Source organism: Geotrypetes seraphini, chromosome 18 (assembly GCF_902459505.1).
Source record: "Geotrypetes seraphini chromosome 18, aGeoSer1.1, whole genome shotgun sequence".
NCBI lineage: Eukaryota > Metazoa > Chordata > Amphibia > Gymnophiona > Dermophiidae > Geotrypetes > Geotrypetes seraphini.
Window position 1 is genome coordinate 8,788,973 of NC_047101.1, and position 241,658 is coordinate 9,030,630.

The 241,658-nt window shown below is 44.4% G+C and overlaps 3 protein-coding genes and 2 long non-coding RNA genes across 9 annotated transcripts; 4 read left to right on the forward strand and 1 right to left on the reverse strand.

The window, feature by feature from the left end:
- The first annotated feature begins 1,167 nt into the window (after nucleotides 1-1,167).
- LOC117351590 lies at nucleotides 1,168-106,806 on the forward strand. The gene is made up of 3 exons (XR_004537482.1): nucleotides 1,168-1,301; nucleotides 92,311-92,488; nucleotides 105,626-106,806. It is a non-coding gene; the product is annotated as an uncharacterized LOC117351590 (long non-coding RNA).
- On the reverse strand, nucleotides 96,930-112,401 carry IRF1 (interferon regulatory factor 1). 3 transcript variants are annotated; one of them, XM_033927081.1, is made up of 10 exons: nucleotides 112,274-112,401; nucleotides 109,084-109,174; nucleotides 108,273-108,372; nucleotides 104,177-104,353; nucleotides 103,070-103,119; nucleotides 102,826-102,964; nucleotides 102,463-102,594; nucleotides 100,901-100,947; nucleotides 99,219-99,342; nucleotides 96,930-97,520 (listed from the first exon to the last, which is right to left on the reverse strand). In XM_033927081.1, the coding sequence occupies exons 2-10, from the start codon at nucleotides 109,168-109,170 to the stop codon at nucleotides 97,396-97,398; spliced, it is 981 nt and encodes a 326-aa protein (XP_033782972.1). In that variant the 5' UTR covers nucleotides 109,171-109,174; nucleotides 112,274-112,401; the 3' UTR covers nucleotides 96,930-97,395. The 3 variants fall into 3 exon arrangements, with proteins under 3 accessions (XP_033782972.1, XP_033782971.1, XP_033782973.1); XM_033927080.1 differs by lacking the exon at nucleotides 112,274-112,401 and adding an exon at nucleotides 110,553-110,593; XM_033927082.1 differs by lacking the exon at nucleotides 112,274-112,401 and adding an exon at nucleotides 109,412-110,404.
- On the forward strand, nucleotides 100,718-102,624 carry LOC117351591. The gene is made up of 2 exons (XR_004537483.1): nucleotides 100,718-100,995; nucleotides 101,048-102,624. It is a non-coding gene; the product is annotated as an uncharacterized LOC117351591 (long non-coding RNA).
- Nucleotides 112,402-112,551: 150 nt separating the features above from the next.
- DND1 (DND microRNA-mediated repression inhibitor 1) lies at nucleotides 112,552-150,837 on the forward strand. Of its 3 annotated transcripts, none has more exons than XM_033927078.1 (4): nucleotides 112,552-112,680; nucleotides 145,675-145,792; nucleotides 147,261-147,722; nucleotides 149,561-150,837. In XM_033927078.1, exons 2-4 carry the CDS (start codon nucleotides 145,675-145,677, stop codon nucleotides 150,031-150,033), a joined length of 1,053 nt encoding a protein of 350 aa, XP_033782969.1. In that variant the 5' UTR covers nucleotides 112,552-112,680; the 3' UTR covers nucleotides 150,034-150,837. The 3 variants fall into 3 exon arrangements, with proteins under 3 accessions (XP_033782969.1, XP_033782968.1, XP_033782970.1); XM_033927077.1 differs by lacking the exon at nucleotides 112,552-112,680 and adding an exon at nucleotides 141,541-141,668; XM_033927079.1 differs by lacking the exon at nucleotides 112,552-112,680 and adding an exon at nucleotides 141,541-141,668 and having other exon boundaries at nucleotides 147,261-147,650.
- A 27,742-nt stretch (nucleotides 150,838-178,579) lies between these two features.
- On the forward strand, nucleotides 178,580-237,269 carry ACSL6 (acyl-CoA synthetase long chain family member 6). The gene is made up of 21 exons (XM_033927490.1): nucleotides 178,580-178,759; nucleotides 195,655-195,875; nucleotides 198,185-198,299; nucleotides 199,219-199,283; nucleotides 201,702-201,803; nucleotides 201,888-201,987; nucleotides 204,335-204,513; nucleotides 205,245-205,277; nucleotides 206,867-206,918; nucleotides 207,773-207,846; nucleotides 209,401-209,478; nucleotides 210,116-210,250; nucleotides 211,977-212,111; nucleotides 218,621-218,716; nucleotides 220,014-220,086; nucleotides 222,566-222,654; nucleotides 225,432-225,548; nucleotides 229,889-230,032; nucleotides 230,736-230,837; nucleotides 233,610-233,681; nucleotides 236,192-237,269. The coding sequence occupies exons 2-21, from the start codon at nucleotides 195,681-195,683 to the stop codon at nucleotides 236,330-236,332; spliced, it is 2,097 nt and encodes a 698-aa protein (XP_033783381.1). The 5' UTR covers nucleotides 178,580-178,759; nucleotides 195,655-195,680; the 3' UTR covers nucleotides 236,333-237,269.
- The last annotated feature ends 4,389 nt before the right edge of the window (nucleotides 237,270-241,658 follow it).

Here is a 241,658-nt window from a genome sequence, read left to right on the forward strand (position 1 = left end):
AGCTTTTCTTTTGCTTTTTTTCTCATCTTGCTCCTTGTTTGAGAATTATATATTTTCTTTGTGTTTTTGCTGAAAAGCAGGTTAAATAAAGTATGTGTGGTGATAAACATGGTTCTTTGAGTTTGTCTAGCAGGATCTATTATTTTGCTTTAAACATGGGTGACTTGGGGCCTAAAAAGAGTGATATGTGAGGCTCTGCTGTCGTTTACTGTGTTACTGAAGCTACTACCCTCTAAGAAGCTGCTGCCATAGGCAGCTGGCCAGTCTTGCCTAATAGTTGTGGGCAGCCCTTGCCCCACCTTCATTTTGGATGCTTTGGGCGGGAGGGAAGCTCATCCCTCACCTCAGACAGCAGAATGCCTTAATCTGCTCCTGGAAGGAAGATATGATTGAAGTCTACAAAATCCCAAGTGGTGTGGAACAGGTACAAGTAGCTTGATTTTTATTTACTTATTTTTACTCCATCAAACGTTACAAAGACTAAGTTACAGGGAAATACTTTTAAAACCAGTAGAAGGAAATATATTTTTCACTTAGAATAGTTAAGCTCTGGAATGGGTTGCCTTAGTATGAGGTTTGAAAAAAAGTTTGGACAAGTTCCTGGAGGAAAAAGTCCATAGTCTGATATTGAGATAGACTGCTGGGAAAGAATTCCATCATTTTGCTGCCAGGTATGGGAAGGTTGTAGAGTGAAAAAAAATTGTATTTGATGTAGGATTTGGGAATCTTATTCTCAGAAGGTTGCTGATCAGGTTCTATTTGTCTGTACAAAATCACTGCATTAAGATTTTTTTAAATCTATTTTTACTTCTCCATGGATCAAGTTACTAACTCTTATCCTTCCTTCTAATCAATAGAAAATCTGGCAGGTTTTTTTTTTTAGATGTCTTTAATTAGCGTGATAAGGTGTTGATTTAAACCTTCGATTCAGCTTAGTGCTGGGCTCAGCTGTAATCCTTTATTTTGCTCGGATTTGGCACTCCTGGATCCAGAATTCTAGGAGCAAAGACCACATCCCTCCACCGTTTTATAATCTGGGAAGCAAAGCAGGATCCTACAAGCCACCTGTAGCCTTCTCATCCTGCCTTGTTTTTTTGCCAGCATTCTGCCCAAAGAGGGTCGTTCCCAGAAATGAAACGACTGCGAGTCCCGCCCCGGAAGTGCAAAGAAAGGGAAAGTGAAAGTGATCTGTGGCTTTGCGTTTGACAAAGATTTGGTATCAGCAGCGTCTTAGCTGTGGGAACGACACCTAAAATGGGTTACAAATACCTGCGGACGAAGGGGGAATTCGGCTAAACACGGTAGGTGTCTCGTTTCGGTTACTTTGAGAGCTGGAGGCGAAAGTGAAAACCAGGCAGAGGCAATAATACGAGCCGTAAGTCCTGGACTCCGGGTTGTTTCGTTGCCCGAGTTAAAGGGACCGGTCGATGCAGTTGCAGGGATTTTATTTCTAGAAGACTTGGCATTGTTTGGGTTTTGTTCTTTAGCAAAAGCATGTTGCATATCTAAATACGTTTAAACAAAATGAAGTTGTCTGTGTGGGTTTACTTTCGCTTTCGGTTTTGCACATCACTTGTTGCAATCATGTTAGAATCAGACTCTTCTTTGGACCGGAGGGGAATCCAACTGCTGGGCAGAGGCTGAGGTGGGCGGGGGGGGGGGGAGGGGTTAAGGGGCAGAAGGGAAAGGCAAGGGGGGGCCTGGCAAAGAACGGTGACAAGATAGGCTGTTTTTGGGCTGCTAAGCACTTATGATTCTTGGGAGGGGGGTGTTGTGTTGTGATGGAAGCCATCAAGTTCCCTGTCATTCTTCTTGTGGGGAGTGTTTTGGAAGCCACCAAGCTTTTTGTTATTCTTGAGGAGGGAAACCAATGTGGTGTTTTTTTTTTTTGGGGGGGGGGGAACTGAGATCACTATTTTTGTGATCCCTTATTATGCTATATTTGGGGGAAGGGGTAAAATGCGGATCTAAACCCGTACATCCTTAAAAATCTGAGGTCCGTGCCACTTTTTATGTGTAATCAATTTTTTATTTTCAAACAGAAAAGCCACCTACAAAGTACAGGCAACCGTGGAATAACAACAAAGTAGAACCAGAATACAAAATAGACTAACCCAGCACCCCACCGCTTTTAGTCTCAGCCTAGGTCAGGGGTGTCAAAGTCTCTCCTCGAGGGCCGCAATCCAGTCGGGTTTTCAGGATTTCCCCAACGAATATGCATGAGATCTATTTGCATGCACTGTTTTCATTGTATGCTAATAGATCTCATGCATATTCATTGGGGAAATCCTGAAAACCCGACTGGATTGCGGCCCTCGAGGAGGGACTTTGACACCCTTGCTCTAAACTGAGCATGAGTCCTCTGACTGTATTGGTGTGTGTGTGGGGGGGGGGGGCTTCAGTATTGTGTTTTCAGTCGCTATGGACAAGCAGATGCCCAGGAGCTGCAGAACATGATGGGAAACAGCACCCCCTACTGGCAGGACTATAGGTGGAGGGCTCTTGCTCAGTTTAGAAGAAACAGTGCCCGTGTGGTTTTAAATCAGTGGTTTCAAACTCAAACCCTTTGCAGGGCCACCCTTTGGATTTGTAGGTACTTTGGAGGGCCTCAGTAAAAAAAAAAAAATTACTCTCTTATTAAAGAAATGACAATTTTGCAAGAGGTAAAACTTTATAGTTTATAAATCTTTCCGTTTGTCTAAGTCTTAATAATAATATTGTCATTTATAGCTAAAGAGACATATGATCATGAAACTTTCATTTTACTTTTGTGATTATGATAAACATAGCAAGGGCCTCAAAATAGGACCTGGCGGGCTGCATGTGGCCCCCGGGCTGCGAGTTTGAGGCCACTGCTTTCAATGATCCATTTTGCCAAGAAAATGAAATTTGAGCCACTGCAAAATAGATGTCGAAGGTCATTTCCACTGTGAGGCCAACAAGAGTCTCGCTGCCAGAATGGGCAGAAGTAACTGGAGTTCGCTCCTGCCTAAACTGCCATTGTAGATCACCAGGGATTATAAAACAGACCCAGGGTGGCCTTGGATTAGGGAGAGACATTCAAAGAGATCTTGGGAGAGGGGGGACAACTGCTGTTTGAGGGGAGGGAGACAAATGGATGAAAGCACAAATTTTCAGCTTTCACAAAAAACACATGTTCATTTTTGGCTAAAAGCAAAAAACATGGTCAAAAATGAAAATAACTTTTCTTCTGAAAACAAATTCGGGCAAAATATTGATTTCAGGCTTGTTTCAGTGCCATGACTATAGCATAATAATATGCTTGTATGCCGTAGCTACCTCTCAGTTCTGTGTGGTTTACAGAGTAAAGATACTGGACCGGCACTGCAGAACACGCTTAGGTCCCTAGTGGCAATGGAGTATGCCATGTTGGAACTATTCATTACCAGTAGTTCAGTCTTACAGGTTTCTATGTATGAAGATTATAAGAACATACAAATAGCCTTACTGGGTCAGACCAGTAGTGAATCTAGCCCAGTATCCTGTCTTCATGGAGGCCCAATCCAAGTCACCAGTACCTGGCAGAAAGTCAAAGGGTAGCAACATTCCAGAGCTGATATTGTGATGTCATAATGCCTCATTCCGTCAATGCCTAAGGGCCAAACTCATCAGTGATGTCATAGTGGCTTGACTGTCCTATAATTGGCTCATTATAAGAGCATAAGAACAGCCTTACTGGGTCAGACCAGTGGTTCATCAAGCCCAGTATCCCATCTTCACGGAGGCCAATCCAAGTCGCAAGTACCTGGAAAAAACCCAAGGAGTAGCAGCCTTCCATGCTACCATCCCATGTCTGCCTCAACAGCAGATTGTGGACTTTTCCTCCAGGAATTTGTCCAAATATTTTTAAAAGCCAGCTACATTAACCGCTTTTACCACAGCCTCTGGCAACATGTTCCAGAGCTTAACTGTCCTCTGAGTGGAAAAAACATTTCCTCCTATTGGTTTTAAAAGTATTTCCCTGTAACTTCATCAAGTGTCTCCTTATCTTTGTAATTTTTGACGGAGTGAAAAATCGATCCGTTCTACTCCACTGAGGATTTTGTAGACTTCAATCCTATCTCCCTCAGCCATCTCTTTTCCAAGCTGAAGAGCCCTAACCTTTTTTGTCGTTCCTCATACGAAAGGAGCTCCATCCCCTTTATCCATCTATTAAACGTTGCAGAAAAAAACACGGCCAAAAATCAAGCAGCCATTTTGTACTTCAGTTATCTGCAGCTAGGCACAAAGTGGAGATGGGAGGGAGGGAGGGAGGGAGGAAAGACCTCTGGGGAGGACAGAGAAGACCTTATGGATTCCTTACAATAAGACGATAAATATAATAGACTGGATGACTCTTGTACTACACTAAAAATTTGTAGTGGCTTAACCTGAGATTTTTACCATATGGTAGCTGTAGATTTACCATGGCAACTATTGGCACAGCATCAGCGCTTGCATAAGAACATAAGAACTGCCGCTGCTGGGTCAGACCAGTGGTCCATCGTGCACAGCAGTCCGCTCACGCGGTGGCCCTCTGGTCAAAGACCACGCCCTAACTGAGACCAGCCCTACCTGCGTACGTTCCGGTTTAGCAGAAACTTGTCTAACTTTATCTTGAATCCCTGGAGGCCGTTTTCTCCTATAACGGCCTCAGGAAGAGCGTTCCAGCACTAAGCATGCCGTACTTTGTTTGGAGTTAGCATGGAAGCGCTTGGAGACTGATTCTATAAGTCAGCGTGTCGCAAACCTTTTAAGCTGCGGCACACTAATCGCAGGACTGCGGCTGGAGGGCACCCGGAAATGCATGGACGTCAATGATGTCACTCGGGTGTCTGGCCTGAACTAATGGTGAGGGGGGGGGGGAGGGGAGGTGCTGCAGAAGGAGAGACAAGGAGAAGGCATAGAGGACTACAGGACATGCCTCTTGCCATGAGAGGCACGTCCTGTAAGCAGTCAGCCTTTGCCGTCGCTTCTCCTCCTTGCCGGCATCTCGACACACACCTGGAATCTGCGGGCCCTCGCCAGTGTTCGGTGATAACACTGCTATATGTGGCAGGTGCCACTGGCATAGTAAGAGGGTTGCCGGGGGGCGCGGTCACCCATTCTCCTCCTCCCCCTTCCCTACCTTTGCACGTCTTTAATTTTCCCTGCGCGAACGGCATTACGAACTTGCTGCCCATCTCAGTGTTGCCTCTCTCTAACATAACTTCCGGGCCCCAAACCTAGGAAGTGACGTCGGAGGGGCAGCAAAGGGGGGGGGGGGGGAGATAATTAGAAAGTAATGGCATGTAGTTAGTATAACCAGGTTTTCATATAAAAAGAATAACAATCCGGGGGAGATATTAAATCTGGGTATACTAACTACATGCCAATACTTTCTAATTAACCCTTCCCCCCCCTTTTCAAAGTGCTTTTCACCAACAAGAAAATTTCCCGAGTCACTACCAGTGTGGAAGATGTATTTATTGTATACTAGTGTTTTAGCCCGTTACATTTGTTACTGTAACGGGTGCTAGAATAACCCCACCTATACCCTGACCCCACCCATGCCCAGCCTCTACCATGGCCGGATTCTGCCTCCCACTGATCCCAGTCCCACCGCCTCACCTTTCACCATTTCCTTAGTCCTCTGTATCCTTTTGGCCCTCCTACCATTTCCATCTCTCCCTTTCCCCCTTTCACACCCTCTACCATCTCTCTCTGACCCTGTTTCACCCCTTTTGCCATCTTTCCCTTTCCGGTCCCCTCCGTCCTTCCCCAAGGCCATCTGTCTCTCTCCTGTCCCCTCCATCCTTCTGAAGTCCCCTGTCCAGCAGTACCCCTTCCCTGCTCCCCCTCCTGTCCCTCAGTAACAGCATCCATAATCCAGCAGCTCACAATCAACGCAGTAAGCATCAATGCTGTTCCCTTCCGACGCAAACAAACTGCTGAGCTGAAACGCCCAAATACAATCCTTTCACTTTTTTAAATATCCATTCTATTTACGATTTCCACCAATTGCTATGTATGTACCCCCCTACCTCAAATCCATTGCATTCATGTTTGCGACTACCAACTCCCCCCTTTTTCCCCTTAGTAACCTTTCAGTCATGCCACCATGTCTGCATGCTGTCTCCACTCAAACCCCCTTCCTCCATCATGTCCACACTTGCTGGGCCGTTTCCTACCACCTGGACAAATATCTGTCGGCGTGAAACCCAGTCCGCGGCTGACAATAACACCTCCGCAGAAGAGTGCCGTTCTCTATTCCCTCGCTTGTTGATCACGCTGCTCGGTTCCGCTGCACATTGGAAGCTCGCAGCCACCACGAAGCCTCCCCGAATATCCTCTGCAGCATGCCATCACCGCACACTGGCTCTCCGGGTGCGGGCAGCCCACTCCGCGTTACCTCGTCTCCATCCTTGGTCACCTGCCGCACGCAAACCGCCACAGGCTCCTACTGCGCATGCGGGGGCACTGCACCACGAATCACGGACCCACGGATTTTGAAGTGCGCATGCGCACTAAGGATATTATTATAGCAGATATTCTGTAGTGGTTACATAGTTACTTGTCCCACATGGTGGTGAAACGTTTTATTTTAAAAGCGAGGACAGATTGCAATAGCTCTGGGGTTGTGTACTTTATGATGTGCCCCGGTGGAAAATATTATTTTGCTCAAATACAGCAAAAAAAATTAAAATGCGAATTGCAGAGCATTTAAATAATAACAGTGTGTAAAGTGGAGGGACCTTTGAGCTAACATTGGATTCAACAAGGCCATTCAATATCAGAATTACGGTTTGTAGTGTTATTACAAGTTCATTTACCTAGAGAGGGTGATCTATGCACGTATTTTGGTTTACAAGGGACATAATACATATTCACACAAAAAATTGTTTATCCAGCTGGCTTAAATAGAAAAATTGAGTGGATTGTATATTATTTTTACTTTATGACGTAAAATATTTGGCCTACCACATGGGGGCGCTGAAACACTTTAAAAATGTATCAAACAGAGCATTTTGTGAAAGGTTGGGTGGAGAATGAATGGAGTTTTAGCCAGTGCTGGCAGTTAGTGAACTGTTGTGGAGTTCCCAATTGGTATGTAGTCCTGTTATGAATTAGGTTTATAAGTTTTTAAGAATATATGCATAATAAGAAAGCATTGTGAAGATGAGTTAGGTAAATAGTATGATCACAGTTTAAATGGGTGTTTGTTTTTTTTTTGTAAACCTTTATTAGTTTTCAATTATTAACAGTGCAATACAGTGAATTTAAACATAAACGAATCAAACAAAAGCACTTTAAATATACAAATATTTTAACAACAAACATTTTCATCCCCCTCCCTCCCCTTAACTAATGAAAATAAAACCACATGTATAATTTCAATAAAATAGATATAATGAATAATAATTATAATGTTTTCCCATCTCCCTCCCTCCCACCCTGGATGTGTAAAGAGGACAAATAAGAAGAAAAGGTACACGACAACTATTGTGACTCAAGAAATGATGTCAATGGGCTCCACCCCCTTTCAAATGGGCTCCACCCCCTTTCAAATGGGCTCCACCCCCTTTCAAATGCAGTCCTATATCCTAACATTTCAGCATTCATTCTTTCATATTTGTAGCTGGAACATTTTAAATGTTTTATTGTTATATTTTATAGTATAATTTGTGCACATTTTTAAATTAATGTAATGTGCAAGCTCTTAATATAAACCACTTAGAGCCCTCTTTTGCAGGGATGATGCGGTTTATAAAACAAAGGATTGGATTAGATTTATTTATTAAATTTCTATACCATTCTCCAGGGGAGCTCAGAACAATTTATATAAATTTACTCAGGTACTCGAAGCATTTTTCCTTGTCTGTCCCAGCAGGCTCACAATCTTATCTAAAGTACCTGGGAGAATTAAGTGATTTGCCCAGGGTCACGAGGAGCAGAATGGGTTTGAACCCACAACCTCAGGGTGCTGAGACTGTAGCTTTAACCACTGCCCCACACCTCCTGATGAAGATATTTGAAACTTGCATCAAGTTGAGGAGGGAAAAGGGTTTTTTTTCAGATTCACAGTTGGATTGTTTCAACTGTTTGTTTAAAGTGGAATTCATAGATTTTTTTTTTGTTTGTTTTTAAATCATTCAAGTTTCTTCCATTGGTGTTTTTGGACTCGCCAAACTGATATTGCTGATGTGATTGTATAGATAACAGACTGACACACAGGAAATAAAACTCATGGACAAGAATATGTCAGAAGTGTACACAACAACATGGTTACTTATGTGAAAGTAATGTATAAATGAACAGCTGAAAAATTGTTATGTGTTATAAATGTATGGTAAAATTGATGTACAATTATTTGTTGGATTATAAGAAAAAAGAAAAGAGAGGCGGTTTTGAAAACATGGTGCGAGTTTAGAGGAATGCAGTCGGTCCCCGAGTTAAGAACGAGTTAACGTTTTTAAAGCTGTTCTTAAGTCGGATTTGTATGTAACGCGGAACCTGTAGATTTTAAGATTCTTGCTGCTTCCCTCTGCTCCCAGCTGACAGAAGAGCCAACGGTCCCTACCAGTGTTCCCTCTAAGGTACAGCACGCAGAACCACACCTGGTGGCCAGTCTCGGAGTGTTAACATGTATTGGAGAAAAGCCAGCTAGTAGCCCAAGCCAAAAACTATTGCTGTAACAACTGGACTTAGAAGGTTAAAAATGGGTTTGAACCAGTAGAAGCTGGTTCTGATGGAACTGGAATCCCCCTAAAAAAAAAAAATTGAGCCAACAACTGTGCCAAAGAGAGAGTGATGCAGCCAAAAACCCTTTGTAAGTTGATTTATGAAGATATTTGTTGGACGACCTAAGCAATGTCTGTGCTTCTGATATGTAGCTGCGGTAAGAGCTGTCTTCTGCAGGTGGAAAAGGGCGTGGTGAATTCTTTAGACCTAAATGCGATGGAGAGTTTCCAACGGCAGTCCGGCAGCCACTCTTGTAAATGTCCTGGGAGGGTCTGGCAAAGCAAACTGGGTCTCACTGGGTCTTCTGAGTTTGTTTGTCTTTTTTTGTCTTTTCTCTGCTTATCGTCTGGCCATCATAGCATCAGCTGCCCCTCTGGAACGCTGTGTTCCATCAGCTCTGAAAGGTTTCTCGCAGCCTGTCAGCCTGCCATGGGCGTCTTCCGTTTCCTTGCCAGCTCATTCTCCTCTCTTCTTCACTGTGCCCGCCCAGTTGCTTTTGTAAAGTAGGTAGTATGTGTGCCACAAATTCAAAGCGACAGAATCGTGAAGCATGCACTTCTCTTCCTGTAAAATCTTCCTGTCTGAACTACAGGAGGAACCTATGAGATTCTCTCGATTTAAAGCACACCTGCATAAAAATGTCGTCTCTTTGCCTGGCATCCTTTACACATAAAGGATTTAGATTTAAGATACTGAAGCTCGGTTGAGTGTGAGAGATTTCAAATGAATGGGGCACGCTCCTAATAAGCGAAACTTGGCATCTCTGAAATCATAACTTTCAGCTAGTGCTGTTTTCTTTTAGATTTGATTTTGGAATGAGCATCATTAGAGAAGTTTAGCTCCTGATTTCTCACATTCAGACAAATCCATGGCCAAAATTATGAAGCCCCTAGTTAATGGGGGGAAATATCAACTTCTGCACATACCATGGGGGCTTTTTCTTGAAATCTTCTGGTTTTCTGATTTTGATTTAGAAAAGTTTTAGATGTATTTTGGTTTATTTATTGTTGTGGTGGTGTTTGTGTATGTATTATTTGAACTGCTTAGGTTTTGAGCAGGGTTTACATTTTTAAAATAAGTAAGGAGCAAAGCCGTCCAGATCGTCAAACCAAAAGAGATTTTAATATCAATTCATGCAAACAGAGCAATCTGATGACTTGACTCGGGCCGTGTTTCAGCTCCAAAGCCTGCTTCAGGAGTCTTAGAGTCTATAATACAGAAATTTGTAAAAAAAAACAAAAAACACCCCAAACAAACCAATATACAATCATGTAATACATGGAGACAATTAAAAAGTTGCAAAACATTGAAAAGAGTTAAAAATATACCTCTTAAATGAGGCAGGCTTTGGAGCCGAAACACAGCCCGTGTTGAGTCGAGTCATCAGATTGCTCTGTTTGTATGATTTGATATTAAAATCCTTTTTGGTTTGAAAACCTGGACTGTTCTGCTCCTTATTGTATTGCAATATTAAAAAGCCACCATTACGCATAAGTGGATGCACAAAGTTTTGGCTGATTAAAACCCCGGAAGCAGCCGAAAGATTGGCAAAAACAAGGATTCCTGGTTAGGTTATTCTGAGTTCTGCGTTTGGGCCTGGTGAATATTTGGGGAAAAAGGATCTGCAGTTTTCAGAGGATTGATTGGAGGAAGTTTGGAGTACTAACGCCAGAACAAAAACCCGCTTGAGGCCCGCCATCACTTAACTTCCACTGTTTGTGCAAAAGGATGGTTTTATTTTCAATTTTGAGGCTTGAAGACTAATTAAGTGGAGTTTTTATATGCCAATGATATAAAGTGATAGCATTTGAATACTGTGGGGCTCATAATCGAAAGAAAAATATGTCTTAAAAACCCGCCCAAGTTGGCACTTGGACGATCACAAGGACGGCTTTTTACAGTAGACATATCCACGGCCTTTTTAGGCCTCAGAATCCCGCTGTGCGCCCAGAGCAGAAAGGGGCATTTTTGGTGGCATGGTTAGGGCCCGATGTGGGCCGGCCTACACTTAGGGCTCCTTTTACAAAAGTGCGCTAGCGTTTTTGGTGCACACGCTATCTGAAAAAGTACCACCTGCTCGAGAGGAGACGGTAGCGGCTTGCGCGCGGGGCATTTTAGCGCGCATTAAAACCGCTAGCACGCCTTTGTAAAAGAGGAGCCTTAAGTCATCCTGCAGCAATAATCAAAAGTTTGACAAGGCTGCCTGGACGGAACGTATACGTTGTGACTTAGGCCATCTAAAAAGGATATAAGCGCCCAAAAGTAACCAGATAACCACTGCAGAGACAAAGGAAAGACTCCCACGCACTCCCCCCCGTGTTCACAGACCCCTCTCGCACCGCCATAAAACTCAGAATAAAAATATACAAACCTGCCTCCGGAAGATCAGCAACAGGCCTAGGAAAACCCATAGAGCTGCATAGAGGTGGCTTAAGTAGCCTGGGGGTGGGCTAGTGAACCTTAGAGAGGAGGACCGAGGCCCATAAGCCACTCTAACCACTACATTAATGGTGGAATATGTGAGCCCACCAAAAAACAAAACCCAAACACTACTCTACTGCCATATAGGTGACACCTGCAGCCTTATTGGGGTTGTAGGTAGGTGGGTTTTTGGGGGGGGATCAACATTACATATATGAGAATTCTGCTGAGATATTTATGTGGCACCCTTTTTGTGAAGTTCACAGCAGTGTTCTCTAAGGTGCCCCGCTGCGCTGTTGCCATGTCTGGGTGGCCAGTCCGTCACAATACTGGCCCCTCCCACATCCTAAAGGTCTTGTTCCGGGCGTCTGGGACTTGGATGAATATTTGGACACGACAGATGTAGTGGCGGTCTGGACGACCTTCAAAAAAATATAGACTTTGGGCGACTAGCGCCCTACGTCCAAATCGAACTTAGATGTGTGTTTTGATTATGCCCCTCTGCGTGTCGGCTGGATTTTGAGGCTTTTTTCCTCCACTTGTTTCTTAGATCAGGCCTGCAGGTCTCAAGTGAATTGCCTCCCGTTTGCCACATTACTATATTTGGTTTCATAAGTATATTGTTTCCTCTTTTGAGGAGCTGCCACTTACCTCCATTAGAAGCATGAAAATACTTAGTAACGAGCGTTCAGGGTCTCTCTCTCTCTCTCTGTGGGAGTAAGAAAGCTTCTTTATTTCAGTCTTCAGCAGCTCAGCCAGGGATATCGCAGTCCTACATCAAAAGCCGTCAGGGTCAAATGCGAGGCAGCACCCCAGTTAACCCGTCTGGGAAGACGGTAAGGAACAGCTCTGGTTCTCTACTGCCCAGAGCTACTTTCAGGGGTTTTATTTATTGATTTATCTAATTCGTTTTCTGTTCCTTCCTCCCCAAAAAGTTCAGAGCAGATTACAGTTGGCAGGTTTCAGTTGTCATAGTTGCAGTGCAAGATTTTTCAATGCAAGTTTTTTATCCTAATGTGATGCATAGAGGATCTTGTATCAATATACAGTAACTTGGTTTGCAAGACAAGCAAAACATTCGATTAAATTTTAACTTGATATACAAGCAATGTCTTGCAATACAAGTACGTACAGTATACACACATCACAACTGAGCCGATGGTTCTTCTCTCTCTGACGCTGCGGGAGTGTAGTGACTCTTCTAAATGAGCAAATCTTGCAATACGAGTACATACAGTATACACACGTCACATCATCACAACTGAGCCGATGGTTCTTCTCTCTCTGACGCTGCCAGAGTGTAGTGACTGTTCTAAACGCGCGAGGTCTTGCAATACGAGTACAGTGGTGCCTCACACAACGAACTTAATTGGTTCCAGGAGCAAGTTTGTTATGTGAAACGTTCGTTATGTGAAACGCGTTTTCCCATAGGAATACATGTAAAAAAAAATAATTCGTTCTGCAGCATAAAATATGCTAAGATGACATAAAAAAGATAAATTTTTTGTTATTATTTTTATTTAGATACATCTAAAAACATACATCTCCCTGTCCTTTTACTTCCACTATCTTCCTATCCCATCTCTATTCCCTTTTGTCCCTCTCCCCATGATCAATCATCTCACCACCTCTCTCTGCCCTCACCCTCAGGGTTCAAGATTGCTTCCACTCTTTTTCCTGTTGTTCTCTCTGCCTGTCACCCTATGATTTAGCATCCCTTCTGCCCTTGTCCAATATTTCCCCTTCTCTCCCTCCCTCTCATCCCCTGCTCCAACATGTGCTTTCAGCGGCCTTCTCCCCCCTTAAGCGTCTTTTCTTCTCCACTCCACCTTTCCTCCCTCCCTGCCTCCACCTTTGTGGCGCTTTTGCACCCGACCGACAACAGAACAGGCCCGGTCGGACAAATCTCCCTGTCCTGTAGCCGCGAATCTAAATTACCTTCTTACAGCAGCTGGATTATTGAAGCTGCTGTAAGAGGTAATTTAGATTCGCGGCTACAGGGCAGGGAGGTTTGTCGGCCGGGTCTGTTGTCGGTCGATCGGGGGACCTGACCAGCTGTGCACATTCTTCGGGGCGGACCGCCCCCTCCCCCCTCTTTCGTTCGCCATTGCCTTCTTCCTACCTGCCCTGCCGCAGCCGCACACAGCCGACCGGAAGTCTTCCTGATGTCAGCGCTGACGTCGGAGGAAGGGAGGGCTTTGCTTAAGCCCTCCCTCCGACGTCAGCGCTGACATCGGGAAGATTTCCGGTCGGCTGTGTGCTGCGACAGGGCAGGTAAGGAGAAGGAGACTACCCTCGCGGCTCGACCAACCCCGCTGCGATCCAACCCCGCAGGAACCCCGGACTTCGTTGTGTGAAACGAAGTCCGTTGTACGAATCAAGACATAAAGTTCGTTGTGCGCAGCGTTCGCTGTGCGAGGCGTTCGCTGTGCGAGGCACCACTGTACATACAGTATACACGCGTCGCATCATCACAACTGAGCCGATGGTTCTTCTCTCTCTGACGCTGCCAGAGTGTAGTGACTGCTCTAAATGAGCGAGGTCTTGCAATACAAGTACGTATAGCATTTTGTATTAAAGTTTTTGGGTTGTGGAACGAATCGTCTGAGTTTCCATTATTTCTTATGGGGAAATTCGCTTTGATAAATGAGTGTTTTGGATTACAAGAGTGTCTTTGTAATCTGTCGGTCGTGGGAGTTAAGTGAAGAGGTATGGTTTTTTGGGGGGTTTTTTTCCTAACGTTGAGGAGGCCTTCAAGGCGTCTGATCTGCGGGGGCAGTCAATCCCAGTGGCTCGGCATGAAGTGGGAGTAGGAACGTCGTTTGGCAATTTTCAGTTGAAGGCCACGACCAGGGGGCGTTTTGAGACGTACTTCATTTGGAATTTGCAGGCTGACTTCTAGTGAGAAGGTGCCTAATATTAAAAATGTGTTTTCCCTTTATATCGTGCATTTCCTCTTTCCCTCACCCCCGTCGGGTAAGAAACCTTGAGATACATTGTATTTTGCTTCATTTCCCCTACAGAATGTCAACTACATTTTAAGTCTGCTAAATACAAGTAGGCTTTTGTTTTACTAACTTCCTGGTTTATGTCTGTCTGCTTTCAAAACATTTTAACGTTCTTCTCTCTCTTGGATTACATAGTAAATGACAGCAAATAAAGACCTGAACCATCCAGTCTGCCCATAAGTTATACCCATTAAAAAATACATGATTATATTATTGGCCAATGACACTTAATTTCTGGAAGTCAATTTGGGGACAAATAAATATTATTCTTGAGTCATCAATCCCGTCAACCTACGAAGCCATAATTTGTGGTACAATATTGCATATTAAGCCTTCTTTAGATAGATATAAAAGCCAGCTCTTCATGATTATGACCGGAATAGCCATCCAGATGATTACGCGGAACTGGAAGAGTTACGACAGACTGAATTACACATTTTGGTGGGCAAATATTTGTTCCACGTATAAATATGAGAGAAATTACATGCAAAGGGCACTTGCACTGCATCCATAAGGGGGAGAGTGGTGCAGTGGTTAAAGCTACAGCCTCAGCACCCTGAGGTTGTGGGTTCAATTCCACGCTGCTCCTTGTGACCAGGGGCAAGTCACTTAATCCCCCCATTGCCCCAGGTGCATTAGATAGATTGTGAGCCCGCCTGGACAGACAGGGAAAAATGCTCGAGTACCTGAATAAATCCATGTAAACCGTTCTGAGCTCTCCTGGGAGAACAGTATATAAAATTGAATGAATGAATAAATAAATAAATGTGAGGTTGATTGCTGCCATCACGAAAAGGATACGTAAAGATGTCAAGTTACCCGGTTCTAGGCTGGAGATGTTTTGGGCCAGTCCTGGTTTTAAACTTGTATCCCAAAGCACTGTGGGATTTGTAGTGCCTGATGTTGCCCATTGAAACTGCTGCTGCAAATCCCATAAATTCACCAGCATGGCAACTGTGCCCCAAAATCTCCAGCCTGGAACTGGGTAACTTAGAATTAGTAACAAAAATATTCAGTACTTCAAGTACGAGGTGTTATTCTCCAGCCTGCCCACAGAAGCAGAAAAGGAAGATCTGATTCATCTGACCCTTCCACTCCCCACCTTCTTCCTAGCCCCCAAACCATGGTATTTAATTCCCAATGTGAGTTCTGCAAATAGGGCTGGAGGTGTGGTAGACCCTGATCAATTTTCAGAGGACTGCGTTCGTGAGGAGCTAGCTAAACTAAAGATGGAAGGTCCTGAAGAAACTTAGGGAAGTTCTGGCGGCTCCACCAGCTGACCTTTCAATGCTTCTTTAGAGTCAGGAGTGGTACCAGAGGACTTGAGAAGGGCGGATGTGGTCCCTCCCCACAAAAGTGGAAGTAAGGAAGAAGTAGGGAACTAGAGGCCAGCAAGTCTGACTTCTGTGGTAAGCAAATTAACGGAGACGCTTTAAAAAGAGAAAATAGTGAAGTTTCTGGAATCTGGTGGATTGCAGGACCGGAGGCAATATGGATTCGCTAGAGGCAGATCTTGTCAGACAAATCTGATCAATTTCTTTGACTGGGTGACCAGAGAATTGGATAGAGCAGGGGGTAGGGAACTCCGGTCCTCGAGAGCCGTATTCCAGTCGTGTTTTCAGGATTTCCCCAATGAATGGGCATGAGATCTATTTGCATGCACTGCTTTCAATGCATATTCATTGGTGAAATCCTGAAAACCCGACTGGAATACGGCTCTCGAGGACCGGAGTTCCCTAGCCCTGGGATAGAGGATGTGAGACTCCAAATATGGTAACCCTGGTGAGAGGCAGCAAAATCCGTGTAACATGCCAAACCACATTCTGCATGATCATCAACCCTGCAGACTCGCAAAATAAAAAGGCCAGATGAAAGGAGTATAAATTCTAAACCTAGTCGCAGATGTATTCAGTCTAGTACAAATGTATTGCCTTTAGCCTGTACCCTGTACTTCTGTGTGACCGAGAAAAAAGTAGCCAGTTTATGCCTCTTTGACCAGTAGATGGCACTGTCTCCTACAGCAAAATGTCTGATAGTCCTAAAACGTCTAAATTTAGAACACTCTTGTTTTGCTTTGAAGTTTTTCTGTTTTTCAGGGAGGATTTTCTCTTTTGAAACAACAAGTTAAAAAGTTTCTAGCAAAACGGACTGGCTTGTCTGCAACTCATTCAGTAAAAAAAAGTTCAACAGCTTCTGTAACCTCTACTGTGCTCCCCACAAGGCAGGCAGGAAGTGCTTTCATGAAACAACTTCTTATGGGTGTGGGGTTTTGTTTTTTAATTAAACAGAAAAACAGAACAAAACCCAAACAAATCAACTTTCCCTTGCATTTCTTGATGCCTCCCTTCCTTTCTGCTTTGGCTTTCTTTAAAGAAATCATTTTCAGGTCTTTTCAGACATTTCCAACTGGGGTTTTCAGGATTTTATTTTTACTTGAAAAGTTGCTAGAATTTTGCTTGCCGTTCACCGACTACAGACTGAAGCTGGAGCCCTTTGATGATATAACTGTGCTAAAGTTCTTATATATCAACAGTCTGTAAATGGCATTTTCCACAGTTGGATAGCTCCTGCTTCCTGTTTGTTTCATTGGTAGAATTTTGATTTTATGGATTGCAACGACCCCTTTTGTTATCTGTGTTCTGCTTCTGGCAGCCTTACTCTAGTTTTACGACGTAGCTCTAAGATGTATTAATGTTAGTCTCACTTCCTTGAATTAGTGCTGCCTTCCTGCCATGTGTGAGCAGTGCATTGTGTGTAATGTAGTCTCATGTATGCTGCAGCCACTATTGCTTACTTTTTAATAAGCTTCACCGCTAATGGTCCTTTCTGTTGTGAAGACCATCCCTTTCTCTCAACTGAGCTTAGATCCTTTGTCTCACTGCTGTACTTCTTGGTCATGTCTACAACTTTTGCCCTGATGGGTCAGCAAAGGTATGACTTGTCTCAATTAGTGCTGCCCGATTCACTTCGGTGAATCGATTCATTTTCCCCCCAAATTGGACTCACCAATTTCAGTTAACATCTCCCCCCCCCCCATCCATGAATCCAGACATACCTCCAGGGCCTCCTAAAGCACCAGCAGAAGCAACGGTGGATGGTTAGCAGACGCATGCTCTGGACAGGCTTGTTCATGGCCTGCCCCACCAGGGCTTCCCTCTGCTGCATCATCAGTGACACAGCAGAGGGAAGCCCTGGCTATGAACAGCTTTAGGAGGCCCTGGAGGTATGTCGGGCCTCACCGGAGGAGGGGAGGTTGGGAAGTACTGCACATGAGGATGGGAAGGATAGAAAGCTGCCACACAGGGAGATAGGAAGGAGAATCAATTCAATAAGCTGAATAGAATTGGAAATTTTTTTTCCCCTGAATCGGGCTGCACTACTCTATTGCTGAGCTCTGTCCCTATTGGACTGTTCTCTTCATTCCCCTAACCCAGAGGTAGGCAATTCCGGTCCTCGAGAGCCGGAGCCAGGTCAGGTTTTCAGGATATCCACAATGAATATGCATGAGATGGATTTGCATGCACTGCCTCCTTGAGATGCAAATCTATCTCATGCATATTTATTATGGATGTCCTGAAAACCTGACCTGGCTCCGGTTCTTGAGGACTGAAATTGCCTACCCCTGCCCTAGCCTTATGGGTATTCCCGGTGGACCCTTTGTCTTGGAGTCGGTCACACTTTTTTCCTTCTTTCAGAACCCACATGGCTCTTTCTTCCCCTCTCCCACCTTAAACTACTTACCATATATACTTGAATATAAATTGAGATTTTTGAGCCAAAAAAATGGCCCTGAAATGGGGTTCTCGGTTTATATTCAAGCCTCCTTTGGATGAGGGTGCTTATTTTCCACCCCTCCAGATTCCCGGCACTGCTATCCTCCACTACCCGCTCCCTCCTACCCCAGACCAACATCGCACTTATAGTCCCGATGCTCCAGAAATCACCGCCGACGCTCTGTGTTAGACTGAAGGGTCCTGAGCCATCTGCACATGCTCAAGGCCTGCTGGCTCCCGCTCTCTCTGGGATTCTCGATGGGTATTTATGACTTGGAATGGCCTCCGTGAAGACAGTATACTGGGCTAGATATACCATTGGTCTGACCCAGTATGGCTATTCTTAAAGTTAACTCCTTACTTTTGGTCAGTCAGTTTCACCAATCAGCAGCTCTTTAAAATTTACCAGTACTTCATCATGAACTCCTCCTCTAGGAAAGCGAGTTGCTTTCAATCTAAGGCATAGACATCCTGAGCCTGGATTTTAATGCTTTTTCTTTCTAGTTCTGTTTTATTATTGAAGAAAATGTGTTAAGCCCCATAGTAGAGTCTCTACCAAAAAATTCACCTCCCTCAGTGAATCGGTGATCTTTGTAGAGCACTATCCCGGAAGGTCCAAGTGTTTTCGAGATAACGCATTATTTAAAAAAAGAGAGATGTTAAAATCAAATCTGCAGGTGCGGTGGCATCTCGGGGACCGACTACCCTGAAATGTTCAGCTGTACTTTGTCCATGAGTGTCTAAAAAAAAAAAAAAAGAAATTCCTTGCATGTGCAGAGTTTATCTGCTTAGAAACAGGTTAGGAAGGCTGTTTTGTTTGGGGAAGCCCAGGCTAGATTAGATTAGAAATGCACAAAGACAAGGTGACCCAACCCAGATCACTAAATCTGTTCTCACCCACCAGACTTTTCTCACCTGTTGCTCACTCTGGCTCAGTTGTTCGTTAATGCCTATATGCAGAGGTTGCATTAAGTTTTTCATATGTTTCAATTCTTGGAAACTTTATTACGCAAGCTATTTGTTATTGCTTGTATGTAGGTTGCAGAAAATACTGTACAGTGTAGGTGGACAAGATGGTTGAAAGTCTGTTTAATTTTATGAATGTTTACTGCTTGGAAATCACTTAGAAGTTAGGTGGTATATAAATTTTTAAAAATAAATAAAGCATGGATGTCGGAGTCCCACCAAACTGAGGTTGAAGCCCTCCAAGTACTTTGGGAACATCTGATATTGTCCTTTTAATTATATTTTTTTGTCCTTATGACCTGCCTTGGTCTAGGGTCTCTGCCCAGGGACTCGTCCGTCCTATATCGCCCACTTAGACTAAGTCCAGGGGAGGAAAGATGCTGGACATGTGGGAGAGAGTGAAAGGAAAGAGGATTGGTGGGGTGGAGGAGAGGAAGGGAGAGATGATCATTGTACATGAAGAAAATAAGCCCTAGTTCATTTTTTGGGACCCAGAATTAATATAAGACACCGTCTTATTTTGGGGGAAATACGGTAGTATTTCAACCCCCTTCAGGGCTACAGGATGCTAAATCCAGAATGGGGTGGTTGCAGAATTCATATACAGTAGAAGGGCTCATGCTCCTCTATCTTGCCTAAAATGAGGTAGAATGATGACTTCTTAGCACTGACACACACAAAAAAAAGACTGCTGGTGGTTGACCTAAGAATAAACGATAGCAGGAAGAAAACCCCAGTGTGGCACGGCCTTTCTCCTTTCCACTTTCTGATTTTTTTTTTTTTTTTTCCTACAAATATTTTCAGATTGCTTAGCGTGTCTGAGAACTGCATGCATATCGGCTTTGTAACCTTTACTCATGTGACGGGCAAACTGCCAACATATCATATTCTGTATAAAGGTGTGGTGTGGTAGGTCCTGCTTTGCCAGCTTCTTACTGGAAACACTGTTTAGTTAGCTTGCTTGCAAAGCCGTGACCCCGCCATTATATCTAGATGACAGCTGGCCATTAAAGCCACGAGCTGAGCGGAATGGCCCTTTTGGCCCTTAACACTGCTTCCTTGTTGTGATCTCTGTTATAATTAAGGCCTAACCAGGCACTTTGCTCTTAATGTGCTCCTAGCTTTTGTTCTGGATTATCAACATGCTGTAATTGAAACTCCAGGGTCAGAATCGCCGGCTAGCGAGGGCTCCAGGCTTATGTTCCTCTATGTCACACAGTTAGAAGCGCTATGGGCCAAATATACAAATTTGGATTAAAGTTTGCATCGTGTTGAGAGTATGTTTCCTGTCAGCTAGCGGTATGTGGTTGAAACCGTCTAGTTTGGAAGCACCACCTATAATTGCTGTATTTCCCAGGCAAATTGCCACTGCCTTGTAAACCGGGTCCACAGAGATTAAGATAATTATCGGAGATAACGCTGTGGACGATTAGGGACTGAACTGAAGACCTTATGAAAAAGGGGGGCTCTGTCTTCTCATTCTTTACCCTTTGGCAAAGTTCCATATTGATTTAGCTGGTTATATATCTCGTCCTCCCAGGAGAGCTCGGAACGGGCCACAAGGACCTGCTTTTGTTGGAACAATGGTCCAGTACTTGGCAACTAAACTTTAATGCCAAAAAATGTAAAGTAATGCACCTTGGGAGCGGAAACCCGTGCAGAACATACACCTTGAACGGTGAAAACTTAGCGAGAACCACTGCAGAAAGGGACTTGGGAGTTTTCATCCGAGAAGATATGAAAGCTGTCAATCAGGTGGAGAAAGCTTCAGCAAAGGCTAGACAAATGCTGGGTTGCATCAGAAGGAACTTTATCAACCAAAAGCCTGAAGTCATACTACCGTTATACAGATCCACGGAGTACTGTGTCCAGTTTTGGAGGCCACATTATCAAAAAGATGTGAAGAGAATGGAGTCGATCCAGAGAATGGCCACTAGGATGATCTCGGGACTTAAAGACATCACATATGAAGAACGTCTAACCAGACTGCACCTATATTCTCTCGAGGAGCGCAAAGAAAGAGGGGACATGATAGAAACATTCAAATACATTACGGGTCGCATTGAAGTGGAGGAAGAATTATTTTTTCTTACGGGCCCCATGGCAACAAGAGGGCATCCGCTAAAACTTAAGGGGGGAAGATTTCATGGCGACACCAGGAATTACTTCTTCACCGAAGGGTGATTGGTCGATGGAATAAACTTCCACGCCAGGTGGTCGAGGCTAGTAGCGTGCTCGACTTCAGAAGTCGATGGGACAAACAGGTGGGGATGCTACAGAGTTATGCATAAAGGATGGGTACACCAGGGAGGGAGGGTTTTCGAGTGGGCAGACTTGTTGGGCTGCCGGCCTTCTTCTGCCGTCTTATTCTATGTTTACATGTTAAAGTGTATTTCTACATAGTGATGACAAGGCGGGACATTGTCTGACAAAAGTGGCAAAGCATAGTTAAGCGGAGGCCCTTTCAATCTCTCTTGTTACTGACGAGCACAAATGAGCTGGCCTGGTTCACTTGCCTGCGTTGCAGGGGTACAGCAGTACCTGAGCTAATTCCTCTTTGAAAATTAGGGCATGGTGATGGCACTTCTGCACTTTGCGTTTGAAATTTGCACAGCTTTGGGAAGGGAAGTAAAAGGGCATGTCTAGTTTTGAAAATACCAAATACTGTACACAAGCATCTTCTCTAATCTAACACCCTCCCCTGCCCCATAAGAAAATAAGACTATCTATACTGGTCCATTTAGCCCAGTATCCCATTTCCAGCAGTGGCCAATCCAAAGAGAAATCCCAAAGAATAGCAGAATTCCATGCTACCGATCCCACTCATGCCTCGTATCCAGTGTCTCTTTCCCTTCCTCTGCGCATCCAGTTTCACCCTCTCATCCTCGGTCCTCTCACTGGATCTCTCTCTTCCCTCCCCTCCCCAAGTTCGGCACCTCTCTCCCTCCTTGCATCCCCCCGCCACCGATTTTAGTGAGCCCCCCCCTTTACCTGACGCTCCTGTGCCAGATCCAGAAGAAGCTATGGAGTAGGCATTGGCGTGTTTGTACTGCCGCTGGTTCTGTCTGACCCAGAAACAAGGAATTTACACCAGTACTTGAGATGTAACTACCTGTGTCCAGTTCAGGCAGAACCAGTAGCAGCGTGCTAACGCCGACAACGCAGCCAAAGACGTGGTGAGTCTGGTGCAGGAGCGACAGATCAGGTAATTCAGGTTTATTTAAAATTTGATTGTATCGCTTATAATACTTCTAAGCGATGTACATTTTAAAACAGGGTACAGTATTAGAAGATCAGATCACATAACAAACCATACAGGGATCAACGTGTTACAACAGGGGAAGGGATTGATCTATAATAGTTATAAAAAAGAGAGCAGACTAGGGAAGCACTTAAAGGGCTGACAGGGGGAATTTCAAATGTCTCCTGAGCTGTATACAGTACATCCCTGAAATTTTTTTGGGGGTAGGAACCCCCCCACGAATTTCAAAAAACTGCAAACACAGTGTTTTGCCTGTCAAAAGGCAGGGGAGGCAGGAGAGGGTAGCTGGAGCTCCGGCGGGTGAAGAAAATCACTCGCGGTCTGCTCCGACCGCCTCTTCCTGTAGTAAAGTCGGGCTACACCAATCGGGGGAAGGGGGGGTGCGCATGGCAGGGGGACGGGAAGGAGCGGGGGGCAAGGAAAGGGCGCTACTCGCCCTCGCTATGCCACTGCGTCTAGTATAGAGCGATGAGTGGTAAACTAAACTAAACCTTAAGTTTATATACCGCATCATCTCCACGGATGTGGAGCTCGGCACGGTTTACAAGAACTTAAAATATAGGAAGAGAAGGAAAAAAAGCTTGGCCTCCGTGTGTGCGGGTCGCCGGACAAGATGGACCTAGGGTCTGATCCGGTGAAGGCATTTCTTATTTTCTTATGAACTTATATATAGAAGAGAAGAGTAAGGGGGATAGAATTACATTTTAGTAAAAAGCTGTTCCGGTTTTCACTGTAACTAAGGTTGCCATAGGGCTCCAGAAAAAGGATGGATTGAGACATCCAGGTTTTACTTCCACTGCTTTCAGTAGAAGTAAAACCCGGATGTCTCAATCCGTCCTTTTTCTGGAGCCCTATGGCGACCCTAACTGTAACCAAAACAGGCAGATTTAATGAGGTTCTTTAAATGAAATGATGCAAATCTTCTGTCCATGTTCATGGATCTCTTGGAGAACCATTTGCGTTATTTAAATACCCTTCTGATCACATGCTTTACAGAATTCCATAAATATGACCTGAAGCCACCGGCATGCTCGGATCTAATCTGCTTCAAGCTCCCTCTCGCCATATGGGGAACTGGTGGTCTAGAAACCTCATGTGCATCATCTTTGGACAACATCTGTGACAGTCCAATCAAAGCAATCGGGGGTGAAAAATATTCTGAGATCATGTGACTTCAGAGAAGCAGTCTGCTAGTTATTGCCGGGCACTTGCTAATCACAAAATCTTACCTGCCCTTTCTGATTGTGCTGCTCCTTCTAACTCCTAGTCTGCACCAAGTTAAACATTACAAAGGATGGTGTTGTTAACCGGGAATATGTGTTTGATAAGTTTATTATAATCTTTCATTTCTCGTATGTATTATCATTTTTTGTTGGCATACAGTATACTTAGCTGTGCAAAGGTGGTCACCATATGTTTTATTATTTCCTGGAAACTGGCATGAGCTAGCCACCCCCACACTTTGAAGACAAAAACAAGAGAGAGGGTGGCACTCCTAACCACGAGCTAAACTGCCAGAACAGTCAAACTGCCCACGGACAGTCAAAGCCAGGGACAGCGGAACACTTCGATTAGGGGTGGGATAAGACTAACTTTCACCCCTTTTCCTCAAGCCCCTTTGCTGCTGATGCCAGGTAGGGCAAAATGTTGCCTGTGAGCAAAAGTGATCGATTAATAAAAATTATCTCAATGGCCTTGAGCAACTTGTAGAGGGCCCCATAAATCAAAACCATGACATTAGTTTATAGTTTTATAGTTTTTTATTTATAGTCTGCCTTTAACAAGGCGGATCACAAAATCACATCCCATAATAAATATCGCAAGACATCAAATCATAAATATCGTCTTCATCAAATCAATCCTACCATTAATTAATTCCTCCCTGGAATCGGGAACAGTACCGCAAAGCTGGAAATCGGCAATCATCCGACCGATCTTAAAAAAAACCAACGCTGGATCCACCACTGCCTCCTTGCCAGACTCTCAACTATTGGAATAAATGATTAATGGTTCTCGTTGTTCCTGAACCATAGGACCCAAAGTGTCCTACTTAAATCTAAACCGATAAAATATGGAGTACTTCAGGGCGCCCTCCTGTCCCTTTTACTTTTCAACCTCTATAGCTGACCGGTGATAGACATGGCCTTAAAATCCCAAATAAAGATCCACTTGTTTGCCGATGACATACAACTATACCTACCACTAGGCATAAACCGAGACGCTCAAATCTCCAAACTTACATGACTGCCTCTCAGATGACTTGAAACAAACTGCAACTAAACACAGCAAAAACCAAACTCTTCTGCATAAGAAGAGACGACCTTAAACTCGCACGCTGTCCATCTCCTGGGAATCTGCCACCCTGTTGGTCAAAGACAAGGTATACAGCATAGTGATGATCACTGACGGTGACCTTTCCATCTCCAATCATATCTCCCAGGTAGTATCCAGCTCATTCTACTACCTCTGGCAGCTACGAAAAATCAGACAATATTTCTCAGAGCTGGACTTCGCTCAACTACTATATACGGTACTTTCATCCTATCCTATATGGACTATTGCAACATGCTCCTAAATGGGATCTCTACAAAAAACACCCATCAACTACAACGAGTACAAAATGCCACCATCCAACTCCTGAAAAATCTTCACATACAAGACCTGATCACCCTGGCGCTGCCCTCTGGCTGCTGTTCAACAAATGATAAGGCCTGGTAATGGCCTACAAACTCTTCCATTAGTTGGTTCCGGCCTATATGGCCAACACAAACTGCTACCCTACATCCCAAATCGACTGCTCCGCTCACAAGAAGAAAGACGATTATGCACGTCCTTCACCTTGAGACAGCCTGAAAAAGATCTTGTACACACTACCTACCAAACCTCTTGAACAAGCCACCTACCCACATAAGATCATTAGAAGGTCTACTGAACTTCAGGATGGCAATAAAAACCCACCTCTTCCCTGAGAATGCACCTGCCCCAAATTCCCAAACCCTACAAAGAAGAGCACCAACCCTTCTGATCTGCCCTGGGAGGACAGGATTTAAAACCAAATAAATAAATATAAAATCCAACCACAGAATAATTTATCCTTGAACCATGCTGCACGTTTTCTTCTAGATGACAACTAATTCTTCAGCAACCGTACTTCATTTGACAAAATAGGTGCAATTTCAGCAGTTAAAAATACTCAAATGCCCTTGTTGCCTATTCCCTTACATAGGCCGGAAGTTTATTCCATTCTACAGGGCCTGCGTAAGAAAAAGTACTTGCTCTAGTGTACAGTCTTAATTCTTTTCTTGTTGATATAAATAAATTGTAGCGTCCTGCAGAGTGGAACTTTGGAAGAGGAACATAAGGTGAAATGCTATCTATCAAATGCGTAGGTTGTAGCATTGACAAGTGTCCACAAGTTAACATTCAGTTTATTTGAATTATAGATCCAAGAGAGCCTCTTCTGTTCGATATCTGTGGCAGGATACCATTTGAATTGGTAGGGTGGGTTTTTGCTCATTTGTATTGCTCGGAGATTTGATGCTGGGAGCAACTAGCCGGAAATCTTTTTCACCTTTGACATTCCTTGGCAAAGAGCTCAAGGCGAGTTATGACAAACACATCAATACTCAAAAACACATAATTTCAGTGTTTTAGAAATTATAAATAGTAGTAGTAATACAATTATTCTAAATTTAAAATCAAACATGTCTCACTTATTTTATGTCTTAGTTGCTGAAGGACTCTTAATGCTTGCTCGTCAATTTTTTTTTTTTTCCCCAAAAAAAGTTTATTGAAGAAATACAAAAAGATACACAACAACGAACAATGCAACCAACAACCCATACAATCACACCCTCCCACCCAGCCAAAAGTCATACTGGGATTCTTCAGTACGAGACGAAACAGTTCCAGTCAAAACAAAACCCACTCACACTCCCTTCCACCTCCCATCCCCCCACCCCAAATGTGTGCGGAGAACAAAATTTGAGCCACAAGAGTACCTGGGTGAGACCACTAGGGAACCGATGACCACTTAATGTAGGGATCCCAAACCTTTAAAAACAGAGAGAGGCGATGATGCATGAGAGCTGTCAATTTAGACATACGAAAAATAAAAGCTAATTTCCCCAATAGATGCTGCCTATTAGGTGGGTGAACCTGCTTCCACTGTGCAGCCAGCAACAGTCTGCTAGTTGTGAACACATGAAAAGCCAAGGTCTGACAGGAGAAAGGTAGCCCCCCCCATGTGGCATATGCAATAGAGCACTGCCCATAGATTTACGAATGGGCCTGTGAAAAATTTCAGAAAGAATATCAAACACCATAGACCAGGGGTCTCAAAGTCCCTCCTTGAGGGCCGCAATCCAGTTGGGTTTTCAGGATTTCCCCAATGAATATGCATGAGATCTATGTGCATGCACTGCTTTCAATGCATATTCATTGGGGAAATCCTGAAAACCCGACTGGATGCTGGCCCTTAAGGACCGGAGTTGCCTACCCCTGTTCTAGACCCTAACTCAGGGGTCTCCAAAGTCCCTCCTTGAGGGCCGCAATCCAGTCGGGTTTTCAGGATTTCCCCAATGAATATGCATGAGATCTATGTGCATGCGCTGCTTTCAATGCATATTCATTGGGGAAATCCTGAAAACCCGACTGGATGCTGGCCCTTAAGGACCGGAGTTGCCTACCCCTGTTCTAGACCCTAACTCAGGGGTCTCCAAAGTCCCTCCTTGAGGGCCGCAATCCAGTCGGGTTTTCAGGATTTCCCCAATGAATATGCATGAGATCTATGTGCATGCGCTGCTTTCAATGCATATTCATTGGGGAAATCCTGAAAACCCGACTGGATTGCGGCCCTCAAGGAGGGACTTTGAGATCCCTACCATAGACCAATAGGGGACCACTTTAGGACAATCCCACCAAATGTGCAAAAACGTTCCTCTTTGCCCACATTGCCTCCAACACAAATCAGATGTCTGCAAGTAGATACGATGTAAGCGAACCGGTGTATGATACCACTGGTAAAGCATCTTATATCCATTTTCCACCAAGGAACTGCAACTTCTTGAAAAGATTTGCTCACCATCTAGGAGCAAAGGTCCGCCCCAACAAAGTCTCCCAAACCTGTATATACTTAATAGTTGGGGCATTTTGGGTAGTAAGTGCCTTATAAAATCGAGTACCACATCCCCGACCACAACTGCCACCCATTGCCCATTCCAAAAAGGTTTCCAGGCGCAGCAACTCACCCAGGGCCCTACGCCAGAGAAAGTCACAAGCTTAGCAGTATCGGAAGAAATCCAGGTCCCCCCAAGTCGTAGGCCTCCCTTAAGTCTGAGTAGGACACAATCTTGCCCTCCTCAAGAAAATCCCCCAAATCCGAAAGACCTTGAAGGGCCCAAGTTTTAAATTGCGGATCCAGTCGACCAGGTGAAAACCCCTCTGCCACCCAAAGCGGCGTAGACAGAAAATAGCACCTACCGGGAAGCAAGCGAGCCCAGGAACAGGCCCAAATGGTGAAGGTAAGAGAAAGGAAAGGGTTAAAGTCTCTCAACAAAACCCAGGCCTCCAGCAAAGACAGCCAAGGAAGCACAACACATAAGTCATCAGCGGGTGCTCGATCTTGACCCAGCTTTTAGAGCGAGCTTTACACCAAGTTAGAAATGCCTTCAATTGGGCTGCTACATAATAGTGCTTCAAACAAGGGACACCCATCCCATCTTGGTCCCGAAATTTCTATAACACACGCCTTTGGACCTGCGGTGGCCTACTTTTCCAAATATACTGAAACAGTTTCCTGGAGAGCCTGCGGAAAAAGACATCCGAAAGTGGAATTGGCAAGGCCTGAAATAGATATAAAAGTTTCGGTAATACCATCATCTTCACGCTCTGGATACGTCCAAACCAAGAGATAGAAGAGGCCTCCCATTTATCAAGATCCGGCCAAAGGGACTTAACCCTTTCAGGACCATAAGGATCGTAGGCCAATTTTTGTGGTTTTGACGACATTTTTATGGTAAAAAGGGCTTGCAGATGCCAAAAAATTGATTTTTTTTTTGTGAAATATCATTATTTTTTTTTTTTTAAATCACACTTCTGGCTTATGGACAGTGTGGCAAGTGAATCTTCTCATCAATCTGGCAACGACGCTAATGAATGAATGTCGGAACCAGTTTGTTTACATAAATGCAGTATCATATGGAATCCGTACATATCAAATTTAGAACTGTAGACTATCCCAATCAAAATTGATAGGATTTTAAAGTTATGGGACAAATATGTCCCTTGGTCCTGAAAGGGTTAAGCAAAGGAGGGAAATTCAATTCATAGAGAGACTGAGGACTAGAAGGGATATTAATCCCCAGATACTTAATACATTTAGCTACTCATTTAAAAGGGAACCGGCGTTGCAACTGAGCCCTATCTCCAGGAGACGCCGAAAGATTGAGAATCTCGGACTTATCCATATTTGTCTTAAAACCAGACACCTGGCCAAAATGTTCCAAGTTCCGCTACTTTCCCCGGGAGAGAGACCACCGGATGTGTAACAGTAAGCATAACATCATCTGCGAAAAGCAGCAGCTTAGTAGAGACCTCACCATGAGAAAAGCCCCTGATGTCCTGGCGGGATCGGATTTGATTGGCAAAAGGCTCCATTGCTAAGGCGAAAAGAAGGGGTGACAGGGCTGTCTAGTCCCCCGTCCCAATTCAAAGGACTCCGTATATCCACCATTGATCAAAAGTGCCGCCAACGGCTTAGTTTACATCAATTGCACCCACGAGAAAAATTGCCCTCCTATGCCCATAGTCGGCAGAGCCCTCAGCAAATAAGCCCTTCAGACGGAGTCGGGGAGCTACCTAGGGTGCCTGAATATGATTCACACTTGAAAAAGGTGCGAGCTTAATCCCAGTGGCGTACCTAGCTGGGCGGGAACCCGGGTTCGAGCACCCCTCTCCGGGCACGGGAAGATGCCGTGGATCAGTGTTGGAGTTGCAGGCTACCTGCCTATGGCTGTCGGCTCCGCACCTCTGCCCTGGAACAGAAGTTCACGTTGGAGGGGGTGGGGCCTGGTGGACCACAGACCCGTAACCACTCCAGCATCCCTGAGCTCCCTGCACCTGGGGGCGGACCGTGCCCGCCAGCCCCGCCTTTGGTACGCTACTGCTTAATCCAAATTCACAACTCGGCTGACATGAAGATTGGTCTGGTGGCAAGTCACATAATTCTCCATTGCTCCAGGTGCAAAATAAGTACCTGTACATAGGTAAACCTCTTTGAAAGTGTAACCACAAAAAGGTGGTGTAGATGAAGTCCTATTTCATAGAAACATAGAAACATAGAAATAGACGGCAGATAAGGGCCCACGGCCCATCTAGTCTGCCCACCTTAATGTCCCTCCCCTACCTTTGCCCTGTGAATAGATCCCATGTGCCGATCCCATTTGGCCTTAAAATCAGGCACGCTGCTGGCCTCAATCACCTGTAGTGGAAGACTATTCCAGCGATCAACCACTCTTTCAGTGAAAAAGAATTTCCTGGTGTCACCTCGTAGTTTCCCGCCCCTGATTTTCAACGGATGCCCTCTTGTTGTCGTGGGACCCTTGAAAAAGAAGATATCTTCCTCCGCCTCGATGCGGCCCGTAAGATACTTGAACGTCTCGATCATGTCCCCCCTCTCTCTGCGCTCCTCGAGCGAGTATAGCTGTAATTTGTCAATCCTATCCCCTAATAGCAAAAAGGGGATTTTAATTTCTGTAGGCAAAGCATAGGATCTTTATTGAATAAGGCCCTACGCGGCCTCTCTGTTAAGAACACCATCCGCTAAAGAGTACAGAGACTGAAGTCTAGTCCTTGGGACTGGCATGAAAGCAAATTGGCATGATTGTGTGTCGGGAGGTGTAACTTCTACCCAGCAGCGTCTGTCATGGATGGGGGTGCTTTTATCAGGTGGAACCTTTCACCCCCTTTTTTTTGAGGGCCATTTCTCAAATTGTCACTTGGAAGCCCTTAATTGGAACTTGGGTGCTGCCCTCTATGCTGTTTCTGTCTTGTATAGAAATCATTTTCCCTTCTCGGTCAATCCAGCACTTTTCACAAAGACCGAGGACCTGATTCACTGATGGCTGACTCAGCATCTCTGTGGAAGCTCAGAAGAGCTGGGGAGCTCTGTGATTTCATTACAGCTTGAAGGCGAGTCCCGGTGGAAAACCTGGGGAAATACTGCTCTTGAGTCATTTAATAACAGTTTTACTCCCTGTTGAGTCACTTTTTTAGAGTCGCTTTCGCTTTTGAAGCTGCTCTTCTGATGGGACCCAAACAACTACTGTGTTTTCCAGGAGACTGTTGCATTGCGAGAGCTACACAGCCGTTCTGTAGTGTCTGTTTCAGCCTCAGTCCTTCTACACCAGCATTCTTCAGAGCAAAGCTTGTGGGTCAGTGGTTGTGGCCATTCATACTCTGATTCTTATGTGAGCCAAAGATAATGAAGCCATTGTGACATCACTGATGTGATTGGTTCTTAGGCACTGGTGGAATGAGGCATTATGACATCACAATATCTGCTCTGGATACCAGAGACTGTCATTCTGTAGTGTCTGTTTCAACCTCAGTCCTTCTACACCAGCATTCTTCAAAGCAAAGCTTATGGGTCAGTGGTTGTGGCCATTCATACTCTGATTCTTCCCTCTCTCCTTAAAGAATGACATGAAGATGGTTTCCCGCGGTTATCCGCGGGGACGGGAACGGTGATGAATTTTGTCACCGTGTCATTCTCTAGTTTTGATTATCAACCACTTTGGTGCTAATGGATGAAGTTCATATAGAAAATGTAATAATAGATCAAATCACACACACCCTTATTAGCAGAAATGATCTGTGTTTTAAAGCATCATTACCTGTAAGGACTTTTTTTCCCCCTCCCACCCTCTTCTAGCGGTTTGAAATTTTGTGTTGTCTTTTTATTTAAAAATGTGTTTTTGTTATTGCATTTATAGAGTTGCCAGTCGCAGTGGCGTAGCTGAGACTCAGTGGGCACTGGGAGGGTGCACCAAAGTAGGGACCTCCTCCTTCCCCCCTTTTCACACCCATCCTGCACTAAAGGCTGCCTCTCTGCTCAGCAGGACTTTCTTCTGCTGCATCCCACTCACAAGAAGTTGTGTCAGAGGTGGGTGGAATACAGCAGAGAAAAGCCCTGATGACCTTTAGTGCTGTCTCTGCTGATGTAACATCTGGAGGACCTGGCGAGTGGGTAAACAGCTGGGTGCAGGGGAAGGGGGTGGCAAGGAGGAGAGGTGCCAGACCTTGGCACATAGAAGGGAAGGTTCAGCTGCAGGCAGCCCCAGACATTTTGCTAGACTTGCTGTGATACGGCTTTGGACTGGTCTGTCTGATCACTCCAGTCCCTCTGCTCCAGCTGCTGTAAGGTGGTCCAATTCTCATTGATCTTTGCAGTTGCCTCTGACTCTGGTTGCTGTCTCAAATTTACAAAGGGTTAGACCTTGAGGGTTGCCTGTAGGAGCCAGAGCTCTAAGGAAATACTTGGAGATCAGTTTAGGAATGCTACACAGGAAAGCTAGGGACCTCCCTCCACTTCAAAATCACTGAGCTCTGGAACAACCTTACCTCCCCTCTTCGGAACTTGAGCTCTCTCCAAGTTTTCCGCAAACATCTGAAAACCTGGCTTTTCTCAAAAAATGTAAGTCTCCCTCCAACTTAGGAATCAAGGAAACTCATATATCTTGGCATCCCAAGTCCTCTAAATTTTCTTCACACTTCTACTTCTAACCCTCTGTTGTAGTTCCTTCCTATTTCTCCTACTGTAAACCGTGTTGAGCTCTACGAACGTGGAGATGATGCAGTATACAAACCTAAGGATTAGATTAGATTAGATTAGGAATGAAAAGGGACCAAAACGGCCAAAGCTCCTTCCACAGGAGCCTTTTTTCCCCTCAGGGTGAGGGAATTTTCAAAACCCGAAAATGGAGTCTTTGTTTTCCAAATCAAGTCCAAATGTTACTTCATCATTCACCAACATCCCAAGTCCCAAAAGGGCACAAAAGATAAGCTTTCAAACTGCAGTTTTCTCCATATGCAAAAATATGCAAATTATTATGCAAAGTAGCCCCTCTTCATTTAGAAGTAGAACTTACTCCCAACAATTGTAAGTCTTGTGGAATTAGATCAGGTCCTCAGTATAGGATGGGATGCTCCTGCCACTTCCCATGTTGCCTCCCTGGCTTGTGACTATCGCCCCAAAAATAAAAGGGCCTTACCTAGCCTCCCACCCGAATTACCTTCGCATAGGGTTTTTTTTCTAAGGGAAGCCTCACTTCCCATGCTCAGTGGTAGCTATGCCCCTGGCTCTAGATTTTTTTAGGACAATCTCTTTAGTATTGGCTTTACTCCACTGCATGCAAAGACTGGTAGTCTTGTAGGTCCGATTTCCTAAGAAAAGCAAGTCTTTGCATGCAATGGGCCAGTGTCTGAACTCTCGGGTCTGGTTCATTTAACTTTAACCACCTTTTTACACAAAAAGTATCACACTACTGTATACACCTCCTTGGGTGAATTTCTTTACAAAGGCAGAGAATAAATCCAGAGAAATAAATACAAAGACGGAACTGTTGTAACTAATGGAGAAATGTCGTTTTTCTTCTTCTTTGTTTTTTTTCTTCTCCTCTTGGCATAGAACTTCTTGTCTACACACCACAACAGGAATGACTCTCATTCTGAAGCTTGGATATGTTTGGAAAGACTTCAAAGAAGGGAGCAGGAATTGCAGCTGTTTTAATTCCCCATATGATATACAGTGACCGACTGTCCTAGGAAAGAGTCTTTGGCTCCAAGAGAGTCTATGGTAGAGATTGAGCAACTCTGTGTAATGTTCTCACTGAGTCCTTCTGGAGCAGTGTATAGTTGCCCGGTGACTCTTGTCCCGTAAAAAGCTAGTACAATATTTTGCTTTGGGCACACTCCTAGTCTGCTTGATCTGGGTGATTTTCAGGAAAGATGGTTTCCCTCCTACCTTTGTTCACTGGCTTCCAGTCTCCTCCCATATTTCATTTCAATTACTTGTCCTTGTTTTCAACAGCTTGCATTCTGGTCAGCCGCAGTATCTTTCAAAGCTTCTGCTACCCTGTAGTCCCTCTAGATCAGGGGTCTCAAAGTCCCTCCTTGAGGGCCGCAATCCAGTCGGGTTTTCAGGATTTCCCCAATGAATATGCATGAGATCTATGTGCATCCACTGCTTTCAATGCATATTCATTGGGGAAATCCTGAAAACCCAACTGGATTACGGCCCTCAAGGAGGGACTTTGAGATCCCTGCTCTAGATCCCTCCGTTCTTCACAAAATTAACTCTTGTAAACAGGGCTGTGGAGTCGGTAGATAAATGTTCCGACTCAGACTCCTCAGTTTTTTGTACTTCAGACTCCGACTCCAGGTACCCGAAATTTCCTCCGACTCCGACTCCTCGACTCCGACTCCACAGCCCTGCTTGTAAATACCCTTCTGCCGTGTTCTTCGTCTCTCTTCCATTAGAGAACAGGTACACAATTATGGAACAGAGAGTTGAAGGCAGTATAAGGAGTTGGTAAGTGGCTGCTGTGAAAACATGTCCGCTCTGGAGTTTATGGGTGGGAATGAGGATTTTGGTTATAAAATAATGGTTTCATAAATCAACTCTAGTAGATGAACATTTTCTGTCGACCTTTTGCTCTAAGGTCAGGTTTATTGGCATATTTAGCTATCTTTAACCCCAAACCTGGACAGGGGACTTAAGAATAAGAAGTCAAATTGGGGAATTCTGGTCCAGGAGTTCTACTTTCCAAAGTGAGAATAATGTTCTAGTAACTGGCCAAATGATTAATTTTTTCTTATGCACTTTCAATTCTATTAGTGACTGTGGCTGTTGGGTTTTAAAAACCAGTCACTTATCCAAACACACAGCTGGAATACAAGAGCAGCTCAGCCAGCTGTTCAAGCGTTTGCTTTGTTCCATTTGAAACCCATCCAAAGAGACGGACTTGAGAATTGGAGAAAAAAAAATGCAAATCCCTGTACAATTGGAAGTGAATACCACAACAAAGATATTCCCCCCCTCTTTCCGTTTAAATTAGAACATGTACGATAAACAAGTTTGCAGTCGCAAATCTTTGAGGCTTGAGGGGGGACTTGTAAATATTGGAGTAGCCTAAGAGGGATGCGGAGAGATACAGGGCTTTGTGCACAGACTCATTGCGGGGCCTTATTTGCATGTCGCCTGGAAAGGAAGAAAACTGAATCCAGGTGGAGGTGAGGTAGGGCTGAACAGAATGAACAAGGTGTACTTTCTGTGTGTGAGTGGTTGTTTACCTGCCTATATTTTTGCCTTTGTCGGCCCCAGTGAGTATCTTTTCCAGAGAGTGTTTGTTGAGTAAAACTTAGTTCAGCTTCCAGTAAAACAAACTTAATCTTGGACAACATCTAGCCAGGCTGTGCTGTATCTACGTAAGAGCTGGTGACTGCCTGAATCTTGCATTTTTGAAGGGCCAGTGACCCTATAGGCCAGTGTCTCAAACTGTGTGCCATGGCCCGAAGAGATTCTGGGTGTGCCACGAGAGATTCCAGAATTCTACTTTATTGGGTGGGGGGGAGGGGATTTCATAGTACTAAGAGAAACTATGTTTACATTATTGGTTGGTAAGGGGATGGGGGGAAAATGACTTTAAATTCTGTAAGTTAGAAGGTGCTTTTTTTCTGTTCTGATGTGTATTAGATATATATAGATATATAGATATATATATACCAGTGTTTAAGCCCGTTACATTAACGGGTGCTAGAATAGATGTCTGTCTGTCTTTCTCCTACCCCCCTGTCTCTTTCTTCCTTTCTTTCTGTCTCTCTCCCTGCCCCGTCTATCTTTTTTCTTTCTGTCTCTCTCCCTGCCCCGTCTATCTTTTTTCTTTCTGTCTCTCTCCCTGCCCTGTCTATCTGTCTTTATTTCTTTCTATCTTTCTTTCTCCCTCCCGCTGTCTGTATTTCTTTCTTTCTATCTTTTTTTCTTTCTGTCGCTCTCCCTGCCCAGACCCTCACTGAATAGCCCGTTACATTAATGGGTGCTAGATTATATGTGTGTGTGTGTGTCTTTATTTCTTTCTCTCTCTGTCTCCTTAGCCGCTTTCTGTATTTCTGTCTTTCTTATGGCTGTCCACCACCACACCTTGCGTGCTCCCCCTGTCCATTCTCCCTTCCTTTTATCTCCCCTGTGTCCACCACCACCCCTTCACTGCTCCCCATATCCAGCAGCAGCCCTTCTCCCTTTGTTTTACCTCCCCCCTGTCCAGCAGTACCTCTTCCTGCTCCCCCTGTCCAGCAGTAGGCCCTCCTTCCTTTTTCCCCCCCTGTCCATCAGCACCTTTTCCTGCTCCCCCTGTCAAACAGTAGGCCTCCCTTCCTTCCCCCCCCCAAGTAGTCTGCAATAGTTACATTTTTGAACTTCTATACATTTTTTTTATGTTTTCACATAAAAAGCAATCACCTCACATACATCACTGGCTCAAACTCCAACTTCCATTTCTGCTGGCATCTTTGTCTTGAGGGTGGCTCTTCCCTGGCGCTTTCAGGCCTTTCCTGGGGCGCGTTAACCAGCACTAATGTGCACGAGTGGCTCCAGCACCGGCTTCTCCACCCGGACCCTGGGCACGTGCCACGCTCGACCCCTTAGCTACCCGGAAGTACCAGGCTTCACTCGCCTGCTCCCGGAGAGTAGCCCAAGAGAGAGGGCGGGAGGGGGGAGTGGCTGCTGTGGTGATCTGGCTGACTCCCTTGCCGGAGTTATTTTTCAGTTTAAAGATACCACGGTGGCTCCTCTAACAATCCCCGCCTGTATTAGAAGTCCTCTCTGAAGCAGGTGCAGCTGGTGACAGGAGCCGCGGCGGCATCTTTAAACTGAAAAAATAACTCTGGCAAGGGAGCCGGTCAACTGGCAGTTCAAGTCGGAGCTTCGGTCTGGCCTGCTCCCTGCTCGCCTTACCGTATTGTATTTTTTAGTTGAAAGACGCGGCGGCGGCTCCTCTCATGATCTCCACCTGCGTCGGAAGTCCAACGCAGGCAGGGATCGTGAGAGGAGCCACCGTCGCATCTTTCAACTAAAAAATACAATACGGCAAGGCGAGCAGGGAGCAGGCCAGACCGAAAAACAGAACCCTAAACTGCGCATGCGCACTCCTACCCGCAGGTCCCTACAGCTCATGGAAAACCGGCGCACGCAGTGGGAATGCACATGCGCGGCTTAGAGTTTTATTATATTAGATTGCACTGTTCATACTTGAAAATTAATAAAGACATATAAATAAATAAATTTTAATTTGGACGAGAATTCTACTCTATTTTTAAAAATTCCCTTCATAAGCATACACTAGAATAGATGACATGTAAGTTACGTACACAAGAGTCTGTCAATGTTATGAGCGTCTGCGCGCGTAAGGATACAACCGCCCCAGACAAGCATCATTCTTTGACGTGATTGGTCCTTGAAAACTACTGGCAAGTAATTTTATGTTTTATGTAGTAGTAATCCTAACTTGAGCAACAAGGGCCTTTGTTGGATCTTCTTATCTTTGTGAACTTGGATTTTCAACTCTGACAGAAATAAAATTTGGAAAAAAAGAGAGTGACTGCAGATGGTGGATGATGAAATAAATGCGTGTTTGCTTGTCGACTATCGAAGTTAATTCGCTGTAAGAAAAACAAGCTCTTCCATTGCATTGATTAGTAATTCTATTGCTTTATTGCTTTACAAAGGGGATACTTTAAGAAATTTCAGGATGTGTGGAAACCATTAACAAAATATTGTAAGGATTAAGTAAAATTATTTCCCTTTTATCAGTTGAGGATATAGGGAGGGGGGTATTTTATTATTACATATATTATATAATAATGGAATATATGGATGGGAGGGATGAGAAAGGGGAAGGGATAAAAATTGATATAATGTACCAATGATTGTTTATAAGTGATATATTTATTGTTACTGTGAATGAATATATTTTACACTTAATATAATTTTGAAAATGAATAAAGAATATTAAAAAAAAAAATTCTATTCTATCTACTTTAGATTCACCGTTGTTACAATAAATACCTCTCAAATTTTAATTTTTTGTTGGTTTTGCACTTTTATAATTTCGGTCACGACATTCCGTGGAAAAACATTTGCTCTGTTTAGTGTGAAAGTTTGAGACACTGCTAGAGCCAGTCAGGTTGTCGAGGACTCCACAATTAATACACAGGAGAGAGGTTTGCATAGATTGGAAACCTGCTGTGTTCTAGTTTCTCTGGGATCACAAACCTTGACTTTGGGGTATGCTTATGAATAGGATCACCCGATTTCCCAGAATGAAATTTCGGCCCCGCCCCCCTCAGCCTGTTGGCTTGTTGGGAGGGCATCTGTCCATGCATGCAAATGACGCCACTGCGTTTCATCCCTGCATGCGCAGATGCCGTCCCGACATCGCTACTAGCCGGAAGCTTTTCAAAACCCAAAGTGCCGGGTTTTGAAAAGCTGTCCGGACCCTTGGACATGTCCTCGAAAAGGGAAATCCAGACATCTGGTAACCCTACTTACAAAAGATGGGACGCGAGAGGCTGGGGACGTGAGAACTCTTGCCACTAATTTCTTTGTTTGGCATGAGTAAATAACAGCCGGAAGATTTTAGGTGTTGAGGTTTCTTCCAAACCCTGCCTCATCCATCTGCATAGAAAGACACGTGGATATGTTTCTAGCTTAAATAGGTCTGAACTCTCCTATATGAGGCTCTCATTGAGATCTTGTCCGAGACGTAAGCCGTTTGTTTATGTTGGACTTATGTGTTGTGTTAGAACAGGGGTAGGGAACTCCGGTCCTTGAGAGCCGTATTCCAGTCGGGTTTTCAGGATTTCCCCAATGAATATGCATTGAAAGCAGTTGCAAGCAAATAGATCTCATGCATATTAATTGGGGAAATCCTGAAAACCTGACTGGAATACGGCTCTCGAGGACCGGAGTTCCCTACCCCTGTGTTAGAATGTCGGTGCAAAAAAGATTAAATTAAACTTTTACCATCTCACCTTCAGCATTCAGGTCCGAATTTCCACAGGCCTTGTTCTGCTGCACCCATGACTTAATGCAGGGATCTCAAAGCCCCTCCTTAAGGGCCGCAATCCAGTCAGGTTTTCAGGATTTCCCCAATGAATATGCATGAGATCTATGTGCATGCACTGCTTTCAATGCATATTCATTGGGGAAATCCTGAGAACCCGACTGGATTGCGGCCCTCAAAGAGGGACTTTGAGACCCCAGACTTAATGTGTGTAAGTGCTATTTGTTGGTATACAGTATAAATAACTGTCCTGGGGAGTTTTGGGTTCTAAGAAAATCCCTTCCCTTCCAGCTGTACAGTGTTGTTTTTCAGACTGTTGAGTCTAATCTGTACTAAACACTTTAACCACTTTCACCATAAAGAAATCCCCCCCAATGTTATTTCCTGCTTATCTCCCCCAGCTCTCTATGTACACCTTCCTTAGGCAAGGAAATAAGTTTAGATCAACCTAGACTAAGATGGTAGATAATGACCTCAATACCCATCTAGTCTGTGCAAGTTGATTCATTTTTTTCATCCCCTAGATCAGTGTATCGCAAACTGTGTGCCACCTGAGATTCCAGGTGTGCCGCGAGACGCCGGGGAGGAGGAGATGCGTTGCCGACTGCCTACAGGATGTGCCTTCTCATCCTGTAGGCAGTCAGCCAGCGCTAGCGCCTCTACCCTCTGCGCATCTTCCCTTCCAACACCCCCTTCCCCCCCCTTGGCAGCTCAGGGCCAGAGGTCTATTTAATATGCCTGGGGCAATGGGGGGATTAAGTGACTTGCCCAGGGTCACAAGGAGCAGCATGGGTTTGAACCCACAACCTCATGGAGCTGAGGCTATAGCTTTAACCACTGAGTCACACACTCCCCATATTAGTATGAATGCCAGACTGGATTGGCCATAAGGTCTTGATCTGCCGACATTTTCTAGGCTTTTTTTTGCTTTTAGATGTTTCAAATTTCCGCTGAAAAGGGATTGAGACTTGTGTACCACCTTTTTGTCGTTTTTCACAACCACATTCGAAGCGGTTTCCCTACAGGTATGTCAAGCATTTTCCCTGTCTGTCCCAGTGTCTAATGTACCTGGGGAGTGGCAGATTAAGTGATTTGCCCGAGGACAAGATCTTACAACTATGTTCTTCTCTTCCTTCGTGTGTTTCAACAATAGATTATGCAATTGTCGAAATCCCCAGTTCAGCTTCAGAGCAGAAGCTCTAGTTGTTTTCTTACATGTCACGTGGTTAACAAAAGGGTTTCCACATGTGGAAAATTTTGTTTAGCAAGTCGTTCTTTTACTGAGCGGATTAAGTTAAGAGTGGCTGTTTGTGTTGAGCAGCTCGTCTACGTTATCAAAGGATTGGCTTGTAAACCCTTACAAAACAGGTGTTTTGTGCACACGTGCTAATTTTTTTTTTTAATGGCAAAATTAGTGCATGGTAAAAAGAAGAGGCACCGGAGATATCTTAGACCAGCCTTCGGTTACATATGCTTTATTTATTGATGTCAAAATATAAAAAACAAGTCCTTCACATACAATGTAAATTAGGTCCTGATAAGGATCCGAGTTTCGGCGACAACGCCACCGTCCTCAGGGGACAACAAGGAACTTCCACAGGGAGTGCCTTGACGTAATCCCCCATCTGAACAAAGATAGTTTTTTTAAAGTCTAGAACAGTGTTTTTCAACTTTTTTACACCTATGGACCGGCAGAAATAAAAAACTTATTCTGTGGACCGGCATCGGTCCTTGGACCGGCGGTTGAAGAACACTGGGCTAAGTCGTGGGCCAGACTCCGCCCATCTCTAACCAATCTCCACCCCAGACCCCACCCCCATAATAGTACTAATTGCACCTTGCACATCCCGTGCCTTATCTGGAAGCCTTCCCTCTGACGTTGCAACGTCAGAGAGAAGGCTTCCAGTTCAGGTGCAGGATGCCCATAGGAGCCACTGCCTGTGGCTTTGTGCACTGAATCATTTAGGAAGAGGGAGCTGGCTTGAAGATAACGCCGCATCGATTGCACCGTGGACCGGCGGTTGAAGAACACTGTTTTGGGCCTGATGCACGTGCTGGCCCTGTGGACCGACAGGAAATTTCTGTGGACCGGCACTGGTCCGTGGACCGGTGGTTGAAGAACACTGGTCTAGAACCTTTGCTTTTGAATGAGCCCTCTCTATACCGGTCTTAATATTAAACCATACCATGCAGTGATCACTGGATGCCAGATGATCACCCACTGTAACATCAGAAACACTTTTTCCGTTTGTAAGCGCTAAGTCCAGTATGACCCCCATCCCATGTGGTTTCCATTACCACAACTGCTGGACCAGTTCTCCTTGTAGAGAATCCAGGATCTTCCTACTTCTAGAAGACCCTGCAATAGGGATACCCCAATCAACATCCAACATGTTAAAATCACCTATTAGTAAAACTTCCCCTTTTTTAGATATACAGTACTCCCCCAATATTCATGGAGGTTCCTTTCCAGGAACCCCTGCAAATGTTGAAAAACAGCAAATACGGTTTTAAGCAGGGGAGGCAGGAGACGGCAGCTGGAGTGCTGGCGAGTGAAGGAAATCACTTGCAGTATGCTCCAACCGCCTCTTCCTGTACTAAAGCCAGGCCTCGCCAATCAGGAACTGCTTTGACACATAAGAACATAAGATTTGTCATATTAGGTCAGATCAAAGGTCCATCCTGTTTCCAATAGTGGCCAACCCAGGTCCCAAGTACCTGGCAGAAACTCAAATAATAGCAACATATAATAACCCCCCCCCCCCACCCTCCACATTTTTTGCACTTATAAGAAAACAGCAGCAGGGGAATTTTCGGTCAATCTTATTATATATTTCCTACGCTGAAAATTTTAGGGGTTATTTTAGTTCGGTCCTTATCTTTTAAGGCCCATACAGATTCTCTGGTTAAGAGATGTTTTATTGTCCTCTGGAAGCTGCGAACTATTAAGAAATATTTTGATTTTATATCATTTAAAATCCTGGTTCAATCTTCAATCCTTTCCATATTGGATTATTGTAATGTTATGTATTTGAGATCGTATAAAATAACTACTAACCGACTAAAAATCATACAAAATACAGCTATTCGTTTGATTTTTAATCTGGAAAAACACAATCATATCAGTGTATATTATTAAAACTTCACTGGCTACCGTTTGAGGTTAGTGTTTAAATTTGGATGCATTTGTTTTAGTTTTATTTGGCTTATCACCGACTTACCTTGTTTCTCATTTTAGTTTTTTTAATTCTAAGAAAAATATTCGTAGATCTGGTTGGTTTTATTTTCCTTCAGCAAATGCAAGGCGTGTTATAAAATTTTGGGATCGGACTTTAGCATTCCAAGCAGGATTAATGAATTCGTGTTTGAATCTTCTTGTTTCTCCATTTCTTACTTACTATCAATTTTGAAAAGATCTTAAAACCCACTTATTTAAACAATATAATATACATTATTGATTTTCATATTATCATATAGTTATAATGTACTTTTTCCTTATTTATTATTAATGCTTGTATTAATTGTAAGTAACTAATACAAGCATTAATAATAAATAAGGAGAACAATATCATTATATTGTATGCCGAGTACCTATTGTGTAAACCGCTATGAACTTCTGGTTAGACGGTATAGAAAAATAAATTATTATTATATTACTAGTGTTTTATCCCGTTACATTCGTTACAGTAACGGGTGCTAGAATAGCTCCACCTATACCCTGACCCCACCCGTGCCCCGCCTCTATCATTCCCAGACCCTGCCTCCCACTGATCCCAGTCCCATCACTTCACCTTTCACCATTTCCTTTGTACCCTTTTGGCCCTCCTGACAGGGTCTTTACTTACCCGAGGCGGCAGCAGCAGTCCTGACGTACCAACCTTTCCTCCCTCAGTGCTCCAAAGCAGCAGTGGTCCTACCATTTCCATCTCTCCCTTCCCCCTTTCACACCCTCTACCATCTCTCTCTGACCCTGTTTCACCTCTTTTGCCATCTTTCCCTTTCCTGTCCACCCTCTGTCCTTCCCCAAGACCATCTCTCTCTCCTGCCCCCTACACACTCCATGAAGTCTATCTCTCCCTATCCCCTACCATCTCTCCTGGTCCCCCTAGTAGCCCCTCTGTCCTTCTCATCCATCTGTCTCTGTCTCTCTCTCCTCACCTCCTGCCTCTGCGGAGCTCTCGCAGCTCCTCCTCGTCCTCCTCCAGCCAGGCTTCAACCATCTGCCACCGCGGCCTGCAGTCGTCGACAGCCGCCGCAGCCGACATCCACCTCGGGGGATTCTCGTGCATGCACACTCCTACCTGCGGTGCCCTACAGTGCACGGAAAATGGGAGCACGCAGGTGGGAGTGCGCATGCGCGCTTAGGGCTTTATTAGATTAGATTATGATACAAAATCTGATGTATAGTTGAAAGAATCTTAAAATAAACCTTTTTGCTGGAATTTTATAATCTGAGGCATTTTTGTTAGAGGTCAAGGTGACAGTTTCAAGCTTGATTGAGTTCTAGTACGTTTTTTTGCAGTCTGGGGGCAGAGGGTTAGATTATTGTACTTGATAAGATCACTGAGTTGCTACTTTTTTTCTTAACTGAAGTGAATAAGTGGCTAATATTTTGTCAGTGGTTTATCAATTTATATGGTGTTATGTTTGCCATTTTGGCAGACAGTAATAACAATAATAAGCACTGACAAATTTATATAATACCAGTTTCCCTGGAGGCATATTTTGAGGTTTGCCGGTAGTTTTGGGAAGACCCATCATTGAAAAAAACAAGGGTGTTTAAATATTTGTTTTTAATAAAGGAAGTCTGTGTGCCTAGGGAATAGGCTGGTACTTCCCTATTTTAACCACATTGTCGAGCTTCTTATGCTGAGGCTGTGCTGATACGGGGATTGCCCCAAGACTCCCCGTATTTATCTGTGGTCTTACAGGAGGGCAAGCAGCTGGGTCTGAATGATAAACTCTAGACTTCTGCTAGAAGCCGTTCATAGGAAAGTGTGGCGTTTTTTTCATTTCGTACATTTTAGAGGTTAATGCAGTTTTTCTGATTTTAATTTTTTAATCCTGTCCTAAAATAATGGTCTCTGAAAATAAGGTGGAGGAGCAACGACAGGAACAAGACAATCTTAGATTTCTGGGGGCCATTCAATCACGCATTCTTGGCCATGGACTGCAAATCTTATCATGTCATTCTTTTTTTTTTTTTTTTTTTATTTCGATGTACCTTTCACTGATTGTACAGTTCTTCTTTGTTGTTAACCGCCTGGAACTTTGTGGATGGGCGGTATACAAGAATAAATTTATTATTATCCTTGCGATATAATTTGTACCCAGGTAATATAGGCCTCCTTTTTATTAAGCTGCGCTAGCGGGGTTAACGCACATGACTTTTCATCACGCTCTAACCCCCGCACTGGCGTAAAAATACCGCCTGCTCAAGAGGAGGCGGTAGCAGCTAGCACGGCCTGCGGTTTAGCACACGGTATTACACGCATTAATCCGCTAGTGCGCCTTTTTAAAAGGAGCCCAGAATGTCCCATTGATGTCCTCCTTCCACCAGGTCTCCGAGATGCCTATTATATCTATCTCATCATTCAGTGCTATGTACAATAACTCTCCTATTTTATTTTTTAGGCTTCTAGCATTTGCATACAGATACTTCAAATTGTGCTTTTTCCTTGCAACTACAGACTGCTGAGAAGACAGGAAAAATTTGAATTTCTTACCCTGCCTTCCCCTTAAACCCTCCTGGCTTTCTTTCACCATTATTGAAACCTCTTCACTGGTACTCCCTAAATATCCTGTTTCAATAGTATCCTTCAAGGATACCTCACACCGAACCATCTGCTCATGGGTGACTGACTTTCCCCTGCATATCAGTTTAAAATCTGCTCTATCTCTTTTTAAAAGCTTGGTTCCATCCGCTTAAGGTGGAGTCCGTCCTTTTGGAACAAGCTCCACCTTTCCCAGAAGGTTGCCCAGTTCTTAACAAATCTAAATCTCTCATCCCTGCACCATCGTCTCAACCACGCATTGAGACTTTGGAGCTCTACCTGCCTCTTGGGTCCTGCGCGTGGAACTGGGAGCATTTCTGAAAATGCTGCCCTGGAGGATCTGGATTTCAGCTTTCTACCTAAGAGCCTAAATTTGGCTTCCAGAACTTCCGTCCCACATTTTCCTATGCCATTGGTACCTACGTGTACCAAGACAGCTGGCTCCTTGGTACATGTATCTAAAATCCTATCTATGTGGCGCATGAGGTCCACCACCTTCACACCAGGCATGCAAGTGACCAAGCGATCCTCACGCCCACCAGCCACCCAGCTATCTACATGCCTAATGATTGCATCACCAACTACAACCGCTGTCCTAACCCTTTCCTCCTGGGCAGAAGCCCTTGGAGACACTTCCTCGGGGCAAGAAGATATTGCATCCCCTGGTGGGCAGGTCCTAGCCACAGGATTATTTCTTACTTCACCAGGGTGATGCTCTCCATTTAGGAGACCTCTCTCCTCCAAGGCAGCACAGGGGCTACCAGACTGGAGATAGGATTTCTCTACAACATCTCTGTAGATCTCGGTCTCCCTCAGCTCCTCCAGGTCTGCTACCCTAGCCTCAAGGGAACGTACTCGTTCTCTGAGACTAGGAACTCTCTGCAGCGTGCACATACAACTTCTTGCCAACCAGGAGAAAATCATACATATGACACTCGGTGCAAAAGACTGGATAACACCCCTCTCGCTGCTGGACTGCTGACTGCATCCTATTATTGAGCTGATTAATTAATTAAACCTTATAAGCTACTAGGAATATATTGGACTAGTATAGAGAGCCTTAGGATTATATTATATGCTTTTAGTGTTTGTTTGTTTGTTTGTTAGATAGTCTTAAGGTTATATTGTATACTAGTTGTTTAGCCCGTTACATTAACGGGTGCTAGCAGCCCTTCTCCCTTACTTTTACCTCCTCCCTGTCCAGCAGCACCCCCACCCATTCCCTGCTCCCCCTATATAGCAGTAGCCCTTTTCCTTTTATCTCCCCCTGTTCAGCATCACCCCATTTCCAGCTCCCCATATCCAGCAGTAGCTATTCTCCTTTGCAGGAGCCCTTCTCCCTTCCTTTTATCCCCCCCCCCCCTCCCGGTCTAGCAGTACCTCTTCCCTGCTTCCCCTATCCAGCAGTAGGCCTCCCTTCCTGTTACCTCCCCCCTGTCCAGAATCACCTCTTCCCCGCTCCTCCTGTACTGCAGCACCCCCTTACCTGCTCCCCCTGTCCAGTCCGGTGATCTCCAGCCAACAGGATGGCTCCTGCAGGGAGTCTAGTTCCTGTCCGGTCCGCGCCAGGCGTGCGAGCCTGCTCCGCCCCCTCCCGACCTGCTGGGAGTATTTGAATTAGACCCGACGGTTCCTGTTGAGGGAAGCACTCCTCACCGGACTCAGCGGTGAACTCCAGCCATCGGGCCGACATCCGCCTTGGTTTTTTGTTTTTTTTTAGTTGAAAGATGCGGCGGTGGCTCCTCTCATGATCCCCGCCTGCGTCGGAAGTCCAACGCAGGCGGGGATCGTGAGATTAGCCACCGCTGCGTCTTTCAAAGAATCGTAAGCCGCGCATGCACACTTCCTATGTGTCAAATGCAGGGCTCACGTGACAGTGGATCGCAGGCGCTCCTCTTGCTCTCTGGCTGGTGTTAACGTCTGGGGCATTTTTTATTGTTATGTGTAATCAAGGCAGAGATGAGAAGTGGCTCGAGCCGACGCGCTTCTGCTGGGGACTCGTACAGTCCAGTCCTTCTGGAGAGTGTAGGGCAGTGGGGCCGTAGTAAGAGCGGGGCATGCTGCAGTCTTGGCGGCCACGGACATACGGATCATGGAAGCACGCCGATAAGACTGCGCATGCGCCGCCTACGGTTTTATTATATAGATTGTATATTGTGTCATTCTCTACTTTCAATAACTGATTTTAGTTCTTACATAAGTTAAAAAGAAAAGAAAAGCTATATCTTTTAATTATCAGCTCCTTCGAGATTCAGACTTTGCAGAAGTGGCAGATATGTGGACCAAAAACCTCAATGTCGCATTGGCAGAAGGGCTTCGAGGTAAAATAATATTATTCGCCGATGACACCAAACTGAGTAATGTAGTGGGCAAATGCACAACAGACGAAGATTCAGTGCCCGACAACATGATGCACGACCTACTCCTACTGGAGAGATGGTCTAGGACATGGCAACTCAACTTCAATGCCAAAAAATGCAAAGTTATGCACCTGGGCAGCCAGAATCCATGCAAGTCTTATACCCTTAATGGCGAGATCCTAGCAAAAACGGTAGCAGAACGAGACTTGGGGGTAATCGTCAGTGAGGACATGAAGTCTGCCAATCAAGTGGAGCAGGCTTCGTCCAAGGCAAGACAAATCATGGACTGCATACGAAGGGGTTTCGTCAGTCGTAAGGCGGAAGTCATTATGCCATTGTATAGATCCATGGTGAGGCCCCACCTGGAATACTGTGTGCAATTCTGGAGGCCGCATTATCGCAAGGATGTGCTGAGACTGGAGTCGGTGCAAAGAATGGCCACCCGGATGGTCTCGGGACTCAAGGATCTACCATACGAAAAACGGCTTGACAAATTACAGCTATACTCGCTCGAGGAGCGCAGAGAGAGGGGGGACATGATCGAGACGTTCAAGTATCTTACGGGCCGCATCGAGGCGGAGGAAGATATCTTCTTTTTCAAGGGTCCCACGACAACAAGAGGACATCCGTTGAAATTCAGGGGCGGGAAACTACGAGGTGACACCAGGAAATTCTTTTTCACTGAAAGAGTGGTTGATCGCTGGAATAGTCTTCCACTACAGGTGATTGAGGCCAGCAGCGTGCCTGATTTTAAGGCCAAATGGGATCGGCATATGGGATCTATTCACAGGGCAAAGGTAGGGGAGGGACATTAAGGTGGGCAGACTAGATGGGCCGTGGGCCCTTATCTGCCGTCTATTTCTATGTTTCTATGTAAATCATTCTGACTGGAATGACTTTTGGTCTAAGACAAATAGGCCCCTTCTATCAGCCAGCTATCAGAGACACAGATAAGTGCTGGCACTGTCTTACTTCAGTGGGTAATTTGACTCATATGCTCTTTGATTGTGAAGCTATACGTCCAATTTGCAAAGCCATATGGCCTACTATTAAGGAGATAACGAATTGTAATGTAGATATATCATATGACATAATAATTCTACATTCTCTTCATACCTGTTTTGCTACTTCAAATTGTAAACCAAAATTAATTGACATCTTAATATCTATTGGCCTACAACAGATATTACAACATTGGAAATCGGCCTCTAGACTTAATTACTCCTTCTGGTGGAATTATGTATGTTTATACAAACGATCTGAAAAATACGCTGTTGAGAAACGATTCCTGTTACTTCAACATTCCCAATTATGGACTCCCATTGATAATTATGGGATATGATAATATGGGAGATTTGATATGGGATATTTGATAAAATTATGATAATGGGAGTCCCAATTATGGACTCCCATTGATAATTTTGTGAACGATCATAAACTATCAACACATAAGCATATTTGATTTGTATGACACATCTGACTGTGATTTTTCTCTAAGTTGGCATTTCCTGATTGCTATGTTGCTTGTTTATTTACAAGCTCCTAAACCTCAATAAAAAGATTGAACAAAAAAAAAATAATAATAATAATAATTACTGGCAGAAACGGATTGCTCTGAATGTGAACAATTTGGGAGTCTAAAGAATTAAGTCCATGCATGAGCCACAAGGCTGATCCTCCACATCCTGAATTCTGATTAACTATTCAAGTTGACTCCCCACATTCAACTGAAAGTCTAAGTGTGCTGGAACCTGATTCCAGAGGTTTACAGGGCTTTGCCAGAGGTCAACTCCGATCCAGTCTATTCTTGGTACAGTCTTGAGTCATTAAAATTGTAAACGCTCATTAAGACAACTAGAGCGCTGTTGGCAAAAAAAAACTAAATCAGTGGAGGACAAATTATCTTGGCGTAAGGGTATAAATGAATCAAAAATGAAAATAAGAGAAAATCGTAAGCAATTTTATTCAGCAACAGTTAACCCAACTAATCCGGGCATTGAAGAACTTTTTAAGGCACCTGGTTTACTAGAGCAATTTACACTTTTTAAGGTGGACCGTCCACTAAGGATAACCTCATTGTTTGTGTTCCCTCCAGTGCGAGGATGTCTCTAAGAAATTTTTGCATCGAACAATGGCATATCGGGCTGCTGGTTGGGATTCAGAACGGCGTATTCTGCTTGTTTCTTCGATTTCATATATGCATTTCCGGAAACTATTGAAGACTTCCTTTTTGTAAGATTCTTAGGAAAGTAAGGAAGATGATCTTTCTCTTGTATTTCACTGTGATGTATATAGTCTCTTGATGATGTAAACCGCATTGATCTGGAAGGTATTGCGGTCTAGAAATGTATTTTAATGTAATGTTACTGATAAGGAGAGAGGGGGTGGGAACCCAGTGGCATTAATGGAAGACCATGAAGTCTTTGCTATTAGATGCTTCACGCTTTAGCAAGTGGATAGGAACATGACTGCCACAAAACATACTAGCTTCTGAATGCAAGCTTACAAGTTTATTTAAAATTTCATTCAACGCCTATCTTAGATTCTAGGCGATTTACAATGATAAAAGTGGGTTACAAATTTAAAATAATAGACGTGAACAAACAAGATATGCGGACTCGACAAACAGTTAAACGAAAGGGAAGAGGGGAGAGCTCCATAAAGCAAAGGAAAGAGACATTCAAGGGAAAAAACCAATAGGAACGGGTGGGAGAACCTTCTTTGCCTCTGGATACCTTAAAAAAGCAGAAAAAGAAAAGCCAAGCTGCACGGGGAGTAAGTTTACAGTGTGTGGCTTCTTATCCAAATGAATGTATCATGAATATTTGGCAAGTAGATGAAAACATCTCTCACATCACAGAAGGAAACGGAAAAACATTTAGTGGCACGTATCGACACTACAGGCTCTAATGTGACTCAGAGACGGAGAATGAATTCAGTGAGTACACGATGCTGAGAAGACGAGATCTGTACTGGTGGACTGTTATTACAGGGGGATATTGACATGATTCTATCTGAATTATCTTCTTGCTACACACACACACACATGAAGCCAACCTGTCTTGAGGGGCTTTCGGTCTCTCTTACGGTCTTATGTAAGCCAAGTACATGGCTATTGACATCACTGATGAAGTTGGCTCTTAGGCATTGGTGGAATGAGGCATTATGACATCACAATCTCAGCTCTGGAACGTTGCTACTCTTTGGGTTTCTGCCAGGTACTTGGGACCTGGATTGACCACTGTTGGAAACAGGATTCTGGGCTTGATGGACCTTTGGTCTGCCCCGGTATGACAATTCTTATTATAGAATTAGTGCTTAGTGTGGTACATCCTGGCACCCAACCTGTTTACATCCTGTAGGTATACACTTGCATACATAAACAGTACATGCATAAGCGCCCTGAGTCCTTTTCGTAAGGGAGCATACGGATGGGTGGGGCATGGAGGTGTCTCCTTACAGAATTCTGTAAATTATGCGCATCCCCAGTTATTCCAGCTCAAGCGCATAATTGTAAGACACGATGATTGCTAGTATTCTTCTGCATATTATATTCTAGGTGTCCAGCTGTTTTTACCGTACTGTACTGCAGCAGGTATCGCACCTCTTAAAGAATCACCCCATAGGGCATCCGCTAAAAATCAGGGGCGGGAGATTTCACACCCGAAAGGGTGGTTGACCGTTGGAACGATCTTCCACTTCAAATAGTTGAAGCCAGTAACGTGACTGACTTTAAAAACAAATGGGATCAACATGTGGGTTCACTTCACAGAAGAACTTAGGGGGGAGGGTTATTTGAGTGGGCAGACTTGTTGGGCCGAAGGCCCTTTTCTGCCGTCTTATTCTATGTTTCTATAGTTTGTGTATATTTTATAAACATGGGTGCTGTGCTTGGGAGCAGGGGTAGATTCTGCAATTTATTTGAATAATAAGCCAATTAGCTCTTAATTGGGCGCCAATAGGCATTATAATTTGCATACATTTTGAGGCGCCAGGATTTGTGCACAAATGTTATATGTGAGGATCTAAAAAGGGAGGGGCATGAGTGGATCGGGGGTATTTCTGGAATTTAGATGCCATTTCGTAGAATAAGGGAGATCTGCGTGAGAATTTGCACCAGGTGTAAATCCTTGCACTTGGCGTTTGGCGCAGGGATCGACACCTAATTTTATTTGGTACCCAATTCTGAGCGCCATTTGTATAAAATAGCGCTTAGCATCTGATGTTTTGGTAACGTCTAGGGAATTTTGGCCCTAGGAGCTTCTGCCATTATAATATAGGGTAAAAATAATTACGTTTTTCACTCTGCCAACCTAGGTGACCTGTTATTAAAAAAAAAAAAAAATCCTATTGATCTAGAAAACTCACACGCGCACACACTCTTGAGTAGTCACTGTAGATCACCTGACCTGTTGGCAGCCGTGAAGGAGAGCAAGAGCTGAATTCCTTGGCCCGGAGGTTGCTCACATTCAGAGGGAGAGGGAGGGCAACGTTTTCTTATTGATTCCATGCTGGCATAGTTGTAAGTTTGTTCCTATGTGATGACTGCTGTAAATAAAACAAGGAAAGCCCCTCTGCGAGGCGACGCCAGCCAAGAAAGTCCCTTGCATCCACCACAGGACAGCACAAGTGATTGAAGAAAACACCCTGGTGGTTCTTCGGTAGGTCTTGCGATTGACCTGAGAGCTCTGTGCTTTATGACCAAGAAACAAGATCTGTGGTTTAGTATTTGCATTAGATTAAAATAACTGTGAAAGGTTCCTGAAATCTCATCTGGAAGAATGCCTCCCATGCAAAGACAGTGCTGAAAATAGCTGTGAGACTACATTAAGAAATTTGTTTTTTTAATACAATTAGGAACTGTGGAATTGGGTGATAAGTCACTCTGCCCTACCTAGAGGAGAATGAACTGGCTTAAATGAAAGAAAAGGGGGGAGGGGAGGTACTTAATCCTATTGCTAGTTATAGGATAGAGATGGCTTGCTTCATTTTTACTCTTTTGGTTAAAAGTGGCAAACTCTTCTATGAGATATTTGAGAGGGGGGGGTGGACAGTCCAGCTAGGAAACTGAGTTTATTCCAGGGGAGGGCAAAACTACTGCGAAAGACGGATGTGGGTGGTTTTAATAATAATAATAACAACTTTATTTTTGTATACCGCCATACCCAGGGAGTTCTAGGCGGTTCACATCAATTAAATAGATTTACAAGAATTACAATTATTCAGATTTACAAGCAACAAAGTCATTGAGGTAAGCATGAAGGGGTTGTACAAGTCATTGGAGTTAGGTTGGGAGAGAACAATAAGAAGGAGTAAAGAGAGAGTTCAGATCGTTGGTGGGAGGGGTGGGAGAAGGGGGATTAGGGATTCTGTCCGTAGAATAAATGAGTTTTGAGAAGTTTTCTGAAATCGAGGTAGGTGGGGGCCTCGAGCATAATTTGGGCTAGTCATGGGTTCTGTTTGGCCGCCTGGAAGGCGAAGGTTTTGTCAAAGAACCTTTTGAGGTGACATAGTTTTGGGGAGGGGAAGGCGAATAGATTGATTCTGCAGGAGTTCTTTTTGTTGCAGTTCAGGTTGAAATGAGGGATGAGGTAGCTCGGAGATAGACCAAATAAAGTTTTGTAGCAAAAGCACGCAAACTTGAATAGGATTCCAGATTCAAAAGGTAGCCAGTGTAGTTTGTGGTAGAAAGGAGTGATGTGTTCCCATTTGTTCAAGCCAAATATAAGGCGGACGGCGGTGTTCTGGATCAGTTTCAGTCTTCTGATGGTTTTCTTCGTGGAGCCCAAGTAAATGATATTGCAGTAGTCCAGGATGCTGATCTCTTTCTGGTTCTTGTACTCGAAATGGCCCTCCATCAGGTGGTAAGACATGAGTCTGTTTCTTCCACTTTGCCGGGCCTTTCTTCTGTCCAGTAAAAATAAACTTAATGTTGCATCGGACACGATCCTCCGCCTCCAACACCGCCCATGTGCTGCTGCCCAGATGGGTGGGTACATAGCTGGACGCCGCGGCCATTTTAAACAGAATGGCTGCAACTTTCAGATTACCGATAGGTAAGGGGAAGTTTTTTATTTTTTCAAATCAAATACAAAGTTAAATGCTAAATTAAAAAGTAAGGATTTGATTTTAATATATATATATATGCTTCTGTTGCAGCGTGATTATTTAAACTACAACCCCTGACCCTGAGGAAGGACTTGAAACATGTCGGGAGGGGATTTGCTGTAAGCCGGCATCTCTTGGCAACACCTGGAATCTGTCGCAGCACACAGGTTGCGATACGCTGCAATGAACTGATATAGCAGATAGATGTAGATTTTGTAAGAAAAGGCTAGAAGTGTCACTCATTTGGTAACAGGCCGAAAAGTTGTGATGGTAGATTTCAATGCGGAAAAGCACAAGGTAGCACCCTTCATCCTTTGGCACTTGGTAGACACTAGAGCAGGAGTCTCAAACTCAAACCCTTTGCAGGGCCACATTTTCGATTTGTAGGTATTTGGAGGGCCTCAGAAAAAAATAATGTCTTATTAAAGAAATTACAATTTTGCATGAGTTAAAACTCTTTATAGTTTATAAATCTTTCCTTTTGGCTAAATCGTAATAATAATATTGTAATTTATAGCTAAAGAGACATGTGATCAAGAAACTGTTTTATTTTACTTTTGTGATTATCATAAACAAACCGAGGGCCTCAAAATAGTACCTGGCGGGCTGCATGTGGCCCCTGGGCCGCGAGTTTGAGACCACTGCACTAGAGCATTACGATCATGACCCTAAGAGAATGAAGAGGTTATTTCACCCAGGACGTCCCCATTCTGACTGATAAAAAGCGGAATTCAAGGAAACCAGACATGGTGATAAAAAGAGAAAATCATTAGAATGGCATTAACTGTAGAAGTGCAATTACTCTGAACAGCAAGGAGAGAGAGAAGATCTTGAACTACTAAGAAATGCAGTCAGAGACCAAGACAATGTGAGAGAAAGATAACGGACATATTTCCCGTTGGATTGGATGTCACAGGCCTGATTAAAAGGGATTTTCAAACATGCCTTGATAAGGTGCTTCTACAGTACGTGTCAGTATCTTACAAACTCCAGAAGGATGTTCTCATGCCACAATGCAAGTACCACATTGACCCTTGGCAGTAAATTTCAGAGAAAAATGCTCCACAAACCCTGGCTTAGAAGTGGAAACACGAAAAGAAGATAAGAACCTCCCCACGGCATCATCTGGGAACCCGAACAGTGGGAAGGTGTACCAAAAGGGGGCGAGGAACAAAACGGCCTTGTACGCCAGGAAGAGCCGAAAAGCTTTTATTAAACAAAATTGAAGCCTGCTAGCTCAAATGCCGAATTGCCGTGTACAATGTATCGAGCAGCAATTAAACCGTGAATGTTCGATTGCATACAAGCTTGAAAGCTATTGCTCTTGGTTTTGTGGACTCCTGATGCAGGCGTTGCTGCCGAAACACAGCTGTATTGAGTTGATCCCCCCCCTGCCGTCCTCTTGGAACTGTATGCAAAACTAGCCCAGCTAGAGAGTAATTGTATAACTAGGCTGCCAAGTTGGGCACCTAGAGGCAGTGCACGGAGGCTCTGATTCTATAAATGATGTCTAGATTGGCACACTTAGCTGATCTAGGTGCAGAACTTCATTTTTATAATTGGCTTAATCAGTGCTGATAATTGAAAATACCATTAAAATTATTGGACGGTAGGCCTCTACACCAAGGCGCCTACCGGCAAGTAAGCATGATTGGGGACAGTGTTTAGGCTTGGATTGACTTAGGCATCTATCTTAGGTGCACTCATTTAGACCGAGTAAACCCTGGCCTAATTAGCACTGTATCTAAGGTTTTAATGGTGCCTAGGCGTTAGACACCAGTTATAGAATTCTATCTGGATACCAGAATTCCATTATAGAATTCTATCTGGATACCAGAATTCCATTATAGAATTCTATCTGGATACCAGAATTCCATTATAGAATGCTAGCGTAAATTAGTATCTTTGCTCCTGCAATGAGGTGTGCTCACTTATGCCAATAGAAGGCGTGAAAATGGATTCCTTAATGCAGCGCTTTAGTGCATGTAAGTGGGAGCTTCGCCTGTAACTGCCCCATGTACACCCCCATGAAGCTGAGCAAATCGGGTGCTTTTAGCTAAGGTGCAAATTATTCTGTAATTTTACTGCACAAATGGTGCTTGTATTTAGGGGCTAACGTTATACAGGATGAGCCAAGGCAAAGTTGCCCGCCTCCGGGCGATAGTATAACAAAGTGAACGAGCGGGTGGATTGTTTCTATTTGCGTACCCACAACAGATGGCAAAAGTGGTCCCCTCTCACATCCTAGCCTTCTACAATCACTATTTGCTGTTTCAGGGAGAACATCATCTTTCTGGCACTGGTATTAGAGGTGGGCGACTCTTCCGTGGCCCACCCTGTATATGAGGGGCTAGAGACATAACCCTTGCAAAAATGTTTTTGCCTTGGCATTTTAAAATCTAAACATTTTTGTTACTGCTTAGTCAATTGATCCAAATTTTTAAGAAATAGGGTAATGTGCAAGCCGTGTTGGTGCACTTTTAAAGGTAATGTAGACAAGAAAATAAGATCATACCTTCTTTATTGGACTTGCAGTACATTTTGTGATCAAAGAAACGGGTTAAGCCATTTTTTTAGCAGCTAGTCTTCTGGTTTTCGCTTCTGTAAGAGCAAATGATGCATTCTGTCCAGGATCCAGCAGCTGCTCTTGGCCTTTGCTTCTGGAGCTGTCATGCTTCCCAAAGAGCAGGAACGTATGCCAGCTAAAAGTTTATAGTAGCTTTAACTCTGACCTCATTCTTTTGTGCTGTTTGTTCTCTCTGACACAAATGAAAAAAATTATATTTTCTAAGTGAGGATTTTCATGTCAGGACTGGAATCCCTCTACTTTTCTGTGTCTGAATGACTCCACACCACCAGTTGGATTGGTTTGGGGTTTTATGTATATAATGTTTGTTTTTTGTTTTTTTAAGGAATGAATTGAGGTCCAAAACAGTTTTGTGCCCCATGGTAGTGTTGGGTTTTTAAAAATCTCCCTTAATCACAAAATTCTCAATCTGGTCAAAGAATGAGGAAAGACCATCGTGCCTCACATCTTATGCTGGATCTTGAGCAAAAGGAAGCTGAGAAGTACTAATCACACATTCTTTCCCGTCCCCCCCCCCCCACCCCTAGGATTGCTGGCTGGATCCAGATTCACGCAACAAGGTTTATCTAGTCCTGAGTTTACTCTGTTCCATTCCCTAAGAAAAACCAAAGAGGACAAGTCTCTGCATGCAATCACTGTTTCCTCTTAAGCTGAGCAGGAGTCCTCCAGCTGCATTGCTGCCAGTAGGTGGCGTGTTTTCAATTGTTAGGGTCAGGCAAGTTCCTTGGAGTCCTGTGGAGCTTGCCTGTCCCTCACTATTGAAAATGTGATAGTGAAACAGCACCCACTACTGGCAGGACTGCAGATATGGAGGATTCTTGCTCAGCTTAGTCCTGGGTTTACCCTTTGCATGCACTGTTCCCTCTGTCGGGTGAATCTGGCTCCAGTTGGCAAGCATACCCCACTCCCTAGAAAACGTGGGTATGTCTTCTTTTTGGAGTGTTGACTGAGAGGGTTTTCCAGTATTAAGGAGACAGCAAATTCCTTTTGTTCTAGAATTTACAGTTTGGGCTGGAGTCCAACCGACGGTAAAGTCTGGTATTGTCTTAGGTTCCAACTGTTGAAGTTGCCATCTAATCAAGCCATTGTGACATCACTGCTGAGGTTCGCTCTCCCGCACCAGCGAAAATCGGCAGGAGGGATGCCCACTCCCTCCTCCAATAGAAGCCACCCCCCAACCATCCACTACGCTCCCTCCTTCCCCTCCATGCCAAAAAAAAAAAAAAAAAAGCAGGAAAGATGACTTCCTCTCTCCTGCCACACACACAGCATCTATGCCCATTAAAAAAAAAAGTTTGGCATGTTATAAATATTTTTGTATCAGTGGGACAGGTAAGCAACTGATCTTGACCAGTCACTTTTTTCAGATTGCATAAAGCAATGAGTTTTGGTTTTTTGGGGGTTTTTGTTTGTTTTTTTGTGCATCGGGAAACCATGTTAGAGCATCGCTTGCTCTGCTAGTTTACGTATCATTTCAATATTAATGAGCTTATTTGCATGGACAGATTGGAGAATGAGTGATCGGGCAGAAAACCAGGCGGTGAGCCATTTTCTGTATCAGGTTGGCAAATCCGATCGTCACTAAACCAGTCAAACCAAGTTACCCTGTTCCAGGCAGGAGATTTTGGAACAGTCCTGGATTTCTGGCCACGCCATCCTGTTGCATTATTGGACCTGGATACAGAGGGAGGTGTCTAAGGCCTGATTGACTCAGGTGCCTTGGGAGGGGCCTTGGGCCACTGAACCAATCAGAACCTTTGGCCCCTCCCCATGCTTCACATGATGCACCGGGGAGGGAAAGGCCAGTCATTTAGGACTGGTGGCCCAAAGCAGGAGCCTCAGAGCAGACACTGCAAACTTGAAAGCCAGGACTGGTCGGAAAGCTTCCACCTTGAAATGGGCATCGCTGTACGTAGCGTCTTCCTTAAGATGCTTGAAAGTTCAAGCTTTATCGTACCTCAGTTGCAATGGGAATAACAGCTAGGTTGCAGTAGCCTAGTTTCTTGTTCCTTTTAACTGCTAAATCTTTGTCCGAGGCAGAACCTTTCTGATTTCGTCTTATTTCCTCTTTGGGTTTGTGTCAAATGTGATTTCCTGTGTCAGTGGGAATAGATCCGCCCCCCCCCCCCCCCACCCGTCACTGAAATGCTTGTCTCTTTCCTGTGCTATTTAAAGCTAAATTGCCCTAGCAACCCGTTGTACGACTCTTATTGCAAAACCTGCGCTGTTCACCACGTGAGAGAGTACCTGCAAGATTTTGAAATCTGAAGAGAGAGAGAGAGAGAGATTTGGGGGAACAAGCAGCAAAGGGAAATGTCTCATAATGTCCGGCTGAAAAGTCTTTATTTCTAATTATTTAAAAATTTCTTATGTGCCGCACATCTGCAGAGCTGGGTAGTTCACAGAATCCATACACACTTTAAACCAAACAACCCAAAAAAACAAAGGCAACTTATAGCACAATAATAAAACTTTTAGCTATAAATTCAAAGTGCCTTAAGTTGTTTCCTAATTGTGGACAAAGGCCTAGATTCACTAAACTTACCGATCTGGATCGTTGCTGGCCAATTCTTGGGCCGAGTTCTACCGAGCGACTGATTCGCAACAGATTGTACATGCAAATGATCTGATTGATCATTTGCATGATTGGATGTAGTGGTCTGCACGGGAACGGGGATTGCAGGGGGTCCCATGGGAATCCCCCCATAATCCACGGAACTCCCATGGGGACCCCCCTCTGGCCCACGGGACTCCCACGGGGATGGAAGGCTTTGGAAGCAGGGTTCGTCCATATAATATAACGGACACGTCAGCCTTAGTAAAAGAGGGGGTTTTTAAGTTAATTACCTGAACAGAAAACAAAAAAAGGGTTCCACCAAAGAGATTCCACAAGGAAAATAGCAGCGCAAACACAAAAGAAACTGTGGAATTGATGATCCTGTCAGAAGTAATTGCTGCTTTTTATGGGGACGGGCGGGGATGGAGGTAATTCCTTGCGGGGATGGGTGGGGACGGAGAGAATCCTGGTGGGGACGGAGAGGATCCTGGTGGGGACGGAGAGGATCCTGGTGGGGACGGAGAGGATCCTAGCGGGGACGGGTGCGGACGGAGAGGATCCTGATGTGGACGGGCGGGGATGGGTGGGATTTCTGTCCCCGCGCAACTCTCTATTTGGATGCACGCCATACATGCAAATGATCTGATCGGACGCACGCCCTACAGCGATCAAAACGCATGCGCAGAGTAGCCTTGTTGGCTATTGATGCAATTTACACATGCGCTTGCGCTTCGCCCTTCACTACGTAGTTAGTGGCCGGGGTTTTATTCCCACACGTCATTGGCGGGCGTCGAATGTGCCCGCAAAGCACAAGCGAGCTCAAAAAGAAAGGGGGAGAGGTGGCCACAGTTTACTTTTGCTGGCCCTATGAGTTGGGACATTTTTAAAAAGGAATGATTGTGACCGAAGCCAGATTATCGAACATGCGGTGTTAAGTGGCTTAAAACTGTGGGCTCGTAATGCACTTTTTACAGAATATATTTAAAAAATGAATTTGTACGCGTATATAAAGTTAATTTACAGTTTTATTTTTAATCTTGATGGTTGTTTTATATGGGCTTGTAACCTCGATACTGATATTTCAGGGCGGAAGAGGACAGGAGAGTCGGCAAGGATAGTAAGCGACTGTTCTCAGCAATCGCTTCTTTTCAGATCGGTAAACCCAATTGGCGTTTCTTCTTCTTCTTAGTGAATCAGTCGCTTCTAACTTTTGCATGCCATTTGCATGGGCGGATCGGGCCAAGAGATTGATCGGGCAGAAGTTTAGTGAATCGGGTCGGAGAACGATCGCAAAACCAACAAAACTGGTCAGGACACAATTGGAAGGTTTAGTGAATCTAGCTCAGAGTTAATAGCTCTTGGTTCTTTTGGTAGAGTGTTCCACAATGAAGGACCAACCACCATAAAAACTTACCCCCCACTCCCCCCTTTTATCAAGGTGCACTAGAGGTTTTTAGCATGGGCTGGCAAAGTAAGTGCTCCAACGCTCATAGGACCTTTTTGAGCATCGGAGCATTTACTGCACCGGCCCGCATTCAAAACCTGGATTTACAGCTGGCTAAAAGGGGCTATAAATCTCTGTACATACATCAAGTCAAACCTGGTGTTTGTTTGAAGCTCAGAATATCGAGTCCCGGTGTGGCTGAACTTTTGAAAAGGGGTGTGCCAGGTAGAATGTTGTCTCTGCCAAAGAGTGAAGTTGGCAGACTCAGCAATTAAGCAAATGCTCTGGAAGCACAAACAGATTTGTTTAAAAGGAGAATGAAACTTTGCTCCCAGTTCAGCAAACAAGCATGTGCTGAGAGATTTCTATTTTCCATCTTCAATGAGCCGCATTAAGCAGGCTTTATTGTGCTGTAGACAGTAGCACAGACCCACAATTCTGTCACCTGCATTAAAAAGGCAGCTGTGGGATCTGGGCGTGCCATGGGCAGGTACAGAAGTGGCCGGCAGTGACGGCACATGGGTTGCTACTGTATGCAAGCTGTGAGGAATGATGAATGATGATGGCGCAATTGAACTTTAACCTCAAGAGAGAGCAGTAAGCGCTGTCAATTTGTGATGCTGTAACCCAACTTCCAATCCTCCCCTTGCTGATCAGGCACCCGCCCCAACACCTTCCAATCACATAAATTGTCCCCTCCCCCAAACAGGCATTCAATACTGACACAGACTCTGCTCCCTTCTTGAGACCCCACCCAGTGGTGTTGTAAGAGGGGTGTGAGTGGGGGATGCAGACCGCCTCTCCACCCCGCCACGCCATCCTTTCCACCCACCCCTTTCCTCTGTATTATCTTCACTAGCACCAGAAACTTCCGGGTCACAGGGCCAGGAAGTGATGTCAGAGGCAAATCCAACACTGGCACGAGGAGCATGCTGCAGAAGTCACTCGTGCTGGCAAAGATTAAGAGGTATGGGGGGAGGGAGAGGGCAAGTTTGGAATGAGGGGTGGGAAGGAGTGGGGACATGGAGAGGGAGGCGGGGGGTGGCCCCCACTGCCCTGGCCACCTCCTGCCTTTACTACACCACTGACCCACCACTTCAGACCAAAAACTCTGTCCCCCCAGAGCCCAATCCTCCCTCCAGCACTTACCTTGGTGGATAGTGGATCTTCGCTGCTACCAGGGTCAACCATTGATTCTAAAAAGGCACCAGTGATCCCCTAGCAGTAGTCATGTTGTACTACTGATAGGGTTCATCCTTCGATATATGACGACAGTCTTCATATTGTCAGGATACTTAAATGCATCCCTAGTCAACTACTCGGAGAGAGAAAGAGATAATGGTTACTGTGAATAGGCAAACTGGATGGACCATTTGGTCTCTATCTGCCATCATGTTACAATGTTTCAATAACCATAAAGTTCTATGACATCATAATGCAGCTGTAAAGAACCTTAGCCAATAGGGAGAGGAGGAGATAGTGGATGCTGTGGATGGGCCATTTGGCCTTAATCTGCCATCATGTTTCTTTAACCATAAAGCTCTATGACCTCACAATGCAGGTGTAAAGAGCCTTAGCCTATAGGAAGAGGAGATGCAAATGTTAAGAGCCTTAGCCAATAGGGAGAGGAGGAGATAGTGGATGCTGTGGATGGGCCATTTGGCCTTTACCTGCCATCATGTTTCTATGTTACTTCATTCCTCTGAGTTGGGTTTTTTGGTGTTGCCATTGCTTCTGGCAATTCATTTGACTTCCACTCGGGCCAGCGTTTTAAATTATGCAGACCTGGATTTGTGGAATTCTTCTCTTTTACTTTGAGAGAGGATACTAATTACCTGTTGGTTCTGGGGGAAAAAAATGGAAAATGTGGTTATTTGCCCAGGTGCGAGACAAATGAATTTGAACTACCGGTAATCATTTTGCTGAAGTTAAGATGCATTGTTCTATAATGATGATTTTCGCTTAGTTTTTAATCATTGTAGGTTTGTCTGTTTCCGACTACTTGCTTAAGATGGTTTTTATCATAGCTGCTTTGGTGCTGTTTGTGGGCATGGGGGGTTGTAAAACGAATGAAATCAAATCAACTCTGTATTTGCCTGCATTCTCTCCCTTGCTTCACTGCTGATTGATGTAATAGGCTTGTAATTAATCATTTGTTGGCTTGCATTGGATGTGAAAATGTTTAAGTAGACAAGATTTATGGGAATAGAGCAATGGGTTGTCTGGTGTTTATTTACAAGCCAGACATGCCATAAAATGCCAGGGTTTCAGTAATATTAATGGGAATCCTTGCCAAGTGTCAGTGGTAGGTCAGCGTCTTTTTATATTTTCTTAACTCAAGAAAGGGGGGGGGGGGGAAAGCCTTAGATAGTAGACCAAAATTTGCTTATTATAATTTCCCAACTGCAGAGGATTGGTAAACAGGAGAAAGTCATTGGTAACTCTGCTTCCAATTGGCCACCCAGTTCCTTCAATATACAGGGTGGCCACAATGTCAAGATTTTATTAAAAAAACAAATGAATAGACAAATCTGTGAAAATTATTACAAAGGGGTCCTTTTACTAAGACGCGCTAAATGCCATGGACGAGTTAGCATTTAGAGCGCGCCTTAGTATAAGAGGGGGAAATGAGGAGTAGATATTGAAGGGGTTTTTTGCCTCATTTATGGATGGATTTTCAAGGAGAACGCGCAAAGAATGTCTTACACGATCGACGTTTTCCTCTGATATTCTTTGTCGTCCACGCCTTTCTTTATCCAATACTGTCCCTGTCTCCATAAATTTATTGTGCCATGTGCAAATTGACGGGCGTGACGGTGGATGTTTCCATACTTAGTCCTGTAGTTTCGCTAAGTCTGTGTATCCGATTTTGTTTCAATAAACCACGATACACGTGCCTTTTTTTGAGGAGTAGCCATTTGTTTAGGGGTTTATTCAACAGACCTCTCTTTCATCAACAGGGTACCTGAAATACCCAAATGCAATGTGAGTAAGGGAATTTTTTAAGTACCTTCTTACTTCTCATTTATAATCTTAATGTATATTTTCTTCAAACCGCTTAGAACCTAACGGATGTAGCGGTATATAAGAAATAAATTACATTACATTACATTACAAACTTTGATAACGACTGAGTACATAGGACAAATTTGATTAACATATCTCATCAATTGCCTTTGTAGTAATTATTTTGGAAATTGTAAAGAGACTTTCTGGATACCCTGTATACCATTATTTTCTGATTCGAGATCCTCTGTGTTCATCCCAGGCTTTTTTGAACTCTGCCACCATTTTCCTCTCCACCACTTCCCTCATGGATAAGACTCATGACTTTGAGCAGCCTAACAGAATATAGTTGGTATAAACCGAGTGGATAGCGTATCTGGTTTTAAGAAAGGTTCCTGAGGAAAAGTCCATAGTCTGTTATTGAGAAAGGCACAGGGGAAGCCACTGCTTGCCCTGGATCGGTAGCATGGAATGTTGATACTCTTTGGGATTCTAGAATGTTGCTACTATGTTGGATCCCAGAATGCTGCTGTTCTTTGAGATTCTGCATGGAATACTAGTGACCTGGATTGGCCACCGCGAGAACGGACTACTGGCCTTGATGGACCGTTGGTCTGAGCCAGTTCTTATGTTCTTACATGAGCCAAGTATAGGACAATTAAACCATTGTAACATCACTGATGAGGTTGGCTCTGAGGCACTGTTGAGTGAGGCATTAAGACATCACAATCTCAACTCTGGAATGTTGCTCTCATTGGGGTTCCAGAATCTTGCTATACTTTGAGATGCTGGAATGTTGCTACTCCTTGGGTTTTGGCCAGGTACTAGGAGAACGGACTACTGTGCTTGATGGACCATGGTCTGACCCAGTAAGGCTAGTCTTAAGTTCTTATATTCTAATTACGAATCCTCCCCCTTTTTTTTTTTTTTTTTTTTTTTTTTGGCGTGTTGAGTAAAGTTGTATGAGATCTGCTGTCAAAGATCTTGTAATCCTGTTTGTTGTATGTTACCCTTGAATCATATTAATAAACAGGCCAGCTGCCAAAATAATCCAGACAGGTATCTTGTCAAAACAAAACCCAGACAAGATTTCAAAATTCATCAGGTGAATAATGCAATGAAGGGAGGGGGGAAAAAATACTCCAGGAGCCACCTCTGATTTCCTGTTCCTTCTCTTTTATCTTGTTTAATTCTCTCTCGGCTCAGGTTTTACTCTACCTGGAGGTTCTCTAGGCTAACCTGAACGTCTCTCACATATGTCCCTCCTCCTGTTCGGTTTCCCACAGTTTTTTTTACCCCCCGGTTCTAATCTCTACTTTTCTCATAGATTTAAAAAGAGAACAGCTAGGCCTGGATGCATGAAAGGAGTGTGTGGTGCAGTGGTTGGATCTACAGCCTCAGCACCCTGGGGTTGTGGGTTCAAAACCCCGCGCTGCTCCTTGTGACCCTGGGCAAGTCACTTAATCCTCCATAGCCCCAGGTACGTTAGATAGATTGTCAGCCCACCGGGACAGAGAGGGAAAAATGCTTGAGTACCTGATTGTAAAAACCGCTTAGATAACCTTGATAGGCGGTATATAAAATCCTAATAAACTTGAAACTTGAAACTTCTCATAGCGGCCATCAAGAACCCTATGCAAATAAATTGCAAGGAGCTCCTTAGTATTTAAATAAGTTCTCCTTGCGATGCACAAAAGGGAATGTCCCCCCTTTTTTCCATGGGAAATTGGACCCGCCAGTCGCTGTCCCGCTTCTATTGTGTGAGGCACACAACAGCAATGTTCATTTAAATTTAAAAAAAAACAACAACCAACTACCACTATTTATTTCTATAGATGCACGCAGCGCTGTACATTACACACGCGAGAGACGGTCCCTGCTTAAAAGAGCTCAGTCTTAAGTTATGGCAGACACTGTCAGGACATAGAGTGGATCAATATATGGTGCTCATGAAGGGACAAACAAAGGAAGGAGAAGGTAGTGAGGGGGAGGGCTACGGAGGGAATGAGAACAGATATAGATTATTACAAGCTTCAGGAGTTAGGACCTAAACACAGCTTTGAAAAAGTGGGCTTTGAGCCTGGATTTGAATACAGCCAGGGATGGAGCCTGGCATACTGATTCCGACAGGTTGTTCCAGGAATATGGTGCAGCAGTGCAGAAGGGGCGTCGTCGGGAGTTGGCAGTAGAGGAGACGGGTGCAGACAAGAGAGACTTACCCGAAGAATGGAGTTCCCGGGGTGGAGTATAGAGAGAGAGAGAGAGAAGCCGCAGAGTGAGAACACTTGTAGGTCAGTAAAAGGAGTTTATGCAGAAGTGGACAGGGAGCCAATGAAGCGACTTGAGGAGAGAGATAACGAGCATAATGATCCTGACAGAATGCAAGGTGTGCAGCAGAATTCTGAACAGATTGAAGGGGGAGAGATGGGTTAGGGGGAGGCCTGCGAGAAACACATCGCAATAATCCAGGCAAGAGGTGACGAGGGCATGGATATTGGTCTTGACGGTGTGCTCAGAAAGGAAACTCCGGATTTTAGCAACGTTGTATAGAAAGAAGCGACAAGTTTTGGCGGTTTGTTGAATATGTGAATAGGAGGATGGAGTCGAGTCAAAGATGGCCCCGAGGTTGCGAGCCCACAAAACAGGGAGGATGAGAGCGTTATCCACTGAAACGGAGAACGTAGGGAGAGGAGAGGCAGATTTAGGAGGCAAGATAAGGAGTTCCATCTTGGCCATGTTTAACTTTAGATGGCGGCAAGACATCCGTGTGGCAACGTCAGACAGGCAGGCCGAGGCATGGGCCTGGATTACTGTAGAAGTTTCGGGCCTAGAAGAGTGCAAGCTATTTATTTTACGGGGACCCGATGCAATTGTTGGCCTAGTGCTCACCAATTGATTAATCCGGCCTTGCCTCCAGCTCGGTGGAAGCCGAGGCTGGGATCTGGCGCCATGAGCTTTGTCTGCAACCACCCAGGTTTTTATTTCCTTCAAATACGTCTCTTCCCCAATACATATGTGATATGGTCGTTTCAGCAACAGTCTTGGGACATCCTCTGGAACTCTTGGATTCTATAAACGGTGCTTAAAACATAGGTGCCAAGGAATGCAGCGCTTAACACGTGGCAATCTTAAGTGAGGCGCCATTTGTAGAATAACACCTAAAGTGGATTTAAGTGCCGGTAGGCATCCTAAGCTTGGGTGCACCCTACTTTATGTCATGGTTTTCTTTCTTGTTTGCCTAAATACCGGCACCTACCATGTCTACCCCTAACCACATCTACAGTATTTTCTTGTAGGCACCTAATTAATTTAAATCAGTTAGGAGGTGCTAATTTTCTGTTGGCGTGAATTAAAGATAGGTGCCTATATCAACCAGGGGTTCTCATCTAGGCGTCTTAACTTCAGGCGTTTCTTATAATATCTGGGTCTTGGTGCCACCCTTGAGTAACTCGTTTTTTTTATCGGGAAATGTGGCCTTCACAGCAGAGCAAGCCCAGCTGACCAAACTTGGGAGATTTGAGCCAACCCCGTCCTGTCTTTTTCTAAAGCACACACAGGCCAAAAAGCAGGCGAGGTGAGCAGGGCACCGAGTTCCAGGTGGGGGAAGGAAAACGGCAGAGGTGGAGGCATGTCGATGCAGCTCCTAGGCTAGTGAGAAGAATGCAGAAGTAAGCCAGTGCTTTTGTCTCGGTATTTTTACACACCTAGAGACGGAGCCCCGGCTGTGCTTTAAACACTTTTAACAGGAAACTATAATAAAACCGACCAAGTGAACAGGAAATCGAGCGACAGAAAGAAAAACCTGAAAACGACGAGGCGGCTCCAGATGGAAACAGACACATTTCAGAGGCCCAATACAGATCACATTATGGAGTCAGATTAAACGTATTTGTAATGAGAATAAGAACATAAGAATACCAAATCCACACTTTCCCATGATTTAAAAATGATCCCCCTGTTTTACGAAGCCACGCTAGCGGCTGCCACGCGGCAACAGCCCCGAAGCCCTTTAAATTTCTATGGTCTTTGGGGCCGTTACCACGGAGCAGCCGCTAGCGCGGCTTCGTAAAACAGGCCCTATATGTTTGCCATCTGATTGTATAAAATGTGGTACACTCACTCACCTCTTATTGCCTCCCCCAGAAGTCACCCCCTTCCCACTAAACACTCACCTCCTTCTTCTAGCATTTATTTCATGACCTCAACATTCACACTCTTTCGCCTCTCCCCCCCCCCCCCCCGAATGGTAACTCCCTTCTTATCTCTTCTCAGCTCATTTCCCAGCATTCAATCTCCTGCTCACGCCATCCCCCACTTCTTCCTCACCTTACCCACTTTCAGAGTTTAACTCCCCTCCCTCCCTCCCTCCCTCCCTCCTCCCCAACATGATTTTCTGCTTGCCCAGAGGCTTCCTCTGCCTCTACAAGTAGCCATCAAAGAGTCCAGGCCCCCTGGAGCGGAACAGAGCAACTTTGGTCTCCTTTCCTCCAGTCTCCTTGACAAAGAGACACCCTGCGGGTGACAGAATAGCTATACTGGGTCCGACCAATGGTCCATCAAGCCCAGTATCCTGTTTCCACAGTGGCCAATCCAGGTCACAAGTACCTGGCAGAAACCCAGATATTAGCAAGATTCCACGCTACCGATCCCAGAGCAAGCAGCGGCTTCCCCCATGTCTGTCTCAATAGCAGACTATGGGACTTTTCTTCCAGGAACTTTTCCAAACCTTTTTTTAAACCAAGCCGCCAAGCTAAACCCATGGTTATCCCAAATGGCCCTCAAGGCCCCCAACTACCTCGGCTTTAGAAAACTACTCAAAACCCACCTCTTCCAAGACCAGGATCCTAATGCCCCCTCCTAACTAAATAACCCCTCTCCCCCCTACCTCCTCTCCCTCACCCCCCCCGGTAACTTTGATCAATTTGATATTGAATCGTTTGTAACCACGCTCAATTGATGTAAACCACTTGTAACTCTGTTTAATTGATGTGAACCACCTATAACTCTTCTGGGTATGGCGGTATACAAAAATAAAAAATTTTAAAAAAAATAAATAAATATATCTGGCAACAAGTTTTTAACTCTTCTCTGAGTGAAAAAAAAAATATTTCTTCCTATTAATTTTTAAAGTATTTCTATGGAACTTCATTGAGTGTCCGCTCGCTAATCTTTGTAATTTTTCATAGAATAAGAAATCGATTCACTTTTACCCATTCTACACCACTCGGGATTCTGTAGACCTGAATCGTCTCTCCCCCCCCCCTCAGCTGTCTCTTTTCCAAACCGAAGAGCCCGAACCTCTTTAGCCTTTCCTCATACAAGAGGAGTTCCAAATCCTCTCGTGTTCTAAATCCAATACATTGTTTGTAAATCGGCATGTCAATGCGGATCCTAATGTAATTATTGTGAACCGCCTAGAACTCGATGGGCATGGCGGTATATAAGAATAAAATTATTATTATTATTATTATTATTCCATTGCCTTTATCATTTGGGTCGCTCTTTCAATCTTTTCTAATTCCGCTCTATCTTTTTTTGAGATAAGGAGACCAGAACTGAATGCAGTACTCGGGGTGAGATTGCGCCACGCAGCGATACAGAGACGTCATAGTATTCTTGGCCTTATTACTATCCCATTCCTAATAATTTGGCCACTTCTGCGCATTAGGCAGAATGTTTCAGATGGTTCATAGACAACGGCGCGAAAGACAAAAGCGCGTGCTGACAATTGAGCGCAGCGCGCGCCGCTCTAAATTACAGTTTTTAGGGGCTCCGACAGGGGGTTTTGTTGGGGAGCCCCCCCAGTTTACTTAATAGACACTGTGCCGGCGTTATGGGGGGTTTGGGGGGTTGTAACCCTCCACATTTTACTGTAAACTGAACTTTTTCCCTAAAAACAGGGAAAAAGTGAAGTTTTCAGTAAAATGTGGGGGGTTACAACCCCCCACACCCCCCACAACGCGGCGCGATGTGTATTAAGTAAAGCGGGGGGTTCTCCCCCCACGCCCCCCCCCCCCCGTCGGAGCACTAAAAACAGTAATTTAGAGAGGCGCTGCGGCGCGCGCTGCGCTCAATTGTCTGGGCGCGCTTTTGACCTGACACCATTTCAGACACCTAAATCTTTTTCTTAGTTACTGGCCACCTAAGGTGGTCCTAGCTAGCATTCAGTACCTATGACTTGGATTATTCTTTCCAATGTGCATTACTTTTCATTTGTCCACATTAAATTTCAACTTCCATTTGGATGCCCCGTCTTCAATTTCCTTCCTGCAATTTTTCACAGAGTTGCAGGGAGAAATCCTTCTTTCCTTGTGTCAGTGTTTACTTTTCCATTGGTCAAGAGCTGTAAATTTAAAAGATATCATCGGAGGTTACGTGATGTGTTGAGCCGAGCAAGACGTGCTCTGCTCGAGCTCCGGGGTCCCGGGTCCTCTTATGCCCCAACGAGTGCAAATTTTCTTGCGATTTCCCTGTGTCTTGGTGGGAGTAGTTCATGGACCGTTTTGCCCAGCCGGTAAGCCCTGTAATGAGCGGCAAAGTGACTCGGGGAGCGAAGGATCGGGAGGCGCGACTGCACCGCGCTGAACTTAAGATGGCGACCGGGACACCAGACGCGGGTCCTGAGCTCCCGCTGTCGGAGGCGCATATCGCTGCTCTTTCCGCTTCGGTGGTGCGGGCTCTAGATGCCAGGTTTGAGCAGCTGTCGGGTCAACTCTCCTCTTTGGAGTCCCTGGTCACGGAAACAACGCGCCGGACCGGAGAACTGGAAACCAGGGTGGCGCACGTGGAGGAGGCCCACTCTGCTTCGTCGGCAGATCTGACCTCACTTAAAACACTAATTGCTCGACAGGCAGATAAAATCGAAGACCTAGAGAACCGCTCGAGACGGGATAATCTTCGTCTAATAGGTCTACCTGAGACGGTGTCTGACTCCCGGCTGCACACCACCTTAGAATCCTGGCTTCGCACAGCATTACCTCTTCCTGAAGGTATGGGCATCTTGCGGCTGGATCGGGCCCACCGCCTGGGGAGGCGCAGTGAAGACCACACCAGAGCACGGGTCACTATTTTCAAAGTCCATAACTCTGCGCATAAAGTGGAATTGATGAAACAGTACCGTCAAAAGCGCAACCATCTTACCTTTGAAGGAACACAGATTCGTCTTTTCCAGGATTACTCTCCAGCACTGCAGGAGCGAAGGAAGCGGTTTTCTAGAGTCTGCTCCGCTCTCTTTGATCGTCAGCAAAGGTTCCAGCTGCTCTATCCGGCACAATTGCGGATCTGGACTGCTACAGGATGGAAAAGTTACACATCAGCGGACGATGCTCAGGCATATTTGGATTCCTTGCCGGGGGAGGCTGGACCTTCCTCGGTCCCCTGAAACTTTCCTTTCTGTGCTGGTATTTCTGCTTCTGAGGTGTTGTCCTGGCGCTGCTTGAGCACGGACCTTAGATTTTTCCTGGCTGACCAGAGGGCGGGATGCTGAGCGGCTTTCTCCTTTTAGACATGGATTCACAATTGTTCATTGTTGGCTTGTTGCTTGTTCTATCCTGTGGATCCTTGTTTGAGGGCCAGCTTGATGGTTCTGCGTGCACTTGAAGCCCTGTTTATGGGGTCCGGGCTTTTGCCCCTCTGGCCTCTGCTGCTGTTGAATAACCGGGGTATTTCCGGATGGCCCCCTATTGCTGCATAATCTGAACGCTTGGCGATTAGTCGTTGGCCAGGACTTGTGCTGCTTCAGATTGGGTTGATGCAGATTTCACCTGGAGTGGATCCACCTGTGGAGCTGGGTCCGGTGGTTAAATTCGAGACTTTGGTTCTTCGTTCTTTTGAATCGCAGGACTCTCTGGATGAACAGTCCTTTATTATGTTCTGTATGGATGCGGGTTGGTCCTGTGTGTTGGGGGTATGGATGGACGATTGGTGTTGGGCTGGGGTTATGGTACGAATGTCTATATTGGATTTGACCTTTTGGGAGTGGATGGTGACAACAGTGCCATTGAATGAGTATGTGTGTCTCAGTGGGTGCCTGTAGGGGACTCTCAGGGACTTCTTTCTGTGTACCTTGAGAGACACATTTCTATTACTGGATGTCTGGTGGCGCTACTTGGGTTGGGTTATGCTTCTGCTTGTTACTTGAGATGTTATATCCATCATATGCTCATGGTTGGTTCTGGATGGGTACAGTGGGATGGTCAGGTGTGAACTATTCGGGGGATTATTTATGTGGATTGTGATCTGGGCGGGTGGAGTATGGGGATAGAAGGTTTGGGGCTGGGGGGACTCGGGGCCCTGTTCACATTTGTGCGTGACTCCTTCTCTCTCCCGCTTTGGAGGTTGGCAGATATAGTCTGCGGAGGGAGGGGGTTGGGAGTTGCTGCACAGGGCCCTTAGACCACTAGTGGGTCGTATGAGGGACGGGGTGGGGATGGTGGGGGGGAGGGATGGTGGGGGGGAGGGTGTGCTGGGCTTTCCTCTTGTTCTTACCTCTTCTTCTTTTCTCTTTCTCTTTTTCCTCCTTCTTTCTTCTTCTTCTTTCGTGTTCCTGAAACCTGGTATTTGGCCTTCTGTCCATTGGTGGCAACTCGGGTCTGGATTGAGGAGCTGGGAGCGGGTCGCTGGCTGGGACGACCTTGCTCTCGGTTTTATTTCTGGTTCTGTACCGGCTCCTTATCCTTCTACATTTTCTCATGAAGCCTCTTAGATGTATTTCCTGGAATATAAATGGTGTCACTTCACCTATTAAGCGACAAAAAATTTTACGAGCCTTGAACCGTCAGAAGGCTGATTTAGCCTTCTTGCAAGAGACACATCTGTCAGCGGCAGAGCATGCTAAGCTTCAAACTTGGTGGGTTGGTCAGCATTTGGGAGCACCGGCGATCGATCGGAAGGCGGGGGTTCTGATTCTGATTCGGAAGGGGTTACCCTTTGTCCTCCAAGAGCAATGGGCAGACCCGGGGGGGAGGTATATCATTGCTAAGGTGCTTATTCATCGTCAACCCCTGATTCTTTGTAATGTTTATGCGCCTAACAATTATGAATCTCGATTTTTCTCCTCACTTATTCGTCTTCTTGGCCAACATTCTGATATTCCATTGCTTGTGGGAGGGGATTTCAATTGTGTTCATGATCCTTTGCTGGATAAGTCGCTCCCTGCTCCTCAGGATCGGATGCAGCCTACTAGGGGAATTTCTTTACTTTGTTCTTCTTTAGATGTTCTTGACGTTTGGCGGACGCTTCATCCAGGTGAGCGTGACTATACTCACATATCTAGGGCTCATGCCTCTTTATCACGGATTGATTACTGGCTGACTTCTAGCTCTTTGTTTTCTCAAATTGAATCGGCCACAATTGGCTCCTTCGACGTCTCTGATCATACCATGCTTTTGTTAACCCTACATTTGGATATCTCTTCCCCGGGCTCCTTCCGTTGGCGATTTCCGCTTCGATTGTACAAGGACCCGAAGTTTCAGGAGTTCTTACTTCAGAAATGGTCTGACTATCAATTCCATAATATTGAACATCGGAATGATTCTACTCTCTTCTGGGAGGCAGCGAAGGCAGTGCTCCGCGGTGAGATCTTGGCTTATTCCAGTCATCAACGTCGCGCTCGAGATAGGGAAATTTTGCAATTGGAACGTAGGGTTGGTGACCTCCGTCGGCTTTACAGTCAATCTCACACTTCTTCATTGCGTTCTCGGCTTTTAGCCACCCAGAGTCAACTTCAGGAGCTGTTGCATGCTAGGACAGTCAAGTCGCTTGCTTATTATAAGTATCAATATTTCCGACATGGGAATCAAAGTGGGGCACTCTTGGCTAGGGTGGTCCGTCGATCTACGGGTCGTACTCATATCTTACAGCTCCGCTCGGCAAGGGGGGATATGGTCAGGACGGATGCCGAGATTAATGCAGTGTTTTATGATTATTATAGGAAGCTCTATTCTCAACCATCTGATTTAATGGAGGGCTCTGTGTATTTGGACGGTATTACCCTTCCGTGTATATCCGCTCAGGCGGTGGCTAACCTCAATACCCCTATTACGGCTGAGGAGGTGTCCGGTGTCATACAGAAGGGTTCTTTACTGAAGGCCCCTGGACCGGATGGTTTCAGGATGGAATTTTATAAACTCCTACACCCTTCGATAGCATCAGTCTTGGCGGATACTTTCACAGCCGCCATTCATCGGGGTGCTCTCCCGGATTCTCTCACTTCTGCTCAAATAATAGTGCTCTTGAAGCCCCAGAAAGATGCTACCCTTTCTTCCTCTTATCGCCCTATTTCGCTGCTAAATGTGGAGGCTAAATTGTTCGCCAAGGTTTTGGCTAACAGGCTGGCCTGTGTTCTCCGTGATTTGATTGCTTCCCCGCAGGTGGGGTTTGTGCAGGGGCGTACTAGTGTGAAAAACATTAGATCCATATTGGCCTCTTTGGAATTTGTGGAGAGAACCAATATATCTTCCCTTTTGGTCAGCTTTGATGCTGAGAAGGCCTTCGATCGGGTCTCCTGGAATTTTTTATTTGAGGTCTTGACTAGGTATGGCATAACGGGTTTTTTTCAGGATGCGGTTCGGGTACTTTATCATTCCCCTACAGCCTTTGTTTGGGCTAATGGACATTGTTCTTCTTCATTCCCCATATGTCGTGGTACGCGTCAGGGCTGTCCTCTTTCCCCATTGCTCTTTGCTCTGTCGTTGGACCCTTTGATTCGGGATATTCAGATTAATAAAACTATTTCCGGTATTCGCATTGGTTCTTCTGAATTTAAAATCTCGGCTTTTGCGGATGACCTCCTGGTTCATGTCTCGAACCCCGTTGTCTCTCTGTCCAATCTGATGGCCACTTTTCAGGAATATGGAGATTATTCAGGGTTTAAGCTTAATCTTGACAAATCTTTAGCGTTGGCCACGTCTTCATCAGTACGGGACTCTTGGCCTGGGTCCTTTCCCCTTCAATGGGCTTCCTCTTCGTTTCGCTACTTAGGGATAATACTGACACCGTGTACCTCTGGGTTATATCGTGTTAACGTTGACTCCCTGTTAAGTTTTTCGGCTGAGTGTTTTGCTCGGTGGGCTCCATATCCTTTGTCCCTGTCGGGCAGGATTCATTTGTTTAATATGATTCTTTTTCCTAAATGGCTTTATACTTTGCAGTTACTCCCGTTATGGCTTTTGAAAAGGGATATTACTAAATTGCATTCTATGCTTTCTCGATTCTGTTGGGGGGGACGGCGTCCGCGGGTGGCGTTGCGTTACCTGTTTGGTGACTGGAAGGGTGGGGGCTTGGGGCTACCGCATTTTCGGTTATACAATGCTGCTTGTTTGATGCGCTATTTGGGTGAGTGGCTTTCGGACCGCCAGGATTTTACTCCGAAACCCTATGAGAAGGAATTTTTTGCCCCTTGGCACATCTTGTCCTTGGTACAGGTCCCTCGTTCTCAATTACCGGTGTCACTTCGGGGAAGTTTGTTGTTGCACTCTCTACGCATCGTCTGGTCTTTTGTGCTGGACTCCTGGAAAGGGACTCCCACGATTACTAGATACTTACCTATTCAGGGAAATCTGCAATTTAGCCCCGGCATGGAGAATGCTAGTTTTCGTGAGATGGCGTCCCGGGATTTTACGTTACTTACCCATGTGCTTCAAGTTGATGGTTCTTTAATGTCTTGGGAGGCTCTGGTCCGGTCTGGGGTTTTTGCTGTGGGTGACTTCTTTGCGTTTCGACAACTCCATCATTATATTCATTCTCTCCCCCGAGCTGCGCTGGCGTTTCCTATTGAGGACAACTTTACAACACTTTTAGATCCTTATTTGGAAAATGGATTTACGGTTTCTGGCCTTTATAGAGATTTCAGGAGTTGGTTGGGAACGACTGATCGTACCGTATTACAGGATCATTGGTGTCGAGATCTAGGGATAGCCCAAGACGCTTTGGATCTTTCTTCCTTGATTGCTAGAATACCAGGAGTGTCTGTCAATGCTGATCTTCGGGAGTGTCAGTTTAGGATTATACACCGAGGCTATTTCACGAAGAGTCAGTTGTATTATTCAGGTTTTACGGACTCTCCTTTGTGCCCCAAATGTCTCCAGCAACCTCACTCGTTTATTCATGCCTTTTGGTCTTGTGTGAAAATCAAGCGTTTTTGGAGGCAGGTTCTATCTTATGTGGAGCGTGTTTTGGGATTGACGCTTCCCTTTTCGGCAGCCGGTCTCCTGCTGGATAAATATGAGGCCTTCTGTTTACCTGATTCGGGGCAGCGGCAGTTTATGAGACGGGTGGGGGTGCTGGGGAAGAAGGTAATTCTATCTGTTTGGATTGGAGATACTTTGCCCTCTTTTTGGGCTTGGAGGAATCGCTTGCATGCTCTGCTGCTGCTGGAGCGGAAGGATGCGTCTTTCAGCTTACACAGAAAGCGTCTCTTCCTTCGAATCTGGAATTCTTACCTTTTTTCATTATCTCCGAGGGCTCGAAGTGACATTTTGAATTCATTGTAATTCTTTCTGAGGCCCGGGCATGTTCCATCTTTGAGGAGGCACCAGGTGTTCTTTCCTTTCTTTTTCTTCTCTTCTCTTTTCTTATCTCTTTTCTTTCTTCTATCCCTGGGGGCATTTACTTCTGTTTTGGTAAGGAGTCTTTGAGTCTGTTTTAGACCAGGGGGTTTTGGGGTGGGGGTGGTTTGGGTGGGACTGTGGGATTTGATGACCTGTACCTGATTATTTTCTCCTGTTATTATGGTTTATTTGTTTGTGGGTTTGACATAGGTTATTTGATAATAAGATATAAATTTTGAAGGAATGATGTTGTATGTAGAGCTTGAAGAAGTGGAGCCTTCAGAGTTATGGCCCTGCGTATTGCAAACTCTTATTCGTGAATGACATATCTTGCTCTGTGGGTACCGGTTGTACATGTCCTTTCCTTCAATAAAAATTGTTTGAACATAAAAGATATCATCAACGTTCCTATCAGGCGGCATCCTGGGGCATTTAATCGGGTCCTCAAATATTTATCAATTTAGTTAGACACTTAAAAAATATATTAGACACTTAAAAAGCATATTGTTACCTAAATGTTTGACTAATTCAATTGATTGTTTTCATTAATTCTTTTGTAAACTGCAAAGAACTTAACGGTTTTGCGTAGGGCTGTGGAGTCGGTAGATAAATCCTTCGACTCCGACTCCTCAGTTTCTGGTACCCAAAATTGTCTCCGACTCCACAACCCTTGCGATGTACAAGCGAGTATTATGTTATGTTAACTACAGGTGAAGGAGAGAAAGCAGGTAGATTGGCAGCCTCCATCAATCAGTTGCAATCCTACGGACTCAGTCACAAGCTCCTCCTATTCCTCTCTGACAGTTCCCCCTATCCCCTTTGAAACTGCAAACCTGGTCACATCAGTTGAGTCACCACCCAGGAGAAGGGTATAGGTGCCATCATGGATAATGCATTGAAATCCTCTGTTCAGTGTGTGGCGGTGGCCAAGAAAGCAAATATAATTTTATGAATTTATTAGGAGATGTATAAACTGAGAAGAGAGCCTTAAGGGCTGCCGTGTGAGCGGACTGCTGGACACGATGGACCACTGGTCTGACCCAGCGGCGGCAATTCTTATGTTCTTAAAAGGCTTCATTTAAAATTTTTCTCCAGCCAGAACAGTATCTGCAAATTCAAAAACACACAGTAAATAACATCAATAACATCCACAAGTGTGAAAACAATGGAAGTGCCAGCACATATCTGCAGTATTGGTCAGTGCATATTGGCCTCAAGAAATCTCGTGTGCAAGACATTAATGCATGGCTAATATTTATGTGCAGAACAGCTGCTGCAGGTATGTGCTGGCACTTTTTTTTTCTTTGGGCATGTGCACAAGAAGCTGCCGATCATTTGTGTGTGTCTGGCAGGCGTCCCCTGATTAGTGCATAAGTCCTGCAGGTATAAAATTTGCAACAAATTTGCTTTTTGCATGGCACAGTTTTCGGCTCGCGGAAGAAGCCAAATGCTCGGCCATCTGCGTACAGCTCGATTCGTGCAGCCTTCCATAAAGCACAATGAGAGAGACTCGATGTGTAGCGAAGAACGGCAGAGAAATTTCGTATGAGATAACAGAAAGCAAGTATCATGTGGCTCACTTACACCATTTATGCCCCGGAGACATTAGCTTGATTCGTCAGCAAGGCGTTTGGCAAGTCATAGTGGAAAATCAAGCCGTCTCATTTTTCTATTACTGTACAGTCAAGCCTGCAACGAATCCAAGTCCTAAGGGAAACAACACACTCTAGAGGTTTCAGTTTTATAGCCAGCATAAAGGAAACAAAATTTGGGATGACGGTGTACTTTTGTGAATGGCTTCCCAAGAATTCTCCTGGATGAAGCAACAGTAAGCTTGCTTTTGAGGATTTGAAAGGCAGAGTGACTGGGAATAACAAAAATAAATCGAGAGCAGTCTGTTTTCATTATTCACAGTAGTATGGTTCGTGAACCGCAAAATCGTGAATAACAAAATGTCGAGTCTATGGGAAAATAGAGGTTAAGTTCCAGCAGTACACGTTGTGCCTGAAAACCATGAAACGTGAACAATGGATCCTAGGTTCCTGCATGGGACACCACTTGGAGTACCTGTAACTCCCTCTCCAGACTCTTGGGGGCCATATCTGGAAGCAAATGCCCGACCACAAAGTGAAAGTGAAAGCAAACTGATTTTTTAGGAGCCAATCCGTGAAAACGTGAACACAGTGGTGCGAGTGGGGAATATTGGTAGCAATTTATGCAACTATGGACATGTGAAATCACCTATCAGGAATGTATGAACTCATTTTCCCATCCCGTCCCCGTGAGTTCTTTTCCTGTCCCTGCCCCATTCCTGCAAGCTCCATCCTCATCTGCACAAGCCTCAAAATGCAGTTTAAAATCATAATTGTTTGAAACTTGTGCAATTAAGGCAGAGCTTATAGGAATGGGACAGAGAACAAAACTCGTGGTACAGGATGGGGAAATTGAGTTCCTTTGGGAACGGGTACAAATTTGTCCCCATGTCATTCTCTACTTCAGACTTTGCAGAATACAGCAACCCGTTTTTCTGTGCACTGCCTGCAAATATCTCCACTCCTAATTCATCTGCACCGGTTGCCTGTCCTCTATCATACTTGGTTTAAAATTTTGTGTCTGACTCTCAAAGCCTCTTTAACTGTTCTCTATACCTTTAACCATACAACACTCCCTTGACTCCGACTGACTTGTGACTCTTCCCCTCCCCTCCCCCCCTTCCCCCAAATAAAGCACACCGAGATCATTTAAATTTGGTCTAAAACGATATTTCTTTGAACTTGCTTTTACTAACTCCCAAAGATGCTGGTTCAAGTGACGGTATTTTTCTTAAACTCTATTTTTACTTTTAAGTTAATGTGTGAATGTTTGGAGCTATCAACTTTTAATCTGACTGGTGTTACCTTTGTACTGAAATTTGTAAACCTGTTTACGTCCCTTTGCATTTGGAAGTTAGGCACGCTGCTGAAACTTCCACAGACAAGTGTATACTTAGGCACATAAGTGCTAGAATTCTGGATATTTATGCAATAAAGGGGGGAGGGGGTAATCATCCTTTAAAACTCAAATGAGGTTTTATTATTAATTTATACCGAAGCATTATCGCCAGAGATGGACAAGCGTCTGTGGGCATAAGAATTGCCGCTGCTGGGTCAGACCAGTGGCCCATCATGGCCGGCAGTCCGCTCACACGGCAGCCCTCTGGTCAAAGACCAGAGCCCTAACTTAGACTAGCCCTACCAGCGTACGTCCTTGTTCAGCAGGAACTTGTCTAACTTTGTCTTGAATCCCTGAAGGGTGTTTTCCCCTATAACCGCCTCCAGAAGAGCATTCCAGTTTTCCACCTCTCTCTGGGTGAAGAAGAACTAACTTCCTTACATTTGTACAGAATCTATCCCCTTTCAACTTTAGAGAGTGCCCTCTCGTTCTCCCTACCTTGGAGAGGTTGAACAACCTGTCTTTATCTACTTTGTCTTGAATCCCTGGAGGGTTTTTTCCCCTATGACAGCCTCCGGAAGAGCGTTCCAGTTTTTACCACTCTCTGGGTGAAGAAGAATCTATCCCCTTTCAACTTTAGAGAGTGCCCTCTCGTTCTCCCTACCTTGGAGAGGTTGAACAACCTGTCTTTATCTACTTTGTCTTGAATCCCTGGAGGGTGTTTTCCCCTATGACAGCCTCTGGAAGAGCGTTCCAGTTTTCCACCACTCTCTGAGTGAAGAAGAACTTCCTTACGTTTGTACAGAATCTATCCCTTTTCAATTTTAGAGAGTGTCCTCTCATTCTCCCTACCTTGGAGAGGGTGAACAACCTGTCCTTATATACTAAGTCTATTCCCTTCAGTACCTTGAATGTTTCGATCATGTCCCCTCTCAATCTCCTCTACTTAATGGGGCAGCTGTGTGAGTCGCTTGGTTACATCATCAACTATGGCACTGTACTATCTTTTCATAGCTGACGGGAAGTTGCTGGGGTCATAAGTCCTCACCTCACTATTGCCTCTTTTGTTTTCTGCCGGTTCTCCCTCTCCTTTCCCATCACACCCTAATATTCCTCTGCCTCTGTTATTACCTTGGCTAAGTTTGTAGCAGAAAAGAAGCAAAGCGAACATACTCTAGGAAGGATTTAGGGTCTGGATGCTACAGAATTATATTTCATTATCCGCTCCTGGTTCCTTTCCAAAAGTTATAATTTCCTGAAATGTAAACAGATGCGTCATTGGATTCCAGACACTTGTTTTTGGTTTTTTTTAGATCTGTAATTCTTAGCAAGGAGCAGCAGATCGAAGCATATCTGTTTTCATAACACAGAATGCTTCCTCATACCAAACCCTTTCAAACCGGTATACAGTAAACAGTGCAAAACACAGAAATAAAAATGACAAGGAAATTGCGTTCCATCCAGCCCACCGAGAAACAAAGCACCCCACGCATCCTCCTTAATAAAAGCATTAGAAAATCAGGGCCACTATTCAAAAGGATTTATCCAGGCAAAGGAAGGGGTTCCTGCCCAATTAAACCATGCTGATGGGAGGGGGTGTTTAGCAGAATTCACCTGAGCAGTGGTGTTGACGGTCTCCTGGCACTGTCTGGGCAGCCTGGAGGTGGAGTGGGGGGGAGAGCTGGGATTTACCCGTCTAAGTCCAAATGGCACTGTTTACAGAATAGTATGTAGGGCCAGGATCCATGCTCAGCTTGTGGGCACAATGATTTGCACCAGCCAAAATCGTTTGTAAATTAGGTGTAAATTCTATAATGCTGTGCCCGTCTGTAGTGAACGCCCCCGATCTGCTTATGCTCCTCCCATGGCCACGACTCCTCTGTACTAATATTACTATCATTTCTATAGCGCTACCAGACATACGCAGTGCTGTATAGAGTCACGAAGGACACAGTCCCTGCTTGAAAGAGCTTACAATCTAAACAGACAAACAGGATGTCATGGATACAGTTAAGAGGAAGGATTAATCTGGCTGGGTTGGAGGGCAGAGAGGAGTCCAGGACAATCAAGCCATTGTGACATCACTGATGAGGTTGGCTCTTATTGGTGGAATGAGGCATTATGACATCACAAGCTCAGCTCTGCTTCCCAAAGACTGAAACTCTTCACACTACTGTTACTCCTATTAATTATTTCTATAGTGGTACCAGACGTATGCAGCACTGTACAGAGTCACAAAGATAGTCCCTGCTCGAAAGAGCTTACAATCTAAACAGAGAAACAGGATGTTATGGACACAGTTAAGGGGAACGGTTAATCTTCTGGCTGGGTTAGAGGGCAGAGGAGAAGGGTTAAGGATTGAAGGCTATATCAGTGCGTGGGGAAAAAATTGGACAGGGGATCAAATTGTGGCAATTGTCGGGGGAGATGGGGGGAGTTAGCAGTCCATATTAATTAAAAAGAAAGCCATATTTAGAGCTCCTTTTACTAAGCTGCGTTAGGGCTTTAGCACGCCGAATAGCGCGTGCTAGACCTTAATGCCAGCATTGAGCTGCCGTTAGTTTTTCCACGTAGCGCGCGGTAATTTCCTGCGTGCGCTAAAAACGCTAGTGCACCTTAATAAAAGGAGCCCTTAGTGATTTAAGTTAGCATTTTGCTTTCCTTTCCTTGTGTCACTTTGGGTTTCAGTCTTGGGGCTCAAGGATCTCACGTATGAAGAAAGACTAAAGAAATTGCAGCTGTACTCACTCGAGGAAAGAAGAGAACGGGGAGACACGATTGAAACGTATAAGTACATCACGGGACGTGTCGAGTCAGAAGATGATATCTTCTGGCTCATGGGACCCTCGACCACCAGAGGGCATCCGCTGAAAATCAGGGGAGGGAAGTTTCATGGCGACCCCAGGAAGTACTTCTTCACCGAAAGAGTAGTGGATCATTGGAACAGACTCCCACTCCAGGTGATAGAGGCCAGCAGCGTAACGGATTTTAAGAGAAAATGGGATACTCATGTGGGATCTTTTAGGGCAGGGGTGTCCAATGTCGGTCCTCGAGGGCCGCAATCCAGTCGGGTTTTCAGGATTTCCCCAATGAATATGCATGAGATCTATTAGCATACAATGAAAGCAGTGCATGCAAATAGACCTCATGTATATTCATTGGGGAAATCCTGAAAATCCGACTGGACTGTGGCCCTCGAGGACCGACATTGGACACCCCTGTTTTAGGGAGTGAATTCAGGGGAGGGGATATTTGGAATGGGCAGACTTGGTGGGCTATAGCCCTTTTCTGCCGCTTTTTTTCTATGTTTCTATTTTTATTTTTTTTTTCCACCGATTCCGTATGTGTTCATTAAAGATGCATTACTCTACTTTTCAAACCATTTGCCTTATAAAAATGACTTTTCTTCCCAATGGAAAGAAATGAGAGAGTGTAATGTGGTCATCTCTAGAGCAATCGGGAGCTGCTAAATCCTGACTTAGGGGAAATAGTTTGATACACACAATTAATGTGTTAGATTGCAGATGTAAATTGTACCCCAGTCTTATCTTAGTAAAACATAGCAGTAGGAAACCCTAGTGACGGTGACTTCCCTTCGTAACCTGTGGTAGCAGAGAACTATATATCAACCATATCAAGTTCAAGACCTGGAAAGAACAAACAGGCAAATGTTTAAATCAAGTGAAGGAACCACAATTGTGAATGATGTAACAATGTAATTAGCAGAGGGGCTGAGGTCACACTCCTTTGCATCTGTATGTAAGGGAATAGCAGTTCAATAGTGGACTCTGACTCCTCGGTGTTAGAACATGCTTGATCCTCCCATGTACCCATGGCAAATAAGCGGTATCATATTTGGGCACAAGGTGTGGTTTTATTTTATTTTGAGAGGTACATCCTGTAATGTTTTGTGTGGGGTTTTTTGTATTTTTATACTGTCTAGTCCAGGCAGGAGTCTCAAAGTCCCTCCTCGAGGGCCGGAATCCAGTCGGGTTTTCAGGATTTCCCCAATGAATATGTATGAGATCTATGTGCATGCACTGCTTTCAATGCATATTCATTGAGGAAATCCTGAAAACCCGACTGGATTGCGGCCCTCAAGGAGGGACTTTGAGATCCCTGAGTCCAGGGGTAGGGAACTCCGGTCCTCGAGAGCCGTATTCCAGTTGGGTTTTCAGGATTTCCCCAATGAATATGCATGAGATCTATTTGCATGCACTGCTTTCAATGCATATTCATTGGGGAAATCCTGAAAACCTGACTGGAATACAGCTCTCGAGGACCGGAGTTCCCCACCCCTGGTCTTGTCTATTTTGGGTCCTGTGTTCAGGCTTCCGGGCAGTGGCATGCAGTCGGGGCCTTCAGGGGATTCACCCCACCTCCTAAAGACCCTGGGGGCACTGCTCTGAATTTGATTCGTTGAGCAGGCAACAAGCAGATGCTGCTCAACCAATCAAATTCAGATCAGTACTGTCAGGGCCTTCAGGGGGTTCAGAGAATCTCCAGCCCAAGAGCCCCGGTTTTTTTTTTGTTGTTGTTTTTTTTTTAATTTACTTTTTGTTTGATGCAGTTTGACTGATTGAGCAGGCTGCCTACTGGACAAATCAAACTGTAACAAGCAAAAAGTACGTAAACAAAAATTTAAAAAAGGGCTTCTGAGCTGGGATTTCACTGAATCGAATCCCTTGAAAGCTCTCACCACACGTCCCTTCCTCAGAGGCATTGGAAAGCAAATTAACAAGACAGCAACCATATGATGCAGAAAAAGTATATTATATAGGAATAGGCTTTTACAAGTAAAGAGCATAAATTGGATTTAGTGCTGCTTCTGTGTGTTTATGAGAGAAAGTGGCTGCCCTCCTGAAAGTGACTGAGAAGGGGTTGAGAGAGCAGAGCAGAAAGCATATGAATGAATGAACAGAGCTTCCGAATGGTAGCTGTAGGGGTGTGAAAGGCTGAGGGAGGACAAGAAAAGAGGGGGGGGGATTGAGACCTGTTTTTATAGACTTGAGTTTGTTCTAAAAATAGTAACTTTCAGTATCTTCCTGTGTCACAATTTGGTATCTGTTTCACAAGAGGAGTGACCCTTGAATTGTTAGCAGGAGCCATTCTGCCCCGCTGCGGAATCTAGGCTCATTCCAGTTATTCCAAAAGCATCTGAAAACCTGGTTTTTCTCCAAAACATAAAGCTATCTATTTAAAATGTAAGCTAGCTATCCTCTTCATAACCTCTAATTTCTTATTATGTCCTTCCTTCATTTATTGAATTACCTGTAAACCGTGTCGAGCTCTGTCTTTATGGAGTACACATACTTGCGGTATACAAACTTAAGGTTTAGTTTACTATGAAAAAAGGCTCTTTGGTAATCTCAAAGTACCGGTCTTTTAGTGGCATTCTAAGTAAAAGGTCTTTTGGTAGACCGAACGGCCCCTGCCCATATGTTACTATCTGCAGACATTCCCAGGGACAGATTGTTTTAATATAATATCCCAGAATCCTTTGCATGCACTCTGGACCTGCCAGTACACTAATTCAGATGCATACATGCAACACAAGAAGAGTCTCGCACAAACTGAATCATTGTTGCAGTACAATATCGAGATATTTCAGGCACAGTTATGTATGTTTAACAGTTACATAATAGTATCATGTTATGAAGACAGTGGGTGAGCTCACTCGCTTTGCCATAATATGAGCTATGTTTCGTTTTCAACAGATGTCCAGCCGGAAATGGCCCTGTTGTAACATGATGGCAGATATAACCCTGCACGATCCATCTGGTCTGCCTAATAAGGACAGCCAGAGCCACACTTGCCACTCCATCATGATCTATTTCCATTTTTTATCATTTATATTCTGCATATCCTACAATTCCATGTGGATTACAAATTATTCAGGTACTTGGGCATTTTTTCCCTAACTGTCCCAGTGGGCTCCCACTCTGTCTAACATACCTGGGGCAATGGGGGATTAAGTGACTTGCCCAGGGTCACAAGGAGCAGTGCGGAATTTGAACCCACAACCTCAGGGTGCCAAGGCTGTAGGTCTAACCACTGCATCACACATCACAAATAGGGTAATCGCACAGTCATGGAAGAATGGTTTTATACATTTTGATGCAGATCAGTCACATTCATTATCAATACTTATAAAACCCTTTTTTAAAGGATTTTGCTGAGGGACTGAGCACTGGGGGTAGGTAGTATCTCTGAAGGATTCCAGGCTGCAGGAGGAGCAGAAAGGAGTTGGTGTTGACCAACTTATTTGGGGGGAGATGCCGTACGATGAGAGGCTAGAGAAACTGGGCCTCTTCTCCCTTGAAAAGAAGAGACTGAGAGGGGACCTGATCGAAACATTCAAGATATTGAAGGGAATTGACTTAGTAGAGAAAGTGAGATTGTTCATCCTCTCCAAGGTAGGGAGAACAAGAGGGCACTCTCTAAAGTTGAAAGGGGATAGATTCCGTCCAAACGTAAATAAGTTCTTCTTCACCCAGAGAGTGGTAGAAATCTGGAAAGCTCTTCCGGAGGCTGTTATAGGGGAAAGCACACTTCAGGGATCCAAGATAGGGTTAGATAAGTTCCTGCTGAACCAGAATGTAAGCATGTAAGGCTAGACTCAAATAGGGCACTGGTCTTTGACCTAAGGTTCGCCGCATGAGCGGATTTCTGGGCATGATGGACCACTGGTCTGACCCAGCAGCGGCAATTCTTATGTTCTTAAACCCAATCCAGCAATGTTGCAAACTGATATTTTTACTTGCTGTCAACCCTAAAGTGTCATCATCATCGTGTCTCCCCCGCCCCCAACCCCCCCAAATTGCACTTTTAGTATGTGACATGATGTAAAATACACCTACTTGTCCTTGATCATCCCTACTATTCTCAGGTCCCAGACCATAGATGCCTTCCCAGCATTAATCTCATTTCCCAGTTGCTGGAGTTTCATCAAAGACCAATCCAGCCCATCCAAATCTATATTTTCAGAATTGGGACACAGACCATAAGGGTGCCCTATTTTGACATATTTGGGACCGACCCAGCAGGTATCCAGTCTCTTCTACCCAACAGATTACTCTGGACCTTTTTTTTTTTTTTTTTTTGCTTGTGGTGCAAAATGGGGAAAATGCTTTCTGACATTCTGAACAATTAGCCATTTTTTTTCTCTCAGTGTTCAAAAGATGTTGCGTGAATAAGCTACTGGAAAATAGAGATCTGAAGAAAATGTTAGGACTAGAGGCATACGATGAAGCTACTAAGTAGTAGATTTAAAACAAACCAGAGTAAATATTTCTTCACACAACTTGTAATTAAACCCTGGAATGTGTTACATAGTAACATAGTAACATAGTGGATGACGGCAGATAAAGACCCGAATGGTCCATCCAGTCTGCCCAACCTGATTCAATTTAAATTTTTTTTTATTTTTTCTTCTTAGCTATTTCTGGGCGAGAATCCAAAGCTCTACCCAGTACTGTGCTTGGGTTCCAACTGCCAAAATCTCTGTTAAGACTTACTCCAGCCCATCTACACCCTCCCAGCCATTGAAGCCCTCCCCAGCCCATCCTCCACCAAATGGCCATACACAGACACAGACCGTGCAAGTCTGCCCAGTAACTGGCCTAGTTCAATATTTAATATTATTTTCTGATTCTAAATCTTCTGTGTTCATCCCACGCTTCTTTGAACTCAGTCACAGTTTTCCTCTCCACCACCTCTCTCGGGAGCGCATTCCAGGCATCCACCACCCTCTCCGTAAAGTAGAATTTCCTAACATTGCCCCTGAATCTACCACCCCTCAACCTCAAATTATGTCCTCTGGTTTTACCATTTTCCTTTCTCTGGAAAAGATTTTGTTCTACGTTAATACCCTTCAAGTATTTGAACGTCTGAATCATATCTCCCCTGTCTCTCCTTTCCTCTAGGGTATACAACATTGCGGGAGAAAGTGGTGAAATTGGTTAGTTTAGCAGGATTTTAAAAAGGTTTGGATAATTTCCTAAAAGGAAAGCCCATATGCCATGATGAAGATGGCTTGGGGAAAATCCGCTGCTTATTCCTAGGATAAGCAGCATAAAATCTGTTTTACTACTTGGGATCTAGTTAGATACTTGGGACCTGGGTTGGCCACTGTTGGAAACAAGAATACTGGGCTTGATGGACCTTTGCTCAGTCCCAGTATGGCAATTCTTCTGTGATCCAAGTAAAGGACAATCAAGCCCTTGTGACATCACTGGTGAGGTTGGCTCTTGGGCACTGGTGGAATGAGGCATTATGACATCACAATCTCAGCTCTGGAATGTTGCTGCTCTTTGGGTTTCTGCCATTGTGACATCACTGCTGAGGTTGGCTCTTAGGCATTGGTGGAATGAGGCATTATGACATCACAATCTCAGCTCTGGAATGTTGCTGCTCTTTGGGTTTCTGCCATTGTGACATCACTGCTGAGGTTGGCTCTTAGGCATTGGTGGAATGAGGCATTATGACATCACAATCTCAGCTCTGGAATGTTGCTGCTCTTTGGGTTTCTGCCATTGTGACATCACTGCTGAGGTTGGCTCTTGGGCACTGGTGGAATGAGGCATTATGACATCACAATCTCAGCTCTGGAATGTTGCTGCTCTTTGGGTTTCTGCCATTGTGACATCACTGCTGAGGTTGGCTCTTAGGCATTGGTGGAATGAGGCATTATGACATCACAATCTCAGCTCTGGAATGTTGCTGCTCTTTGGGTTTCTGCCTGGTACTTGGGACCTGGGTTGGCCACTGTTGGAAACAAGGATACTGGGCTTGATGGACTTTTCGCTCAGTCCCAGTATGGCAATTCTCATTTTACTTCCCGAAAACAATCCTGATTGATTACTTTCATACAAAGTAATATTTTATTAGATAAGCTATGAGAGCCTTCCACGCTCACTTTGCACACCTCCTCCATTCCAGGCAGTGTGTCTTGGGACACACCCTCCCTGCACTGAATACACTGTGTGGAGGCGTCTCATCATCATCCTTCCCATATGAACACACTGTAGGATAGAGTCAATAAGACACCCAAAGTTAGGCGCAGGGATGATTGACGCTGAGTTAATATTCCTATAAAAGGCGAGTAGCTGAGCACACAAAATTTGGGTGTGTTTGCAACTGCCAAAGGCTGGTATAAATGCTTGTGCCCGACCGATTGCAGTTAGGTGCCCAATGCAGGTTGTCTAAATCGTGCCAAATTTCTGGGTGCTCCCTCACCCCTGACCCACCCACGCTCCAGCTACGGCCATGATCTTTTTGGGCATTGTACACTCTGAAATTTAGGTGCGCGTGTTATAGAGTAGGGTATAGGTTCCCAAATGTGCACCAAGTCATCCTGGGACACACCAGCTAACTCACAGGGGAGCTGCAGGATATTTTAAGGCAGGAATATCCAAGCTCTGCTGCCTGAGCTGCCCCGCGATGGGACGTCTCCAACAGCAAAGGTAGGCTCAGCCCTGCTGTGGCAGTGACAGCAGTGGGGGGGGGGGGGGGGGGGGGAGAGAAGAGATGAGGCAACTCCTAATTTGTCAATAAATGCTTGTTAATACCAATAATTATCACCTAATTAATTAGTTTACACACACATCTGGGATCCCTACCTAAAACTGCTCCCAGCTTTCAGTGACCTATACAGAATCTCATGGTATATGTGGAGCAGGGGTAGGGAACTCCGGTCCTCGAAAGCCGTATTCCAGTTGGGTTTTCAGGATTTCCCCAAGGAATATATGCACTGAAAGCAGTGCATGCAAATAGATCTCATGCATATTCCTTGGGGAAATCCTGAAAACCCGACTGGAATACGGCTCTTGAGGACCGGAGTTCCCTATCCCTGGTGTAGAGACTAGTGCAGCCCAATTTACCAATTAACTTCGGTGAATCAATTCGTCCTCAGAAAAAAATCGGACTCACCGATTCACTGACCAACCTCCTCTCCCCCCCCACCGCCCAGTAGAGACCATCCATGATATGGGACGCCCCTTATGCTAGAATCAATGAGTTGGTCTTCTCTCCGATGCTGGATATGCCATGCCATGCGGGTTACCATGTGGGTCTAGGGCAGGGGTAGGCGTTTCCGGTCCTCGAGAGCCACAGGCAGGTCAGGTTTTCAGGATATCCAGAAGGAATATATATATATATACTGTATATGAGATGGATTTGCATGCACTGCCTCCTTGAGATACAAATCTTATCTCGTGCATGTTTATTGTGGATTTCCTGAAAACCTGACCTGCCTGTGGCTCTCGAGGCCCGGATTTGCCTACCCCTGATCTAGGGGACTACAGCACAAGATCTGAAACCAAGTATTCATTTATCTCGGTCTTGGCTTCGCAACCGAATCTGCGTAACCTTAGATAAGCCGAGTTCTTCTGCATACCCTGGCGTACACCATTCTTACTGATTGGTGTTAATGACGACAGACTTGTGTAATATCATGGGGCAGGGTCATGTTACTGTCTTATGTGGTGCTCTAAAAATATTATTGCCATTATATAAATTAACCTGGCAGGTTAATTATGGTATTGCATACTGGTTGACCAAGACGACTGTAAAACAGAGCTAAGGAATTTTGTTTTGATCGTAGACTGACAGTCTTGCTATAACGTGTGTACAAGCTAAAGAGATTACAAAGTGTCTTGTTAATCTGTGGGACATGAAAATAGGAGGAAAACTCATGCATACAGTATATCCCTGGTTAAGCTAGTGTTCTATAAAGGAAAGTAGGTAGGTTCCTACCAGAATAGGCCTCCTACCAGGCCCCCCTGTTCTAGAACGTCTGGCATTGTACGCCGGGCGAGATAGATCTGGATAGGCTGAAGCAGTAAGGATTTGGAACTCCTCTCGTCTGAGGAAAGACTAAAACGGTTGGGGTTCTTCAGCTTGGAAAAGAGACGGCTGAGGGGAGATAGGGTTGAAGTCTACAAAATCCTGAGTGGAGTAGAACGGGTACAAGTGGATTGATTTTTCACTCCATCAAAAATTACAAGGACTAGGGGACACTCAATGAAGTTACAGGGAAATACTTTAAAAACCAATAGGAGGAAAAAAAATTTCACTCAACAAATAATTAAAACTCTGTAACTCGTTGCCAGAGGATGTGGTAACAGCAGTTAGAATAGCTGGGTTTTAAAAAAATAGATTTGGCAAGTTCCTGGAGGGAAGTCCATTGTCTGCTATTGAGACAGACATGGGAGAAGCCACTGCTTGCTCTGGGATTGGTTGCATGGAGTGTTGCTACTATTTGGGTTTCTATCAAGTATTTGTGACTGGTTTAGCTACTGTTCGAAAGCAGGATATTGGTCTAGATGGGCCATTGGTCTGATCCAGTATGGCTATTTTGTTCTGAACATCTGCCAAGGGGCTGGGTGGCTGCTTTGGTCTTTTTATCTGTTGCTATTTGCAATGTACAGTCTAACCACATGAATGAATCCTTGATCAATTTATAAAAGAAAATAGAACTGAATCCAGGAAAAACCACGTTGGATTAGCTTTGCATACTTAAGTCGACATCAGTTTTGCTTGTATTATAGAAAACAAGAACGTCCTTCTGAGCAGGGTCCATGAGGGAATTTGATAAGTGCACCTCCACCAAGGGGCCCCCAGGGGCCACAGTAGAAGGCTATTATTTAAAGGAAAATAGGGGCTTACTTTCTTTTATACAACACTAGCATAACTCAATAGAGACTTGCCTAAAATTTAACTGGTATAAGAACATAAGATTTGCCTCTGCTGGGTCAGACCAGAGGTCCATCGTGCCCATCAGGTCCATGACCTGTAAGTGATCCTTTATATCCTTCAATCCCTTTTATCCTTCCTTATCTATATCCTTCTAACTCAGGGGTCTCAAAGTCCCTCCTTGAGGGCCGCAATCCAGTCGGGTTTTCAGGATTTCCCCAATGAATATGCACGAGATCTATGTGCATGCACTGCTTTCAATGCATATTCATTGGGGAAATCCTGAAAACCTGACTGGATTCGGCCCTCAAGGAGGGACTTTGAGATCCCTGCTCTAACTGTATCCTTCTTTATTCTATATCTTCCCTATCTATATCCTTCGATAACTTTTTCTTTCAAGAATTTATCCAATTTCTCTTTGAAACCCTGTAAAGTACTCTGTCCTATCACACCCTCCGGAAGCGCATTCCAGGTATCCGCCATCCTCTGAGTGAAGAAGTACTTCCTGGCATTGGTTCTAAACCTGTCCCCTTTTAGTTTCTCCGAGTGCCCTCTTGTCCTTTTAGTTCCCCATAGGCTGAAGAATCTGTCCCTCTCCACATTCTCAATGCCCTTCATGATCTTATATGTCTCTATCATGTCTCCTCTGAGTCTCCGCTTCTCCAGGGAGAAGAGCCCCAGTTTCTCTAGCCTGTCTGCGTATGAAAGGCACCGAAGTGGGAACCCTGCCTAGGTCCCGCCCATGTTCCACCTCGTAGCAAAATCCTTCTAGACTTCATTCAAACCCTTATACGGCCTCAGCGGCTACACTCGAGTGTCATATTTCATGTAATACTCGAGCATACAGGTAGCCAGCCTCCTTATCAGCCTTTAAACAACTAGGTTACTGTTAACACACAGCCAATAAAATTAAATTACTGCGCGAGCTCTTACCACCATCAGTTTTGTAACTGATTAGCACAGAAATGCCCCTCCCCCCTAAAAAGGCAGAAAATTGTTTTAGTGCATGGATTAGATTGCGCTAAATTGACATGTCGCACAGTACTCAAAAAATCTTTTGTGACTTTTAAGGCGCAATTGAAGTCATCCTATTTTTCTTTGGCTTTCTGCTCTTGACCTTTTCCCTTACTTTACTCATGCTACGGATCACCCTTTCTTCTTTGATTTATATCCTTACTTGTTTGGGCAGAATTTCACTGTGACTTCCCTTCCCTTTTGATTCATTCCATCCCTTCCCCTCCTTTTTGTTTCACTCCTTCCCTTCACCAACCTTTTTCTTTTTATTATAACCTCCCCTTTCTTGTATCCATTTTTTGTTTGTATGTTGGTTGAACTTATGGTTTTGTTTATTGTCCCCCTTATGATTTTTTTTAATTTTCTTTTAATAATATATTATTGTAAAGCGCTTAGACTATCTGTGGTTGTATTTGTGGTTTATCAAATGCAGTGGTACCTTGGTTTATGAGCATAGTTCGTTCCAGAAGCATTGCTCGTAAGCCAAAGTACTCGCATATCAAAGTTCCCCATAGGCCATAGTTCAAACTCAGTAGATTCGTTCCACAACCAATGTTTGCTATGGTGGCCCAGAGGTGGGTACCTGCCTGTGGGTGCCAGAGCCCCTTCAGTGGGGTGGCTTCCTTCACTTGGGGTCCCTGTGCGGCTGCCCTCCCGCTTCGGCTGATGCCTCTGCCGTCCACCAGCGCCTCCCGGCTCCCGATTCAAGCCGGCCGCCATCCTGGAGAAGCATGCGCAGGACCTCTCAACTCCCGAGCCAAGCCGGCCGGCGCCACCCAAAGGCAAGTACCCATTCCTGGGCTACCATAGCTGTGGGCTGGTTTAGCGAGACACGATTTGCGGGAGTGTTTTGCTCGTCTAGCAAAACACTCTCGCAAATCGTGTTACTTGCAAACCGAGGTTTGACTTTACATTGAAACTTGAAATTGAAACTTATAAGCTGCATTAGGCACACAGTAAAAAGCATTCCCTTATTGAGCCAGCATTTTTTGTTTGATTTCTATGCTTTTGTTTGTTAAAATCTTTGTATACCACCTAAACAGCCAAAAAGGATCAAAGCGGTTTACAATATAACTTTTTCAAATATATAAAAGGAACTCCATTTTAAATAGGAAAGACAAAGAACAAAATTAAATTTCTAATGCATAATAAAACTAAAAACTATTAATATCAGTTTAAAACATTTACTTTAAAAATATATAAATGCAGACTGTAGTCTCGGTTCCATCTCATCCATTTAAAAAGCCTAATTGATGGGAATAGACTTAGTAGAGAGACAGACTGTTCACCCTGTCCAAGGTAGGAAGAACGAGAGAGCGGGGATAGATTCCGTCCAAACGTAAAGAAGTTCTTCACCTAGAGAGTGTAGTAGAAAACCGGAATTCTCTTCCGGAGGCTGTTATAGGGGGAAACACCCTCCAGGGGTTCAAGACAAAGTTGGACAAGTTCCTGCTGAACTGGAACGTACACAGATGAGGCTGGACTCATTTAGAGCACTGGCCTTTGACCCGGGGGCCATCGCGTGAGCAGACTGCTGGGCAGGATGGACCAGTGGTCTAACCCAGCAGCGGCAATTCTTATGAGTCTGGTGCATTTTGCAATATTGGACATCTATTACAGTGCCCACATATTGGCATTGGCGTAATTTACTGCAGCAATTGGTCAGCTGGGAAGCTCAAGATGTTCGTGGGAAACGGAAGACTGTATTTGAAACTCTGGGGTCCTTATTTGGCACAATTGCATCCCAGGGGACGCAGTACGCTTAATGAACTTTTGAGATGTGGTTCTATATTCATTTTGGTAGAATCCTTGCTTATTATGTGTATGTATTCTTTGGGATGGGTGGGTGTTGGATTTAGGTTTGATTTTGTAGAATTTGATGACTTGTACTGATTTTTTTGTATTTTGTTTGTGGTTTGTCATCAATAAAATTGTTTGAACTTAAAAAGCCCACTTGAAAAAAATACGACTTTGTCTTTTAAAATTTTGAAATGATTCTTCCTTTCTCAATTCCACAGATAAACTATTCCACAATACTGGGACTAAATTTTAAAAATGCACAAATTGCATCATGCATATTTATTGGGGGAATCCTGAAAAGCTGACTGGATAGTGGCCCTCAAGAACGGATGTTGCTCTCCCCTGGATCAGAGGAACAGACGAAGGTGATTCTAAAAGCTGCTTCAAAAAAAAGGGGTAAATGAATCCATAATATTAACTTCTCTCCCTGTCAGCTTCCCATACGATTAATGCTGCTGCAGCTGCAGTCTTTCTGATCAGTTATGTCCAAATTTCTTAAATCCATGTGGTTGTTTTTTTTATCTGTGGGGTTGAGATTGAGCGGGAGATTTCTACTGTTGTTTATGGCTTGTCTGCCCTGCCCTGAAAGCAGAGCCAAGAGGGAAAAGAATGAGCAAATTATTGGAGTGCAATAACCTTGGAAAGTTTTATAACCTCAAGGTGGGAGTTTACAGATGGTATGTAAGCAGAGGAACCGCTGGACTCCAATTTGTCTCAAGTAAGACCGCTACAGAGCGTGAAGCCCATTACGGGGAACGCTTCCTTGATTTTACCATAGTTACAAGACTGTTGCTGTTTTATGTTACAACAGCGAAACATGGACGCTAAAGAAATGTATCGTGTGCCATGTACTTGTAGACCAGTGATCTCAAACTCAAACCCTTTGCAGGCCTACATTTGGGATTTGTAGGTACTTGAGGGCCTCAGAAAAAAAAACTTAATGTCTTATTCAACAAATGACAATTTTGCATGAAGTAAAAAAACTCTTTAAAGTTTATAAATCTTTCGTTTTGGCTAAGTTTTAATAATAATATTGTAATTTATAGCTAAAGAGACATGTGATCAAGAAACTGTTTTAATTTACTTTTGTGATTATGATAAACATACCGTGGGCCTCAGAATAGTACCTGGCGGGCCGCATGTGGCTCCCAGGCTGCTAGTTTAAGACCACTGCTGTAGAGGAAGGAATTATCTATAATAATAATATGCTAAGCGCGCATGCGCACTCTCGCCGCATGTTCCTTGAGATCTGATCTGTCGGGATGTGCCAAGGCGAGAGTGCGCATACGTGCTCCGCGAGGGGAGGAGGGAGAGGGCTGGCGCTGGCAGCAAGGCCCCGATCCCCCTGCGCCCGCTCACCGCCCCACTGCTGAGCTCCGGAGCGAAGAAACCGTGGTCCAGAGCAGCGCTGGCACCGGGGAGGGGGGGGGGGACACACACACAAGGGCTCTGCCACCAGCTCAGCTCGGCTGCTCCGTCTCTGCTGGGGCTAACAGCAGCAGCCCCCGAAGCTCCTCACCAGCCTGTCCTGCCCCCTCGAGAAGTGCTGAAAAGCTGGCCTCGCGCGCTCTGCAATCGACTGCCGCTCGCCTACCCGTGCCAGGGTGATGTGCAGGCGCGGGGGCTCCCGCAGTGTCCGGAAGCGGCGATGGCGGTGCTGCTTCCGCTGCTGTGCTTGAGCGACGTGCCAGAGCTGGACCCCGCCTGTCGGCAGCGGCTCGACAAAATGGCGAACAGCAGCGGCTGACAGGAGACAGAGGGGAGATGCTGGATTGATGGGAGATAGAGAAAGGGGAGATGCTGGACTGATGGGGGGATAGACAGAGGGGAGATTCTGGTGTAGGGGGGAAAGGAAGGGTGGCCTACTGCTAGATAGGGGGAGCAGCAAGAGGTGCTGATGGACAGGGGGGAAGAAAGGTAGGCCTACTGCTGGACAGGGGGAGCAGGAAGAGGTACTGATGGACATGGGGGGGAAAAAAGGAAGGGAGGCCTACTGCTGGACAGGGGGAGCAGGAAGAGGTGCTGATGGACAGGGTAAAACAAAGGGAGAAGAGCTGTTGCTGGATAAGGGGAGCAGTGAAGGGGCGGTGGTGGACACAGGGGAGGTAAAAAGAAGGGAGAATGGACAGGGGGAACACGCAAGGGGTGGTGGTGGACAGCCAAAAGAAAGAAAGACAGAAAGCGGCTAAGGAGACAGAGAGAGAAAGAAATAAAGACAGACACACACACATATATTCTAGCACCCGTTAATGTAACGGGCTATAAAGCTAGTTTGTAAATAAAACTTATAACTGATGTTTCATAATGAAGGTTTTGTTCTTTGTGTGGTGGTATAGAGTAGCCCGAGAGCTTGTCTCGACGGGCATATGGTAACACGGGGCTGTGAGGCCCCTGTGTCGCCCGCATGGCAAGTTGGGGGGAGGGACAGTTCGTAGGGGAGATAAGTTAGTAGCGGGGAGGGAGTGGTTCATGCCAAAAGGCGTTTAAATGATTGGGGCTAGCAGGATGATTGACGGCGCGGGGGAGTTAATACAACTGGGACCTTGGAGGGCTCATTTTTCTAGGGTCCTCCAGGGCAGTTATTTCTCGCACCCGCCCGCCCGCCCTTGTTTGGATGGATCTGGGGCCCGGGAGGGCGGGTCTCCCGAGCTACTGGGTGCTGGGGCTCATCCGGCGATGAGCCGGCTGGGAGCCGTGCCTTGGAGTCAGGTGACCCGGGTTAAGGGGCATGAGGTCATGCCACCCCTCAGGCTCTTGCTGGCGGGGTCGGGGGCAATATGTTGATGTTTACACGGGGTAGCTCGGGAGGAGCTTGCTGATGTTGTTCAATTGAGGTTCAATGTGTTAATGATGTTAATATATGCAGTTAATTTATTTGCTATTGTAATTAATAAAGAGCTGCGGCTATGTTCCATAATACTGTGTGTTGATTTTATTAGTGGGTTGGGGTCTGAAGATAGGGTGGTGTGTATGGGAGGCAGCAGGGACTATCCAGATCCCACTGCTAAGATTTGTTACATTTCTGAAATATTACATTAGAGAACACCTTATGGAAAGCTGGTTAGAAATGAGAGAAAAAAAAAAAAAAAGGAAAATTGTTTCGACAAACTTTCAAAAGCAGGACCACCTTCACGTATCTCTGTGTGCAAAGGAAGCTCTTCCTCCTCCACAATCCAGCAGTACTGCTTTTCCCAATTCAGAATGTCTCCCTTTCTACCTCCCCCACCCTTAAATCTGCCTCCAACCTGGTCTACCTTCAAAACTTCTCTTTACACTCAGTGATCATCAGCTTTGATAAGCTCCCTTACTCCCACCAGCCTCTCTTCCTCTACCACATCCTGCTGCCCTATAATTCAGCTTTCTAGTTCCAGCAGGGTGCGATGTACCGGAGGAAAGGCTTCGGGGCCAGTGAGATTTAGTGCCAATGACACCAGCAGCAGTAAAGATAAGTTTGAAAATGGACTGCGAGGGAGGAGGTAGAGAAAGGGAGCAGGGAGGGAGGGCAGGGAAAGAGATGCTGGACTAAGAGCAGGGGGAGGGAGGGAAAGATACTAGACCATAGGAAGGAAGAGTAAGGGAAACCTACTTCATCACAAGGAGGTGGGAGGGGGGTGTAAAAGAAAAGATCCTGCCCTATGGGGTATATAGGGAGAGGTGAGATGCAAGACTAGGCTTAGAGGGTGGCAAATTACCATAACTTAAATATGTTTGAGCTCTTGAGAGATTTCATTAAGATGAATCTTACAGCAGTGCATTTCTTTGTTTAAAGAATTGCAAAAAATGCTTTTAATATGCACAGAAGCACACAGCCTGCATTTAACCTTGGAAAATGTGCTATTTATGAAGATAACAGACCCCCCTTCCCTACTGAAATATCAGGTCACTAACATGTGACTTAAGAGACTCTCTAGGAGTATTAAACCTTCCCATACTCCCTTTTGAATGTTCTGATTCCCTCTTGACTGTGTTTTCTTGATGGCCAGTGGGGACAGGAACAATTCCTAATTACTTTTGAGTGCCCAAATGTTACCACTAGCAGTCAAACTGCCCAATAAGGGAGCTCATTTACCAAGGCCTTTTTCTTCTTTTTGTGTCACTTAAAATACACATTACCAAGTAAAAACATCTTTCAACTATCATGTAAGGGTTTCAGCCATGACTGTTTCTTGAAATTTGTTGCCAGAGAATGTGGTAAAAGCAGTTAGCTTAGCAGGGTTTAAAAAAAAAAAAAACCCTCCAACACAGTTTGACTGAATTCCTCAAGTCCATAAGCCATTATTAAATAATGGGCTTGTGGAAATCCATTGCTTATTCCTAAGATAAGCTGCATAAAATCTTGTTTTACTCTTTGGGAGCTTGCCAAGTACTTGTGACCTGGATTGGCCCCTGTTGGAAACTGGATACTAGGCTTGATGGACCTGTGGAATCTCCCTGTATGACCAGACTTAAGTTTCTTAAGTGACAAAGTCAATGAAACTGAATTAAGGAATACCCAATTCTCAAATTAAAAAAAAGCAGCCTTTTCAACTTAACAGTTTATTTTTTATATCAAAACAAAAACTTTTAAACATTTAAAACTTCAGAAAATATATACAAAGAACACACATGACATTTACTGGTATTGTACAGATTAGAAAGAAGCAAAGTCCTGCTTGCCAGCAATTTAAACTGAATGTGGGGCCTGCTACCTTTGACTACACATTTGTACATGATACTGTAAGATAGCAGATTATAAAGTTGGAGCTATTGCTGAGAAAATGCATGCCAGCAAGAGCAACAGTCTCACATGGCAAAACAGATCAGTAACCCTCTAATGAGGTTAATGCTCTCAAACATGTTTATTTTTTTTAAAAACCCAACATTTTAAAAGGTGCATTTTTTTTTTTAATCTCTACTGTACTCCTTAAAAGCACATTCTACTCCAAGCACATTTGTTTAGTTGAGGGCTCAGTGATTATTTTTTTTCACATTCACCACAGTGCAAAAACCAAAAACAGGGTAGGTGATGCCCGATTTCAGTCACTATAGGTCATCAACATCAGCCGCAACTCGTAAGAGTCCGTTTAGATGTTACGGAAGCATGGAAAAGAACCTCACGTCAGCCAGACAATCTTGAGGCTGGGATGCTGGCTCTGACCACTACTCCCCTGTAGTGAAGTTCTCTTCTTATCCGAGTGTGTGAAACAAGAGGCAGGAGGTCATTCAGTCTCTCTATTGCTCCAAAGTCAGAAGCAACCACCGGCCACATCCTCTTCTGCTTCCACAAAAGACCAGAGGAAATCCTCCAGCTCAGTCTCGCTGTGTTAGTGTGTGCAGGAGATAGCCGATAAACTGGAAGGACGAATGGGTGCAATAATAGGATCCAGCCAGCTAATGAGGTCTAAACCGGTTTTCATATCTGCACTAAGTCGGAGTTCAATTTCTCCCCCTGGGGAAAAAAAACCCAGCATTGGTTAATTAGGATGTGCATAAGAAAACATTGCATGCTTCCTCAAATTTAAAATCGGTTTTCACATTTAAGGGAATCGACTAAAATTGTTAAGACATGCAGACGGAAAAGTTGAAACTTTCTGTTGCTCCCTCTCTCTCCCTTTATAAGAACATAAGCAATGCCTCCGCTGGGTCAGACCCGAGGTCCATCGTGCCCAGCAGTCCGCTCACGCGGTGGCCCAACAGGTCCAGGACCTGTGCCGTAATCCTCTATCTCTACCCCTCTATCCCCTTTTCCAGCAGGAAATTGTCCAATCCTTTCTTGAACCCCAGTACCGTACTCTGCCCTATTATGCTCTCTGGAAGCGCATTGGCTAAGGCTCTTAACATTTGCATCTCCTCTTCCTATAGGCTAAGGCTCTTTGCACCTGCATTGTGATGTCATAGAGCTTTATGGTTATAGAAACCTAGAAACATGATGGCAGATAAAGGCCAAATGGCCCATCCAGAGCATCCACTATCTCCTCCTCTTCCTATTGGCTAAGGCTCTTAACATTTGCATCTCCTCTTCCTATAGGCTAAGGCTCTTTGCACCTGCATTGTGATGTCACAGAACTTTAGTAACATAGAAACATGATGGCAGATAAAGGCCAAATGGCCCATCCAGAGCATCCACTATCTCCTCCTCTTCCTATTGGCTAAGGCTCTTAACATTTGCATCTCCTCTTCCTATAGGCTAAGGCTCTTTGCACCTGCATTGTGATGTCACAGAACTTTAGCAACATAGAAACATGATGGCAGATAAAGGCTAAATGGCCCATCCAGACCATCCACTATCTCCTCCTCTCCCATAAGAACATAAGCAATGCCTCCGCTGGGTCAGACCTGAGGTCCATTGTGCCCAGCAGTCCGCTCACGCGGCGGTCCAACAGGTCCAGGACCTGTGCAGTCATCCTCTATCTATACCCCTCTATCCCCTTTTCCAGTAGGAATTTGCCCAATCCTTTCTTAAACCCCAGTACCGTACTCTGCCCTATTATGCCCTCTGGAAGCGCATTCCAGGTGTCCACCACACGTTGGGTAAAGAAGAACTTCCTAGCATTCGTTTTGAATCTGTCCCCTTTCAACTTTTCCGAATGCCCTCTTGTTCTTTTATTTTTTTGGAAGTTTGAAGAATCTGTCCCTCTCTACTCTCAAAAAATAAAACAACAAGAGGGCATTCGGAAAAGTTGAAAGGGGACAGATTCAAAACGAATGCTAGCAAATTCTTCTTTACCCAACGTGTGGTGGACACCTGGAATGCGCTTCCAGAGGGCGTAATAGGGCAGAGTTCCAATGTTTGTACATGCACGAAATTTTAGTAGCTGAAAATGGGAATATCTACCATGATTTCTAGGGCACAAAGACAGTTGCAATTCCAACAAGGTTAGCCTGCAGGTGCAGTGGTCAGAGCAGAGAAATAAGAGCCAGGAGAACGCTTGGGGCTAACAAACTTGATGCCCCGTCCATCTGCTGGATGACCGCAGACAAGTCCCCTTCGCGTTGGACAGTGAGGACCAGCCTTCTTGTCTTTCGATATGGTCACTTCAACCAGGTTCTAAATGTTGATAACCAGCCTTTCCAACCCAGGTCAAGCTACGATGCCATTAACGCAAATCCTACATTATGATGATACATTAAAAAGAACAAACAGTACCTGCCATTTTCTCCGATTCTGCAGGCTGATCTTGAACATTAGGGTCATAGAAACCAACTTCATTGATGAAAAAGCCTTTCCCATCTATGCTCATCTGATACCAGTCTGAAGGCTGTTCTAAGAGCTGTGTGGAGGAGGAAAAACACCTCTTTGTAACACCTCCTTATTCTCTTCAACACATCAATAATGCCGAAAAGTAGAAGGGCACTGATAAACTTGGATTTTTTTTTCAGCTTTAAAAAAAATTACTCAACGCGGCAGATTCCAAGCTCAATATATTCTTGGTAAAGTGGGGATTTTCCTGCTACAGAAGGTGCAAGATTCCAAGTCTGTGCCCAAAGCAATGGAGGGTGAAGCAACTTGTCCAGGGTCACAGACAGCATCCATGGCAGGGGTGTCAAAGTCCCTCCTCGAGGGCCGCAATCCAGTCGGGTTTTCAGGATTCCCTCAATGAATATGCATGAGATCTATTAGCATACAATGAAAGCAGTGCATGCAAATAGATCTCGTGCATATTCAGTGGGGAAATCCTGAAAATCCGACTGGATTGTGGCCCTCGAGGAAGGGACTTTGACACCCCTGATCTATGGGATTTGAATCCTGGATTCCCTAGCTCTCATCCCGCTGCTCTAACCACCAGGTTTACTCCTCCCAGCCCAATCCGCAACATGTCCCACAATTCCATGCACACTAATGGTACATAGATGATTAGTTTCAACTTTTACTGCAAAATGGAAAGCACTTTCATTCAGTATGCCCTGCTTTATAAGAGGAGCAAAGGAAGTCTCAAATGGACACCCAGATCAAAAGTAGAGATTATGGGGGGGGGGGGGGGGGGGGAAAATCTGAATTTAAAACAACCAGCGATGTCACACTGGGTACAAAATTATCCCAGAGAACACTATCGCATACACTGTACTGTAAGACTATTCCTAAATTTAAAAAAAAAAAAAAAAGTGTAGAATCACAGGCTGTTTTGTATTTAAAATTTCCTACCCTCAGTTTTTGAGCTAGATCTGTGCCACTGCTAATCATAAGGACATAACAGCTGGCCTACTGCCTCATACATTGGGTCCCTCAAACCCAATATCTTATTTCCAACTGTGACTGGTCCAGAAGTACCTGGCAGAGTCCCAAGGCATAGCAAGATTCCCTGCTACCAACCACAAGGATTCTGCATGGATGGAGTCCAAGACCCTGAGCAGCTTTTTCCCCCAGTAATTTTGACATTGGGAACAAAGGTGTTTTCAGGGTGGCATGTCAAAAAGCACACAGAATGAATGCGCACCGCCAGTTCCACCGCTTTTACACCTTACCATTCCCCCACTACACTTATAACAGCTCGCGCTCCTGCTTGGGGGGAAACACCCACTCCCCCCCCCCCCCCCACTACACTGAAAACTCACAAACAGTGAGAGAGCAGAAGTTTTCAGTGTACTGGAGATTAGTTCCCCCTTGCACGATCAGTTAAAAGTGTACCGGGAGGGTTCTGCCCCCCCTCATAACGCTAACGGTAAGGCGTAAAAGCGGCAGAATTGGTGGCACGCATTCGTCCTGCGCACAGGTGTCGGCATGCCAATATCCTGCACACTTTCGCCGGTGTACCGTTTTCAGTGCATTACATTGGCCCCTTCAGTACTGCTTTCTTAAAAAAAAAAAAAAATTTGTATTGAATAACTTACCTTTTCAAGGTCTTCTGTTAGACATTTTTCACCCTCTTCCTCTGTGCCTGCAAGATAAAAGCGACAGGTCAACTGAGAGAATCGCAGAAGAACAGGTAAGTAGAAAACAAATAAACAAAACACATGGCCTTGTGTAAGCAGAAACAGGTAAGCAGAAAACAAATAAACAAAACGCATGGCCTTGTGTTTTCCATTTGCTAATTAGAGATGGTGCCACCCTTCGTTATAACAAAAGGCCATGTTTATTTGTTAAGCAAAAAGGATGCTGCTTCTAGAAACTTCTCAGAGGATGTTATGTAATCAAACAATCTCAAATAATAAAAATTCATGCATAGTTCCACCTTATTTTTGTGGTAAAGGAGGGACCCAAAAACACACTGCTGTTTCACAACAGGAACAGATGAGCGGAAGTAAATTTTGGGGATAACACACACCCTCCCAGGTCTTTAAAAGCAATTAGAGAATGACACGGGGACAAATTTTTCCCCATCCTCCTGGGAAACTCATTTTCCTGTCCTAGCGAGTTCTCTTCCTGTCTGTACCCCATTCCCACAAGCTCTGTTCTCATTTGCCCAATCATAAGTGTTCAAGGCTTGTGCGGTTAAGGGAGAGCTTACAGGAATGGGACAGGGACAAATCTGTCCCCGTGTCATTCTCTAAAATTAACCCTGCTTTTAAATATGGTATCGTTTGTTGTGAAGATACATTTTTATTTTATGAAACCCTATGATTTGCGTGTTCCTGTAAGCCATACTGGGACACAGTGCTAGGGCTCAGTGGTTTAACAGGTTGAGAGAACGAATGAGCTGCTTCCAGCCCTTCAGTTTTATAGGTCTGCTACTGAACCCCAGTGAAGACGGACAGCAGTTTACCTCGGGTTAGGGCGGATTCATCGCGGCCAGTTCAGCGCTGAATCGTCTCACGAAACGTGCCGCAATGGACATCCTCCCCACCAAATAGGCCATTTCCCCCCCTCTCCTCTTAGAATGGGTTGAATCATTTGGGGGACCGATGCCCCTCCAGAATTCTTTCCTACCCTGGATCGCATGACTCATCCCATTCCGCACGTCAGTTTCATCGTGCGGAGGGCTGCCAAATTGCACCTCAGCAAGCCAGAGCAGGCAGAGGCTGTGAGAAAGTGATGGCGGCAGCGGGTTAGAGGTCTCTGGGTTCGCACACTAGTGGGTCTTAACCACTGCAGTCAAGCAGCATGAGGAGCGCCTAAGCCCAGCTGGGGTCTTTCCTTATTCCATGCAGTACCAGTGGAATGGGATGATTCAGCACGGCTGTGATGAATCGTCACATTCCTGTTTACCTTTGCAAGCAGTGTTTAATTACTGCAGAAGATTAGATAGAGAAGGGGCCTTATTTTAATATCAGTCTTAGGAGAGAGAAATCTTTATGGAAATTAGCAACTAAACACACAAAAATAAAAGTCTGGTTAATGGGAAGCTCAGTGCTATCAACTGGAAAATGCTAAAGCCCAACACAGGGGAGCCTAAATGAAGCTGGGAGGTTAAAAGCATCCAAGGAAAAAAAAAAAATTCAAATCAAATACAAACCATTGGAAGAGGGCGGCAAGGGCGAGACTTGAAATGGGTACAAGTCATTCGTGCTGTCTACAGACATTTCTGAAGTTTCCTGCCACTGCGTACCCTGCAGAACCTCAGTACTCATTCTGCATTCTGCAATATCTAAATCAAAAGACAGAAATAAAAAAAAAAGCCATTTAGCATTTGCTGAACAGAAAACAAAAAAGTATCTAATTTTAAAATAAGTTAGCCGAGTAATAAACAACCTCTTAATATGCATAATTAAATGGTAGCTAAAATAATTAACTGTAGCGCTTTGGGGAGTTCAAAGTGGCGGCTGTGACTTTCTGTGGCTCATCAGAAACTGCAAGCGTTTCCCCAAAGTGCTCTCACCTAAGGTGGCATCTGTACTTCCAATTTCCATATTCTGAACTGAACCACCTTGAATCGTGTAGCCACTGTGGTCATTTGGCACACAAGAGCTGTATCTGGTTTCCACTATGTCCTCCAAGCCCAAGGAATCGTCAGTTGACTGTAAAGACAAACCCAGCCATTGAAGAAGAAGAAAAAAAAAATGGTTGTATGCACAGAAATCTTGAATTATAAACTGTGTCATATTTGTAGATTTGCAGCTTACCTTTCTGCTGTTCCTGCTTTTAGACCCTTTAAGTGACTTTGATTTCCTCTCTGTGGAATAAAGAGCAAAATTAAAGGAACGTGAAAACTACACAAAACTCCCAAAGATTTGGAAATAGCAAGAGTGTTCTTTTAAAATGAATTTATTCAGAAGTAAAATGAGAAAAAAAGACAAGACTTCTTATTAAAGGGGCAATAAGTTGATTTATGTGGCTACATTTGTGTATGTATTTATATAATAATAATAATAACTTTATTCTTGTATACCGCATTACCATGGAAGTTCTATGCAGTTTTATGCATTTAGGCTGATTCTTGCTCCACACCTCCCCTCCTCTATGTGTTAAAGTATCCAAAGTGCACACTTCTTCCCACCCAAAATAATGGGTAAAATGCAGATGCAATTGCTGGAGATTGTATAATTTCCATGCTAACGTTTCCTTCAGATTTCTTTTTCCCTATCCCCTTACATATTGGTTTTTCCTTAAGCATCTCCCTGTCTGTCCTATTATAAAATGTATTTCTTCCCTCTCCCCCATTGGATCATGTATATTGTGAAGTCCTTGTGAGTTTTCATGTAGCTTGGTTAAATCCTTTTATACTATGTACATCGCTTAGAAATTGGATAGGCGATTTATCAAATTGTAATAAAAAGTTGAAACTTGATTTCCTGTGTTCACTTTTGCAACTGTTCGGATCCTCCAAATTTTCAAAGGGAAAACTCCACTAGCAACCTCTCTGAAAATGTGCTTGTGGTCCTAGAGGTCTCTAAGCTCCATATTTTGGGGTCACTGACCTTTGAAGAATTGCAAATTAAATAGGAGAACTTTACCAATTTTGTTCACTTTGATAGTTGACTGTTTTTATTATTATATATGTTTTATTGTGAGCTGCTTAGGTTTTTAAGTGGATTATAAATAAATAGAATATGACACTTCTTTTGTTTTACTGGATGCATGCAATTTGGGTTCTAATTCTGGATGTAACCCATGTGTAGCTCTAACAGGTTTTAGCAACAGATGTGAGAAGTCTTTATAAAAAAAACAAACAAACTTTGAACTGTTCAGATGTTGCATGCCAAATCTGCAGAGCAAAGCTGCGTAAATACCTCTTCTCTCCACCTTCGGTGTGTTTGGTAGCATTCGGTAGACTCGGACGGCACAGGAGCCTTTATTAATGCTTTTGTCCTTCACTTCTTCAATGTCTGGCAAAGAGTTCATGGCACAACGGAAATTTGCCTTCCAGGTCTTAGGATCTGGTTCTTTCTCACCCAATTTGTATCGCCCTAGAAAAAAAAAAAAAAAACGCATAAAAAGTCAACCACTCTGCTGGGACACCACTTGAAACAAAACAGCTTGGCTAAGTTGCAGCTTTTAGTGTAAGTTTGTTTTGTTGGGTTTTTTTTTTTTTTTTTAGTAAAATTAAACTCTCATCCAGTACTGGCAGAAGTTAAGTCGGAGGAATCACCTCCGACGTCGGTCGAACAGCGGGCTGAAAAATAGAGAATGACACTGGGACAAAAGTTTTCCCTATCCCCCCCCCCCGCAGGAACTGAATTTCCCCATCCCCCGTCCCTGTGAGTTTTGTTGCTGTCCCTGCCCCACTTCTGTAAGTTCTGCCTTAACCACACAAGCCTCGAACACTTCTGATTTTAAAGCGGTTGAGGCTTGTGCAGATGAGGACGGAGCTTGCAGGAAGGGGGCAGAGACAGGAAAAGAACGAGTTCCCATGGGGTTAGGGAAACATTTGTCCCCACGTTAGTCTCTGCTTGCGAGATCAGTATAGAAATTTGAATAAAATAGTGTGTAACGTTCCAGAGCTGGTACTGTGACATCATAATGCCTCATTCCACCAATGCCTAAGAGCCATCAGTGATGTCACAAGGGCTGGATTGTCCTTTACTTGGCTCACTTTTACTACATTATGATTTCTAGAGTGGGGCAGTTTAGAGATTGGCATGGGAACAAATTTGTCCCCATCCCTACAGGGACTCAATTTTCTGCCCTGTCCCCACCCCCATTTCTGTAAGCTCTGCCTTAACTGCAAAAGCCTCAAAATACTTATGATTTTAAAGTGTTTGAGGCTTGTGCAGGTGAGGAAAAGAACTCTCTGGGATGGGACAAGAGTTCCTGCGAGGACGGAATGTCTCCGTGTCATTCTCTAAATTGGACCACTCACTGCTTCCTCAGTAACTGAAATCCGCTTACTGCTAATACAATAGAATACACGACCTACAACAGAACAGATTGGGCCCACTCGCAGTAGTTGCTATATTAATATATGCAATTACCGTGCATTAAAATTTGTTGTATTGTAACCGTGATTAACTTGGGAGTCCTTTTTTTTTTTTTTTACTAAACTGTGCTAGATTTTGCGATTACTGCAGCCTGACACAGCAAAGTGAAATATGTTAATAAACTAAAACAGATCATGATGGCAAAAGAAAGAGAAATGATAAAACACCAAAACCTTGAATGGGATCATTACAGACACCCATTGGGATGACTATGCTATTATTACAGTCTTTTTCTGACTTTTATCTTTGTTTACCTGACAGGGAACCAGAGAACTAAAAATGCTCTTAAATGAAACTAAAATTCTGACCTTAAAAGCAACGCTGTCCAGCTCAAAAACGGAAGGATGATAAAAATCTTACTGTTCTTAAAAGGAATAAAAGCATTTGCTGGTAGGCCTATGAGAACTAGCCAAGCCTTCAAAGATATCCATCAGAAGACTCTCTGGCCACGTGGATGTTCTTGGAAAAAGAATTCCATGAACTAGTATCAGACGCCAAAGAAAGCTCTTGCCCTGGTCAGATCCAGGTCCTCGTGTACAGACTGGAGGACAAGCCTCAGAACACACGCTTACAAAACCAGAAAGGATGCATGGGGAAGTCTGGTAGAATGGTTTTCAGCTTCGGGTCAGAAAGGAACATGTTTCAGCTGTGGAATATATGTTTACAGGGTTTTCAAACTCCCTTTAAATGTCTTGCAGCTACTGCTTTTTTTTTTTGTGAGAAATCGCCAAAGAGCAAGTAGGGTCAAATAAAGTCCATCTGATCCTGCCAAGGCTTAAACTCGCTTACAGATTACCCTAACACAAGCACATTTCCTGTGGCCAGAATCTGTACAGAGCTGACAGTTCCTGCAGCTCGACTCCTTCATAGAATGTGCTTGAACTCAGTCACTGATCGCCGAAAGCATCACCTTTCAGCAAGAACTTAAGACTGCTGCAATAAACCCTCCGGCTTTCTAAAATCCTCACACTTAGGACTAAGCCAGGGGTAGGGAACTCTGGTCCTCGAGAGCCGTATTCCAGTCGGGTTCTCAGGATTTCCCCAATGAATATGCATGAGATCTATTTGCATGCACTGCTTTCAATGCATATTCATTGGGGAAATCCTGAAAACCTGACTGGAATATGGCTCTCGAGGACCGGAGTTCCCTACCCCTGGACTAAGTAGTACTTTACTGTTCATTTATGCTTTTCTTACCCAACCAAATGATAAAGCAATTTAAGAGTTATTATTATTTAAGAGTTATTAATGGCCTTTTGACGTACTCTCACTGTACATGCTGCCCAGTAACGTGTCAGTTTTCAGCTACGTGTGCGTGCTTGACCTAGACCAGGAGTAGGGAACTCCAGTCCTCGAGTGCTGTATTCCAGTCGGGTTTTCAGGATTTCCCCAATGAATATGCATTGACAGCAGTGCATGCAAATAGATCTCATGCATATTCATTGCGGAAATCCTGAAAACCCAACTGGAATACGGCTCTCGAGGACCGGACTTCCCTACCCCTGACCTAGATGGTCCAATTTTCGCAAATTTTTCAGCAGAACCTTGGTGGATAGATTTGCGGATTAAAAAAAAAAAAATCCCCAATTCTCACTGCTCACTGCTGTGTTTCTAGGCTCTTAACTTTTGCCCTCCTCCACGGTCCACCACAGTTATACTAGGTGGCTATGGTTCACTACCCGAACAAACGTAGGGCTCAATAATCCAAGCAATTTAACAGGGCATTAGAGCTCCTGCCTGGTTAAATCATTGCTCAAGGTCCTGCATGCTGATAATTCAGCTAATATTGGTTTTGACCACTATAGCAGAACTTCCCAATCAGTAGCAACATCCCCCATGCTAATTAGCCACTAGTTTGAATATTGGCCCAGCATCGAATAGCCAGGCTTAATTCAGCCTGTGACTTAACCCTTTCAGGACCAAGGGACATATTTGTCCCATAACTTTAAAATCCTATCAATTTTGATTGGGATAGTCTACAGTTCTAAATTTGATATGTACGGATTCCATATGATACTGCCTTTATGTAAACAAACTGGTTCCGACATTCATTCATTAGCGTCGTTGCCAGATTGACGAGAAGATTCACTTGCCACACTGTCCATAAGCCAGAAGTGTGATTTTTTAAATAAAAATAATGATATTTCACAAAAAAAATCAATTTTTTGGCATCTGCAAGCCCTTTTTACCATAAAAATGTCGTCAAAACCACAAAAATTGGCCTACGATCCTTATGGTCCTGAAAGGGTTAAAAACCAATAACTACCTCTCTATATAATACGTAAACCATTTGATTGTAACCACAGAAAGGCAGTACAGTGAAACCTTGGTTTGCGAGCATAATTCGTTCCAGAAGCATGCTCGTAGTTCAAAGCGCTCGTATATCAAAGCGAATTTCCCCATACGAAATAATGGAAACTTATTCGTTCCACAACCCAAAATCTTTAAGAGAAAATACTGTATGTACATGAGCTATGGGTAAATTGGGTGCGACACTTCCGTTACTTTCAGCCACGCTCGGCGTAAGGCGCGCGTATGCAGTGCCTGCTTGAACTGTGGGTAAATCGGGCGCGATGCTTTTATTACGTTCGGCTGTGCTCACGTTCTGATGACGTGACGCTCGTTTATCGAGTTAAAATTTAATAAAATGTTTTGCTCGTCTTGTGAAACACGTTACTCGCTGTACTGTATATCAAATCCCATCCCCTTTCTCTTTAAAAACCACCAGGGATGACTATCCGTTGAATAACAAGGTCCACGTAGCTCCCAAATTCTCAACATCAGGCAGGTAGATTGTTCAAAATAAGGGCAGGGGATCAATTTTACACAGCCTTTTCCTACTCTTGGGTTTCTAGTCACATACTGTAAACATTCACCACTGGGAATTTTTTAAAAAATGGATACGCACCAGTGTGAATGGCCCAGCTACGGAAGAGACAAGCATCCGTTTCCATGTCCCAGCCGTGCCTGGCTGCGTGCTTCCAAGGGATTTGGAAAAACTTCTGCTCCTGTGTTACAAACACAATTTATCTTTGTAGATATACAGCACAATTAAGTGTCAGGTCAAAAGCGCGCCGGGACAAAGGCGCGCCCAGACAATTGAGCGCAGCGCGCGCCGCCGCACCGCTCTACATTACTGTTTTTAGCGCTCCAACGGGGGGGCGAACCCCCCCCCCACTTAACTTAATAGACATCGCGCTGCGTTGGGGGGGGCATTGTGGGGGGTTCTAACCCCTCACATTGTACTGAAAACTTCACTTTTTCCTTGTTTTTAGGGAAAAAGTTCAGTTTACAGTAAAATGTGGAGGGTTACAACCCCCCAAACCCCCCATAACGCCGGCGCGATGTCTATTAAGTAAATTGGGGGGTTCCCCAACAAAACCCCCCGTCGGAGCCCCTAAAAACTGTAATTTAGAGCGGCGCTCAATTGTCGGCGCGCGCTTTTGTCTTTCGCGCCGTTGTCTATGAACCCTTAATTAAATCATGTAACCGGTCACTTAGTTACTTATGAGTTAGAAATCTGAAGCTGGCACTACGTCGAAGTCGGAATGTTATGCCCAGCACTAAATATATTAATTAACAATCATGTTGCCCCGTTAGAACAGTTTTTACACTGCAGCAAAATGAATCTGATGGGGCTCCATGAAATACCACAAGTAGAATCTCTCTACCTGTACAGATTAAAAGCTAAGTCCATAAGGCAGGGACCACAATCTTACCTTGTTGAGCCATTCCAGTCCTGGAATGGCATTGGAGTTTATCTGCTGTTCCAGCCAAGGCCTCATTCGCAGTCTTGTTGAAGGCATGGTGCTGTAGAGTAAGAATGCAGAAGAGAATGGTGATTGCCATGTTGGACCTTGGCTATGTGAGATAATAATAATAATAACTTTATTTTTTCTATACCGCCATAGTCTTGCAACTTCTAGGCGGTTCACAATGAAGAAAAGCTGTACAGTCAAGCGTCAACAATCAAATTGTAGGTGAAACATTTTCTACTGGACTAACTAGGAGGCAGAAATCCTTTTTTTGGTGGGAGGGGCTAAATACCTTGGTCACACCCCCAAGCTGATTGCCGACACTGGTCGAGTCCTGCCCCCAGTGGCCCATTCCATTCTGCTGCCTATAGGCTAGCAACGTATCGCTGGAGAGTGCGACAGGGCATAGTGGTTAGAACGACAGCCTCGGCCCTCTGAGGTAGTGGGTTCAAACCCACGCTGCTCTTGTGACCCTGGGCACTTAATCCTCCACTGCCCCTAGGTACATTAGAAAGATTATGAGCCCACTGGGACAGATAGGGAAAATGCTTAAAGTATCTGTTTGCAAACCACATTGAGTGTAATTGTATAGCTACAAAAAGGTGGTATACAAGTCCCAATGCCTTCCCCCCCACTTTCAAGGATAGCTCTCAAATGCTTGTCAAAAATATATTAATAATAATAGCTTTATTTATATCCCATCATACCTTTAAGAGGGGGGGAGGGTAAAAAGGTATTGCCTACAATTTGGTTTGTGAAAAGAATTAAGTTCCTGAAAACTATACAGATCTCACACAAAATATGTGACGATTCATTTGAGAGCCAGTGCTGGGTGCAGATACTGACTGGGGAGGCAGTTGTAGTCATCATGCAATAGTGATAACTAAGAGCTACATTCAGGGCTTAGAACAGCAGGGTTCTAAAAAGAGCCTCTCTGTGTGGCCCCTGATTCAGGGCCATTCTGTAATGACCAGATGAGATACGTTGGAGGCAGAGAGGAGGTATATAAAAAAAAAGAGAAGAAACAACCCTCTAAAGGTGAAGGAAGGCCAGATAACACTCCTGGATCTCACAGAGCTGAAAGCGCAAAGGAGGAACATTTTAGTAATGGCTCATCTCACATTTCTACCTGCCTTCTTTTAAATGATCTGAAATTCCCAGTAACTAAGAATATCTGTCAGCTGGATTTTTCTGCAAAATGTGAGTTGGTCTTAAGTTAGAATTTTTATCCAAATAATTTATGTTACATAAGAGCCTTTTGAAACAAATGGACAAGAAAATGTCTGGTCTTGAAATCCCGTTTGTTTCAAGAGGCTCCTGTATAACCTAAATTATCTGGCTAAGTCTAACTTCCACCCAAGTCACATTTGCAGAAAGTCTCCAGTTGCTGGGAATTTCAGACCGTCTGATGAGCCAGTTAAACGGTATCTCACTGGATAATTTTGTCCTTTGATCCCATACAAATGGTAGCTCATCATGCAAAAGACTTCCTGGGATCACTGGAGACAGGATGCTCAGTTGCAAAGGAGGGGAAGAAAGGCCAAAAAATCAATCAGGCCACTCGCCTGCAAAAGAAAAACTGAGTTTGAGGGTCCTTTATCTGGCAAATTGAAAAACTTCAGCACACAAGAGCAGTTAATACAATCTCAAGAGCAGCAGCAGCTTTCCAAAATAAGGCGCTACATTAAAACCAACTAAGCAGCAGATTGGAGGGGGCTCCGGGCAAAGCAGTGCTCAGAATCCACCTGTCATCAATGCACCTTAGAAGAAAACCAAAGCTCCCAACTTCAAGTTCACATACTGAGCCCAGACTTTGCAAGTGACATCTACTGTACATTTCTTTCCCCTCCCCGGGGGAAGGGGGGGCTACTGCAAAACTTGAATAATGCCATCTGCCGGAGCAGCTTTTCCTATGCTTACAGTAATAATAATAACTTTATTTTTGTATAGGGCAATACCACAAAACAGTTCAGAGCGGTTTACAGGAGAAGAGACTGTACAGAGTCAGATTAACCAGGGTAAAGTAACCAGTAACAGTAACAATTAAAATTAAAAAGTAAGATAGGTACTTAGAAATTCCCTTACTGTCCCAATCTAACTAAAGTACACTTACTGGGTTTAAACTAATAAATCAAGCAAGCGAGCTTTTGATCCTAGGAGCTGTTAACTGCCAAAAGTGATGCACACACTGTATTTTTTTTTTTTTTTTGCACCTCTTCACTTCCTTCTCGCTCTGCAAACAATATCTCCCTTTGTAACCACAAAGAGAAATAAGAGCCTTACTCTAAGTGAGAGGGGTCAAAATGACTTGAAACTCCAAAACCCAGCCCAGCTCTCTATTCTCCAGAACTGAACCCCTTATGCCAAGTGTTTGTTTGGATGTTACATCAGTAAGTGAGAACTGGTGAGTTCACCAGGGTTCAACAGCGCTCACATCATTTTAAAACACTCTGTGGGCTAATCTAAAAATCTATAATTCATAGTGCAAATTTTTTTTTTTTTTACTTTTTCTAAATGAATGCAAAAATTGTTATCAATCGCCCAAAACCCTGGTGCCTATATAATGTGAAGAATTAAATAAATCAACAATGCTTTTAAATGACATTGGTGCAAAGCTCCTGAGAAGTATAAAGCCTGGGGAATTTTAAAACCCTTAATAAAATAGCTGAAAAACAGGAACTTATCTGCAAACCACAGTTTTGTTTTTTTCATGGGGGGGGGGGATGCCAGCTGATTGCCCTACAGAGCCCCGTTTCATGTCCTTCGTCAGGGGCATCTCCCAAAGCAGTAGGGACCAAAAGCTCACCCCCTTATGCCAAACACTTGGCATAAGGGGTTCAGTTAGCCCGAAACCCTTCAGGTGCCTGGAGAATAGAGAGCTGGGCTGCTTTGGTATGTTCAAGCCAAAACAAACATAGTCCGCCTCTCCCTTAAAAAAATCCCCCGTTAATACGGCTTAGGATCCACACCTTCACCGAGAAGCCCCCCCCCCCTAGCCCCCGTTACAGCGCTCAGCGGATCAGCCATGCAACTTCCGAAGCATGCACATGCAGCAGCCGATCCAGATGCAACTCTCCTCCTTCGCTACTGCAGCAAAAGCTAAGCATGGCAGGGAAGATCCTCTGCAAACAGAGAAGAGCCCGTGATGGCCAACCTCAAAGCGATGGATCCGTGGAGGAACGATGCCACTGGAGCCGAAGCGCCTCCAAAAACACGAGCTCTGCAGCCGGCTGCACTGCCAATGCCCCCTGTGCGCGCGCCAGCGCCTATTAAAAAGCGGCGGGCGGGATTTCCCGGGGAGCACGAGGCGCGCCAGCCCCAATGAGCGCGCGCCGCCCTCCGGTTGGCTGAGCGCGGTCAGGTGGTTTCGGGGAAATCAGGCTGTTGCAGAGCTAGAGGAGATGGGAAAGTCCGGCGGCCCCGCCCCTTGGCCTCGCGGGAGACAAACGGCTGCAAATGCCCGGAAGCTGCTGTAAATGGACTAGCTGTGCAAATTGCACGCGCAAAATGTGTCCAAGCGGGGTAGGAGTGAAGAAAGCGGACTTGCTTTCAAAATAACTGGTGAGCACTTCTGATGCACTGCTTAAGGTGGTTGGTAGTACCCCAAGTGACCCCTCATTCATTTATTTAGCTCATCCTGCCAAGAGAGCCCAGAACTGGATTAATAATAATAATAATTTTATTCTTATATACCGCCATACCGAAAAAGTTCTAGGCGAGGTGAACTAATACATGGGATACAAATGAAATACAAATTAGAAGAATGGACTTAAAAACAGATAAAGGCGGAAAGCATTTACAATATAATTCATAGCAGGGAAAGAAGTAAGAAATAAAACAGAGAGCTACAACCCATAAACGTGTTATATGTTGTTATATCTTGTCTGGTTTGTTTGTAGTTTTTGTATGGTGTTTTGTGTATGCTATTCTATGAAAATTTTGTGATATTTTTGCAAATTTTAAATTAATAAATATGTACAATATTTCTAACTTTGTAAGTTGAGTACATTGCTCTGATATTATAGTATTTTTCTGTGGTATATACCCTTTAGGGATTTCTTTTTCTTATCTCAGGGAAAGAAGTAATACATAGACCAGATAAATATGTCAAGTTGAACAGAAGGAACTTGATTGAAAAAATGAAGCAGAATGCATTAAGATACCAGTTGAGTCTTTAACAATTTTCTGAAATCAAGATAGGACGAGACCTCAAACATAATTAAAGTAATACATAAACAGTATGGTCAAGACACATATGGACGAGACATATTTGGAAAGCTAGTGGTACAATGACCGAGACATAGTAGATACAGAACATATGACCAGCACAGCAGACATATATTAATTAACTATACATGCTATAGGAGAGAGAAACATCCCAGCTACACTAATCAACTATAGCAGACATAAGCAACTGAGATAATCTAATTGCTTTGGTGAGAACTTAGCACTAGGATCTAGTAAGCTGATGAGAATCTGTAAGGTTTGGAGAAATGCAAAGTAATGCATTTAGGTAATAAGAATAAGGAACACGAGTATAGAATGTCAGGCGCAACTCTGGGTAAGAGCGAACAAGAAAAGGACCTGGGTGTACTGATAGATAGGACCCTGAAGCCATCGGCACAATGCGCGGCAGCGGCAAAGAAAGCAAACAGAATGTTAGGCATGATAAAGAAAGGAATCACGAGTAGATCGAAGAAAGTCATAATGCCGCTTTATAGAGCAATGGTCAGACCACACTTGGAATACTGTGTCCAACATTGGTCTCCCAACCTAAAGAAGGATATAAAACTGCTGGAGAGGGTGCAGAGATGAGCAATGAAGCTAATAAGAGGTATGGAGAACTTGGAATATGAGGAACGACTCAAGAAACTGGGACTATTCTCCCTTGAGAAGAGGAGGCTGCGAGGGGACATGATCGAGACGTTCAAAATACTGAAAGGCATCGATAAAATAGAGCAGGAAAATAAATTATTTACATTGTCCAACGTGACACGGACAAGAGGACATGGTTTGAAGCTAAGGGGGGACAAGTCCAGGACAAATGTCAGGAAGTTCTGCTTCACGCAGTGAGTGGTGGACGCCTGGAATGGTCTCCCAAAGGAGGTTATTAAGGAATCCACTGTGCTAGGATTCAAAGGCAAATTAGATGCACATCTTACAAGAGGCATAGAGGGTTATGAGTGACTAAAACTACATCAGGTGTATACTTGACAGGGCCTCCACGTGTGCGGATCGCCGGACTCAATGGACCATGGGTCTGATCCGGAGATGGCAGTTCTTATGTTCATGGAGGTAGTTAGGGGGTGGGCCATTAGTGTGGGCAGACTAGATGGGCCGGGGCCCTTTTCTGCTGTCATGTTCTACGTTTCTATGTTACCTTCCCACCCCACCACCCAGATCCAAAGGAACCCTGACAATATTTCTTGCCTTTGAATTTGGAGCAGAAGAGAGGAAGACGATTCATGTTGCAAATGGTTTGGATGCCGAATAATTTTGCTACTTTTTCGATACACTGACTCTTCTGTATCTGTTAGGTGCAATTGACTCATGTTCGAGACTTAGCGACTTGATAAATTGCAAATCTAAAAAGAAATCCGTTTTGTGCTAATCCGGAAAGGTCCTCCAGCGCCATCCCCATGGTTGTCTTTAACGTCTCCAGCCATCTGATTGCAACGTTGCCCTCTTTGTTTGATTCCTTCAGTCTTCCCAAACTTGAGGTCCTTCTCCAGTAATCTCTTTTCTGATGGTGTGACCAAAATAAGACAGACCGTCGTAAATTCATCATTTGGGCTTCAAGTGACTGTCGATTTGATCTCTTCCGGAATTGATTTGTTAGTTCTGGCTATCCATGAAACACCTAAAATCCTTCTCCAGCACCAAAGCTCAAATGAGTCAAGCTTTCTGAAAGAAGATTGAGAAAGATTGACTCATTTGAGCTTTTCTATATCTACATGATAAAAATAAACAGAAGAGTATAGCTGTCTCTTGCCTTGTTCCTTGCATCTGGAGTTTTGTCTCTATTGTTTACCCAATCATACTCTTTATAATAAACTGTGCACTTTAAGGTATGAACACACCTTTTTATTATTATTCTTTTCAGTTTCTTTACTAGATCACACTCTTTATGCTGTATGCAAAATCATCATGCATCAATGTGATCTGATCTCACAAGGGATGACCTAGAGAATGACATAAGAACATAAGCAGTGCCTCCGCTGGGTCAGACCTAAGGTCCATCGTGCCCAGCAGTCCGCTCACGCGGCGGCCCAACAGGTCCAGGACCTGTGCAGTAATCCTCTATCTATACCCCTCTATCCCCTTTTCCAGCAGGAAATTGTCCAATTCTTTCTTAAACTCCAGTACCGTACTCTGCCCTATTACGCCCTCTGGAGCGCATTCCAGGTGTCTACCACACGTTGGGTAAAGAAGAACCTCCTAGCATTCATTTTGAATCTGTCCCCTTTCAACTTTTCCGAATGCCCTCTTGTTCTTTTATTTTTCGAAAGTTTGAAGAATCTGTCCCTCTCCACTCTCTCTATGCCCTTCATGATCTTGTAAGTCTCTATCATATCCCCTCTAAGTCTCCTCTTCTCCAGGGAAAAGAGACTCAGTTTCTCCAATCTTTCTCTCTCTCTCTCTCTCTCTCTCTCTCTCTCTCTCTCTCTATTTCTCTCTCTCTCTTTCTGTCCCTCTCTATTCTCTCTATGCCCTTCATGATCTTATAAGTCTCTATCATATCCCCTCTAAGTCTCCTCTTCTCCAGGGAAAAGAGACTCAGTTTCTCCAATCTTTCTCTCTCTCTCTCTCTCTCTCTCTCTTTCTGTCCCTCTCTACTCTCTCTATGCCCTTCATGATCTTGTAAGTCTCTATCATATCCCCTCTAAGTCTCCTCTTCTCCAGGGAAAAGAGACTCAGTTTCTCCAATCTTTCTCTATCTCTCTCTCTCTCTCTCTCTCTCTCTATTTCTCTCTCTCTCTTTCTGTCCCTCTCTATTCTCTCTATGCCCTTCATGATCTTATAAGTCTCTATCATATCCCCTCTAAGTCTCCTCTTCTCCAGGGAAAAGTGACTCAGTTTCTCCAATCTTTCTCTCTCTCTCTCTCTCTCTATTTCTCTCTCTCTTTCTGTCCCTCTCTATTCTCTCTATGCCCTTCATGATCTTATAAGTCTCTATCATATCCCCTCTAAGTCTCCTCTTCTCCAGGGAAAAGAGTCCCAGTTTCTCCAATCTTTCTCTCTCTCTCTCTCTCTTTCTCTCTGTCTCCCTTTCTCTCTCTCTTTCTGTCCCTCTCTACTCTCTCTATGCCTTTCATGATCTTGTAAGTCTCTATCATATCCCCTCTAAGTCTCCTCTTCTCCAGGGAAAAGAGACTCTGTTTCTCCAATCTTTCTCTCTCTCTCTCTCTCTCTCTCTCTCTCTATTTCTCTCTCTCTTTCTGTCCCTCTCTACTCTCTCTATGCCCTTCATGATCTTGTAAGTCTCTATCATATCCCCTCTAAGTCTCCTCTTCTCCAGGGAAAAGAGACTCAGTTTCTCCAATCTTTCTCTCTCTCTCTCTCTCTCTCTCTCTATTTCTCTCTCTCTTTCTGTCCCTCTCTATTCTCTCTATGCCCTTCATGATCTTATAAGTCTCTATCATATCCCCTCTAAGTCTCCTCTTCTCCAGGGAAAAGAGACTCAGTTTCTCCAATCTTTCTCTCTCTCTCTCTCTCTCTCTCTATTTCTCTCTCTCTTTCTGTCCCTCTCTATTCTCTCTATGCCCTTCATGATCTTATAAGTCTCTATCATATCCCCTCTAAGTCTCCTCTTCTCCAGGGAAAAGAGTCCCAGTTTCTCCAATCTTTCTCTATCTCTCTCTCTGTCTCTCTCTCTCTCTGTCTCCCTTTCTCTCTCTCTTTCTGTCTCCCTTTCTCTCTCTCTTTCTGTCTCCCTTTCTCTCTCTCTTTCTGTCCCTCTCTACTCTCTCTATGCCCTTCATTATCTTATAAGTCTCTATCATATCCCCTCTAAGTCTCCTCTTCTCCAGGGAAAAGAGTCCCAGTTTCTCCAATCTCTAAGCGTATGAAAGGTTTTCCATACCTTTTATCAGATGCGTCGCTCTCTGAACCCTCTCGAGTAACGCCATATCCTTCTTAAGGTATGGCGACCAATATTGGATGCAGTACTCCACATGCGGACGCACCATTGCCCGATACAATGGCAGGATAACTTCTTTTGTTCTGGTAGTAATACCCTTCTTGATTATACCTAGCATTCTATTCGCTCTCTTAGCAGCCGCTGCGCACTGTGACGTCGGCTTCATTGTCATAGGAACAAAGTTTGTCCCCGTCCCATACATGCAGGCTCTGCCTCATCCCCACCCCATCCCAACGGACTCTATCATTTACATATGCCTGTAACACTTTTGATTTTATATTTAAATATTTTTATTCAAGTATAAAAAGGGACACTATAAACCACAAATATAGCCTTCCATTTCAATCTGGTTTTGGTACAACCTTCCCAAAGATTCATGTCTATGTTTTTACATCATCTGGGAAGGTAATTGGATTGTCTTTCAGACAAGGGTGTAGAGAACCTAAACTGTGGAGTGGATGAACAGGAAAATAAGTGTCTATTTCAATGTTAGAAATGTTCCTTAATGCCAGCAACAATGGATGAATCTGTTGCAGTCAAGAAGAGCAAAGTGGAAATGTCCAATCAGAATGGTGCACAAAAAAGTGTCTTTCAACTCATCTGATAAATCCATTGATCTTTATTCATCCAAAACAATTCAAACATCCAAAGCAACTCAATGACTCGACATGATCATGTTTCAGCCATCCGGCCTGCATCAGGAGTCTTTGGGTATCAAATGGTCTTTAAGTAACAAGTGGTCTAAAGTGAAACGATCATACCGTTGCTCCAAATCTATAGCGCTGCAAAACAACTCGGCCATGGCCATTTTGGATCGGCCAGCCCAATCGGTGTTCCTTCTTCTGTATAGTGAATCTAGGGCTTTCTACTTATGCATGCCATTTCCCCTCATTTGCATGGGCGGATCGGCCAGAAGGTTAGTGAATCGGGTCGGGGAACGCTCACAAACTGTTTGGGGCACAATCAGTGAGCTTAGTGAATCTAGCCCTTAGTACTGTAGTTCTGGGATCTATATGGATAAAGCGAAGTTACTTACCTGTAAAGGGAGTTCTCCGTGGACAGCAGGATAAGTCAGCCACACTTTGATGACATCATCTAATGTTCCCAATTCGGAATTGCTCTCCCAGAGCTCAGGTGAGGCTTTTGGGAGCCTCATCCGAGCATGTGTAGGTCGCCCTCTTTAATTCAGTGATTCCCCTAACTTGAGTTTGCAGTGTTACCTGTAGGGGAGGACTTATCCTTCTGTCCACGGAGAACTCCCGTTACAGGTAAGTAACTTCACTTTCTCCATGGACAAGCAGTCTTAAGTCAGCCACACTTTGGTGACTCTCCAGCTGCGGGGTGCAGAGGGTGAAAGGATGGGGTCCCTGCGGGGATGGTCCCCTCTACAGCCTGCTACCTTTGTAGGGTGAGACTGCAGACTGCATTGATGAGAGAGAGACAAAACCCATTTACTGAGACCAGTCAGTGGCTATGTTTGGAAACATTAGGAACTTTATTTGGTCCTTAGAACTTGACCAACACTTTTTTTTTTTTTTTTTTTTTAACTTACCAATATGGTAAAGCATATATCTTAATAAGAGATCTAGTTTTCCCTATGTAGTCAGAGAAACACAATGAGTATATCACCAGCATGATGTTTGAGCAACAAGTTTGTTTGGGATTTTTTTTTTTTTTTTAAATTGTGCAAACTGTGTCAACATGGCAGAATGTAAACTAACATCTCTCGTCTATATGATTCAGACTAATAATTCTGTTTAGCTAGTGCTGGTACTGGTGTTTGTTCTCAGGCTCTAGCCATTCTCTGGGTGTGTCTTGGCCAAAGTCATTGGAGGTCTGCAGCAGGTGATCTGGGCAATAGTTTCTGGTGAAGGTGTGTGGGGTGGACCAGGTAGCTGCTCTGCAAATGTCCTGAAGTGGCGTGTTGCTGAGGTTTGCCAATGTTGCAGCCATAGCTCTTAGTTGGTGCACTGTGGCCTTTCCCTCGAGGATAATCCCTCTTGTTTGTAGAAGGAGACAATGCAGTTTGAAATCCAGTTGGATATGGTGCTTTTCCTCACTGGTGTTCCTGTATTATTGTGGTTGAATGTATATGTGAAGGGCACACAGGTATAGTCCAAGGTATGAAGGAGTTGTTCCATGCTGTTGGCATGTGGTCCTGGACAGAACAGAATAGAGAAGGTTTGACCCACAGCACAAGGAGCACGAGAGAGAGAACAGTGGGAAAGAAACAGAAATGTTAAGATATGGCAGTGGAAGGGAATGTACAGGGATGGAAGATCAATGGTGAGCATGGAGAAAGAAGAAAATGTCAAATGGGCAGGAAACCCTGGCAAGCAAGTTAACAGAAGTCAAACAGAAACCAGAGCCTGGGACCAACATGATTTGAATAATAAAATGACCAGACAAGAAAAGGTTGAAAAAAATCATTTTTTTTTTGTGAAATGTGTATCCTGCCAGACAGCGAGTATGAGCTAGGACACGGCATGGCTCTGGAGAGGGCAAAGGGAGCTGGGGTAGATGACGAGGCTACAAAATAAACCCACCAGGATGTGTGCAAAAAAGAAAACAAAACCCTATTGGGCGGGAAAAGTGAATCGAATCAAAAAATCAATTCAGTAGGCCAAATTGAATCGGGAAAAATTTTCCATGAATCGGGGGCAGCACTCTTGTGACAGACACTACACCCGCTGATGAAACATTCACTGTGCTCAAGCCATCTCCTTATCTTCCTTGCTTTAGGAAGCCTGCTAGTAAACCTGATCCCTTCTAGGAACAAGGTTGGGGGGGGGGGAGGGAAGGAAAGAGAGAAGGTATGGGAAGCCAGAGCCCCCCAAGTAAAACTTTCCCCAACTCAAAATTTAAGTGGGGGAAGGGAAGGTTGCCCTTTCAAGCACTGAGAAACACACAGGGGATGTGCTCCTTGATCGCTCACTCACACTCTTATTATGTATTTAGAAAGTCGATGAAAAAACTGAAACACCCATCTGGTAGCCAAAAGAGGTTGGGTGAATCTGGGTACACCCAGGGCTGGATTAAAGGATAGGCCCAGTAGGCACATGCCTAGGGCCCAAAATGATCAGAGGGAGGCCTACTGAAGGAGACCACTTCATAAAAAATTTTCAGACGGCAAAGGCCCACCTCCCCCCCTCCTCCCCCCAGCGATCAGCAACACTGGCCTCCCCTCAATCGGCAACACCGCTCCCCCCCCCCTTTCGATTGGCAACACCGGGCCCCACCCTCAATCAGCGAAACAGGGCCGGCGTCTGCTTTCTCCCGCTGCTGCCAAAGCCTGTAAACAACTTTAACACATGCCGCGGGGCTCTAACAGTGCGTGTGATGCTACCGGCTTCCCTCCTCCTCTTCCTCCATCAACCAAATGGGAAGTTACGTCATGAGGGGAGAGGAAGGCAGCACGCGTACTGTTAGAGCCCCGCGGCATGTGTTAAAGTTATTTGCAGGCTTCGGCAGAGGCGGGAGAAAGCAGTAAATGAGTGGAAGTCGGCAGGCCTGGGGAGGGGAAGATGGAAGGGCAGTCAAAATACGGTATGTTGGAGCAGGGGATGGGAGGGAGGGAGAGGAGGGGAAATGTTGGACAAGGGCAGGAGGGGTGCTAGATCATAGGGTGACGGGGGAGAGAACAGTAGGAAAGAGAGCGGAAGCAATCTTCGACCCTGAAGGGGAGGGAAGAGAGAGGTGAGGTGAGATGATTGATTATGGGGAGAGGGACAGAAGGGAATAGAGATGGGATAGGAAGATAGTGAAGGAAAAAGGACAGGGGGAGTCAGGAGAGAAGATGCTGGGCTACAAGAATGGAGGGAGGGGATATACTGGAAATTGTGGGACCGACCAAGGGACGGGGGTGGCAAGGACATGAATGAGAGGAAAATAACCTCTATCACCTCTATCTCACCAAACTTATAAACTCTACCTTACTTTCAGGCCTATTCTCTGCAGAAATGGGACACATTGCCCTATCCCCACTACTGAAAAAAGCTGATCTAGACCCCACCATACCATCCAGCTATCACCCAATAGCAAATATTCCTCTCCTGACCAAGTTGCTGGAATCCATCATATCTACCCAACTTTCATCTTATCTTGAAAGATTCTCCATTCTCCTACTCTACCAACATGGCTTCAGACACAACTTCAGCACCGAATCCCTATTGGCCTCATTAATCTCAAAGGTCCAACATCTTCACTCTTGCAACAAGTTCGCTGTTCTCCTTCAATTCGACCTTTCTGCAGCTTTCGACATGGTCCATCATGATATACTAATTCTCCAACTTTCTGAAATTGGCATAAACTCAACAGTCTTAGATTGGTTCTCAAAATTCTTACGTTCCCGCTCCTACTTCGTTAACATGAATGGCTCCTCATCCCTCCTGTGGAAACCGATTTGTGGAGTTTCTCAGGGTTCTCCTCTATCCCCGATTCTCTTCAATGTTTATATGTCCTCCCTGAAACTCCTCCAACTGTCCCCCTTGGAAACACTTTACATTTACACCGATGACATCCTTGTCCTCCTCGAGACCGACTCTAACCTCACCAATCTCTCTGAGAACATCTCCTCATGTATATTGAGCCTCCAATCCTGGGCCCTCACCGTACAAATGAAATTAAACGAGACCAAAACAAAACTACTTTGGCTTGGCCCAAAATTAGATAAGCTACCCACCCTCATCCCACTGTCCTCTGGCACCACATTGCAGCTTGAACACTCATGCAAAGTTCTGGGCATCATCATTGACTCCACACTGGCTTTCAATGACCACCTCAATTCCTTAGTAAAAGAATGCTTCTTCAATCTTCACATGTTAAGGAAAGTGAGATCCTGCTTCCATCATCATCACTTTGCTGTCCTCGTACAATCCATCATTCTTTCCTGACTGGATTACTGTAACTCCATCTACTTAAGCCTGACAAAGAAAAGCCTTCACAGACTCCAGCGGATCCAGAACACTGCGGCTAAACTAATCTTCGCAAAAAGCAAATTTGACCACGTCTCCCCGCTTCTGTCTAAGCTTCACTGGCTCCCAGTAATTCTTAGGGTTCACTACAAATGCGCCTGCCTAACCTTCAAATCTCTTCACGGTATCCTGCCTCCCCTTTTTCCACTATCTTGGAACTCCTCTAATCCCAACACCACCAGATCCACTCAAAAATTCAAACTATCCTTCCCCTCTTTAAAAGGCATATCCCATGCAGGAAAATTAGGGACTTCCCTCTCCTTCAGGATTACCAAACTCTGGAACAGCTTTACTACCCCGCTTCGGTGTCTGACCTCCCTCCAACTCTTCCGAAAACATCTGAAAACTTGACTCTTCTCTAAAATCCAATGACCCCTCCTCATTGATATACTAATTCCCTCTAAACTTCTCTTTCTAAGTCCTTCTACTTTTCATTGTAGTTTCTTTCAATACCAATTCCTGTAAACCGTGCCGAGCTCTACTTCTGTGGAGATGATGCGGTATACAAACTTAAGGTTTAGTTTAGTTTAGTTTCGTCTGGTCCTTGAAGGCTGGAATCCAGTCGGGTTTTCAGGATTTCTCCAGTGAATATGCATTGAAAGTAGTTCGTGCAAATAGATCTCAAGCAGATTCAGAGTTGCCCACCCCCCGCTATAACCTCTAAAATTTTCAGGACTGCCCAATTCCGGTCCTCGAGATCTATTGGCAGGCCAGATTTTCAGGATATCCACAATGAATATGCATGAGAGAGATTTGCCTGCACTGCTTTCTTGGTATGCAAATCTCTCTCATGCATATTCATTGTGGATATCCTGAAAACCTGGCCTGCACACATAGATCTCGAGGACCGGAATTGGGCAGCTCTGCAAGTCTAAATATTACTATTCCAACAAACTCAGGTATTTAGCAAGCACAAAACCATGCAGCAAGCAGCACTAAAGTTCTTTTCACAGAAGGCTTCACTTGCTTTCTTAGTTTCTTTTTTCGATAAGTGCCTTTGTTTTCTATAAAAGAAGCAATCAAGAAATCAAGACAGGTATGCAGTTTGGGTGGAGGAGGTATGCTGGAAAGAATGTTGCTGTTTACAGAGCTGTGATCATGAACATAAATTACTGGAAGAGCATCTAAACTTGTGCCAGAACTGGCTCTAGGCTAACAGGTACCCTGGGGGAAAAAAATGAACTTGCCCTATCCCCTCCCCCACCCTTTTGTGATGATGGTTCTCGTGCAAAACCCCATCCTTCAATAGTGCCAGTGGTTCACTGGCTCCAGCACAGCATTCCTCTCTTCTGTTCTACCCAGGGAGTGGGGGAGTCTAGCATGGCTACATCCCTCGTGTGGCTGCATACTCTGTACACCCCAAAAAAGTCAGCCCTCACTTGTATATCCACTGTCTTCTATATGAATGAAGACTTTAAAATATGCAAGGTGACCTCAGTAACAACTATAGACAAATATATACAAAACAGACAGCAGATATAAATTCTCAAAACTGACACATTTTGATCACTAAATTTAAAATAAAATCATTTTTTCTACCTTTGCTGTCTGATGATTTCATGAGTCTCTGGTTGCACTTCCTTCAGACTATGCATCCAATATTTATTTGTTTCTGCCTCCTGCACGACTCCTCTCCTCCGGGTCTCATTCTCTTCACCCAACCAACATCTCTCTCTGTCCCTCCATGAGTCCAGCTTTCCTTCCTCTCTCCTCCATCCCCATTGGCAACATGTCTCCCTCTCTCTCTCTCACTGTCCTCTCATTCCCTCCCTTGCTGCAAAGGGAGTAGGGAAAGAGAGAGATATAGAGATCCAGGGTACATCTCTTCCACTCCTTTTACTGCCACATCCAACATTTCTTCCTCTCTCATCCCTTGGACCATGTGCAACATTTTTCACCACTGCCTACCAGTCCCATGCCCATTTCTCCTTCTATCACCCCTCTCCAGCAAATTGTCACATCTCTCCCTCCATCATTATGTCCAACATTCCTCCCCCATGAATCCCCTTCAATCTGTCCCTCTGTTCCCCCTATTCCCCTTGTATCTCTACCTCACTCCTCTCTCTATGCCCAATTTTCCTTCCTTCCTTTCCCCATGTGCACCATCTCTTCCTCTCACTCACACACTCATGCCCAACAATTCTCCCTTTCTATTCCCTCCGTCCTATGACCTAAGTTAGTGCCTCCTTCTCTCACTTCTATGTCCCATTTTCATGCCCCCTCCCTTCCTTCTCTGTCCTGAGTTCGTGCCCCACCCTGTCTTCCAGCCTTTGTCCCAAAATAGTGCCCCACTAATGTCCCAATATGCTCCTTCCCTCCCCCCCTTTCTCCCTTTGTCTCAGATCATGTATGTCCCCTCTCTCCCTTACTTGCTTGAGCTGCACTTGCTTCCTTCAGGACCGTCTAGCTGAGCTGCTTCTTCTGCCTTCAGTGGTAGTTGTTGCAGGGACGCATGGGCAGCAATTTACATGCTGCATGTGGCTGACCCACAAGCCTTCCCTCTGATGTCAGCTCTGACATCAGAAGGAAGGTTTCTGAGTCAGCTACATGCAGCGTGAAAGAGCCACCGACGCGTTCTTCCAACAAGTGCCAATGAAGGCAGGAAGGAGGTAACTGGGATCCCCTGCTGCCCCGAAGGATTTCCTCCCATAGCTCCAACATCGGAGGGAAGTCTTCTGGGTCAACTTCGGTGGAGGGGGGCAGATAGGAAGGGGGATCCCTGGCTTCGGCAGAGGGGGGCGAGCGGACAGGCAATATCCTTGGTGGTGGCGGTCAGTGTTCGCATACCCCTAAGGTTACATGTATCGCATGTTGAGAAGCACTGCCCTAGCCAAAGCATATTTTCAGTACATGGGACTTGACAGATGTCAATTGTGTAAAGATGTGTACAGTACTCAAGTGTCCAAATAAGTATGCTCCATTAGTTGCTGTTGCCTGGCTGGCCCGGAACTTCCTCTCCAATGTCAGAATTGGCATCGGGGAGCGGAATGCTGGTCAGCGCGACACTTCTGCAGGGAGAGCTTGGGGCAACGGTGGCTTTGGGGCCTGTTCCCCGATGGCGGTGGCAAACCTAGTGGCTTGGGGGAGGGCAAGGAGAAAGAAAGAAAGGGGGCAGGCAGGGAGACAGAAAGAAGGGCAGGGAGACAAAGAAGGGAAACAGAAAAAAAGGGGGAACAAAGAGAAAGAAAGGGGCATGGAGAGAGAGAGAGAAAGGGAGAGAGAAAGAAAGAAGGGGTCAGGGAGAAAGAAAGAAAAAGTTGGGGGAGAGAATGAGGTCTGGAGGAGAGGAAGCATACAGGAGACTGAAAGAAGGGAAGAAATATTGAATGCACAGTCAGAAGAACAAAGTGCAACCACAGACTCATGAAATCACCAGACAACAAAGGTAGGAAAAATGATTTTATTTTAAATTTAGTGATCAAAATATGTCCATTTTGAGAATTTATATCTGCTGTCTATATTTTGCACTATGGCTCCCTTTTACTAAACCGCAATAGCGGTTTTTAGCGCAGGGAGCCTATGAGCGTCGAGAGCAGCGCGGGGCATTCAGCGCAGTTCCCTGCGCTAAAAACTGCTATTGCGGTTTAGTAAAAAGGGAGGGGGCATATTTGTCTATTTTTGTATGGTTGTTACTGAGGTGACATTGCATAGAGTCACCTGCCTTGACCTCTTTGGAAAAAAACCTCCAGAATATGAATGATAATTAACATTTTCTCTGCCTTTCAGTGTGCTTTGTGGTTTTTTATTCAATTTTATTGTTGGTAGATCATTTTGACTTGGCCATTTTAAAAGTAGCTCGCAAGCCCAAAAGGTGTGGGCACCCCTGCTGTAGAGTGTATAGTTTGTTTTCTTGTTGTTGGGTTGTGTTTTTTTGCTCATCTGGGGACATGCTACTTTGGTTCTTGGTTCTTCTGTAACACGGCCTATGACTTGTTTTAGAGGGGGGTAGAAAGTAGAGAATGACATGGGGACAAATTTTCCCTGTGCCTGTGGAAATTCATTTTCCCGTCCCATCCCCGCAAGTTCTTTTTCTGTCCCTGCCCCATTCCTGCAAGCTCTGTCCTCATCTGCACAAGCCTCAAACACTTAAAAATCCTAAGTAGCAGCATTCTAGAGCTCAGATTGTGATGTCATAATGCCTCATTCCACCAATGCCTAAGCTCCGTCCTCATCTGCACAAGCCTCAAACCCTTTAAAATCCTAAGTAGCAACATTCTAGAGCTCAGATTGTGATGTCATAATGCCTCATTCCACCAATGCCTAAGCTCCGTCCTCATCTGCACAAGCCTCAAACACTTAAAAATCCTAAGTAGCAACATTCTAGAGCTCAGATTGTGATGTCATAATGCCTCATTCCACCAATGCCTAAGCTCCGTCCTCATCCGCACAAGCCTCGAAAACTTTAAAATCCTAAGTAGCAACATTCTAGAGCTCAGATTGTGATGTCATAATGCCTCATTCCACCAATGCCTAAGCTCCGTCCTCATCCGCACAAGCCTCGAAAACTTTAAAATCCTAAGTAGCAACATTCTAGAGCTCAGATTGTGATGTCATAATGCCTCATTCCACCAATGCCTAAGCTCCGTCCTCATCTGCACAAGCCTCAAACACTTGAAATTTTATCTAATGTTCTTCCAAATCCTCTTGCTAAAACGATCCAGGATGTGAGAATTAGTGTGTAGATATTTTATCATCTCAGACATTAGTCTTTAGATGTCATCAAATCCTATTCTTCACCTCTGGTGGGCTTCTAGCACATTCAGAACCAGCCTCCAATGATGCTACTGCTCCAAGTACCAGGCTCCCCCCGACCCGCCATTATATGCCCCACCCCTTTCATCTAGCCCAGCTGTTGAAGCCACAGCCCTCGTCCTATTTTAAGTCCATCCTTATTTATATGTTATTTGAAAGTTTCCCTTACTATTTTTTTTCATGAACACAGACTTCTCCTTCCCCCTTCCTCCTACCAATACGCACAAAACATTTGTGGAATCATCTTCCTGTTTTTTAAAATTCCAATCCTCTAATTTCCTCTAAATATGAAATGCCAACCTGTCACCGACACTTTCGCCCAACATGATGGGGGCAAAGGCAGCAAAATGGGATAGGCCCACTGGGGCTAAGGCCCAACCAACATGTTGCCCAGGGTATCAGAAAAGAGGGTTAGCGATGGAAGTTGTTTGGCCTCACCAACCACAGAGGTGTTCTGCTGCAGGAGGAAAGGGGGGTAGCACGAAACAGCAGCAACGACACCATTTTCTGGACGATAGAGGTGGCAAATGCTACCCCCAGTTGAAGTCATTGATTGACTTCGTAGTTGTGGGGGGGGGGGGGAATTCAGCCAGTAGTTGGAATTTTCTTGTACTGCTGAAATTGGCCCTGGGTGGACTTTGGGAAGGTGAAGGAATGCAGAAAGTGACTACTTGCACTAGCTCTCAGTAGATTGCATGAAGGCAAGGATCGTGCACGCATGACCAGCTGTGGAGTGCAGGTGACAGAGTGCTGCTGTTCTTGAGAAGATACCACAATCTGATATATATGGGGGAAAGGTCGTAGCTTCACAACCGAGCAATAAAGGAAGCAAGGAGGAGGCTAGAAACTATAGGCCTGTTAGTCTAACCTCTCCGGTAAATAAATTATTGGAAATGCTTCTAAAATCAGAAGATAGTGAGAAGTCTAGAATCCAGGTACTTGCAGGACCCACTGCTGGTGTTAATCATGCTGAAGCCCTGGGCAAAATTTAGAAGGGGATCTCTAAAGCTTATCAGCAGTCTGTATCTTCTTCTGATTTAGCACACTTGGGCCCCCCTGTAGTATAGTGGCCCAGGGCAACTGCCCCGATTGCATCCAGTGGTGTAGTTAAGGGGTGTGTGGACCACCCAAGGCACCAAGGTGATGGGGGCGCTGGCACCTCTCCGTCCCGCCACACCATGCCACCCTTCCACCATCCCTCCCCCCCCACAACCCTGTACCTCCTATTATCTTCGCTACTGCGAGCAACTTCTGCCTGTTGCTCACGCCAGCCTGGGTCGCGGGGCCAGTAAGTGACAACAGAAGGAAATCCAATGCTGGCACGAGGAGCATGCTTACAGAAGTTTAGGAGGTATGGAGTGGGGGAGGGAGAGCACCGGTGAAGTTTAGGAGGTATGGAGTGGGGGAGGGAGAGCACAAGTGTGGAATGGGGTGCGTGAAGGAGTGGGGGCACACCACTACACATTGCATCTCTCTAATGCTGGCTCTGAGTTGGGTTGAGGGCTGTACTCAGATTTTAGCAGAGCTTTAATGTGTTTCCATGAGCGACAAAAATAATCTGAGCTAGAAACTGGTTGAGTGGAAGGTGACAAAGTTTAGTGGTAAGCAGAGTTCACTCTGAGGAAAGTGCCACAAGGATCAGTTCTTGGTCTGGTTCCTTTTAAATGTTCTAAAATTTGTCAGCAGATTTAATGCTAAAAAATGCAGGGTCATGCACTCGAGGGCTGCAAAAACATGAGGGAGAGGTGCCATATAGAGGGCGAAGTACTTCTGTGCTTGAAAGAAGAGCAGGACTTGGAGTGATTGTATCTAATGATCATACAGTTGCCAAACAGGTAGAAAAGGCAAGCGAAAGCGAGAAGAATGCTTTGGTGTATACAGGAAAAAAAAAAAAGCCAAGTCTCTAATGAGACCTCATTTAGAATACAGTGTTCCCCCGCGAATCATGGACTCACTCATTCGCGGTCTGCTCCGACCGCCTCTTCCTGTAGTAAAGTCGGGCCACACCCATCAGGGGTGACAGGACAAAAGCGTGCAAGACAATCGCGCACGGACAAAATCGAGCAGACAACTCAGCGCAAAGACAATTGAGCGCAAGACAAGTAAGCGCAAAGACAACCGAGCGTAAGACATTTGAGCGCAAGACAATTGAGTGCAGCGACAACTCAGCGCAAAGACAATTGAGCGCAAGACAAGTAAGCGCAAAGATAACCGAGCGTAAGACATTTGAGCGCAAGACAAGTAAGCGCAAAGATAACCGAGCGCAAGACAATTGAGCGCAAGACAAGTAAGCACAAAGATAACCGAGCGTAAGACATTTGAGCGCAAGACAAGTAAGCGCAAAGATAACCGAGCGTAAGATAATTCTTGCGCTCAGTTGTCCCGCTCGGAAAATAATTTGCGCTCAATTGTCTTGCGCTCAAATGTCTCACGCTCGGTTGTCTTTGCGCTCACTTGTCTTAACGCTCAATTGTCTTCCGCTCATTTGTCTCGCGCTCGATTGTCTGCGCGATTGTCTTGCGCGCAATTGTCTATGAACCCCCCATCAGGAGCTGTGTGTCAAAGCAGCGCCCAATGGGTGAAGCCCGACTTTACTACAGGAAGAGGCTTTTTTGAAATTCAAATTTCGGGGGAGTGCTATATTGTGTACAATTCTGGAGACCACACCTTCAAAAAAGATAAACTGATTAGTGTTGTTCCAGAGAGAAGATACTAAAAAAAAAGTGTATGGGGCCAGACTTAAATATCTCAATGGGTATACTTTGGAAGAAAGGTGGGAGAGGGGAGATACGGGATTATTTAAATATCTCTGTGGCAGTGACGTAGTAAGGGAAGCGAGGTGTGGTCCACCCTGGGCGCAGTCTTGGCACCAGACTGCCTCTGGGAGTGGGATTCTTTAGCTTTGATCTGTAGTGGGGCTTTTTTTTTTTTGGGGGGGGTTAACTTGTCCAAGGTGGTGGTGTGGGAGAGGGTGTCACTTTGGCTCCCTCCCTCCTTGCCATTCCAAACATGTCTGTCTAAAGATACCACTGTCTGTGCGTGATCATTATGGTCCCAAAGGATGGAGGCTCTGAATATTTGCTATTTGTATTTTCTTTTAGCAAAGGGGCTTATGGGGGGGAGCTTGATTGAACCTCGGCCATCTGGGGAAATCCTCTAAGACACAAAGAACTTTGGAAGATGAAGGGCTAGCTTTTTGGATAGTAACTCCAGCATTCCAAAAGTTAACCCAGGACGACAACAACCCAAAACCACAAAGCTGACATGGTCATAGTGTTAGTAGGTTTTTTTGATAAAAATCTTTATTCATTTTAAAACTTACAATAAGTGCAACAGTGAGTAAAAACATTTTAACATTAAATAGAACATTTAATAATCAGCAATAAGCCAAATCTTATCATTTATCTCCCTCCCTCCCCATCCTTCTATAGCAAATATAAAATATATGTACCATATGATAAAATTTTCCCCTATCATTCTTATATAGTTAAATAACAAAATACAAATTAACCCCCCCCCCCCCCAGTATTGAACTTGTAAATTTAAGGGAAAAATGGTATCTATAAAAAAAAATAGTGTTAGTAGGTTTTGAAGGGGATCAAATATGCAGGGCAAAAGCATAATACAAAGATGCAGAGGAATGAGGATGGCAACGGTTTTTTCCGAGAGAAAAAAAAGAGATGTAAGCAAATGAGTTCACCCTCTTGGATAAGAATAAAACTTGGCTTAAGCCCCAGCAGGAAACAGCAGCCAAGGTTTCGGTTTCCTACTAACTCCCTCCTGAGAATGAAACGCTGGATTTTCCGGGAATCCGCAGTAGCAGAGGCTGCCGCCAGGGGGCGCAGAGACCTGCGAAGGTGAGCGGCGCATGACTCTCCTACCCCCGGGGCGTGAAGCAACTGCGGGCGGGGCCGAGGCGATCGCAGAGCTTCGAAAGCTGAAAACGCCACTTCCTTTTTTTGCAGAATGCCAAAATGCACATTTCGAAGTGTGCAAAATGCAATGCTCAGTTGCCCTCAGTCTTGCACCTTTTTTGCGTCAGCCGCAGCCCCTCATGCTAAGGAAAGCTGCAGGATCCGAGCTGGCCGTCAGCCTTGTTGCGGCCGCCAGCTCGGGCATTGGATCAGCCATGGGCGGAGTTCTCTGTCCGGAAATTCCAGATCTGGAGCCAGGAAAATCCCGAGGATGATCCTTGGCCTGGAAATTTCCTTCCAGCATGCACCTGCAGACCATGTTCGGAGGGGGGGGGGGGTGTCTGATCTCCAAACCAAAGGGATTCCCCTCATAGATGCCAGTCCTGTGGGTGCTGAATGCTCCCTAGCTGTGTTCAGGGAGGGGTAAATAGTATGAGGGATTAAAGTGTCAGTGACATGGGATCTGACTCACCAGATGTTGGCAGAGTTCAAATCAACAGCTCCACTCTTATCTCACAAGACAGAGGCTGCTTAAGTGGAATACAGTGTTGTGATAATAATAATGTATCATTTAATTTATTTTCCATCTAGATAGATACTTGTATACATTTTATAGTAGCTGTATGTAAACTGCTTTGGTTCTACCACAGAAAGGCAGTACACTTCTCCCTCCATAACTGCGGGTTCGGCACTGGTGACTGAGTATTTGCGGTTTTCATCTTGCTGACTCTGCCCCCCTGGAGTGCCAAGAAAAAAGTTAACAGTCTTACTGGGTCAGACCAATGGTCCATCAAGCCCAGTAGCTCGTCCTCACGGTGGCCAATCCAGGTCCCTAGTACCGGGCCAAAACCCAAAGAGTAGCAACATTCCATACAGAATCCCAGAAAACAGCAGCGTTCTGGAATCCAATATAGTACCAACATTCAAGAATCCCAAAGAGTAGCCACATTCCATGCTACCGATCCAGGGCAAGTAGTGGCCTCCCCCATGTCTTTCTCAATAACAGACTATAGATTTTTCCTCCAGGAACTTGTCCAAACCTTTCTTAAAACCAGCTACGCTATCCGCTCTTACCACAACCTCTGGCAACCCGTTCCAGAGCTTAACTATTCTCTGAGTGAAAAAAAATATTTCCTCCTATTGGTTTTTAAAAGTATTTCCCTGTAACTTCATCGAGTGTCCTCCTTGTCTTTGTAATTTTTTGACAGAGTGAAAAATCGATCCACTCGTACCCATTCGACTCCACTCAGGATTTTGTAGACTTCCATCATTCAATTCCCATGGGCTTCTTTGCATTTATCTCCTCCTTTACTAATGTGTAGCGCTCATTATGAGCGTCAGAGCAGTTACCGCCGCTGCCAACGCTAAAACCCGCACGATGCATTAGTAAAGGAGGGGGCTAGTTAGTCAGCGCCACTTTATAAAAAAACCAAGCCCATAGTAAACGACAGAATTAAGTTGTTCATAGGGATCCTTAGTGTGCCCTCGTGGGTTTGTCCTCACACTAAAACCATTTTTACCACAGTAGTAAAATATCTGATTTCCTATTTTGTTGCATTAATGGCCATGTGCTAATTTCAAACTTCCCTTACATGTTGATGTGCATGAGAGAGTTCTTTAACACAAAACCCTCTGTTCGATTCTGTAAATATTAAAGACCCAGCTATGACTTGAGATCATCGGCTGAGCCATTTTCACAGCTTTCCGATATAGCTAAAAAAAAACAACTGCCAGCACGATCGTCACAACTGTCCATACAAACCCAGTATCAGAAGCTTTATACAATTAGCAAGCTTTGATAAAGAGTACTGTACTATTTTGAGTGGCAGCTGACAGATATTTATCACTTTAGATCAGGGGTGTCCAACCTTGGCTTCCCTGGGCCGCACTGGCCGAAAAAAATGTTTTTGGGACCGCACATATGTGCAAACACTGCAGCAAGACATAGGAGGGATCCGGCAAGACGGTAAACACCAGGGGGCAGCAGAGGACAACACTGCATCGCCCTTGACCGGGGCCACACAAAATACTTCACGGGGCCACATGCGGCCCTCGGGACGCAGGTTGGACACCCCTGCTTTAGATATTAGTTAAAATAATATAGTGATTAAAGATAAAAATGAAAATACAAAAAAAAAAAGTGTTAAAAATAGGGCAATTAAGACCAGTGATAGTTCATGATAGGTTGGGTAGGATTTTCTCCAAAATCCAGATAGCTGTGGACACAAGGGGCTCCTTTTATTAAGCCGCGTTAGGGCTTTAACGCGTGGAATGGCGGGCATTACATTGCCGCGTGTGCTAGGCCTTAATGCCAGCATTGAGCTGGTGTTAGTTCAAGAAACAGAGTGTGCAGTGTAGCGCTTGGTAATTTCCTGCTTGCGCTAAAAACGCTAGCGCTAGGAGCCCTGTAAAAAAACCACAAAACTCTATACATATGCTATAATGTTATAGAATAGAACAGAGGGTTTTGTGTCCTCAACATTTAAGGGAAGTTTGTCATAGACTTTATATACGGAGGATCATGTGCTAATATCACCATTAACGTGCGGCAATAAAAAAAAAAAAAAAAGAGCATGTTAAAAGCACTTACCAATACCTATTTTGTAAGTGGTTAAGGGATCATGCACTAATTTTGCATTAATTTATTAGAACGCAATAACGTAGCTACTCTAACATCCTCTCAGCACAAAAATAATATTTTTCCTGCATGTGGTCAGCACACACCAATTTCAGACATGTCCCACAGTAAGCCATTAAGCTGATGCTAGCTTTAATCAAATGTAAGACCACCGCAAAGTAATAACACAGACCACCAAATCAGCAAGTAAAAAATACAATGCATGCAACATACCTATTGATCAAGCAGACCCCCCCTCTCTAGATAAAATCCAAAGCTCCTAATAATGCTTTGTTCCCATGTTATGAGCAAAGAAAAATTTCCCAGGGAGATGTTTATGTGGTGATGAAATAACACAGCAATTGTAGCAGGACAAAAACTGTGCCCTTGATAGTAATACCGGGGACAATTCTGGTGTCTTCCCTCCTAATGTGGTCCTCTAGCGTTAATGTAAGAATGGCCAGGGAGTATCTCTGGCGGTTTCGGAGGAAATACTGGAGGCCCTGTTCCAAAGTGTGACAAAGTGCCGCTGGAGCCCAGGGGGGACTCTGGAGCAGGGCTTACCCGACCACCAGGCAGCTACGCATCTGCCCAGGGCGGTGGTCTTCACTCATTTTTATGTTGGGGCTACTTGGCAATCAAATGAGTGTCCATCACTTCTAGCCTGCCTTCAAACTTTTCACTGGGGTAATGCATTCTCTTCTACTGAGAAATGTCCTTCAAGCACGTACGTAGCTCTTCCTCCCATTCACTTCCCCCTTTCTGACCTAAGCTTGGATGCAGAAGCAGAAAGTATTGGGGGAGGGAATCAGAATGAAAACGGGAGGCCACCCCAGAGGTCTCCAGGGTCTGCCAGGGGTCTCCAGGGTCTGCCATTGGCCCCCCCAGGCCTCACCCTGAAGAACACCGACCTAGGGCAGCAGGATTTCAGGGGCAGGAGGGGAAACGCATAGGCCTGTTGTGCTCAGGTGCTTCCATATCCCACGGCCCGTGCTCAAGGTCCTATACCCACTGTGTTCAGTTCTGCTGCAGCCTCAGCCCTTGCAGATATGGCATGAAGGTGGGGTGGGGGGAGTACAAGAGATGCTAGAGTACCGAGGGATAGGCAAGAGAAGGAGAGAAGACCTGAACACCTCGGCAAAGAACTAGGGAAGGGAAGTGGAGATGCTGGACTATGGTGGGGGTAGTGCCTTGAGCCACCCGGGGGGGGGGGGGCATATGACTAAAGCTTCTCCTGATACCCTTGGGCTAGCTCTGTTCAGAGCAGAAACAGGGCTACTGCCAGGAGGTGAGAAAAAGGGGAATGGCTCTGGGCACCAGTGCTAGAGAAGCCTAAGGATGCCTCAAGCTGGCACGGCCTACAGATGGGCTTTAGGGCCCCTTCCTCAGTTTCTGCCCTGGACACCAGCTCTGAGCATCAAGGAGGAACTGCCTCTTTAGTCCAGACCCAGATATGCCCTTGAGCGAGAGCCGGCTCCTGGCGATTACAAAACTGTGATTTTCTTGGTATGATACAAAAATGGTTCGTCACTGTTTTCTCCTGAGATGGGGGGGGGATTAAGTGACTTGCTCAAGGTCATACGGCGCTACTGGGGGGAATTTAAAACGGGACCTTCTGGTTCCCAGCCTGCTCTTGTAACTATTAAGGTACTCCTCTACTCCCCCCCCCCCGTGTATTCAGTATCTCTAAAAAGAAACAAAAGCCGACAAATAAATTAGGGTTTTGTTTACTAAGGTGCGCTAGCTGACTTAGGGCTCCTTTTACGAAGGCGCGTTAGTTTAATGTGCGCTAAACCCCCGGCCGCGCTAACCGCTACTGCCTCCTCTTGAGCAGGCGGTAGTTTTTCGGCCTCCCAGAGCTACCTTTCCTTATTCAGGTCAATGCAACCTTTTTTGGTTTTCTTGGGCAAGTCCACTGAATTTCTTGGCTCTGAACTGGAGAAAGCCTCTGAAATGATGTCAGGACTTTCCGATAGGCGTCTTTATATATAACAGGCACGTGCTGTGTCTCCTGGACCTATTATTGGAAGCCATAAAGGCCATTCTGAAACGGTGAACAGTCAGCTCAGTATCCGTCACTTCTCAGAAACGCAGCTTCCCGATTTGGGTCACTGCAGAGTCCTTCAGATGTACCACCGTTTTCCTTTAAACGCATTACGTTCTAACCTGGCTGCTGTGAAGGGCCAGGCTAGGAATATTGGTTTCTGCTTTGCAAGTTTAAAGGAATCTAATTAGCATTTACCCAGCATGAGACAAAAATGTTTGCTGATTAATAGCCTCCCCAGTCTGTTTCTGCTTGTGGCTTAATTAGAAATGCTTTAACTGTTTGGAGTCCACCCAGTCTATAATTCTACTGTTTATGCCACTTAAAGAGTGTTAAAGTTGTTAAAACGCATGCAGATTATGAAAAATTGCAGACGGACCTTAGGAAATTGATAAACTGGGCGTCTAAATGGCAGATGAAATATAATGTGCAAAGGGAGAAAGAGAGGGCACTCTCTAAATTTAATAGGGGATCGATTCCGTACGAACGTAAGGAAGTTCTTCTTCACTCAGAGAGTGGTGGAAAACTGGAACGCTCTTCCAGAGGCTGTTGTAGGGGGAAACACCCTCCAGGGATTCAAGACAAAGTAGATAAAGACAGGTTGTTCAACCTCTCCAAGGTAGGGAGAACGAGAGGGCACTCTCTAAAGTTGAAAGGGGATAGATTCTTCTTCACCCAGAGAGTGGTAAAAACTGGAACGCTCTTCCGGAGGCTGTCATAGGGGAAAACACCCTCCAGGGATTCAAGACAAAATAGATAAAGACAGGTTGTTCAACCTTTCCAAGGTAGGGAGAACGAGAGGGCACTCTCTAAAGTTGAAAGGGGATAGATTCTTCTTCACCCAGAGAGTGGTGAAAAATTGGAACACTCTTCCAGAGGCTGTCATAGGGGAAAACACCCTCCAGGGATTCAAGACAAAGTAGATAAAGACAGGTTGTTCAACCTCTCCAAGGTAGGGAGAACGAGAGGGCACTCTCTAAAGTTGAAAGGGGATAGATTTCGTACGAACGTAAAGAAGTTCTTCTTTACCCAGAGAGTGGTGGAAAACAGGAAAGCTCTTCCGGAGTCTGTCAAAGGGGAAACACCCTCCAGGGATTCAAGACAAACTTAGACAAGTTTATGCTGAATTGGAACATATGCAGGTAGGGCTAGTCTCTGTTAGGGCGTTGGTCTTTGACCAGAGGGCCGCCGCATGAGCGGACTACTGGGCATGATGGACCACTGGTTTGACCCAGCAGTGGCAATTCTTATGTTCTTATGTTCACAGTTACCAGATGCTAGGGTCCACCTTGGGGATTAGTGCCCAAGAAAAGGATCTGGGTGTTATCGTAGACAATACGATGAAATCTTTTCCCCAATGTGCAACGGCAGCCAATAAAGCAAATAGGATGCTAGGAATTATTTAAAAAAGGGATGGTTAACAAGACTAAGAATGTTATAATGCCCCTGTATCGCTCCATGTTGTGACCTCATCTGGAGTATTGCGCCCAATTCTGGTCTCCTTATCCAGTCATGGCCCAGAGCCTCCTATTACCGCCAGTGCAAGGGTGCTGCAGAAGGGGAGGTACGGAGAAGGAGCAGAGGCACAGGCGTTGGCTGACTACAGGACGTGCCTCTTGTCGTGAGGCACTGGCACCTCGCCTCCTCACCAGCATCTTGCGGCACACCTGGAATCTGCTGTGGCACACAGTTTGCGATAAACTGCCGTAAATAATAGGTAAACCACTTTGATTGTGAGCTTCTATACCGCTACTAATGACTGGGGAGTCAATTCAGAGCGGTTTGCATGAGCTTCTGTAGAGGTGTTACAATGCATGGGCTCTAAACAGAGTAACCTAAAAATAGGCTAATGCCAGAACAAACCTAGCTCTCTGTTAGAGACAATGGATCTCAAGTGCTCGCAGCTAGTAGCCACTTGAACTAAGTCTAGGCTTACTGGCCAACAAGCAGGCTATCATCGGTCCAAAGCATCTCTGTTGAGAGCTACTTAATTTTTAAACAATTTTTTAATTTTATTACTTATTTATTAATATATTTCTCAAATGTGGGCCCTTATCAGAGCCGTAGTATTTGTATAAAGTACTTAGCTCGGGTGTGATTGTAAACCCAGCCTCGCAACCAACGATGGAAGATCTCCGTTTCACTCTCACATTAACGAGAGCTTCTTCAAGCCACAGATGGTAAAGCGTTTACAAATACTGCAAATATGAAAAAATTTGCCCAACATCACAAGGAGCTTCAGTACGAATTGAACCTAGATGGATCTGGGTAAAACGTGAATCCCATGGACGTCATGGATCCAAAGCGTACTGCCTTAAAATGAATGTAGTGACAGCCATGGTTGAGCACTCATAACAAAGCTGACTCCCCCCTCCCCCGTCCATGATGCTTTGGCTCCTTTTAGTACGGTGGGTGGGGCCCAGTCTGGAATGAGAGAGAGGAGTTGGCGTTGGTGCAAAAGCTCAGCTGCAGCCAACACTACATTAGTTTTAAGGCAGTGATAGCTTGAGAGGATGTGGCACCCTGAACTAATTTTGGTTTTGTGCCCCTGCCATGCCCCCACCTGCACGTCCTTTCCCTTGCATTCCAGCACCTCTCTCCTTTTCCCATCCGATGTATCCTCTCTCCCTGCCCTCTTCAGTCTGACATGTTCACCTCTCACGGTCCGACATTCCCCCCCACCCCTGTTCCCTCACTCAAGGGCTGGCATCTCTACTGTCTCCTTCCCCCCCCCCCCAAATCCTGCGATTCCAGCACCTCTTCCTTGGCTTCCCTCACCACCCCTGATCCATCAAATCTTTCTTTGCCCGTTCCTCTTCCTTCACCTCCCTCAACACCCCTGATCAGCAGACCTGTTCTCCAGCAGCAAGGGTGGTGACCTACTTCCTGAGTGGAGTCAGCTCCTACCCTCTGCAGCATCCCACTCACGCATAAACAAGATGTTATGTCAAGCGGGACGCTGCAGAAGGAAGGTGCCGGCCCAACTTGGTCAGCTGCTGCTGTTGGTGTAGAAAAGGTTTGCTGGTCCGAGGGAGGCTGAAGAGGCACTGGACTTCAGACAGGAGGAGGGGAAGAGGTTCTGGATTTGCAGTGGAAGGGGGAAGAAAGAACTGCTGGCTTTACCTATAGGGCCAGTGGCATCGCTAACTCAGGCATTTAGCTCCTTAAGCCGGCCCTGCACTTTGGATCCAAGAATTCCACGTTTTAGCTCACTACGCTAACCATTCGGCTATTCCGCCACTCAACAGGCAGTCTTAAAAAGTCACTGGCTCTTTTGCTCTGCTGGATCTCCTCTGATTCTCCGACACTCTCCCGTTGGCGCACTTTGATGATACACCAAGCATCCATGGAGAGGCTATGTTTTTCCTCATTGGACTCTGCCCTGGGCCGGACATTTTGTCTTTGTTGGACACCGTTTTGGGACACTTTAACACCTAGAGCTCGTAGTCATTTGTTGAATGTATGAGACTTTGTGTTGGGACTGCACTGGAATGGATTTTGTTTTTAGTTCCTGTTTTGGCTGTGGGATTGGGAGTGGGATGGGGGGGGGGGAGGCTCAGGTGAAATTGGGATGTGTTCTGGTATCCAATTATTCTGTTGTACACCATGTATATCTCAGTATTTTGAATTTCTGAAAATGCAATAAAATATAGAAACATAGGAACATAGAAGATGACGGCAGAAAAGGGCTACAGCCCATCAAGTCTGCCCACTCTGCTTACCCACCCTCTGTCTATGCCCTAATGACCCAATTTCCTTATCTTGACCCTCGTAGGGATCCCACATGGGTATCCCATTTATTCTTAAAGTCTGGCACGCTGTCTGCCTCGATCACCTGCACTGGAAGCTTGTTCCAATGATCAACCACTCTCTGTGAAGAAATACTTTCTGGTGTCTGCAGCAGCCACTCTCTCCTCCTCTCCCTATTGGCTAAGGCTCTTAACATTTGCATCTCCTCTTCCTATAGGCTAAGGCTCTTTACACCTGCATTGTGATGTCATAGAACTTTCTGATTATAGAAACATAGAAACATGATGGCAGATAAAGGCCAAATGACCCATCATAGAAACATAGAAGATGATGGCAGAAAAGGGCTACAGCCCATCAAGTCTGCCCACCCTGCTTACCCACCCCCTGTCTATGCCCTAATGACCCAATGTCCTTATCTTGACCCTCGTAGGGATCCCACATGGGTATCCCATTTCTTCTTAAAGTCTGGCACGCTGTCTGCCTCGATCACCTGCACTGGAAGCTTGTTCCAATGATCAACCACTCTCTCTGGTGTCACCATGAAATTTTCCGCCCCTGAGTTTGAGCGGGTGCCCTCTTGTGTCACTGGCTCTTACCACACAACTTTTTGAAGACGACAAAGCCCTCTTTGACTTCTTTATTTCCATAGCTTTAAAACTTTATCATTAACAACTGGAGAGATAATACAAAGACAGCCTCTCTTATAACTCTCCAAATTACTCTTTAAGAATCAGAAAATGGAAGTCTCTAGACTGTTTTCTTTCCTAATTCAGGGACAATTTCCTTCATTCAATTTTTTGGGTGCCTTATTACATGCAACAAGCATGTTCTTGTTCACCTTATGTTCATGTTTATGAATCTTTTGTATTGTAACATAAGAATAGCCTTACTAGGTTAGACCTAAGGTCCATCAAGCTCAGAAGCCCGTTCTCAAGGTGGCCAATCCAAGTCACTAGTACCGGGCCAGAACTCAAAGAACAGCAGCATTCTGGAATCCAACATAGTAGCAACATTCTAAAATCCCAAATAGTACATAAGAACGTAAGAATTGCCGCTGCTGGGTCAGACCAGTGGTCCATCGTGCCCAGCAGTCCGCTCACGCAGCAGCCCTCAGGTCAAAGACCAGTGCCCTAACTGAGACCAGCTCTACCTACGTTTGTTCTGGTTCAGCAGGAACTTGTCTAACCTTGTCGAATCCCTGGAAGGTGTTTTCCCCTATAACAGTCCCCGGAAGAGTGTTCCAGTTTTCCACCAGTCTCTGGGTGAAGAACTTCCTTACGTTTGTACGGAATCGATCCCCTTTTAACTTTAGAGAGTGTCCTCTCATTCTCTCCACCTTGGAGAGGGTGAACAACCTGTCCTTATCTACTAAGTCTATTCCCTTCAGTACCTTGAATGTTTCAATCATGTCCCCTCTCAATCTCCTCTTTTCAAGGGAGAAGAGGCCCAGTTTCTCTAATCTCTCACTGTACGGCAACTCCTCCAGCCCCTTAACCATTTTAGTCGCTCTTCTCTGGACCCTTTCAAGTAGTACTGTGTCCTTCTTCCATGCTACCAATTCAGGACAACCAGAAGCTTCCCCCGTGTCTTAATAACAGAATATGGATTTTTCCTCCAGGAATTTGTCCAAACCTGTCTTAAAACTAGCCAGACTATCCGCTCTTACCACAACATGTTCCAGAGCTTAACTATTCGCTGAGTGAAAAAATATTTCCTCCTATTGGGTTTAAAAGTATTACCCTGTAACTTCATTGAGTGTCCCCTTAAAAGGAGAGCATCACCCTGGTGAAGTAGGAGGTAACCCCACAGCCAGGACCTGCCCACTAGGGGAGTCAATGTCACCCTGCACTGAAGTGGAAGAGAAGCCCCACCCCCAACCTTTCTATTTCAAATGTCAAATCATGAGAGAGAGAAGAGGCTTGAATGATCATCAAGGATCTCCAATGACTATAGGTGGGAGGATCAGTTGACAGCCAATTTGTCAAAATGGCTTTTTTGCCCAGCAACATCACTCTAGGTCTAGGACAATCCTCTAGGTTTAGAAGATCTTCTCTGATAAAATCCAAAAAGTGTTCTGGGCTAGGCAGCCATCGCCTGCCCCATAAGGCGGTATGAAGGGCCCTTTAAAAAACGACTGGGCGGGGGCGGGGGCAGGCGAGTGCTTTGGCCAATGAGGAGAGGGCAGCGGCAGGAGAAGCTTCCAGAGCTCCCTTGGGGCTTTAAAAAGAGCTCCGTCGGAGGCGCTCGCTAGGAGTATTGTGGTGCTGGGGTGGGTGGTACTGAGAGCGTCCTCTAGCGAAGGGAATAGTAGCTGCACAAAGAGGGCGTGGGCGTAATGGAGGCCGATCTCGGGTGCCAGGTGAGAGGGGCACTTGATCCGCCCTGGGCTGGAGGGAAGGGAAAGGGGGGGGGGGCAGGAGCACGTGTAGCCCTCAGCATCGGGCACAACATAATTATTTAAGCAATTTGTCAATAATAATAATATATCTTAAAAAATGACTTAATAGAGATTCAAGTAGTAAACCCTAATCTAAGCTTAAAGAAACCACGTGGTTGAGCAAGAAAAGCCGGAGTAAGTTAGTCTCGGTTATAATCTAATCGTTCCCACTGGAGTAAAAGCCCCATCAGGTCATTTAGACTTTGTGTGCATTTTTTTTTTCTGGTCTATTAATTAGCCCCGTTTTCCATTTGCTGGAGCTGAAGCAGAAAATCTACTATTTGTGACCCATAAAGTGAACCTCAATGCCTAACTGGGGTGAAGTAGCCAAGTTCAGACATCCGTGTATTATTGATAAAAACGTGCATGGCCTGATTTTATTTTTGGCTTTTGTATTTTTATTGTAGCTCTAAAATTGTAACACACCTAGGTGGGTAGTTGTGGAGATGCTGTATTTATCTGTGTCGTCTTCTGTACTGTTGTAGAGTATAGTAAAATGCATTTCTTAAAACTGCACATGCATTGCCAAAAAATTTTTTATATGCAGTGGGAAGATGTTTCCAAGCTCCTATGTGAGCCTGTGCTTTACTGGACCACTTTGGACTAGATCTATAAACAGTGCTCTAATTGCAGATGTTTAATCTAAATCAATGTGTAATTAAACTTATTTTTTAAGTGGTTAAATGTTGTGGGGACTGACCACACCATTAAAAAAAACTATTAAAAAAAAACTATTATTTGTATTAATTCAGTGACGCTAGGTGCCGCATGTAATCTTTAAGCCCATGCATACAGGGGTGGAGTGAAGGGGATGTGCTCTTGGTGGGAGTGCTGGCACTTCTTCTCCCCCCTCCCTACCCATGCCACGCTTGCAACCTCCTCCCCCCCAAATACCTCTTTAAATCTTGAGTAGCTACTCACGCTGGCTTGGCTCCCCTCTGAAATCACTTCCTGGTCAAGGGGCCAGGAAGTGATGTCGGAGGGCAAGCCAACACCGGCTTGAGCAGCAGGCTGAAGCTGCTTGCACTGGTGAAGATCTAAACAGGTACAGGGGGAGGAAGGGAGGATATTTGTAGGGTGGGGAGGGGGGAGCAGATGAGGGTGCCACTGTGCCAGGATCCTCCTACCTGAAGAGTAGATGTGGTTGGGGGCAGAGATTAAGTGCGATAAACTTATATATTGCTAGGCATTCACAATGTGCCTAATATATTAACAATGCCTAAGGGCACCTAGGCATCACAAGGAATTCCCCACCTATGCAGAATTCTATGAATGCATGGGTAATGTTGGATGTCCTTGAGCCCCTCCCCCTCTCACAGAGATGGCACAGCAAGAGGAAGCTGTCCTAGAGCCAGTTGTTCATTTGAACCCAACTGTAGATGGGCCTGTACCCTTGTGCAGTTCAATTGAATGGTTGGCGCTAAGATGTGGAGCCATTCACCACCAACTCTTGCCAAACATTCTACAAGGAGAAAGACGACCCAAACTCACTGGGTTACTAGAGTAGGCTGAGCCTCGCAGATTCATCTGCTGTGGTGGGACTCCTTAAGGGGGTCCCCTTGAACTCTCAGCTCGGCTAGTGTTCATCGTAGATGTGCCTTGGGGAGCCTTTGTCTAGGTCGGGTTGTGCTTAGCACTGGCACTTCTGTTGCTTCAAGGTGTTCAAGGTGCTGTTACCTTGGCAAACAAGGCGGGACAAGGAGTGCTGCAATGGCATTGGCGGTAGGCTAGATTTGCTCCAAGGGCAAAATATACTAGTAAAAATTTTAGTAGCCTGCGTAGTGCGAGTAGGTGGTGTTCAAGCAGACTCATCAGGTACTGCCTGGCAGTGGCATAGCAAGGGTGAGAGGCACCTGGAGGGTGGTTCCCCCCCAACCTACTCCTTCCCCACTCTCTCCTGCCGCTTCCCTTTCCCCATACCTCTATAATCCTGGCGTGAGCAGCAACCCCCAACCTGCTGCGCTAGCATTGGCTCTTCCTCTGATGTCACTTCTAGGCGCAGGTCCAGGAAGTGATGTCGGAGGAAGAGCCAGTGCTGGCATGACACAAGTTGGGGGTTGCTGCTTGCACCAGAAACATTAAGAGGTACAGGGAAGAGAAGCAACGTGTGACAGCGGGGGGGGGGGGGAGCCGAGAGGAGGACGGGTGTCTGGACTGTCACTCCCCCCCCCACTACACCACTGCTTCCTGGATCCAGGGGAAGAGTTGGCCTTTCAAATCTTGGTGGATCACTAGGGATTCCTTTTTGACATCCTGCTGTTGAGACAGGACATGAGGTGCCTATAGTTTGTTAGCTGCAGGAAGGAACAGGATTGGGCAGAGATTGATGCCCCTTCTCCTGCCTGGCAAAAGAAGGAAACTGGGTTCTTCTGTGACCCATAAACTGAAGGTGGCAAAATATATCTTTCTTGTGGTCCTGATGGTGCCAGTTTTCCCTGCCAGCTGGATTGGTCCTGGTGGTCTTGAAATCTCCGATGATTTCCTGGGCAGAAGCTTGGGCAGTCGGCCCAGAGGATATCTACGAAAGTATCTGTTCCCTCTGCATTCCTTTGTGAAATATTAGGTCTGCTTTATAAGCATCTGATGGACTGCCCTAATCTTGGAGAAGTTCAGGACGGTATCCAAATTTCGATCAGGTGTTAAGTATTTTCCCCTTCTGTTCCCGTGGGCTCACAGTCTACAAGATTGACGTCAAGGCCAGAAGAGATGCTGTCTTTGGCAGGGATCCTCATCTTCCTTCCCTTCCCCATTCCAGTGAGAGAGAACTTAGTATATCCTGCCAGTCTGGACTGGCCTAGCACAAAGAAGATACCTTATCTGATATATATATATATTTTTTTCTTTTTTCCTGGGTCCTATAATACCAGTGTAGGAAGACGAATGGGAAAGGATTGTCAGATCTCTATTATGTATGACTTTAAGTTTCTGGAGTCTGCAGAAGTTTCCACGTGTATGATATCGGTTCTTCTAATTGGTTCTTAGTAGTGGTATGTTCCTGGCTGCACCAACTGTTAACACAGAGACATGATGGCAGATAAAGGCCAAATGGCCCATCCAGTCTTCCCATCTGAAGCATCCACTATCTCCTCCTCCTCCCTATAGGCTAAGGCTCTTTTACATCTGCATTGTGAGGTCATAGAGCATTATGGTTATAGAATCATGATGGAAGATAATGGCCCATCCAGTCTGCCACACCGCAGAATCCACTATTTCCTCCTCTCCCTAAGAGATCCCATGTACCTGTCCCATGCTATCTTGAATCCAGACACTTTGTCTCCACCACCTCTGCCGGGAGCCTATTCCATGCATCTTTCTGTAAAGAAGTATTTCCTTAGATTACTCCCGAGCCTATCGCCTCTTTAACGTGATCCTATGGCCTTTCATGCCGGAGCTTCCTTGTAAATGAGAGACTCGACTCGCACACATTTATGCCGCTTAGGTATTTAAAAGTCTCCATCATCTCTCCCCTCTCACACCTTTCCTCCAAAGTATACTTCAGAATCTTCAAGTCTCTGCCTCCATCTGCTGATAGGAGGACATAACCCATCAGTCTGGACTGGTCTAGCTGGAATCAAGGAAAGGGAAATATCAGGTAAAGGTGAATTTCACCTTATTTACTCCCTTTACAAAGCCATGCTAGCATTTTTAGCATTGGCCACTGCAATAACAGCTCCGATGCTCATAGGAATTCTATGCATGTCGGAGCTGCTAGCACGGCTTTGGAGTGGGTTATTGTCGACCTTTCGGCTAAATAACGAGCAAAATGGTTCATTGTTTTGTTTTTTGTATTTTGATGTAGAATACAAGTATGCCTGTCCGAATTACATTGTAGGCACCATAAAGCAAGAATGGTCTCTTAAATGTGTCTTCTTAGTGGCCCATTTCATTTGACGTTTTGTGGTGGGTTTTTTTTTTTGTTCACTCATAGATGTGGCTTAATGCAGTGAATCCTGTAAATAAAGCTGCCCTTCTGGTCTGGGTGAAAGAAACTGGAATCGACCTGGTTCAGGTCAATGGTCAGAGAAAGTATGGCGGACCCCCTCCTGGTACGTACCAACCTGTCCTGACTTCTCAGCTTTGCATGTCCTGGACTTCTTTCCAACCTCAACTGTACAAAACAAGAAGTGTTGGCATGGGAAGCCACTTAATTTTTTTTTTGGGGGGGGGAGGGTTATAAATGTTGTATTCACACTATCTAATTTAAGATTATTCTCAGTTGGTATATTAGGAAATCGTACAGGTTTGTTTATTAGACTTTAAAAAAAAAAGTGTGATGTCCGAGATGGACACAAACTGATGAAGTTCCCTTTTATGACTTTATTAGAGGGAGCAAAGCACCCATCATCTTTGGGGATATAAATGGCTTTGCATCCCTCCTCAGCAGGAAGATTAATCCACCTGCTATAAAAAATACCTGTGAAACCAACTGGCACGATTGCATGATTTGATACATCACACGCTTCACATGAATAATCTGTTTGATAAAATACCTACCACTGGTGTTAAGCTAGACCAGGGATAGGCAATTCCGGTCCTCGAGAGCCACAGGCAGGTCAGGTTTTCAGGATATCCACAACGAATATATACAAGATAGATTTGCATCTCAAGGAGGCAGTGCATGCAAATACATCTCATTGTGGATATCCTGAAAACCTGACCTGCCTGTGGCTCTTGAGGACCGGAATTGCCTACCCCTGGGCTAGAAGATATTAATTGGGCTTCCAATTTCCTAGGGTAAAATGTTTGCTACTATGGTAATCACATTTTGGCAAATACCTAACAGATAACCAAATCATATGCATTAAGGCTGCCCTCGTGCGATGAGCATTCTCCACCAGAGTCCAGCCTTGGAGGACAACCAAATTTATGGTTTGGTTTCAGATTCAGCACAAAAACTGACCTGAAATCCAGGTCTACCTGTTTTCACCTGAGCTCAAACCCTTCTTCCCACCTAGCCACTTATAGGCTTTCCCTGGGCCCTTACTGAAGCACTGGTGGTCTATTGGTCTCTACAGAGGCCATTCCTGTCCCATGCACTGCTCCAATCCAAATGGCTGCTGAGACTTCCCACGGCTGTGTCGCAGGGTTCCTGTGGAAAGTATTGGCAGCCATTTTGTGACTGGAAGCAACATGGCAGGACAAGTCCTCTGTCCATGCTGGTTCCAATCGGAAAATGGCTGCCAGGACCTCCCATGGCAGTTGGCAGCAGCCATTTGGATTGAAGCAGCACGTGGGGTAGAAATGAGTGACGTTTATTCCTGTCCCAGAAGAGCTTACTAGACAACTAAGGTAGACCTGGGATAGCCTAGGGGTGGCTGAGGAGGAAGAGGGGGAAGGGGTAGTTTCTCTAGTCTTTAGTAAATCCTTCCTTAGCAGATGAATTGGGACCTGCTGTCAAATGTACAATCACTTTGAGAATAGAATTAATTCTCCCTCATTTAAGGATGAATAGAGAATCCTCCATTTCACCAGTTGTGGTGTGTGGAAACTAAAGTTTTTTTGCTTCCTCTGTAGGATGGCGAGGAGGTCCGCCTCCCTCGGGCTCTGAAGTGTTCATCGGTAAACTTCCTCAGGATATCTATGAAGACAAACTGATTCCCCTCTTCCAAAGTGTAGGAAAACTCTACGAGTTTCGTCTTATGATGACTTTCAGCGGACTGAATCGTGGTTTTGCGTACGCCAAATACACCAGCCGGCGCAGCGTCCTGGCTGCCATAGCGGCACTGAATGGTTTTGAACTTCAGAAAGACTGTCGCATTGTGGTCTGCAGAAGCACGGAAAAGTGCGAACTTTATGTGGAAGGCCTGCCCTGCTCCTGGGCGCATGGGGAGTTAAAAAAGGTCATGGAAGAAGCGAGTGCAGGGGTGCTGGACCTGTCCCTCCATCCCAGTCCTACCAGTAAACGTGAGCATGTAGCAGTTGTGAAGTACAGTTCTCACCGAGCCGCTGCAATGGCTAAAAAAGCCCTAGTAGAAGGTACTCTTTAGAAATTTAGTTGTAAGGTTCTGGTTTTTAACACTGGCAAAGCAGGTTGTGGGTTCAGAATGAGTCTTGCTGAAAAAATTTAGTATACAATATTCTCCCTGATAAGGCTGCATTAACTATGGGGATCCATAGAAAACTTGTTTTTGTGTGTGGAGCACCCCTGGTCTAGCAGAAGGTGTGGGCATAAAGATGAGCCCCATCAATCAGAACACCACTGTCAAAATTATCTTTAACGCAAAAAAAATTCCACCACGTAACACCTCTGATGGTCCAAGTACACTGGTTGCTCATCTCCCATCTATAAAATACTGCTAGTAACCTTCAAAACTAGACCAACGGGGCAGCCTGAATTCATTAATAGACTTCTCTTACCCCTCACCTCTCAACGTACTCTTCAGTTATCTAATCAAAATCTGCTAGGGCTTTTCTCCCTGGAAAAGCGGAGACTTAGAGGAGACATGATAGAAACCTTCAAGATCATGAAGGGCATAGAAAAAATAGACAGGGACAGATTTTTCAAATTAAGGGGATCAATAAATACAAGGGGGCACTCAGAGAAATTGAAAGGGGAGAGGTTTAGAACAAACGCCAGGAAGTTTTTTCACACAGAGGGTGGTGGATACATGGAACGCGCTACCGGAGGATGTGATAAACAGGAGCACGCTACAGGGGTTCAAAGAAGCTTTGGATAGGTACTTGGAAGACAAAGGGATTGAGGGGTACAGATAAGAGTAGAGGTAGATTATAGGGATGGGATTAGAGGTAAGTTACAAAATTAATCAGGGACCACTGTTCAGGCACTAGGCCTGATGGGCCGCCGCGGGAGCGGACCGCTGAGCAAGATGGACCTCTGGTCTGACTCAGCGGGGGCAACTTCTTCTTCTTCTTATGCTAACAATTGCATCACTGAAAATGACCAGTACTAGGTGTAATAATATTTTCTCCGTTACCGCCCCCCACATGCTCTGGAATTCAACACCGGCTCATCTGCAAGAGATTCACACGTTAGATAACTTCAAGACCAGCCTAAAAACAATGCTTTTTAAAGATGCTTTTGCGGTACGATTGTCCTTTTAAGGACAACTTAACTGATTACTAGCCCATTCTCTGTGGCAATTATAGCAGCTCGGGGAAAAAATTTTTTTTTAGTACCTTTTGTTTTTTCCTTACTTGTTCTTTTCTCTCAAATTATTGTAGTTCTACCCTTTTCCTTTCGTGTCAGTTTGTTTTTTGAGATTTTGTACTTGTCTAATTTTAATGTGTTTATTACCCTGTCTTTGCTTCCTATTGTAAAGCCGCTTTGTAATTCTAAAAAGGTGGGATTACAAATTTTTAGTAAACTTGAAAATGTCAGAAGGGGTGGGACTAGAAGAACTATCGGTGGTGTAGAGCCAACTTCTTCAAGCCAAGTACCCCCCAAGTCTGATGAATACCAACTGAGTACCCCCTCCCAGGCTCCGCCCCTGACTCCACCCCCATAATAGTACTAATTGTAATGCAATTTCTTCCATCCATTTTTCATATAGACACTATATAATCTTAATACATAATGGTAACCACGCAGCTCCTGATTGGTGAGGCCCGACTTTAGTACAGGAAGAGGCGGTTGGAGCATACTGTGAGTGATTTCCTTCCCTCTCCTGCCTCCCATTAGCAGTCAGAAAATACCGTGAATGACCGGGACCGCGAATTCACAGGGGAGCACTGTATTCTAATTTAGGAACTTAGTATCCATCCACACTTGCTGTTGGCCTACTTTTAAAATGTTAATTTATTTTCAATGCCACTGTTTTTTTTAAATTGTGAAATTTTCTTGTTTTTCTAAACAGGTAATTTGCATCTTTGTGGACAGCAGCTCACTATAGACTGGCTGAAGTCGGATATGAAGCAGAAACTGACCAAAGCTACAGGCCCACGGGACAATCCCAAACCTTCCAGGAGCATTCTTCCTTTCTCCAGTCAGCAGCCTGGTCGCAATGAAATTCCCCTGCCGTTCAAGCCCCAGGCGCACACCGTGGAAATGCTGAATGCTTTCTGCCAAAAACTGCAGCTGGGAATCCCTGTGTTCCTGACCAACATCGTGTCGTTGAGCCCCAATGGCTGGCTGCGTTTCTGGTATCAAGTGGTCATCCCAGGCCACTCGGTTACTTATAGTGGCTACATCTGGGTTATACCAGATAAACAGGGTTTCCCAGAGCAGCACGAGAGGGCAAAAGAGGCAGTAGCTCAGCGAATTTTGAAATCTCTTGCCGAATTCAGCATTCCAACCAAGTATAATGGCAGGGAAGCAGATGGGTTTTAGCTTTTGATGTTAATTTCCATCTTCATGTTTGCGCGCGCTCACTGAGGTGCATTGTTATAAGAATGCGATGCTAGGGGAAGGGGGGAGGGGAGGGGCATTGTTGCCTTCTAGAAGCCAAGATTTTAATTTCACTCTTGTCTTGTGCGATTTTTGTTTAGGTTTTTAAAATGTTGTGTGTGTTGTTTTAATTCCCACTTATGCATGACGGTTCTTAAGAGTTGGAATTACTAATTATTTTGTTTAGAAATGTTTTTTTAATACACATTTTGTTAATAGTGATTTTTTTTTTTTTATTTTGTTCATTATGGGCTCCTTTTCTACAGACTAAGGGAAAGGAAAGCCATAACACGGGGTATGTTAAGTGCACTGCACTGGCTATATTTACATATGAATGATGCACACGTGTGTTCCTAGTTCAGCCGCATATTGACAGAGTAGTTTTATAAGAAGTTGCTCTGCCTGTGGACGGAAACGAGAAGCCTGCTGTGAAAACACGAGTGGCTTTAAAGTGGTTTTATGCAAAATGACTTGTGCGTGTTTTGGTTTCAGATGTTTTGCTTTTGTTTTTATAGCTTATTCAAATACCGCATGGTTAGGGAACAGTTATTGGCTGGAGTTAGAGGACACGTAGTGTGGAATTTTTAATACAAAATTAATATAACTTTTATAGGGACAAGATTATTATTAGCCATGCATGGTGTTAACTGTGTAATGTAGCTGTACATAGCTTGTGGGGGTGGTTGTGTGTTTTTGTTTTTTACACTAAAGAATAAATGAACAAATGTGTTACATTTTCCAAATTCACATAGTACCATAAATAATTTAAGAACACGTAACCAGTAACGATTCTGGTAATACAAAGGGCCGCTACAACGTTCTCAGCCCAATGCGCGCTAATCGCTAACGTATGCACGTTAGTCTATGGATGAGTTGGCGTTTAGCACATGCTAATGGGTTAGCACACCTTAGTAAAACAAGATTAGTCTAGTGACTTTCCTACATTTTTCGTTCTGTATTTTTCCAACAGTCCACTGCTTTTCCCCTTTTTTTTTTTTTTTTTTTTCCTGTTCTGTTGGAAAAGCACAGAATGAAAAAGGTAGATGAGTCGCTGGTCTAAGTGTCTAGCCTTCCCTGGAGACTGTGCCACACGCTCCCTAGTGGGCATTTTCCCTGAAACCTCCTTGCCTCCCTCCCTTCTGCTTTTTGCTGCTGTGGTTTCCACTTCCTCTCAGCAGCAGTCCCTCCAGGCCTGGCTCACAGCAACCACCACAACAGCATGTGTGCAGGAGAGCCTTCGAGCCCGTCTGCGTTGCCGCATACTTCTGTCGTCAGGGGGTGGGACACCAGCAGGGTTTTCACAGGCTGAAGATATTGGTGTTTTGAATGCTGACTGGCCTGCTCTAATTTTCCCAGACAGCAATATTTGGAGTGGCAAAAGGGGGGGGGGGAGGGCTAGGCCGAAGCAACATTTCTGGACATTAGGCCCACCATCCCATAACTTTTAAAATTAGCTGTGTAAGAGACAAATACCTCTATGCATTAAGAAGCCTCTCCTAGCTAGTTTCAGCTACCACATATAAAGTGCCAGCGTAATTGATAACTATGTGCCAAAGTGAGCTTCCTTCTGCAGTTCATAAGATGCATCATGTATGGACAACTTTATCCTGGTACGTTTGAAAGTTCTTGGTGTGTTTTTTTTTTTTTAATTATGTATCTTTATTGAGGCCATGTACAAAAGAACACAGTACATCAAATGTGGTAGAACACTCCAATACAACTGGGGCAGAAAGAGACCCCCCAAGAAATAACATACTCACAGGGAAAACAGTGCAAGATGCCTTAAAGCAGGGGTGTCAAAGTCCCTCCTCGAGGGCCGTAATCCAGTCGAGTTTTCAGGGTTTCCCCAATGAATATGCATTGAAAGCAGTGCATGCACATAGATCTCATGCATATTCATTGGGGAAATCCTGAAAACCCGACTGGATTCCGGCCCTCGAGGACCGACTTTGACACCTGTGCCTTAAAGCCTAGACATGACTTCTGTATTGCCTGATTTTAAATGATTCCCATAACAACACATTCTCAAATTCCCCCTAGTCATACAAGCACTCCACCAACATCTCAAAGCCACACCAAGACATACCCTCCCAGCTTGGGAAACAAAAGAAAAAAATGGAATGAAAGCATGTGACAAGGTTGTTCCCCCCCCTCCCCCCCCCCCATATCAATCATGTGGCACCCAAAACATTTCTGTAACATTTTCTTCATTTTGGATTGCATGTCTTGGTACTTGATCTTCACTCTCTCCACAGGATTCATAAGAGCATATGAATTGCTGTTGTTGGGTCAGACCAGTGGTCCATTGTGTCCAGCAGTCTGCTCAAGTGGCGGCCCTCTGGTAAAAGACCAGCGCCCTAACTGAGACTAGCCCTACCTGCGCATGTTCTTGTTCAGAAGGAATTTGTCCAACTTTATCTTGAATGCCTGGAGGGTGTTTACCCCTATGACAGTTTTCTACCACTCTCTGCGTGAAGAAGAACTTCCTTACGTTGTACGGAATCGATCCCCTTTTAACTTTAGAGAGTGTCCTCTTATTCTCCCTACCTTGGAGAGGGTGAACAACCTGTCCTTATCTACTAAGTCTATTCCCTTCAGTACCTTGAATGTTTCGATCATGTCCCCTCTCAATCTCCTCTGTTCGAGGGAGAAGAGGCCCAGTTTCTCTAATCTCTCACTGTACGGCAGCTCCTCCAACCCCTTAACCATCTTGGTCGCTCTTCTCTGGACCCTTTTGAGTAGTACTGTGTCCTTCTTGTACGGTGACCGAATAATTGGGATGCCAACTCTCTAATCAATGTTGTTCTCTTCTGTGAGAAGGTGTGATCTATTTCTCCACATGGTTTCAAGATTAAAACTGGAAAAACAGTTTGTTCAACTTATTCTTCAACAGACAAATGTTTGTGAACAAACTCTTGCAGGTCACATTCAGTACCCAAGACCTCAAACACCCGAGACACTACTTAATTTATTTTGTGTCCTTACTGGGGTGACATGTTCATCATTGGTCTTGTTTTATTAATTTAATATGAGTAGTATGAGGAAAGCCTCCGTACAATCCAGATTCAAAAGTAGAACAAGATACAATGGCAGTGAAAAGCATCAGCCCCTGAGGCAATGTGCCAGTGAAACGGCTGGGTAGCCTTCGGGCTATAAGCTAAGTGCTCTTCTTAAAATTAATTATAGCACCAGGATTTTGCCTGCATTAAATAAATAAAGCAAGACTGATGATGAACACGTCACCCCAGAAAGGACACAAAATTAATTAAGTAGTGTCTCGGGTGTTTGAGCTCTTGGGTACAGAATGTTCGTTCACGATTAAAAAGCCGTATTAGCCAATCATGGTACAGGAATGCCCAAGAGGTGATGCTGTATGACACCCTCTGCCAGGAGGCTAGTGTAATAGAATAAGAAAACCAGGGACTTTCTGTGGCTGACAAAACAGTCATTGCGTTGTTCAAGAGAGAGTCGCAACTGTACTGGATTTTGTAATGTAAGTCTGGTGTTGATTAGTTACATGAGTTTGTGAGTCACTGCTGAAATACCTAGAGCAGTCCTAGATGTCTGTCTCTCAACATGACACAACATTGTCATTTGAAAGCTGCCCTGAGGATCCTCAAACAGTAGAAGTCAAAATTAAACCTTGCATGAGGGAAAAACTGTTGGGCAGACTTTTATCTACTATAATTGACTGTGGGGTCTTTTTACTAAGCTGTGCTTAAAAGTGGCCTTAGCAAACCTTTACATTGTTCTTTTCTGTTTGGTGAGACTATTCCTCGCATCTACCACCTTTTCTGTAAAAAAGTCTTTCCTTAGATTACTCCTGAGCCTTTCACCTCTTAACTTCATCCTATGCCCTCTCACTTTGGAGTTTCTTTACAATTGAAAGAGACTCGCCTCATGTGTATTTATGCCACATAGGTATTTAAATGTCTCTACATATCTCCCCTCTTCCTCCTTTCCTCCAAAATATACAAATTGAGATCTTTAAGTCTGTTCCCATACACCTTATTATGAAGACCATCGACCATTTTAGTAGCCTTCCTCTGGATCGACTCCATCCTTTTCCTATCTTTTTGAAGGTGTGGTCTCCAGAATTGTACACAGTATTCTAAATGAGGTCTCACCAGAGTCTAATACAGGGGCATCAGTACCTCCTTTTTCCTACTAGTCATACCTCTCCCTATGCACCCTAGCATCCTTCTAGCTTTTGCCATTGCCTTTTCAACCTGTTTGGCCACCTTAAGATCATCGCAGAAGTTTTTCATCCCCCGAACTGTACCATTCCCTCAAGTTTTTGCAGTTCAAATGCATGACCTTGCGTTTCTTAGCATTAAATCTTAGCTGCCAAATTTTAGACCATTCCTCAAGCTTTGTTAGGTCTTTCCTCGTGTTATCCACATCATCTAGGGAGAGGGGGGGGGGTCTAATCTATTGCAGATTGTGGTATCATTCACAAAGAGGAAAACCTTATCAGACAGCCTTTCAGCAATATTGCTTGCAAAAATATAAAAAAAGAACAAGCCCAAGAACCAAACCTTGAGGCACACTGCTGGTAACGTCCCTTTCCTCTTAAGTGATCTCCATTGACCACTACCCTCTGTCGCCTTCCACTCAACCAGTTCCTGACCAAGTCTGTCACTTTGGGGCCTATCCCAAGGGCACTCAGTTTATTGGACATCTGTGTGGAAAACTGTCAAAGGCTCTGCTAAAATCTTAATATACCACATCTAGCACACTCCCTCTATCTAATTCTCTGGTCAACCAGCCAAAGAAATTGTTCACCATGTGGCAACAGGGCAAAGGGGCCACCCACATATAGAACTGCCCCCAAAACTGTAAAAAGCCCTAGTGAATCAGACCCATTAGTATGTCAAGTGACATCTGAATGAGATACATAGAAACAAGATGGCAGATAAAGGCCAAATGGCCCATCTGCAGCATCTACTATCTCCTCTTCTCCTATTGGCTAAGGCTTTTAATATTTGCATCTCCGCTTCCTATTGGCTAATGGCCCATCTGCAGCATCTACTATCTCCTCTTCTCCTATTGGCTAAGGCTTTTAATATTTGCATCTCCGCTTCCTATTGGCTAAGGCTCTTTACACCTGCATTGTGATGCCATAGAACTTTATGGTTATAGAAACATTGTATATAGCCACTAAAAGATATTCATATAATAAATCCCCCTACCAGAGACTTTAATTTAGCAGGTATCTGAAAAATACGGAGAAAAGACCTCGGTGTTCCAAGAGAAAAACTCAGAGAACCACTATGACAACTGCAAAATTATCATAGGAAACACATCCTTGATCTAAGAAAAACTCTGTTCAATAAACCTAGTATCACAAAAACATATTTCCAAAATTCTTTTAGATAAAAAAACCTGCACTTATCTTTAATGGTGTCTTTCTGTCCTCTGGTGTGGGCAAGATCACTGCAAATCACCCGGTGCTGTTTCAATCAATCTAGCATTGCACAGGAGATAATCATGAAATTCCCGACAGGCCCTGTTTCGCAATCATGCTGCATCAGGGGAATTTGATGCAGCATGATTGCGAAACAGGGCCGGTCGGGAATTTCATGATCATCTCCTGTGCAGGTTTTTTTTTTATCTAAAAGAATTTTGGAAATATGTTTTTGTGATACTAGATTTATTGAACTGAGTTTTTCTTAGACCAAGGATGTGTTTCCTATGACAATTTTGCAGTTGTCATAGTGGGTCCCTGAGTTTTTCTCTTGGAACATAGGTCTTTTCTTGGTATTTTCTGATACCTGCTAAATTAAAGTCTCTGGTAGGGGGATTTATTATATGAATATCTTTTAGTGGCTATATATTATTTTTTTATATTCTGCTTGCGAATAATTACTGTTTGTCATTATAGAAACATTGTAAAGGCCAAATGGCCCATCCAGTCTGCCCATCCACAGTAACCATTATCTCTTTTTCTCTCTCCGAGATCCCACGTGCCTATCCCAGGCCCTCCTGAATTCAGACACAAATGACTAACTACAGCATAAAATGAAAGGCTGAGCTGTGGTTTTCAACCGTTGGAGAGATTTCTCATGAGTTACTGGCGCCTGAGAAATCCTGAGCAAAAAAGAGAACCAACTATGAAAACTCTTGCTAGTCTTAATATAGCAACAGAACAACTCTTACCCTCCAGATATAATTAAAAATCTGATGGCGTCACTCCTGTAATTATTTAATGCTGGAATAAAAACACGCACACCTAACCTAGGATCTTAGGTTCTCTGACTACACTGATACAATGTCCTATCTGCTTACTGGACACAAACCACTAAGATTTCAATTTTCTTATATTTTCCTTGTACAATGTATATTGCACTTCTATAAACTAGAACACTGAAGAAAAAGTACCTATAGCTGGATTATATATGATCAGGCATGAATACTTGTAATATGTTTATTGAAACTAAAGCGATGCCATGAAATTCGCAGATGATACGAAACGGTTCAAGGTTGTTAAAAGGCAGGAAGACCGTAGGAAATTGGAAGACCGGGCGTCCAAATGGCAGATGAGATTTCGTGTGGACCACTGCAAAGTGATGCACATTGGGAAGAATAAGCCAAATCATAGTTCCTGGATGTTAGGATCCACCTTGGGGGTCAGCGCTCAAGAAAAAGATCTGGGTGTCAGTGTGGACAATGCGCAGAAATCTAGCGTCCAAGGAGTGGCAGCGGCCAATAAAGCAAACAAGTTGCTAGGAATTCTTAGAAAGGGATGGTAAACGAGACAGAAGATATAATGCCTCTGTATCGCTCAATGGTGCAACCTCACCTTGAGTATTGAGTTCAGTTCTGATCTCCTTATCTCAAAAAAGAAAGGGTTCAAAGAAGAGTGAGTAAGATGGAACTCCTCTCGTATGAGGAAAGGCTAAACAGGTTATTGCGAGAGTGTCCCCCACTTGCTTTGTTCTGTTTCCAAGGTGTTAGGGTATTTTGTTTGTAATTGATGGTAGCTGGGTGTCAGGTCAAAAGCGCGCCGGGACAAAGGCGCGAGCAGACAATTGAGCGCAGCGCAGAGGCGCACGCCGAAGAAAATTACAGTTTTTAGGGCTCTGACAGGGGAGGGGCATGGGGGGGAACCCCCACACTTTACTTAATACAGATCGCGCCGCGTTGTGGGGGGGTTTGGGGGGTTGTAACCCCCCACATTTTACTGAAAACTTCACTTTTTCCCTGTTTTTAGGGAAAAAGTTAAGTTTACAGTAAAATGTGGGGGGTTACAACCCCCCACAACGCCGGCGCAATTTGTATTAAGTAAACTGTGGGGTGTTCCCCAACAAAAACCCCCGTCAGAGCCCCTAAAAACAGTAATTTTCTTCGGCGCGCGCCTCCGTCTTGCGCTCAGTTGTCGGCGCGCGCCTTTGTCTTCCGTGTTGTTGTCTATGAACCTGGTAGCTGGCTTGATCAGAGCTGAGAAAACATTACTTTCCATAGGAGCAGAATTTAATCTGAGATTTCGTTTCTACCTTTCATGACTAGTTAATAACTTCAAAGCGGGTTATTGTAAAGCCTAATGGATTCTAAGAAACGGAGGAAGGTGAGATGATTCTAAGCAAATGGTGATACTGCCACCTGCCGCTTGCTCAAGGAAGGAAGGAAGGAACTTGTTCTTACAGGGTCCCCCAAATGGGTTAGTTTTGCACATACTAAGACAATAATGAACCTCATTCCTAAACCAGGGTATGTGGCATATGATCTCACAGTCCTTAAATGTACTGCTAATTCCTACCATAATATTTGCAATGTTTTTATATCTTGAAGAGGAGGAGATCAGCTGTATATTCTGTTTGGTCCAGTCAACCTCTCTGCACGCTCGGGGCTGGGTAAGTGTCTCCACAAAAAGAGCTCTACAAAACCCTCCAGTCAACAAAAAATGATCCACGTGTCAGCCAAAATGACAGACACAACTTGTTTATCAACTTAGAAAAGCCCCTGTTCTTACTACTATTATTTCTAGGGCGCTGCCAGAGTGAAATAATCATTAGTTGTGAATAGGACAATCTAGGATAGGGATTCTCTCCAGAGCTTACTTGTGACAGTGGTAGTGACTACCAGCCTGGCGTCATGCCACCATTGCCATGGATTTCTTTAGCTTTAGTGCTAGATGGGGGGAGGGGGCTTACCTACATAGTGAAAGTGTGTGTTTTTAATTGACAGATGCACAAAGTTCTGACACCCCAATGGAAAACATCATGGCAGGAGCAATTTTTACGGAACGGGTGATGCTCTGCACATATCGCATGCAAATTACATGCGGAGCAGTGCCGGTAAAAGGGAGAGGTGCTGTGCCTGGCACCTGCTCAGAAGAGCAATCGCTAGACACGGTGTTTTTGCTGCTTTCCCTGCCCACTGATCAGCACCGGCAAAACTCCCCACAGTCACTGATTGGTGGCTTCGAGGTTTCCTCTGACGCTCAGCTGTCTGTTTGGGGCTTCCCTTGCTGGTTCAGTGCATCGGAGCCAATCAAGTTCCTTAGGATGCATCTAGAAAGGGACGGCCCACTATTTTGAAGAGGCAGACCCCAAGACAGAATGGATTAGGCATCCCTCCTGTTCTCTACAAAAAGGGTGTTGGAGCATTGGGGGGGGGGGGGTCATGGCATTGGGAGGGTCACAGCCCTGTGGCAGGAGGGAGTGGGCATCCCTCTTGCTGTTCTACTGATCTTTCTTTTACTTTCTTTGATTGATTTATATTTTATTTTAATGGGAGCAGCTGCTGTGCATGTGTTGCATGCCCACACAATACACACAGAGCTGCCAGAAAATTCTGGCGCCAATTTGGGGCTGGAGGGGCATTCCTTTTAGTGCATCACAAGGAGAGTTCATTAAAATACTAATGAACTCCTAATGCATTTGCATAGGGCTCCCGGTGGCTGCTATCAGTGGTGTAGTGAGGGTGAGGGGCAACCGGGGTGGTGGTGCCCCTCCCCACCCTCTTCTCTGCCCCCACACCCATCCGCTCTTTCCCTTCACCCTCCTGCTGCGGGCACCACTTTCCCCGTACCTTTTTTTAAACATTTGTGGCGTGAGCAGTAATCCCAGCTTGCTGCTCGTGCCAGCATTGGCTCTTCCTTTGATGTCACTTCCTAGGTGCAGATCCAGGAAGTGATGTCAGAGGAAGTGATGTCAGAGGAAGTGCTGGTGCGAGCAGCAGGTTGGGGTTGCTGCTCACGCCGCAAATGTTAAAAGTGTACAGGGAAAGGGAAGCAGTGCGTGTGTGCAGTTGTGGGGGGGCGGGGCGGGGAAAGAGGGGGGCAGAGAGGAGGACAGATGCTGGTGCCCCAAGAGGACACCCAGGGCAGACTGCCCCCCCACACACTTTTACTGTTCCACTGGCTGCTATGATGATCAGCAGCAGCCATGGAGAACCCTATTGCTTTCCATGCCAATAAGGGCACTTTAATCATTCTTACTGCCGTGGAAAGCTTTTGAGCATCGGGTCCTTTATTTGTCTTTATCAATTTAATTCCGCTTGAAGACAATGATTGTGGGGAGTGGACCAGAGCTGTAGCATAGTGTGTGTGTGTGTGTGTGGGGGTGCGGTCCGTCTCAGGCATGATATTTCTAAGGGCACGGTGGCAACCCTCCTTCTCTCTGCTTCCCTGCTTGCCCACCCACTCACTCGCTTCCCGCTCCTCTCCTTGCCACGCACGCCCCTTGTCCTTCCCCCGTGCCTTTTTGGCACTCTCCCTGATGTCACGTCCGGGACCTGTGCCTAGGAAGTGACGTTAGATAGAGTGCCATAAAGGCAAAGGGGCACACGCATGATAGCCAAAATTAATCTAAAAGCATAAGAATAGTTTCTTGTTTATAATTTATATTCCATCTTTGTACAACGCAGATCACAGCATCATCTACATAATTTAAAAAAAATACAAAACACTTAAATATACATAATGCAAAAATACATCAACAAGCAGATCACCACATTAGATTTTCCAAAAGGAAGATCAGCTGATTGCCAATCCTAACCACAAAAGTCTGCAGCATTAAGAGGCATATTTCATCTGGCAGGAAAAAGATGTCGCTTCAGCAGTTTTTCAAACTGATACAGATCTTTCTGCTGTCGAAGACACACTGGAAGCTTGTTCCACTCCATCGGTCCAGCCCAAGAGAAAACACTTTTTCTTAATATTTCATGCTGTAAAATTTTATATGATGGAATAACCAGGTCAAAATGACCTGCGGAATGCAGTAACCTAGATGGAACATATGGTACAATACAATCCTGCAAATATACAGGTGATTACTGATTCAAACTCAAGTACACCATCAATAACAATTTGTACCTTACCTGATATTCCACTGTCAAGCAATGCATCGAGATAAAATATGCAGATACATGTTCAAATCTATGAATACCATACAATAAACAAATGATTGAATTCTAAGTCAGACCAATGGTCCATCTAGCCCAGTATTCCTTCTTCATGGTGGCCAATCCAGATCACAAGTACTTGGCAAAAACCAAATAATAGCAACATTCCATGCTACAGGTCTCAATAGCAGACTATGGACTTTTCCTCCAGAAACTTGTCCAAACTTTTTTTTTAAACCAGCTGCATTAACCACTCTTACCAAATTCTCCGACAATGCATTCCACAGCTCAACTGTTCTCTGAGTGAAAAATCATTTCCTCCTATTGAGATAGTTGCATAAAATGAAGCAGCCCTTGCAAATTAATTGTGGATATTTTCTAGGCTGTATTTGAGGATTAGATCAAGAGTCACTGTGTGGAGTATTCTCACGTAGGGCCTCTATAACTGTTCTCTTGTCAATATCTTGAACCTTACTGTAATCACCCCAGTACCCGCTCACCTTGTACTCTCCTGTATCTTATTGTAAACATCCTGTAACTGTTCTCCTGTTAATATCTTGTACCTTTCTGTAAACACCCAGTACCCTGTACCTCATTGTAAACACACTGTAACTGTTTTTTTCATGTTAATATTTCATACCTTATTGTAACCATCCAGTACCTGCTCACTTTGTATTATCCTGTATCCTTCTGTTAACACTGTACTCCCTCTAGACACGACTTAACTGTAAACCGCTTCGAACCTAGGGTATAGCGGTATATAAGAAATAAAATTATTATTATTATTATTATTATATGAAGCTGTGCAGTAAATGCACCAAAGCTTCTGTGCATTTGCCACACCAACCTGTGCTAATTTGTTTGATTAGCGAGATTCTTAATAAGTCTCTGAGTGGTACAGTAGATATTCTGTCATTCATTCCCCTATGTCTGCATATTGATTTGCATAATATAATCTGTATTGGATAGAAGAAGCAGTTTATGGTGTGCTGGGTACAGTCTATATTTTGACCACTAGAGGACACTTGTGCACAAAGAAGTTTTTTTATTTTCTAGTTTCCTTAGAAATGAGAGCTGACCAAACCACTGACAGAACATTCCTTAGTTTCTCACAAGAGGGAAGAATTTGAATATTGGAAGACCAAAGGAGCAGCATTAAGAATAGTCCAGCAGCTTCTCTAGATCCTGTTTTAGCCAGAGTACTGCAGTGCAGCATGAGATTAAGGTCAAGTGTGAACAAAGTATCGTTGATTGTGAAAATAAGATGGATAAAGGTAATGAAAAGGTTAATTCAGTAGAGTTTAAGCTTGAAAATTCTGAAAACTTGCATTTCTGCGAAATTTGCATTTTGATTTTGAAGCCATCCAATGTATCAGGCTTCAATTTTTTTTAAATGAAGTGTTCAAGGTATGGCCTAGATTCACTAAACTCACCGGTCTGGATCATTATTGGGCGATATGTGCCGAGTTCTGCCAGGCGACTGATTCACTAAAAGAGTCCTCACGCAAATTATCCGATTGGACGCACGCCCCACGGATCGCTGCAGAGCGATCGCGATGCATGCGCAGACCATCCTGGTTGGCTGTAGGTGCGATCCGCGCATGCGTTTGCTCTCCGCACAAGTGAGGTCAAAACAAAGGGGGGGGGGGGGGGTGGCACAGGTACAGACAGCAGCTCCTGAAAGGAATCGTTTAAATTTGTGCAGGCAGAATGGAACAGAACACGCTTTGCACAATATATGAAAAGGGGGGGGGGGAGGGGAGTGTATGCATTTCTACAGTTTATTATTTTTTATGCTGATGGTTGTTTTCAGGGCGGCAGAGAGCAGGAGAGTCGGCAAGGACAGTAGTGACTGGTCCTCAGCGGTCGCTTCATTTCGGATCGGCAAACCCAATCGGTGTTCCTTCTGTTTAGTGAATCGATGGCTTCCTACTTATGCAGAATGTCATGAATAATTAGTGCTGCTATAGTTCCAATTAGGGGAGTTTCAAATTGCTGGAGGAAAAAGCCTCAGATAGGAACCCTTCCACCACCACAATGGTGGTCCAAGGTGGTCGGGCGAACACCTCACTGGCAAAAAACCTCCAGACCAGCTCCCACAATAGTGAACTTAAAGCAGGACTTCTTATGGTATAAAGATAGAGGAAAATTTCCACTTATCAATAGATAGATCGGTACACCGACGATGGCCAGCGTTTCACATCTCTGCTGCCTCAGGGTGTATAGCAATCCGATCGCTCTTTAAGCTGGACGCAAAGCGCATCTCAAGATCAAAAGGTGTACCGATCTATCTATTGATAAGTGGAAATTTTCCTCTATCTTTATACCATAAGAAGTCCTGCTTTAAGTTCACTATTGTGGGAGCTGGTCTGGAGGTTTTTTGCCAGTGAGGTGTTCGCCCGACCACCTTGGACCACCATTGTGGTGGTGGAAGGGTTCCTATCTGAGGCTTTTTCCTCCAGCAATTTGAAACTCCCCTAATTGGAACTATAGCAGCACTAATTATTCATGACATCCTGTTCATATTTCTAGTGAAAGTGTTTGCTTTAACATTATTGATTTTTCACTTTTCCGTGTGTTTTTTTCCTACTTATGCAGGCCATTTTCCCTCATTTGCATGTGCGGATCGGAGATTGATCGCACAGCTGTTTAGTGAATCGGGTCGGGAAACGATCGCAAACCATCGGAACACGATTGGGAATCTAGCCCTGAGTATTACTCCCCCTTTTCATTGCCTGGATATTTCAATTGTTTCTTCCAAGAAGTATTTTTTTCTTTGTCTGCACTAGGGGTCCTTTTATTAAGGTGCACGATTTAGGCATCTCTTATAGCCTATGGGTGTCTTAGCATTTAGCACTCACTAGGACCCCTAGGTTTTGCCTGGGTGTTTTAAGCGAAGGGGCAATTTTCCTGGAGATAATTTTAGGTCGTTGCCTTTCTCTTTGAAGGATTCAGTCAGGATTTTAGGTGTTTATGTCTGTCTCTTGGGTCAGAGCTTATACAATAATTATATGGCTTGGCTGTATATAATAAAAACTTTCATTTGTACTTTTTTAATTTCAAAAATTGATTATTGTAATATAGTATATGCCAGACTTTCTAAATTCAATATCAGAAGACTTCAGACATTACAAAACACAGCTATAAAACTTTGGGAACATTAAAGTAAATTTGGCCATGGGATACCATTATTTCTCTTTTATCATTGGTTTCCAATATCATATAGGACACAATTTAAAATTTTAATGTTGACACATAAATCGTTTAATCTGCAACAGCCAAGCTACTGTATCTTAATTCTTTAACCATTAAAATCAGTACAAGAGGATAGGATAGTTTTCACCATCATTCAAAAGGACGAAATGGGAATTTACCCGTTTAAAGGCGTTCTTTTATTTGGCATCTAGTCAGTTGGAGATGAATAGTAAAGCTTGAAACATATGTTTTCAATCTAGCATTTGGGCAAAAAATTCCTCAGAATGACCATATTTATTGGTTACTTGTATTGATCCTCTTTGAGTTGGATCCAGGGAATGAATCTGAATAAACAGCAATGTAAAATGATATTTCTATTTAAGATTCAGGGGCAATGTTAGGAAATTCTACTTTACGGAGAGGGTAGTGGATGCCTGGAATGCGCTCCCGAGAGAGGTGGTGGAGAGTAAAATTGTGACTGAGTTCAAAGTAGCGTGGGATGAACACAGAAGATTTAGAATCAGAAAATAATATTAAATATTGAACTAGGCCAGTTACTGGGCAGACTTGTACGGTCTGTGTCTGTGTATGGCCGTTTGGTGGAGGATGGGCAGGGGAGGGCTTCAATGGCTGGGAGGGTGTAGATGGGCTGGAGTAAGTCTTAACAGAGATTTCGGCAGTTGGAACCCAAGCACAGTACCGGGTAAAGCTTTGGATTCTTGCCCAGAAATAGCTAAGAAGAAAAAAAAAAAAAAAAAAAAAAATTTAAATTGAATCAGGTTGGGCAGACTGGATGGACCATTCGGGTCTTTATCTGCCGTCATCTACTATGTTACTATGTAAGATAGGTCTTTTCTCTTGTAATAAATTATATTGTAAACCGCCATGAACAGTTGCATGCTATGGCGGTATGTTTATTTATTTATTTAATCATGACACCAGAGTTTGAATAGAATACTTAAAAAAAAAAGTATATTCTGAATAGCCTACAAGTCTAAGGGCTCCTTTTACTAAGCTGTGATAGCGTTTTTAGCGCACGCTAAACCCGCACTACGCGGCTAGAACAAACGCCAGCTCAATGCTGGCGTTAAGGTCTAGCGTGTGCTAAAACCGCTATTACAGCTTAGTAAAAGGAGGCCTATGTGGACTGCCAATTAGTCCGCATTTCCCCCCGTCTGTCCCAGTGGGCTCCCACTCTGTCTAATGTACCTGGGTCAATGGGGATTAAGTGACTTGTCCAGGGTCACAAGGAGCAGTTCAGGATTCAAACCCACCACCTCAGGGTGCCGAGGCTGGAGCTGTAACCACTGCACCACACACTCTATTTCTGCTTTGTACTCATTGAAGGGAGTTTTATTGGTTGATTTGCATAAAATTGGACTAAGGGTGGAGCTGGGTCCGAGCTTGGATCCCCCCCCCCAAACAAAAGTCATTCCCAGACAGACAAACAGGTTGGCAGGCATTCTCTGAGCTCTGCTCTGCATGCTTTTCCCACTTTGTTTTCATTATCTAATTCAGGGGTGTCCAACCTTTTGGCTTCCCTGGGCCGCATTGGCCGAAAATAATTTTTCTGGGGCCGCACAAACGTGCAGACGCTGCAGCAAGACAGGGGAGAGAACCAGCAAGATGATAAACACCCGGGGACAGCCTCGACCGGGGCCGCACAAAATACTTCAAGGGGCCGCATGAGACTCTCGGGCCACAGGTTGGACACCCCTGACTCTAATTAATGTTTATATTTATTTTAACCTACCTGAGAGGAAGCAACTAGTCCAGTGTATCTCAAATTGTGTGCCGCGGTACACTGGGGGGAGGAGAGGCACCGGTGCCAGCTGACTGCCTCCAGGACGTGCCTCTGTGGCGAGAGGCACATCCTGTAGGCAATCAGTGGGCGGCAGCACCAATCCTTCACTCTGGCCCTCTTCCCTTCTGCCCCCCCCCCCCCCGGCATCTCAGGGCCTGCCTGGAGGGCCTTCACACACACGTGGACATCGACATGATGATGTCACACATGCGCGTGATGTCATCACGGCGCTTGCCACGCAGTTCAAGGTGCCTTGAGCCACGGCCACCACCTGTAGTGGGCCGAGGCTCAAGAAAGTTTGCGGGACACTGAACTAGTCCATACTGGAAATTAGAGAGTTGCGCGGGGACAGAAATCCCACCCATCCCCGCCCGTCCCCGCTGCAAGCAGTAAACGGTTGGCTGAGGAGATGGTGCGAAGAGGAGGGTTTCCAATTTGTACGGAACTGGACAACTTTCTGGGGGAAGAACAAGCTCTACAGGAGGGACGGACTGCACCTGAGCACGGCTGGGACGAGGTTGCTGGCACGCAACGTCCAGAGCAGCATAGACTTGGCTTTAAACTGAGGAGAAGGGGAAAGCCGACAGTCGACCTGACCTCGACACATCGGACCAAAGTATCAAACAAGGATACTGAACCAGAAATTTGTAAAAGAGGGCTCGGGACTGAGAGGGAACTTTTGGGAAAAGGATACATGGATGCAATGCAGGGAGCCAATGCACAAACGAACCTAGCAAGCAGAATTAAGAGAGAGCAACAGGAGCCAGAGGGTCATCCAAACATGGGGGAGCAGGCTGAGGACAACATAGACACACCGCAGGATGGGGTTGAACACAACAAAGCTCCGGGGCTGGCAACCCATGAGGAGGTTTGCAGGGGCGCCAAACCACGAGGAAAACCAGCGGAAAAGGCAAACAACCAGGACTTAAATTGCCTATACACTAATGCTAGGAGCCTAAGAGCCAAAATGGGAGAACTAGAAGTCATAGCCAATACAGAGGACCTGGACATAATAGGAGTCACAGAAACGTGGTGGACTGACGACAACAAATGGGATGTGGCCATACCAGGGTACAAACTCTACAGGAGGGACAGGACACACAAGAAGGGTGGAGGAATAGCGCTTTATATAAAGGACTCCATACCTTCAACCAGGATAGAAACAACAGTAAGGGTGGACGACTTGGAATCACTATGGATTAAGCTACCTGGAGGAGCTGGAGCAGACATAAAATTGGGCCTGTACTATCGCCCACCTGGACAAACGGAAGCACTCGACCAGGACCTGGAGGCTGAGCTGAGGCAGATATGCAAAAGCGGAAGCGTGATGGTGATGGGAGACTTCAACTACCCTGGGATAGACTGGAGTATTGGACACTCAAACTGCACAAGGGAGACCAAATTCCTGGAAACCACGAGGGACTGTTTCATGGAGCAGCTGGTCACGGAACCAACACGGGGGGATGCAACTCTCGACCTAATCCTCAATGGGCTAGGGGGACCTGCAAAGGAGGTGGCGGTGCTAGAACCCCTAGGAAACAGCGATCACAACATGATCCAGTGCAAGCTGGAAATTGGACCATCAAAGGTGAAAAGATCCACAGCGACAGCACTCAACTTCAAAAAAGGGAATTATGATGGCATGAGGAAACTGGTGGGAAAGAAACTCAATGGTAGCGAAAGGAAGATGGAGTCTGTAGAAAAAGCCTGGTCCCTACTCAAGGGCACGGTGCAAGAGGCACAGAACCTGTACATCCCCAGATTCAGGAAGGGGTGCAAAAAAAACCGAACAAAAAACCCAGCGTGGATAACAACTGCAGTGAAAAAGGCGATAAGTGACAAGAAAACATCGTTCAAAAAATGGAAAAAGGACCAAACAAAGGACAACCAAATGGAACACAAAGAACACCAAAGGAAGTGTCACCGTGTGGTTAAAAAAGCTAAAAGGGAATATGAGGAGAGACTGGCGGGGGAAGCAACAAACTTCAAATCGTTCTTCAGATATGTGAAGGGGAAGCAACCGGCAAGGGAAGAAGTGGGGCCATTGGATGATGGAGACAAAAAAGGAGTGGTAAAAGAGGAAAAAGAGATAGCAGACAGGTTAAATAAGTTCTTCACGTCAGTCTTCACGAGGGAGGATACATCCAATATTCCGGAACCGGAGGACATCGTAAATGGGGATCGGGATGAAAAGCTGGTCCAACTAGAGGTAAGCCAAGAGGATGTCCTCAGGCAGATAGACAGACTAAAGAGCGACAAATCGCCAGGTCCGGACGGCATTCACCCAAGGGTACTCAAGGAACTAAGGAACGTAATAGCAGAGCCACTTCGCCAAATATGTAACCTATCCTTAAAGACTGGAGAGATCCCGGAGGATTGGAAAATTGCAAATGTCACGCCCATCTTCAAGAAGGGTTCAAGGGGGGACCCAGGGAACTACAGGCCGGTGAGCTTGACCTCGGTCCCGGGAAAGATGATGGAAGCACTGATTAAGGACAGTATCTGTGAACACATAGAAAACAATGGACAGCTAAAGTCGAGCCAGCACGGCTTCTGCAAGGGTAGGTCATGCCTCACAAACTTATTGTACTTCTTTGAGGGAGTAAATAGACAGGTGGATAAAGGAGAATCCATTGACATCATTTACCTTGACTTTCAAAAAGCCTTTGACAAGGTACCGCACGAAAGATTGCTTAAAAAACTGTGGAGACACGGGGTGCAAGGGGAGGTCCACCGATGGATCAAAAACTGGCTGGCAGACAGGAAACAGAGGGTTGGAGTGAAGGGCCATTACTCAGACTGGCATGGGGTCACGAGCGGAGTTCCGCAGGGGTCGGTGCTGGGACCGCTCCTGTTCAATATATTTATTAATGACCTGGAGGCGGGAACAAATTGCGAAGTTATTAAATTTGCGGATGACACCAAACTCTACCGCAGGGTTGAAACCATGGAAGACTGCGAAGATCTGCAAAGGGACCTAACGACGCTAGAAGAATGGGCCAAAAAATGGCAAATGAACTTTAATGTAGGGAAATGCAAGGTCATGCATGTAGGGAAAAAGAACCCGATGTTCAGCTACAAAATGGGAGGATCACTGCTAGGGGTAAGTAACCTTGAAAGAGACCTGGGAGTGATGGTGGACACGTCTTTAAAGGCGTCGGCACAGTGCGCCACAGCCTCAAGAAAAGCAAACAAAATGTTGGGTATCATTAAGAAGGGTATCACGACCAGGACAAAGGAGGTCATCCTGCCACTGTATCGTGCAATGGTGCGACCGCATCTGGAGTACTGTGTCCAATATTGGTCGCCGTACCTCAAAAAGGACATGGCGGTACTTGAGGGAGTCCAGAGAAGAGCAACTAAACTGATAAAAGGTATGGAAAACCTCTCATATACTGACAGACTGAAAAAGCTGGGGCTGTTCTCCCTGGAAAAGCGGAGACTTAGAGGAGACATGATAGAAACCTTCAAGATCCTGAAGGGTATAGAAAAAGTAGACAGGGACAGATTTTTCAGATTACGGGGAACCACAAGTACAAGGGGGCACTCGGAAAAATTAAAAGGAGACAGGTTTAAAACAAATGCCAGAAAGTTCTTTTTCACCCAGAGAGTGGTGGACACATGGAACGCGCTCCCGGAGGCTGTGATAGGCCGGAGCACGTTACAAGGCTTCAAAGAAGGTTTGGATAGGTTCCTAGAGGATAAAGGAATTGAAGGGTACAGATAAGAGTAGCGGTAGGTTATAGGGATAGTCTGGGACCATTGCTCAGGCAATGGGCCTGATGGGCCGCCGCGGGAGCGGACCGCTGGGCGAGATGGACCTCTGGTCTGCCTCAGCGGAGGCAACTTCTTATGTTCTTATGTTCTTCTTATGATCCTCTCTGTCCCCACCCATCCCCCACCCATCCCCACCAAGATCCTTTCTGTCCCCACCCATCCCCGCCAGGATCCTCTCCGTCCCCACCTGTCCTTGTCAGGATTCTCTCCATCCCCACCCGTCCCTGCCAGGATCCTCTCCGTCCCCACCTGTCCCCGCCAGGATCCTCTCCGTCCCCACCCGTCCTCGTCAGGATCCTCTCTGTCCCCGTCAGGATCCTCTCCGTCCTCACCCGTCCTCATCAGGATCCTCTCCGTCCCCGTCAGAATCCTCTCCATCCCCACCCGTCCCTGCCAGGATCCTCTCCGTCCCCACCTGTCCCCGCCAGGATCCTCTCCGTCCCCACCCGTCCTCGTCAGGATCCTCTCCGTCCCCGTCAGGATCCTCTCCGTCCTCACCCGTCCTCATCAAGATCCTCTCTGTCCCCATCAGGATCCTCTCCGTCCCCGTCAGGATCCTCTCCATCCCCGTCACGATCCTCTCCATCCCCGCAGGGAATTACCTCCATCCCCGCCTGTCCCCATAAAAAGCAGCAGTAACTTCTAACAGGATCATCAATTCCACAGTTTCTTTTGTGTTTGAGCTGCTGTTTTCCTTGTGGAATCTCTTTGGTGGAACCCTATTTTTGTTTTCTGTTCAGGTAATTAACTTATAAACCCCCTCTTTTACTAAGGCTGACGTGTCCATTATATTATATGGATGAACCCTGCTTCCAAAGCCTTCCATCTCCGTGGGAGTCCTGTTGGCTAGAGGGGGGTCCCGTGGGAGTCCCATGGGCCAGAGGGGGGGGGGGTCCCCGTGGGAGTCCCGTGGGTTAGGGGGGATTCCCACGGGACTCCCGCGATCCCTGTTCCGTGCAGACCTCTATACTGGATAGAGAGAGAGAGAGGGATCTTTTTGGGATCAGATTAAAGAAAGGGAGAAGAGCACCTCCCCAGCTCTCCCCCTCTCTCCGTAGGAGCCAATGGCAGAAATGCATCACCACACGCATTAAGATTAGGAGCCCATTCAGTTCGAGCTAAACCCCCCCCCCCCCCCCAACATTGCTTGAGCGGCCTTTCTTTGGATGTAGTGTTCATGGGTGACCTTCGTTTGCTGCAGAGAGGAAGGATAACGAAAGCAGACGAAACGATCTGACGTCAAAGACTTGGAAGCCGAAAGCCGAAACCAGGGTTCGGCCGGAGCATCGGTGCTGCCAGGTGAGGGAGCCCGAGATCCCGGGAGGTGGATTGCTAAAAATAGCTGGAAGGGGCTGCTCGAGTCCGCAGGCTTCCTCTCTCCTCCTCCTCACTGCAGTGTGTGTGGTGTGCTGCAGTACCTCCCTCCCTCCTTCCCCCCCTCCCTCGCACGCTGCTGCCAGCTCCGGAGACATGCTGACCTTCTTCCTGCTTTCTGCCGGCTCCGTTTGGCTCTTTCTGGGTAAGTCTAGCTTTTCCCTAGTTGAATCGGGTTCGCTCTCCATCTTCCCTCGCGGTTTTTTGCACGGGGGGGGGGGGGGGTGAGGGAGGAGGGGGGCTTTCAATCAGAATTCAGAAAATGTAGAAATAGGGGAGGGACTGCTCCGCAGCAAATGCCAGGAGGTGGACGTTCAGGTTTTTAACATTATCCGTCTAGGTTAAAAATCGCGCTGGGCTAAGACTCGATCAACGCGATCAGAGTGGAGCAGCCTAAGGATGGGATTACCTGCCGCAGCTCAGCTCGGTCCAGCTGCCAGGAGATGCCGAGGGGCCTGAAGGGTTAAGTTCCTAAGCTAGCCTAACAGTTTTTGAACCATGATTCTTTTTTATCTTGGCCAGGGGGGTGGAGGTTCTTTGAATAAAATGGAGAAAAGACCATATTGGTGTTTTTGAACCAAAACATTTCTGAGTTTGCAAATCCCTTCTTTGCTTATAACACATATGTTTGATCTTTGGGGGGGGGGGGTCTTATGCGGTCTGAGGGATCCCCCATGATGAGGCTGTGTGTACCCATGGTGCAGAAACCCATCCCTCTGTGCCAGAAGGGTACTAGAAGTCCCTTCAGGTTCTTAGGCCCATAAACTCATCCTCCCCCCCCCCCCATAAGGTTTTAAAAATCAGGTCACGGTTGTGATCACCCCCAAACACACCTTTCCCAAAACAGCCCTGTAAAATTGCATAATTGAACTACAGGCCAACTGAGTCTTGGTCCGAGGTCTTCATCCAGCCTTGTTTTGGCTGAGAATACCCGGTGCGTTTTCGGCTGAAATTGAAACTTTTGGTCATTTGCCTGGTAGCTCTCCTCCCTGCCTTCTTCCTGGAATCAAAAGAGCTCAAATTCTTCCCTCCCCCACCCCCCAACCAAAGGAGCTACTAATACTACTATTGATCATTAATATAGCAAGGAAAGGCATACGCAATGCTGTATATTTAATAGAAGGTCCCTGCTCAGAAGAGTTTACAATCTAGTTTGGACAGATAGGACATGTGGGGGGTTGTGTGGAATTTCTTGCAGCGAGGATGATAGGATGGGCATAGGGATCTTATGGTGAGTGGGAGTTAGGAGTGAAAGTGGGCTTTTAGCTTGGATATGAATACTGGTACAGACAGAGCTTGAGGTATTGACTTAACATCCTCCTTCCGTTGAACAGAAATTTCCCCTCCCCCCCCCCCCCGGACCTAGTGGTTCAGGGGCCGGTAGGGACAGGAGCAATCCACAGTCGCTCCATCCCCTGTTGGCTCCAATCCCCAAATGGCTGTCATGGCCTCCATTGGACTGCTGGTGAAAGCCACAGCAGCCATTTTGACTGCAGAGACTGCATCAGCGGCAGCAACTGAGGATCGCTCCTGTCCCTACAAGCCACTAGACCACCAGGGTAGTATGATATACCCAGGGGTGGGCCATGCTTGCGATGCTTTGGTATTAAGCAATATCCTTATATTGATCTTAACCCGGAAGAAGTGACATGTATCATGGAACACTGGCCATCGCGTAAGATCACTGTCTGGATTGAAATGTGTTTTGTCTGCTTGGATAGTATAACTGAGAGTATGTGTTAAGTGCCATTGACTCATGCTCAAGTCCTACTGACTTGGTAAATTACAGATCTATAAAGAAATCAGTTTTGTGTTTGTCTGGTAAGGTCCTCCAGCATCATCCCCATGGTTTTCAACGTGTCCAGTCATCTAATCGCAGGCCACCCTCTTTGACTGGTTCCTTTGACCTTTCCAAATCTGATGTCCTCCTCCAATGATCTTTCTCTTCTGATGATGTGACCAAAATAAGACAATCATCATTTGGGCTTCGAGTGACATAGCCAGTTTTATCTCTTCCAGAATAAATTTGTTAGTTCTTCTGGTGGCCCACGGCATGCGTAAAATCCTTCTCCAGCACCGAAGCTCAAATGAGTCGATCTTCTTTCTGTCTTGTTTCTGTAATGTCCAGCTTTCACACCCGTAATTGACCACTGAGATAATGAGTGCGTGAACAAGTCCGATCTTCGTTTGGAGTGTTATTTCCTTTCCTTTGAATACTTTGTTGAGAGCCTTCATTGAAGAGCGACCAAGGGCTATTCTGTGGAGTATTTCTTCCCTGCTAGTTGCTTTGAGAGGGAAAGCCAATCAATGGCACCCTGATCCAAGTATATGCTCTAACGACAGATGCGGAAGATGAGGGTGTAGAATTGTTCTACGGTCAACTTCAAAATGAAATAGATCAAACACTGAAACAAGATCTAATGGGGGACTTCAATGCAAAAGTAGGACGTACACCTGAAGATGCGGTGGTTGGAAAGCATACTTAGTCCATAGGGCTATAGGAAACAATTACATTTACCTTATATTGTTTGAAATTAGTCACAAATGTACTTTTAAATCTCATTTCTTCTTTTATAATCAGGTTCAACCATTCTACATCTTTATCGCATTTATACATAAATCTTTAAGTTAATTAAAAATTGCATTGAAGAATGCTGATATAGAATGACTGAGGTAGACATAGATACTAAAGAATGACATGGGATAGTTTCCCGCGGTTATCTGCAGGGATGGAGACAAATTCTGTCCCTGTGTCATTCTGCCATACTGGGCAGACCAAAGGTCCATCAAGCCCAGTATCCTGTTTTCAATAATGGCCAACCCAGGTCCCAAGCACCTTGGGAAACCCAGAGTAGCAACATTCCAGAGCTGAGATTGTGATGTCATAATGCCTCATTCCACCAATACTTAAGAGCCAACCTCATCAATGATGTCAAAATGGCTCCATTATCCTATATTTGGCTCACATAAGAATCAGAGTATGGATGGACCCAGCCACTGACCCTCAAGCCTTGAATTGAAGAATGCTGGTGTAGAAGGACTAGGGTTGAGATAGACACTAACGAATGGCACAGGATGGTTTCCCGCAGTTATCCACAGGGACGGGGACAAATTCCATCCCTGTTTTATTCTCCACATAATGATCCACATCCTGTCTCTGGCTCCACCCATAGGGCATTGTAAGAGGAGTAGAATGGGGACTGAGGGATCAAGAGAGCATGAGGGGAGATGGGAGATGGGGGTAGAAACCGGAGGAAGGGCAGTGCTAATTTTGAAATGGGGAAAATACTTGAAGTACCTGTATGCAAACCGCTTTGAGGGTGGCTGTAAAACTACAAGAAGGCAGTGGTATAAGTCCCAATTCCCTTCCCTGATGTCATAATGCCTCATTCCACCAATAAGAGCCAACCTCATCAGTGATGTCACAATGGCTTCATTGTTCTATGCTTGGCTCACTTCTGATACCGTATTGGAGGAGAGTGTGGTGCAGTGGTTAGACTTACAGCCTCAGCACCCTGAGGTTGTGGGTTCAAACCCTGTGCTGCTTCCTGTGACCCTGGGCAACTCACTTAACCCTTCACTGTGCATTTGACAGATTGTGAGCTCACCGGCACAGAGGGGGGTGTGTGTGTGAAATGCTTGAAGTACCTATATGTAAACCGCTTTGAGTGTGATTGTATAAATACAAAAAGGTGGTATGCAAGTTCCAATCCCTTTCCCAAATTGTACACAACACTTTTTTTCTTTTTGCACACATGGTCCTGGCAATATGTTAATGCAGGAGGAGGAGCAGGAAGAAACACAAACCTGGGTGGGAAAAGAAGAAGCAATTTTTGAATGGTTTCTTGGGAGCTTTGGATATTGTATATGTTATATGTTGGCAGTTCTATAATGTAGGTACTGCGTTTATGTTCCACTTGCGCACATAAATATTTGACCGTACATACATATTCAATACATAAAAGGAACCTCGTTATAAGATCAAAAATTATCCCATCACAATATCCCATCACACAATATCCCATAGTAAGAAAGCATTTACAAACAATTGCGTTCTCAGCGTTTTCTTGAAACCCAACTTCTGGCAAAGCATTCCAAAGCTTTGCACCCCACCCCCTCCCCCCACTGACAACGTAGCGTCGCCTATCCTGGAGTGGGAAATGGTCATCCTGCCACCCACGCATAGTTTCAAACTATTTGCCGATCTCAAACTCCTCGGTTGATAAATTTCAAAAAATCCTTGCAAAACAGTAGGAGATGCGCGGTACAATATCTGACGTACCATCTATAACAATGTGCCTTAATTTTAGGAATGCTCCGGATCTACCTCTGGGCACACCACTCCGTTTTCACGTGCTGCAACTGGCCCTTACTTAAGAACATGCCTCCGCTGGGTCAGACCAGAGGTCCATCACGCCCAGCAGTCCGCTCCCGCGGCGGCCCATCAGGTCCATGACCTGTAAGGTGATCCTTGTCCAAACCCTTTAATCCCCTTCATCCTTCTATCTGTACCCCTTCATAACCTATCCCTACCTCTATCTGTATCCATCAATCCCCGTATCCTTCAGGAATTTATCCAAACCTTCTTTGAAACCCTGTAATGTACTCTGTCCTATCACAACCTCCGGAAGCGCATTCCAGGTACCCACCACCCTCTGAGTGAAAAAGAATTTCCTAGCATTGGTTCTAAACCTGTCCCCTTTCAATTTCTCCGAGTGCCCCCTTGTTCTTGTGGTTCCCAATAGGTTGAAGAATCTGTCCCTCTCCACCTTCTCTATGCCCTTCATGATCTTGTAAGTCTCTGTCATGTCTCCTTTGAGTCTCCGCTTCTCCAGGGTGAAGAGCCCCAGCCTTTCTAGCCTGTCTGTGTATGAAAGGTTTTCCATACCTTTTATCATTCTTGTCGCTCTTCTCTGAACCCTCTCAAGTATCGCCATGTCCTTCTTTAGGTACGGCGACCAATATTGGACACAGTATTCCAGATGCGGGCGCACCATCGCGCAATACTGTGGCATGATGAATTCCTTCGTCCTGGCTGTAATACCCTTCTTAATAATACCCAGCATTCTGTTGGCTTTCTTTGAGGCTGCTGCGCATTGTGCTGTTGACTTGTTATAGAATCACGCTTTCTGAGCGATACATGTAGCTTTTAATTAGTCCCAATTAGCATCAATTATGAGGTGTTGATTGCCAATTGCTAGAGCCAATTAGCCCGGTTAATCAATTACGTTGTGCGTGTATATCAGCTGTGCACACTGATGTACGCATACAACTTTAGACGCCATATACAGAATTTGGGGGATAGTGAAGGTGTTGTTTTACTAACCCTTTAATATTTTCCCGGTTCTTTTTTTCTTTTTAACATCTTTATTCAATTTTCAAACTACAATTATGCATGCAAATAATTCATAAGGTGCCCTGACCTAATGAAACCAGACAGACTCGATTCTGATGAATTCCCGGGACGCAGCTCTTCAGCGCAACCAAACGTTGAATTCTTTTTCTCTTCTGAAGGATATTTGACATCTCCGTCGCTGCTTTCAAATCTTTGTGATCTGAGACTCTTCCAGGTCCGCTCGGACCTTTCAGCGAAACTCCTGAATAGGAACAAAACCTTTTCGGATGAGAGGCTGCCCCGGGGTGGTGTGATGATGCTTTGCGCCAATAACCATTCAAGCTTGTGGCTTCTTTGCATACTCTTTATTCACTTGGTTGGTCAAACACATTTTAGGAAGACAAAAGTTCTCTGCTTTGGAGCCTGAAAAAAAAAAAAAAAAGAGAGAGATCTTGGGGCTTAGCTTGTTGCGTTAACTCTACCTTTTCCAGGTCTTTTTTGTTGGGGGGGGGGGGGTTCTTAAATACTTCATGGGAGAAAGTGTGGCACAGTGGTTAAAGTTACAGCCTCAGCACCCTGAGGTTGTGGATTCAAACCCACGCCGCTCTTTGTGACCCTGGGCAAGTCACTTAATCCCCCCAATCGCCCCAGGTACATTAGATAGATTGTGAACCCACCAGGACAGGGAAAAATGCTTGACTACCTGAATAAATTCATGTAAACTGTTCTTAGCTCCCCTGGGAAAACGGTATAGAAAATTGAATAAATATAGTATAAAAAGTTTCAGCCTCTTATAACCAGAACTGGTATTATGACATCATAATGCCTCATTCCACCAATCAGAGCCAACCTCACCAGTGATGTCACAATGGCTCCATTGTCCTAGACTTGGCTCACTTTTACTACATTTTGACTTCTAGAGTGGTGCAGTGGTTAAAGCTACAGCCTTAGCACCCTGAGGTTGTGGGTTCAAATCCCACGCTGCTCTTTGTGACCCTGGGCAAGTCTCTTAATCCACTCATTGCCGCAGAACAGACATGGAAAAAAAAAAATGCTTGAGTACCTGAATAAATCCATGTAGACCGTTCTGAGCGCCACTGGAAGAACGGTAGAGAAAATTAAATAAATAAAATAAAATTTTCTTTTTTTTTTTTTCTGTTTGTCAATGGACACGTTAACCTTGGAAACATCAACCTATATCAAACAAGGTACAGTCGACTCCACCTAAGTCGGTTAAGAGCACGCTTCGGTTATCCGCACCCTACCACCACGGACCCATTTTTTTTTTTTTTTTTTACATTAAAGTCAATGGACGTAAACTCCGGATATGTGCAATTCGCATAAGCACACAATCCGCTTATGCGCACTGATGTCATAGGTCCCACCTCTAGTCTTTCAAGTTACCTTCACTCCGGTTAAATGCAATCAAGTTCTGATTGGGACGAGAACCAGTTGGCGGAACAGATGGGCCACAATGGCTGGGCTTCACACAGCGCTGGCACAGCCGGGAAAGTGAGCGCTCCGCTTCCGCTCAAGCTGCACTTTAGGCTCCAGCGGCCCACGCGCCATATTTAAACTGAGCCGGCTTAAATACAGCCCCCCCCCCCACCCCACTCCTATTAAGCGCACACTCCGTTTGAGTGCACGTGGCGACCCGGTCCGAAGGCCGTGCACTTAAGCGGAGTCGACTGTAGTCATTTTTAGATAGATTACACAGTACAGCGGCAGTGAACATGCAAAATTCAGTGTTATAACGCCATTATTTACCCACGTAGATGACGTTTGTCAGGGTTCTTAGTACGGCGGTATTGAAACGGAAATCTAATTTGTAACCCAACTTTGCAACCCACGTGCAAAGTTGTGCAAGCAATTAAGGATCTGGTCACGGCCACGCCTGGAAGCGCCATCACGCATTCTAGACTACCTGCATTTAACTGCCTAGCTAGGCACACGCGTTTACAACCACCTTTGGTGCCTACCTAAAGTTAGCGCCTACACGTGAGAGCACACGGCATCCGGGCATCCACTTAGGCGGCCTTTTCCCGCCTAGCTTCTAAGGCTGCATACCTTGAGTGGTCCAAGACACGTATTTGGAATCCTGTCTTGCATGAGCCTAGATCAGGGGTGTCAAAGTCCCTCCTCGAGGGCCACAATCCAGTCGGGTTTTCAGGATTTCCCCAATGAATATGCAATGAAAGCAGTGCTTTCACATAGATCTCATGCATATTCATTGGGGGAAATCCTGAAAACCCGACTGAATCGTGGCCCTCGAGGAGGGACTTTGGCACCCCTGGCCTATCAGGGATCTCAAAGTCCCTCCTCGAGGGCCGCAATCCAGTCGGATTTTCAGGATTTCCCCAATGAATATGCAATGAAAGCAATGCTTGCACATAGATCTCATGCATATTCATGGAGAAATCCTGAAAACCCGACTGGATCGCGGCCCTGGAGGAGGGACTTTGACACCCCTGGCCTAGATTTTAAAAATTGCCCTTGACTTTTGCACCTTCCCTTGGAAGAGTCAGCAATATGTTCATTTGGGCCCAGGCCATTCAGGGGGCAAATTGTACTGAAGACCTCTGGAATCGATAATATTCTTAACGGCGTCGTAAATAAAAGGAATTGTGGATGCTATATCGCTTATACGGGGAACAAAAATCGGCGCAACGCATGTCTCCGGCAGCGCAAGGGTTACTTCCTGCTAACGCGCTCTTTTTGGGGAGGGGGCTGGGCCGCCTCTCGCAGCTGATTGCGAGGGCGGCGCCGGTGGCCTCCGGCTCTTTAAGCCGGTGCAGATCGCGCCCGCCTCTGGGATCTGCAGGACGCGCCCGGGACAGGTAGGCGAAGCGGCGGCCGTGCCTAGGCGAAGGCTCGTACTTGCAGCGGGACCCCCCTGATTGATCTGCCCACGTCCTCGTTTGAGATGCGAAAGGGGGGGGGGTGCAGCTCCTTTCTTTTCTCTCCTCCTTTGTTTCCTCCCCCCCCCCCATGAGTCAAAGAGGGCTGGGGGGGAGGGGGAATGAGGATTACTATAGCGCTGGGAGAAGAAAACCAGCTTGGAAAAGGCTCCCAGATTACAATTCGTTATGTGTAAAATCGCAAGGATATTGGGGGGGGGGGGGGCTGTAGGCTTTCCTAGGGCCCCCAGCTCACCGCACAAACCGTGTTATAAAAATAGCAGGAGAAGGTACAAGTTTGGGGTTCAGTGTTATGGTTTTTGTCCCTAAGAAGCTGCTGACCTAGACGACCACCTGGTCTTGCCCAATGGTTGGGTTGGCCTTACAGGGCTGTCAAAGTACCTCCTCGAGGGCCACGATCCAGATGGGTTTTCAGGATTTCCCCAATAAATATGCATGAGATATATTAGCTTATAATGAAAGCAGTGCCTGCAAATAGATCTCATACATATCCATTGAGGAAATCCTGAAAACCTGACTGGATTGTGGCCCTGGAGGAGGGACTTTGACACCCTGGGTTTCAGGTCTATTGGCTAATACTGATTTATGGACTTTTCCTCCAGGAACTTGTCCACAGGAGGCTTATTTCTTAAGCAGAAACATTTCCAGGAACTAGAGAAGGATGCTATATGGCGGGGTGTCAAAGTCCCTCCTGGAGGGCTGCAATCCAGTCGGGTTTTCAGAATTTCCCCAATGAATATGCATGAGATCTATTAGCATACAATGAAAGCTGTGCCTGCAAATAGATCTCATGCATATTCATTGGGGAAACCTGACTGGATTGCAGCCCTGGAGGAGGGACTTTTACACCCCTGCTTTAGAAGATGCCTCTTGTCACTAGTGCAAGGGTAGGGAACTCTGGTCCTCGAGAGCCGTATTCCAGTTGGGTTTTCAGAATTTCTCCCAATTAATATGCATGAGATCTATTTGCATGCACTGCTTTCAATGCATATTCATTGGGGAAATCCTGAAAACCCGACTGGAATACGGCTCTCGAGGACTGGAGTTCCATACCCCTGCGCTAGCGCAACTGTGAAATGACAGGTCAGTGGGTACACGGTGAATAACATATACCCGCTGCTTGAGTTTTAAGACATGTTTGGGGTATCTTATTTTGTTCTCTTCAATGTTTTTTTTTTTTTTTTTTCTTTTTTAAAGAGAGGGGGGAGACAATGATTGGGGAAGAGAGACCAAGCCCTTGAAGGTACTGTAAGATAACTGTCCAATGGATCCACTCTTAAACTGACATGGCTGTAGGGAGGTGGTTTTTTTGTGGGGTGGGGGTTAGTTCATATGTGCTTTGTATGTAGAAAACAGTGGCCTCAAACTCCAACCCTTTGCAGGGCCACATTTTGGCATTTGGAGGGCCTCAGAAAAAAATAGTTAATGTCTTATTAAAGAAATGACAATTTTGCATGAGGTAAAACACTTTATAGTTTATAAATCTTTCCTTTTGGCTAAATCTTAATAATAATGTTGAAATTTATAGCTCGAGACATATGATGAAGAAACTGTTTTATTTTATTTTTGTGATTATGCTAAACGTACCTGGCGGGGCCGCAAATTTGCGATCACTGCTGTAAAATGATTTTTGTGTGTGAAAGTTTTGGCAAAGTTGTTGGTTGAGGAGCTCCCATGTGACCTTGGGCACGAAGCTTAGCATAAGGTGGCTCTGATCTGTTTCTGCCGGGACTTCAGCCAGGTACTAACCTAGGTTAATGGAAACTTGCCTACTCGGCTTAGCCAACTCTTTCTGATCAGTTCAGTTCTGCTGTGTTTTGGGGCTAGCGGTAAAGTCATTGGAACGGCTCTTTCTGTAATCTATGAATGAAAAGTTTAATTAACAGTTGGATCCTAACAATTCATTTTAAATCTTAATGGGAGGATGAGCGGTGAGGTGGGGGCTCGGGTTTGCCTCTCCCCGGCTGCCTTTCTTTCTTTCTTTTGGGGGTATTGCGGGGGGGGAGGCCTTGCATTCTTTTCGGGGCTCATCAGAGTACAGGGCTCTGTTTGCATGGTATTTGGACTATGGTGTCTGGGCCTCCCCCGTGGCACAGGGTTGGGATGCTGCTGGTTCTTGGTCTTGTATATTCCTTATGATGGTTGGATGGTTTTGGTTGGGGGTGGGTTGGAGACGGGGTTGGGTTTGGGGGGTGGGTGGGCGTTGGGGGACTTGTTCATTTCTGCACGCCTGTATCCTTTTGCTGTGTTTTTTTCGCTTCAATAAAAATTGCTTTACACTGAGTTCAAAGAATCGTGGGATGAACACAGAAGATTTAGAATCAGAAAATAATATTAAAGATTGAACTAGGCCAGTTACTGGGCAGACTTGTATGGTCTGCGTCTATGTATGGCCATTTGGAGGAGGATGGGCAGGGGAGGGCTTCAATGGCTGGAGGGTGTAGATGGGCTGGAGTAAGTCTTAACAGAGATTTCGGCAGTTGGAACCCAAGCACAGTACCGGGTAAAGCTTTGGATTCTTGCCCAGAAATAGCTAAGAAGGAAAAAAAAAAAAAAAATTTAAATTGAATCAGGTTGGGCAGACAGGATGGACTATTCGGGTCTTTATCTGCCGTCATCTACTATGTTACTATGTTAAATCTTAATGGGAGGACAAGTGTCTGATACTAAGTGGGCCTAATTGGGACCCAGTTCAAATCCCCCTTAATGTGATCTTTTTGAGGTTGAAGAGCTCCCCCCCCCTCCCCGTTCCACCTAAAGTAGTGAACTAAGGAGGATTTTAAGCACAATTTATAGAAAGTGCCTGGGATTCTCAATGGCCTCTTAACAATGACATCTCTAAAGTTTGACTGAAACCTTGGCTGGCTGCCTGATAACCAGTAAACTAACAAATTGGCCCCATTATTCTCCATCCTGGATTTTATTGTAGATACATTGACTCGTAAAGCATGTACTGCTTTAGTGAGAAAAGGGGAGAGTGAGGCACAGTGGTTAACCCTGAGGTTGTGGGTTCAAACCCACGCTGCTCAGATACACTAGATAGATTGTGAGACCACAGGGACCTTAACAAATTCATGTAAATCGTTCTAAACTCCCCTGGAAGAACAGTATAAAAAAATTGAATAAATAAATAGTGTGAAAAATTTCTGGTATGTGGTAACCAGAGCTGGTATTGTGACGACATAATGCCTCATTCCACCAATAAGAGCCAACCTCATCAGTGATGTCACAATGGCTGAATTGTCCTTTACTTGGCTCACTTTTACTACATTTTGATTTCTAGAGTGGTGCAGTGGTTAAAGCTACAGCCTCAGCACCCTGGGGTTGTGGGTTCAAATCCCACGCTGCTCCTTGTGACCCTGGACATGCCACTTAATCATTGGATAGATTTTGATCCCACCAGGACGGACGGGGGAAAATGCTTGAGTACCTGAATAAACTCATGTAAACTGTTTGAGCTCCCTTGGGAGAACAGTATAGAAAACTCAATGAATGATTGAATAAATAAATAAAATATCTACTTAGCAGAAAAAAATAAAATTATAAAATCTTAAGCATGTTTGTGACCACATTGGTGCAAGGATAGTGGGCACTGAGTGACCCTTCAACCTTACCCCTTCTCCTCATTATCTTTCAGCCTGCAGCCTCCTCAAGACTTTAATTAAATGCAACCATTTTGATTATACAAAGCTATAAAAACGAAGCCTTAAGTATGAAATGAATCTTGTATTTTTTTTTTTTGTTTGTTTAGCTTTGAATGCTGCTGTAACCGCGGAAGCTTCCCCCCTAGACTCCTCCTCTTCCCCCACTGGCCCGTATCTCAGCCCATTCCCAAATTATACGCTCAACTCGGTTGGTGGTGAAACCTGGCCACAGCCCTGTTTATTGATAATTAAACATATAACTTAAATATCTTATTAATATATTTTAACAAACACAATTGTATTAAGAATAACCACACCTTGTTCCCGACCCCCGTCGTGTAAACCAGTGATTCCCAACCCTGTCCTAGAGGAACACCAGGCCAATCGGGTTTTCAGGCTAGCCCTAATGAATATGCATGAGAGAGATTTGCATATGATGGAAGTGATAGGCATGCAAATTTGCTTCATGCATATTCATTAGGGCTAGCCTGAAAACCCAATTGGCATGCCTATCACTTCCTGGTGTTCCTCCAGGACAGGGTTGGGAACCACTGGTGTAAACAAGGGTCTGAGGGGTGGCATGGACCCACATACCCCATTGTCCATGGTCATCCAACCCACCAGGCAAGGCTCCCAGCCGGCCCACCGCTCATCTCTTGATGAGTCCAGCAGCCAGTAGCTCAGGATACCGCCACCTGAGCTGCCCCAGCTCACTCCTATGCTGTATCGCGGGACGGGCAGGAAAGCTGCCTCGGAGGACCAGATAACTGTTTGGGCCCTCCGAGGGTTCCCCTTAAGTACCCCCTCCCATCACCCCCTTCAACTTTGGCCTACTGCCAATCCGGGGCCTTTCCCTCAGCGGGAAAGACCCCCCCCACTCTCTCTAATCACCCTCTCCAGCTCACCTCGCTTCCCACGCTAGCCCCCCTTCCCTGACAGGCAACCTCGTGGGACTCCCAGCTCCGTGTTAAAGTCGCCTGTCGAGACAGGCTCTCGGGCTTTTTGTTCTAGGTGACTGCCTGGTCTTGCCTAATGGTTTGGCCTGTCTTGGATAAGTAACAAATTCCTGAAAACTTTATGTATGTATTCTTGTAACCTGTTCTGGGCTTCTGGGGGTGGACGGGCTTTAAAAATGAATGAATGAATAGCAAGCACAAGGTTGGTAGCTGAAAGCATAATTAACAAGTCATCCCCATGATTATCCTCCACGAAATCTTTTTAAAAATGTCAATTCTCCTCTCCCCAGTAAGCCTGAGATCATTCTATCTTCATGATCTTAGCTTCAAGTTGGTCCTTGGGGGCTTTTTGTGAGGTGGGGTTGCATGTTCTTGTGTACCGTACTCTTTGGCATGACTGATAGGAATGCGGAAGCATCTTGACTATTGATTTTAACCCTATGAAGTAAATTCTTGAAAGTAACTTTTGCAAGGAGTCCCTAAGGGCATGGGGGAAAGCACTAGAACGGACAAAAGAAAAAGCTGCTTTAGTGGCGCACTCGAGCTTTTTAAGATGTTAATAGGGTGGGTGTGTTTGGATCTGGGAGCTGGGGCTGGAAGCCAGGGCCTGCATTACGTTGCCTGTGAACTCTAACCCTTTTAAACTCTTCTGGTTTTAGTCTAGTCCTGCACTTCAGCCGAGACTAGTGAACACGGACTTTTCTAGAACTGTGCACTTCGTGAGTTCTAAATTTGGTTACTAGATGTGCTATGAATGACACATCCTCCCTCACCCAGCATCCCTGGACTCTGACCTGAGTCGGGAATTAAATACTAAATATTGAGTTTTGCTGTTTATTTTCAGAATTAGTTTTGTACGACTTTCCATTAAGTCTTCCAGGAGTGTTTTGACTCTAAATGAGTCTTTGTTCAAATAACAGAGGTATCCAACAATTTAAACTCTCCCTTCCTTCTAAAAAAGGGATTAAAGGAGTCAAGATCTTCAGTCAATCTTTGGTCTTTAAACTCTCTAAACTCTGGAATGATTTCCACTCCCCCCCCCCCTTTTTTTTTTTTTTTAAGGAGTTTCAGTTCATTTCAATTTTTCTTTAAATCTTTAAAAACTACTCTATTTGCCAAACATTTTGAAAATTAATTATTTTGAAATTTTGCTGTTATCTTCTATTTATCATTTGTAAATCATTCCCAGTTTATTTAATTGCTGTAAACTGAGTCAAGCCTTGGTATACAAAGTTAAGCTTTAGCTTAAAGAAGTTTTCTGTGAGAACCAAGTAATTTCAGGAAAAAATATTTCTACTAGTGAAAATGTCACACTAATCAATATCTGTCGAACTGATCCTCAATTGTACTGGAGCTTTTGGGCTTTTGATGTAGTGAATTACATGTTGGAGGTGGGTTTGATAAAATCTGAAGCTGCCGGACTCATGATCTCCAAAGAGCTCTGGAAGGCACATTTTAGTCGCATTGAATCTTTGGGTATAATGGAGATAAGTGAATCTATAGCATGATTCTGTAGAGGTACTGGGAAGTTAAGTCTGCTAGTCTTGTAATGCAGCTTATTATATGCTACAGTTGGAAGCTATGAAACAGCTACTGAGATATTGGAGATCATTAAAATGTCCTTTTTGACTTCCAAGAGAGATTGAGGGTTTTCTGTTGCAAATTCCTTTGCAGAATTGTGAAGGAGTCAACTAAAAGTTGGCTTGAGTTCATCAGATGACAAATTTTTGAAAACGTGCTCATAGACAATTTAATGCGCAATAATGCATTCTTCTCTGCCACATAGGTGAGAACTATTCCACATATCTGAGGTAGAGCTCTTCAGTCTTAAAACCTTGTCTACTGATATTGGTGAGTCGGTGGCCAGGGGTTTAAATTGATGGAAGGATTGCTTCCACTTAGTCCAAAAAAGGCGAGTGTTGGTCCATTAATAAAGAATCTTCTTTTTAGACCAAAAAGATCCCCCCAAATACCATCTCTTCTATTCTTGGCCAAAGAAATTGAGAAAGCCATGTTAAATTGGTTAGAAAGCTATAGATTCCCGTTTTGGATCACTTCTCAATGTTGCTTTCAACATCACCGTGGCACCAAGACCTTGGCATTGTCTTGATGTCACATGGCAGGGTTTTGAACATGAGTCGGTGGCCAGGGGTTTAAATTGATGGAAGGATTGCTTCCACTTAGTCCAAAAAAGGCGAGTGTTGGTCCATTAATAAAGAATCTTCTTTTTAGACCAAAAAGATCCCCCCAAATACCATCTCTTCTATTCTTGGCCAAAGAAATTGAGAAAGCCATGTTAAATTGGTTAGAAAGCTATAGATTCCCGTTTTGGATCACTTCTCAATGTTGCTTTCAACATCACCGTGGCACCAAGACCTTGGCATTGTCTTGATGTCACATGGCAGGGTTTTGAACATGAGTCGGTGGCCAGGGGTTTAAATTGATGGAAGGATTGCTTCCACTTAGTCCAAAAAAGGCGCGTGTCGATCCATCAATAAAGAATCTTAGTTGTAGACCAAAAAAAGATCCCCCCAAATATCATTTCTTCTATTCTTGGCCAAAGAAATTGAGAAAACCATGTTAAATTGGTTAGAAAGCTATAGATTCCCGTTTTGGATCACTTCTCAATGTTGCTTTCAACATTACCGTGGCACCAAGACCTTGCCGTTGTCTTGATGTCACATGGCAGGGTTTTCAACATGAGATGTTATGTTAAAACACTGCTTGATCATGTTATCATTTAAGGGATATCGGGTAGATGTTAGACTTGTTTTTAAGTCCTTCCCGACTCGAATGTGGGCTGATTTGTATACAACATTTCCTAGTGGTTCAGTTTACTCACTGAGGAACCCTAGGGGCCAACTGTCAGCTATGTGGTTAACATCTGTGACCCCATTCCATACCACCCTTGGCCAAATCTATGTATACAGGAATGAATAGGTCCTCCTTGCTTTTTGTCTTAAATCTATTAAGCATTGTCTGATGCATAATCAATTTGCTTTTAAACTTTGGGGGAGGGGCACAGTTAATCATTTTGCACTTGTATGCCTGAATATTGGTACTTGGGGTATACCTGATTCAAAGCAAAGTCTTATTCTTATTGATCCCAAACCGGATATGAAGCTCCAGATTAAAGCAGTGATTAAACAGCCTTTTAAACTGTTTTTAGTCATTGTTTCAGATTTCTTTACATTACATTAGAGATTTCTATTCCGCCATTACCTTGCAGTTGAAGGCGGATTACAACAGAGTTATAAAAGGAGGGTTACAATATTGGATCATTGGTAAAATCAAGAGAAGTTGAGAAGGCGGATTACAGAAAGAGATAAAAGAGATATAAATGTAATGTAATTTATTTCTTATATACCGCTCCATCCGTTAGGTTCTAAGCGGTTTACAGAAAATATACATTAAGATTAGAAATAAGAAAGGTACTTGAAAAATTCCCTTACTGTCCCGAAGGCTCACAATCTAACTAAAGTACCTGGAGGGTAATAGAGAAGTGAAAAGTAGAGTTAGAGGAAAAAGAAAAATAAAATAAACATTTTAACAAGATTTTAGTTTCCAGAAAAAGGGCTTCTTCAGGGAAGAGACTTGGCCGATAGTCCCAGGATGTCTATGTCTCCTCCCCTGCGATGTTCTCTGGTGGGATACAGTAGTCCATTGGTGAATTCAAGAGAGTTTGAGAAGAACTGGTAGTATCTGTGGGGCAGGGTGAAGGTAGGAGGATGGACAACTTTACAGTTATGGAGTACTGAAATCACAAATGTTTTATACATAGGTCTTCTGCTTCCTGTAGGTCTGTCTTTTACATAGATTATTACTTTTCCCAACTAGGGACTATTTTTTATGTACGGTCAAGATGCCTTAGTCCGAATACCAAAGCTGAACTGGCTCTTTAGGGATAAGCTAAGTACTTTTGCTGCTTTGTTTCTGATTAAAATCGTAATGTTTGACAGATTCATCTCCTAAACAGAAGCCACACTACATTTATATTTTCCTTCTGTCTATTCCTTGTGTATTATGTTGTACCTTCACTATTTGCATTCTGTAATTCGCTAATTGTCTAGCCCTCTCCGATGTGAACCGCCTAGAAGTCATCTGACTATGGCGGTATAGAAAAATAAAGTTATTATTATTATATATTTTTCAGCATCTTTCAGTTAAATAGCCACTCATGATATCATGATGATATTCATACCCCCTTGGGCACCTACAGAGTTGGGGTATTGGGTGTTTGAAGTTCACGGTTCTGCTCATGAAGCGATATCAGTATATCTGATTTTGCTTTGCTTGCTTCAGGTGTGACATACCTACTCACAATTACCCACATGACGGAAACTTGTAGCCACAAAATGCCATCCATGGGCAAAGATCTGGGTTTTGGATAATCTGACAGCTTTTTTTTTTTTTTTTTTTTAGGTTGGCTCCAGCTTGGAGCAAAGTTAGACTTTGTCATTCTCTGACCCCACCCCAGTCATGTGTACCCATTTCAGCAAGTCCTGCAGCGAGAAGCAGGCTACCCTTGGAAACAGAGACCCAGTCTTCATGCCTTCCCCCCTCCCTTAACTAAGATCTATTGTAACCTGTTACCTTTGACAGAAGGCTTGGCAGGCATGCGATATAAATTTGAATCCAGGCTTCCTACTTCATTCACAACAAGGCAGGCTATTAATTTCTCTATAGTTTTAAGCATGCCAGTGTTTACTTATTAGCGTCTGGTAAGTGCTTCTGGAGGTGGGACTTCTGGCTTTGCTTTGAGATGGCTAATGGCTTATGGCTCCTAAAAAGGTGTGTAAATCTTTGCACATCTGATTAGTCTGGATTGCAAGCCAATTCATATACCTGGAACAACCAACAAAAAAATGGAGGTGGAGAATGCATCTTAAAACATCAGCTAGAATTAGTAATATGAATTTCAAGTTTCAAATTTTTTAATTAAATTGCTTATCTAGTTCCTAAGTGATGTACAGGGTAAAAAAAAAAAAAAATGAGACTAGCTATCGGACAGCAAAATCACAGAAATGACCAAATAAACAAACATCAAGAACAATATGGAAAAGGGGGAGAAATACATGTCTTAAGAGGACAGAAAGACAATTAAGGTAAGAATGCAATGGTAGGTGAAATGGAAGAGGAACATCTCTTTTTTCGTTATTCTGGCATCCTTAAAACTAAATATTATAGAAACTCAATGTAATAATTTACAAGCTGTCTCGGTATCTGCTGTTAAAGATTCTACAGTGATGCATTCTAAAATTGAATCTATGGAGAATATGAATAGAGTAAAAAATCTCCGCTTAGTCAATTTTCCAGTAACTCATCTATTGTCACCTGAAATTTTATTAAGGAAGTTTTTCAAAGAAGTACTGGGAATGGCCAATGCGGAGAAATTTCCAATAAATAATTATTATTATATTCCTCCTAAAAAAATTGAATCTGCCCAGGAGGTGGACCATCTGACCACACCAGAGGTAAATTTGACTGATTTTCTGGAAGATACACAGGATGTGATCCAGAGTCGGTCCACCCTGGTGATAACATGCATGAGCGAGATGGATAAGATGTTATTAATGAAACTTTACTTTAAAAACAGGTTAATGAAATTTTGTGGGGATTTAGTTAGGATTTTTCCAGATGTCTCTAGAATCACTCAATTGAGAAGGAAAGAATTTCTGAAATTGAAGGATAGAGTTCTGGCTCTAGAGGCATCTTTTACCTGAAATTTCCTTGTAAATGTTTGGTTAAGTTACAAGATATTGAGTATGCCTTTTGGGATCCTATACAACTACAACGATTTTTAGTTGCAAGAGAACAGAAATAAGTTTGTTTCATCTAGCTGAGAATAAGAGGAGAAATTAAATTAAATTAATATCCCACGGAGAGGGTAGTGGATGCCTGGAATGCGCTCCCGAGAGAGGTGGTGGAGAGTAAAACTGACTGAGTTCAAAGAAGCGTGGGATGAACACAAATGATCTAGAATCAGAAAATAATATTAAATATTGAACTAAGGCCAGTTACTGGGCAGACTTGCACGGTCTGTGTCTATATATGTCCGTTTGGTGAAGGATGGGCTGGGGAGGGCTTCAATGGCTGGGAGGGTGTAGATGGGCTGGAGTAGGTTTTGAAGGAGATTTCGGCAGTTGGAACCCAAGCACAGTACCGGGTAAAGCTTTGGATTCTTGCCCAGAAATAGCTAAGAAGAAGAAGAAGAAAAAAAAATATATTTAAATTGAATCAGGTTGGGCAGACTGGATGGACCATTCAGGTCTTTATCTGCCGTCATCTACTATGTTATTATGTTGCATTGATTTAGGTTGTGTTGTTTTGAGGCATCCAAAAAAAACCCCCAGTAGTGGTATAAAACTGGAGTCCTGATGCACAAAAGCGTTTCCTTGCAAATAAGACTGATTTTAACCAGGACAGTCTCCTGCTGATGTACAAAGGGATCTCCGTGGCTGCTACAGATTTTGTTTAGCAGTCACTGAGAATACTATGCTAATGCAGTACAAGGAGCTCGTTAGTATTCTAATGAGTACTTGGTGTATTGCACAGCAGGGAAACGTGTTCCCTTGCATACTTCACTGACGTGGTCAGAGCTGTTATCTTATTTTCCTGTCGGTGCCTGAATGCTCATTGGCTCAGGCACTTATAGGACAGTAAGGCTATAACAGCCCACCCTGACAACATAAAAAAAAAAAAAAAAAAGCCAACCTCTCCCAAGCCTTTATGCTCCCCCCCCCCCCCCAAGATCAACAGGAGGCATGGCCAGTCTCTCCTATCTTGCCTGGATCCCCCCCCTGGTTCTCTCCCCACATGCCTTCTACTGTAATGGGCTGGTAGAGATGCCAACTTCCTGCCAGCAAGCTCGCCGCTTCAAAATTAGCAGGCCTTCCTTTCCCAGGGTATCCTGGTGATGCATTAGGAGGAGCCTTAAGTTCCAGGATGCACTGGGAAGGGGAAGAGGCGGGCCTGCAGGCAGGAGGTGAGTGAGTATGGCCACTCCCCCCCTTTTTTATGGGCACAGATGTTTGTGAGTAACAGGGGAAGCCCTGAAGCCGCCAGCTCAGTTAATCTGGGCGGGGAGAGCAGCTTGACAGGAACGAGTTGTTGTGCCTAGTGATTGCGCTTCTGAGCCAAAACCAGGCACAAGTCTTCCATCCTTTTACTGGCAATTCTCCTCACAAATAGCATGCATATAATTTGCATGCTGTTGTGTTGAGCATCTCTAGTAGAAGAGAGATTGCTCCCACCATGGTGTCGGAGCTTTGTGCAAATGGGCCTAGGTGTGTTCTCTTATTTGCGGTAATATAAGCAGAGGCCATGCTGTAGGAAGCCTCCTCCTGCTCCTTGCCCGACTGCCAGATTTTCTGCATAACGGAACAGTAGGTTCTCTGTATTTGTAGACAGAAGTGGAACAGTGGGAGACAGGTTTTGCTCTCTCTGAGCTTCTGCATCTTTACCATCTATGTTCAGATTCTATTTATCATAAATGAGTTTCTATGCTCTGTGTGCTGGAGGTGATGGTTATTCTTTGAACTGTTTGGTTTTATTGGATTTTATAAATGTCACATTCTACTGTTTATATATTAATTTGGATATTAAGATGTCTTCTGGTATCGTGTTTCCCCCCCCAAATAAAACATTGTCTTATATTAATTTTGAGCCCCCAAAAAGCATTAGGTCTTATTTTTTTCATGTACAATGATCACCTCTCCTTTCCTTTCCTTCACCCCCAATTCTTCCTCTCCCCCACATGTGCAGCATCTTTCCTCCCCTCTCCCCCATCCCCTTGCGCCTTCCCTCTACAGCATCTTTCTATCCCTCCCTCCATCCCCCTGTGCAGCAGAACCCTTACACTGTGCACAGCATCTTTCTATCCCAAATATGCCTCCACAAACTCATTGTCGTTCTGAAAACCTGATTGGGTAGTTGTGCCTCCAGGAATCTGCTGCTGGTATAGAACAGACTTGATTCTAAAAACTTGAAGCGAGGATGGAAGCCTTGACAAATCTCCCCTGCAAATCAAGCCAGAGCGGATCGATTACTGCTGCATTAAAACTGTTTTAGCTAGAACTTTTTTTTTGGTCTTTAAAAGCAAGTAGACTTAGCATGGTGGGGGTGGTCTGTCAATCCGGATAACCCTGTCCCAGAAAAGATGGCGAGTAGACCTGCAAGTAGAAATCTTGGCATGCATTTCAATCTTGCATTTCAAAGCGTTTGTGTATTGTGTGCTCGGGGCCCCCCTCTGAGGGCATTCAGGAGAAATCTAGGGGAAAGGTAACTAGGGAAAGTGGGAGGAAAAGACGGTGACGCAAGAGATCTTTTTGTATTTGTTATTTTAATCTAACGCGGTAGGAAAACATTTTAATAATGACTAAAACCTATAGAATGCATCTATGGGTGTCTCGGTACCTATTAAAGCTTGCTGATTATTTTTTTTAAGTGCAAGGATTACCAGTAGTCTGTGAATATAGACTTCCCACTGGCTCCACTTTTAATCTGCTCATGGCAAGGATGTAGCTTCAGTCCCCTCCCCCCCCTAAGACTCTTAACTTGAGGAAAATCCAAGACCAAAACACAGTAAGTGGAGCCAGCTGGCAATTCTAAAACGGTAGTGGTACCCGTCTTTTAGTGCAGTTCTGGCAGGGATATACCACAGCATTTAAAATTGCTCACGTTATCTTTATAACTGCTCGAGTATTTAAATAGCTACAATGTAAGCAATAATGCTTTCAAAGGCTCAGTTTCTGCTTTGAAAACAGGAACATCATCCTAGCAAATGATTCCGCATCGGAATGCAGTGATGCTGAAATCAAACGTAGTAAGGATCAGACTGAGGAATAAAATGGGAGTTATAGACGGGGGGATGAAGTGATGTGTTGCTTGTCTTTACTGGAGAAGAAATTCATCCCCTTGGAATATAGGATTAAGGGCTCCTTTTGCTAAGCCACGTTAGGGCTTTAACGCGTGGAATAGCGCGCTCTACATTGCCCTGCACGCTAGACCTTAACGCCAGCATTGAGCTGGCGTTGGTTCTAGAAGCGTAGCACGCGGTAATTTCCTGTGTGCGCTAAAAACGCTAGTTCACCTTTAGTAAAAGGAGCCCTACGTGTAAGGTCTTGATGTTGGCACGTAGAGTATTATTTGAATTACAACCTTCATATCTTTCTAACCTGGGTGTTATTCTGTGCACCTGGGTCAGGGGTGGGCAATTCCGGTCCTCGAGAGCTGGAGCCAGGTCAGGGTTTCAGGATATCCACAATGAATATGTATGAGATGGATTTGCATGCACTGCCTCCTTGAGATGCAAATCTATCTCATGCATATATTGATTGTGGATATCCTGAAAACCTGACCTGGCTCCGGCTCTCGAGGACTGGAATTGCCTACCCCGACCCAGGTGATTATTAAGATCACTGATCGATAATCACTGGTCAACAAAAAAAAAAAAATTTTTCTTTTGCTACTGAGCACTTAAGAAGTGCTCTTAGTTAATGTAATGACACTGATTTCAGAACTGTAATTGAAATTCAGCTAGCACGTCAGGTTTCTGAGATGAACGTTACTGACTTTTTTTTTTTTTAAGACAATGTGCCATATTGGCACAATATTGTGAGTAAAAACTGTCCCACCAAACTTGTGTTAAGGAGTTTACTCTGAAAACAAACATGAAGACAATAAGGAGACATGTTACAGCTTATATTTATGCCTAACTCACACAAAGTGATGTCGGCATGTTCAGAAATGTTTGAGACGCCTTTCTTTTACACTTGTACTGTACATTTCTCTCTTTACAAGTGAAGGGACACGTGTAGTTTTCTTTCAACTGTGTTTGAAGCTGTAAATCCAGACCTTGTTTGTTTTTCCTTCTCTTGTTGAAATACTGCAAGGCCATTTTATGTTTGACAGATGTGTGTTCTTACCTTGTTGTGAAGTAAATTCAATTGTTTTCATAATCGTATTTGCAAGAAGCTTTAGATAAGAAAAAGGCTCTGCTGACCAAAGCACCCTTTGGACTTCAGCCTTTAGATAGTAAGATGCTTGTTATTTCTTTAAAGTTTCATGTGATCTGTGTCCATATATGGTTTGTATTTACGTCATATGCTGACAACACTGATCCATGTAAAATGATATAAAAGGGTTGTAGAGCTGACAATAAACTGGACATGTTTGGGAGATAGTCTGTTGTCTCTAAGATATTGTCCCCAGATGCATCTGACTTGTGAATAACAGAGAGTGTGGGGCAGTAATTGGGGCCCTATTCTTTTCAACAAGAACCAACAATAGTCTCCCGTCGTACTGGGATTGAACTTTCACTGATATCTGCTTTCCATCACTTTGATATCTTGATGAAATCTTTCCCCATGCTCATCGTTGGCATCACCAAGATTGAGTGGGAAGAAGTCGAGGTGAGAATGTAAGAAGTGCATTTTAAGTGACATTCTGGCACCCATTAGCAGTTATGCTGTCAAAATGTTCTCTACAAACTCAGCATAATTCTCTAATCTGTGATTACCAAGAAAATTCTGAACAACCAGCATGAATGCTTCCCATGCTGCTGATTCAGCTGGATTCAGCTTCTGTTTGAGCGCATCATCAAGGATCAGTTCATGGATTTCGGGTCCAACAAAAACACCTTCTTTGATTTTGGCTTCACTGTTCTCAAAACCAAACGTACTTCTTAGGTGGCGATTGTGCAATAAATTGTCCACAGATATAACATCCCTTTGTTATCAGGATGGTTCATAATTATAATATCTTAGACAAAACCAAACAAAATATAAAAATTCACAGATAGAAAAAGCAGCACATTCACCTTTCAAATTACTGGTATATGTGATCGAGCTGTCCTATAATGCAATATTGTGTTAACAGGAACAGTAAAATACCAATGCTTCATGGTAGCATTATTGACTAAAATGACAAACACAAACTGACATAACTTAAATACAGGATCTGATTGACTCTCTAAATCGGAAAACAGTTTTCATCTGCATGTGGCCTTTTAAGGTACAGGTGACAGAACTCCAGCAGCAAAATGCTTGTTGACCAGTGTAATAGAGTAGCTTATACCTCATATATTGATGGCTCATCTTGCCTCAACTAGAAATTGTGCATTTTTTATATATTTGGTTCCAATTTTATGGAATAGTTTACTTGTAGAATTGAGAGAGGAAGAATCTTTCTTAAATTTTAAGACATTTGAAGTAGAGACTGACACGGAGACAAATTTGTCCCCGTTCCACAGGAACTCAATTTCCCTGCCCCGTCCCTGCAAGTTTTGTTGCTATCCCTGTCCCTTTCCTGTAAGCTGTGCTTTAACCCAAGCCTCAAACACTTATGATTTTAAAGTGTTTGAGGCTTGTGCGGATGAGGACGGAGCTTAGGCATTGGTGGAATGAGGCATTATGACATCACAATCTGAGCTCTAGAATGTTGCTACTTATGATGTTAAAGCGTTTGAGGCTTGTGCAGGTGAGGACGGAGCTTAGGCATTGGTGGAATGAAGCATTATGACATCACAATCGGAGCTCTAGAATGTTGCTACTTAGGATTTGAAAGCGTTTGAGGCTTGTGCGGATGAGGTACCATGAGTCGGATATAAGATCTTTGGACTTAACTCTGTATGTTCTTGTTTTAAGGAAACCTTGAAACCAGTCATGAACTCTACCTGAAATTCCTGGGGTCTAGAATCTGGAGTAGTATGGGGTGGTCAACTAAGTCGAAAGCTGCTGAGAGATAGAGTTGGATGATTAGCAGCTTGTTTCCTTTGCTGAGAAGTTGTTGGGCAATATCTAGTAAGGATACCAGTAGTGTTTCTGTGCTATGATTAGTTCCTGCTGAACCAGAACGTATGCAGGCAGGGCTAGTCTCAGTTAGGGCTCTGGTCTTTGACCTAAGGGCTGCCGCGTGAGCGGACTGCTGGGCACGATGGACCACTGGTTTGACCCAGCAGCGACAATTCTTATGTTCTTAATTTGTAACATTAGGATACCAAGAGAGCGTAACAAGTGATTTCTAATGTAGTTGAGCTTGTGTTTCCAACTGACTATTCATGGAGCTACTCCAAGAGTTATGTAGGCATCCATATATAAAGGGACATATGGATGTCCTTCTAATGTACTATACGTTCTAGTCTCATCGGCAGCATCACTGGATTCTGCACCCCTTCCCCTTAATTGCTTATAACTTTCTCTTTCTCTTTTAATAGAGTTGGCAGCTTCAATCTTTGAAAAGATGCAAGCCCAGGAAATTCTGAGGAGTTTGCGGCTACCAGAGTACGAGGACTTCAGTCAGTTCTTCCGCAGTTTGCCAGCCACCACCTTGGTGGGACTAGGTGCCTTTGCAGCTGTTGTAGCTTACTGGTTTGCCAGTAGGCCCAAAGCCATGAAGCCCCCGTGCAACCTCCTGAGGCAGTCGGAAGAAGTCGAGGTAGGGGCAGTACAACCTGGTTTGAATCTACCTTCACGTGTGATTTAATACTTGAGTCAGCTTGTTAACAAGGTCACCTAAGAAGCTGGGTCTAAGCATTCGGTCCTGTGTCCATTTGAAGCGTTCGCTGCGAAGCTGATGGCCATGCCATAGGCAGCTGCAAAATTCCTGTTTTATGTTAAACTCTTTACTGTTTGGTGGGTGAATGAATTGTGGCCTTGTATCTAAGAAAAAAATAAAAAAATTTAAATTGAATCAGGTTGGGCAGACTGGATGGACCATTCGGGTCTTTATCTGCCGTCATCTACTATGTTACTATCTGGATCAGCTAATACATTGCTTCCTATTTTTTCCAAACACTGGCACTATTTAACAAAAGGATAGTGTCCACAAATCTTGGGGTACCCATGTTTGCCCTCTTGTTTACTTGACGGATGGATGTTGAAGACTGCCATTCTATGTAGAGAATCTCTCACAGCTGAACATTTAATTTATTTGCTTCTGCTCCGCTTAAACCTTTCAGTTCTAGGCGGATTATAATACAAAATATCTGGACATTTCCAGGGAAATACATTTCAAAACTTATTAGGCAGACATTGGATTATCTGTCGCACATGAAATTGCAACCGCATGACTTTTTTATATTTTTTTTAGAAGTTGGTTTGGGCCAGTGAAGGTCTTTCCACCCCCCTCCCCCCCACAGGTGGAGTGAAGCATTTAGAGGTTCTACAGCAGGATATACTCTTGATATCTAAAGAGCATATCCTCTCTTAACAAAGCTCCCATTATGAATAAATGCTTGGGGGGGGAACCCCAAAAAAATTTCTAGAAAACAGGCAAAACAGTAAAAACTAGGGATGGGTGGCTGGAATATTTATAGAGCTGTAGAGTTTGAATTGGAAGCACTTTTGGGTGGAGTCGGTGTTGGTGGGGGGCGGGGGGGGGAAATGTACCGACTCCAGCTTCTTAATTTACCATACATGTATCATTTTTATACCTATCTTTGTGCTGGCTCTAAAGTTTATATTTACAAGTACTTTTAGACCAGGAAAAAAATAAAATAAATGTAAAGCCTAGTTATCAATAGGGGTCAGAGTCAGATAGGTTTGTACCAACCAGTGGCGTAGTGAGGATAAGATGCCCTTGGGGTGATGGCACCCTCCTCTCCACTACCCTTCTCATTCTACGCCCCCCATGTCAAACCCACACCCTCCTCCCCCCCCCCCCCATACCTCTTTAAATCTTCCAGGTCAAGCTTCTCTGGCCTGCTGCTTGCGCTGGCTTTTCCCTCTTGATGTCACTTCCTGGCCCCATGACCAGGAAGTGATTTCAGAGGGAAACCAGGCTAGCACGAGCAATGCGCTGGCAAAGATTTTAAAGAGGTAAGGGGAAGGGAGAGGGGAGTGGAGAAATTCCCCCCACCAAAATGGTGCCCGGGGTGGTCTTCCCACCATGCCCGCCCCTTACTATGCCACTAGTACCAACTGCACAACCCTGCTTTAAACTCAGCTATGCTGATTCCTTTACCGTGTGTTCCAGGAACACGTCTCGTAGCCGACTGCCGAGTGACACTTTCTCCTGAAGTGTGCTATCTACTACAAGGGTTGTCCTTTTTAGGCTCCCTCTTACAAAGTCGTGATGGTGAGTCCTCTAGGAACTGAATGGGTTGTGTCGCCTTTGCTGGGCAAGAATCGCTTTTGCGGCTTTGGAAAAGGGACCCTTAGCCTTGCGAGGAGAGTGTGGCGTAGTGGTTAGAGCTACAGCCTCGACGTCCTGAGGTGGTGGGGGGTCAAACCCTGTGCCGCTCCTGGGCAAGTCAGCTAATCCTCCACATTAGATTGTGAGCCCACCAGGACAGATGGGGAAAATGCTTGAAGTTATCTGTATGTATAACCGCTTTGAATGTGGTTGTTAAAACTACAAAAAAGGTGGTATTCAAGTTCCAATCCCTTTTTTCTTTTTAGTACCAAATTTGTTTGCTCATTCTTGCTATGATTTTATAGACCTCCACCAGTTACTCGGCAATCCCTTCCCCCAAACTGAAGAGTTGGCAGCCTCGTTAGCATTTTCCTCTAACTTTTTTTTTTCTAGTTAAAACTTTACGTGGTGACCAGACTGCATCCAGCAACAAGTTCCAAGATTCTGCATTGTTTCCATAATACAACATTTGTTTGGCAGCCATGATGGTCTATTTCGGCAGCTTTTACTCAAGTGTCGCATAATTCTATAAGACCAAAGCTGTCATTACTTGTGTATAAGTTTCATATCTAGACTAATAAAACGTGTGCCACTGTTTTTGTTTTTGGCAGAATGGTGGGGGAGCTCGGCGTTCTGTATTAGGAGACGGTCCTGAACTGTTAACGCACTACTATGATGATGCTAAAACAATGTATGAAGTATTTAAAAGGGGGCAGCTAATATCTGGTAAGCATTTCATGTTTGATTTGATTTATAATTTATATTCCCCCATATCCTAAAATTCTATGCAGATTACAAATTATTCAGGTGCTGAAGCATTTTTCCTTAACTGTCCCGGTGGGCTCCCACTCTACCAAATGTACCTGAGGCAATAGGGATTAAGTGACTTGCCCAGGGTCACAAGGAGCAGTGCGGGATTCGAACCCACAACCTCAGGTTGATGAGGCTGTAGCTGTAACCACTGCATCACACACACACTCCCAGCAGAATTTAAGGGGTTTAAAAATAATTTTAAAAAATCAATAAAAGTTGGATCGAGATGAAGATTTGAACAAATGGGAAGTATGAGATCCATACAAAAAAACCCCATAATTCCGGTCCTCGAGAGCCGGAGCCAGGACAGGTTTTCAGGATCTCCACAATGAACATGTATGAGATGGATTTGCATGCACTGCCTCCTTGAGATGCAAATCTATCTCCTGCATATTGATTGTGGATATCCTGAAAACCTGACCTGGCTCCGGCTCTCGAGGACCGGAATTGCCTACCCCTGGTCTAAGCAAATGGTGAGAGAACCCAGTATTGTGACCAATTGAAGCTAGAACTATCATTTCCGATTTGCTATGTAAGTATTAGATTGAGTGGCTGTATTTGAGCGTGTGCGTATTTTCTCAACGCAAGCAGAGCTTTTGTTACTTACAGGGCTGGGAGGTTTGTCACTTGTTTCCGCTATTAGATGTTATGGCGGCAAACGATGAGTCTTCTAATTTATTACAAAGAGATATGATTGATTGGAAACCGTTGAAAACCTGGAATGTGGAAGTAATGGTACAATTGCTGTCTGTTTACTGAGGCAGGCCGGTATTGAGAGAGAATCCCTCCTGCTTCAAAATGTGACAAACTGATGTACTGTGTTCTGCTGCAGAAAATGAGCCGTGTTTGGGCACCCGAAAACCTAAGCAACCTTACCAGTGGCTGTCGTACAAAGAGGTGAGGACAGTTTAATTTTATGAAGCTATAGACTTGGTACAGTGAGCTAGCTGAAACTTGGGGGGGGAAATTGAGCTGAGCTTTAATCCGTATCTGGAGTGTTTCAAGCTTAGATTATCTGACTTTTTTTAAAAATTATGCCCGCACTGTTGTAGGAGTCTCTCAAAGAAGTTTTGCTGAAATCCAGGATAAATTTTTAAGGGTGGTTGTTCTATATTGTTGCTCTTGCCACAAACTGTATGCAAAACCCTGCAGTGTCGAGTAAAGGCAGAAGAAAGAAATTGCCTATAAAGATGCAGGGTGGGGTGGGGGGGGGAGGCTATCCAGTCATGTCACCAACTGGGAGATAATCAATTTTATTTATTTTATGTATTTATATACCGCCTTTCAATTGGGTACTCAAGCATTTTCCCTATCTGTCCTGGCGAGCTCACCATCTATCTAATGTACCTGGGACAATGGGGGGATTAAGTGACTTCCCCAGGGTCACAAGGAGAAGCATGGGTTTGATCCCACAACCTCAGGGTGCTAAGGCTGTAGCTTTAACCACACCACCATACTCTCCCCCCCTTAAATAGCCTAAAAATTCTAGAGGAACCAAATCACACCTTGGAATCACTATGGGTAGAAATTCCTTGTATACTACTCTCCACCTGGCTAGGATGAACAGACAGTTGCCGAAATGTTATCGGACATCATGGAGGCTAATGAGCTGGTTAGCACAATGGTGATTTTCAATTATCCTGATATTGACTGGGTACATGTAACAGGGCAGGCTAGGAAGGTAAAATTGAACTCGAGGTCTGCTTTATGGAGCAGCTGGTTCAGGAACCAACAAGACAAAGCAATTCTAGATCTAGTTCTTAAGAGGAGCATATGAATAAGAGGTAATGATGTTGGGGCCAATTGATAGCAACAGAGATCATAACACAGATTTGATCATAACCTTTGGAATAAGTACACCCAGGAAATCTAATAGAGTAGCGATATTAAAAAAACAAACAAACTTAGGAGCAGATGCAAAGGTCAAAAATTTACATCAGGCATGGCTGTTCAAAAATACCATGCTGGAAGCCCAGCCCAGACCATGATGAGAAGATGGCTAGACATGGGGGAGAATAATAACGCAGAAGGAAGATGCTGGACAGGGGGGGGGCATAGGGATATAGAGGAGTGATACTGTACACAGGAGGAGGAGATCATAGAACTGTGAGATGACGAAGACGGTGAGATGGGCACAGAGTAAATACTAGAAAAGGACATATAGGAGACATGGAGAAGGGAGAAGCTGAACATGGGGAACAATACATACACAGATAGAAGAAATGTGAAATGGTCAGGAGACACTGGCAAGTTAGTTAAGAGAAGAGAAAAGAAAACGGGCACTGTGGATGGGCAGACTAGATGGGCCATTTTGGCCTTTATCTGCCGTCATGTTTCTGTTTCTATGTATTAGAGGAAGGAAGACCAAACAGCAGCCAATGTGGTTGACAGGTGAGGTGAAGGAAGCTATTGGAGCTACCTACATTCTTTGAAGACACATTGAAACCCTCAGCTTGGTAAAGGTTGGGAATTATACGGAAAGGAATGGAAAACAAAGATGAGAATTGTTATAACATTCTTGTATGTCTCCATGTGGTCGCATCTCAAATACTGTGACAAATGATAAAAGGGATGGAACAACTTCACTATAAGGAAAGGCTAAAGTGGCTAAGACTCTTTAGCCTGGAAAAGATGGCTCAGGGGAGATATGATAGGTCTCTAAAATACTGAGTGGACTAGAGCAGGTAGATATGAATTGCTTGTTTACTCTTTTGGAGGAAAAAAAAAAAATGCTATAATGAGACTTCTAACTAGTAGGTTTAAAACGAACCAGAGAATTTCTTCACTTGGCATGTGATTAAACTCTTGAATTTGTTGCCCCAAAATGTGGGAAAAGCAGTTGGCTTAGCAGGGTTTAGAAAAGGTTTGGATAACTTTCCCAAGAGAAAAGTCTATAAGCCATTATTAAGATGGACTTGAGGAAACCCACTGATTCCTAGGATAAGAAGCATAAAATCAGTTTTACTACGTAGGATTTTGCCAGGTACTTGTGACCTGAGTTGGCCACGGTTGGAAATGGGATACTGGACTTGATAGACCTTTGGTCTGTCCCAGTATGGCAGCTCTTTTTTTTAATTCTTATGGTGGGAAACTAACATACCAGTTCTAAGTATTTTCAGCGTAGCTTTCTTTTTAGGTCTGCCTGAAGCTTTTATCTTCAGGATTTCAGAATAGAATAGATCAGAGAACATGAAATAGAAATCTTTCTTTTTAACCATCATTTAGCTGTAGTTAACTTCCACCGAGTATATTTAGGCTCGTAGTGTTCAGAGAATCTTTTCTTTTTTTTTTTTTTCATGTTTTTATACCTTGCAGGTCTCGGACCAGGCTGAGTGGTTGGGGTCGGGACTCTTGCAGCAGGGGTGCAAGGCATCCCCCGATCAGTTCATTGGTGTGTTTGCTCAGAACCGCCCTGAGGTAAGATTCTCCAGCTGACTTTGCGCAAGCGCGCACTGCCCTCCGCCATGTAACTCTCATCCTAGTCTGCATTCCTCTTTCTAGTGGATCATTTCGGAGCTGGCTTGCTACACTTACTCCATGGTGGTGGTTCCCCTTTATGACACATTGGGCCAGGGGGCCATTCATTACATTATTAACACAGGTAAGATTTTCAGCTGAAAAGTTCTAGTACATTTAGCCAAAGGGGTTTTTGGTTTGTTCGTTTTTCTTAAATAGCAAATGTTAACAGAAAAACCATTGAATTGTCGAAGATCAGATTTTCAGACGAAAGAATGGGTTCTAGAGGTCAAGACGACTTGTTCTGTCTAATTTAATACCCCCCCCTTTTTTGTGAGAACTAGTGTGTAAACTAGAGCGATTTGTGTCGGTTAGAAAACTGGGCGGAGAAATGGCAGATGAAGTTCAATGTGGAGAAATGCAAGGTAATGCATTTAGGCAGTAAAAATAAGGAATACGAGTACAGAATGTCGGGTGCAACTCTGGGAAAAAGTGAACAAGAAAGGGATCTGGGTGTACTGATAGATAGGACCCTGAAGCCGTCGGCACAATGCGCGGCAGCAGCAAAGAAGGCAAATAGAATGTTGGGCATGATAAAGAAAGGAATCTCGAGTAGATCGGAGAAAGTTATAATGCCGCTTTATAGGGCAATGGTCAGACCCCACTTGGAATACTGCGTCCAACATTGGTCTCCCTACCTAAAGAAGGATATAAAACTGCTGGAGAGGGTGCAGAGACGAGCAACTAAACTAGTGAAGGGTATGGAGAAACTGGAATATGAGGATCGACTTAAAACACTGGGATTGTTCTCCCTTGAGAAAAGGAGACTGCGTGGGGATATGATCGAGACCTTCAAAATACTGAAAGGAATTGACAAAATAGAGCAGAGAAGATTATTTACAATGTCCAATTTGACACGGACAAGAGGACATGAAATGAAGCTAAGGGGGGACAAGTTCAGGACTAATGTCAGGAAGTTCTGCTTCACACAGAGAGTGGTTGACACCTGGAATGCCCTCCCAGGGGAGATTATGACAGAATCGACCATCCTAGGCTTCAAAAGCAAACTAGATGCATATCTCCTTGAGAGAGGCATATAAAGATATGGTTGGCTATAAAATAAACCAGGTGTATACCTGGCAGGGCCTCCGCGTGTGCGGATCGCCGGACTTGATGGACCGAAGGTCTGACCCGGAGATGGCGCTTCTTATGTTCTTATGTTAAAGATAGTTGTATGCAAATCTTTGTATACTTCATATGTATAAAATCTACAACTTTGACTTCTCTTGAGTTCAGAGCTTTATGCATTCATGAGCTTCAACCAACCCTTTCAAGTTTATAGGATACCTCAAATTAGGATTACCAGAAGTCTGGTTTTACCCGGACATGTCCTCTTTTTAGAGGCCAAGTCCGAGTGTCCAGGTTTTGAAAAAATTCCAACGCGGGACCGCGTAAGGAGGGCGTGTGCGGGTACGACATGGTGACATCCCTAGCATGCGTGTGATGTCATCGCATATACTTGTGCATGCACAGATGCCCTCCTGACGTGGCTCCAAGCATGAGAACAGGTTGGGGGGGGGGTGTAGAACTGGGCGGGCCTGGGGGCAGGGCCATGGGTCCAGATTTTACAGTAGTAAAATCTGGTGACCCTACCCAAAATGAATGTGCATGACCTAGTTCTGCATATAATGGAGGCAGCACATGCAAATTTCTCAGGCATATTCATTGGAGGTTTCCTAGAAACCTGACTGGGTGGGTACACCGTCAATAACGCGCAGGAAATTGCGCACCGACAATTTGCTCCATCAAATGTGCGCACCGACAAGTGCACACATGAAGGGAGCGGGATTTTTGGGGCACAATTGTAAGTGTAGTGGGGGGGGTTTGCGACAATGTTGAAATTGAGACTGTGTTGGCAACCCCTGAACGAGAGCGCGATTGTAGTGGGGGTGGGTTTCCACTCCCCTCATCCCTTCAGAGCGGAAGAGCCAGGCTTCGGGAGGAGAGCACGAGTTTTTTAAGTATACTGGGGGTTCCCCCCCCCTCACACACACACCTCCTCAGAGCACTTTGGCATCCCCCGAACGAGTACATGATTGTAGTGGGGGGTGTTTCCCTTCTCACCCACCCTCAGAGTGCAACGGAAAGGCCTCGGAGCGGTGGTGCGTAAATGTCTGGGCATGATTGTTGGCGTGTATGCTTTTGACGGGTCATCGACTGGGTATGGTCCTGAAAACCAAGTTGAGAACCCCACGGCTAGACTTAGCGGTCCTGCTAATGAGTTTAGTCTGTTGGCTTTTTATACTGCATTTGCCCAAAGCAGATGGAAACGAGAGACCATTTTCAGTCATTTAAGATACTGTTTTGTCTTCTAAGTGGATGTAGCCTTTTAAATACGGCATTTGAATACAGCTGTGGTGTACATGTTTTGATTTAAAAGCTGCTCCTCTGGAAAGACTTGGAAGTGTTAACTGGGTTTTGGTGTCCCGTAGCTGACATTTCCACAGTCATCTGTGACAAGCCAGAAAAAGCCAGACTCCTCTTGGAACATGTGGAGAAGAGAGACATTCCAGGGCTGAAACGTATAATCGTCATGGATCCATTTGAAGAGGATCTACAGGACTGGGGTAGAAAATGTGGAGTGCACATCCAGTCTCTGCAAGAAACAGAGGTGGGCATCGGTCCCCAGGCCTTGCTGGTTGCATGATCAAGGTTTAGATGGGATAAAAAAAAAAAAATGCAGCTTTCCAATGCAGAACAGCAGGTCTTAATGGACTATGTTTAAATTTTGACTATTTTACGGGAGTAAACGTTCCAAAACACCTAAACACTATGTAATGTTCCTTTCATCTAGCTGCCCCCTATGACTGGAATAAATGACCCAAGTTTGTCCGTCGGGCCCCTTCCCTTATTTAGAAGCAGACTGAAAAATCTACCTTTTTGATATAGCTTTCAATCCTTAACCCTACTCCTCTGCCCTCCAACCCAGCCAGCAGATTAACCGTTCCCCTTAACTGTATCCGTGACATCCTGATTGTCTTGATTGTAAGCTCTTTCAAGCAGGGACTGTTTTCTTATTCTTTGTGACTCTGTGCAGTGCTGCGTGCGTCTGGTAGCGCTATAGACATAATTAATAGCAGTAGTAGTAACTTATAAACCCCTTACTGGACAGAGCGCCGGAGGGGAAGGGGCTTGGACATTTGAGACGGACAGCTCTGCGAAATAAAAAATTCAAGACCCGACTAGGGAAGTGTTCTTATGTCACTAATATTGAACAGATTTTCTGGCATTTTCAGCTTACTGCTTGTACTTTTTACATGTGCGATTTAAACCCTAATTGTTTACAGACAGGATGGGATTAATGTGTCAATGTCTCTTGGTTGCTTTTTTTTTTTTTCTTAGGAGTGTGGACGAGCACACTGGCAAGCTCCTGTGGTGAGTTGAGCTGGTGGGGGTGGAATGATAGCCTTGGACTCTTTTGGTATGTAGGAGCAGGCCTGCTGGTGCCTTACTTCAATAGGTTGGACGCCTTGTGTCCTTTCTAATAGCCACTGGGGAACTTTTTGTCTCGATTTTAGATGGGTAAGAAACTAACGAAAATTCTTCTTACTTTCAATCCCTGGGGTGGGAAACGGCCTGTACAAAAGTTCTCGGATGAAATACTCGCATTGTAAAAAGATACGATTGTCGCTTGATTTTTCTGTGCTGCAATCAAAAAATGTACTCGAGACATCTTGATTGTCACTTCAGTGTTACTTAATCCCAGCCTACTGCTACTTAAATATTTTCCTGTGGGGACTTGTGGCTTTTTGGCCTGCTTTATAGGCTTAGGCTGTTTAAAGGATGGAATACAATGATGGGTGGAGGCACTTGGGCATGTCCTTCTTCAAACTGGGACTTCCCTGTTTGTGGGAATATCATTGGGTCGAGCATAAGTAAAGACTGGTGAGAGTAGAGCTTGACATGAGGACAAATTTTTCCCCGTCCCTGCCCCATTCCTGCAAGCTCTGTCCTCATCTGCACAAGCCTCAAACCCTTTAAAATCCTAAGTAGCAACATTCTAGAGCTCAGATTGTGATGTCATAATGCCTCATTCCACCAATGCCTAAGCTTCGTCCTCATCTGCACAAGCCTCAAACCCTTTAAAATCCTAAGTAGCAACATTCTAGAGCTCAGATTGTGATGTCATAATGCCTCATTCCACCAATGCCTAAGCTCCGTCCTCATCTGCACAAGCCTCAAACACTTTAAAATCCTAAGTAGCAACATTCTAGAGCTCAGATTGTGATGTCATAATGCCTCATTCCACCAATGCCTAAGCTCCGTCCTCATCTGCACAAGCCTCCAACGCTTTAAAATCCTAAGTAGCAACATTCTAGAGCTCAGATTGTGATGTCATAATGCCTCATTCCACCAATGCCTAAGCTCCGCCCTCATCTGCACAAGCCTCAAACCCTTTAAAATCCTAAGTAGCAACATTCTGGAGCTCAGATTGTGATGTCATAATGCCTCATTCCACCAATGCCTAAGCTCCGCCCTCATCTGCACAAGCCTCAAACCCTTTAAAATCCTAAGTAGCAACATTCTAGAGCTCAGACTGTGATGTCATAATGCCTCATTCCACCAATGCCTAAGCTCCGTCCTCGTCTGCACAAGCCTCAAACCCTTTAAAATCGTACGTGTTTGAGGTGTGTGATTAAGACGGAACTTACAGGAATGGGGAAGGAACAGCAACAAAACTCGCGGGAATGGGGAAATTGAGTTCCTGTAGGGTTGAGGAGAAATTTGTCCCCGTGCCATTCTGTAGGTGAGAGTAAAGGCCTTTTTCCAGATTGAATAAAAATCCCTTAAATAACTTCAACAAGGAACTCTCTCTTATATGTTTTTGATGTACAGTGTTGCATGTGTCTAGTCGAAGTTAAAGTGAGGGAGAGGAGACCATGAAAAAAAAAACCTCCTTGCTTAATGGCTAGGTGTAGACACGATGGCCTTAGTGAGTGACGAGGTTTATTTGTTCTTTCTAGCCTCCAAGACCAGAAGACCTCTCAATAGTATGTTTTACCAGTGGCACTACAGGTAACGTCTGTTTTCTGCAATGCAATGGTTACTGCGGGTGGGCAGATGGATGGGCCATTTGGCCTTTAACTGCTATCATGTTTCTATAAAGTTCTATGACCTCACAATGCAAGTGTAAAGAGCCTTAGCCTATAACCATAAAGCTCTAGGAGCTCATAATGCAGGGGTAAAGAGCCTTGGCCAATAGGGAGAGGAGGAGATAATGGTTACTGCGGATGGGCAGACTGGCTGGGCCATTTGGCCTTTATCTGCCATGTTTCTATAACATAGGCATCGGGCCTCTAAACTCAAACGAATATCCTGCAGTGAGAAACTGAGAAATCATTGGAAAATAGCTGGTGTACAAGGGGGAAAAAAATAACCGTGCAGTAATTGTACTAGTGGTAGTTCTAACATGTGCGTTCTTAGTAAAAGAATTCAACCGTTTTCACAACTGGGCTTTTCGCTTGCAGGACTTCTTGAGACTGTCTAGTTGCATTTTATAGAGCAGCTTCCAGGTCTGCTGAAGTTGTGTGAAATCCTACTCCAAAATCAGCAGATACTGGCGGGGCTGCCAGAGATTGATTTATACTTTTTCCGTTGTTTTCCAATGAGAGGATGAGCAAATGGAACCTGGATGTACTTTACAGAACGCATGCATATTTGATGGACCAAATTTTTTGCTGTATTCTAAATAATAGACTTGGGAACACCTGTACCTGTTTTTAATGGAGTTCTTTTATTACCATATTGAATTATTTTGTAAACTGCTTTGTTCTTATTTGTAGCTTAAAGCGGTATAGAAAGAATTTTAATAAGATGCCAGGTCTCGACAGTAGATCTGACTTTAGCTGCGATTTCTGTTTTGTTTGCAGGGAATCCTAAAGGTGCCATGCTGACTCATGGGAACGTAGTAGCCGACTTCTCTGGCTTTTTGAAAGTGACAGAGGTGAATGTCTGCACATGTGCACATAGAAGGGCTTTTAGTTTTTTTTTGTTTTTTTTTAAAGGCTAGGGAAAGCAGCAGTCATCATATAATTGCTTCTCTGTTTAATTGGTAGCAATACTTAAAGTAGGACCTATTGAATCCCTCTTATTTTAAGCTCGGCACTACAGCTCCGTGCGGCAAAGTTCTGGGAATTCACACTCTGCTGGAAACGGAGGTGATGCATCTGGGAGGTGGCAGGGAAACCACAAATGCACGCTTACTTGAAACAGTCTTCCTTGCATAGCTTAATGGGAAATGATTGGATAAATGGCATAAAGAAAGGAGAGACCCTTATCAATTTTTTTTTTTTTTTTTTTGCTTGTATTTATATCCCTTTTGTGGGGGAGAGCAAGGCAGGATAGACGGGTGCCTAGGGGTGCACCTGGGAGGGCGAGGGGAAGCAGAGAGCAGTTTGTAAATGTATGCCTGACACCAATTTATCTGGGCCTGGGCCTGTAGGGAGGGTGCGCATTTACCTGGTAAAACAATTTGACAGTTTAAGCTGGAGTCTACAGATTTGGTCTGGTATTGGGAGTGCATTTAGATTTTGGTGGTTGGTTATTCAAAGGGTGCAAGTTTACCCAGAGCAATTTGATACCCTCGCACCAGTTCAGGAGGAAAGCAGTGCATGGGGGGGAGGGATGCTTCCACTTTCCACTCCCCACCCCCTTATAGAAGAGGCTTCTAGAAGACAGTCGTGTAACATAGTTTCTCCTAGGTGCTCACCATTACCATCTTCCTGTTCAAGTATTGTTACAAAGGCTGAAGTGGGGCTTGTATATTGCCTTTTGTGGTTTCACATTCAAAAGTACTTTATATATATATACTGGTGCTCGTTTTGTACCTGGAGCAACAGAGGATTACGTGACTTTGCCCAGGGTCAGAAGGAGCAGCACTGGGATTGATCCCGCAACCTCGGGGGTCCTAAGGCAGCAGCTCTACTATCTCTGGACTCTCGTTAGTCTCCTCCCCCCCCCCCCCCCCAAGTAGAATGTGCGGAAATAAAGCTTCTAATTTTGAAAGGCTGGGAATCCTTCCCAATTGCAGTCAACTCGCTCACCCCCCCTTAGCTATTCTTGTGGGGTGCTGGGACGAACACACAGCCAGTGTATTTGCAATGGGAGCTGTGAATAACGTTGAAAACATGTTGGCCGTGCTAGCTCCCGCTTCTCCGATAGGTGGGTAGCTCCAGCCCCCCCCCCTTCCCCGTGCTTGTTCTGTTGCTCCTGTATTTTAACCCCTTTTGCCTCCTGTGCTGCTCTCTTCCTCATTCTCTTGACTTGATACCCCCTTTTGCTCTGTTTCTCTTTGTTTTTATGACTTTTCTTGTCTTCCTGTCAGTGTTTCTCTTCTTTCTGTCTCCCATGCCATTCGCCTGCAGAAAGTGATCTTTCCGAGACAGGACGATGTGCTCATCTCCTTCCTGCCCTTGGCTCACATGTTTGAGAGACTCATACAGGTAAGGCGCACGTCTGATCTGACGACCTTGCTGGGCTACTTTCTTTTCTCTTCCAGAGCTTGTGGTCCCTTACTTGTGAGGATGTGCACATATGCTATTTGCCTTTGCCACACATGTTTGAGAGGATGGTACAGGTAAGATCTTTGAAGGCCTCATGGCGTGACTATTCAGTAATGTAGCAAAGCTTTTGCTTAGACATATGCACAAGGTACCAGCTGACCTTCAGTGCACAACTTTTGTGCGCAAATCAGATTTCACCAGATCGAATGCAAATATAATGCCCAGTTTAGTGGTAAAGCCATGTGCTCGGCCATCAACAGAACTCTAGCATAAGCTTTCTTCCATAGGCCTCTTAATTGATGTGTGGGCCTATGGTAGCCCTACCCACTTTGTTATGAACTTCCTTGATAACAGAAACCTAGGGGGAGGGGGATAAATGTCCTTGCAGGGACTGAGCTTATAGCCCCCACATGAACTTGCAATTGATGGCAGCTACTAGTTTAAGATCTTCTCAAAATGAGGGTGGATGCAAAGTAGAAAGCCATACTAGAAGAATCTGGGATACATCCTTCCCAGCGGTAGTAATTGGTGCTCAAATGTTAACTGTCTTGCACACCTCATGGATTTATTCTATTGCACAAAATTGCCATTTTCAAAAGTAAATGAGGGTCATTGTATGAAAGTTGATGATTTAATGATGCTATGTTTTCAGATTGAGACCTGGTGCACATGCGTATGGATAATCTTCTTTTTTTTTTCCCCTTGCTACAGTCAGTTGTGTATTGTCATGGGGGACGTATTGGCTTCTTTCAAGGAGATATTCGCCTTTTATCTGATGATATGAAAACACTGCGTCCAACCATCTTCCCTGTTGTTCCAAGACTTCTAAACAGAATGTACGATAAGGTGAGTGTAAATATGTTTCTAGGTTCGGTAACCATAAAGTTAGATGGCTTCACAATGCCAAGTGTTAAGAGCCTTAGCCTATAAGGAGAGGAGGAGGAGAGTGGATACTGTGATGTGATGGGCAGACTTGATGAGCCATTTGGCCTTTTATCTGCCACCATGTTTCTATAAAGTTCTATGAACACACAATGCAGGTGTAAAGAGCCTTGGCCCATAGGGAGAGGAGATGATAGCGGATGCTGTGGATGGGCTAGTTGGCCTTTATCTGCCACCATGTTTCTATGACCTCACAATGCAGGTGTAAAGAGCCCTGGCCTATAGGGAGAGGAGATGATAATGGATGCTGTGGATGGGTAAAGTGGATTGGCCATTTGGTCTTTTATCTGCCATCATGTTTCTGTCTCTATAATCATAAAGCTCTATGACCTCAAAATGCTAGTGTTAAGAGCCTTAGCCTATCTATGGGCCATTTGGCCGTTATCTACTCCTAACTGGTGTCCCACAATGTTGCTTCTCCCCCTTACAATCTGTGCAAAACTCTGCTGCACGACTTATCTTCTACCAACCAGAGATACAAGAAACTTAACGACGTCCCTTTCATAACCTTTTTATGCGACTTCACTCCATTTTGGTTTTATAGTTCTCTGCAGTGCCAATGGCAAACCTCTTCCCACAGGGAAAGATGCTGGAAAAATAGTTGGTTCTCTCTCTCCCTTCTCCCAAATACGATAAGACTCTTAAGTTTCAAGTTTTTATTTGTATTTGATGAATTCCAGTTACTAAGCGATTTACAACTTCATAAAACAAATTTATAAAAGTAAACAAAATAAACATTAGACTAACAGTTTTGAGACAGACACGAAACGTGAAGGGTAAAGTTACAACTTCATAGATAAGAAAAAGAGACAAAAAACAGGGAAAAAAACAGTAGGTTGGGTAAATAAAGCTGAACCGTAATATCTTCATCTACAAGAAAAAAAAAATTAAAGATTGAACGCGTCTTTAAACAGATAGCTTTTTAGAAGTTTTTTGAATTGGCCAAGGTCATTTTCTTCTAATATATTGGGGAAGAGTGTTCCACAATTGGGGGGCCATTACTGAGAACATATCATGCCTAGGCCATTTAAGTTTGCTGAGACAAGCTCACAGATTGCTCTCAGCGCTTGTGTAGCAATTACAGGGTTTAGTGAGGTTGAGGGGTGGTAGATTCAGGGGCAGTGTTAGGAAATTCTACTTTACGGAGAGGGTGGTGGATGCCTGGAATGCGCTCCCGAGAGAGGTGGTGGAGAGTAAAACGGTGACTGAGTTCAAAGAAGCGTGGGATGAACACAGAAGATTTAGAATCAGAAAATAAGATTAAATATTGAACTAAGGCCAGTACTGGGCCTTAGACTTGCACGGTCTGTGTCTGTGTATGGCCGTTTGGTGGAGGATGGGCAGGGGAGGGCTTCAATGGCTGGGAGGGTGTAGATGGGCTGGAGTAAGTCTTAACAGAGATTTCGGCAGTTGGAACCCAAGAAATAGTTAAGAATAAAAAATTAAAAAATTTAAATTGAATCAGGTTGGGCAGACTGGATGGACCATTCGGGTCTTTATCTGCCGTCATCTACTAGGTTACTATGATCATGGCTTGTTCTGCCTCTGTGCAGGATTAGCCATTTGCTATAGAACGAGCAGGTTTCCTTTACATTACATTTCTTTTTTTTAATTATTTCCCCCCCCCCAGATCTTCAGCCAAGCTGATACACCAGTAAAACGCTGGCTCTTGGAGTTCGCTTCTAAGCGCAAGGAAGCCGAAGTTCGATGCGGCATCATTAGGAATGACAGCTTGTGGGACAAACTGTTATTTAAAAAAATACAGGTAAGAACTTGGGAAGACCAACTGGCTAACTGGTTTATGGACTCTTCCTCCACAAATCTGTCAAATTCAGCTATGCTTAACCACAGCTTAATTGTACACAGTAGGGGGGTGGGGGATATTTGCTTTTTGTTTCAGGTATGCTAATGTTTATATGCAGATGTTGGTGGAAAAACGTACTTGGTTCGGGTTGTGGTACAGTGCCCACCAACCCAAAAGGGAAGGCAGCTGGGACGGTGGGAACTGAGGGCTGGATTTGGTGGGAGGTGGGGCTTGTGATCAAGTGCTAGAGGGAGCCTGTGTAAGATGGCCCATGTGATTTGACTGCAAACCTGGAAATTACAACAGCTGTATTGCACGGGGACTGCAGTAGCCACAGCTGCACGGACTGTGCCAATCTTGTGCTGACGGGAGGAAGAGATGTGCTGGATTGTAGATCTCTGCTCTTTGTGTAGGGGGGGGTATGGTTATGTTTTTTTACTGGTATGTAATCACAGTGGTGAAGGGTGGGGACGATCTGCCCTGGGCACCAGCGCCCCTCCCATGCCTCCCCTCCCCATGCGTGTTGCCCCCCTCCTCCCCCCGGTCTCTTTCCCCTGCAGCTCTAGTTCACCACCACGAGCAACATTTTCAGTATGTTTCTCGTGACCATGGCAACTCTTCCACCGACGTTACTTCTGGGGGGGCTGTGTGTAAGAAGTGACATCAGAGGGAAAACTGCCGGGGTTGCGAGGAGTACGTTGAAGCCGTTCCTCGTAGCGATGTAACAGCTAGAGGTATGGGGGAAGGGAAAGGAAGGGGGCAGACGCGAGGGTGGGGGAGGGGTGCCTCTCACCCTCACAATGGCACTATGTAGTCGCCTTTTCTTGGGGGGGGGGCAGACCAAGTGATGTACAAATCAACAAATTTAAAATAAAGGTGGAAGGGAATGCCACGACGAAAAGAACAGACGAGGAGAAAAGAGGAGCCAGTGAAGTGATAAAATTTGAAGCGTCGGCAAATTCTCAGGTCGCAACCCAGTGAGTTTGATCAAGTAAGCTCTCTTGAATAGGGGGAGTTGATGCTGAAGAGTGAGAGGCTCCGTATGCCGGAATCAATAGGTCTCGCTCTGTCCCTGGCAGTGTTCAATCCAAGCTAAAGGCCCACTTTTTTTTTTTTTTTTTTTTTTGGAATCTGCTTTCAACTCTTAACTCCCCCCTCGCCGCTGTCGATACCTAGACCCACTATAATCTCCCCCAACCCTGAAATGTTCTATCTAAATTAGATTTAAGCTCTTCTGAGCAGGGACTCTCTATTGCAGTGATTCCCAACCCTGTCCTGGAGGAACACCAGGCCAATCTGGTTTTCAGGCTAGCCCTAATGAATATGCATGAGAGAGATTTGCATATGATGGAAGTGATAGGCATGCAAATTTGCTTCATGCATATTCATTAGGGCTAGCCTGAAAACCCAATTGGCCTGGTGTTCCTCCAGGACAGGGTTGGGAACCACTGCTCTAGTGTACGTTAATGTACAGCGCTGCGTACGCCTTTTCAGCGCTATAGAAATAATAAATAGTAATAGTCTTCCCCCACCTCTTCTCACGCCTCCCCTTCCCCTCTAGTTGTTCACCGCCGCTAGCAATAAGAACTTCAACGTGCTCCTCGCGACTGCCGACTTCGCTTCTGGGCGCCACGCGTAGGAAGTGATGTTGGAAGAGAGAGCCGATGGGGGTTGGGCGGAGCACGTTGCAGTTCTTGTTGCTCACGGCAGTGAACGGCTGGAAGTACAAAGGGAGGGCGCCACTGCCCTGTGTGCGCCCTGCCTTCGCTACGCCACCGATTTCAGTAACAGGATTTGTTCAAAATAATTCCAGTGACCTTTTTTTTTTTTTTTTTTCTAGCTGGGTTGCAATAGAGCATATTTTAAATCACTAATATATAAATCCTATGTTGCATAATAGCTTCAAAATCCAACACAAGAGCATTACATAGAAACATAGAAATCGACGGCAGATAAGGGCCACGGCCCATCCAGTCTGCCCACCCTAATGACCCTCCCCTGCCTTTACTTTGCGAATAGAACCCACGTGTCGATCCCATTTGGCCTTAAAATCAGGCACGCTGCTGGCCTCAATCACCTGAAGTGGAAGACCATTCCAGCGATCCACAACCCTTTCGGTGAAAAAGAATTTCCTGGTGTCACCGTGCAGTTTCCCGCCTCTGATTTTCCACGGATGCCCCCTTGTTGCCGTGGGACCCTTGAAAAAGAAGATATCTTCTTCCACCTCGATGCGGCCCGTGAGATACTTGAACGTCTCGATCATGTCTCCCCTCTCTCTGCGCTCCTCGAGCGAGTATAGCTGTAATTTATCTAACCGTTCTTCGTACGGAAGATCCTTCAGTCCCGAGACCATCCGGGTGGCCATTCTCTGGACCGATTCCAGCCTCAGCACATCCTTACGGTAATGCGGCCTCCAGAATTGCACACAGTATTCCAGGTGCAGTCTCACCATGGATCTATACAAAGGCATAATGACCTCAGGCTTACGGCTGACGAAACCCCTGCGTATGCAACCTATGATTTGTTTTGCCTTGGAAGAAGCTTGCTCCACTTCATTGGCAGCCTTCAAGAAAAGCAGAGTTTAACTCATTTTCCTTAAGTAGAGAAATCTTAATGTTTCTTAACTACGGATATTGTTTATTCCACAACACCGGGTCTTGACTAGAAAAGGCAGCATTTCTTGTAATTGCATAACGTATCTGGCAAATAAAATAGCTATTTTCCCTCTGAGCACAACACTGGAGGGGGGGGGAAGATAAAAGCCCACATAACCCACTGAAGTAGTGAGGTGCCAAGCTAACAAGATTTAAAATCCACTCGATAAATAACTGGCTTAATCTAACATGTTCAGACCAACTGCTGATGCATTCTGTACCAACAAGGTTTGTAGAACTGTAAGAAGTGGAGGAAAATGAGTTTACAAAACTCTAGATCTGCTAATCTGGCACTAATATTTATTATACGTATATAAGAGTGATGGCTAAAATTAATTAGTTACTCGTCTGGCATTCCAAAGAGTTGCAGCCCTTTTTTTGGCTTGCAATTGCTGGTCCAAGTTTCAGCTAGATGCACATAGCGAAAAGCATTCAGCCCTGCTGACCTGAGGGCAAGAGGGACAATCGATGCCAACAGAAAAGATGCTTATTCACTGCGGTGAAGGTCAGATCACGGACATGAAGAGGCTGGTCCAGTGAGAACCAAACGGAAAACATACGTTGCAGCATTTCTGAGCTGAGAAGCTCAGGAAGACTAAATGGCTAAGATCATAGAACAATATGACGCTTCTTTTTCAAGGGACCCACGGTAACAAGAGGGCATCCATGGAAAATCAGAGGCGGGAAACTACGAGATGACACCAGGAAATTCTTTTTCACTGAAAGGGTGGTTGATCGTTGGAATAGTCTTCCACTGCAGGTGATTGAGGCCAGCAGCGTGCCTGATTTTAAGGCCAAATGGGATCGAAACGTGGGATCTATTCACTAGGCAAAGGTAGGGGAGGGTCATTAGGGTGGGCAGACTGGATGGGCCGTGGCCCTTATCTGCCGTCTATTTCTATGTTTCTATGTTTCTTTCAAAAATAGCTTTTTAAATAGAAAACATAGAAACATAGAAAGATGACGGCAGATAAGGGCCATAGCCCATCAAGTCTGCCCACACCATTTACCCACCCTCTTAAGTCTACTGACCCCTAAAGTACAATAATTGTACTGTCATTCTACTGACCCGCCAATTCAAGTCCTAGTGACCCTATCCCTTGGCATGACCTCGTAGGGATCCCACATAGGTATCCCATTTGTTCTTGAAGTCTGGGATGCTGCGTGCCTCGACCACCTGCACTGGAAGCTTGTTCCAATGCTCAATCACTCTCTCCGTGAAGAAGTACTTCCTGGCGTCTCCACGAAACTTCCCTCCCTTGAGTTTGAGCGGATGTCCTCTTGTGGTCGAGGGTCCCTTGAGAAGAAAGATATCCTCTTCCACCTCGACCCGTCCCGTGATGTACTTAAAAGTCTCAATCATGTCTCCCCTCTCCCTACGCTCTTCGAGAGTGTAGAGCTGCAATTTGCTCAATCTTTCTTCGTACGGGAGACCCTTTAGCCCCGAGACCAACCTGGAAATAGTAACTACACTTTTTATTTTTTTTACAACTCTCTAACCTAATCTAATCTAATCTTCAATTTATATACTGGGTCATCTCCCAATGGAGCTCGATTCGGTTCACATGTAATTGACTAGCGTATATAAGAAAGAGAGCATAGAGAGAAAAAAAGCTGGATTATCGTCAGTTCTTTGATACTATAGTTAAGCCATTTAAGTTTTGTGTAAACAGCAGAGTTTTCAGGGCTTTACAAAATTGTTGTAGCTGGCCTATCAGTCTAATGGAGTCAGGAAGTCCATTCCACATCTCTACCAGCTTGAAGGCAAAAGGTTGACTAAGCTTTCCTATAGATTTAATACCCTTAAAAGAAGGGAAAGATAGTTTATATCTCTGTGTGTTCCTCAAATGGCAAGATCTGAAGGGGTTCCAATATAAGGGAACTAAAGGATTAGAGAATGACACAGTGACAAAATTCATCACCGTCCCCGTCCCCACAGATAACCGCGGGAAACCATCTTCATGTCATTCTTTAAGGAGAGAGGGAAGAATCAGAGTATGAATGGCCACAACCACTGACCCACAAGCTTTGCTTTGAAGAAGGACTGAGGCTGAAACAGACACTACAGAATGACAGTCTCTGGTATCCAGAGCAGATATTGTGATGTCATAATGCCTCATTCCATCAGTGATGTCACAATGGCTTCATTATCCTTGGCTCACGTAAGAATCGGAGTATGAATGGCCACAACCACTGACCCGCAAGCTTTGCTCTGAAGAATGCTGGTGTAGAAGGACTGAGGCTGAAATAGACACTAAAAAATGACATGGGATTATTTCCCACGGTTATCCGCAGGAACGGTGATGAATTTTGTCACCATGTCATTCTCTATAAAGGATCAAATATTCTATAGAGAAGCTTAAAGATAATATATGCACATTTAAATTGAATCCTGAAGCGGACTGGAAGCCAGTGAAGCTTTCTCAACAAAGGAGAAACATGATCGTACTTTCACTTCCCGAATATAAGCTTAGCTGCCGTATTTTGTGTTCAACTTTTAGGTTAGATGGCACCCGAGAGTCTTCCCATGCTCGAGTATAAATGTTTTATAGACTGTTGCATAGCGGAACATACTCGAGCTTGAAAATTTTGTCCCGATGACACTTATTAATCACCAGCTAAAAGAGTTCTGCAAAATAAAGGTTATTTATGTCCACCTCTAACTCTTGTCCTTCCTCAGGCATATGGTTGACGCTAGTTAACACTTTGCAAATCAGGTGGGCTGCCTTCAGTGTTTGTAATGCTCAGGGCAGCACATTTCATTTGATTTCAATTAAGCAGCTGAGGAATGCGATCGATGTGGAAAACTGTGATGGCTTTACAGCAGCAAGAACCTATACATGTGTCTTTGGCTCTTAGAACTTATGTTTAGGTATTTCCAGGTGCAGTATACATAGCTACACCTCAAAACGGGTGTAAATTTGTGCATGAGACTTGGCACCTTGTACCGTTGTGTGTGGTTTTTATTTATTTATTTTTATTAAGGCATTTGTAAAGCTTGTTTGAAACTCAGATTTGTGTCCTGTTAACATGCCCTAAAGAACAATATTTTTTTTTTTCCTACATAAGTGGTTTTTTTTTTATATGGGTAAATTTGACTGAAAACCTTTGTTCTGTTTGGCATTGTAACACATGTGCTTCAGTTTTTTTGGGGGTAAAAAACTATTTGCATGAAGGTATTTCCATCTGTAAACCCGGTGTCTTGGCAACCTGTAGCCTTTAAAGTGGACACTGACATGAGACCCTCCACCCATGTTTGCAGATATGCAGTCCACAGCGCCCCACAAAAACTGGATTGGACCTTGTATCTGTGTTTTGTTTACTATCTGCTTCCGGGGAGGTGGGGGGTGAATAATGCAGCATCTTTACCACTGTGCACCAGCAAAGTACAAGAATAATGCAAAGTCTTGCATGCAACAAATTATTTAAATCTTTTTGATCGTATAATGGCAGTGGTTTCAGTGTGAAATGCATAAAACTTTTCCAGGGATCTCGAGCAAAATTTGTGCAACATCTTAATTTTTAAAATTTTAATCTATTGTTAATGGCTTTTGTGGTCTCTGGGAGAGAAGTTTTGGTTCTAAGTAAAGCCAGGTGTATAATTAATGTGCCCAGTTACTCAGACAGGACTGTGCCAGCCTAGGAGCAAAGTGGATAGGTGGTGTCTGCCAGGAAAAGGTCTGACTAAATTCCTTGAGTGTTTTATGAATGCTTCAGTGCGGTTTACTGTCGGATCTGTCGTAGTGCATTGTGGAAGTAGGAATTATGCTATTCTGCATTATATTCAGAAGACGCTGGTTTCTCCTTGTTTTGCAGGCCAGTCTTGGTGGGCGTGTCAGAATGATTGTGACCGGAGCAGCACCAGCTTCTCCAACTGTGCTGGCATTCCTTCGGGCAGCCCTGGGATGTCAGGTATAGTACACCTGGGAGAGTCGCTGCACCGAGGGGTCCTTTTTACTAAGGCACGCTAGCTGTTTAAATTAAAAACTTTATTGATTTTCCAAATATTGACAGTGCAATAAACAAGTATATAAACATGTAATAAAACAATAAAAGCACATTCATCTTAGACATAATCTGGTCAGTCATTTTAACCCACCCATTGACTAATCAATAACAGCACAAATACATATATTCATTCAATAACCTTCCCTTATATAAAATAATAATGCAATATACCACCCACCCTAGATGTATATATTCAAATGTGTAGAACTAAGATATGTTGATAGAATATTTCACCAGAATTCTTGATCAATCCATTTCTTCAGCTTAAATATGTATAAATTGTCATCCTTTTGGTAAACCTTTTATCTTAGTTCGTATCGGGGAATTTCTGACATGCCAACACGAATTCATGTTTCACCCAGGAAGCTATTTCAAGGCAATTTCCCTCGTCACTCTTAGGGCCTGATTCTGTATAGGACACCTGGTCTCGGCAGCCGCCTAAGCAGCTTTTGAGAATCATAAGAACATAAGCAATGCCTCTGCTGGGTCAGACCTGAGGTCCGTCGTGCCCAGCAGTCCGCTCACGTGGCGGTCCAACAGGTCCAGGACCTGTGCAGTAATTCTTTATCTATACCCCTCTATGCTCTTTTTTTCCAGCAGGAAATTGTCCAATCCTTTCTTGAACCCCAGTACCGTACTCTGCCCTATTACTTCCTCTGGAAGTGCATTCCAGGTGTCCACCATACGTTGGGGAAAGAACGACACTGTTTAGAGAATAGCGTTACCGTTGAGGTAATCGTGGCAAGGGAATCTCCCTGCCGCAATTGGCACAGTGGCAGGAAATCCCTGAACCCCACCACAAGTCGGCTGGCAGGAGGGATGCCCCACTTCCTCCTGCCGGCACCCCCCGTACCTTCAACATGCACAGCAGTGGGAAGGGGGAGCGGGAAAGAGACTGGGTACCTGTACCCTCACCGAGATGGCACCTAGGGAGGATCAGTTACTCTTCTTGCCACAGGAGCTTGGCACTGGAGGGGGAAAGCGAGTAGAGATGCTGCTTCCATGCCTGCATTGAATTCTACACAGCGTTTGCAGAATTCAGTGTGTCCTTTGGGGGGTGAGGAATTCTGTGTTGTGCAGAATTAAGAATTCCGCCAGGAGTAAAATGCTAAGAGGTTTTACATCTTGTCCAAACATTCAACAACCGACTTCTCATCCAAAGAAAAGACCATAAGGCTAAATCCTGGCGTTCCTCTTGTAGGTGTATGAAGGATATGGTCAAACGGAATGTACAGCGGGATGTACCTTTACTACACCTGGTGACTGGACATCAGGTGAGAATTTTAATTTATTTCTACTGGAGTGGAGGTAGGAAGTCAATTGAGATTAAAGTTGAACTTGGGAGGGATGTATCTCCTGCTCTGGTTTTCAGTGTAGCCAAAATGAATATTCTCGAGCTATATTTGCATAGGTAATGCTTGAATAATTTTTCTGAGATTAGTTTTTCATTCTTTTGGTTATGGGGCCCCAATGACAACTGGAAATGCCTTAATAGACTTTTTATAAGGCACAAAATTCAAATGAGCTGAGGATATAGGCTGACAAATTGCTCTTTCAAGTTTCAGCCAAAACTGCCGCTGCCTGAAAGCTTTTGGCCAAAACCAAAATGCAAAACAGTGAAAGCTGCTGGAGATTGTCGGCTTGCAATTTGCTTCCCTTTGCTAAACCCACAGTATCCAAGCCAGAATAAAATTTAAATGACCGTATTTTACCGCCAGACAAAATAGCTTCTACATACATAGATCACAGCTAATGAAAACAAAAACCACAGGTTTGGGGTTGGTTTTTTTTTTGGGGGGGTTCTTTCTTTTTTTACAGTAATTCCATGCCACACTTGGCGTGACAGCTAAGAACATAAGCAATGCCTCGTCGGGTCAGACCCGAGGTCCATCGTACCCAGCAGCCCACTCACGCTTTGGCCCAACAGGTCCAGGACCTGTGCAGTAATCTGCTATCTATACCCCTCTTTCCCCTTTTCCAGCAGGAAATTGTCCAATCCTTTCTTGAACCCCAGTACCGTACTCAGCCCTATTACGCTCTCTGGAAGCGCAATCCAGGTGTCCATCACACGTTGGGTAAAGAAGAACCTCCTAGCATTCGTTTTGAATCTGTCCCTTTTCAACTTTTCCAAATGTCCTCTTGTTCTTTTATTTTTTGAAAGTTTGAAGAATCTGTCCCTCTTTACTCTCTTTATGCCCTTCATGATCTTATAAGTCTCTATCATATCCCCTCTAAGTCTCCTCTTCTCCAGGGAAAAGAGTCCCAGTTTCTCCAGTCTCTCAGCGTATGAAAGATTTTCCATACCCTTTATCAGACCGTCGCTCTCCTCTGAACCCTCTCGAGTAACGCCATGTCCAGCTAATGTCACGACTCCAGACAATCAAACTCCTAGGGAGCTTATCCCAAATTTACAGAAAAATGCCTGTTCCAAAAGCATTTATATGGAGCATTCTAACATATAAACTATTGTGTGAGATCTTAACTGCATTACTTGCAATTACAGTACAAAAAAGAAAGTAAGAGAGCCCCCCCCTCCCCTTTCCAGGACTAATAGTCCCTGGTGGTATAGTTCGGCAGGAGGAATACCCCAGTCACCAGTAGCCATTTTTTGAGAGCAAAGCCAGAATGGGCAGGAGCAACTGGGGATCCCTCCTGCCTCAACTACAACCCTAGACTACAAAGGATTGATAGATTAAGCCTAGAGGGGTATTTGGGTAAGGTAGAGGCACTTAGGAGGGACCAGGAGGAGAAGCAACTTGCTTTTTAGGGGGGGAGGAGGACGAGGAGGAGGGAGACCAATAGGACAAAATTTCTAACAAAAACACATGGTCACTTTTGGCTGAAACTGAAAGTGGGCAGAAAAAATTTGAGCCAGTTTCGGCACATAACTTCTTGACAATTCATATGTAATCCGCCTTGAACCGCAAGGTAATGGCAGAATAGAAATCACTAATGTAATGTAATAACCAAAATTACGAGCCTCTAGCCAGTGGCCTTAGTTAGAATTTTCCTGTTCAGTACCATGGACAGCATCTATAATTGGATGTACTTAAGATCTAAATTTAAAGCATTCTTCATAGTAGCAGCAAAACTGCAGTAGATTTGATATATTATCCACTGATTATTGGATTTTTATCCATAGATCATATTCTTAGATTCTCGTTAAATTGTCAAGTAGATTTAAAATCCGTAAAAGTATTCATCTGGCCATGGATCGTTTCACTTTCTAGAGCAGTGTCTAGCAAACGTTTTCGAGCCGGGGCACACTAAATCTAGTGTCCCTGGCTTGAGACACCCGGAAGTGCACTGGCGTTGGCACAATGATGTCATGTGCATGCGTGATGTCAGTGTGCCACCGTCGGCGCATGTGCAGAAAGACCCGTGCTGGAGAGGAGGGCTCTGCATAGAGAAGAGGTGCCGGCATCGGGAGATTGCTTACAGGACGTTCTGTAGACGGTCATCTGGCACCAGCTCCTCTCCTCTTCCCCAGTGTACCGCGGCACACCAGAAATCTCAGGAGGCACACTGGTGTGCCATCGCGCACAGTTTGTGATACGCTGTTCTAGAGGTTTGATTGTGATCTTCATGCAATAGCTTTCTTGCATGCCGGGGTTTTCTTTGCCGAGAACATTGGGGTGGGGTAGGGAGGTTGCTTTTGACAAACATTTGCGTGCAAAATAGATTTTCATTTTCCAGCTAACAATTGATCAAGTATGACTTGATAGCTAATAATTACAAATGTTTGCTTTGCAGGTCATGTTGGGGCACCATTGCCTTGTAACTATATCAAACTGGTGGACGTACCAGAAATGAACTATTTTGCCTCTAAAGGAGAGGGAGAGGTAAACTTATATATTGCTCCAATCTTTTTTGTTTTGTTTTGTTTTTTTCCTTCAGAATCTTTCCTGCAAATGATGTCTTAAGACGGTGTTGGTGCAGGGATGAAGGATTTAACTTGTTTTCCTTTCAAAGAATTAGCTCTAGATGTTACGTTGGTGTGGGGTTTTTCTTTTTTTTAATCAAAAAGCAAAATTTGCCCAATCTTGTAGTACTAGGTGTTTCTTTTCCTCTTTGCAGGGAAGTTGAATCTCCTCCTTTCCATAAAGAGATCACAACTTTTTATTACTAGGAACATAACGCCTAGGATGTCTCAAGGGGCATGTACCTAAGAGGAAGTCATTATTGTCCATTGTAGTTGACAATTTGGTCATTAGGCATGCACATAATGAGTGGCTGTTGGACCTGGTCCAAAAGGTAGACATTAGGCATCACCTAGAAATGTTTAAACGGGGACTAGCCATCTTGATATACGTGAGTACCAAAGGTATAGGAAAGTGGGAGGGAAGTTTTGGAGCACAAATTTAGGATTTTAGGTAAAAAAGCTGCTAAAAAAAATAAATTGGATTTTGCTCCCCATTCTACGTGCAGGACAGAAAAGGAAGGCAGAGTTCTTTCTCAATACAAAGATGAGATGATGGTGCAGGGACATAGGATTTAATTTGTTAGAATTGAACACCGTTTTCAAGAGTGGAGCTACTTATTTAATAATGGGTTCTATTAACTGGCAAAACGAGGCTTCACATTTGAAAAGGAGAGCCACTCCTTAACCCTTTCAGGACCAAGGGACATATTTGTCCCATAACTTTAAAATCCTATAAATTTTGATTGGGATAGTCTACAGTTCTAAATTTGATATGTACGGATTCCATATGATACTGCCTTTATGTAAACAAACTGGTTCCGACATTCATTCATTAGCGTCGTTGCCAGATTGACGAGAAGATTCACTTGCCACACTGTCCATAAGCCAGAAGTGTGATTTTTAAAAAAAAAAAAAAATGATATTTCACAAAAAAAATCAATTTTTTGGCATCTGCAAGCCCTTTTTACCATAAAAATGTCGTCAAAACCACAAAAATTGGCCTACGATCCTTATGGTCCTGAAAGGGTTAAACAAGAACACAGGGAAAAATAAACCAGTGGCTCAGGAAAACAGGATTCATGATGAGGGGTGTAGCAATAGGGAGGCTGGAACACAGGCCCTCTTAATAAAACTATACTTTCTGTCAACTGCAAAGCAGGTTACAAATTATAAAGAAAAATGTACTTCAGTAATGTGTAAAGGCTAGAAGCATAAAAGATAAATTCTTTTGTATTGTAACCCTTTTTTTCTTTGATACCATTTGATATTATAAATGTATTAAACTTATTAAAAAAAAAAAAGATAAAGAATATTTTTAATAGCTACGAATGAAAGGTAGGTAGACATCTTCAGAGGCCTGGTGAAAGGAGGATAAACAAGATACAAATTTATATTCTAGTGATAAATTTATGGAGGGGGGGGGGGTGATGCTTAATCTACTATTTAAAAAGGCATTAAGCCAAAGCTTTTCAGGAAATCCCACTGTGGAATCTTCGTGGATAAAAATCCCATATGAAGAAATAATGGAGGGGGTGTATGAACATATGAAATTGGTTAGAATGAACATATGAAATTGCAACGCAAAGGGTGATTTCAATAACGCCAATATTGACTGGGTAAATGTCCGGACCTACTAGGTAGGTAGCATGAGAAGCACGAGATAAGAGCCATCTCAAATCTAGTCCATGAACGCAAACTTGGTATGAGATGTAGATGATGGGGTTAATTAGGTAACTCAAAATTTGATCATTGATAACGGGAGGGAGGATGTTAAGGAAATCTACTTTGTTAGTATGAAACCTTTATAATAAGTCATAGGTAAAATGGGCTTAAACAAAAGGTATAGATGGAAAGGCTGAGTTTATTAACAGTGGATGATAGAAAAACACCATCCTGGAAGATAGTTCTATTACTAAACATGGATATAGCCAAAATCCTTGTATCGCCAATCGGCTTTTTATTTTTATATGGCTGTTTTTTGTCCACATATTAACACTCTGGATTTTCAGAAGGTATGTTTGACAAAGTATCTCGGAGTTCTAAAAAACTTTAAAAAGCCATAGGATAAAAGCAATTCGCTGTTGTGGATAAAGACATTGGTTACAATGAAACCTAATTAAATGGCCAGTTTCTCGATATCCCAGGGTTCTGTACTGGGACCTGTGCTTTTCTAGCACTTTTAAAGGATTTGGAATGAACAATTAAGTCATCAAACTTATGAAGTAAAACATAACCATTGCAACACATTCTGTCTTAAAAAAATATATGTAGAATTGGTCCTCCAAGATTGTATGTATATGTATGTACGGGTTACAAGTTTACATATACATTAAAGTGCATTGTCTGACAAAGCTTGGTAATAACATAACAAAAACATGGTATGGATCGTGTTGGAAAAACATCCACACACAAATGTAATTATTTTTGTATGTAACAGCTTTCTCACATACTAAGTGGGAGGTGGGAACTTTTACAATACCTGATCAGAGAGACACTTATGCCATACTCCCTTTTCTTTTAAGACTTTACTTAAATTCTTATCTGTGCATGCTTTCTTTCAATTTCTTTGATAAGACACCACCTGGAGAACTATAAAAATGTACATGGCATTTAGAGAGCTTTTACATGAAGTGTTTTATTATAAAGATTGCACATTAAAAGCTTCAGTTTGTATGAAAGTGTCCCCTTCTTTTCCAGATCTGTGTGAAAGGGCCAAATGTCTTCAAAGGTTATCTTAAAGACCCAGAGAAAACATCGGAGGCATTAGATGAGGAAGGCTGGCTTTATACTGGAGATATTGGGAAGTGGTTACCCGTATGTATTGCAAACAAGAGGTTGACCCTTAAACGCAACAAAAATGGAAATCTGACGAGGACAAAACTTGTGGCGAAGGAGATGTTCACGATGAAGGCTTTATTAAAATCACAGTTTAGTAATCCACATAAAAATATCTAGGACCCAAGGTGTTGGGGGATTTGGACCCAACACGGTCCATGTTTTGATGATGCTGTCTTCATCAGGGGTCCCAAAAGGTCCTGATACAGAAGCTCGTGGATTAAAAACTAAAAACAGATTAAGATGTAACTCTGTGCAAAATATCAGGACCTTTTGGGACCCCTGATGAAGACAGCATCGTCGAACAAAGGCCATGTTGGATCCTAGATATTTTTATGTGGATTATTAAACTGATTTCAATAAGACCTGCATCTTGAACATCTCCTTCACCACAATTTTTGGTCCTTACCTGTATGTATTGCCCATTTTGGCTTTTAATTATTGGCTATAGAATATTATCTGTCTGAGACAATTCAGAATCCATTTCATTTGGCCTCTAGTTTACCTCCAAGTAGGACAAAGCTCAGAGTAGGGAAAAATCCATCCTTTTTTGTTTAGGACAGGGCAGAGGCTATTTCAGGGGTGGGCAGCCTCAGTCCACAAGGGTGGTAACCCAGTTGGATTTTCAGGATTTTGCCAACTAATACGCACAAGACTTATTTGCATGCACTACCTGCTCTGTACAAATAGATCTCGTATTTATTCATTGGGGGATGTCGCAAAAACCCAACTGGATTGCAGTTCTCGGACCAAGGTTGCCCACCTCTGAGGTGTTAGTTAGGAAACGTGGTAACATGGGGGTAATTCTGGAACTCGCAAGCATGTTGGCATTAGGCTTTATACTTCTTGCACACCATACAGACCAACCCCCCCCCCCCCCAGCACCCCTCTTACTACGCTACTGTGTCCAGGACTGGGTGGTTTGTCTGGGTTTTTGAAAGCCCCGACCTTTGGCCGCGTCTGGACGGCTCTTTAGCGGTGCGTGGATGTCGCATGCCCTCCAGACGTGGCCCAGAGGTGGAGGAAGACAGACAAGGTTTTGTGGAGGCGGGGCTAGAGGTAGAACAGGATGGGGCCAAGTGTCCAGGTTTCTACCACAGAAAATCTGGTAACACTTCCTAGTAAGAACATGCCTCTAGATTCCCTTCAAGATCACAAACCTGCAGTCTACATACCCCAGGGAGTGACACTCTTGTGTTTCATATAGCATCTGTGGAGATTTTTAAGGTGCGAGGCCAGCCTTTAAAAGACTAGGCAAACCAATTGGTGGTAGAATAGACAGGGGGGATCACATCTTTGAGGCCAACTCAAGCTATGAGTCGGTGAGCAGCCAAAGCATATTTAACAAGTCTCATGTAGAGAATGAAAGTGAGGGCCTGGCAGGAGAGAGGCATGCACTTTCAGGGGGATCTTCAGAGGCCACTCCCTTTTTTTGTTGCTTTAGAGAGGTTGAAAAATGCACTTTTAACTTAATACAATATTGCAAAAGGTGAAGTGGGGAAATATAAACAAACTCCACTTAAACGAAGCTGAGAGTCTGCTCAAGTGGAAGAAAAGCCTAAGGTTTTATCGGCAGAGCTCAAGTTCAAACCACCACCCCCTCCCCACATCATTGGCTAAAAAACTACCATAGAGTGACAACTCACTGTTGAGGTTTAAAATAATTGAGGACTGAGATATTTTGAAACTGGAAACCACTGAGTGTTTAAAGCAGTCTGTTAAATTGCCAACATTTCACAGCACTAAGCCGTTTCTTCAGGGCTATTGTGACCTTGCTTGGATTTTCAGAGTGATAGCGTTGTGCTCACAATCTCACCACTATGTGAAAATCCAAGAAAGGTCACAATAGCACTGAAGAAACGGCTTAGTGCTGTGAAACGTTGGCAGTTTTAACAGAGTGCTTTAAACACAGTGGTTTCCGTTGCAAAATATCTCAGTCCTCAATTATTTTAAACCTCAACAGTGAGTTGTCACTCTATGGAAGTTTTTTAGCCAATGATGTGGGGGGGGGGGGGTTTGAGCTTGAGCTTGAGCTCTGCCAATAAAACCTGAGGCTTTTCTTCCATTTGAGCTGACTCTCAGCTTCATTTAACTTAATATGCCTATTGAACGGACAATAAATGTGGGTTGATTGGATGTACCAACCCACTGGGGCATTAAGTTGTTTTTGGGACTAATAAGGCACGTAACAGACGCCAGCATAAATTCCAAGTAGGCTGGGGTCCCTTGGTACGTGCCTGCTCCCTCTCGTGTGCTCGCCCAAAGACACAGATCTAATTAAGGAGGCTTAGTGCTCTCACTTAGTGCACGGTAACATCTAAGATCATGGATGCAATTATCAATGTTAGGTTTTCTCTGCCCAGAGTAGCTGAAGCTGACTGTAGCACTTCACATCTTTAGCTTGAACATCTAATGTCTTTGCTTAAAGTACACAGTCTTGCCACTGGACAACTGAGCTGGCCTATCCTTGTCTTGAGTTAAAGCATCAAGCTTTTTAAGCCTGTTGTACTCAAGTCACAGCCAAAGGACACAAGGCAGTGTACATGGAACATTAGCCTCTGACTTTAAATGCTACCAAAGGTTTAGTAGTTCTGAAATCGGATGCTTTTAATATATAAGACGGTTGCCTTGCCTTATTGCGTTTTCTTATCTGATTTATCTTCTTTGTTCATATATGGTGTCGTGAGAAAGCTAGAGCACCATCTGGTGGCTGGAAAGCAAGATTGCAAAAATTTTACTGTGGTACTATAAATTGATCAATTTCAAAGAAATTATTCCTAGATCTACTTCCTCTTGACTTTTTCATTTGGTAACGGGCTAACTTCATGAATTCAACAGTGCTTGAGCTCATATTGCCAACTATTGTGCTATTTACACTATTTGGGTAATTGCAATATAATACTTCGGTTCAAAGTGGTTGTCACTTGGTTTGCAACAGTAAACTCTCCACCAGCTCTCAATGTTCAGTGATATTTTCTACCCTTTGATAGGAAGTGGCAACTTCTATAATAGAAGGATGGAAAGGGTAGAACAAGTGTTAAGTGTCCTGATACAAATAGCATTACTGGTGCTGACTATTGATTGTAATCAATCCATTTACCCCTTAACATCCTTAAAAGGGAAAGGAACTGGGACTTGTATACCACCGGTGGGCTCACAACTTAACTAGTATACCTGGGGCAGTTGAGGATTTAAGTGACTTGTCCAGGGTCACGGGGAGCAGTGTGGGGTTTGAACCCACAACCTCAGGGTGCTGAGGCTGTAACTCTAACCACTGCACCACACTCTCCTCCAATACAGTATCAGAAGTGAGCCAATTATAGAACAATGAAGCCATTGTGACATCACTGATGAGGTTGGCTCTTAGGCATTATGACAACAGGGAAATGAATTGGGACTTCTATACTGCCTTCTTATAGTTAGACGATCACACTCAAAGGGGTTTACATACAGGTACTTCAAGCATATTCCCCATCTATCCCAGTGGGCTCACAATCTATCTAATGTACCTGGGGTGGTGGAGAATTAAGCGACTTGCCCAGGGTCACAGGGAGGAGTGCAGGGTTTGAACCCACAACCTCGAGGTGCTGAAGCTATAGCTCTAACCACTATGCCCCACGGTACCCTCAGCTCTAAGTCTTTTCAGCCTCAGTTTGTCAATGGGTATTAATGAGCATGTTTGTGTCCAATGCATGCATATTCCCTCCAAATCAAAGCACTGAATCAATGTTGCATGCAATATGCACAAGTTCGGGCTTTGGGACACCAATAACTGCTTTTTCACCAAGTGTGCATTCTGTGTTCATGTTAAATTTTCTGATGCTTCATTTTTAACATGATCAAGACCTGACTTGTAAAACCTGAGGCTAAGGATTTTTTTTTTTTCAGTTTTATCTGCTTAAAACCTAGGTGGCTAAATGCCCACAATCTAGGACATTTACAAAATTAAAAAAAAAAACAACTAAACACACAACAAAAAACTATTTATACAAATCTTATTTATTAAAACACTTGTAGCCCCCATATCAACTATGTGGATAACAATGACACATAATTAAAATAAAACATTACATACATAATCAAACAAAACGGAGCAGATTATTAAAATAACAGCATACAATAAACAACTTACACATGTGCCTTAAAAGAAAAAATCCAAGCAATTACAAAGTAACCAAATTTGAAGAGGCAAGACGTGGGAAAAATCTTCCTAAATAGAATCATTTTGGTTTTTATTCCAGGTTCCAACTTATGCTCTCTGCTCAGTCTGTTCTTGTGCATTTATAGATATTATAACAAGGTTTTCTCACCCTTACTAGAATGGTACCCTTAAAATCATAGACCGAAAGAAGCACATCTTTAAACTTGCACAGGGGGAATATATTGCGCCTGAAAAGATTGAGAATATCTACATTCGGAGCGAACCTGTCGCCCAGATATATGTTCATGGTGACAGCCTACAGGTAAGATCTGCCACTTTCTCGGAAATTATTCCAAGTAGGCTGTACACGATACTCACGGCCCTGAGGCCTGGATTCTATAAATGGCCCCTGAAGTTAAGGCGTCGGTAGGAAGTCGAAAACGCCATTTTTAAAACTGACCAGGAATCGACTTCAGAAGGAGAGCTGAGGCCAGTGTGAGCAGCAGTTTAGAGACGCTGCTTGCATTGGCGAAGAGCGAAAGAGGTGCGAGCACCCAGGGCGGCCCACACCTCCTTACTATGCCACTATCACTAGGGCTACCAGACGTCCGGACTTCCCGAACATGGCCTCCTTTTGAGGACATGTCCGGGGTTCTGGACGGCTTTTCAAAACCCGGCACTTTTGTCCGGGTTTAGAAAAGCTTCCTCCAAATCGTGTCGGGAAGGAGGGCATGTGCAGAGGCCCTTTTGCTAGACGAGAGCAGGGGGTGGGGCTGGGCAGGGCTTGGGGGGGGGGGGCGAGTCTAGGGGGAGGGGTCCGGATTTTACTAATGTAAAATCTGGCAACCCTAACGATCGCTCCATACTATTCAATTTGACTTAGGAACAATCGGATACGTATGTGTGAAACTATCTACTATACATGTAATGGCGGTGCCGTTCGGCCATATTGAGATTTTTCGATACTCCTTATGTTTAGGACCCGAGCTAGTTGTGTTCATTTTTGCTATTTGTCCTTACTCTAGGCTACCCTGGTGGGAATTGTTGTTCCTGATTCGGAGGTCATGCCAGCCTGGGCACAAAAAAGAGGATTTGATGGCTCTTATACACAGCTTTGTCAAAACACGGTGTGTATTCTATTAAAATGATGTAGACTTTTTTTTCTTAAAGAGCAAAGGAAGGCTTTGATTGCTTGCATTTACTAGATTTTAGATCCAGCCCCGAGCTACAGAATACACCTGGAAAATGAACACGGCTCTTGCTGTGTACAACTCCTAAGGGCATGATTTCACTACTATGTTTCTATCCTCACCCCAGTAGACTAGGAGAAGCTCAGCAAATTGGGCCTTGAGTGTTTATTTCCAAACTAGTTGGTATTCGTAATGGACTGTATTTTCCTTAAGTGAAGCTGGGCTTCTAACCGCCCTCCTCTCCCCCTCCCTCCCACACACAGACACACCAATTCCTCAATATCAAATCAAAGTTTTTATACTTTTTGCCCTGTTCATCATTTTGAGTTTACAGTACAAGTTAGCAGTGAGAACAATGGTATTCCGAGAATGGCTTCCCAACTCCCCAAACTGGTTCAGCAGCAGAAAATGTTTGTTGAATCAGATTGATCTATGCTGACTTAAATAGATGCCGTGGAGGCTCAATCTGTGAGATTTTTGGTGGCATTGTAATTGCAGTTAGAGAATGACATGGGGACACGGGGCAGGGTAGTCCGCCCCGGGTGCACGCTTCAAGGGGGTGCACAGCTGGCCGGGTCCGGAAGCTCCCATGCTGCTCAAATGGCACTTCACTGCGGCTACCGTACATATTTCAGAGCAGAGTCGGCAGCCGCGCTGAAGTGCTACAAGGTCCCGCGATGACTACTGCTGCCTCTGCTCCAGAAGAGGTAAGTGACATCGGAGGGGGGGTGGACCGGCAGCCGCAGTCATTGCAGGACCTTGCCACAACTCCCTGCATCTGCTGGCCCAGCCCCCCTCCAACATCACATACCTCTTCTGGAGCAGAGGCAGCAGAAGTAGTCATTGCGGGACCTTGCTGATTTGGTGATAGCAGGGTGGTGGAAGGAGAAAAAGGGGGTCAGGGTGGCATGGAAAGGTGGTGAAGGGACAGAAAGGGGGACAGGGTGATAAGGAAGGGTGTGGAGGATGAGGAAGGGGGTCAGGATGGTATGGAAGCATGGTGAAGGGTGAGAAAAGGCAGATGCTGATGGAATTGCAGGGAAAGGGGCATAAGGGGGAAGGATACTGCATGGAATTAGGTTGGAGGGAGAGAAAGGGGGCAGATGCTGGTGGGAGTGGGGGGAAGGGAGAGGAGAGAGTGAAATGTTAGACCATGGGGGTGTGGGAGAGGGAAGGGGAGGAGAGGAGCGAGATGCCAGACTATTGGAGGAGGGAAGGGAAGAAGATGGATGCCAGACCAATGGAGGTGAAGGGAGAGATGGAAGGGAAAGGCATAACGTTTCTGGAAGGGGAATAGAAGGAGAGAAGATGCCATGTAGAAGGGGCAGAGAGAGGGTAGAGAGTGACAAGAAGATGAGGAAAGCAGAAACCAGAGAAGACAAGGTAGAAAACAAATTTGTATTTGTATTTTTTTGCTTTTAGGGGAGATGCATCGCTATTTCTGTGATGTTGCCCAGAGTCCAGCTTCTTGGTGCTTCAGTTTAACCTTTGTCTATGTATTTTTATTCTATCTCCCCATTTTACAAAACTGTAGAGCATTTTTTAGTGTTGGCATCTGAGCTGTTACCACCATGGCTAAAAACTACACTACAGTTTTGTAAAAGGGGGAGGGGTTAGTTTGTGATTCCATACTAGGCGAAGGTGTTTTTCTGTGTGTTCGTAAAAACATGGTTTTCTGTTAGGATTGACTGTGTAGGATTGATCTATACTAGTCTGGCTTGTTTAGTTTTACAATGGGTGTATATTGATGTACTGCTCACTGCAATTTGTAAGATGCTGCCTTTTCCTAGGTACACTCTTGTGACGTGTGGGTTGTTACTAAAAATCATGTTTTTCATATGGGGGGGGGGTTGTCAAAAAAGGATGGGCCCCGGGTGTCACATGCTAGGTGCGCCACTGCCTGCAAACTCCATCCTTATCCACACAAGCTGCAAACACTTTAAAATCCTAAGAAGCAACATTCTAGAGCTCAGATTGTGATGTCATAATGCCTCATTCCACCAATGCCTAAGCTCCGTCCTCATCTGCACAAGCCTCAGACACTTTAAAATCCTAAGTAGCAACATTCTAGAGCTCAGATTGTGATGTCATAATGCCTCATTCCACCAATGCCTAAGCTCCGTCCTCATCTGCACAAGCCTCAGACACTTTAAAATCCTAAGAAGCAACATTCTAGAGCTCAGATTGTGATGTCATAATGCCTCATTCCACCAATGCCTAAGCTCCGTCCTCATCTGCGCAAACCTAAAAGACTTTAAAATCCTAAGTGTTTGAGGCTTGTGAAGCTAAGGCAGAGCTTACAGGAATGGGGCAGGAGGAACAGGGAAATTGAGTTCCTTCGGGGACAATTTTGTCCCCATGTCATTCTTTACTTACTACTACTTATCACTTATATAGCACTTTATCACTTATATATTCTGACATTGTCCCTATTCAGAAGAGTTTACAATCTAATTTGGACAGACATGACATATAGGGTAGGGGATGTAGAACCCAAGGTGAGAGGAGTTAGGAGTCAAAAGCGCTCTCAGAGGTGGGCTTTTAACTGGGCCTTGAACATTGCCTGAGACGGAGCCCGCTGTAGGGATTCAGGCAGTAATTTATTATTATTATTTTATTTTTTTTTTCACTTTGCCCAAAGCCACGTACAGAGATTTTATAGTTGTGAAAAGTAGATGCTCAAAAGATGTCGCATTCTTTTATGTCTAGGAACTGGAAAAAGCAATAATGGAAGATATGGTGAGGTTAGGGAAAGAAGGTGGACTCCACTCCTTTGAACAGGTAAGAGCAGCAAATCTCTTAATGCCAACCTCTTGGCAGAAGGTATTCCTGCTTGTGTTCAAACTTTTTACATCATTGCGATGAAACAGCGGCCCCCTCCCCCCACTCCTTCCCCGATCCCGCCTACCGCACGCGCCTCCCCCTTCCCTGTACCTCTAGTTGAAGTTGTTAATGGCGGCAGTCAACAATGTGCTCCTTGTGACCTCCGTTAGGTCAGCTCTCCCTCCGATGTTAGTTCTATGCGCAGCACCCAAAAGTGATGTCGGGAGAGCCAACGGGGTCATGAAGAACACCACGTTGACGGCTGTGAACAAGTTTCAAGTTTTATTTCAGTTTGAGGAATCGCTTATTTAGTTTTGCTAAGTGAGATACAACATTAAATTAAAAAAAAAAAACATATATTTAAACATATCGTTTAAAATTTAAAATAATGGGTTAGACCGACAGACTTACAGACTAATCAATACACAAGGTAAAGAGGGACAGAACTACAATGCAATATTTTAAAGTACAGAAGAGAACCATAAACTTCAGTTAGAGGGAAGGGGGGCGTGTGCGTGGAGGGGAGGAAGGGGAAGAGGCAGGGGGGCAGAGAGGAGGCGTGGGGGGTACCGGTTCCATACTACAACCGGTACCCCCTTGTGACTGAAGGTCCCTTAGGAAAGAATATGTCGTTTTCCACCTCGACACGACCTGTGACGTACTTAAATGTCTCAATCAGGAGCGCAGGGAGAGGGGTGACATGATTGAGACATTTAAGTACGTCACAGGTCGTGTCGAGGTGGAAAACGACATATTCTTTCCTAAGGGACCTTCAGTCACAAGGGGGCACCCGCTCAAACTCAGAGGAGGGAGATTTGGTGGTGACACCAGGAAGTATTTCTTTACAGAAAGGGTGGTGGATCACTGGAACAAACTACTGGTGCAGGTGATCAAGGCCACCAGCATGCTCGACTTTAAGAATAAATGGGACATCCACGTGGGATCTCTATGTGGGTCGAGCAGCACTCTGACTTAATGGGGTGAGACAGTAGAGTGGGCAGACTTGATGGGCTATAGCCCTTTTCTGCCGCCATCTTTCTATGTTCTATGTTTCTACAGTCTGTGGATGAGGTTGGTATTGACCTTTGAAAAATACTGCATTTATTTCTGCCATTCATAAGCCCCAGTGCGCCATTAGCAGGTCTGGAATAGAAAACGGCTCTGCAGGAAATGACGCTTGAAGTTCAGCATGACTCATTCTTGTTGCACATTAATGTTCTTTAATAAAAATGGCTCCTGTTGAGCAATTTCATTTAAAGACTGCCAGGGCACCGCTAGGTATGATACTTGATACTTTAGGTCAGGGCTGCCCAAGTCCGGTCCTCGAGATCTACTGGCAGGCCAGGTTTTCAGGATAACCACAATGAATATGTATGAGAGAGAGATTTGCCTGCACTGCCTTCTTGGTATGCAAATCTCTCTCATGCATATTCATTGTGGATATCATGAAAACCTGGCCTGCCGGTAGATCTCGAGGACCGGACTTGGGCAGCCCTGCTTTAGGTTATTCAGACAAGTGGGGAAAACACCCACAGCATGGCTCAACTTTATTTCCACACTGCACATGTATCTGGAAAGAGGAGAGGGTACCATTTTAGCAGAGTGAAAAGGGGGAGAGGCACTCTTAAGCCTCCAATTTCCTAACTTAATGGTTCAGTGACCATTCTTTTGCTGTAGGCCCGCAGGGGTGTCCAATGTCGGTCCTCGAGGGCCGCAATCCAGTCGGGTTTTCAGGATTTCCCCAATGAATATGCATGAGATCTATGTGCATGCACTGCTTTCAATGCATATTCATTGGGGAAATCCTGAAAACCCGACTGGACTGCGGCCCTCGAGGACCGACATTGGACACCCCTGGGGGGTAGGCCTTTTCTGGAACCCCCATCTAAACCTGCTCCATTATTGAAAGCTATTTTGCCCAGGTGGGACAGACATTTCTGACTCAAACGTCTTTGCCAATACTTACTGGATTGAACATCCTCCACTCCCCTCTGGGCCCCTGCCACTGTGTCCTCAGTTATCCATGCGAGCCTCCACTGCGTCAATGCGCATCCCATATCAGTTAGTCACTTTTGAGCTCCTGTATGGCCTGCATGGGTGCTATTTTGACTAGAAATGTTGCATGCACTATATGGACATAGCATTTTAGTGGCTAACACCCTCACCCTCAATTGAGAACAGTTTGTTTTCAAGACACTTTAAATCCCCTTAACTAGTCACTAGTTTTGCCTGGGTTCCATTCTACAGACATCCGTAGAATGCTTCTCAACAGACACTTTGAGAATATTGATTATAGCTACTTCTATATTAGACAGTAATAGGCCAAATCAGATAAGTTTATCGCTTGAACAATTCAGTTGCAAAGTTTTTTTTATTTCTGGTCTTAGCCTGAAGTAGAACTAATCATGGAATGCCAGCATTCACTGTTGTGTTGATAATTCTTTGTAATACCATTGTTCTGTTTTCAGGTGAAAGCCATTTACATACATCCAGATATGTTTTCCATACAAAATGGGTTGCTGACGCCAACGTTAAAGGCCAAGAGACGAGAACTGAGGGATTACTTCGCAAAACAAATAGAAGAACTTTATGCCAGCATATCGGCGTGAAGGTGCATGAATGCCTATCTCGATAACGGAAGCTAGAAGATGATATGCAATAGCCCAGAGCAATATGGCCGAAATGCACAAACTTTTGACTTCTCATCTGAGCCTTTTTGCATTGTCCCAAAAGCCCTTAATGCTTACTTACATGTAACTATTTTGATGTTCTCTAAAATGACAAGCTATTAACAATGGGGTATAATAGTACTTTGGCTCAGCATGCAGTTGAGATGCCAAAACTTCAACCAATCGTCAAGATCGTTTCTTGCAATCTCTAGTCCGTTTCCTAAAGCTAAAAGAAGCAGACCCCAATAGATTGTATGTAATGGCACACAGTAGTGACTAGTCTCAGATATTTAAATGTGGTCTACCTCAAAATAAGATACAGTTTTCTTATTTCGGTGCCCCTTTCCTTTTTTGATAGGGGAGTGAAAGCTGAACTGTTACGGTGAACATTTATAATTGCAGATTGTGAAGGACACATTGCATTACCAGACCTTCTATGATATGATTGCACAAAGACCAAAGGGTGGTTGGCTTGATGATGGTCTGCAGTTTGTTCACCTTTTCATCAGGCACCTAGAATGTTCAGGTGTTGAATGAAAAATGTGGCTTTCCGGATGCTTAGAACAATGCATGGAATTGCACAGCATTTAACAAAATCTTAGTAGGTTGTTGCTAAAAAAAAAAAAAAAAAAAAAGCTTTAGGAATCCTTCTCACCCTTTAAAACAAAAATTTTTTGGATATGCCTTGTCCTAAAACATTCATCTTGTATCTCAGTTTCCTTGTTGCCGATTCTACTATTCTCTTGCATCCAGAGAGATTTAATAAACTGAACAAGAAACTAATGCACTGATCAGATGCATAGACTGGTTTATTTGAATAAATTAAGAAGCAATGTGAAGACTTTAACTTATTAAAGAGGCTATATATTTGGCTGGACTTGTTTTAAGCGTGTTGTATGTGTTACATTTTACCAAATTTCATGTACCTCTGAAATGTTCATGGCATGAGCCGCACCCCCAACCTGCTGTCGTACCTGTCTGCTCTTCTGACATCACTTCCTAGACCTGTGCCTAGGAAGTGAAATCGGATGGAGAGGCCACAGGGGTGTGACACAGGTTGGGGGTTGCAGCTCATGCCATGGATGTCTCTGAGTTACAGGGGAAGGGGAACGGCACATGTGCACGGCAGTGGGGTGGGGGAAAGGCAGCACTGAGGTGAAGTGATGCAAAAGCAACTTCCCTGTTCAACACCATTAAAAGCTCACTTCAAAACCATGTCACTTAGGAGGAAGTTCTCTTAACTGAGCACTTTTATGTTTAGGCTTTCAAACGGCAAGGCATGTATACTTCTCCCTCCATATTTGCTGTGATAGGAGATTAACAGACCCGCAAATAACCTTTTCATATGTTATTCACTGTTATATATTAAAAATCATCATGAATATGGTGGGAGACCTGGCCAGATTGATAGGCTTAAGAGCAATAAATCCCCAGGACCAGATGGCATCCATCTGAGGGTCATCAAGGAACTGAAAGGGACTATAGCTGAACTGCTTCAACTAATAGCCAGAAGACTGGAAGCTGGCGAATGTTACACTGATTTTCAAAAAAGGTTCGAGGGGAGATCGGGAAACTACAGACTGGTGAATCTGACCTCAGTACTGGGAAAGATGGTAGAGGTGCTGATAAAGGACTGCATCATTGATCATCTTGTCGGGCTGATGAGGACCAGCCAGCACGGTTTCAGCAAAGGCAGATCTTGTTTGACAAACTTGCTGCACTTCTTCAAGGGAGTAAACGGGCAGATAGACAAGGGCGACCCAGTTGACATTGTATATCTGGATTTTCAGAAGGCGTTCGCCAAGGTTCCACATGAACGACTACATCGGAAAATAGCAAGCCATGCTTGGACCGTGCTTTTTAACATCTTTATAAACGATTTGAACATTGGTATGACGAGTGAGATGATTAAATTTGTGGACGATACAAAATTATTCAGAGTAGTGAAGACATAGGGAGATTATGTGAGCGGACTGCTGAGCATGATGGACCACTGGTTTGATTTAGCAGCAGCAACTCTTATGTTCTTTGTTGAAACCGCGAATACAGAGGGAGAAGTGTAAGTGTCCTTTATAGCATGCTAGCATAAGTTGATGGCTGTACACACTTAGGCTACTTCTTTGGCTGGTAGCAAGACACATCATAAAAAATGTATTTATGTACCGAAGTACCTTTAGGTATTCTATGTGGTATACAAAAGAAAATTGAAACGGGTGACAAAAACAAATGACCTAGAAATTACAAAAATGTCTTTTTCCCTCTCAGTAGGTTTTCAGTAATGTCCTGAACTGCTGGTAAAAGACAGAGCTAACAGATTTACAAACTCTTTATCAGAAGAAGCTGCCTGAAATGATAAGGAGTCGTTCAAAATAGCTCTTATATAAATGACCCTTTACCGTTGGAAAAGCAAATCGCAATTGGGTTTAGAGAATAACACAGGGACAATTTTCCCCCATCCCCGCGGGAACTGTTTCCTGTCCACATGAGTTCTTTTCCTGTTCCTGCCCCATTCCTGCAAGCTCCATCCTCATCTGTACAAGCCTCAAACGCTTTAAAATCATAAGTGTTTGTGGCATGTGTGGTTAAGGCAGAGCTTACAGGAATGGGACAGGGGCGGGGCAATTGAGTTCCTGTGGGGATGGGGGACAAATTTGTCCCCATCTCATTCTCTAGTTTTGAATTAATGAATAAAAAAAATGACCCACAAGATAATCATGTGCTAAACCATGTCTGACTTTATAGCACATACAACCAAACTTAAATCTGACTCTGGCCTCAACTGGTAACCAATGAAGCCTTTGGTAATAAGATGTGACATAATCTGATTTTTTCAGATTGCAAATTAATCAGACTGCCATGTTTTTTGTATGATGCAGAGTCTATGAAGATTTTTCTGATACCCTGCTAAGTAAATTTATATTACAGTAATCTAAAATACTTAGAATTAATAACTGTACCAATAATCTAAAGAAGAAACCTCAAAATATGATTTAATAGGCTATAATTTCCACAATATATAGAAACTTTTCCTTACTGAAGCATCTTTATTTGACTTCATTGTGAGATTTTGATCTAAAATAACCTCTAGAATTCTTATAGTAGGATTGAGTACAAAATTCCATTCAAATTTATACTTGTCTCTATTTCTTGCAAGGAATGTGTAGCACAGTGGTGAAAGCTACAAGCCTCAGCACCCTGAGGTCATGGGTTCAAACCCACGCTGCTCCTTGTGACCCTGGGCAAGTCACTTAATCCCTCCTTTGCCCCAGGTACATTAGTTAGATTGTGAGCTCGCCGGGACAGACAGAGGAAAATGCTTGAGTACCTGAATAAATTCATGTAAACCATTCTGAGCTCCCCTGGGAGAACGGTAGAGCAAATTGAATAAATAAATAAGGACCTGTATTCTGAGGAGGGAGAGGTGCTTGAGTCTGTCTAGCTGGGTGCTGTTACAGCCTTGGAGGCTCGCTTTTTAGACTGACTACCACCTATTATTGAAGGTTGGCAAAACTGGGAAATCCTCAGGTTTGGATGAATTTCATTGTGAGGTTCATGGTGAATTTTTGCAAAATGCTCCCAGAGCTGCTTCTCTTGCCCTTGCTAGACTTGCTTAACTCCACAGAGGATGGGAACGAAGTGCCATATTGTATGTGGCTTGTGGGGATAATGGTGTTGCTTAAGGCAAGTAAAAACCCTGGCTTCTGTGCCTCTGATAGGCCTATTTCACTTTTGGTAGTGGATACTAAGATCTTTGGGATGAACCGATCTATCCACCAAGATTCTTGCAATCAGTCGGGGTTTATAGCGGATAGGTAAATTGGAGACAATATCCAGAGAGTTATAAATTTGAGGGAGCATGCTCTTGAGGTTAGGCTGAGATTTGTATGTTTGTTTAAATCTGAGGTTGCTGAAAAAGGGTTTGAAGGTTTCAGATTTTTAGAGCTCCTGTAAGAACATGTGCTTACATATAGAGCAATAATATAAAGAGGAACTGGAGTAAAAATATAAATTAACTATACAAAAATACTCCAGTAATATACTTATGTATGCTGGGAGCAAATATTTTTTTTATTGCAAAACTCCTATACATCGATACTCATTTAATGAACCTTCTGAAAAACAGAGGGGAAAGGCCTCAAAAGCCACTGGGCAAACCTTGCACTGGAGCTTAGGTTGCTCACTGTCTCCGGCTGAAAAACCCCTGTGTAAGGCTTATAGTTAAATAAAACTCAAAAAAGTTCAGCAGACAATGAAATTATGAAGTTTTCTAAGAGTGTCAAATAATCATAAAAAAATATTTGCTCCCAGGAGGTTGGCTTACATATCGAGACACAATTTTATAAAATCCATTTTCTACACACAGAAAATGCTTTATGACATTATAGTCAAAGTGGTTGAAGGGAAAATTTTACTTTTTAAATTGTAACAGTAAAAAATAAAGATAGCTATAGGTCATAGAAAGACTTTGTTTATAAAGTCAAGGACTGTAAGTGTGGGAAAATCTACAGCATGTAAAAGTCTGTGCATGTGTGTAAACTTGAGTGCAATGCAGGAATTTATAGGCGATGCTTCAGAGGCTTGTGTGCCCTTTAGTAGACACATACAAGGTCTATTGCAAACTGTGGATAAGGACAAGCCAGGAATTCTTCCCTGGGGGATTTCCAAGGAGAGAGATCTTGCACCCTTCCTCCAAGCAGCTCCCAGAAGGCCACCTTAATGAGACTGAAGTTGGGTGGGTTAGCACCCCTGAAATCAGTGCCAACAACACCCATTCTCTCTCGATCCCTAACTGCCTCCCTCCCTGCGATCTAGTAGCATCTCTGCCCACTTGCCATCTCCCTCATCAATAGTAGTATCTCTCTAATCAGGCCCCCTCAAAATTAGTTGTCTATCTTGCTGTAGCTGGCAGATAGCTTGAAGCCCTGCTTGCTGAAGATCACCTCCTCCTCCAGTGTAGCAGCCAGAACTTTGCCTACCCACCCACTTGCTTGCTTTTCATGTATGTGTGAAAACAGAGCATGCACAGGAGTAATAATAATAATTTTATTTTTATATACTGCCAAAGCCAAAGTAGTTCGAGGCGGTTTACAATAAGAAGAGCTGGACATTCAGCGAAATAAATAAACAATTAAGTCATAGAATATATGAATAATTGTAGGGAGGATGGGGGACAGAGGAAGTTTACAATGAGAAGAGCTGGACATTCAGCGAGGAAAAAAAAATGGCTTAGAATATATGTGAGTAGAGTACAGGTAACAGGTATTAT

Coding starts and splice junctions, on each gene's coding strand:
- IRF1 (XM_033927080.1), bottom strand. CDS start 110,578: ATGGGATCAAAGGACAAAATTATCCA. Junction 103,120..104,176: donor ACCGAAGGTGGAGAGAAGAG/GTATTTACGCAG, acceptor TTTATTCCACAG/AGAGGAAATCAAAGTCACTT. Junction 102,595..102,825: donor AAGTACAGATGCCACCTTAG/GTGAGAGCACTT, acceptor CTTTTGATTTAG/ATATTGCAGAATGCAGAATG.
- ACSL6 (XM_033927490.1), top strand. CDS start 195,681: ATGCAAGCCCAGGAAATTCTGAGGAGTTTGCGGCTACCAGAGTACGAG. Junction 209,479..210,115: donor TGTTTGAGAGGATGGTACAG/GTAAGATCTTTG, acceptor CCCTTGCTACAG/TCAGTTGTGTATTGTCATGG. Junction 212,112..218,620: donor TGTTATTTAAAAAAATACAG/GTAAGAACTTGG, acceptor CTTGTTTTGCAG/GCCAGTCTTGGTGGGCGTGT.
- DND1 (XM_033927077.1), top strand. CDS start 141,645: ATGGAGGCCGATCTCGGGTGCCAG. Junction 145,793..147,260: donor GTATGGCGGACCCCCTCCTG/GTACGTACCAAC, acceptor CTTCCTCTGTAG/GATGGCGAGGAGGTCCGCCT. Junction 147,723..149,560: donor TAAAAAAGCCCTAGTAGAAG/GTACTCTTTAGA, acceptor TTTTCTAAACAG/GTAATTTGCATCTTTGTGGA.